We start from the raw sequence: 288,358 nt of genomic DNA on the forward strand, positions 1-288,358 counted from the left end.
GAACTGTAGTCGGACTTACATTCAGAGCTTTGGTGATGCAGCTGAGGCAGAAATGAAATCTGGGCAGTAGGAAGGGAAAGCTGAGAAGTGGCTTCTGGGAAGTCAGGGTGAAGCTGGTTCTTGAAGGCTGAGTCAAAGCTGCTCGGGGAAGGCCTCCCAGAGGAAAACCAGCACATGCCAGGGCACTGTGTTACCTACAGTCTCAGGTTCGATCCCAGCAATAGTCACTAAATACCTATTTTCTTCATCTCTCCCATTTTAGGTACGCTGTATTTTTCCTTGTGTTTTAAAATGAAACTACCCTACCACCTATAAGCTGAGTTCTTTCCGGATGATAAGTTCATGTTCTTGTCCCTTCTCTATTTAGTCTCTCCATCTCATTTCTATTTGATTCTTATTCCTTTTGTGATTTGGCTTCACATCCCTTCCCATAGTCCACCTGAAGTCCTCTTTCCCCTCTTGGGTCCTACGGCCACCCCTCCTGTCCCCTCCTGTCTGCAGGTGTGCAGCGAGCCAATGACTGGCAGTCTCCCTCTGAAGATGGACGTGGCTAAGTCTGGAGTAATCACCAAATAATTGCACAAAGCTCTGCTTATATTTTCATCGCTACTATCCATTTAACAAATGTTTGTTGAATACCTACTATTGAGGCAGACGTATGGACAGAAATCCTCATATGTCTTGTCAAATCATAGGTGATATGAACTATTAGATAAGATAGAAAGCACTATATGGCCCCAGAGGGCTTCCCCCATTTAGGGAGCTCATGGAACACTTAGCAAGAATGGTGATCTGGGGCAGATAAGGAGGGGGTCTCAGGCTTGGAGGGGTCTGAAGGTCATCCAATTTGGATAGCCCTTTAACCAAAAATAATTTTTTTAAGTTAATTTATTTATTTTGACAGAGAGAGAGCGAGCGAGAGAGAGAGAGCAAGCAAGCAAGCGGGAAAGGGGCAGAGACAGAAGGAGAGAGAAGGGGAGAGAGAGAGAGAGAGAGAGAGAGAGAGAGAGAATCCCAAGCAAGCTCCATGTTGTCAGCGCTGAGCCCGATGTGGGGCTTAAATTCACAAACCATGAGATCATGACCTGAGCCAAAACCAAGAGTTGGATGCCTAACTAACTGAGCCACCGAGGTGCCCCTAACCAAAAATATTTTAATTCTATACTTTTACAGAAACAAGAAATGCCCATGTGAACACATTGCTAGAACCCCTCCCATGGTCTTAGTAGAGGACCATGTGAATGCCAGTCCTGAAGCTTAAATCTCATCGGCTTCACAATCAATCTGCTAATGGAGTTGATGTTTGAGTTGGGTTTTCAAGGTTGTCTAGGAGTTTGCCAGATAAAGAAAGAAGGCAGTAACCCACCTGGCAAAGCGATTAGTATTTGCAAGGGCCAAAGACGTGAAAATGATGTTTATCACAGCATTGATTACATGGGGTGGAGTGATGGGGAATGACATCCAAGAAACCGCGCTGGGGTCAGATGGAAGACGACCCTGATGTACTGAGGAGTTTTGATTATACCCTGTATCATACACTTAACAGAATTTTACCTGAAAGAATAATATGACCATATCTGTTTTTTCAGACAACAATAGCTTATCACTGGAAGTGCTTAAAACCTTTGATGCTTTTGGGATCATCTAATTACTGAGTCTGGAATTATGATACTAAGGTTTCAATGAAGAAATTAGAGCTACCTGTTTTCCTATGAATAGATCCTGAAATCATACAATGAAGTAGATAAAGCAAGTTGCAGAACATTGGAACAGTATGTTATCATTTATGTAAAAAATGCATAAATCCTGCAGAACCACACTGCATTCTGTTTATGGATGCACACACGAGAGGCTCTCAGGACTCTAACCGTATTTCCCCAAGGAGCAGTGATTCTATATTGGCTAATTAAGGGTTCATGGCAACTTTGTAGGGCATAACTACTACCAATAATGAGAATCAATGTAATTTGTGTAATAGGTAAATGTTAACAAATGTTAACCATCCATTTTGGATACTGTATACATGAGTATTGTTCTGTTATTCTTGGTTATTGCCTATACTTTGGTCAAAAAGAAAAGAAACAATTTGTAGTGTAAACCCAGGGAAAATTAAGAATCTTTCTTCCCTGTTACGATATTAGCTTGATAATACGCACATCTAATTCTAGCATTAAAAAAATAAAAAGGAAGGGGCGGGGACTTCCTAACCAAGGTTTTCAAGGGAGAAGACCGCTAAGGTAACCTTTAGCACCACAGAAACATCGCAAGGCTTTTTCTCGACCTCTGCATTAGTCTCAGTTGCACCTGGACTTCACTCACTTTCGAATCTGTGTTTTGATTTGCATGAGGCCATTTGAGCATTCTGATCCGTCTCAGTTGGCCAAACCTCACCTGTTGGTCTTTTTAACCCCAACACTGAACCGACAAGAGCCGCGTGGTGAGAGGGGGGCGAAGGCCCAGGTGGAGGAAGAGAGAAGCCAGTCAGAGTGAAGCTCCTGCCTACAGCAGCATCCAAGGCCTGGCCTTTGGAGTCCACAGGGCAGCCGGACACAGAAGCAGCCCCTGCACACCTCCGATGGTTGCATTTTAAGTATCTGTTTTACACGGAAGCCAGGAGGCTTGCTTTTCATCTTCATAGGAAGGAGAAAGTGGTTCTGTCTTTCTCTTTCCACATCAGCGATTCTATTTGGTAAAGAATATGGGGGGGGGGGGCGCCTGGGTGGCTCAGTTGGTTAAGTGGCTGAGTTCAGCTCAGGTCATGATCTCACAGTCCGTGAGTTCGAGCCCCGCGTCAGGCTCTGTGCTGACAGCTCAGAGCCTGGAGCCCGCTTCAGATCCTGTGTCTCCCTCTCTCTGACCCTCCCCTGTTCATGCTCTGTCTCTCCCTGTCTCAAAAATAAACGTTAAAAAAAAAAAAAAAAAGAATATAGGGTGTGAGTCCTGGTCCATTTGGCTATTTTGGCAACGGATATGCACTGTTAACTCTTGAGCCTGTTTTCAGTCTATTAAAGCAACACAGTAGACGTAAAACTTCCTTATTTTTTTTTCTTGTTTTCTGTATTTTTCCCTAGACTCTTTTCAATCTTCAAAGATTAAGGGAGCTGCCTGTTAAGCTGGGCAGTTTACCAAAATGCTGCTCCAAGACAGAACGAGTGTTTGTCGTTTGCCTAATGCCGCGTCAGGGAGGGCTTTGCGGGAAAGAGGACATATTTGGTTATCTGCTGGGATCCAGTGCGTGTTTGGGATTTGCTCACTCCGCTTCTATTTGTCGTTTTCCATGTCTCCAGTACTATAGGAGATCAAGAGGGAGCTAGAAGAAAGGGTTCCTGATTCCTTAATGTGCATGCACATCAGGTGAGATAATTAGATGAAATAATTATAGAATAAACCAGAGCCAATGGTGCATGTGTCTGCAAGGTCTGCCATGCAGCTAAGACTTCGCCAGTGGACTCAGAATCTTCCTCTCCACCTAACTCCTTCATCCAGCCGGTGTGTCCTCATCTTCTACATTGTTAATGATCCATCCAATAGATAAGCTTCATGCTCCCTTCCTTCAATAGGTCAATGGCCTTCGCTTTGACTGCTTTTCCACCACTTATTCCTGGGGTCATGTTCTTCATTGCGTTATTGCCCGAAAGCGTTCCATCTCTGAGATCTTAAGCTTCAATGTTTTGCTTAAGCCATTTGCAGAGACTGCTACAAAGCCTTCAACTGCCACTAAAGGGCGCAAGCTGTTCAGAATAGAGTCTATATTAATATTCTTCTTAAAGAATGTTTATTTTTGAGAGAGAGAGAGACAGAGCATGGGCGGGGGAGGGGCAGAAAGAGGGACACACAATCCAAAGCGGGCTTCAGGCTCTGAGCTGTCAGCACAGAGCCCGATGCGGGGCTCAAACTCACAACCATGAGATTATGACCTGAGCCAAAGTCAGATCCTTAACCGACTGAGCCACCCAGTCTCCCCTAAAGCCTTGATTTTCTAGTCTCCCTTCCAACTAGGTATGGCAATATAAGTAGTACTAGTCTGATGGGATGTAAGCAGAAGCTGTATTTGCAATTCTTGCAAACTGTCCACATAGGAAGGGGGCAGTTCATTCTTTATTCCTTCTTTCTTCTGGCTGGGTGGAACAAGGCTGTGATAACTAGGGCCTGAGCAGCCATTTTGGACCATGAGTTAGAAGCTATCATTGAGGTTGAGGGTGACAGAGCTATGTTATCGCGGCAACTTGGTTTCCTTATGACTGTGGACACCAGCCCTGCCTTGCCTACGTTTCCAAGGGAGAGAAATAAGTCTCAGTCTTTTTAAGGCGCTGCCCTTTTTGGTCTTCTGTCCCTCACAGGCAAATCTCAGTCCTAATATTTATAACTCTCTTTTCCCCATTATGTTTGCATCTCAATCTCATCGAGACCTCGGTCCTGTTTATTCTGGATTCTCTCCTGATCTTAGCGCCCTCGCTCTCCATGCTCTGTCTCCAGCCCATGCAAGATACTTCATGAAATGGCTCAGAGGGGTGTGGTGACCTATCAGTCCTCCGGATATAAAGAAATTGATCCCCTCTTCTTGTGGCTGTGCAATGAAGGATCTGTTCGTGGATCAGATTCCAGAGGAAAGCACTGCTCCTTTCACAGCGGCAGCTACAGCCCAGAGGACGACCATGTTACCAAGACCACTGATCCTGCAGGGGGAGCAAAGGCACAAGCAGAACACCAAGCTGTGTGCTGCTTTGTAGACGGCATTGAACAGAGCCCGCAGAAGGACGCATGCCCGTTCCAGGAGACCAGTGGAGGCAGATGATTTATGGAGCTGTGAACACAGAAGACTCAGGAGTCTACGAGCGGCAGCCCAGACAGGGAGGCGCTGCAGAGAATGAGGTGGGACCAGACCCTGCCCCGGTCACACTGGTTAGAAGATGCCACCACCACCTTAACGAGAGGGAGGCTATGATCTGCAGCCACAATTTGTGACTCTAATATGGATGCTATGTTGGAATACTTCCTCATTTAGATGCGAGTTCAGTCAGTCTCAAGAAATCCTTTTGCTATCTTCCTGGAGCTCTGAATTCAAGCACCTAGCTAGATATTTTTTATATGGAAAAAAATGAATTAGAAGGGCCTTATCTGAGTCGAGAGTCTCTTCCCCAAAGCAAACTACACCGAGACCACGATGTCTTGATGGGGTTCACCTTTGTTTGCATTTGCTACTCCCAGGATAGAGTGAGGCCCAGCCTCCTGTGCGCTCAGTACCGTAGAACCCTACACAGCCCTGACGTGGAATTATGCCTTTGTCTTCCACTGGACTCAGGGGTTCCTTGAACACACAATCACATAATAGTAACTCAGTCGACTGGATTTATTGGAAGGCAAGACTGTACACGGGGCCTGTAAGGTGAATGCACAATACAATTCCCGGGGTAATTTAGTAGCAGCATATGATCAGAGGTCGGAGGGGAGGTTGGACTATGGGTAGCCTTGCGGTCCATGTAGAATTGTGTTATGCCAAATAGAATAGCACACTGGGCCCACGTGCCACGCATTCACAGCTCTCTCTCCCGCACTTCATGCATATGAGAAAGAACAATTGGTATGAAATAGCATGGCTCCTCCCCCAGGAGATCCTGCTGTACAGCCCATGACAGGAGATGCCCTGGAAGGAGGAGAAAGGTTTGCCCTAGCTGCTTAGTGTAGGGTAGCCATTCGGCCCAGAGCTGTGCCTCCCCGAGAGATGGGCTGGCCCACTCAGGAGGAAATTGTGGCTTTAGGGTGACAAGATCTCTGGGGGACTTCGTAGGTCAGGGATAACTGCTAATGCCTAGGTGGGGGTTACCAAATGGCTCTTCCTTGTCGGAGTGTGGATCTATTATCAGACAGGCCTTTCCAGAAAACATCTTCCCATGAGCGCTACCAGTGGTCTTTTGTTACCCATACAGCTTCCCCACTACCGTTTTCCCCTTCTTTTTCCTGCAAAATCATCTCTTATTCTGAGCCGGGAGGATGGACTGGGGATCTCTGAATAACCAGTGCCTGAGCCTGAACAAGAGCATAGAGTGACTAGAGGAGGGACAGATGGGCAGGGGGACAGGGAGACGACTGAACAAACAGGAAGGAATTGATGGTGATAATAATGGAGTTAAACCAGGATTTGAGGCAGAGGCGTAGAACATCCCTGTATCATCTGGTCTGGCTGGCGGATAGGCACCTAATTATCAAAATCCAACCGTAGCTTAAAACACAGTCGGGATTTAAAGCACACCCTGGTCTGAGTCCTGCTCATTTGTTACCCAGAGCCTGTAAATGCTTCGTGAGGGTGTAACTGGTACAATTAAGACAACAATAGACATTGGAGAGTAAGGATCAGTGTGTATATTTCCTGGAAGATTTTGAGAAATGGCTTATTCGCGTGGGTCACCTATTTTTGACAAAATGCCATCTTAAGAAGCACACTTCTCGACAAATGTCAGCCCTTGGCCTCAGGCCACCTCCGACACTGGTGTGCCTCTGTCCTCAATCACCCTCGGTGTCTGGTGCAAGGGCTCGGGTTGAAACCAGCTTTGTTTGCAACTGTCCGTTTGCCAGCATTTTCAAATGGCACCGCAATAAATCTCAATATGTGTTGAAACTGTAGCAAATGCTTGGCTGGGCAGTTTCTCTATGTGATAGGTCTGGCGACAAAGCTGTCGGCTCCGTGAGGGCAGGAACCCAGTCTGGTCCGTCTCCTACCATGTGCCCAGCCCCTGCAGAATGCCGAACACTTGGTAGAGATCAGATGTTTGCTGAGTGACTGAACGAAAGGCACCACCGTGGGGCGTCTGGGGTGAGACTTGTCTTTTCAGGACTAAAGGGATCTGTTCATAAGGTCTCTGGGTGCGGATTCCTCATATACCACCCGTGGGGCTTAATCAGGCTTATTTGAAGGTGACCACAGAGGGTCGATGTTCTCATGTCCTCCGCGATGTCATTGCTGAGCCACCAGCAGGGCGTCCCTTGTGCCTCAGGACACTCGAGCCTGTTCCTGTCCTAATATGCTATCCCGCATGTATGTGCTTGTCTATGGGCTCCTTCCCTTGAGGCAAGAATCAGGTTTTTTTCAACGCTTGTACAGAGTCTAGCAGAGTAGACTTTAGGGGTGGGTACTCACTATGTGTTTGCTGAGTGAATGGGCAAATGGACCCAAACCTCACTGCAGCACTTCACAGATGGCCCCCAAATGGTGCCTGGTAGGACACGGATTACTAATGATGTGCTTCTGCAGATATTTGGAAATGCTACTGGAAGGCTTCTGCACTGAGCAGGGGGCAGAGGGTGAATCGTGCAGAAGGAGCACGCGTGGGCTGCTGGCTGCGAGCGTGGCCTCTGGGTCAGATGATCCAGGATCTGGCCGCTGGTTCCACAACTATCGGCTGTGAGTGAGACTCAGTTTCCTCATCTATCTGAGGATTGTTGTATTAAATGAGACAATACCTGATTGAGTGCTCAGTAAAAGATTGCCACCGTGTTTGTATTAATTATAATTCATGGACATATCAGGCCCAGCCAATAATTGTAGGGGCTTAGGTGGAGAGGAACACAAACTGGCCAGTTTATTGGCGGCAAGGGGGAGACGTGAGGGGTCTGCGACCTCCCCATTCCACTCACCCCTGCCTCCTTCCCCTGCCATGGCTCAGGATCTGCTCGGCCCATGGTGCGCAGGGACCTCTAAGAGGCACCCAGGGACCAGATAACAGCCAAGTGATCACAAGACTTGCATGAGGGAATGTTGTAGAAAGGTCTGAGAAAGAATGACCAGTGGGAAACAGGCACTATACTCAAGGCGCCGAAATCATAAATGTATTACCAGAATGACATGTCGCAAAGCGCTTTGCGGCACCATGAATCCGTCTGCAAACCACAGCTATTAGCATTACAACGTGCTTATTATTGGGCCGCATGTGCGTTTCTGCTATGTCAATGCGTTTATTTGTATTTATTAATATTTATTTATTATTCTTTACATGTCTCCCCCCTCCACCCCCAACCCCCCCAAAAAATTGGATCCAACAAGCATTGGAAGCTCTGCCGATTTGTGCAGGGCACTGTGACGCCCTGTGACAAGGAAGAGCTCCCCTGACTTCTTGGGCTCACAAACCAGCGGGCTCGTGAAGCCACGTTGCCTTAATGCAGGGTTCCAAGAAACAGGTCGTCTGGCTTTCATCTCACTACAAGTAGTAGAGCAAAATTAGGCTGCAGGAAGCTGGAAGTATAAACCAGCTTTCCTTGGCCAGCGCACGGCCACCTGTTGGCCTGCGCCACCTGCCCGGGGAATACGCGGGGTGCGCTCCTGCCCCGGGGGGAAGCAGAGCAGCTCATTCTAAATGCAGAAGAGGTAGGGTTCCAGCCTCCAAGGCACATGCCCCATCCGCTCTATCTCTCACCTGGAGCAGTGACTTAGAACCCATTTTACATTTAGTTGAAATGCCAGAGTCATGTGCTCACCAGATGCCGCTACTGATGCTCCCCAGTGACGTCTATGAGGTGTTGCTAGGCAACTAGGCGGCGCCCTGTGCATCCCCCAGCCGCTCACCAGCGTCACCCTCCTTCCTGCAGCCCCTGCTGGCGCCACAGCCCACAGGTGTCGCCTTGACCGCAGAGGAGGAAGCACTTTGCTGCCCATCTGTCTCTGAGGCGGCGAGTTAATGTTGGATCCAGCCTCCAAAGTGGCCACTGGCTGCTTTATAGGACATCAGCGCCTTGAGTACTGTGTCCCAAATTTCATTAAAAAAAAAAAAAAAAAGGGTCACTCGGTTCTGGCTCCTCCCCTAAGTGGGTCAGGGTAAATTTAGATAAGATCTTTAGTGGCTCTGAGAATTCAATTCAATTTGAACTTGACCTTTGAGGACACAGTGTTCTCAGCGGGAAGATGTTCCTGCCTTGTTATTTTGGGGTTTTGCTTTTAACCAGCGCGGCCTGGGAATGACTTCCTTCAGAATGGAGGTGTAGCCAACAAGGCAAGAGGTGACTGGAGAGATCCCCTTTTGTGGCGGAGACAAAGGTGGCTTTTCATACCCAGAAATCCTTTCTGCTTTCTCAGGGCCACAAAATTGCCAGGACAAATGGCCCTACAGCCCTGCAGCCCCATAGCCCATAGGGGTGAATTCTGTTTTTGCAAAACTGTAGAGAAGCGACTTTGGGGCTTCGTTCGAGCAGAATGGGACTAGGTAGATTCTTGAAACTGTTTCCCTGCCGCACAGCAATGAGAAGTCAAGTGTTCGTATCTAAATAAAGGGGCATGGGGATAATAGAGATGAGAGGAGGTGGGCTAAACACCCCTATCTCCCCCTCCCAGGCACACCCCCCAACCACCCTGGTGCTGACCTGACCCAAGTCATGGTTTTGGCTCTTGCTCGCACGGCATGTGTGAGGTGGGAGGGCACCTGGGGCAGTGCACTGGTCCCTCCCTAGGGATGAACACATTTTAAGTAAACAAAGTAAACCCGTGGCCATATCTGAGGGTCCTGGGTGCCCCGTCTGGTTCGCGGTTCTATACTTTCCCTTCAAAGTATTACATTCCAAGATGTGGAATTGCCCTGGGCAATTTCCCTGCCTTCTCCATAATCCATGAAGCGAATATAATAAATAATGTGTCCCCAATGCCCGAGTTCATCCTCCTGTGTAAGGAGTTATGTGAGGGTTTAACAGGCCATGATCCCTGTAGAAAGGGTACCATATTAATAAAAGAAACAGTCGTGAGTAACTAACCATTACTTTTTGTGATCACACTGAGAAAAGGATTCTGGCCAAATGGGTCAACTGAGGCTCTGTTACAATCTTTTTAAATTTTATTTTACCTGTTCACTTTTAAAGTTTTATTTGAGAGAGACAGAGATAGTGCAAGTGGAGGAGGGGCAGAGAGAGGGAGGGAGAGACTCCCAAGCAGGCTGTGAGCTGCCAGTACAGAGCCGGATGTGGGGCTCGAATTCACGAAACCATGAGATCATGACCTGAGCCGAAACCAAGAGTTGGACGCTCAACTGACTGAGCCTCCAGGTGCCCCCGTGTTACAATGTTGAAAAGAGATGAAGTCAATGAAATTCCAGATACGATTTAGTCTCTTACGCTCCACGGCAGAAGCAGGTGAGTTGGGCCCAGGTCCGCTGGACAACCTAAGTGTGTTGCATAGCAGGGCTGCTTCAACATGGCGGCCGGCCCCATGTGCTCGGCCAGCTGGACACTAAAGCCTTGGGGTGAGTCAAGCTTTGCCAATTATTACTGTGTGATCTTGAGGCAACCAGTGACTTTCCGATCCTTGGTGTCCTTCAGCTATCAGATTAGGACGATAACCTGATTTACAGGATTAGCGAGAGAATTAAATGAGACGATACTCACTTGCATTTCTCAAGCAGTTACTATAGGACAGACACAGTGCCAACTCACTGTCTCGATCCTCACAGTCACTTTATGAGGTGACTGTGGTTATTCCCGCTTTACCGAATGGAAACACGGAACTCCAGAGAGGGTGAGGATCATGCCCATAGCTGCACGGTGTGGTAGAGACAGGACTTATGCCACATCTGGCTGACTATACCTCAGGCTTTTAAATTTGCCGTGGCTCCCAAACTGTGCAGTAAAATAGAATTAATTCTGATGGGCATTAATTCTTTAAAATCCTAGACTACGTCAGAAAGTAATCAGAAAGTCTCAGGTGAGAAGGCGGCGTTGTTTTGCTTTTTGTTTGTTTTTAAGCCCCAGAGAATTCTAGTGTGCAATAACTTTGGGAGCCACTAGGTGAAGAAATTCTCTACTGGTCGTTCTCAATCCTGGCTGCACAGAACCACAAGGGAAATATCTAAAATACTGACGGACACACCCACGGAGTCTGATTTATTTGGTCTGGAGAAGGGCTGTAAGTTACCCTGGGTGATTCTCAAAGGCAGCTGGGTAGAGACTGTATGCTAAGTTATAGGGAAAGCACCCTCAGAAAATGGTTGCATTCTTCAATTATTTATCACATGAAGGTTTCCCAAGGATGCTCTTAAGTTCTCTTCCAACCTGTACTTGTAATTCCCTAGGAAAATCACTATTCACCTCTGTCTCAGCCTGCTGGCTCAAGGTACGAACTCCAACTCTACTTCTCCAACAGCAAGTCCTGCTAGGAAGGAGCCAAGGAGCAGGAAAAGGCATCGCTGGACTATTTAGCCCTTCATACATGTACTCAATTTATTCAGTAATAAGCACAGTTCTGCCTTTATCTACCCTCTCAGCTAAAGGCACGGGACATAGCTTTCATCCTCAAGTCCAAGGATTTAAGAAGAAAAATAATAACTGTTGGGGCACCTGGGTGGCTCAGTCAGTTAAGCGTCTGACATCAGCTCAGGTCATGATCTTACAGTTCGTGCGTTCGAGCCCCGCGTCGGGCTCTGTGCTCGCAGCTCAGAGCCTGGAGCCTGCTTGGGATTCTGTGTCTCCCTCTCTCTCTGTCCCTCCCCTGCGTGCACTCTCTCTCAAAAATAAATAAACATTAAAAAAGAAAAAAAGAAAAAGAAAAAGAATCGTTTCCATGACTTTAAATTCTCTTACATCTTTCTTAACATGGAAGTAGCCCTTCTATATGCTGTGAAAATTTCATCTTCTGTTTGGATTTCTTCATATTATTTGTACACGCATTTACGTTTTCTTGGACAGTTATTCCAGCCAGGAAGGGCTAAGGTATGCTGCATCAATGAACAAGTCCCAAATCTCAGTGGCTTAACACCACGAGGACTTAGTTGTCCCTCATGCTACCTATTAAAGGTGGGCCTGTGTGTGACTCAGGGGCCCAGATGGATGATCACGTGCTTTCGCAACTGCCAAGGACCAAGGTGAGTGGTGTACTGGCTCTTCAAACTCCCAGCAGGAAGTGACCCCTATTGCTTTTTATTCACAATTCACTGGCAGAGACCACACCCAACTTTGACGGGGGTGGGAAGAGTGATTTTTATTATGTGCTCAGGAGGACACGGAATATTCATGAAGAGCTCTCATGACTAACACAACCACACTCACATCTACCTCAGTTTTTATTAGCAATACCTTGCGGGCACTGCCCGGGCGTCTAGCTCACAAGTCAACAGGCACGGACCCAAGACAAGACAGGGTAGATGAGGCTGCTGCCATCGCTCGAATGCCCTGAGAGTCTTCTAGTGAACCGGACTTAAAGTGACTCCTTCTACAAGACGCCATAGAAGACGGAAGGCTGGGGGAGCCCTTATTCTGAGAGCACCACATGGGGTGGACGGCCATGTCCTGAGGGTCGGGATGGATGAACTCCTTTTCTCCCTTTGGTTTTCTTTCCAGTGAAGTTTAGCTTGGTATCGCATTAGATAAAAACACCAGTTCAATACGCAAGAGTCATTGAAAATAATTTTGAATCTATCTTGGAAAACCCCAAAGGAACATGCACGCATAACCTTGACAGTACTTAAAGTTCTTCTCACTTTCTTCCCTTTCCTCACCTTTTCTACCTGGAGAAACCTTATGGCTATTTGAAGACTCTTACCGAAGGGATGGGGAGGTGGTCCTCCTAGGCCATCCCCCCTCCCCCCCCCCAGGCAGAATTAATTCCTTTTAGGTGCTCATGCTACACTTACACATGCTATTACAACCCTTATATTGTGTTAGAATGTGACGTTTATACAGTCATCTTATTTCACAAAACCTAGAGCCAGGCACTATTCTAAGTGCTGAACAAGCATTATCTTGTTTACTCCTCATAACTTACCTAGTAGGTGATTACTACTATTCTTTTTCTTTCTCATAGGAAGAAACAGGCTCAGAGGGCACAGGTAACTTTCCCGAGGGTGTCTGGTTAGAAGGTAATGGAGGAGGATTTGAGCCAAGGAAACTGGATGCCCTTGACCTGGTCATGAACCTCTTGGGAGCATGTATGTCACATTTATGCTTGTATTCCAGCAGGCCTAGCCCAGTCCTGGGTCATTAAGACTGTTGTATTTTTTAATGTTTACTTTATTTTTGAGAGAGTGTGCGAGCAGGCGGCAGAGAGATGGGGGGCAGAGGATCTGAAGCAGGCTCTGTGCTGACAGCAGCGAGCCTGATGCAGGGCTTGAACTCACCAACTGCGAGATCATGACCTGTGCCAAAATTGGATGCTAAACCGACTGAGCTCCCCAAGTGCCCCCCTTAAGACTGTTTTTTATTATTATTTTTTAACTTTTAAAAAATGTTTTTATTTTTGAGACAGAGACAGAACATGAGTGGGAGAGGGGCAGAGAGAGGGGGAAACATTGAATCTGAAGCAGGCTCCAGGCTCTGAGCTGTCAGCACAGAGCCCAACGCGGGGCTCAAACTCACGGACCGTGAGATTATGACCTGAGATGAAGTCGGATGCTTAACCGACTGAGCCACCCAAGCGCCCCAAGACTGTTTTTTAAATGAACGAGCATAATATTCAAACTTGTTGACGGGCCATAACTTATTAGCTTGTTTCCAAATTTCACTGTATAATTTGTGCTGCCATGAAATGTATTTCACAAATTACATTGATTTCATTGAGGTTATCTGGGGGGTAAATGCACCGAGGTGAAATGACTCAGGAAGTATAAACAGTTTTATAGGTAATTGTTTATTGCTTAATCATTCTCCAGAAATTCGGAAACTAGAATTTATAATTCCACCAGCTGTTTTTAGGTGCGCCTATTTCATCAGCGTATCGGATGAAATCAGACCTTTGTTTTTATTTTAATCGTTTCAAAGTGATTTATAGGGGACCAATGTGGGCCGTGGTTGATGAGTGATGAATTGTTCCAGGATTACCATAGGGATTATGAAGCTTGGACTCCTGGAGCCATGCTGAAGTGTATTAGCTCTCTGGGAAGTTACAGAAGCTTCTGTCATTGGAATGGAGTGGCTTCTTTCGATCTAATGGATGGAATTTGGCCTAGGAAAAACAAAGTTGGCTCGCTTTGTGTTCCTATCCCATCCTTGTATTTTAGAAAGACAGCGTGTAAGTAGGGGAGAGGGGTGGAGGGAGGGAGGGAGAGAATCTTAAGCAGGATCCATGCTCAGTGTAGAGCCCGAAGCAGGGCTCAATCCCACTGCCCTGGGATCATGACCTGAGCCAGAATCCAGAGTGGAGGCTCAACAGACTGAGCCACCCAGCCACCCTCTATCCCATTCTCTTAGATTAGGTTGTTCAGCACCTGTAACTGCCTCCCCAGCCCTCCCCTCCCATCCCCATGTCTGGGGTCCTCAGTTGTCTCTCTACAGAGCCGAGCCACTTTTATTCATTGACAAATGATCGATAATAGCTCAGAAGTGCCAACTTCCTTCTGAAGGATCAGAACTTAAAAACAAAACGCAGTGCAACCAAATGGGAATATGAACCTTGCTGTGTGATTCTGTGCCCTGAAGGGATGGGAACCAAGAGGGAAGACCGGTTCTTCTGGTTCTCCCTGGCCCAAGGCCATTGGCAGGCCTGCTGGCCCAGCCTGAGAGGCAGCAGAATGCACATGGGCCTCCTTCAGTTTTTATCTGAACAACTGGGGTATATCCTGGAGTCTGGCAGTGGGGCCCTGCAGAATCCTCAGCAGCAGATTCTAAAGCCCAGTTCTTGACGAGCAGCATATGGTGACCCCGGTGGTGGAATCACTAATAATAACAGAAGCAGAATAACTGGCCAAACCACTATCGAGGCTTCTCTGGGTCAACACAACTGCCTTTTACCAGGAAGCCTTCCAGCCTTGCCCTGTTTTTATCCTTACATCACAGTAACCTTCTAAAAAGTAACTCTTCTGCTTTAATATCTTCCAAAGGATTTTTTCCCCCACCTAGTGGAAAATCTTAACCCTTTCCGGTGGATCACGGGGCCTCTCCCAGGCTCCCTGGTCTCTCCCTCTTGTTTTGGCCACAATGGCCGCCTTTCGCTTCCTGAAACACACCGGGTCCATGCCCACTCCTCATCCCCACTTTGCACCGGCCCCTCTGCCCGGCCGACAGCCCGACAGCTACTTCTTGCTCTGGCCTCTGCTCAAACGGTATCACCCCAGAGAAGCCTTTCCATTACGTTCCATCACACTCACACCTGCGGGTTCACATCACTGGAACAGCAGCTCTGCACAAGGAGACACCTGTCTTCTTCTGCTCACATCTGGCGTTCGCAACTCCGAGCAGAATATCTTGCACACGGAGCACCTTGATCCTTACAGGCCTGGGAAGTAGGTATTATTGTTGCTCTTTTTCAAATGAGTCTTCGAGAGACGGCCCAAGGTTGCACTGCTTTAAGTGTTGAAACCAAAATTCAAATCCAGACTTTTTCCACTCCCAGGGCCATCCTGATTCTAGTGACCCAGGATGTAGGAAAGACTCAGCGCCCTCAGATTCACTCGAACAGCCAACCGGCTCGCTTATGCCACTCAGCCTGACTTCTTGCTAAACTGGTTTCCAGTGCCCATGGCATTCAAGGAAAGACGTGGAAAGGACTGAATGCAAAGGGAAGGAAAGCAAGACGAGCAGAACGTGTACCGGTGGCCTCGTGCAACAACTACGCTTGAAAGTGAAAGGCGCCCACGTGCCTCCATTACGTAAGTTGACTGATTCGAGTCTTAATTATGCACGGACTCTGTCCTTTGGGCAACCGGGGAATGCTTCAAGGTTGCTTCGAATGACCAAACCGTTTCCTTTTAGAAATAGGCATGTTAGCATCAGCTGACAGGCGTGAATAAACAACATGTGGTCCATCCACACAATGTGCGATACAATGGAACAGTGTCCAAGTGTGAAATGAATGAAGGCCTGATAACACCCTACAGCGTGTGTGCAGCTCAGGAACACTATGCTGAGTGAAAGGAGCAGGACAGAAAGGGCCACATGTTGCGTCATTCCATTTACATGAAAGATCCTCGACAGGCAAGTCCAGAGAGACTGAGAACAGATTCGTGGGTGCCAAGGGCTGGGGGCCCTGCCTGCCAAATGCCTATTTCCTTTCTGGGGGGCTCCAAATGTTCTGGGATTAGACCATGCGGGTGGCTGCACAACACTGTGAATGTACTGAATGTCACCGAATCGTACACTCCAGAACGGTTAAAATGGTAGATTTTTGTGTTAGGTGTATTTTACAATTTAAAAATAATCCGTGAGTTAGAAAGTGATAAGCTGTACTTCCCAACTACTTTTTGAGCCAAAGAAATATGCTGAACTCTGGCAAGTTTAATTCAAAAGAGGCCGAAACACAAATGTACTAAATAAAAATTAGAATCGTGGAAAGCACAGGTCTTCTTGTTAAAAGCCCAGGTCGAGGGCAACTTGATGAGAAGTAGCCAGGCTGGTCGTGACCCCGCGGGCAGGGCATGCTCAGTGTGTGAGGGCTGCTAGCTGGGCTGCAGGAATCTGCTTCTGGCTCTTTCCTCAGGACATAAAAGCAAATGGCACATTGAGGATGGCTCCTGGAGACATAAACGGACACTTCCTGTGGGCCGGCCCCCGATGCTACCTGCTTTCCTTTCAGAGCCCAGCATTACCCACTTAGCTGCCTCCACATTCATTTGGACAGGAGCAGAGAACAGGATTTCATCTGCTTACTGTCTTGCCTTCGCAGGAGCTGGCGTGGCTCCACAGCAAACGGACTCAAGAATCCATACGCGCAACCATTAGAGAATCGCATGGTCGGAGAAGTTCCAAACTGGCTTTCAAGGCACTGGCACCTCAAGGCTCTGGATTGTGACTGCACTTGACGCTTTGCTTACTCCAGGGTCGGCCTCCAGCCTCTTAAGCGTGTCATTGCCCTAGTCAGATGTAGTTATTACACCACTTCACAGCTCTGCTCCCACTGTTCATCCACCCAACAACCTCTCCTGCCTTCACGCTGAAATCCTGCCCTTCCTCAAGGTCCAACTCAAGCCCTACTTTATTTAGGATTTACACCATAGCATTTAATTTTTTTTTCTTTTTTTATGTTTATTTATTTATTTATTTTTTTAAATTTTTTTTTCAACGTTTATTTTTTATTTTTGGGACAGAGAGAGACAGAGCATGAACAGGGGAGGGCCAGAGAGAGAGGGAGACACAGAATCGGAAACAGGCTCCAGGCTCTGAGCCATCAGCCCAGAGCCTGACGCGGGGCTCGAACTCACGGACCGTGAGATCGTGACCTGGCTGAAGTCGGACGCTTAACCGACTGCGCCACCCAGGCGCCCCTATGTTTATTTATTTTTGGGAAAAAGAGAGAGAGAGTGAGGGAAGGGTAGAAAGAGAAGCAGATAGAGGATCTCAAGTGGGCTCTACACTGACAGCAGAGAGCCGGATGCAGATCTCGAACTCATGAACTGTGAGATCATGACTTGGGTCGAAGTCGGAAGCTCAACCAACTGAGCCACCCAGGCGCCCCTATACCACAGCATTTTAGCATTTTGGTGCAATGCTTTGAAATTTTATCTCCTCCAACCAGATAGCACATTCTCTGTGATGACCAGACCTCTCCTTTTAACTCTGGGCTGCCCTGCGGTCGTATACAGCCTTCACTGTCTGCCAGGCACCTTCCCCTCTATCCTGCTAACCCCCTGGTTCTCCTTTGCTGGGTAAATGTGTCACCGATTGGCTCAGGGCAACACGTGTGAGTTTCAGGAGACATAGATTTATCACTCCTGGGGCTTTTTGCTGGAGCTACTGGGAAGAGATCTTCTTTCTCCAGGAGTTGGGAAACTCTTCTGGGGGAGTCGCTGGGGACCCTTACAGCTGGCTCTTGGGGTAAAGCCGTACAGAGGGGAGCAGAGCCAGGAGACAGAGCAGACCCCTGATGGCACCGTTGGAGGCTCTGGCTTGTGACTGCACCCAATGCTAGCTAGCACTTTCCCAGTTATGAGTACCAACAACTCCCCCTCTTCCTGCTGGGTGGTTGCTTCCAACTGGAGAAACACTAATGCACCTTCCAGCATTTACTGTGGGCACAGGGTAGGCACGAAAGTAATGTTTGTTTGCAGCAGAATATTTTTTGCATTGAAATGGTTATTGTGGTAAAATACACACAACATTCGCCATTTTGATCCCTTGAAGTGTAGAGCTCAGTGGCACTAAGTACGTTCATATTGTTGTGCAACCATCACCACGATCTGTTTCTGGAACTTCATCTTCCCAAACAGAAACTGTACCCATGAAACACTAAGTCCCTGTTCTTTCCTCTCTCCAACCCCTGGTAACCTTTATTTTACTTTTGGTAATGTTACTATGTAATGTGATTACTCCAGGTATTTCGTATAAGGGGAGTCATACACTATTTATTACTTTTGTGACTGGCTTATTTCACTTCACGGCCTTGAGATTCGCGCAGGTGGCAGGAGGCATGTGCCACAGTTTCCTTCCTTTCTAAGGCTGAACAGTAGCCCAGTGTATGTGCAGACCACATCTTGTTTACCATTCATTCACCGATTTGGCATCCCGGCTGTTTTCCACCGTTTGGCTTTGGGGATAATGCTGCTATGAACAGGGGAGGACAGATATCCGTTCAGGTCCCAGCTTTCAGTTCTTCTGGGCCTACGGCCACAACCGCGGGATCGTAGATCATCTTGCTGAACTTCAGGAACCGCCGTTTTCCACAGTGGCTGCACCATTCTGTATCCCCAGCAATACTGCACCAGGGTTCCAGCGTCCCCACGTCCTCACCAACAGTTGGTATTTTCCATTCGGGGGGAAAATATTTAGCTTAAAGATGGAACTTTGGTCACACGGGAACACAACTTACTCTGTTGGCCAGTCTAGAGAACAGCACTGTCGGGTCAACAGAACACCGAGGCCAGAAGCTTCGGCCTGACGTAGTTCTTACCCTCTTTGGGAGCATCACATCACCCTCTTGCAGACCCCTAGTGGGTCGCACACTGACAGGCTGGGCTACATCTCATGAGGCAACATCATCCTGGTGATTCGCCACGCCCACTTTCTCAAGTTGGGGAGAGGCAGAGAGGCCGGGCACCTTCCGGCTCGTGGGTAAGTTTCCTCACACCCACCACCATATTTTCAACAAGAACGAAGGTGCCTTTCATCAACCTCAGGGCACTCTTACGGGGAACAGGGAAGATGCCGCGTATCACGCACGTGCCGTGTGTCCCCAGGGAGATGTGCTGGCCGCTGTTGCCTTTTTTACATGGCCTCCCCTCCCCCTCCTTCCCCTGGCTCCGGAAAACTGTCAGCTTGAGCCCTTAGGAAGGGATGGAGGGCACGTGAAACACGAGGTCCCGGAACAGGCTGCCATCTTGTAAAGGCTTTATTTGCACTTCATCATGGTCTCACACAGACTCCGAGGCACGATCCTTTGATCCAGTTTGGTACCCTTTTCGTAGTGCTTTTCCTTAAACACGAAAATTTGGGGCAAACACCGTATACTGCCAGTTCATCTTTAACAATAATTTAAAAACGCCACTGCTGTTGTGTCTCAATGCAAGAGGACAACGATAAAAGTACAGTACGAGGGATTCACAACGTGTTACGGTGGGACAGAGGACTCACACTTACGCGATGGTTGAGACCACACAGCAGTGTATGTACATGCACCCCAGTGCTTCGAACCCGAAGACGTGCAAGTCGAGTAGGGTATGTGGATTATACAGCGAATTCGGTAAGCCCAGCTGAGGACTCTGTACCTTTGCAAAAATGCTGACGTGTACCCCCTCCTGTAGAGAGGATGTCTGTCTCGTCGACTGGCTTCATGGCTTTTTCACTACAAAAAGTTCACTGAATCACACAGTCTGAAGCATTTCAAAAATTCTTAAAAAACAAGAACACTGACAAAACAATATTAACTTAAAACACTCTAATTCAACGTGGAAAGAAACCAAACCAAAATGTAACAGTGCAAATTTAACAGAGAGGCAGTCAGTATTGAGAGCAAGGGTGTTCAGAATCTCTTAAAATGTACACCTTTAAAACTTTTATTTTTTTAAATTTATTTATATCTCACCTAGCTTTGTTTGTTTGTTTGTTTAATATACTGTGTGTAAAAAAGATGGAGACAAAAATAGTTTTCTGAGCTATGAAAAAAATTAAGTTATTACAGGCACGTTTACGGTTTCGTTCTAGAAACATCTCAGGTTCACAGGTTGGACATTCAGCAGCTGTGTGTGTTTTAAGAAACATTCTTTGACCTTGGGAAAGCTGGATCTCTCCTTGTGGGCGGAGCTTGGTTGATGACGACGGTGTGGTTACGCAAATCGCGGGGAATCGGTCCCCAAGAACCCATGCAAACTTGCACTCTCGTCACAGGTGTGTCTTCTCCCCGGGCGGCTCCTCTTCTCCGAGCTCCTCCAAGGAGGCTGGGTCTCCGGGTGACTGAGCCGCTGAGGCAGTGGGGGAATGTGAGGCCCAACGGGACGGAGGGCGACGGTTTGCTGGTCTCTCGGGCCTGGAGAAGCAGGGTTCTAGGGATGGAGCTAGTGCGGAACAAGGTAGTTCCTTCAAAGCCGAGAAAGAAAAAGACACGGTTACAAGGCTGACCACGCCTTGCTGGGGCGACTCTCCCCACACACTTCTCAACAGACTCGGGTTACATGCAACAGACCAGGGGTAACTTCAAAATGTTCTAGTGTGCCGGGAGAGAATAACTTTAAATGGCAAGTGAAAAGTTCCACACGGATGATCAACGACACAGTAATGGGAACGTACCAAATTATGATCAAAATATGGCGACGCCGTGAGATGGGTATGTTTACGCAGCATCTTCAGAATTGGGCTGGAGCCTCTGGACGGTGGGGAAAGCCACAGGCCACCCGGTCATAGCCTGACCCAGCTGACCCCATCCTTTTGGACCCCCCCCCGAATGATCTATTAGCCACAGTGACCTGGCCCTAAGAGGCCAGCCTCCCTGTGCTTTGGTCTGTTGGAGGCCCATGAAGAGACAGATGATTTATCCAGCTATGTTAACAACGAGACTCACCTCGACGTGAACCCTGCTAGTGTTTATTCCCAATAGACTGGCAGTGGGTTCAACAAACCCCCATGGAAAAAAAGGCTGCGGGCAGAAATTTTAACTTCGGTCTGTTTTTCTCTAATGGCTGTTCCTTGCTGCAGCACTTAAAAAAGTGGCATCAGGGCGTACTTGTGCTTCTGTCACAGGCATCCTACGCCCTCGGAGAACAGTTCCTGCAGGACACGCCCAACCATGGTGCGAACCCCCTATACCACTTCCTCTCCAGGGCTGCTGTTCACGAACGTGGAGCTACTTGTCCCCAGTCTGCAGGACAGGAGACACGGGTGCCCAAACTTGGAACATGCTGGCGCACGGAAAGGCGGTGGCGGTGTGCAGAGACAGTGAGTCCCACAGGGCGGAACCCGTCCGCCCCCGTGACACTCACACAAGAAAAAGCTGAGATGGCAAACCACTGCGATGAAGAATGACAGAGAACACAGACTCCCAGAGCCGGTCAGGAAAGGCGTCGGAGGGGTGACGGAGATGCGACAAGCAAGGGCAGAGGCCAGGATGAGGAAGGTTTATCCGCGGAGCAGGGGAGTGACAGTGGGGAAGAGACTGGTAGGCGATGTGGATGGGCGACGTGAGGAGGAGGGGGAGCACCGGCCTGGTGCTCCTGGAAGAGCGATGGAGTGAGGTGGTCCCTGCCTCCCCGTGGGCTCGGCAGAAAATGGCGTTAACCTTGGAGACTACTCCTAGACGTTTCCTGCCTCTTTGTGACCGCGCGCGTTATAGGACAGGATGGGGAAGCCTTGATTAACAAAGCACTGTGCTGATGGGAGCCATGACAACCAGAAAGACCTCGCCCACGAAACGGCCTGAAATAGCTGAAATGCAAACTAGGCAGGGTGAGCTGTCCTCACCTCACCTCAGCCCTGTGCATGGGGGTGGGGGGGGGGATGCATGGCTTGGGAGATCTGCCACTGATTTGTCTTTTGGTGTCTCCTCCCCCCCCCCCATTGTAAGAGTTGTGTGTGGGAGTGTGTGTTGCGTACTGTTTGCACTGTGTGTGTTGTTTAGCGTCTAAGTGTATTGGGTATGTATGCTGTATGTGCGGCATCGTGTTGTGTGGGCCTGTTGTGTTGTACTGCTGTATATGTGTGCACGTTGTGTATGTGTGTGTTGTACGTGTATGGACGTATGCTGTGTATATGTGCGTCGTGCGGCATCTTGTATACAGGAGCATCGTGTGCTGTGTATGGGTAGGAGCGTGTTGGGTGTGTTACACGTGGGGGCAGCGTTGGGTGTGTTACACGTGTTGAAGCCTGGTGTGGCTGCTGCTATAGGGTTCTTCCAACACCCCTGCAGCCTGGAGGGCTTTTTATTAGACGGCGTGACACGACTTTTTCACTAGCATCTGGTTGCAAGCCCCTACAGGAAGAAACGTGTGACCACGAGTTCAGGGGAATGAACTTTGTCTTTCGTAACACGCCAGCACATGCAAGCAAACGATCCTGTCCTTCTCAGGGGGGCCCCTGCAACGGGCGATGTGACCTTTTCTCTTTGGAGCATGCTTTTAGTCTTTGAGGGGGCCAGCTCCACTTTTGGATTTAGCAGTCCGAGCGCTCGAGTGGCCCTGAAGACAACTCTGTGAGACTGTTCTTTGGAGCAAGCGATGGCTTTGTTGTTGAGTCATCCGACAAATATTAATTGAGCGCTGGCTAGGTCACCTACGGTGACCACCTGGAAGGACAAGATACGTTTGGATTTATTCCTTCTGTGGTTGTAGAAAAACAGGGAAACGCCTCATCGCGTTATGGTCAGCCCTAGTTTTGGCATCTGGTGGTGTATGTGTGCCTGCAAAATACCAGCGAGCAGATGCAGGCCGAGTGGGAAAATACGTGGCTCACAGACCCCCGCAGGCTAGGCCTCTGTGACGGAGACAGTGCCCTCTCCAGCCAGGATCCCTGTACCCCTGGAAGCATACTGGCTGCAAACTGCACAGGACAGCGGAAATCTCAGCAGCACCCCTGTAACCGTCCTGCACAGTGAGCAGCCGGCACCCCGTGAGCAAATGGGAAGGTCTACGCCTGCCAGTCTGTCCCTGAAGATGAGCGCCAGGCCGGCGCAGGCGGTGGGCTCTACGGACAGGGAAGATCTACCTGGCATGATCTGGCCTTGCTTCTGAGTGTCAGATACCAACCCCGAGTTACACAAGTGACCTTTCCAGACGGTGTGCAGCGAAGGTAGAAAGCACTTACGGCGTGAGGCAGGCAGGGCTAGAGTCCCCAGGGGGCAGTTAGTAAGACAGTTTGGTTCTGGACGGAACAGACAGAGAAAAGAAAAGAAAAGCAAGTAGGTTGGAAAGTATTTTTTAAAAAAAGAAGAACAGCAAAGGTTTCAAGTCAACAAGCCCAGTGGCAGTTCCAGGGACGGCTACGAGGAGACACGCGAGGGCTGCAGAAGAGGACAGGTGCACGCCCGGTTACGCACGTCTCTCTCTGCGTGGCTCTAGTCGGTCCAGAGCGCAGAGGGACCTTCACCATGGAACAGCAACAGACCTCTCCCTCCTTTCTGGTCTTCCCTGATTTGCCCTTCAGCATTTCAGACACCCATTGGTGTGCCGAGAGAGAGAAATCACACGACTGCTGTATTTGAAACAGAACATTAACGGCTGTTTGTTTTAGTCACAATGATCACGTGACCACTGCTCACACTGAAGATTTCCTCTGGTATGTTCCACTAGACCCGGGAGGGAAGAACAGCACTGCATTTCCAGATTATTCTTTTCCTTCACAGAGAATGCTTCTCTGCAAGGTAGAACTGGAGCCATGGTTTCAAGGGAAAAAGAGGACAAATAGAGGCGCCTGGGTGGCCCAGTCGGTTGGGCGTCCGACTTCGGCTCTGGTCATGATCTAACAGCTCTAACGTCAGACTCTGTGCTGACAGCTTAAAGCCTGGAGCCTGCTTTGGATTCTGTGTCTCCCTCTCTCTTTGCCCCTCCCCTGCTCACGCTCTGTCTGTCTCTCCTTCTCTCCCAAAAGATAAATCAACATTAAAAAAACTGTTTAAAAAATCAATAAAAAAAGAGGGAAAACGGAGACATGGGGTGGAAGCAAGAAAAGACAGGGAGATTTCCCATCATGCCTCCGGCCGGGGATGCCCACATCCTCCCCGTCCCTTGTGCAGGTGTCTGAGGGAACATTCAGGGAAGGGTCCACAGAGCGGGGCGCTCAGGGCAGGCTGGCAATCAGCATTAGTCCTGGTGATTTGGAAATGAAAGCCCGGAACTACTTACTACATAAAGGGGTTTCCAATGGGCCGAATACAGTAAGTCAATTCAGACAAGGACTAATTCCACTGGAATCTAGAACACGCAAAATTCCAACCGAAAAGGGAAAAGAGCCTGCAAACATTTAATCTCTGCCAGTGAGTGTTCCACACAGGTTCTGAATCCCCGAAAATGTGCTGTGTCCCTACCAATTGGCCAATCACCTGTTTGCAGCAAGTTCAGCCAGGGAGAAGAAAATCTAAATGGGAACTTGAGACACGACCAGAGGGGCAAGGGGCAGGCATAGCTCTGTGCTGATAAAACCATTTTCATGCCTTAGAACTGTGATTTACCCATGAAGCAGTTGCCCTTCTATTATCATAGACAGCTTGGAGCATTCACTGCAACTCAGAGCCCTTTTCGGTTCTTAAAAATTAATTTCTAGTTACTAATATTACTGGGCACTGCAGACATATCCAGTTAATGCTCTGGGACAGAGCCTAATTTCAACTGATTCCTCCAGAGCCCTAAGAAGGTAGGACATTCCCACAAATAAACTCTCTGCAGTAGTGAGTCAGAGTCACTTACCTGAGGGCCCTGGAGGGATGGGGGTTAACAGAAGCCCACAGCAGACACAATTTCTCACCTGAGAACACTCAACCATGGTATTTGTTCTTGTGAATACTATCACCTATCAATACAACAACTATCACAGAGCCTCATATGTTTGAAACATGGCCGATATGCTATCAATATTGAGTTGAATGAAAGACATTGCCATTTCTGTAGGTCGCTGGCAATTTGACATGGTTTGACCTACCTCAGATTTAAACTCTGCATTCTAGGTTGAATACTCCTTGGTGGGTTAGACTGGGAACCATCCTTCTCCCCCAGAGGGAAATGTGGGGCTGTAGGTGATACAGGGGATACACCTGCCCCTTCTCCTCGCCTGGGAAGCCAGGGCTGCCTGGGCTGTGGCAGCAGAGCAGTGGGGTAGCCCAGGGAGCGTATTTCTCTCCCCTCAGACCCATGCCGTCTGCAGGGGCTGCCTTGCTTGGAGAACGGGTATGCGTATCTGGATTCCACGCCGTGGAGTCCGTCCATCCGGGCTGGTGGTGAGTGAGCCTCACCCTCAAGTCTACACGTGGGCTCACTGGCCGAACAGTGTCTCACTGAGGGTGGAGAGCACGTGCTTCCTCACGGCATGAGGCTGGCACCCTCACCCTTCCAGTCCCAACATCACCGTCAGGTTTTGTTTTGTTTTGCTCATTCTTGAAGTGGAAACGAGGTGGAAATGAGGATTGTTTTTTTTTTAACGTGGTTTGGTACAGACATACTATATGTGGACACGCATCGGAACAAAATTCAGGGGTGCCTGGGTGGCTCAGTAAGTGTCTGACTCTTGATTTTGGCTCAGGTCATAATCTCACAATTTGGGAGTTTGAGCCCCACGTCGGGCTCTGCGCTGAGCGTGAAGCCTGCTTGGGATTCTCTCTCCCTCCGCCCCTCTCCTGCCGTCTCTCCCTACACACGCTCTCTCTCAAAATAAATAAAATGAACTTAAGTAAAAAAAGAACAAAACTCAGGGGCATCTGGGTGGCTCAGTTGGTTAAGTATCCGGCTTCAGCTCAGGTCATGATCTCACGGTTTGTGGGTTCAAGCCCCGCGTCGGGCTCTGTGCCCGACAGCTCAGAGTCTGGAGCCTACTTTGGATTCTGTGTCTCCCCCTCTCTCTGCCCCTCCCCTGCTTGTGCTCTGTCTCTGTCTCTCTCAAAAATAAACATTAAAAAAATGTTTTAAAAAAGAACAAAATTCAAGGTCGACTGATTGGTGAGTGTTAAGGGAGATGTAATAATAATCGCGTAATAGTAACAGCTGACAATATGTGTGGTCATATATAACATGACGGTAATAAGTGAGGCAAAGGGGAATAGTAACAATCACATTGTCTGAAGACAGGATTTTGATCATATCTGTCTGTCTCACCTGGTTACTGCTAGGGAGATTCATGGTTGCAGAGGGTACGGAATTTGGGGGGGGCACAGAGGACTGCTATTCTGTACTGAAGCCAGCACTGGAACCCAGACATTCTCATACGTTCCTGCTGAAGGACGTTCTAGCATCCACGCCACCACACCCGCTCTGGCACACCTCTTGTGTTACCGTGGCTAAAGATCTGGATGGAGCACACGCTTCACGCACACACCTTTCTAGGACACAAATTCACAGAGAAAGAGGGCGAATTATAACCCCCCCGCTCCACCCCGTGAAAAGCCCGGATGGACAGATGAGCATCCATCACTTAGACCAGGCGAGAGAACCTGAATCAAACCCTGAGCTATGTCTTTAAGAGAAGTTCATTTTAACTGTCCTCGGAAGATCGCTGAGGACAATAATATGAACTTTTCTTTAGAAGTGGCTCGGGGCCTGTGTTTCTGCCTATTCCAGTCTCCCATAAACTCTGTATCTTGCGAGCTCACAAGAGCCTGTTATGGACAAAGATTCTTGAAGTCAGATGACCTAGCACAATCCCCGGTTTACATGTGTTTTCCTGACATTTAAACAGAAGAGCTAGTAGGGTGAGGGTTGGAATACTCAGCCTCATTACCTCGATGGACCCTGGTTCAGCTTTGACCGTGTCTCCCATGTGGCTGTCACTGTTAAGACCTGGGGGCCCGTGGGGGGCCTGTCTCCTCTCCTCCTTTAAGGCATGCTCCAACAGCTTCTTGTGGAGGATCCGGGCTACGTTCTCGGTGAGTGTGTAGCCAGGGGGAGCGGATAAGTCCTGCCTCAAGGGCGTGCCCTCTCCCCCGTCCTCCCTCCACGTCTCTGAGCCAGCCCCGATGGGGCTCGGGGACCGTCCCCGGGAATCGGGGCCGGTGTCCTGGCCTGGGCCCAGCTCTGGCCGAGGTTCTGCTGAGCGAGACCGACTGCCGGCCCGCGTCCCCTTCTGGAAGGGGTCCTGCACCACGGGGCTGTGGTCGATGATGTTGAAGAGGCTGGAGAGGCCATCGTTGATGGCGGTGTGCACGGGGCTCTCCCTTGTGGTGGTGGAGCGGGCCCAGGCTGACCCGCTGCACCCTTTCTGGGCCAGCCCCAGGGAGGTCCTGCTATTTGGCTGCTCAGCTTTGGGGAGGGGCTTCCTCTGCAGCTTGGGAGACCCGTACTTGGGGGAACAGCATGTGCGTTCGAACTTGGCCTGCACCTTCTCGATGGCGGGGGCCACCTGCCTGCTCCTAAGGCCACGGGAAGGAGACGACGCGGGCGTGGCACCACCCCCCGCCTTTGGCGTGAGACACTTGTGGGGGCTGCTGGTGATGGCGCTGCCACGCAGGGCTTCGGTCTGCAGGCCGATGTTGATGGTCTGGACGGTCTGTGTCCCTGTCGTCCGGGACCCGTTGGTCTGGCAGGCCATGTCCTTGAGAGGAGGCTTGGGGGGACCAGAGCATATGGCGTTCCTGACGGAGAAGGCCACCTCCTTCATGTCATCACTCATGTTCTTGGACATCTGTAGGCCGTGCAGGGGGGACGCAAAACCCAGGGGGGCGCAGAGGGCACTCTCGAGGGGGCGCAGCCCTCCCTCCACGTAGTCTCGGGGGTGTCTGGAGGGGGCGCAAGGCCACCTGCTAAGCACATGTTCTGAGGGGCCCCCCTTTGAGTCTCCAGTGCCCCCCCTGGCTCTGCTTGTGGGAAACGGGCACTCGGGCTCCGAGTGGCCCTTGCCCTCGCCGCCTGCCACCGCGATGCTGTCCATCCTCCGGACCGCGGGTGGGCTATGCAGCACCCGCAGCCCGGCCTGCTCGGTGCACACGTGGCTCCTCAGAGGCTGCTTCCGGCAGTGCTCGGGGCTGGTCATGGTGTCTGTGGTCATGGTGACGCTTGTGGTGAGGTACCAGGAGGAGTCGGGGAAAGACTCGGCGCCGGCCTCGTCCCCTGCCCGCCCCCCCTCGGTCCTGTCTGCCCAGGGCTCCGGGGGCCTCTCGTCCCAGCTCTTGCTGTTGAACTCCTCGATGTACTTCAGGTCGTCAGGAGACAGGGGCGGGGTGACATCCTCCTTGCTGCCAGCAGCCGGCAGGCCCTTCTCCGGCAGGAAGGGAGAGACGTCCATCAGACGCTGGAATTCGGACATGGAGGACACGGACACAGCCCTGGGAAAAGGGGGAGAGAAGAGGGCGTCAGCTGACCCGCCACCCCCTGACCCCGCGCGACAGGCGACACACGACACGCGCGTCCTGCCCACCAGACAGGTGCCTGTTGTGCGTCAGTCTCCACCACCCGAATGACTGGGACACCTTCTAGCTGCTTTCCTGAGCTGCCCCCTGTGGATGTTTAACGGACTCTTTGTGGCTCTGGAGTTGTTCTGGAAGCCTTGTGTTAGTCAGAATTTAATACAGGTGACCCTCAAATACTATGGGAACAAGTGGGAGGCTGGGCTCCGGGGAAGTCAGAGCTAAGCTCCAAACCCACTTTGGAATGGTTTCATTTTGGCCTGTGGATGCTCCACAGGAAGAGGGAAACCTGGCTGATGAGTGCCTTCAATTCCTAACCTACCAGGAGTTTCCAGAATTCTAGGCATTGTGGCAGGTGCTCGTGGTAGGACAGGAACACAGCCCCGTCCTGATCCCACACCAGCTAATGGCATACGGGCAGGGGGTGGACACCACAACATCAGAGCTATAATCCCAAGTCCTGCTCACCCACCGGCCTCATCCTCTACTGGATGTGCTTCTCGGGAAGCACGGGGGACCCTGCAACAACACAGAGGTTAGGGGATCCGGCCCTCACGCAGTCAACATCCCACATATAACTTTGGACTTTCCCAAAACCTAAGTACTGATAGCCTACTGTCGAACGGAAGCCTTCTCGATAGTCGATTAACACATATTTTGTGTATGTATTAAAGGCTGTATTCTTATAATAAAGGAAACTAGAGAAGAGAAGATGGTATTAAGAAAACCATGAGGGGGCGCCTGGGTGGCTCAGTCGGTTAAGCATCTGACTTTAGCTCAGGTCAGGATCTCGCCGTCTGTGAGTTCAAGCCCGCATCGGGCTCTGTGCTGGCAGCTCGGAGCCTGGAGCTTCAGATTCTGTGTATCCCTCTCTCTGCCCCACCCCTGCACACGCCTCTGTCTGTCTCTCTTTCTCTCTTTCTCTCAAAAGTAAATAAACTTAAAAAAAAAGAGAAAAGAAAACCATGAGGAAGAGAAAATACATTTACAGTAGTATACTGTCTTTACTGGAAAAAATCCACAACTAAGTGGAGCCGTGTAGTTCCATCCGTGTTGTTCAAGGCTCAACTGTACCAAGCGTAATCTGCAGAGGCCAAACGGAAGATGTGGAAGGAAGCAGGGAAGTGGAAGGTGGGACAGATGTGCACATAATTTGCAAATACCGCTTCAAACAGAAATTCCATCTGGTCCTGTCCAAATCCACCAACAGGGCTCAGTTGTCCCTTCCCTGTCTGCTCCCTCCGTTAGGGCCAAGCCTACTTTTTGTTCTTGTTCCCTTCCGTATTCCTGGACAAGAGGAAGACTCCCTCGGACACACAGACACACGCCAGGAGGGTAAGGACAGGTGAGTTAAAGGAACAGCCGGTTTGGGATAAGTGCGGCCTGATTGATGTGCATTTGGATGTAGATGCCTCAATATATCAGCCCTTTCATTCTGTATATTTCTATTTGGTATGAATTTACCGACCGCCACCTGTATGCCCGGGCAGGCCCTGTATGAGGTGCTGGGGATTCCAAAATGCTAAGACAGGAAGTTGCTAGAGTGCTCAGGCAGCTTGTCAACCCCCTACCCCCACCCCCCAGGGCAAAGAAGTGTTGGCCAGGAAGGAGGCTTGGGACTGACTGTGCCTGCCAGCTCAGGCCTGGACCCCCTGGTCGGAAATCCCTCCTGATGGGCTAGAGGGGAGGGAAGAAGTCTGCAGACTCACTGCCTCTGCAGCTAGACCACTTTCTCATGGGACATACTCCTATCTGCACACCACGAACAGAAGTTTAAATCCCTAGGGTTCTAGACCAGCATAGGTGCTGCCCAATGGGTCCCAGGTGGAGCGTACGTGGGCCACCCCACTGCAAACTCCATGCATGATGAGGAGGCCAGAGTTGGGGTCTATGTACTACAAGGACTGGCCCACAGAACATGTAAAGCTCTGGGTGGCTTTGCCCTCACCCTGGGGTCACATGCTCTTGGGGTCGCCACCCTGGGGTAAAAGAACAGGCTACAAAAGATAGCACTAGGTCTTCCACCTTGTTATTTCTCACTAGACGCAAAAGTGGGTGGTATTTTTTGTGTGTGTGAGAAATAATCTATAAACTCTCCCATGGCCCTGTGAATAACAGAAAGCTGGCTATACCTAGCATTGAAACTAAAAAGAAACAAGAGGGGATGGATTGATTTATCACTAGGGGTATTAAGCTTTCCGGTAAGTGTGACTTCCCTCTTCTTGCCTCCGGTCAAGTCAAGGAGCTGCTGAATTAATAATGAGCTTTAGAACGCTTCTCGCTGCTGGCCGGAAGTACTCTATAGGCACTGAAACCCCAATCCTTTCTGCATTTCTCGGACATGGCTTGTCTAGCCCCCAATTTCTGCCCATAAAGGAACTACTCTCAGAGTGAAGTCAGTGGCACCTGTGTGGGGACTTTTTGCCTCAAGGGTTTGGATGGATATCGTGGAACAGAGGTGATGTGGCTGGAGAAAGGGGCCGCACCAGCCTTAGCAGAGGGCAAGGTGAAACAGATATAAAACGAGAACACATCTGGAATACACGCCAGTGTGTGAAGGCGCACAGAACAAAGTATGGAGGGAAGACACGAAACCGCTAGAAGCAAGAGGGAAAAGGGGAGGACGGGGAGGACACATGGACTTTCTTACCTCGGACATTTTGATGTGTAAGTTTTGATAATATTTCTGGTGCTGTGCTATTTAAGTTTTAATTTAAGGTTAACTTTTTCAAGTATGCATGACTTTTGAAATTAACAACAGCAATTAAGATAAAAAATAAGAGGGGAGCCTAGCTGGCTCAGTAGGAAGAGCATGCCACTGTTGATCTCGGGGTCACGAGTTCAAGCCCCATGCTGGGTGTAGGGATGACTAAAAAAAAATAAACTTTTAGGGGCACCTACGTGGCTCAGTCGGTTAAGCATCCGACTTCAGCTCAGGTCATGATCTCACGGTCTGTGAGTTCAAGCCCTGTGTTGGGCTCTGTGCTGACAGCTCGGAGCCTGGAGCCTGCTTGGGATTCCGTGTCTCCTTCTCTCTCTGCGCCCCATCCCTACCCACCCCCCCACCATGCTCTCTCCCTCTCTGAAAAATGAATAAACCTTAAAAAATTTTTTAAAAAAACACTTAAAAAATAAGATAAATCTAAGAGCTCCTGGGTAGGGAGGAGCTCTGTGAAGGTAGCTGAACTTTGTTGACTCTTAAGTCTGTGCCAGGCATTGCTTTCTGTGTAGTAACACATTTAAGCTGTAGAGAAATTGAAACACCTCCTGTTTACAGATGAGGAAACTGAGGCACAAGGCAGTTACCTAACGCACCCCAGGGCACAGAGCCAGTGAGAGGCAGGAGTGCATGTGAAACCAGGCTCTCACTCTCGAATGCGGCCCTGGACTGTCCGAGAATGACCGGACGAGACAGAGCCTGAAGGACAGAAAGGCACCTCCGTGGTCTTGGATGGTTTGGGATGAACTGATACAGGGCAAAATGCGAAGGAGGCAATAATTTATGGACTCGAAGTTTACAGGAAAACCAGGGATGAGGATATCTGGAAACTGTGAACTGCCCTGGGGAGAAGTTTCCTGTGGTGGAAATAGCATGTATTCATCTATAAAGAAAAAGCGTGTGTGTGGGGCTGGGGGCGGGGGCTGTGTACGGGAAATCTTTGTACTTTCCGCACAGTTGTGTATTTTTAATGTTTAAAAATAAACAAATTTTGCTTGGATGTGTTGTTTCAGATACATCCTATCACCTGTATGACCTAAAATATATCATAACTAACGTCACCAACATCACTTACTTTGTATTTACTTCAAAGTTCACTGTTGGGAAATATCTTTTTTCTTTTTTCTTTTTTTTAAGTAGGCTCCACACCCAGCAAAGAGCCCAATAATGAGGGCTTGAACTCATGACCCTGAGATCAAGACCTGAGCTGAGATCAAGTGTCAGACGCTTAACCAACTGAGCCACCCAGGCGCCCCAACGGCCAGGAAGTATCTTAATAAATCCTCCTGGGAGAGCTTTAAATGCACGGTATATAAAATGTCTCACAGCACATCAAGAGGGAGTCTTTCCAGACTAAATGACAAGAGAGGGGTTTCTGTGGACTTTTCCAAACCCACTGAACACAACATTCCTTTCTATACACAACGCACACCTGTAACCGTTCTCACCATGACACTAACGCCCACACAAGTACAGCATGTCTCTGGCTTTTCCGTGGTGCATGATAGAAAAGAACCATATTGATGAAATCAATAATAACAAAGCCACTACTTATTCGGAAGTCTTACTTTAAGTCATTTTGAAGACCGTGTTATCACGACTGCAGTGACAAGAGAGAGTTTTAAGACCAAGAGGTTTTCATTCCAGTGGCCTAACTACTGTTTTCATCAAGCTTACTTACCTTTGAAGATTTCCCTTGTGATTTTCTTCTTCCTATAAAGAAGAAATAAGATCGTCTGAATCAGTTAATACTGGCTGCCTAGGCACCTTCGATGTGCTAAATTTCGGTCGGGAGAGCCACTGCCCCCCAGCCCTTCGAGGTATGACAATAAAACCAGAACCCACGGGGTGATGAGGGATTGGAGCTTCTGCAGTCCAGGGAGGAGCCCGTGTGTGTGAGAAAAACTGGCTTTAAACTTCACCGTGAAGGAAGTGGCTCTTCTGCGCTTCCTCAAAGGACTTCTAACTACGTAAATTTCAAAGCTGGCTTTTGTAACGACCTGAATACATCTGAATGTGTGTGTGTGTGTGTGTGTGTGTGTGTGAGAGAGAGAGAGAGAGAGAGAGAGAGAGAGGAGGAGGTGGGCGAAGGGAAGATCGGGCCCCAAGAGAGGAAGTTAGGAGACTGATGTCCCTTGGGCTAAGCCTCACTGTAGAAGTTGATGCAACCTCCTTAGGCGTGAGCACTTTCTTGATTGTGAGCGTGGCCATTCGGAATGAGAGGTGAACTTACAACGACTCCCACTTTGTACCCATCAATGTGGGGCCGCGGTCACTCTGGAGCTGGGACAGGGCAGGCTCCCGACCCTGGTCTGCTTTCTCTCTGCTGTGCGGCTGCACTGTGGGGGTTGCTGACAGATCAAACAGGGTGGCATATTGGTGATGTCATGCCACCTGGCTACATACCGCTGAGAAGGTACTTGACCTCACAGACACCTGACTCAAGTGTAACTGACCCACATTTCAACACTACTTGACGAGAACTCTTTGAAGTCTGTTAAGTGTTTGGGACAGGTTCAATGACAGGTACAGCAACTCTTAAACTGACCCATGCGTACTAATTCCTAAAATCAAACCCGGTTTTAAAACCTAGGTCTTGAAAAGGGGTAACCAGAAAAACCTGATGCTGCACCGGGGAAATTTCAGCCCAGTGCTTACCTCATAGATTTGCTGATCTAATTGACGCATGGCTTCTAAGTGTTGGATTTTTCTTCCCCTTTGCACAGAGCAAGAATTTATAGTATGTCATTGTTTAGTGACACTCACTAGTTCCAAGTGTGAGTGCTTTCTTTAAAACAGATTTTACTGTTACCAGCAAGTTTAGAATCAGAAGGCTGCTATGATTTAAAGAGAGGCTGAAGACCTATAGTTCCCAGATTGAACGGTCTCCTCCCGTGTTTCACTGTACCTGCTCACGTGGGACACCTTTCATTCACAGAGGACACAGTCCTGCACATTCAAACCCGAGACACGGTGGCAGAGTGCACGTGACCACAGCACATGCTAGGAGCCTGGGGTCAGGATCACCAAGCCAAGCTCTTGGTGTTGTGAACGTTTCCTGTGTACTCAACCCAGAGGCTGCGGTGTGCAAAGCCCTGGAGCCTGCAGACCCCACGGCCAGGTTTCCTGACAACCCCGGGGTCCTGCAGCAGTTAACCGGACCCCAAATCCCAAGCCGACCTGGGGGAGGCAGTTCCTGAACTCCCGCTGGGGCCCGCGGGCCGGAGGCTCCTCTGGCTCGTCATCCAGGGACAAGGCGTCCAAGTAGAGATTTTCCCGTGCTGAACACCTGTCCGATTCCTTCAGCTTGGACAGCGGCCGGTCTTCAAATGGGGTAGAGTCTGTGTCTGCGCAGGGCCACATCCCCAAGGGGCGGGGCATACGGGGGCTTCCCGGGTGGGCAAAGGGGCGGATGTTGCCTTCTTTTGGATCACAGAGGAAGCTGCCACTTCTCCGGGGGCTGTTTTCTTTCTGCAACTTGAGCGTTTTAAAGACGAAAGCAGTTAGCCTCACCTTTCCCTCTGTTGCTCTCCCTGAGACCACTGCTTCTCCCCAGCTTGGAATTACATTTGGGGCCACTGGAAAGACTATGAGAAGTATATGTTCTTAAAGGTCTGAGCCTAATTCCAAAAGTAACACGACATTACAGATGCTTTTATTTAAAAAAAAAAAAAAATCACAATTTTATCCGAACTGGAAAATCTGCATTAACCATACACACAAGCCAACTCCTTCTGACGAGAATATATATATTCCTATGTGTAACTTGGAGTACTGGATATAACTTGGCGAACTGCTCACGGAAATTATACGTTTATTTAAAACATTGAACACTGTTAAGTGACATATTTAGAACTCCCTTTATACCTTCAGAACTTAAGGCACACTCAATGGAAAACCATCAGTGGCAGCAAATTTCTGAGGGTGAATTTGATTTTCCTAACCAACAGGTTTCCTAATTATAATACTGTCATTTAGGATGGGTCCCCTATGGCACCTAAGTGATCGAACTGGGTTGTAACCACTGGGTGTCAAAGGCAACTTCCACTTTGCTTGAGAGGGTTAAAGCTTAGCTATAAAGTCGATTAAAGATCGGATCTGACTGAAAACAAGAAAAATATGTCACATACTTTAGAGCCATACTTTTTTTTTTGCCTGACTTGAGAAACTCGGGAACCCCCGGAGTTAGGGAGGTCTGAGTTGGAGCCATTGTCCTGTGCCTTGCTGGTTTCCTCAGCTCAGTGTCGTCATCTGTGAAATGGGGACAGCACGGCTTCCTGCTGTGGAGGGGCCACAAGAAAGGCGAGCCTCCCAGGGGCCAGGCCCATTGGACAGCTCAATGCTTGTCAGCAAGACGACCACCACTGACCTCGCTCGGGCCTGGGCGCACTGATACACGTCTTGCCTGTTTACGGCATTAAGAACGAACAACCTGGAGCCATTTAGGAAGGGAGTCAATGTGAATTCACAGCGACAGGCAGAGAAATGGTGTGCAGAAATGGTGCTCACTCCCTGGAGAAGCCCTAACGGACGGCTCCCCCCCAGACTCTCTGGAGCTTTCCTCACCGCCTTCCTTCCAAAACAGGCGCAGAAAGCATAACTGAGGCCTGAGGATATTTCCACCCACGTGTCTCCACCGGGGTCTTTGCTGGGTGACCTGCTCACACGCTCTAGCACGTTGGCTGCTGTTCTGAACAAGAAAACTATCTGAAGGGCGAAAGTGACATTTGGATTTTCCGAAGAAGAAAGATTTCTAGTCCTCAAGTAGGGTGCCAGGAAGTTCCAAAACTCCTTGGAAGCATTAATTTTTTTTTTTTTTTTAACAGCCCATTTCACCAGCTACACCTCTGGGTCCTCACTGAAGCCTTCATCCATAAGTAGGAGGTATGTGTGGCTTCTGCATCGTCAGGAACAAAGTCACGTGCAAGAATGGGGACAAGGGGACTCTTCCTCATTTTTAGTAATTTCTGAGGCGGTGGATTATCTTCAGTTTCTGAGAAAGATGGAGATGCACGTAGCCAGAGCTTAAATGTCAAGAGTCTGAGGCCGGGTCACAGCTGAATTAGCAAACAAGCCAATCGCTCTGGGTTTCAGCTACGCCCCTGTGCTCTCAACCCCAAGACACAATTCTTCTCAGTTCTCTTAAAGATGCTAGCGTTTTCTTTAAAAACAAAAAACAAAAACAAAAAAAGCCCAAAACCCAAAAACAAAAACAAAAAAAAACCCCAAAACCAAAAAACAAACAAACAAACAAACAAAACAACAAAAAAGGAAAGTTTTTTTTTTTTTTAATTCATCTAACGCATGTCAGCGCAATTGAGTTTCAACACGTGATCATCCCTAAGCTATTCTGGGTGAGAATTAAAACACAAGAATCACATTCGAAGCTGTAAATGTGCCCCGCGGGTGTGTGTGAAGGGGAGGAAAGAATGACTAAGGAGGAGAGCTCTGAACCAGCACATTTCTAACTCAGCAAAGTGGGAATTCAAAAATAAACCCAGGCGGCCAGAAGCAATGTATACTAAAGCTGGGAAGTGTTAGGTTTCCTAAAAATGAACTGGAATGGGTTTAGCGGGAGGTATCTGCTGTAAGATGCCTCTGGGGTGTTGTAATAGAATAATGGGTCCTTAAAAGGATCGGGTTTCCTAGGAGAGTCATTTCAAACCAGCCATCAGCACCTACTGTACTTAGAATCCTGCAGCAGGACAACTTTTAGTGCAAATAGAAAACGGAAAAGCTTTGCATTTCAAGTAATACAGGAAACAATAAACCTTCCAAGGTGTCACCTTACCCAAACGGTCAAAGGAAAAAAAGGTCACTTTGTGAGCAGGTTCTAAAAGAATGGCCTTTCAGGGTGTAGAAGCCGCTGATTTAAGGAAGTTACTGGAAGGAGAACGGAACGACACAGGGTCCTTCCTTTAGGTCTTTAGTACAGCGGCGGGTCCCATATCATCTGCGTGTTAACTGGGAACTTAATTCTAAGGAGAAATGTAGTGTGACGCCATAAAAGTTAACTATCACCCAGTCAAATCTGGACCGGGACAAGAGACGTCGATGAGATAGATGATATGTGTTATATGACCTTAACCACATTCCCACAGTCATCCATCATATAAAATGCCTCATGTGGCACAGAAATTATGTCGGAATTTAATGACACCGGACGAGTATGAAGCATGTGTTCTGAAAGTGGAAAATGGATTTAGTGTCACTTCCTTCACCAACTGTGTTAGGGTGATCACAGTCAAGGTTACGTGGCTCACCAAGTAGTCAAATGTCAAGAGCATACGTTATGAAGAATGTTCACTTCTATTTCTTGTTTATCTATGGAATGCGGGGCTAAACATTCAATGAATGATAAACAAAACTGCCACGCATACACACACGTCAGTCACTTTCCTCTTTTACGGAGAACGCCTATAACTGCTTTATCTAATTTTCAGGATTGGGCACCAAGGTTTATAAAATTGTCTTTTAAAATGCTGACTATTTGTGGGAAAAGGCCAGATTTATTTTTGAAAGCCACAACCGCATATCTGAAGCATCATTCACTGGCAACAAATCCTCTTCTAAAAACAGCAGTGAGATCATTGTACAAAGCCGGTGGGAGCCACCACACAGATTTCAGGAACAGATGACTGCCTGGAACCCATGTGTCTTGCATCCATTACGTTCAGAGACGTTAACCTTGAGGACTGAAGTTCTGAGGCTGTCGGCTTGGTAGGACTGCTGCGGTCCCGACTCGGAAAACGGACATGAGTCGGAAATGGGGTTCAGCAAGCACATGCCCGCTTTTATCTTTCAAAATACAGTTTCTTAAAATGGGGCACCTGCACTTCTCTGGTCACAAACTCTTCAAAAGCTCAATATCATCAGATGTCTTACTATATTTTCCCTCACTAGGAATTCTTCCTTCCTCCAAGTAAAACCCTAACAGCTTGTTTAAATGATAGCCAGGGTGTGACTTCTAAAAAGCAGCAGTGCCAAGACCAAGGAGCCCATAGCCCACAGCCAAAGGGGACCCCAGAGGGGCCAGGGCAGGGATCGTGACGGCCTTACTGTGGTACAGGTGGGACACAGTGAGTGCTCCTGGAGGCAAGGCCAAGAGGGAACCTCTCCGGTAACAAGGTGCCTGGAGTTACGGAGATCCTGGTTAGCTGAAGCTGGATGTGATAAATCAATGACCGTTTTGCAAGAATACATGCTATTTTTGCTTTTGCCATTTCCACCTAACAGCTGATCCATTCAGCAGAGCACAGGCGCACAGGGGATTTAATGCAGAAGATTCTTCTCAAATGATGCATTTCTAGGCCAAACAGGAAGTGGTCACCTTTCCTTTGATAGAATTTGGGGAATTTTGAAAGGAGCCACATCAGATGTCAGTACGGTGGCTCAGTTGTGTGCGTAATCAGATCTGGGAGGAACTGTTGCTCCTTTTTCTCTGCACTGTGCTTTCTTCTCAACGCTTTTTTTAAATTTTTTAAAAAATATTTTTATTTGGGGACGCCTGGGTGGCGCAGTCGGTTAAGCGTCCGACTTCAGCCAGGTCACGATCTCACGGTCCGTGAGTTCGAGCCCCGCGTCGGGCTCTGGGCTGATGGCTCGGAGCCTGGAGCCTGTTTCCGATTCTGTGTCTCCCTCTCTCTCTGCCCCTCGCCCGTTCATGCTCTGTCTCTCTCTGTCCCAAAAATAAATAAACGTTGAAAAAAAATATTTTTATTTATTTTTGAGATAGAGAGAGACAGAGTGCAAGTGGGGGAGGGACAGAGAGAGAGGGAGACACAGAATCCGTAGCAGGCTCCAGGCCCTGAGCTATCAGCACAGAGCCCGACGCGGGGGCTGAACCCACAAACCATGAGCCGAAGTCAGGTGCTCAACGGACTGAGCCACCAAGGTGCCCTTCTTCTCAATGCTTTCTGAGCCAAGGGCTCCTGGTTTGTTTTTTTTTTTTTTTTAGCTCATTCACCTTTTCTCCCTCCCGGACAGTATACAGAAACTAACCCTGGCCATTGCACCTGCATAACACAGGTACCACATCTTGGAATGATAGAGCACAGTTTTCAAAAGGTTCCCACATAAACGCCAGCAGTATGGGTATTTGTAATAGAGTAATGTTATTTTTCCCGAACTTGGTTTCCTATTGATTAATACGTTTCCTTGAGGCTTCATAAATTTATAAGTGTGCCTGGCTGGAATAAATAAAAAAAATACACATATGCTATGTAAAACTCCAACCAGGGAAGAATTCCAAGCCTTCATCAGTTTGATGAGAAAATTTAATTTGTGCATCACTCAGGCATGACCCCAACTATGCAAACCATCCTAAGTCTGACGCAATGTAGACTTGTTTTCTATTCTCTGGAAGGTAGAAAAACAACTCCCCATCCCCCGCTGAATTCATCTGGGTGTTGGAATCATTTGTTTAGCTGAAGGCAATGAACTACCAGCTCCCTCTCCGACTATGGTCCTACCTAATCACAGCTCAGCAAGATCCACAGCAGGTGCAAACAGCCTGATTTCCAACTTAATTCAGCAATTTCTTTCCTAATGGACAGCAATTCCATTCAAGTTGGAGCAGTGACTGTGACCGCATCTTTAGTGGCCAACTTCAAAGGTAGTTTGCATCTTGCAGGAATCACCTAATAAGACCTGAAATAACCTCATCTTTCAAGTTTAGTCTTTAACTTCCTTTAAAATGCCACCCCCCACCCCCAGCCCTGACCACAGACCTCCCACACGTATACACACAAGGAAGTTACCCACAAGCTTTGCGATGAGATCTGTGTACTAGCAGGGCCCAGTCTGGATCTCCCACACCAGAAATTCTGCTATTTTTTCCTCTTCCTTTGGAAGCCCGTGGAACATCCTGATGTAGTAAGGACCTCGCAATAGGCTGATCTATTTTTTTCCCCCAAGTGCTCCGATTTCCAGGTCAGTTTAGTTGTCTGTACCCTCTTCCCTGTTCGCGCTCCCTTACCTGTTCTATTCTCCACAAGAGCTCCTTCTTCTGCCGCTCCCACTCCTGCCGGTCTCGGTCTAGACGGTCGAGAAGCTCCACCTTCTCCCGGTTCCAGTTCTTCTCGCTGTGATGGATCTGCCAGCGCAGGTCCATAACCAGGCCGTGACTGTCGGCGAGGAGCTTCTGGTGTGTCTCCCTCTCCTTCTTGAAGGCCCCTTTGCTGTCGGCGGAAGAGCCTGGTTCTCCCAAGTTCTTCTCCGTCTTCTCTTCCAGCTGGGAAGGAGAAAAGACTTAGACCTTAATCCCTGGCCAGTCTTGTATTAACAGGTGAAGAACATCTCAGCACGTTTGCATATTATCCCTGGAGACATGTTTCAGCCCAGATCTGACCAGTCTCGTGGAAAAAACAATTTTCAGTTTTAAAGTCCTAGTTAGGAGCATTTGACAGAGTCACACGGAATGTAAAGCAGTGAGTCCGCTTAGCTTCCTCTCATCTGCTTCTCAGCTCCACTTCCTGACTCGGTTACCACCCTATCTTGTCTTCCTTCTGCAGAGTTCCTGGAGGGCAGGTACATGTCCCTAAGTCCTCAGCCCCTGTATGGACACTGGTGATGGAGTAGCAGTGGGACCTACCAGTTCACAATAAATATCCATTAAACAGCCATGAGATTAAATACCAAAAACAAACAATCAAAGAAACTTCCATCTAGGGGCGCCTGGGTGGCTCAGTCGGTTGAGCGTCTGGCTTCAGCTCGGGTCATGATCTCACGGTTCGTGGGTTAGAGCCCCGCATCAGGCTCTGTGCTGACAGCTCAGAGCCTGGAGCCTGTTTCGGATTCTGTGTCTCTCTCCCTCTCTGCCCCTCCCCCTGCTCGCACTATCTCACTCCCTCAAAATAAATGAACATTAAAAAACAAAAAACAAAAAACAAAAAAACAAACTTCCACCTAGACATATCATATTCAGACTGCTCAACACCAAACAGGAAACCTTGGAGGCAGACAGGAAAACATACCACACCCAGAGGTACACAGACACGAATGACAGCTGACCTCTCCTCTGAAACTATTTGAGTCAGAGGATGATGGAACAACATCTTCAAAGGACTGAAGGGGGAAAGGGTCAACCTCGACAGACTTCAATGCTCAGCAACAGTATCTTTCAAAACTAAAGCAAAGATGATTTTTAAACAAATTAAAATAAAAAAAATCATTGCCAGCAGACCTGTATTTCAAGAAATGATGGAGGAAGTTTTCAGGCAGAAGGATTACGATACTAAGAGACACTCTTACTTATACACACGAAAAATGAAGAACACTGGAAATGACAGAAGTACAAATAAAAACTCATGTTTCCCCTATTTAAAAACATTTTTAAATGTTTATTTTTGAGAGAGAGAGAGAGAGAGAGAGAGAGAAAACGAGTGGAGGAGGGGCAGAAAGAGAGGGAGACAGAACCTGAAGCAGGCTCCATGCTATCAGTGCAAAGCCCACGAACCGTGAGATCATGACCCAAGCCGAAGTCGGATGCTCAACCGACTGAGCCACCCAGGTGCTCCCAAACTCATGTTCCCCTTTTTAAAAATCTATTTATTTATTTATTTATTTATTTATTTATTTATTTATTTATTTTTGAGAGACAGAGAGAGAGAGACAGAGCACAAGTGGGGTAGGGGCAGAGAGAGAATGAGACACAGAATTCCAAGCAGGGTCCAGGCTCCGAGCTGTCAGCACAGAGCCCGACGCGGGGCTCGAACTCACAAACTGTGAGATCATGACCTGAGCTGAAGTCGGACGCTTAACCGACTGAGCCACCCAGGTGCCCCTTAATTGCTTTAAAGTGTTACAGAGTGCCTAAAGCAAAAACAGTTGCAACGTGATGTGTGTTTACAGACCTTGTAGAAGTAAACTGGGGCAACAACAGCAGAGGACAGGAGGAAGGAACTGGAAGTTTACTGTTGCTGCAGAACATGATACATTTTAGCAAAAGATTAGTGAACATACAGCTGCATGTTTTCCCCATTCCGGTTCGGCAGACCCCCGGATTTTATGGATGGAACCATGTTACTCTATTCAATTCTACTGGGCTTCTAATCCATCCTCCTCCTTGAAGTCAGGACAATCTTTGGCAGAGGTAAATCCAAAATGCTTCACTTCCGTGATAGAGTCGGGATTTCTGTTTCAATCTTTTGCACATTCTTCCTCTCCCTCATAACCTGACTAGGTGCGGCTCCTCAGATGTACTATGCTCCTTCCTTCGTTGTGCCTTTTTTTGTCTGAAACATCCTTTCTCTCTTTTCCCATGTACCCACTCTTATTCATCTTCCAAGACTCATGCTAAGCAGCAGCATTTTCATGAACACCCCCTCCCTGAAACCTCAGGCTGAGGTGTGGGCTCTGCATCCCCCTCCCTCCCCCTGGCAATGCCGCATATAGGCCTCGTGGGACACTTATCACACTATTACAAATTGCCGCCCTTGTCTGGGTCTCCCACTGCACTGACAGCCCCTTCAAGAAACATCTTATTTGATGGCATCTAGAACAAGGTCTGAGTTGGGAGTTAAGTGACGGAATCACAGACTTGGGCATTGACACCACATGGCCTTCACGGAGAGAAAATACTTAACTTCTGATAGAATTCACTTGTTTTGCTTTTAAGTAGAAGAGAGTAAAGACGGGGGGGGGGGGGGAGGGCGGATTATAAGTGAACCATCCTCGGCCTGCATTCACTGCTTCCTGGGCTGCAATTGTGTCAGAAACTTTTTCAACGATTTGGGCGGAAGATGAATCTTCACCTAGTGCCACCTTGCTTCTGGGTTTTAAGTCCTATTTTTATTTCTCAGTGTTATTGACTTTTCCCGAGGCTTTATGTGTAGCACACGTGTGGGTGGATGCCAGGTTTCTCTAAAACAAAGATGAAATATTTTGAAATCGGCTCATCTCAAAGATTAGGCCTCCTTTCTTTAGCTACACCTACACTTACATCTTTGAAAATATTTAGCTTTCTCCCCCACAAACATATTTTAAAATAGGCTTAAAGAGCATCCTTACTCATTTTTCCTCCACTGCGGACGCTCCAGGCTGTGCACGAAGATAAACAGAGCATCTAGTAAGAATCTCCTACCGGGCAAGTAGACAGGATTCATAACTGGGTCGGCAGCTCCGCCAGCCTGGCCTGGTGCTTTGGTTTTGCTATGCTTTGCTGCTTCCTCTGCAGAGAAGGCTGTGTCTCTGCTCTACCTAGGGCTATGAACCTGATAGCGATGCTCCCTTGGGCCAGCTGGCAATGCAGTTGAACTTGTGGGTACCAGGGAAGCTGTTTGCTTTTGACATGACAGGCCCTTTCATCTCTTATCAAGGCCATTTGGAAGATGTCTCCATTCTGGGAAAATTTCTTTGTCTTTCACGACCTGGCCAATTCATATAAAATTTTAATTAGTTTAAGATCTGCCTCAAAACAGGGCCTAGAAAGTAGATTATCAAAGATGCACAGATTTCCTCCCATGATGATCAAGGGGCTGGAAGAGATCTGGAGAAACCACCTGAGTGAGCAGACTCTGGGCAGGAGGTGACATTGCTTTTAAGGATTTCCAGGGAGGAAACACTTAAGAAAAGAACGTTTCTGGAGAAGTCTGACCTTAACAACCATGGCCCTGGTCTAAAGTCTCCAAAGAGTCTCTGCTCTGTTGGGAGGGTGCAGGCAGGACCCTGTTCTCTCCACTCGAGCACTGAAGGCTCCGTGATCTGAGACCCGACACTTCCTCTGGGCCTCCATTTCCTCCAGGGGAGATAAGGACACGGAAACTGATCAGACCTCCAGGGCACGTAGTGGAAGGTCTACAAGCTCTTTTCAGTATTTGGAGAAATCTAAAGGAATGCACATGTTTTCCTTTTCCAGAGATAACTAAGCCACAATCTGCATTTTCTTTGTTCCTGTCTGAACTGTGTCAGCGTGTTCTGATCACCACTTCACGCTGGGCCATCCTTCGATGGGGCTAAGTACCGCCTCGTTCAGTGCAGAATGGGAAAATAAATGCTACTGGCCAAAGGCGTTCTGTGGAGACTGTGTTTCCTTCTCGGGAGAGGGACTGGGAAGGGGGACGAAGGTGTCTCGGAAAGGCTGGGAATTTAAAAAAAAAAACAAACTTTTTTTAATGTTTATTTTTGAGAGACAGAGAGAGACAGAGCATGAGCAAGGAAGGGCAGCGAGAGGGGGAGACACAGAATCTGAAGCAGGCTCCAGGCTACCAGCTGTCAGCACAGAACCCACAAACTGCAAGATCATGACCTGAGTCGAAGTTGGACGCTTAACGGATTGAACCACCCAGGCGCCCCAAGGCTGGGAATTTTAAGGAGAGAGAGAGCGAAAAGAGCGAGCTGGCAGCTGTTCCAGGCTTTCACCTCGGAGTCGATGATCTCTTTGGACAAGGATCACCCTGCATCCGAGGTACTGTGCCTTCTCCCCACCGGGCCCAGACAACGGAGCCCCCACAGTTGGGGCAGGGGAGACCCCGCGGGCAGGTACCTGTTCCAGGCGGCACTTGAGCGCCGCCCACTGCACGTCCCAGGCGGCCTTGTCGCTGGCGTACTGCTGCTGCAGCCGCCGCCGCGCATGCTCGTCCTCCCGCAGCTCCGCGTGCAGGTCCTCCAGCAGGGTCTTGAGCGCACCAAACAGCTGCTGGTTTTCCACCACCTGCAGGGGGGAACATGGAGTCGGGTCTGCCAGTTCGTGCCAGGGTTTTCTTTAGGTCCGAAGAGGAGGGGAGCCTAGCATCAACGGGGTGCCGGGCTGTGTCCAAGGGGCTGTTGCGGTGGGTGTATGTAGAGCAGGTGCGAAGTCTGCACGGCTAGTGGGACGCAGCCAGGGGGTCCCCCTGCTGCCGGCTGTCAGGCTCCTGGGGCTAAGACTCCTAAGGGCCTGTCGGAATAGGAGGGAGGCTGGCACTCAGGCTGGTCCTCCAGGCCCAGAAGCAGACGGGAGGAAGCTGCAGGAGGCCACGGGGAACCCGGAAGCCGGGGCTGCGAGGACGCTACATGTGACTTCAGACGTCCAAAGCTGTGACTGGGGATGCAGCTCTAGCAAGATCTGAACACTCACGACATATTCTGTCATTTTAATACCAGCCACTGAAACAGAAGGGAATAAAAAAATAGGCTCTGTGTCTCTTATAAGCACAGCGTGGTCATACTGTGTGGCTTGTATGGATCAGTATGGCCATGTGGGGAAGGGCATGCTGAGCTTTCATAAACAAAGCCAAAAGTGAACGCTTAACTTGTTCGTGAAGGCTTCCTCATGGTCCTCTGAGATAGAATCACTGTGCCCCTCCTTTCTGCTGCACCAACAGCATGAATAACCGTGGCACCTACTTGTTTTCTCGTGCCGCCCCTGATCACTCCACCGCCACGGTAAAGTACAGGGGTGGCGGGCGGGAGACAAAACCTTACCCACTCCTGATTTCCAGTGTTTCACACAGTGCTCAGCCTGTGGGAAGTACGCAAACAGGTCTCATAAATGAAAATGGGATTTTTATCCCTAATCTGCTTACACCTAACTTAGAGATTTTATATTTTCTAAAATCCACCCCGCCCTTTGAAGGCACATTTCAAAACCATGCTGGCTATCTTAGTACATTTTGGCACGGACACTATACCAGAAAGGTTTGTCTAAGTGCATTAAATCCCGAATCAATTATGGTACCTGGATGATAAAAGCCCCATGAGCTCATCTCTTTCAGTGGGGCAGAAAACACTTAGTGCATCATGAGCTTCCAGACTGTCTCCGGGCCATCTTGTTTGGTGCATTTATGAGGCAGGTAGAATTAAAGCTCTCTCAGTTCTGTCTGGATGCAGACCGTCTCGACTTTGGGAACACAGGACCCCTTATTCTCAGAGCAAATCCCCCCTGCTTGATAAACCTCTCATGCCAAGGGCAGCAGGACACTCACTACTCCCAGCTCTCCTGCATCACGTGGAGAGTCTGTCGTGATTCTAAAACTAGTTAATCCCCGAAACACATGTGCACGTAGATAAAAATGGTCAGCCACATTTGGGAAGAATTTAAGATACTTTGGCTGTATGTTTGGATTTAAATGAAGTTGAGTTAGAAAAGAGAAACTCCTGGGGTTCCTGGGTGGCTCAGTCGGTTATGTCTCTGACTTGGGCTCAGGTCATGATCTCGCGGGTTGTGAGTTCGAGCCCCGCATCGGGCTCTGTGCTGACAGCTCAGAGCCTGGAGCCTTCTTTGGATTGTCTCCCTCTCTCTCTGCCCCTCCCCCGCGCGCGCGCGCGCGTGTGCACGCGCGCGCGCGCGCTCTCTCACTCTGTCTCAAAAATAAAATAAAAACATTTAAAAAAAAGAAAAGAGAAACTCCTTAACATTAGCAAATTTATTGCTGAAAACTCCCCAGTTCTCCCTGTAAGTTGTCTGAAGTTATATGTGGTAGACTTTCAATTGGGTAGAAAGGCCTATTTGTTACCATTTATTGCTCTTTCATTTTTCTCTCTTTGAACACCAGTTTTTACTTTAGTAGCCCTGAGACTGAAGCTATGAAGGGTACAGTTCAGTTAACATTTTCAAGATTCAGCAACTAGAGAACCGTCTAAAACTCCTACACATTCCTTCCAACCACCTGAATGTAAGACAATTACCACTATACTCAGCGAGCCGCTCAGGATATATGTACAACTATAATAAATAACTATAATAAATCAACTTGACACCAAAAGTACTTAAAAATTATGTAAGCCCAGGTGAGTGAGAAGAGGTATTGCAATTTTTTTTTTTTCAGAAATACACATCCTTCTGAGTACAGAATTTGTTTGAAAAAATTTATTTATATTTTATGGTAGATTCGTTTGGGATTTTCATCTTTGGATTTTAAATTTAAAAAATATATACATTACTACTTTTGGGCTCCCGGGTGGCTCAGTCAGTTGAGTGTCTGACTCTTGATTTTAGCTCAGGTCATGATCCCAGGGTCATGGGATCGAGCTCCACATGGAACTCCACACCCAGCGTGGAGCCTGCTTGGGATTCTCTGTCTCTTTCTCGCTTTCCTTCTGCCCCTCTCCTCTACTCATGGCTTGCTCACTCTCTCTCAAAAAAACAATCACTGGGGCGCCTGGGTGGCGCAGTCGGTTGAGCGTCCGACTTCAGCCAGGTCACAATCTCGCGGTCCGTGAGTTCGAGCCCCGCGTCGGGCTCTGGGCTGATGGCTCAGAGCCTGGAGCCTGTTTCCGATTCTGTGTCTCCCTCTCTCTCTGCCCCTCCCCCGTTCATGCTCTGTCTCTCCCTGTCCCAAAAATAAATAAACGTTGGAAAAAGAAAAAAACAAAAACAATCACTACTTTTTAAGTCTAAGCATTTTAAGCATAAACTAATGGTAAGAGGTTTGATCCAGTCTGAGTAGTCATCTCATGCTCGTGGAAGAAAAAGCAGAAAACTATGTAATCAATTCTTGTATGTAATGGATAGCTCCCTACAAACCCCACTTTGTGAATGTAGCCAGCCTGTAGGGTTCTTAGCCCCGCACTAAATGCCTCTGACAACATTAGGACCGAACTTTGTGGTCCTCGAAAGCAGGAGGTCACATTAATAGTCCTTTTGCAGACTGAAATTTTGGTTCCTCTAGAAGTAAGTACTTGCTGCCATTAGCAAATATCAGATTAAATAAAATTAAGCCTTAATGTTTTCATGCACATTTGGGTCAGAGTGATCAACATAATGTGCTGTTATACCAGTATAATATTAATCATCATGGCAGGAGTTCAAAAATTGCTTTGGGATGAAGGTGGCCAAAGGCAGCAGGAGAGTCCACAGGATCAATGTCATTGATACTCGTTATTATAATCACCCAGGAGCAGCATGTGATATGGCAAGAAGCCAGACTAGCTCTCGGCCATTGGTGCACAACACCAATGATTGATGTCCAAGAAAAAACTTCTGAAGACCCAGATGGGCCCGATGCTTATCAACTTTTCACAACAAAAACAAACAAACAAAAACCCCAACCCCCAAACCCAGTAATGAAGAGTAATTCTAATTGCTTCTAATGGGTCAGAGGGTGTGCTAAGATCAGGTATGCTGATCATTCACCTGCATGATGTTATTACCTGCTTCTTGCATCAGTGCTAGGTGCGTACCGTCACGTTCCCTGTTACAGAGGAGGAACCAGAACACGCAGCAGCTAAGGAACTGCCAGGCTCTCTCTGCTAGGAAGTGCAGAACACAGACTGCAATCCAGGTCTGTCCCACCCAAGGCTGGACAAACCGAGCCAAGATACTTAAATTCTGACATTATATTCTACCCAGGTTTTTGTTGTTGTTGTTTTTTTTTGAAACGTTGCCTAAGAGAGCCACTTAATCTCTAGGAGCGATTTCCATCCTCCATACCAAAGGTAATAATATTAGTGAGCCATCCTGAAAGAATGCTTTGAAGTTACTTGTGTTACTTTTTCTCCCCGCGGTGGCCCTTGCTGGGCAATGTTCTGGGTAAAAAGATGATCCTAATCAGGTTAAGAATGGAATCAAGATTCTCTGGTTCGTTTAGAGGTCTTTGGGTGAAAGTCTTCCTGGATACAGACTTTTCGGAAACTTCTGTGCCAGGGGCCCAATTATGCAACCTTTTAGCTTATATATCTGTTAAGCATAGGCCAATTTCAATGAAAAAGGCCAATTTTTCAATCTCTTCAAGATCAGCTTGTTGGCTTTCTTACAAAAAAGCAGGAATAAGATGGCTCCACCATTTCCTTTTCCTTAGGCTAAGGGCATTTGAGCCCTTCCAAGTTCATCTCTTTTGGGCAAGCCTTACCGTAATTCCAAAATTGGGATCAGGAGCTGGACTGTGCTATAAAGTGTTAAACTTTATACCAGGTTCAAGGTTGGGCTTCAGCTAATTAAGGCTGCCACCCAAATATACAATAAGCATTAATGGAAAGCGAAGAGGAAGTTTCTGAGAAAGGTAACACACCAAGATATTTGTGATGCAATGCCAGCTATTTGATAAAATCGTTCCTGCGTAAGATTCCTAAGATATGTGTTTCATAATTCTGTGAAAGAGCTAAGCTACCGTCAACCACTTTGCCTGTATCAGAGCCATTAATGCTGGAGATGAGTGTAATCTAACACTGGAACAGATACATTGTTCTGTTCTGTTGACCTGCTGTTAAGGGCCCACCCACAGAATGCCAGATGGCCTCCACTTCCTATTCATTTAGGCTCGTAGACATAGGCAGGGAGTTCTAGAATGCTGTGGTAGCTGCCCTTAACCCCCGACACAGGGAGGCATAGGTCCTATTTCATAATTACAAAGAGGGACACCTCATACACTATTCAATAAAGTAACCCCTCTACCAGCAAGAGTCCCAAGACAAGTCCTTTACTGTGCGATCAGACAGAAAGGATACATTTACACATCCAACAACATTTTACTATTAATAAGCCATTTGTCGTCCTTACTTCCGTTGTTCCATTTGGATTATTTTTAAGATTCTTTTCTAAAACTACCATCCTCCCACAGATGAAAGAGAAGGCGTCACTGAAGACTGGCCACGAAAACATAATCTCTGGTGGAGGGTTACAGAGATGAGAAATTCATGTTTGTACAAAAAAGTCGTTTGTCCTTTGGCTGAGAATATGCAGGTGATCCGGGCCACGTGGGCTCTGTGCTGCAGGTCACTGTAATTTTCAGAGAGGTTCCCAAGAATAAACGTGGGTTTGTGAAGGAACTGATGGACATGTATTCAGTAAGTTATAAACCCAGAGTTATCAGCCAAAGGCTTCAAAGAAACCGGGGCAGGTCTGATGAACATCAAGTGGCCAGATGGGAAGAAATCACTTAGTAGCGAGGTTTAGGGTTTGTTGCACACGTAGAAAAGTATGCCATAAACTGCTGACCATGGCTAACACTGGGCGGATGGGGACTGAGAGAGCCCTTTCCTGAGTATCCTTCAGCATCTGTGGCTCTTCCCCTCCTCCACCTGTGCTATTTGCACAGGAACAGAAACAAACAAAAACACACAGCAAACATGAATTATGTTTCGTAATTATAAGCTCTGGTCTGGTTCTTTTTTTGTTTGTTTGTTTTTAATTTATTTACTCTTGAGAGAGAGCAAGCAAGTAGGGGGAGGGGCAGAGAGAGAGGGGGACAGAGGATCCGAAGCAGGCCCTGCACAGACAGCAGAGAGCCCAACATGGGGCTCGAACCCACGAACCATGAGATCATGACCTGAGCTGAAGGCAGATGTTTAACTGACGGAGCCACCCAGGCGCCCCTAGTCTGGTTCTTTTTATAGAGTTGCTTATCTCCTAGGTGAGGTTATACAGTTGCAAAGTCCACAGAATAAACCATGGTACAACATACAAAATTGAAAGGTAAATGTGATTTAGGCTCAAGAGGAGAGCTTCCTTATTAAAAAAAAAAGGCGGGGGGGGGGGTGCGTCTGGGTGGCTCAATTGGTGTGTGTCCGACTTCAGCTCAGGTCATGATCTTGCAGTTTGTGAGTTCAAGTCCCGCGTTGGGCTCTGTGCTGACAGCTCGGAGCCTGGAGCCTGCTTCAGATTCTGTGTCTCCCTCTCTCTCTGCCCCTCCCCTGCTTGTGCTCTCTCTATCTCAAAAATGAATAAATGTAAAAAAAAAAAAAAAAAAAAGAGCAGATCACAGTCTGACATACAGGCCCTGTCTGGCACAGGTGCTCTTTTGGGAAGTTTCTGCATCTTGGGCAAAACAGAAAAGTGGGTACCCAGGTGAGTCGAAGTCTGGGAGGCCCAGGGAGCCAAAGGCACTGACTTTTACTTAGGATGGCTCTTGAAGGCCCTAGGCTCCAAATGAGTCCTGGACCAGTGAGTGACAAAGGTCCAGGGAAACAGATTCTACTTGGTCCTAAAGCTGGGTCCCAAGGGAGGCTCTTCAGTGACCAGCTGTTGTTGGAGACTAACATGAAACATAATTTCATCAGATATTGCTCTGAGTTTTAAATCAGGTTCTCTATATTTATACTTAGATGTTTTTTTTTAAGTTTGTTTATTTTGAGAGAGAGAGAGAGAGAGAGAGAGAGAGGCAAGGAAGGGCAGAGAGAGAGAATCCCAAGCAGGCTCTGCACTGTCAGCACATGAACTCATGAACCGCAAGATCATGACCCGAGCCGAAATCAAGAGTCGGATGCTCAACCAACTGAGCTACCCAGACGCCCCTATACTTAGATGTTTTAATAAAGAATATTATGCCACATCCCTGGAAGAAAAAGGGACTTCTCTTTGAATAAATTAATCCAATTCACAGGCGATTACCTATTAGAACCACACAATTCTGGCACTGTTAATCCCCTTGCATTTAAAATCTTGATTTGGGGAATTACTAGTAGATGAAGCCTTAGGTCTCTAAAGCTTAACATAGTGGCAAGCTTCCTGGAACTAGGTGAGAGCTATCCAATAAGCTCTTGCATGTTTTCCAGTTCTTCCGGAAGGCCAGGCGAGCTAAAAGTGCTTTCTGTTCTCGAGGACAATCGGGTTCCTGCTACTAGATCACTACTCGTGTGACTAAAGATCAGTTAACAGGGAACATTCACACAGCTGAGTATTTTCCAACATGATAATTAAAAACACTTTTTTTAACGTTTATTTATTTTATTTTTGAGAGACAGACACAGAGTGCGAGAGGGAGATGGGCACAGAGAGAGGGAGACACAGAATCTGAAGCAGGCTCCAGGCTCTAAGCTGTCAGCACAGAGCCTGACACGGGGCTCAAACTCATGAACACTGAGATCACGACCCGAGCTGAAGTCAGCCGCTTAACCGACTGAGCCACCCAGGCGCCCCAACCTGGTAATTTTTTATGAACTATTCCCAAAGTTGACTCGATACGTTTTACCTCTTTGGACGTGATGCATTTTGCCATTTACTGCGTGCAACTGTGAGAATGTTCACTACGACCCAGAGCGAAGACCGAGGCCTGGGAAATTGCCTTCCTTGGGAATATAGCCTTGGGAAAGGAGTCAGGCCACGTTCCCCGTTCTGATTATCACCTTGGCAGGATCTCAGGGTTTCTGCAAAGGGCGCGGCTCTCTGAGACACGTGTTCTTTTTCTTGCAGGCAGGCTGTCCAGCTAATACCCATGCCACGAAAGGGAGGCAGACCCGCTAACTGAGAATGTTCACTCCCAGGCAATCAGCTGTCGTACAGTAGAGCTCATTAATCTTCTGTCCTCGGATGGACGGCATTGTGCACTTAACTGCTATGGACAGACGGGTCCATTAAAGGCAGTCCTGACTCTGCCCGTCGGCACCCTACCCCGCAGGCCCCCCGTGTGCTTCTAGCGCAAACCGTACAAAGCGATTAGCTCTCGCAAGGGGAAGAGCTAAGAAATCAGCTTGGGAAGGACGAGGCAAAGTGGGATGACAATGAAGTACACTGAACGTGAGGTTCCAGCTGAGTGACTCTGCATTATTTTCCACCCAAGGGTAACATTTTCCATGAGAATTGTTTCGAAAACCAGATGTGTTACATTTTTTCCCCTTTTCCTAAGCATTTGGATGCACGCGTGGGAAACACCCAACGCGCGATCTCAGATGCGGCAGGTTTATGGCTAAGTAGTAATCAACAGATGTATTTGGGCTAATCACAGATAACTTTATAGAACGGACTGACAACATCTCTTTTAAAAATGATACAAGTGGTAGGTTTTAAAGGATTATTCGCAAAGGAGTATTTTATTTTCTAACCAAATCAATTGCTGGAAAAACTCACTCCATGAGCTAAAATCTCCCCAGGGACACTGGCATAACGACAAACTTCCTAATAATTGTAATTAAACGTTCATCTGAAAGTATAATCTCTTTCTCGAGTCATAGTGTTCAGGGAAAGTGAAGGACGGATGGGTGTGCATAGAAAACAGCTCTTCAGTTGTGAAAATCTCATTTGACTGTGGAGAGAAAGCCGACGCAGGGAAACACACATATCCCTCAGGACTGTGCTCAGACATCACTACTTTTCCTCATTTGGATTTGAGCCAAAGATCTGATGCCAGCCCTCTCCCACTTGACCCCTCTGTGGCTCTGGGCTGAGGGAGGAGCCGCAGCTGTGGAGTCCAGTGCACAGGGAGTGCCCACAAATGTCAGCGGCTGAGTGGTGACAGCCACACCCGGGGTAACTGCTGTGCTCTGGGTCCACCCGTCCCTGCCCCTCACCCCAGAGCCAGGGGTCTAGGGCGTGGGGCTTTGGGTTCTGCCCTGCAGAACTGTCAAAGAAGCAACACGGGGTCAGAAAGGACTGAGTCCAGAAAGCCTGGGGGCGAAAAACCTTTAACGCTGGATGCCTCCTAGGGTCTCAACACTCTAAACCCAACACACATGCTGTTTTGTACAGAAGCGTGAAAAATCTGGGTGGCAGGAACAGTACCTTTTGGTTTATTAAGCAGGGGCTGTCTGCTTAATAATTAACAGACGTGGCATTTGGCAATATTTAATAATTATTTCACATTATACGCTGAAATCCCACCTCACTTTAATGTGCTTTCATTTTTTTTTTTAATTCATTTATTTATTTTGACAGAGAGAAAGAGAAAGCATGAGCAGGGGAGGGCAGAGAGAGAGGGAGAGAGAGGGAGAGAGAGAGGATCCCAAGCAGGCTCCCCATTGTCAGTGCAGAGCCTGATGCGGGGCTTTATCTCACAAACTGCGAGATCATGACCTGAACTGAAATCAAGAGTCAGATGCTTCAACGACTGAGCCACCCAGGCGACCGTCCCCATGCTTTCATTTTTTTAACTCTCATCAAATATTTTTATTTCAAGTGGCCCAAAAGGAACTTAAAACACTTTATACATGTTTAGGATTAAAAAAAAAATACGTTCTCTTTCCTCCTTATGCATCATGTTGCCACATGAGTGATGTTCCTGATGCCTATTCAGCTAAACCTCAACAAAAAAAGCCCTGTACATTCTGGCCACGAGGAGGGCGCTGCACTCAGTACTGTCTCTTCCTGGGAAGAATGGTCAACCTCTGTAAAGCCACAGATCACTCTAAACACAGCTCAACATTTCCCCCTTTTCTCCTTCTCAGGGACGTTTGCTGACCTCTCCAACTGATCTGATCCTACTATGCTCCTTGTGTATACATGTAAGCCTAACAAACTAACGGGCTGACCCTGAAATAAAAGACTTAATGATAAAATTTCTAGCACAAATGCAGCTACCAGGCGATCACAGGCAGCCAGAGGAGTTTCCTGCTCCCCAGAACACCAGCACATAAAAAAAGATGACACACACATAGACTGGCAGTCTCCTCTCCCACGTGTGGGTAGAGTGAGGGGCTGAGACCTCGGCACCCACCTGCTTGTGGAGCTGCCCCCCATGCGCAGGCTGCAGCCGCGATCCGTGGTCACCAATCTGCACAGGGGAGTGTGGAGAATGCTCTCCCATTGAAAAGCCGCAGCCTGGACCATTGTCGTCCCGGTCTGGGCTGTCCCCCTTCGGGTCTCCCTGCTCTCCAAGCTCACCGAGCCTGGGGAGGGTCTCTGGATGCTCACTCTGAAAACAGCAGGAGACAATAATCACAGCTCCACCCAAATCCTTTGCTGTACAGCCTGGTTTTTATTGTTTGAGGATAATTCTCCACTTTATGGCTTATCAAGTCTTGACTTCTTAGCCTTTTCCCAAATGTGCTCATTTAGCCCATTTCATGAACTCACTGGCCACCTTCTTCATTTATTTATTTATTTTTTAAATGTTTATGTATTTATTTTTGAGGGGGGGCGGGGCAGAGAGAGAGGGAGACAGAGAATCCCTAATAGACTGTCAGCACAGAGCCGGATGCAGGGCTCAAACCCACAAACCATGAGATCATGACCTGGGCTGGATGTTCAACTGAGCCACCCGGGTGCCCCAACCCTCTTCCTTTGAACAGCACATAACGGGTGCCCAATTGGTCAGCAAAGATTGGAAATTTTACTCTAAGTTATCTTGGCAATGACAAATTCTATGATTTATAAATGATTATTCATTAAAGTTATGGTTTTACAAACTAGAGGAGGAACTCCAAAGGACTGATCAGAAGGAGACTTTACAACTACTTCTAGGTTTTGCTTAACGATGGTTTTCTCGGTCATGGCTCTTTGGAAGCAGGTTGAATTGATTTTGGAAGACTTTCTTCCCTCCGGGAGGAGAGAGAATCCAAGTATCTTCCCCTTCCTAGGATGACTGCAAACTATATACACTGCTCACTAAAGTAAAAGCAGACAAAAAGTTCCTGGGAGTCTAAAGGAAACCGACACTTATGATGCCTTGAAGCCCCCGACACAGGAGTCACGGGTGCGCATGCTCAGAACCTCAGTGGTCCCAGCCCTGCACGCATCAGAAGGCAAGGCTGGAAGGAGCCTGCAGAGCTCCAGGTCACACTGGCTTAATCAATAAGATCAATCACAAAGGAAGTGGCTCTGTCCTTGTCCTGGGATGAATCTGGGAATATGGAGGCACAGGAGGGAACAGGCACGTGCCCAGATTCTGAGGGCAGCAAAAATCTGGCCCATCTGGAGCTTATGAAACGGCATTGGCAGGACGGGCTCTAGCATTTAGGAACAAAAACCAAAATGGAAAGAAGAGAGAAAGATTTAGAGCTAGGTTGGACAAACCAGCAATGCGGAACGAGAGATGGGAAGGGACTCCAGGTGACAATGTCCATGAATCCATAGATGAGCGGCAAAAGAAATGGCAGCAAAACTGTGCTGCACGATGGAGCCATAGACCAGGACTCTGAAAACAAGGTCAAGGGGCGCCTGGGTGGCTCAGTTGGTTAAGCGTCCGACTTCCGCTCAGGTCATGATCTCGCGGTTTGTGAGTTTGAGCCCCGCATCAGGCTTTATGCTGACAGCTCAGAGCCTGGAGCCGCCTTCGGATTCTGTGTCTCCCTCTCTCTGCCCTTCCCCACTCATGCTGTCTCTATTTTATTAAAAAACAAAAAACAAAAAACCAAAAACGAGGTCAAAGGACAGCGTGGGATTCTTGGTCTAACGTATAACTCGACAACCTGTTGCATTTCCATGGCCTGCATTGGACTTGATAAAATAACGTGAAATGGCAGAGTGTGACTCTGTATGTAGAAGGCAGAGGGACAGCAGTGCCTGGGGGGCAAGAACAAAACGGACGCAAATAAAACGAACGCTCTGGGCAGAGGTACCTCCGTGAAATCCTCGCCTTCCTCCTCCATCTGTTTCCCTTGCCGCCAGAGCTTCAGCAGCCACCTGAGTTTGACGTAGAAAAGGAAAATGTTCTGCTTCAAGGAACGGAGCTCCTGCTGCATCAGATTTCTCTCATCACTCCAGGTTCGCTCATGGAGGGTGTTTTGCAAAGCCAGGCTGTGCATTTCTAGCTCTTTCCACCTCAAGGCGTAGAGGTGCTCCTCCTCCATCTTGAATGGAAAAAAGGAGAGAGTGTGACAGCGGCTCTTCCCACCTGCCACCCGAGCCAAACCAAAAGTCTTTGCAAACTGCCGTTCAATCCTTACCACGTTGCACCTGGGACGTGAAACACGGAAACTCCTTGAGACGTGTACTAGTTATAAAAACCTCAAGGGTTTTCCGATTCAGAAGCAAACCCTATATTTCAAAGTAAGGGGTGATAATCAATTTTCATTGTCAAGTCTCTCGGGGTGTTTTTAGTGGTCTCTAAACTTCAGGAAAATGGTGTTTCGGATGTACTACCTGCAGCTGATTTCCATGCAGATTCCATGTGCCCTCAGGATGTGGGCTTGCACACAAAGGCACGCTGGGATTGTAAAGGGGGAGTAGGTGGAGATCCTTCCCCTTGGCTTCCTGAGCCTTCTGGCGTGCACACCCCCAGCAGAAGGTGGAGACCGCCAAGCTGACGGAGAGGCCCGCAGAGAGCAGGCGGGCGAGGCAGGTCGGGGAGCAGGGATTTCTCTAGATGTGAGGTCCTCTGCTGCATACAGTGGTGGGCAAACAAGAATCTGACAACCTGCTGCCACACTTAGGACTTCACGTTCCTATCAGTTATGAGTGACCCTTAGGGAAAGAAAGCATTGCTGAAAAGGAAGTGTTTCCCTTTGCTATGCTAAGTTCCTGCTTTTCAGCACGGGTACAGGCACGTTACAAGCAATAAACCATCATTATGTCGATAATGACTAAGCCAAGGGGTGTGAATAAAATCTTATTGCACAGATTGGGGCACAAGAATAATATCAATAGTAGCTAAAGTGACAGACGGGATGAAAGCTTTCTGTTCCACAGTCCGAAAAACAAGCTTTAGGATGCCAGCCTTGTTTTGAGCTGTCCTCTCCCGCTTTAACACGCCTCCTGGGCCAAAGATCAAGGCAGTGAGTTTTGTTTTGTCTCACTTTCCTAAAGTGCTAGATTCGTGCGCAGAAACCGTGGGGATGCGACAATGGCTGCCTGAGGTCCACGCCTGTGTGTCCCATGTGCTTAAAGCCACTGAAGAGAAGCAGCTCTGGGAAGGTCCCGGGTCTGCGCACAGACTTGCGTGGCCAGTCGTTGTACCGGATCTTTTTTGCACTCAAGCTGCGATAACACAAAATAGTGGTGATTTAATTCACCACCTTGGCAGCCTCGGAGTCCTCCCAAGGGTTCTCTGCCCCGTGGGCACAAGAGCAGGACAGAGCGGGGAGAGGGGCAGCCTCCCACACTGGACATTCACCGTTTGCAGTGTTATCTCAGGCCATCGACCGACTGGGGAGGCTTCAGCACCCTGGGCCGCAAAACCAAGCTAACTCGGGATGTGCAGAGCACCTAGCTCAGGGCAGGTATGCCAGAGGTTCTAGAGTGTTAGTCAATGGAGGCCGGGGAGGGCGGGGAGTGGGCGGCTGGGGGTGGGGCTGTTCCGTCCGCTATTCTGCAGCCTCCTGCCAACGTTCCTTCCCAGACTCTGACTTCCCCAACGTCCTGGCTGCCTCTGTCCGTCCCATGACGCCAAGCACTTCTCAAGTCTCAGGGTCGGTCCTCTGCCCTCGGGACACGTTAGGAAAAACTGTCCCTTTCCCTCTGAACAAGCCTGGATGACCTCTCACCCCCTCCAAGCTGCAACACACTCCTCTACCCTGAATCCAAGTATGAGGCACACCCGGGGCCCTGCCATTTTGCTATTAGCATCTCCAGGATGGACTCACTTCTCACACATGATTTTTGGTGCAGTTAAAAAAAAAAAAAGGGAAAGTAAGTTATTTAGGAAATAAGGGCCCGTGTCTGCTAATCCTTTCTCTTAGCAACTCTGGTGACGGATTTAACAGATAAAGGATGATTAGCCAGGTTATTCTAAAATAGTTAGAAGAGTTAATGAGGCCACAGCTCATTTAATGGTAGGGTTTTGAAGACAACCGTTTAGGGTGAGCTGCTAAAGTTTCTACCAGAAAGCTTACCATGTCGAGAAAGCTTACAAATCTGCGGGGCAACAAAAGTTATGGACACACTTTTCATGTCCAGATGCCTGAAGGCCCTTATTTGATTTTCCTTTGCTGGCCGTGGCTGCAGGAAAAGATAGATTCGATGTTCGGAAGAACTTCCCGCAGACCACAGCGTAAATACAGTCAAAGCACGTTCTAGAAGAGAAAGGCAGACAGTTCTCTTTATGAGACGTCTGAGGGGCCGCTCAGTGGAGGATCCTCCAGCCCCGTGAATCCAGGAGCCTGTGCATGACAGCTTTCTCTCAAATACATCCTGCCATCTGCCTCCAGGGGCTGCGCAGTCAGAGACCTGGTTGTGCTGAAATCGCGTTACATATTTACCTTACGAATCCTGTCTGTAAATTTCTCTGTCTCCTCTTGATGCAGTCTGGCCGCCTGTGCAAGCTGACCCTGCAGCTCTTCTAGCGATACACTCTGTTCAGGTAAAACAGGGGGGCCCCTGAGCTGATCGGTGGGATAAAGGAAGGGGTTTAGTGGACGCGAGGACTCTGCCTGACGTGAAGACGCAGGACAGACATCTGCACAAACCGGGGACACACACGGAGCGACACAGCACGTGCGGGCGCTGCAGCAGGGGAGTGAGTCTGGGGCAGCTCCCCCAAGATCCTACCCTGGGCTCTTGTGTCGTCTGTGACGGAAGCCGGGACGCCCTTATCTCTCTCCTGGGAGACAGGTGCGTCGCGGTGCCTGTGACCCGAACTTCGACCACCATGGTACCCACCAACCAGGCTGAGACCCAATTAGTCTCTGCTACCACAGCGGCTTTTCAAAATGCCGGGGCGGTCAGAGCTGGCAACTCTGATCGAGTCAAACGTGACCACCTCACATGAGTCGGGTCTCTGAGATTCACTGCCCGGGTTCGTTCTAAACTGCATAATTAATTTGCTCATACGCTATCTTAGTAGAGATTTTCGTGCTCAGTCCAGAATGCCTTTTTCTTTCCTGGGCAGCGGTAGGCTGGATGCTCAGGATAACTGGGGTGGGGGCGCCCAGAAACACTGCCTCAGCCTTTTCAGTTGCACACAGTGCCTACAAGGAACTGCACAAAGTTCTGCTTATTACATTTTAGGTTAAACATAGTCAAAGGAATCTTTTTTTTCATGCTTCTCATTGGTAATGTCTACCTACTGGTACAGCCTATCTTTTGTGTCCAAATGGCAACGATAGAGAAATCAAAGCTACTATTTTTGAAAGAAACTGTATTTTTTTTTTTTTAGAGATGGAAACAGTTACATTAAAATCAGTGGGGGGGTTAGCTATGATCTTGTATTAACCTGGGTTGACCATGTGCCTCCAGATGGTGTGTGTGTGTGTGTGTGTGTGGAAGCCAGCAACAGAACATAAACTTTCCTTTCCTTGGGGATTCCTAGGCCACCGGGTGACAATCAGTTCAAAGCCTAATCTTGGTGAGGCTGGCTCTCATTATGGTTATGTGAGGGAGACATCATGCTGGTCGATAAGCTTCCCTCTACCAGCAGGCAGATGTCTCTCCAATTGAGCCTTACACAATGTGCAGCCCTTTGGAGCGCTGGTTCATTGCTTTCTCTGCCTGTGTTGGACCCAAGGCCCTGTGTCCTGTCCCCATGCAGCTATTAAAACCCAAGGCTCTGGCTTACCAATCAATTCTAGCAACTATCCCCTTAACAAGCTCACCCAAAAGCCAGAGACTGCTCTAATGTTCTCTTCCGAAATCAGTTCCACCCCTTGAAGATTTCCCCAAATTTCTTGGGAATTCAGCTACATATTTAAAATGGCATTTTATTCTTTATGCAGCACTTAAATTTTTTTTTAATGTTTATTTAAAACTCTCTTGAGAGAGAAAGAGAGAGAGGCAGAGCACGAGTGAGTGAGGAGCAGAGAGAGAGGGAGACACAGAATCTGAGCAGGCTCCAGGCTCTGAGCTGTCAGCACAGAGCCTGACGTGGGGCTCAAACTCACAAACCGTGAGACCATGACCTGAGCCGAAGTTGGACGCTTAACTGACAGCCACCCAGGCGCCCCTACTTTATGCACTTTATTCAACAAATATTTACTGAGCACCTATAGTGCTTGGCAGTGTACTGGGGATTTAGGAGTAAATAAAGCTGCCCCAAATCTCTGCCCTCATGGGGTATCCCTTCTGACAGTTTAGGTATTTTGCACAGGAGTGCTTTCAGGTGACCCAGGCTACTCTCCTCCCAGCTTTACTTTTCAGTTACTCATTAGTCTATACATTTAAAATGTAAACATCCTCCATGTTTTGATACATCTAATACTAGCCCGAAGCTCAATATTATTAGATGTTGAAATAGGCATCCTAATCAACCCTTTTAAGAAAATCAAGTATCTGTTAATTTAGTTTCTATGGTATTAAAGCAAACTAGTTAGTTTGGTTTTAATCTTAATAAGTCATGTACAGGGGCGCCTGGGTGGCTCAGTTGGTTAAGCGTCTGACTTCAGCTCAAGTCATGATCTCACCATTCCCGAGTTTGAGCCCTGCGTTGGTCTCTGTGCTGACTGCTCAAAGCCTGGAGCCTGTTTTGGATTCTGTGTCTCCCTCTCTGTTTCTGCCCCTCCCCACTCGTGCTCTGTCTCTCTCTCTCAAAAATAAATAAACATTAAAAAAATTTTTAATAAATAATGTACATAAACTTTTTTTTGTTTATTTATTTATTTTTTAGAGAGAGAGAGAGAGTAGGGGAGGGGCAGAGAGAGAATCCCAAGCAAGTTCTACACTGTCAGCACAGAGTCTGATATGGGGTTCGAACTCATGAACTGTGCACTTATGACCTGAGCCGAAATCAAGAGTCAGACGCTTAACCAACTGAGCCACCCAGTTGCCCCTACACTGTTTTTATTTCAAACAAATATATGAGCCTCATACTTCAGCATTGTTTGATTAAAAATGTGTCCCTCTGTTGGAGCCGCATCTTTGAAGCATCACAGAAAAGGACCCGTGATGTCCTATGACATTGTTTCTCTGGGGCATCTGATTTACCTACAGTGGCTCTGTGTCATCTGTGGAGTATGGTCAACAACGGAAACTCAGTCCTCTTCGTCTATTAGAAGTTTTATTTTTCTTTACTGTCCATTTTTGCTAATGGAATCTTAAAACTCCTACTGACAGCTAACTGTTCCTAGCTGGGATGCTGTCACTCCAAATTACAAAAAACAAAGTACAAACATGCTCTGGTCAAAGTTTCGGTCCAGAATTATTCTACCGTCACACGACTGCATCCAGCCACATACATTTGGAGGAAGTGTTCACATAACACCTAGATCTCTAGAAAATAAATACTTCATCACCCAGTTCCCAAAGTGTTCATTCTAAAACCTATCCTTTGCCCACTTACCTAAGGTCCTGATTATACATCCAACAAATTTGTCTGGAGCTCTCTGTGAAGGCAGTCTATTGAAACAAATACCACCCTCACTTGGTGCCAAGGCTATGGAGACGTATCAACCTTGACATCACAGCTACCTTCCCTGACAGTGTTCTGAAACCCACCGCCCACAATTTCCCCCATATGGCTGAGTCCACACCAATGTATACTGCTCATCTCCTGGACGTCTTTAGAGAAAGTGGCTTATAAATCACTTTCCACACTTAAGAAGATACTTGCATTATCTCGAAGCAAAAAAAATAAATAAATAAAAAGTAGGAATGCTTCCCATTATAGAGACTTTAATACTAGCAATGCTACTTAAATATTAGGACTCTATTCCACCTCTACCACAAGGACTTCATTTTCTGGTGAGTTCCATTTTGTTCTGGCCAGTTTTGTTACTGCTTCTTCCAAAAGCCATAGATGAAGTCAGCACATGTGTGCATATACTTGGCATAAGACCCCATGTCATTTTATCCATTGTGGCTGGTATTTCACAGCTGGGGCATAAGGGGTCACAAATGCTTCATGTGTGTCGTTGACTAAGGGATCAAAGGAGGAGTTGGGGAAGAGAGCCCTTTGAGATTCCTGCTCTAGAAACTCAATCCTCTGGGCCACGGGCTTGGTTTCATTTATATCTGAAATGTGACCAGTGCCCATGCTCGGCCACTTCTCATTCAGAACTATTTTTAAGGCGCCCCACACATTCCAAGCTGCATATTCTATACGTTGGTCTCTCTTAACAAGTGGGACTCTCTCAGCAGGTTTGTCGGGAGCCACAGGGAGCAAAGTCAGGGGACAAATCTGGTGCGCAGTGGGAGAACCGAGCTAACATGTACTGAGATGAATAGGTACGAGGAATATCTGTCCTTCTGAGCTGTGAATTTTGGCGTGCCTGCATGAATGGGTTAGTGGGTATTAGTGGGTTCTGGCTTCAGCTTTCTCTGCCTGTGATCGTTTTAAGAGTGCTGGGTGTGGATGTTCCCGTCCCCTCCTAAGATTAGAGTGTGCACCATCTGCGAGGCAGGCCTTCTATTTGTTGTCACCTAGTGACAGACTTGTCATGTCCCGAAATGCAACAGTGTGAGAATATAGCTTTTCTTTTTCTCCTCCTTGGGGTTACTGCTGCTGCCGGTGGTAGTTCTGGTAGTAGGTGGTTCGACCCGGCCCAAATACCCACATCTGCCTAAATAAGAATGCGTCTTCTCTTCTCTAACCCCACATATGAAAATCTACAAGGCAAATAACATGGAAGGCATTTCACAAGTGGAGCTTGAGGAATGGATCCATTTTTAAAAAAAACTTCAGCTTAAACACAGAAAGTTCCTGCCCCCCACCCCCTGCCTTTTTTAAGCTATTGATAGCAGGTATCCGATCAGCTCCCCACCCCCAAAGAGCTAAAGGAAATTCATGCAAGTATAGTAGTAATCGGCTTGCACAGACGGTAATTTCAAAGGCGACGTAAGAGGAAGTGAGACAACTCCTCGAGGCACGCCGGCCTCAGTCTTGGCCTCGTTCTAGACAGAAGTGTCTGGGTTCGCCTTTTCTGCACTTATGGGGGCATTGTGCACTGTCACACTGACGGCCTGCATAAGTCTTCACCGGGAGATGCTTCTGGGTGGGTCGGGCTGCCCTGCTCATGGACAGGAGCTCTGTGTACCGTTTTGTGACAGCCTCACGGGAAAGAGGTTGCGGGCCACGGATCGGGGGATGTTTTCATTAGAAGGCTTTTAAGAGTTCTACGTCTAGCATTGTCCACTGTATAATTCTTTAGCCCAGTGTCATATTCAAGGACCAAACTAAGCAGTCTGTTAGGGTGACATCCACCCCAGGGACACAGCAGCTCTCTCAAGACCCCGACTCTACAGACAGTCTATGTTGGGTTCTTCTCATAAAAGGAAAAATGACAGAGCTATCAAAGTGGTCATAGAATAGGTTTTATCTTTTAAAAAAATACTTTAAAATACAATGTTTGCACATATAACTGAATCTTCCGTCTGAAATGCCTTAGTGAATAGTCAGAACGAAGGATGCTCAAGTCCCGATTAATACTATTCCCCCTTCTAGGAAATGATGCTGCCTGGGCCTTGCCTTTCATGATGAGCTTTTTCCCTTTGTCATCAAAATTTATAAAATGAAAGGAAACTGGACAGATGTGTAAAGGAGGCAACGTACCATGCATGGCAAGAGAACTAGGTGTGCCGTCACTCACCCCAGCGATCTGGGTTTCAGAACATCCTCCACAGGAGATGGAGCTCTTCTGAGCAGTGCCCCCCCCATGTCAGGGTGGGGAGAGGGCTGAACCAGGCCTGAGGAGTCCCTTCGGGACCTGCCCCACCTTGAGCACCAAATACCCGGGGACTTCCTGGCAAGCCACCTCACTCTCAGACCTCGATTTTCTCACGCTCAGAATGAGGCCCTTAGCCTGAAGATCCGACATTCCCTCCTGAGCTCTATCGTGCAGGGATCCTAAGTCACCACGTGGCACCAGCTAACTCTGCTAATCTGTCTCTCACGGAGGTTTATTTTTGCACAACACTCACTTTGATTCAACACAGTATTTTCCTCTCCCCGAAGTTGCTGGTTTCCAAAGCTACACAATGCCGTGTGTGAGTGTGTGTGTGTGTATGGCAGGCAATGGGGAAGCTTCTCGACGCCCCGGCATTAAGCAACATTTCCTCAGAGTTTAACTAAGCAAGGCGGCGTGTGACGTGCCTTGAATGTTAAATGAGGAGGAAGCTGCAGTTATCCTCAAACAGCGATCAGAGAGCGCGGGGCTGCCTTGTTTAGCCGGAGCTATGCATCAGGAAGCAGCCAGTAAAAAATCTTCACTCCGGGGGGGCAGAGGACACTGGAACCACAACTAGGGCAGCTGTGACACCCCTTCCCACCTGGCCATCTTCAGTGGCAGGGCATATTTCCCTCCTTATCCATAGCCACACTTTACATTTACAGAGCATCCAGCGCTTTTCGGGGTACTTTCTCAACAGCTCATCGGCTCTGAGAATCTACGAGTAATCACGTGAGTCAGGGGGAACAGTATTTCTCCTCCCATTTCACAGATGAGAAAACAAGAGGCTGAGACTTGCTTGAGAAAGAGCTAGTAACGGGCAAAGCTGGGCTTGAGCCCAGGGATCCTGATGCCCGTGCCAGACTGGATTCCAGCACAGCGTGACCTCCCTGCTAGAAAGAGCTAGTGGTACAGTGTTAGCTGCGGACTAGGAAATGTGTCTTCCTGAGGGTTCCATCCTGGAGAGGAATCATTCAGTTCTTCTGAAATGTACACAATTGTGAGGTTGCTACTGCCCAAGCAAAGCAGCATTCTCAGATAAAGACCCTGTGTGGGGCACAGGCCGATCAAAGGGGCTTACCGTGAAAGTTGCAGAGTTATAAGACACAACAATCACTAAATCTGTATTTGGGGAAACCCCCAAATAGGTGGTGTTTGCTTTCACTTTTGGTATAAAACCTAGGGACATCTTACCTGCAATTTTGGAATGAAACACACTAGAAATGATATGCTGCGATATATGCCCAACTCCAGGCCCAAAGACAGTGTCCAGAAAACGTTTTCTAAATTACAGATGCTCGTTCTTCCAGCCGGGAAGGCCCGGGGTACCTGTGATCGTCTGTGGAGGCTCCGCACAGCACACTGGGCTCCTGCTTGCTTTCTGGGAGCTTGGCCCTGACGTGTGCTCGGCCCTCAGCATGCGGGCTGCCTCCTTGTCACAGCTCTGTGTGACTCATAGTTACATTCTTCCCTCTGGGGCAAGGACCCGGATGCTGCCTTCTCGGACAAGCTGGGCCTCTGCCAAATAATATAAGGATGGTGGGACTACACAGGATATTTCCGAAAACTGTTTCTGTTTTCATGGAAGCCTTTCAAGGGCAGTTTAAGTGTGTTACCGTACGCCCAAATCAATGAGGGTAGGGATGTGACTTACTCTTACAGGACAGGGGAAAAGCCCAGACCAGAGATACGTGAGCTCAGCTCTGGGTAAGCCAGCAGCCCCGTGCGCCGACCTGTGATGTCAGGACCCGCAGCTACCCAAGGCGCTGGCTGCAAGCTGAGCTCAAGGGCACAGGTGCTGCTCTACCCCAAGTGCCTCTGTGCGCATCCCTTCGTAGTCAAATGCCTGACTCTTTTGCTGAGTGAGCTTCAGTGTGCTTCCAGGAGTGAGTCCCCTGTCTTTGTCACCTCTGCTGTTTGGGAGCCACCGGGATGTCTTAGAGCTGAGCAGTAACATCCCTGCTGGGGCTGGGAAATGAAGCCTCTTGAGCTAGACCTTTCCTAACGTGGAGCAGGATGCTCTATTCCTGCAATCATCCACCCTGACCAGCAGTATCGGAGCCAGCCGAGTCATTCCTCGGGGACACCTGTCTCTCTGTCCTGGGTGGAATTACTTGGCAGGAAGAGCTTTCACCAACAGGACGGCTGACAACTGTTTCGCGCGATGGAGCATCTAGGGTGTCTGGGAGCTTTGTTGACAAGAGGTTACCATGGCAACAGAGCCTGCTGAAGAGCCCCCAGGCCGGGAGCGCACTCCCTGCTTCTGCTCACCGGCTGGAGCACTGTCACCAGAAACTACAGGACAGGCCACATGAGACACAGGGAAGGACAGTTTCCTCCACACCAGCAAACACAGTGCTTGGTTTTCATGCCTGCTTTTTCTACTGTTTGACACAAAGCTACGGAACACTCACCAATCAATCTCCTATGTTTTGCTAAAGCTCCCGGCGCCAGTGGGCGGGACGATGGCCGTCGGACCCGGGTGCTGGCAGTCCGCTGGCATTCACCCTGTGCAGACCCTTGTCTTCCATTTGCATGCAATGGTTTGAGTACCCGGGAGTCCTGCCTCATTCCATCTCAGCCCACCACATCCCCTAAGGGCCTTGGACCCAGGGAGGAAACATCACACAGCCAGCCACACAGCAAAAGGAGGGGCGGGAGGGCAGGGGGTGCTGACCTCTAGACTGAAGTAGCTCTGGCCTGCCTGCTGGCAGCTCCCAGCGTCCCCATCAGCCCGGCGATGCAGCTGTTCCGGCTCTTCCCCGCGTTCCTGACCCGGCTGCCACTCCGGCTGACCTCTCAGTTTGGACTGTTAGGTGCATGGGAGGGATTTGGTTTGCTTCGGTTTGGTTTTGAATTTTAAATAAACAACAAAGGGGAAGGGTGTGGTGGTGGGGGGGGGCAGGGAGTGGGGCTCGAGAAAACAAAAGTGGGCAAGGCAGACAACTGAAACCACCACCAGACGAGGAAAAGCATGAACAGACACAGCGCCGTACAAGAGTGACGAGGACAGAGCCAAAATGGGGATGCGCAAGACGATGGGCGAGAGATCTGGAAAGCAAAAAGAGAATACAGAGGGGGGAAGAAGGCAGAACACTGGTTATGAGGCGCATGCAATGGGGATGCGTGAATCAGACTGAACTGCAAGCACACACCCACGAAGGATACGGAAACAAGGCTCCTCCTTCCTCGCTTGTGGTCGAGCAGCAAAAGCCATAATCCAGGAGGCAGCTGGGTCATGCACCCAAGGGCGATGCATAGGAAAGCAGTCCTTGGAAGGCCACTCCACTCCGCCATACCCTCGGCTCACGGAGGGCAGCGACTTTCTCCATCAGAGCCATCCTTCTCCCGGAGGCCAGCTCCTCTCCCCACTCTGGCTCATCTTCCAGCAGGAGCCGCTGGGCCTGGCTGCCTAGGGCTTTGCAGAACTGTACTGTGTCCCTCCAGCAATCAACCCAAGCAGGGATGCAAACGCTCCTGAGCGAGTCTGCTAAGTATCCTGACTGTGAAATGAGTTTGTACTTTGTTTTTAAACTCCTCTGCTTCTTCATCGGGACAGCCGGTCGTTTGAGACACCAAAAAAAAGGAGAAAGGACGGACTGCGTCGATCCCTATCGCTTCCATTGGGGTGAGCCTTGTGTCATGAGGGAGGGCCTCTAAGCCAAGAGCAGCAGCGCAGTTTAAAAAAGAAAAAAAAAAAAAAAAAGAGCGGAAAAAGGAAAAAGAAACAAGGAAATCAAAGAAAACTCAAAAAAAAAAAGAAAAAAAAAAAAAGAAAAGAAACCCAGCCAATAGAAAGGATTTGGTTGACACTTGAGGCTTTAGTACAATGCAGGTTTGAAATCATAACCAAGCAGCCGTGAGCAGAATGAGTTCAAGTGCAGCAATGCCAGCGAGAAGGAGGAAGAGCAAAACGGAGCAGGGAGGCAGAGCCAGGAGCCCCCTTACCTGCAGGTCCGGGACCAGCTCCTTGCCCAGGTTCCCGACGGGGGAGTCCCGGGATACAGAGGTCACAGTGGAGAGAAAGCTGGAAGACTCCGTGAGGTGGGGCAGGGGGGACAGGCCCTCCAGGCGCTCCCTCAGGCCGTCCCCGATCCGGTTCACCTGCTCCAGGAAGGCCTGCAGCTCCTTCCTGAAAGCCTTCATCCTCGAGTTGATGGTCCCCAGCAGCGGGGGCTCCTTCTTGCCCCCCTCGCCCGTCTCCCCTGCCCCCTGGACGCCAGACCCCGGCGAGGCCTCGCCACCGCCCTGCGGCCCCACGTCGTCCCCGAAGCCGGCGGTGTCTGTGATGAGGCGCTCCACGGTCCGCTCGAGGCGCTCAGCCTCGTGCTTTATGGTCGCCAGGCACTCGGTGTCCTCCCTGGCCCTCAGGAGCTCGGCTGGACACGGATCGCTCGCCTCCGACGGCTTCCCGCTGCCAAAGCCCGACGTCTTCTCGCACATGTCCTCTGAGTCGCTCTCGCCGCCGATAGGGCCTTCCCGTTTGGGCTGGGGCTGGCGGCCTTCCTCCCCGTCGCTCTCCTTTTTGCCCTGGTCGCTGTCCGCGTCACTGTCCCGGGGGCTTGGGGCACGCAGGCCCAGGTGGGCGGCCAGGTCGTAGCGCTGCACATTGGACAGGAGCACCCGGTTCTCATACTGCAGTTTCAGCACCTTCCCGCTCAGCTCGTTGATCTGCAGCCGGGCTGACTTCAGCTCCTCCTGCAGAGGTGCCCCGCTGCCCACGCCCTTGCCCGTGCCGTCCGCCAGCCACCCGGGCTCCGGCCGGGGCTCAAACTTGACCTTGCTCAGCTCATGGGTCAGCTGCCGGTTGTGGTCTTCGATCTCGGATATGGACCTCCGGAGCAGCTCCGCTTCCTCCTGCACAAACTGCAGGTGCCTGCGGAGCTCCGTCGAGGACTCCAGGGAGTCGCCGAAGGGTGAGGTAGGAATGCTTGGGGCGTGGTCCCGGCCCGCACCCTCTCGCTCATACTGGACCCGCAGGTCCTCCATTTCTGCTTTGAGGCCTCGGTTCTCCACCTCCAGCTCCACGATCTTGCGGCCTAAGATGTTGGCTTCTTCCTCAACCAACTTGAGTCGCAGCTTCAGCTCGGCCTCCCTGGTGCTGGGCGGCCCGCCCGCTTCCCCCGTGGGGAGAGGGCTGTCCACGTCACCGTAGACGGCCTTGTACTTCTGGAGCTCCTGTTCCAGCTCGTCCTTCTCCCTCCCCAGCTTGGCCATCTTTTTACGCATCAGGGAGCCTTCCTCTTTGGCAAACTGAAGCTGGCACTTCAAATCGGCACTGTCATCCTGCCAGGAGAGAACAGCCCGAGAGAAGGGTTATTTGAAAATACCAAATGTTCGTGTTTTTGATGATTTCCCTTGCACCTCGCCCCCGACGCGCACACAAACACAAAACAACCATCTTTCTGTCAGTGCGTCGAGTTACAGGTAGAAGGGGCCGACAAAGCCGAGGTGAGCCCAGGCCTTCACGTAGGGGACACCGCAAAGGCCTTCGGTCTGTTGCCTTCTCACAGAAACCAAAGAAACCAAACGATTCATTTGGGGGGAAACATGCACATGGAATCCATCACACAGGTGATGAGTGAAGAGGGCAGAAAACGGAATGAAACCCAGTGTCTGTTAGCAGCACAAAGGTTCGTCCTTATTCTGTGGGTCCAATCCGACTAATCGCGAGCACCGGAGAGAGAGGCCAGAACCCCTCACTAAGCCCGGTGTAGCAGACAGGCTTGGGTAGCTACTTCCACGTGTCGCCACTCACTTCCTCCACAGTGTGGACCTCCCTCATCTACAGTGGCCAGCAATCCACAGGTATTACCAGGACAGAGAGGTCCTAGTCAGAGCCCCGCATTCTATGGATTTGCTGAGACCCTGAGACGTGGCAATTCAGCTCTACTCCTGCCCTCGTCTCCCCACCCCCACCATATCACAAGGATGACAGAAGGATGACAACACAGGATGACAGGCAGGAGGCGGTTTTGGAAGTCGAGGTGTGGAGCAAGCACCACGTGGTTAGGATGAATTGTGGTTGCAGACCTAACACCTGGGTTACTCACGACCTTTCACCAGGCAAGGGCGACGTCAGAACTTTTGTTCTGTTCCGCTCCCTTCACTTGCTGTAACACAGCAGGAAATTAAACTCAGAAACCCAAGGGTGGAGTTAAGTGTTCCAAAACTGGAGAAGTGGTTCTCACTGGTAGAAGATTCTGGAGGGTCCCTGAAGCAGACTCTCTGCTGCTGAAAGCCCTCACTGTGTGGTTGAGGTCCAGAAGGCACGTTTTGAACCATTTGGGAAGTTGATTGTGCCTTCTCAATGCAGATCTCAATGCTCATGAGCTCTGATATAGGCCTGCACAAATGTTTTACTAGGCACGTCCAGCGAATGGGAAAAATGACCAATTTCATGAATCATTCCCGTTTGGCTACCCGAAGTTTCAAAAGACTGCCGTGGGGGCAAAGACTTCAGCAAAGGCTTTCCCATCACCCTGAGAGTCTCAACAACATGGTCCATGGTAGCCATACTCCATCCGCCCCAGGGGAGGGAGAGTCATCAAACCAATCTCTAGAATACGTCAACCCTCTTGGGGAGAACGAACTTTTAGATCATTGTTTTGTGCTCAAATCGTCTAGTGGAGTTAGATGCAGCTTTCACACTCCTTCTCTGCCATGTTCTTGCCACACGCTCACCCTTGGGCAGCAAGATACAGAAATAGCCACATTGGTGCCTCCTGTCTTCCTTTTACCCTGCCTAGATCCCTCCTCCTGCACCCCAAGATCATGGAAGGAAAAAAAAAACCCTGATGCGGCAGGGAAGACTCAGGAAAAATCTAAGGCCAATCTGTGAGCCAGTGCCATATGGAGAGCAGGCCCTGGTGTTACCTGGGTGCCTTTGGAGGGACAGGCTCTCACTGCCACCCTTTGAGCAAAGGGTAAATCAGTCCTGCCAGAAGTCCCTTCTGTCCATGACACCGTGGGCTGATCACAGAGCCCTGGTGAATCTGTCTCCTTATGCCTAAAGCAAGATCCTCACTCAATGACAAGGTCATTGTGAAGGTCAAACGGGATAACGTACTGCACAAATTGTACATGGTAAATCTCCATGTAATTGTACTTGGAAAAAGGGGTCAGTAACTCTGGCTTTTGTCTTCTTTGTGCATTAGGAGAATAATACAAATGTCACTGACAGGAGAGTACGGTATTTGTGCTCTAAGAACCCAATACACTAAGGATTTGGTTTGGTTTTGGTCAAGCAGACATAAAAAGGGTTTTTGTGACCAACTGGTAATAAAGCTGTCTGCCCACTCATACTGAGCAAAATGGATTATCATCACTGCTGGGGTAACAAGAGATCTATTTTAAAGGGCCTGCATAGAACACACAGGCTGTAAAAGATGTTGTTTTTAATTCTAAATTTTTTTTTTCAACGTTTATTTATTTTTGGGACAGAGAGAGACAGAGCATGAACAGGGGAGGGGCAGAGAGAGAGGGAGACACAGAATCAGAAACAGGCTCCAGGCTCCGAGCCATCAGCCCAGAGCCTGACGCGGGGCTCGAACTCACGGAGCGCGAGATCGTGACCTGGCTGAAGTCGGACGCTTAACCGACTGCGCCACCCAGGCGCCCCTGTTGTTTTTAATTCTAATACTAAGGATAAAAGCATGCTTATTTGTGGATTCATTCATTCTTTCAGTGAATACTGAGAATCTACTCTGCACCAGAAACGGGCATGTTACTTTTAAATGACCCCAGCTTCTTAAAACTTTTGAAAGCAGATCAAAAGCACCCTTTCAATTATTTGATAAACATAGATTTGCAAGAAATCTATGCATCCAAATACACAGAGAAGTCTCTGCTGTTCACATGAAGGAACGGAGTTTTAATACGCAAACGCACATACCAGTGGAGACGGATGGTCAACGCTTTGTAAATGGTTTAGTTTGGGAGTGAAAGCCTAGGATAGGAAGGCATCGCAGTGCCCTCAGCCCCAGCATTAACTTGGTAGCCAGTGTGTGTCCTTTGTCCTTAAATGATCCCATCTCCACCTTGAACCAAAGAAATTCACCTTCATGCCTGAAAATGGCAGCTGATATCATGGAAGAGAGTGTCACCAGCCTCAAGGGAACCCCACCATCTGCCCACCTTGAGCCTGGGCAGACCCAAGGAGGGGCAAGACCCCCTGCTGTGACCCATGCCCTGACGCCACTTCCGTGGAAACCTGCAGCTGGTGAGGCCTCGGTACGGTGGAGGCCAGGCCTGAAACGTGGGGATAAGGGGCAAGGTGACCTGCACAGCTCAGGAAGTTTTTGTCTCAGACCAAAATCTGAAAGTCTCACGTGATCTTCCCTGAGGGTCTTCCCCCAAAAGTTGAACCGAGAAACTGAGGAAAGGGGTAGGATCTCTGAGAGGCGGACGCAACCCGGGTCTTCCCCAAGGGTTCGGAAATGCTCAACTCTAAATGCTTAGTGTAGAAAGTCCCAAAGAGCCTTCACATCACCTCAATTTCTGGAAACCTTAAACCTCACACCCCCTTTCCCCTGCCCACCATGACCCACAAATCTGACTGAAACCAAAACCATTCCCCTCCTTCTCCTTGAACCTAGACCCCAGTCAGTTAAAGAAGAAGATTCTATGACATACCCTAAGGAGGGTCTGATTGGTAGATTACCTGATTGATAAAGTATCCAAAAAAAATCTTCTTGTTCCTTAAAGACAGAAACTACACACACACACACACACACACACACACACACACACACACAGACACACACACCCCAGGAATTCTAACACGATTAAAGCATGCTGCCATTTCTACCCAACGCCCATGCACTACCAGGCCTGCGACCGATGCCAAAGCAGTTTTCCAAAGAAAGACAATCTCTGAAGCCAAGGGAGTGTGTGTATTTAGCAAAAGGGTCAGACTTGCTCCCTCGGGTCCAGGCGGCTGGAGCTAGGCGCTGCGCCTGCTGGTTCCCATTGAGGGGGGGAGGGGGGAGCAGGGAGCTGGGCTTCACCTCTTCTGGGGGCACGGAGCCACTCCTTCTCATAAGATGGGGAATCACAGCCTCAGCTAGAGCAGCAGGAGGCTGGGTCCCCCCCCATCTTATCTCGTAACCATACGCTTTCTAAGACTCTGCCAGCATTCTGGGGGAGGGGTCTAGGCTGAATCCTAAGCTGAAGGATATCAAGCTCTGGTTTCAAGAGATCATCAGATAGCTCCAGGAACACAGTATGAAAGCAGAAGGTCCAGTCACGCTTTCCACACGACACAGGTCCTGTGGCAGGCAGAGAAGGCAAGCACGGGATGGAGGGGAAGACACACACGGGACCACCACCACCACCAGCAGCAGCAGCTGGAAAGGCCTTGTCAAGCAACAAAAATATATCGCTCTGGGTATATATTGTTTGGCTTGCAAGTCTGACGTCTAGCCAGCACCCCAAGCGCTGACTACTCACGTTCCTACCTTGCGCCGGGGTGCCGGTTTCCTTTGAGTTTTGGCTGCAGACCTGCAGTTTCCAAGGCGCTCGGTTCCACCGCTCTGCTGGACAGAAACTCCTTTCTCAATGGTACCGCGGGCGGAGGGGGAACGTAACGCATTCCCGGTGCCCGGAATATTTCTCAGACACTCCTGAGAGGCAGTGACGGCTGTTCACAGCCTGGGTTACCCACAGGTGAAGGCAGTGCTATGTTCCGTAGCAGGGAAGCTGTTACCCTTTGAAGGGAGATCTTCCCTGCTCAAGAGCCAGGGAGCTGAAGCACACTCAAGGCCCGGGACATTCCAAGCCCCCAGCACAGGGACTGCAGATTTTACTTTCCCTGTTACTAGTGGATGCCAAAGTGAGGTCAGGGGAGGAGAGAGGGCAGGAGAGAAAGGTTAATCTTTGGCGTTCCTGCTGTTCACACGGCCCAGTCCTCTGTGAAGGACATTCTGGGCATCGGTGAGTTTGGATAATGGCAAAACCAAAGGGGATCAAGAGTGGAGTTCACGGGGCAGGTCAACGGAGCTCTCAGTTACCCGGACTTCTTGAGTCTCTCTAATTACTACTTGCTCCGATCACTCGGGGAGCTGATGCCCCACGAATGCCTTTGTTCTCTCCAACACCTCATACTAGAGGCATTTCTTTTTTCAAAAAAAGAAGGGAGGAATCCAGTAAAGCCTGTGTTAAGAACCGCTCAGAAAATTCTGCAGGACACAAACCGTGTACAAAGAAAGGGCTACGTTTTTACCATCTTCTGGCGAGAACATCTCACTTTCAGTAAGGACAGTTTAAGATACTGTTCAGCTTACCCGTTAAACAACAACAACAAACAAAAAAGCCAATGTTCAAAACAATGCCTTATGAATGAACGAGCCAACACCTCACTAGCTGACCTATTTTACTGTGCGAATGACTGACGGCCAAAATACGTTTTACCAGTTGTGGATGCTGCCAGAGAGCCCTGAATTACACAAAATTATGTTTTGCACAGAGCCAGTCTGTTCTTGTCTTTCTTGAAGAAGTCACCAGCTTGTCAGTGTGAGAAACAAAAAAGGAGGAGTTGGTGGTTTAGAAAGAACATTTTCACCCCATGGAGGTTTTGAGCAAGTCCAAATTTGTTGGCAGGTAACGTTTCTTTGAATATTTTAAAGGCAATGTTCTCACGCTTTTGAGACCATTCAAAATGAGGTGACAGCCCCTCGAGGAGGTGTAACATTAGAATGATACTTCTGCTTACCTGGTTCAAGGTTTTCTTTTCTTTGTACGTTTCCCGGCTGCCTCTTCTTTTCAGGGAACTCTGAAATAGATCCAAGGGACATTCTGTTACGGGGAGGTCACGTGCAGGAGCTGGACTAGGCACACGCCGTCCCCACTGGTAGGGGACACACACAATGGATGGAGGTCCTTTTTTTCCCATGGGAATCAAGGAACCACTCAGAGTCAATGTTTATTTATTTGTTTTTTAAATCTTTATTTTTGAGAGAGAGTGCAAGCAGGGGAGGGGCAGAGAGAGAGGGAGACAGAATCCGAAGCAGGCTCCAGGCTTTATTTATTTCTGTAAATCTTTATTTATTTTTGAGAGACAGAGAGAGAGTGCGAGGCAAGGAGAAAGTGCAAGCAGGGGAGGGGCAGAGAGAGAGGGAGACAGAATCCGAAGCAGGCTCCAGGCTCTGAGCTGACAGCACAGAGCCCTGCGTGGGGCTCAAACTCACAGACAGTGAACTCATGACCTGAGCCGAAGTCGGAGGCTTAACCGACGGATCCACCCAGGCGCCCCTCAGAGTCACCGTTTAAATGCTGTAGAAGAAGCCTGGCAAGGTCTCTGAACCCTAATGATTGTGTTTGGAATATTCTTCAATTATTCAGTTTAATGAAAAGGAAGGGTGGTTTGGACGATTTGTAACAGTGGGAAGAAGAGAGGAGAGAGGTAGGTAGTTTGGGAAATAGACACATGGTATTTCTGGAGCTGCCCTGCCTTCCTAATTAGGCTTTGTTGGGGCTAATATCAAAGTTAAACGCTGTTTCCTGAGTGCCTACGGGTAAATGGCCAGATAACAAAGTGGTAGGAAGGAAAAGAAGGGTGGTGCAGGTTTATGGAGAACACCTAATCTAGGATGCAACAGTCTTCAGCCACAGCCCCCTCCAATTCATGACTAACCCTACATCTTTAAGGTCTTGTAAGGCCATAACTTATTCATGTGAAGTGGCCTTGGCCGTGTCCTTCAGTGGGCTGGGTCCCTGCCTAGTTTCACACACAATGCAGTACACCTATGCCTGCTTTCGGCAAGATATGTGTCTGAAATACTAAAATAAAGTATGCTAAGATAAAGTATGAATACTGCAAGGACTGGCGGGAAGAGCCAGAAACATCCTAGGGGGAGATAGAGGGATGTGAAACCTGAAAAGATTAACGGAATCCTGAGACAAGCCAGGAGAAGGCAGTTTGGAAAGCTAAAGACTTGGGGGCTTTCATTCAGACCCTGGTAAGCCTGCGACTGGGAAGGAGTCTCCCTGCCCTCCTTGAGGCGTGGACCTGGATGCTTGGATCATCTGGGAGTTCATCTCAAGGGTGCTCAGAGCCTCTTTGCTTCATTCCTTTGCTGCAACCCACCTGCCAACATAGCCTAGCACAAGTCACTTACATCACAGTCAGACCTACGGTAATGAACTCAGTTCTGTTTGCATTCAAAGTGCCCTCACTCACAGAAGGCCAGGCAGTGCCCTTCACTGGATGAAATTTATCAAACAATTAAAATTCCAGCCCCTTAGCCTCTTAGGAGGCCGCAGGCCAGGGGCCTAAAGGGGGTGGGGGGGGGGGGGAAAGGTAATTGAGAGAAGGGTGAGAAAGTTACAGAATCAGCAGGGAGTGTGGGCACTCCCAGGTCAACCAAGGCGGATGTGTGGAAGCTTATTTCTAAATCCCAGCTGCAGAGGCAGCTTTACTTCCTTTAGCCTTTTTGGTAAAGGCAGGGTCAAACTACAAAGAGAACCAGCTTTCTCCAACAGGTTATGTGAAGCCCGTCTTAGGGCTTGAGATTTACCACCCATAGTATGTAGGCTTTCCAAGATTCTTCATGCTGAAGTGAAGAGTTTCTTTGATTTGAATGAGCTGAGCGAGATGAACACTTCTGGCGATTTACTACAGAGGAGAGTTCCAATAAAGAAGCAGGGGGAGAAACCATTCCCAAGGCTTCAATTTCTGGGATCTAATTCCAGGACCGAGGTCAGCGCGGTGAGCCCGTGGCTCTTCGAGTCACCCTGTACCACATCACCTTCTCCCTATGAGTGCAAAGCACATTCTGCACACAATGAAAGAAAAGTATCTGGAGGTGAGATGAAAGCTAGAAGTGGAGACAGCATAATTATGGTGTTGCATTTCGGTGGGGGAGGAAGGAGCACCTTCTGTGTGAGCCCTCCCGCTGGGAGGCAGCCAGTGGGGAGTCTGGACACAGATTCCTCCCACCAGCCTGATGGGTCTTTCCCCTCGCTGAGCCCTGAGTACAACTACCTGAGTCCCGTGATCCTTCTAGAGAATCATGGAACAGATGGGGGGCCATGGGATCCCCAACACAGATCCCAGTTAAAGGGAGAACTACAATGAAAAACAATGCAAAGATTAAAATTAACCAGAAATTGGCAAGATCTAGATGAAAGAAACCAAACAATTTTGGTGACAGATGTAAAGGAATGCTTGATGCTGATGAGAAGACCCTATTTTATAGAGATGTCACATTTCTCCCACATCATTGTTTAGTACGATGGCATTTTAACCAAATTCCTCTCTTTCCATATATTTACTGCAATGTGTATAAAGATATAATATACAAACATATATACACGAAAAGTATGAGTGTGTGTATATACACACGCATATGCACACACACACACATATTCACACACACAAACACTACTGTGTATACGTGAAGGAGGTAAGAGTGGGAAAAGACTTGACAAAATGACTCAAAAATTCATCTAGAACAGGGGTTGGCAATCTAACGCCCTAGGGATAAATCAACCCACAGTGTGTTTTGTAAATGAGTTTCACGGGAGCACAGCCTTGTTTATTACCTCTTCTCCTGCTTTGCGCTACAAAAGCAGAGCTGAGTAGCAGTGACAAACCATATGGCCTGCAGAACCTGCAACATTTACTATCTGGCCCTTTTCAGAGAGTTTGCTGACCTCTGACCTAGAAAAATACATTGGTAAAAACAGCCAAGAACACTGAAAAGGAAGAATAACGACAGTAAGTTTGCACCCTCAGATGTAGAAATACAATATAACGGTTTGGAGCTGGTACCAAAAGTCAGATGAACAAAACAAAACAGCTCAGAGCAAAACAGCTCAGAAATAAAGTTGAGAGTATATGAGATTTTGGAAGTTGATACAAGTAGCATTGTATTAATGTTTATTTTATCTTTTGAGAGAGAGACAGGGCACAAGTGGGGGAGGAGCAGAGGGAGAGGGAGACACAGAACCCGAAGCAGGCTCCAGGCTGTGTGAGCTGTCAGCACAGAGCCCCACACAGGCCTTGAACCCATGAACTGTGTGATTGTGACCTGAGCCAAAGTCGGATGCTCAACCGCTCAACTGACTGAGCCACCCAGGCGCCCAGATACGGGTAGCATTTTAAAAGTGGGAGAAAGAACAGGCTATTTAGTATATGTTGGAGGAACAACTGGCTAACACAGGGGGAAAAATCAACACCATGTATCAAAAAAAAAAAATTCCAGATGAGTTAAATATCTAGATGTACGAATTCATAAAGGAACTAGGAAGAAAAGAGATGAATTTCTGTTTGTTTTGGGAGTATATCCTTTATACACAAAAGCCAAAACATCCAAGGGAAAGACTGAGTGGATTGGTAAGATATAAAATGTTTATATATCAAAAGAAACCATTTACAGTATTAAAAAGCAAGTGGCAAAATGGGGGAAAAAAGATGTTTCTAGCACAAGGCAGACAAAAGACAATATTTTGTAAGAATGGAAAACCACTTTAATTAAAAAATAAGTGGCCAACAAACACATGATTACTAGCAATTGAAATAAAGTACCATTTTTTTCACGTAGAGGCTTACAGACCAAAAGACGTATGACCCCCCCAGTGTTAGCAAGGGTCCACAGAGGAAGGCACTTCATCCAGATCGGTGAGAGTGGGGACTCCCCAGCATGTCAGGTGGGCAACTCAGCCTGGTAAACGGACACACTGTGACCCAGGGATTCCACCTCTGAAAGTGACTAAGTGACGAAGTCCTGATGACTAAGTACCTCACTCATCCAGCATGAATCCAGTACCTACTATGTTGCCTCATCTGGGCAGCAAGGAACAAGACTTTTTTTTTTCCTTAAGTTTATTTATTTTGAGAGAGAGAGAGAGAGACAGGGAGAGAGCTCGAGGGAGGAGCACAGAGAGAGAGAATCCCAAGCAGGCTCTGCACAAACAGTGCAGAGCCTGACGCAGGGCTTGAACCCACAAACCAAGAGATCATGACCTGAGCCTAAATCAAGAGTTGGACGCTTAACCGACTGAGCCACCCAGGTGCCCCACAAGTGTTTGTTTTTAAGGAGCTTACATGAGAGTGTGAGCAGTCAGACGATAAGAAAGTAAACAAGAACAAAACAATTTCTAAGGAAATTGGTCTAAGGAAACAGGCAGAGATACGTGGGAAGGTTTATGGGTAAGAATGCTTATCATACTACCCTTGAAAACAGCAAATGAATGCTGTGGAGGGTATTAAAACGATGTTTTTGAAGAAAAAGAGGAAACACGATGCATTCAAAGAAAAAATGCAGGTTACAAACAGCATGTATTTTGTGATTTCAATTTACATCTAATAAAATATAAATATACGTATGTATTACATATGTATGCTAGAAACGCAGACCGGAGAAGCACATATCTCATGGTAACAGCATTCATCGTCAGGTGACAGAATTCTGAGGGATACTAATTTTCTTTTCTTGTGGCTTTTTATAGTCTCCAAATTACTTATGGTGAGCATTATTTCCTTCATAATTAACAAGAAAAACCCAGGAAATTATTAAAGAGGTCAGAGAAAAGAGGCTGTCACCGATCTCCGATGTAGGATTACAGTGGTGCCTCATCAGAAGTTATTTGCCAGCTTCCTGGATCTCTTTTTGTATGCTGACATTTTTTTTTTTTTTATTAGCCTGATGTTTCAGGTATAACACACACACACACACACACACACACACACACACACACACGTGTGTGTGCATAACCTGTATGTACATTGGCTAAAAAGACCAGGAAACCTCCTGAGGAGTCAGGGAACTGGTCAGGCACCCCATTGCACTGCAGGTTACTGGCATATGGCTCCCTCACAAGCTGTCATGCAGTCACCAGGCCCCCGGCCTGGGGTACAGTGTCCTCCTGGGCTCACTGCTGTGAGTCTCAACCAGGGCTGAGAGCTAAGTGCTTTGTATATTGGCCAAGAGACCCTAGGTATAGAATGATATCTGTGGACATTATTCATGGCCAGTGCATTCCTCTAGATGACTCAGAGATCCAGTGGAGAATCTCTTCCAAGAAACCATAAGGAAAAGAGGAAAATGTTGCCCATCAAATAAACTGAGCCCAGAATGGGGGACTTGCCTGCTGATTCATTCTACTCTTTCTTTTTAGTCTGGCCAACTGCCAGCAAATCAACTCTCAATTCCTACTGAAAAGGAAAAAAATCTGAGTTTCTAACTCCAAATTGAAATCCATCTAAGCCTGATGCATTTGCTGAGTATTGAAAATGATTAAATAAAATATGAAGTTAGGCAACTGCTTAATGCTTCCTATTTTAAGTTAGCCAGTTTCTTCCAGGCAATTTTGGAAAAAAAGAACAAGCTCTCAATTGCTAAAATGTTTCAGAGACAGACTTTGGGCTCAAAATTTAGATTAGTAACAAAAGGAGACAAAAATTCGGATGCTGTGAATTTTGACCGAGGATGGGAAAGAGGGGACAGATGAAGGCAGCTGACTTTCAGAATTCTTACAGATCCTTCATTATTTAGAAAGTTGTCTGGGTTTTTTGGGCTGATTTACAGCACACATGGTTTTAAAATCAGAATAAGATGGGGCACCTGGGTGGCTCAGTCGGTTGAGCGGCCGACTTCAGCTCAGGTCATGATCTCATGGTCTGTGAGTTCGAGCCCCGCGTCGGGCTCTGTGCTGACAGCTCAGAGCCTGGAGCCTGTTTCAGATTCTGTGTCTCCCTCTCTCTGACCCTCCCCCGTTCATGCTCTGTCTCTCTCTGTCTCAAAAATAAATAAACGTTAAAAAAATATTTTTAAAAATCAGAATAAGAAAATGAAGATGCATACACCTTATTTCTTTTCAGGAGGAAGTTACCAGGATTCTTTCACCCACATTAAAGTCCTCATTTAAGTGTTAGGAGATGGAAAGATGAGTTACTAGCTTCTCCTTTGGCCAGAAGCACCAGGTCTGCGCTGGTGGATACTTTTTTACTTTTCCTACTCTCCACTTGCCCCTTAGACGGCCCCCCACCCCGCGACTCCCACCTCAGGGAGACTGGCTCCTGTCACACCATGGAACCACGGTACTCAGCCGAAGTCTGTGGCACCACCCTTACACGGCAGGGCCCTGGAAACACAGCTCCCCTGCCTTCACACCCCCCTTGGCCACAACTGGTAGGAAACCCTTCCTCCTTGGCTCTCTTTGGAAGAATAATGGTGATATTAACAATTACCGTTTGTTAGGCATATGCTCATGTCAAAGGCAATGCTAAACTCTTTCTTTCAGCATCTGATGTAAGCTCATCCTCACGAAAGCCTTGAGAGGCTACACGGTTATCACTGATTAACAGATGAGAAAACACAGTCAGAAGTTAGGTGACGTTTCAAGGTGCCCCAAACTCAGAGATGGGGCTCCAACCTGGCCCTGAGTCCACCCCCCTCGTTCGCAGTCACAGCACTGAGACCCTAGGAGCTGCCTTCTGGGCCTCTGACAGTTCAATCTCCCAATTTGTGCTGCTTTCCTTTCTGTTTTCTTGAGATTTTTGAGCCCCAAACTGCTGACTCTTCTCGCACAAAGAGTCTCTCCCTTTTTAGCAAAAGAGCACAAAGAACTATTACCGGAATGGTTGCAAATTGCTATGCGCACGAGGTACTTCATGGCCATGAAATATGTGTTGGCACTGGTAATTTCTGAGGATCTGAGGCTGCAGACGGCACGGGTCCTTATATGGAAAAGGCAGAAACTATTATCAGAGGACAAAATACCACAAAGTAAATGAGGAGAAGAGGAAAATATATTGAGATGCTTTGGCCGAAGAGAAATCCAGCCATTAAAGTCAGAGCTGGTTGGGATCCCCGCACCCAAGGGGAAGAGGAGGAAGGCCAAGGGGACAACAGCCCAGCCACAGGCCACACCGTCCAGGCTACGAGGCCCACCTGGGAGGGACAGAGACCGCCCGCACACCCAGGCTACCAAACGCACTTTCTCCTGGGAAGAGAATGTGGCAACACAAATGACAGGCTGCTGCTGTTGCACGTTTGGGACACGTGACACGCATTTGCTTTGCAAATACGATGCATTTTAAACCTTAGAGACATTTATCTTGAGTCCTGGTAATTGGAAAATGGTGGCTAAAACATACAACACAGTAGGCTCAGCCAAACACCACAAAATAAAAAGGGAAGAAGATAACGCAACAGTGTACATTATCATTAACCTGTAAACCGAAAAATGGAAAATCATGGCCAGCGTAAGACCAAGATTGATGCCTGCACAAGAAATAAAGTATCCTTCCCCCAAATTATAGGAATCCTGACTTACAGTGTGCACATACACCCAGGCACTCAGCAACAACCAAACAGGACATGAAATACCGAATTGGAGTCTACATTTCAGAAGCTTCTACCGACTCACTTAGTAGGTGACAAATAAATGGCTCTTGGGCACTCATAACAGTTGAAAATCTATAAAAATGTATGCTGTTTGCCAATCAGAACCGAAGATAAGGTTTGCGTCTTATAAATACTAATCTGTTCCTGGCTCCCACTGGTCTGGAAAAAATATACTTAGTCCACTGAGAGAGGCAAATTATTTCCTAGTTTAACAAAAGAATACAAAAAAGTGAGAAGTACTTTGAAAAACAAAACAAAGCCAGGGTGCCTGGCTGGTTTGGCCTGTAGAGCAGGTGACTCTTGATCTTGGGGTCCTAAGTGTGAGCCCCACACTGAGGCTCATAAAGCTTTCATAGAGCTTACTTAATAAAAAAGGCCAAAAAATAAATACATATATACAAATCAATGATAATGTTGCCCCTTTTTGGAGAAAATTAATCACTCATTTTTTTTCAGGAGCATGTAACATAAGAAAATATTTAGGACTTTATCTTTCAAACAAAAGAGCACATGAATAAAGTTCTGAGTTACTTGTGATACTATTTCCTAATCATCAGCCATAAAACCCTTTGGATCTTCTAAATGGACTCTGAGTATTGTTCTAATAATAAAGTGTGCGATTATACTATTAAAATTTAGGCAGACATTTGTCAAAACTCAGTGACTATAAACTTAAGATCTGTGCATTTCAATACACATAAATTACTGCAAAGTATAAGTAAAAATTAAGTTCTAGTTAACAATGTACATTTAAGGAAAATGAATTGGTGCCTCCATTTTCAAATATGTAAAAAAAAAATAAGAGGGGTTAACCAATTAAATCGATGGGTAAACAGATATAGGATAAATCAAATATAGTAAAATGTTAATACAGAATTTACATGGTGAGTATACAGGCGTTCACTACAAAATTGTTGAAGCTTTACTGTATGTTTGAAAATTTTCATAGTGTTGGAAAGAAAAAAACATTCTGCGCATAAATTTCCAATTTCACTGAAAACAAGTTAATATGATATTGGCTAGCCATGAGAATTTATGGTCACTAAAAATTTTTCATGACGTGAGAAATGTTTCATAAAATGCCAATTGAGTTGCAGGATAAAAAAACAAATTTAATATCTCACCACGATTACTTTTGTCTTTGACATATTTAGAAGCAAATACACTAAAATGCTAATAGGTCTTAGCAATGGGCAGCAGCATCTTGGGTGACTTCGTGTTTTTCCTTACAGATTTTTTTTATTTCCCTGTAACATTCAAAATTCATATATATTATGTTTTTCAAATCGGAAAAGTTATATTTTAAGGATAAGAGAACTGACCCATAATACAAACACAAATCGGAAAAGTTATATTTTAAGGATAAGAGAATTGACCCCTAATACAAACACACCCACTAAACCTGTGTTGATTTGGCTGGGCTCCCCCTTCGGATGTACCTTTGGCCCTCAAGTGAGAAAGAAAAGAAATTAAGCTAAGGGATTAGCTCCCAGGCAGGATTAGCTGTGTCCTGCTGGAGATCATCAAATAGATTTTCACACAGAGGACAAAGGAGGGCCTAATGGACATCTGGGGACAGCAAATGGATCTGAGATTCTAATCACCTTCCCCAGCTGAAGGCTTCCTCTTGGAGAGGCTCCCCGACCAGGCAGAGGCTGACCTGCTGACCCACGTCTGTCCTGGAACCCTGTTATCTGAGGAGCTCGGCTCCATTAATCATCCGCCAAAGGCTCTGAAATCTCAAAAGCATCCCTGGGCTGGCATTCTGCACAAAGCCAGTCCTGTCCTGTTGGTTAAATCATCTGCAATTCTCATCTCCAAACCAGAGCAATTTGGATTTCCACCTCTAACACCAAGGCACGGTCTTGAGTGACTTAGGGGGAGAGTGGAGATGCCTGCCCCACAATTTCATGACTTCTATGGAGCCGAAGCTCTCTCCGTTCCCTGTTAGCCTGCACCACCATTCAGGGGACTGCAGAAGATTCAGTCAGGCGACAGTAAGTGAGCTGCAGGGGGGGGGCAGGATGCCACTTGCTTTTGCAGCAGGAGAAATCCCTAGGGCCCCAGGAGCTGTGGGGACACTGTTGGAAGGGGCAGGCCAGCCCTGCTTTCTGAGGTGGGCCAGCCAGTGAGCACACGGAAAGAAACACGCTTCCAACAGGATGTAATCTGGGAGGAACGTCACAGCAGGAATACTGGCCCTGGGCTAAGGACTGGCACAGAGCAGAGCAGAGGGCAGGCCCTGGGCAGCACAGTCCTGGGTTCAGGTGAGTCACGCTTTCATCATCTGTGGTGCTGTCATCTGTAAACACACGGCAAAGAAGCTTGACGCCCAAACCATGGGTATTTCTGCTAGCATATCACGTGGATGAGACAGAACACCTGCAAAGGCCCCGCTTCAGTCCACCGGGCCCCAGGCTCTGACAGGGACGGTGGCCGTGTCACGGAGCCCGAGGACAGAAGTGTCCTTTATGTGGACTCGTAACAGCATTTTGTTCAGATGGCTCCTCCCGGGGCCGTATATAAATCCATTTGCACAGTCAAGCCAGATCCTAATGGCTTCTGAGTCGACAGAGGACAAGAGGGTTACTCAGGAAGCACCGTCTGCCTGCAAGCTTGTCCTGCCTCCTGCTCTGATGCAGCTGCAGGGCCACTGCCCGCTGGGGACATCACTCATCTCTGACAAGCCTGAGGGCCTGCTCCTGACCCCTGCCTGTCCCGGGATAAGAGCAGATCTCCCTGGTCTCTCCAACCTTCAGATCCTCTGATTTCTCCTGTTCAGCAAAATCACTCCCACCGACAGCAGCCTGGGCTGGGAAGAGCGTGGAGGAGGAAGGGACACCACATGTGCCCACAGCACATGCCCACAGCACATGCCCACCTTACTGCTCACACTCTCCAGGATGGACAGCAGGAATGGTGGTACCTCACTTCCCAGAGGAAAGTGATGCTGGCAAAGGCTACCTGATGCGCCCAAGGCTGTAGGGCGAGGAGGCTACACCTCACTTTGGGGTATTCTCTCTGAAGCGCACGGATGAGGCCACTGACGGCTCAGCGACTTGGGGCTTTGCCCAAAAGCCATCTGTTCAGATGTCTCTGGCCCTCTGGGGGCACCACAGCAAGTTCGTGCACTTGGTGTCGCTGCACCAAGTTTCCATCCACCTTACGCCTCCAAACCTTCTGCAGGTTTCCAGAAGGAAAGCCGCGGTGAAGCGCCGGCCCCTCTACTCCCGCCTTCTGTGCTCCTGCCTTGGCTCGGGGACACATGCTTGGCCAATGCTGCACATCTACCTGGGGCGCCACAGCGCTTCCGAAAACCAGCTGGCGTCCACAGAAAGACCAAGTAGCCTGCAAATGGGAAAATGCTGGTGGAAAGGCCTTTTCTCATCCCAGCGGACGTCCACTAACTTTTTCTGCGTGCCACACAGCTCACGCTTCTGCAGGGCTTTGGTCACACGTCTCTCTACTCCACCATTTCACCCTGACTCTCCTTGTAGAGATTTTATGTCTTCCTTTTATCGCCTGGAGTACTCGCACCTGAGAGATCTCAGAGCTGAGTGTGCAATTTCAATTGGTTTTAAAAAGCTTTCATAGTTTGGCTTTTTTTTTTTTAATTTTTTTTTCAACTTTTTTTTATTTATTTTTGGGACAGAGAGAGACAGAGCATGAACGGGGGAGGGGCAGAGAGAGAGGGAGACACAGAATTGGAAACAGGCTCCAGGCTCCGAGCCACCAGCCCAGAGCCTGACGCGGGGCTCGAACTCACGGACCGCGAGATCGTGACCTGGCTGAAGTCGGACGCTTAACCGACTGCGCCACCCAGGCGCCCCATAGTTTGGCTTTAAGAGAAACTTCGAGGGGTGCCTGGGTAGCTCAGTCGGTTAAGCGACGGACTTTGGCTCAGGTCATGATCTCACAGCTTGTGGGTTTGAGCCTCTCATCGGGTTCTGTGCTGGCAGCTCAGAGCCTGGAGCCTGCTTCGGATTCTGTGTCTCCCTCTCTCTCTGCCCCTCCCCTGCTTGGGCTCTCTCTCTCTCAAAAATAAATAAACATTAAAACATTTTAAAAGAATAAGAGAAATTTTGAAAATTCGCATAAGACTTTTGTGTTCCAAAATTGGTCCACACCTTCGTGAATTTTCAGTTTTCCAGCAAGCATGTGAAAACACATACGTTATGTGTGTAAAAGGAAAGGTGAGTTAAGCATGGGCATTCATGGACAAATCTAGGTGCATCACTCATAGACTGTGACCCTATACTCGTTTCTTGAGCTCTTGGTACCTCAACTTCCCTATTTAAAAGCGGTAGTAATATTAATACCTATTTTATATAAAGGTTTCTCGTAAGGACTACGTGAAACAACATGCTTAATAAGTGACAACCGTGAAAAACAAACATTAGCTAAACCCCTATGATTCTTTTCTTGACCAATATTTTCAATGGCTAATCATCTTTTTTTTTTCCCCCAGAGTAGAGAGTAAAAAGCCATTATTACTCACTCCAGCTTTCTTCTGTCTGCAGGAGCAAGCCAATGTTCGCAAAACTGTCTTTTTCACTTTACATGAGAAATGTGCTTGAAGTGTGAACTTTTTCAACTGTGTGCTTTCTGTATATTCTTTTTTTGCATGTGTAATGGAAATTGGATATCTCAGAACTTTAAATTCTATCACAGGTCACATAAAATCTGTTGTGAAATATCTTGCTATTGTCCGTTACCAAGGCACAGAGGAAATTTTAACTGAAAAAGAAATTCTCTCTGGGGGCGCCTGGGTGGCTCAGGTGGTTCAGCATCCAACTCTTGATTTAGGCTCGGGTGATGATCCCAGGGGTGTGGGATCGAGCCCCATGTCAGGCTCCGTGCTGAAGTGAGTATGGTGCCTGCTTAAGATTCTCTCTCTCTCTAAAGTAGAAGAGGGAGGAGGAGAAGAAGAAGAAGAAGACGAAGAAGAAGACGAAGGGAAGAAATTCTCTCTCCCATGGAGTGGACGTTACTTCTATCATTTCAGGGAGGTGAGTAGGTCAGATTTTCCACAATGCACTTACGCACGCCAAGAGACACTGGCAAAGGTACACAGGATGAGTCGAACCACGAGGAGAAAAATGAGGACACCTGCTCTCCCTCACCGTCAGATCCTATCAGAGACTCCGTCTCAAAGGGAGGCCTCCTTTTTGTTGACTGACAAGGTTTTTCACTGACATATTAACACAAAGTGAATAATAAGGTTGAGGGAGATCAGCTGAGCTGAGGGACAAGTGACAGCACGAAGCAGGGGACAGGGAAGTAAAGAGAAAAAGGATTATGAAAGCTCTACCACACGACAGCTTCTGTCTTTGGTTTCAGACGGAAACCGAGAAGCACCTAGAGTGTGAAATAAAATGTTCTGGAAAGACCTCCTTGTTGGCCATGGCATCAGCCAGATAGATGCGCAAATACAGAAATCTCATCCGGATATAAACAGACATCCAGTTGGGAAAAAATGAGAAAAGAGAGATTATGCACTTTCCAGGCCCTTAGGGCAGGTCGGACCCCCGTGTCCTGCTCTGGCCCCATGTGGGAGTCCTGCTGGCCTGCCGCCTGTCTGTGCTGCGAGGGGCCCTCCCCCTGGTGTGGTTCTTTTCTTGGACGCTGTCTCCCTCCTTCTTATTTCTAACCCCCCGATAATGTCTGGGTTTCGGTTCTCTGTTTTCTTCCACAAAACTGAAAACGGACACAAGGCCTGGTCACAAGATCTCCTTCACTCTGGGCAGATATTGTACATGTTGTTAAAAATTGGGACGTTTTGAATAGGCCTAATTGTGAACTCACATTCTAGGGCAGAGATGTTCTTCGTGCAGTTAGCAGGTTATTTCAGGCTACATAGAATGTAGAAGGCCCTAGCTACAAAAAAATAATTAAGAATAACACTGATAAGGAGGAGAAGGTATACACGGAGACTGAATTCGAAGGGAGCACAGGAGCGGTGACAGCGGTGACAGGCGGGCGTAGACACAGCCTATAAAGCCCCGCGGTGGGACAGGCTTTCCGTGCACATTCCCGCTTAACCTCCTGTGTCATCTGTTTTATGCACGGTCATCTCCACTTTTCACCTGTCTTGAGAGCCTCAGACCTTGTGTCTGTTACTCACGCATAAGTGGTGATACCAAGTGGTATTCTTCTCCCATACCCTGTACCCCGTCTGCTGATACCTTCTCATTCCTCCATCTCGGCTGCCAGTATTGCTCTAGTCTTCGTCCCTGCGGGGGGTTCGGGCAGCCCCCTTATCTGTCAAGAACAGAAGCCGCGCATTTTCATCCACCCCTCTTCTCTCCTTACCCCACAACTGTAACATCCCATCCATTGCACATAATCTCTGATATTTGTCCTTCTCTCCTGCAGCTAAGAGAAGACTAGATCACCTTGGCCATTCTGTAGGCAGTCTCCTTGGTGGTGATGCCCCCCTCTTAAGCCATGCTCAACTAGTTAGAAATGTTTTCTTGGGCTGGGGGGGGGGGGCACGGCAGTATTTCCATCTTGTTTACACTTGTGCATTTGCCAGGTGGCTGCCTCGGGGGAGGGGACCACATGCTTTGTGTCTGCAGCCGCCACAGGCACGAGGGCAGATCTAACTACCAACATTACACAACACAGCACCAGAGATGCTGTTCAGGCAGCAAATGGGCGTCATTCACTGATGTGGCCTTACCCTTTCTCTTTGAACATCTCAGCCTACAGACAGGTACCTTTTAAAAACACTAATTATCACGGATGCAAACGGATATTTGCACAGTAATGTTTACTGCATCATTATTCCCAACGGCCAAGAGGTGCAAACAATCCAGGAGCTGAATGGATAAACAAAATATGCTATGATTCCACCATGGAATATTAATCAGCCACAAAAAGGAAGGACATTTGTGTGATACGTGGATGAGTCTTGGAAACAGGGTCGGTGAAATAAGCCAGATGAAAGAAAAAGGAAAAATACTGCGTGATTCCACTTATATGGGATCCCTAGATTATAGGCAAATTCGTAGACAGAAAGCAGAATAAAGGTTACCAGGGGCTCGGTGAGGAGGGAATGAGGAGTTACGGCTTACTGGATGCAGAGTTTCCGTTTGGGATGATGGAAAGTTCTGGAAATAATGGTGACAGTTGTATAACATTGTGAATGTCTCTAATGGCACAATTATACACTTAATAAGAATAAAAATGGTAAATTTTACATTATGTATATTTCAGCACAGTAAACATATATGTATCTGTACCTAAAATGGTCTAAGAGCCATTAACAAAGCACTCCAAATAAACCTCTATGGATTGTTATAGCTTATACTTCGGATGTCACTATAAGATCCCATGATTTATCTCACTTTCCATGTGTACAATACTATAGATTCTCCCTCTCCTTTTATGGCCAAGAAGCTAAGATTCACTAGTACTGTTTTTAATCTGTAAAATACACATTCAGATGGATTCAGACTGTTTATAAATGTTTTGAAGGCAGCTTTTAAACAGTGACCAAAGCTTGGGGCGCCTGGGTGGCGCAGTCGGTTAAGCGTCCAACTTCAGCCAGGTCACGATCTCGCAGTCCGTGAGTTCGAGCCCCGCGTTGGGCTCTGGGCTGATGGCTCGGAGCCTGGAGCCTGTTTCCGATTCTGTGTCTCCCTCTCTCTCTGCCCCTCCCCCATTCATGCTCTGTCTCTCTCTGTCCCAAAAAGAAATAAACGTTAAAAAAAAAATTTTTTTTAAACAGTGACCAAAGCTTTAGCAAGTTGTTTTCTCAAGAGGCCTTGCTTTTTTTTTTTTTTTTTTAGCAATGGCACATTTAAAAACTTTATTATATCACCAAAGGTAGTTTTTCCTCTATTGGCATTTTAAGTCCATACGTTTCAACCAACTATTACATGCATGTTCACTTCATAAGAAATACAGGACTTAATTTCTCTGCAATCACAACTTATTTGTGGGGGGAAAAAAATCTAAAATTTACCAGAATATTTGGATTTTTTTTTTTTCATAGAGATAGAAAATCTTAAAACTTGTTGGAAGCGATGCAGGAGTACCTTCCACAATACTTTATGTCTGTTTTCTGCATATACACTCAGAAAAACATTGCTTCTTGTGGAAACGTGGGAGGAAAAAGGAACGGAAGGAGACAGCCGTTGGAAAGACTGGAGGTAAGACCGAGGGATGAGACCAGGGAAAAGGGCAAGCATTATGTTCTGTTCCTAGATAAGAGTTCTAGCTGAACAGTTTCCTCATCAGCCCCTGTGTCAACTGAGAGGTCAGGACCCTGACACTTGCTTTCTGGTGGGTCAGCAGGACGACAAAACACCCCACAAAGGATTGCCAACCACCGCGTCAGGTAGGTTAGCAGACATGCTGCTTGATTCTGTATCTAACAACTTGTTCCAAGATAGCCAAACACCTTATATTCGAGATCTGTCCTCCTCACAACACCTCAGTGGGGTCGGTGGTCTTATGTGCATTTTGTAGGTGAGGGAGAGAAAGTAATTCACCTGCCCCCACAGGTGGGACTTGAACCCAGTCTCTCCACAGAGCTGAGCTGCCTCTCTGCTGAGGGGGCTCGGGAGGGGAGGGGTCGGAGCCCCTGGCAGGCAGCTCCCCTCCCTGCTGACTGTGCTCACATTCCAGGTGGACTTGTGAGGTTGGCCCACGTCCCAGAAGAGAATGTGACAAAAAATAGTGCTGTGCCTGTGATAGTTTGGGGGCCCCAAAGGGGGCGAGGTGGGGGCTAAGCACCCCTTGCCCCACCAGAGTCACTTCATGTTTATCTGTCCTTCATCATGGGAGCCGAGCTGGCCTCTGAGGACTCAGGGCCCCTACAAGCTCAAGCCCTTCAGGGCCCCCTACAGAAGCTGGAACCCCAAAGACCTTCCTGTCAATCGGGACACCCACAGCTCCCCACTGTGTCTCCCATTGCGCCCTCCTCATGCCAGGGCACCCCGTAAGACCCAGCTCCAGGGTTCTCTGGGTTACTGGTGGGCACAGAAAACCTATTAGAATAACAGTTTCTCATTTATGGACACTACTCTCCTCTAGAAATTTATGCCAGTTACCAGCTTCTCTAAACACCCTGGGTTTGAGAGGACAGCGTTCTTTTAAGGATCTCACCTCGGTGTTCTGCTTTTTAAACCTCCTGCCTTTCCAGGAAACCGCTTCCACATTGTGACAGATGAGAACCTCTCAACCCCCCCCCCCCCCCGATCAGAAGGGTCGCAGAGGGTCCTGGGGGTGGGGGAAGCGGTCTCATATGCACTAAGGGCACAGAAAGAACCCATCCTCCTGTGCGTTCTTGGCTGCATGGAAGAAATCATAAGCGACTCGTGAACCTCACGGAGTGTGTGTTCCAGCAATCCGTGGGGTCAACAGTATTCTTTCAGCATTCCTCCTCTGTGCCACCAGAGACCAGAGAGGGCCTGTGGATGGGGACAAGTACCGAGCTCCAGGAAGAATCCCGAAAACATCACAATTTTTTTTCTGCCTGGAGGAGAAGCAGCATTGTCTTTTAGCCCTTTTACCACACAGATGAGCTTTACAGAGCGGGCGCTCAGCAGCCTGTCAGGAGGAGTTTAAAAGCACTCGATGTAATATGTGTGTGTGATCTACTTAAGTCTTTCCACTCAAAGGCAATTCTCCTCCCAGACGGATCACAAATGCAGAAATTACAAAACAGTAACAGCGCCCCTTAATACACTCTCCAGACCTCTTGACCTTTTATTCTTCTGTTCCTCCGTTATTACTATCCTGCACTGGTATTCTGCAGGAGGCATTTCAACTGTATTTCGCTGCCTGCAGTAAGTGGAGAAAAAGAGGAATCTACGATGTTGGTATATTCAGCCCTCTTCATCTCCGTTTCGAAAACCCCGCATCTGGTCCCCCGGGCTATCAGCACAATCTGCAATAATTGTTTTGTCTCTTTGCGTCACTTAAGATTGTCTACCTGTTATGTGATCACAAACACCTAATAACCAAGAATGTACAATTCATGCAGGTCCCTGGCTCCCGAGAGATGAAAGCGTGCCCAGTACAAAACAGGCATCAACAATTTGCAGAAAAACTTCCACTGCGCAAAGTAACCCAATCGTAGCTCAAGTAAGACGAGACTTCTACAGATTTAGCAAGTCTTAGGAGTTTAACTAGCATCTTAAGGCAGAGTGCCAAGCTCATCACAGATGAGATTAATCAACCTGAAAAACGTATCCACTGTCTTTAGCCCAAATCGTACAGATGAAGAAAAACCCAGGTGATGGGCACCACTGTAATCTACAGAAAAAAGAAAACGTCATGTGAAATTATCTTCACCTAGAAAATGTGAAGTGAGCCATGGTTAGGTAACTGGGAAAATCTCTCTGGTGTTTTCTGGCATCACTCTTGAGGGAAGGCTTAGCAGAGTGGGTGCCACCATGCAAATTATGAGTCACCACTGAAAAGACTTCCTTTTACCTTTCTTGGATGAAAAGCTGACGAACCAGTCTTTACACCCTTGTTTAGCCAATTCCATAGTTATAAAACCAGTTCAAAAAAGAACATCTCTATCAAACGAACAGGTGCATTTTATTAATAACACTAAAACCATAAAAGTAGAAAATGACAGTATTTAATACAACAAAAACACATTCCTTTTAAAGAACTATGGCACTTTATCAGACTGCCTGTATTAGAAGACAGTATTCCACTGAGCTATTGTGATATATAAGAAGTCTATATTTGATCTTCATTGGCATTTGGTCTTTCTTGGAATTTCCTAAATGATTAGAGCAATAAAGATGGTCTTGACATTCATAATAAACCCCTGTCAACCTGAGTTGGTGTTAATGAGGTGACTTTTGGAAAGCTCCTAGATCACCTAAGGATGGGGGCCGATCACTAGAAGAACCACCTAGATAATCGGAGAACTTTCGGTCCCATCCCCAGCCCTCCAGGAAGGAGAGAGGGCTGGAGACGGCCAGTGATGGAATCAACCATGCCTACATAATGAAGCCTCTGTAAAAACCCAAAAGGATGGGGTTTGGAAGGCTTCCACGTGGGTGAACATGCGGACAGAGCATGGATGCTCCTCGTCCCCCCATGTACCTCGCCATTCATAAAGTATGTGTGATCTAGTAAGTAAGAGATTTCCCTGAGTTCTGTGAGCCGCTCTGGCAAACTAATCACACCCAAGGAGGTCGTCAGTGGAAGCTCTGCTCTATTGAGGGATGGTCACAAGCACAGGTGGCAACTTTGACTTGCAACTGGCGTCTAAAGGGGGCAGAGGGCAGTCTCGTGGGACCGTAGGACCGGATGTGTTCTCCAGGTAGACAGTCGGAGCTGAGTCAGTTGCTTGGTGGTATGGGAAAAAAAAACCCACATGTCCGAACTGGTATCAGAATCAGAGCCTCACAAACCGCTTCAAAAATGCCAACAACCTCTTTTTACTCGATGTGTATCTCCAAACATACCTCTGTGTTCTGCAATGTTTCCTGGGTTGGAACCTGAAGGCCTAACTGTTTCCCGTCACAAGCCCTCGGGACTTCCAAGATCCTCCATGGGCAGTACCGCACTTCACCTGTTCCCAGGTGTCCCTGTTCCCTGGCCTTCTCTAGGTTTGTTACTGACCTGTATTTCCTGTGAATCACTTGCTACAAAGTCTACTGGGGGTTTTACTGGTCACTGGGACACACATCTTTACTCTTATGGTGCCCGTTGGCTATTGGGGCATCCTCAGGGAGAGAGTCCCAGGGACATGAAAGGTTTCCAGGGACATAAAACTTTCCCTGTAGAAGGGAAAACTTCAAACAGTAAATAAGTGGAGTTAACCATTATGGGTGATCATGAGGTTCTAGACTCCCGGAAGTTTGGAGTCTAGTAGGAGAGCACGGAGAGGGCCCACAGGCCTCAGGAGTGGGAAAGCTAGCATTTCTAATTCGCAGTTACTCTTTTAGAAAACATATCGTACTTGTCCTGCCTTCTTAAATGAAACTTACAGAATACAGGCCAACCTTGTCCTCCTATCTGGGGCTCCGTTACCAACTTTTGTGGGGACCCCGCCGTGGGTTCTCTGGCTGACTATACCCTAAGGCCAACACCATCCCCTCAATTATTAGGGCGTCAGTGGAGCCTTTCATTCACCCCGCTCCGGCCTGTCCCTGCGGGTGTCAAATCAGCTGGGGGCTGGGGTACTGACCTCGGCCATTACAAGCAGTGGGAAATCCAGCTAATATCAGGACGAAGGGCTCCAAGAGGAGAGCTTGCCCACTAAATGTATCCCTTGGCATTCCAACAGCTCCTTTGGGGCTTCAGGGCCTTTCCTTTTCTTTCTTTTTTTTTTTTTTTTAAAGCACTCTGGGATTTGTGACCATGTTCCAGATGTGTAAAGCTGACAGCATCTGAATTTCAGATAAAGAAATTCTCATCATTCACAGTTTATCTTTTCTCCCTCTCCTGTTGTCTCTGAATGTTTCTTTTCTCCAAAAAGTTTGCCTGTGTCCTTCTGTATTGCTGACACTCTACAGAATGAGAACCTCAATCCCTTGCCGTTGATATATACAATTCTTTTTCATGGCAAGTTACAGCTGAAATCTCAGTGTTCCCGAATGGAACTGTGACAAGGGCCAGAAGTCACCAAACTGCCTTACGACCTCCCGAAAGCCTGGTGACCCTACAAAAGGGACCACAGCACTCAGGTGCTAAAGCCTGAGCATCCCACCCCCCGGGACAGAGCTGTCTGCTCTCGCTCCTTGCCTGCTCATTTCTAATTGTGAATACAAGTCTAACAGAACAGATGAAAAGAGTCATATTTGTGTGAGGTTTTATGAGTTGCTGTATGACCTCTACCTCAAGCCCTGTTCCACGCACAACTCCCTGTGAGCGCACTTTCTGTGGACTTTAGAGGACTGTCTTCTCTGCAGAAGTGGTAGTGTGTCTTTCAAAGGTGTCTTAGGCATTAAAAATAGTCATGACCCATCACAAAATAGGTCAGGTCATCCTGGGGGCCCCAGAGAGATGTCCTGGAATTCTAAGCAGCCATGTTGGCGTCGGGAGGATTTTCTGGGACAGAGCTGGTCCCAGGAAGAGTGAGGAGAAGGGCAGGACGTGCCCATCAAACGTCCTTGGTGGAAACGAAGCCTTGCTCAGCTGCAACGCTTCCATCAAGGGTAACCATCGCACGCGCTGCAAACATCAGGGCTGCAGAAATTTCTTGGCCACCACCCACCGCTTCCTAAATTTGAGCTTGATAAGCAAGGTAATCAAGGACTGTAGACCAGTTTTTCTGGCCCATGTGATACTTTTCATCTCAAATAAATCCTGGTTTACAAAACAACAATAAAAACCAAAGCCCCAGGAGCACTTGCAATCCTGGGTTGGGGTCAGAAGGGTCAGAGGCCTGAGCCCTGGCGCTTGTTGTGTGACGTCAGGCAAGTCCCTTGGCATTCCCGAGCCACGCCCTCCCGCAGGTAGACCAGTTGGCTTTAAGACAGCACGAAGGTGAGTGGGGAGTGGCCTATGGCACGGGAGCATCTAGTGTTGCTCAAATGTGCTGTATCCCTCTCCAGCAACCTCCACATAAAGCTACCTAGGGCCTCTAAAGTAATGTTTTCAGTGACTTTCAAGTGAAGTGCTTCCCCCCCCAGTAGGAGCAAACGGTGAACTGGTTACTCAAAGCCAAGGGAGGGAGATTTTTTTGATACTGTCATGTGGAAAGGACCAAAGAGCTGGGGCAGAATTAGGGAGAGTTGGGTTTTTATTTTTCACATGAGCTCCCCCTGCAAGCTTTTTTCTTCCCACCAAAAAAGCCCGAAAAACGAAACCCCGTTTCCATAAATACTCCTACGCTTGGCACATCAGAGGGACGGAAGCAGAGAGAAATGAAGAAAAAGAGAGCATGGAAGATACAGAGACCCGGCGGGGAGGGGGAGGCAATATCCAGTAGCGGGCATCTTGCAGAACTACACGCACCTGTGTTATAGCAGTTGGCAAGGGTAGCGGCTGCGGCTACAGGAATACATACCAAGGAAGGAATATGTAACCATTCTCGATTAAAAATGTTACAAAATGATTTGGTTTACTTTTCCCTCTGACATCATTGGTATTTTATTATTGAGCACTTGATAGATTTACTTCGATTGTTCCAGGTAAGCCTGTCTCATTATTCTAGTAGGTTACGAAGCCAAGGGCAAGGCCTGAGTCATCTACTGCCTCATATTCCCAACAGCACCTGGTGGAATGCTACACACTCAGGAGACATTTTATAGGTGACTGTTTAAAAATAAGACAGAAAGGAAGTGGGGGAGACTTTTTTTTTTCAAATAGTTGCTTCTCATGGTCTGTAGGAAAAGCAATAGAATTTTCAGGTTTGAAAGAAGAATTCCTATATATTTTAAGTTTTAAAAATACATAGGCAAATTAAAGGCTGTGAAATGGTTCTTTCTTAAACAGATGCAGATTTTATTTATTTATTTATTTTTTTAATTTTTTTTTCAACGTTTATTTATTTTTGGGACAGAGAGAGACAGAGCATGAACGAGGGAGGGGCAGAGAGAGAGGGAGACACAGAATCGGAAACAGGCTCCAGGCTCTGAGCCACCAGCCCAGAGCCTGACGCGGGGCTCGAACTCCCGGACCGCGAGATCATGACCTGGCTGAAGTCGGACGCTTAACCGACTGCGCCACCCAGGCGCCCCCAGATGCAGATTTTAAAACTCCTCTCAGATTTCACCTATAACAAACATTGTGATGTTTAGGTGTTTATATCATTAGGAGACCGTCTCCACGGGTCTCTCACATTTCCACACGTCTTGCTGGATGTACCAAGGACGCAAGGCTTGGACCAGTCCTTACCTGGACCGTTTCCCAGGACTGTGCTTGCAGGAAGCAACCTCGAAGGATGAAGTTGCATCTTTCTCTGCAACAAAGAGGTGTGCTTACCGCTGCTATGAAAGTGCCCCCTGCACCCCACGCAGTGTTCCCCAGCTGCAACACAAGCCCACTGTGTGCACAGCATCTATCTGGGCCCTCTGGGTCCTGCCCCTTGCACTTGAGGGCAAGGGGGGGCCGGGGCGCTGATGCTGCCTGATGCAGCCTGACTAAGAAAGTCCTCTCTGACACAGGAGTCTCGTGTCTTCCATCAGTATCCCTGGAACAGGAACAGGCCAGCTTAGCTACTTGTAACTTTGGTAAAAGCAAAATGCAGATCTGTCAGTATCTTATTTCAAATAATGTTGGAGTGTCTCCAGTTGACTTTACAGTTGAATAAAGGAAAACTGGGTTAGAAGGCCACATGTTTATAACGATGGAATTTAGCATCTGATACATATACAGATATTTAGTATGTGATACATATACACATAGGTATTTTTTTTAATGTTTACTTATTTTTGAGAAAGAGAGAGAGAGAGAGAGAGAGAGAGAGCGTGAGTGGGGGGAGAGCATAAAGAGAGGGAGACACACAATCCGAGGCAGGCTCCAGGCTCTGAGCTGTTAGCACAGGGCCCGACACCGGGCTCGAACCCACGGACTGTGAGATCATGACCCGAGCTGAAGTCAGGTGCTAAACGGACTGCGCCACCCAGGCGCCCCTAGTATCCGATATTTTTTAAAGTGATTTTAACATTTTGTAGAAACTGTCCAGCCTACCTTGGGTTCTGCTACATCCGGTTCTGCGTGTGCACAGAAACTCCTGTCTGGGACATGCACATCTACCCAGCGAGGCATCCTTGCCTGACCAGGTGCATCTGGCTTATCTGACTCGACTTTCATCTCTTCTTGAGCCCCCCCCCCCCCGCCCCCACGGCAATGCTGAAGGCAAATGGTTTTGTAGCCTAGGAGTCAACAGTAAAAACTGAAGTGCAACCAGCCTCTGCCTCTGGCCTGGGACCACCCTTCCTCCCCGTAGCAGTAGGTCAGGATGGCCATGTTGGGTATGGCGATGCTACATACCTTTGGCTTCTTGCCATCTGTGTTCTCAGACCTCCCACATCCTGGTCGTCTATGGCCCAGCTTATCCCTCACTCACGGTTTACTGAGCACTGCACGAAGCCCAGCGCCTCCTCACCTCCTCCCTCTAGCGTCAGGGGCTATGTGCTTCCTCAAATAGCCTACATGCCCAGCAAGAGGGTGCCTGCACCCCAGCAGCACTTTCACAACACTTGATCGGTGAGTGGATCAACTTGTCATCCTTTCTACATCTCTCCATTGGCGACACTGTTCTTCAATATGCCGTTGGGTTTAAAAAGTGGGAAAGCAGCAAGTAAGATTTTGAAACAGCCCCAGAAACTCAGAAGTGCACTGTGTGTGTGACATAAAAACGACAGCACATCTGAGACTGGAAACAGCCCCACTCTTTGCTCAATTTGCTATTCTGGGTGGTTTCCTCGGAGACAGAGAGCCAGATCTGAAAATTTCCTCCGAATCAAAGGTGGGAAAATAAGTACCAGTTGCTAAAGTAAGCCGTAAAACTTAAAAACTGATTCTCTATTTCAAAGCTATCAACTATCAGCTCGCTTTCAGTTATTATGTAACTAGAACATGAAAGCTTAAATGTTAGAAAAGTTTAACCAACTCTACAAAGCTACCATTCAGTACCTCTCATACGCAAGTGATCTTTATGAAGCCATGATATTTACACATCTTGCTCAGAATCAAAGTACAGACAGTCCCCGACTTATGATGGCTTGACTTAACGACTTTTCAACTTTATGATGGTGAGAAAGCGCTATGCCTTTGGTAGGAACTGTACTTTGAATTTACAATGTGTGCCTTTTCCTGGGCTAGCGATGTGGGATGATCCTCTCCTGTGTGCTGGGCGGTGGCAGTAACACAGTGCCTGGTCAGCCACGCGGTCATGAGAGTGAATGACCAGCACGTAGCCATTGTTGGTCACTTCCAGCATAGTATTCAATCAATTACATGGCATGCTCAATACTTGTTATAAAATTGGCTTTGTGTTAGATGATTTTGCCCAATGGTAGACTCGTATAAGTGTCCTGAGTGCATACAAGGTGGGCTGGGCTACATTGTGACATTTAGTAGGTTGGGTGTATTAAATGCATTCGCAATTTATGATATTTTCACCTTATGATGGGTTTATTAGGACATAGCACATCGTACGTGTAGAAAATACTGGAGGATGTTTAATTTTATCTCGCTCTCCAACCCAACCCTGACCTCGGCGTCTTTTCCCAAAGCAGCCCCCTCCTCTCTGTCGACAAGATGTCCCAGAGATTCAAAGCACTGGAATCCTCTCAAGCTCTCCCCTTCCCTTCCTTTTGGTCTTACAGGTTCATTCACAAGCCTCCTGTGAAGATACCTCCACTTTTATCATTCCTCCTCATCTTCAGCTTCACCACCCTCACAGCCAATTGACCCAGGCCAATGAAGCGATTTTCCAAAGAGAATCCCACTGATTCCGTCTGTCCCAACTCAAAGCATTTCTAATCTAATACAGTCTCAACATGACAACGACCAAAAAAAAAAAAAAAAAAAAAAAAAGGATATTTTTCATTGTGACGTCTCCCTCTTCTAAAAAAGCTGACGGCTCTCTTGAGCCAGCAGCCAACCTCATTTGTGCTGCGCCTCCCCCGTATCTCACCCCAACACCTACCCCAGCCTGCTGTGGATCTATGGGATTCAGAACAATGAGAAACTTTGTCCTTGACTGCTTAGGGGCATGTAGCAAAACCCCCAAGAACAAAAAGCAATTGTTTTTTTACTGTTCATTTATCGGAAGGAAGCATCAAAAACAGCATCGCGGTGAGAAAACATGATACAAAATTTAAGCTACCTCACTACAAACCAACATCAACATATTTTGGAAGGACTGGCATGGCCAACTTTTGAGACAGCCCAGAACAGCAGCAACAGCATTACCAGTATCCCCAGAAGCACAGATAAAATATCACGTGACACTCTTGGGTGGCCACTGAAAGAGGCATGTTTAACGTCTCTGCACACAAAACTCAAAACAGAGAAGCAAGCACCCCTCTGGAGCCTCCTTTTGACAAAACACACACAAGCTACGGCCAAACATGTCAAAAATTCCTTACAAACATTCAAGTCCAAGTGCAGAGTCAGCAGCAGCTTGAGCCTTACAACCTTTCTGTTGCACAAATATTCTCTTCTCCAGAGAATCCAGACACACACAACCCATGAACTGAGAAACATGCACTTGGAGCATCAAAACGCTCAATCACACGTCCACACCCACTTGACCTGCTCTGGGTCTGGTGCATGGAGCATCCGCATAGCCAGCCCTCCCAGAGCCCGGAGGGAAGGCGTGGGGACCCTCAGGGCAGACCTGGCCAAGGGGCCCGCTGTGCAGTGATGTGGCACCCCCGTCTCCCCCCCCCCACAGTTGTTTCCCACGACTTTCTCCCACTCCATGTCTCATATGTCAACATACAAAGAGAAGGTTGCAGGCCTCAACCCCAGCAAAGCCACAGGTGACTACCTTGTGGCTCCCCAAAATAAGTGAAGTTTTACAGGCAAGTCGCTTCACTGTAATGAAGATAAAGTACTTTAATTAGCCAAGAACCTCTCAAGTCAGACGGGTAATCTGATTATAGCTGCAATGCATTCCGAAGGCATGTTAATAATCTCTTACCGACTCCTCCCACGCCTAGAAAAAAATGTTCTCAAACCTTTCGCAGAGCAGTGTCCTCTGGATTCATTCATTTGGGGTCCAAGTTCGTAACCCCATGGAAGAGCTGGTGGCACCGTAGAGCTCCCCCCTGTCCTCCATGTGATTAGAGGACAGACACTCCCTTCCTCACCCAGCCGGCCAGCCGGAAGATGAGTACATGCGGCCCCTGGCACTGGGTGCCCAGCCCCTCGCCAGGGCCACAAAGAGTGGCAGGTGGGACCCCGCCTGGGAGGAGGGCATGCTCCAGGTCTGGGCTCGCTCCAGGCCGGTCTGGCTTTGGCAGTCAGATGCACAGCCAAACAGCTGACAACGGCTTTAATATTCCCTATAGATTACCAGAAACAGATTCAAAATATATTTTTGTGTCAGCAAATCTTTACTTCAAACATCAGAACAGGCTGAAGAGGTAGGGACCATTGTCTCTATTTTATAGCTGCCAACGCTGAATTTCAAACAGTCAAGCAACCTGCCCAAGTCACATAGTTATGAAGTGACGGAGGAGGATCCGATGTCTGAATGGCGCTCGACTCGGGCTCCCCAGCACCACATGCTGAGTTCTAGCAGAAGACATCGTTCCCATGGGTATTTAGCAGGTGGCAAAAGCCTTTACTGGCTCACAGACCTGTCTCCATGGCACCTGCCTTGGCCCAGGCTGCTCTGCCCATTTAGATCACTGCAAACAGCGTCCGGACCACCCTCTCTCTTCCTGTGTCGCTCTGCTGCCAGTTATCTTCCAAAGATATGGTTCTGATAGTATCATGCCCCTGAGGAAGCCCTCCTGTGGCGCCCCACTGCCTTCAGAATAACACCCTACACTCTGAGCCCAGACAATAGATTCATGTGGTCTGTCCTTGGCCAGCTTGTCCTGTCCAGTCTCACCTCTGGCCACTCTGTATGCCACACCCCTTTGTGGTCTCACGTGGTCTGACTCTCCACTTCTCCTTCCAGTGCTTCCTTACTGTGATGGGACTTAATTACTGGTAGGGGCTGCAGCCTGGACCACTGCATTTGGCACATCAGCTATTTGTGCTACGGCACATCAGCTATCTTCTCAAGGCTCTTCAATGCCTTTATGAAATAGGTTTGGAGATGCTGCACGGGAGAGAATGTCCCAGAAATGGAAAACGCTGCTGGATGATCAAAAGCTCCACCTTTTGCTGCTGCCAAATAAATAAGGTAAGTGGCCAAATATCTCAGAAGGTCATCTGAGGCAAGTCCAGGGTCGCCATTTATAACAGGACTAAAAGTAGAGATGAAGCATGACATTGTGAGGGTGGCATCACATGCTACTGGGGCTAACAGAGGACACTTTGCTTGTCCTTGCGCGTGAGAAAGTGCTTTGAAAGAACTAAACAGCCCCTGAGAAGGAGCTATGATCACCTACGACGTCTGGCCGTAAGATGCAAGGATCTATGTCGATCCCAGTTTACGAACCATTTGGCTTCCCTCGTCACCAAAAGTCTTGCACTGAGTACAGTGATTCCATCCTAAAGACAGAAGTGACTGACCCTGACCTGATGTAAAAAGAATAAAATTCTGGAGGTTCCTGGGGGGCTCAGTCAGTTAAGCGTCCGACTCTTGGTTTCAGCTCAGGTCGTGATCTCATGGTTCAGGGAATCAAGCCCCACATCGGGCTCCATGCTGACAGTGTGGAGCCTGCTTGGGATTCTCTGTCGCCCTCTCCCTGTGCCCACCCCCTGCTCGTGCTCTCTCTCAAAATAAATTAAAAAAAAATTTTTTTTTTAATCTGAAGAATCTATACCAGTATATCAGTAAACTTCCCTAGTTCTAACAGAAATGTTATATATATTATATATTTTTATATATCTTATATGTTTATCAAAACACATGTATGAAAGGCATAGATCTCATGTGTTAGCATCTGAAAATGTGAACTAGCTCTATCGTTCTGTAGCTCTGAATTTTTATTCATCCTCAGTTATAAAATAAGTTTCCATCAGCGATTTTCGTCTTCTTTCTCTTGCTTATGTTTGGTTTCATCAAGCTTGTTAAGATTTTTGTTTAATATTTTCTCCATTTGGGGGTTTAGCTTATTCATTATACGTATTGTACCCAAGTCATAAAATATGTCACTAACTGTCAATAAAAAGCAACCGGAAACCATGGGGAATCTTAAGGGACTTGAGTAGAAATGTTTATAGTTCCAAAAAAATTATGTTCTATCAACTTACTGTGTCTGAGCCAACAGCTAATCTGCTGGTGATGCCAAGAAGGTCCTGCGCTCTCGGCTGGGAGGAAGAGGAGCTGTGACCTGCCTGCTTGGGGGTGCCATGCCAAGGGACCTCACCCTCCACAGGTCCTCACCCTCGACTGGCTGGTCTCGGCCGCTCTGCTTTCATTTGCATGCAGCTAGGAATTCATGCATGCGTGCACAGCAAATACTCATTAGAGTTTCACTATGTGTTAAATAACACCCAGTGTGATAGAGGCAAAAACGAATAAGACAGCACCTGCCTTCAAGGAGCTTAGGGTCCAGCAGAGATGTTGAGACCAATGCCCAAAGAAGAACAAAACAGGGCAGAATGTGATGAGTGCTCACATTCTGAGAGCACTCGCTTCCGGCTGGGATCCAGGAGCCTCCTCTGGTAGGGACTGGAGGGGAGAAGGCCCCACAGAGGTAGCCAAATACACAAGCTGCAGTCCTGGAGGAGACGCGTGCAGGGGGTGTGTGACACACGTGATGGAGTGTGGTCACAAGGGCTCTTGGGAAGAGGGTGGGAGACAAAGGTGGAAAAATCTTGGGCCAAGGGGGCCTAATGCCAGGCTAAGAAGTTTACTTCACTTGCCAGAAAGCAAGTCCTCAGTGACTTGGGAGCTTGCAGGTGACTACTGTGGGAACCGTTTAGGAAGACCTTTGTGCAGCTTTGTGCAGAACTCAGTGGAGGGGCGGGAGGAAGGCAGGGCCCATCACGGGACAATTTAACAGTTTGGGAGTGAGGCTCAGACAATGGAGCAAAAGGGGCAGAACCAGGGACGCTGGGGTTCTGAGGGTTTTGCTTTGGGGTACCACCGGCACGATACGGAAGTGAGGAAGGGGGGCTGGCATGTGGATGATGTCCAACTGGCTCTCCCGGCAACCTGAGGGAGGCCCCTCTCTCTCTCAGCAGAACCTTGGGAGAGGAACATGAGGGAGAGGCGGTGAGGAGCAGAGGCCCAGGACAGTGCTGCTCTCTCCAGGAGCAATTTATGGAAAAAATACAACAAAATGAATTATTAAAAAAAAAAGAAAACAAAATGCAAGCCCTGTGGTTCCGTGCCTAGATGTCACGGCAGTGTGGAATTCCTACAAGGATTTCTAAGGGCTTGCTCTCAATTTCTGTGCCTGTTCCAGTGTTGTGAATTGAACGGTGTCTCCCAAGAAGATATGTTGAAGCCCTAATCCCTACTGCCGGTGAGTGTGCCCTTATTTAGAAATAGGGTCTTTATAGGTACCATCAAGCTAAGTTGTATTCGTCTGGAATAGGGTGGGCCTTAGTACAACACTGCTGTCCTCGTCAGAAGAGAAGAGACAGAGACAGACGCACAGAGGGAAGGGGCCCTGGTAACGTCAGAGGCAGAGATTGCGATGTGGTAGCCGTAAGCCCAGAAATGCCCAGGAACACGAGAAGTGAAGAGGGAGACAGGGAATGGATTCTCCTCTAGAGCCTGAAGAGAGAGTATGGTCCTGCCAACACCTTGACGTAACACTTCTAGACTCCAGGTCTGTGAGAGAATCCATTTCTGGTTTTGAAGCTGTCCAATTTATGGCGCTTGGTGATGGCAGCCCAGGGAAACCTGGAAGTACCTGGGTGGACTGGCCAGAACCGGAGACCTGCTGGGGAAGGTCTGGGGCTCTGGACCTCGTCACTCCAGAAGGCTGGCCGTCCTCCCAGACTCCCACTGGAAAGAGCCAGGCCATTATGGATGCTCGGGAACAATGGGCTTCGTGATTGCAAATGTGGCCCGAGTCACAAGGCCCAGTGTTAGTGGAAAGAAAGAAACAAGCAAGTCCACATCCCAAAGCTAAATCTTAAACAGCCTCCCCTGTTCATTCAGCTTTTGTCTCCTTTCTCTGAAAGCAGAAAAATATCCTTGTTTGCATTTACAGTAAGTCTCATTAGGACAGACTTTTCCCATGGGAAGCCCAAAGAAGTCAGCTCAATTAAAAAAAAAATCCCATTGAAGGTACACTGCATTCTCAGGTCTTTATTCATTACTATTGGATACAATGAGATAATTATCTGTGTACTCATCCCACGTCAATAACCTGCACGTATCACTTCAGGGGCTCTGGGTTTGGCCACAGGGAAGATTCCACTCTTCGGCGAGTGAGCAAGTGCAGGGAACCTTCCCACTGGGTCTGCAGATCCCTAAGGTGTGGACACCTTGAGAAAAAGCTTCTTTCATGAGAAGGAAAACCAACGAATTTATTCCCAACCTTATTTTCCCTCCAATCAGGACAAGGAATCATGTGGGAAGGCACCTGCTTTAACATGTCCAGGTTTTTCTGGATTGAAATTGCGTGTGATCCCCCTTCCCACCCCTCACCCCCGAATAACAACTCCGTGTATATATCCAAGGCAGTCCACACATGTCACCTCCAGTCCTCACCATAACCTGGCTAGGTAGGCGTGAATGACCCCAATTAGAGAAGAAAATGTCAACCTCCCAGAAAAACATCATCTCCACTGGGGACATGGGGAGGAAGAGGTCAAGAAAACACCTGCCAATGCGTGAAATAGATAAAAGGGAGAGTAGACCGATCATGAGGAGTACTGAGTAACGTGTAGAACTGCTGAATCACTATATTGTACATTCGGAACTAATACAATACCCTATGTTAATTATACCTCAATTTAAAAGAAAAAAACACCTGTCAGGTGGGAAAACCAATGCTGTGACCCCCTAAGTTCCACACAGTGTGTTGTTCCATTACTTGTGACACACTTGCTGACCGACCCCCTGTCTTTACTTCTTCAGAACACAGACACGTAGAAGTATTTAATACAAGATAGTGCTGCCAGATCTGATCCTGAGAGGGCTACCGGTTTCCTCCAGACAGAACTCTTCTGACTAACAGGGCCATAGGGGACACTAGTCTTTTGCAACCTGTAAATGTGTGAAATGCTCCCCCCACCATGGCAGCGGTTCTCAGGGAGGAGCAGAAAAGTCCGAGTCTGCTGAACTGTTTGTTCACAAGCATCCACACGCACCCACACCTGTTCAGGATTCATTGATCAGAATGGGAATGTGTGCAGTTGGCTAAACTCCCTGATGATTCTGGGACACGTCCCACTCTAAGTTGAGACTGACTACCCTAAGAAACAACCCAACAAAAGATGCTGGAACAACGTGTTACCCATGAGGGGTAAGGGGAGGCGGGGGGGGGGGGGGTGTGGGGAGGATGAAAAAGGCTCCCTCATTCACACCCTACCGTACAAGATAAATCCCATTTGGGTCAAGAGCTTAATTGCGAATGTTGGCAAGCCTATAAAGTCATACGAAAATATGTTCATGACCATGACCTACCCGGTACCATGAACAAAAAGACTGATAAGTTTAGCCACATTAAAATGTAAATGTCTGTTCAAGAGACATTAACTACACGATGTGGTGAGCATTGCATAATGTATAGAATTGTTGAATTGACATGTTGTATGCCTGAAATGAATATAATGTTGTATGGTAGCTATATATACTTCAATTAAAAAAAAGATGAAAAAAAAAATTGAAAAAGATGCACCACAAACCAGAAGAAGACATCTTGCAGCGTCTGCAAACTAAAGCCCCAAGAATTTATCACCTCATTCAGAAGACTGGCAAAAATTTTAAGTCTGACCATAAAAGAGTTGGCACGGATATAGAACAAACAAAATTCTCGTAAGCTGCTAGTTACACATAAGTTGTTACAATCACTTTGCTAAACCATTTGGCATAACCTGGTAAAACTCAACTCATGCAGAGGACCTGAACAGACATTTGTCCCAAGAAGAGATGCAAATGGCCAATAGGCACATGGAAAGATGCTCAACATCACCCGCCACTAGGGAAATGCAAGTCAAAACCACAAGGAGACACCTCTTCACACCCGTTAGGATGGACGCTATACAAAAATTACACAATAACAAGTGTTGGTAAGGACGCCTAGAAATTGGAACTCTTGTGCATTGCTGATGGGTAAAATGGTGCAGCCACTGTGGAGAAAAGAACAGTAGATCCTCAAAACATTAAAAACAGAATTGCCATGTGATCCAGAAATCCACAGAAGTGAAAGTGGGCCTTGAATTGACACCTGTATACCCATGGTCACAGCATTATTCACAACAGCCAAGAAGTCGAAACAATCCGAGTGTCTGATGGATGAATGGATAAACGGAATGTAACATATACATACAGTGGGATGTTTTTCAGCCTTAACAAGAAATAAAATTCTGATACATGATAGAACATGGATGAACCTTGAGGACATCATGCTAAGTGAAATAAGCCAGGTAGGAAAGGACAAATTCCGTATGATCCCACACGTATGAGAGACCTAGAGTAGTCAAATTCATAAAGACAGACAGAAGAATGGTGGTTACCAGGGGCTGGGGGGAGGAAAAATGGGGAGTCGCCGTTTGACGGACACAGAGTTTCAGTTTCGCAAGATTAAAAATGTTTTGAAGATGGATGGTGGTGATGGCTGTGCAATGTGAGTGAATTTAATGCCACTGAACTGTGCACCTAAAAACAGTTTCAGTGATAAATTTTGTGTATATGTTACCAAAAGTTTTAAAAATGAAAAAACCGGGGCGCCTGGGTGGCGCAGTCGGTTAAGCGTCCGACTTCAGCCAGGTCACGATCTCGCGGTCAGTGAGTTCGAGCCCCGCGTCAGGCTCTGGGCTGATGGCTCGGAGCCTGGAGCCTGTTTCCGATTCTGTGTCTCCCTCTCTCTCTGCCCCTCCCCCGTTCATGCTCTGTCTCTCTCTCTCCCAAAAATAAATAAAAAACGTTGAAAAAAAAAAAAAAAAATTTAAAAAAAAAAAAAAAAAAAAAAAAAATGAAAAAACCAAACTGGGGGCGCCTGGGTAGCTCAGTCAGTTAAGCGCAGACTTCGGCTCAGGTCATGATCTCGCCATTCACGAGTTCGAGCCCGGCGTCAGGCTCTGTGCTGACAGCTCGGAGCCTGGATCCTGCTTCAGATTCTGTATTTCTTTCTCTCTGCCCCTCCCCGCTCACGCTCTGTCTCTCTCTGTCTCTCAAAAACCAATAAATGTTAAAAAATTAAAAAAACAGCAAATTGAACATGTGCACACCTTATAGCCCAGCACACCTACTCCTAAGAATACTTAGTAGAGAAGTTACAGTGCGTGGGAACCAGGGCACAGCGAGGCATGTGCACAGAAACATGGCTTTGTAATAAAAACAACCTGGAAGCAACCAAACAACCAAAAAGGCAAAGAGAAGAGATCCTCACAATGGAATGACGGAAAGCAGTAACAATGCGTGCACTCCAGCTACACACACGAGCACAGCTGACTATCAAAAGAGTATGTCATGGGGCGCCTAGGTGGCGCAGTCGGTTGAGCGTCCGACTTCAGCCAGGTCACGATCTCGCGGTCCGTGAGTTCGAGCCCCGCGTCGGGCTCTGGGCTGATGGCTCTCGGAGCCTGGAGCCTGTTTCCGATTCTGTGTCTCCCCCTCTCTCTGCCCCTCCCCCGTTCATGCTCTGTCTCTCTCGGTCCCCAAAATAAGTAAAAACGTTGAAAAAAAAATTAAAAAAAAAAGAGTATGTCAAGTGACATCGTATGTCACAGAAGAAGATCTACAGGGCTACTTCACTCCTTTGCTTATTCAAAATAAGCAAAATTACATGACACACATGTTTGGGACACATACACCGTGGGCAAAATACAAAGAAAAGCAAGGAAAAAATCAACACAATTCATGATGATGTTGAGGCGACGGTGGGAGATAGTCATACGTGGATTTTCAAACCCACTGGTAATGTTCTATTGCCTAAGATGGGCATTCTTCTTGCCATTCTGCTTTAAATTGGACATATGTTTCAAATTTACATATAAAAATGTTAGAACGTATAAATACACTTATGTACATATCCATAGAAATACATTGTGTTTATATATAATGTACATGCTTCAAATACGTTACGTTTATATATAACGTAGTTCGTAATTGTTTCAAAAATCATCTAAAAAATTAAGATCAATGTTTATAACTGAGAGGCTCCAAGTCTCAAACCCTCTCAAATATTAGGAGGCAGGAAGGATTCATTCCTCTTATCCTTCATGTGCAGCCCGGGCCGGTGCCCACGGGTCACAAAATCAGCGGAGAACCCCAGAGACAACTGCTGGACAATCTCAGTGCCCCCAGACTTCCCATGCACAGGCTTCTCATTGCCATCAGAACAAGAAATCATGGGGCTGGGTTAGGGGATGAGGAACTCTTACCCATGGATCCTCGCAACAGATGGAAGGAACAGAAAACAACACGGGGGTGCCCCGGCCTTTAACAAAGGGGGCCTGGAGCTATTCAAAAACCTGACAGATATCACGCCATGGTTCAAATGGGACATAGACATATTAGAATTCATACACTCCAACCAAAGTATCCAGACTTGTTAAAGGAAAAAATAAAACAGAAAGAAGGAATGTGTCAAAGACTAAAAGATACAGAAATATGGGATTCAGCCCTAAGCAGCGAGCGGCAGGAGCCAGAACAAGGAATGGAAACGAGGAGAACTATTTATCTCAGAATTTCCACATAAATCTTCTGGTGTGTGTGAACTGGGTTAATTCGCAATAAAAATCAGGCTCTAAGAGGATGAAAAAATATATATGTATAGTGTCCCTGAGAGAAGGAAATCAGGAGCTACCGAAGTTAAAAGAGCTTGCAAATACCAACGATACTTCAATCAAAAAGGAACTTCTGGAAAAAGTATTATTGCTTGTGTCACTGGAGGAAAATGTGAGCTAGCAGAATGGTATAATGGAAAAAGAATACCAGACAGGAAACCGGAGATCTGATAGGCAACTACCCACACCCAGCACATGGCAGAAAAAGTACTAATCTAACAACTCTGGGTATGAGTCCCAGCTCTGCCACTTGCTAGCTAGGTGGTGTAGGGCAGGTCTGGTAACCACTCTGAGCTTCAGTTTTCTTATCATTATAGTGGGAACACAAAAAATGCCCACTTCAACGCCTATGTCATCTAAGATTAGACAAGAACTTGGGAGCATTTAATACCCAGGGGTACAGAATAAATGCTATGCCCCAGGCCTCAGTTTCCCAAGTATGCAACTACAAGAAAGAAGAAATGAGCTCTAATCTCATCGGCTCTATAATTTTGTTTCTCTACTGTGGTAGGCAGAATAATTCTCCTCCTCCCCCCAAACGTCCACTTCCTTACTCCAGAGGATCTGTGACTGTCTGAAGCCGTACGGCAGAAGGTAATTAAGGTTGCTAATCAGCTGACTTTAAAATAGGAAGATTATCCTGAATTATCCAGGTGGGCCCAGTGTAATCAGAGGGACCTTAAAAATGGAAAAGGGAGGCAGGAGAGAGAATCAGAGATGATCTCATCCCGCCATTGCTGGATTTGAAGATGGAAGAAGAGGGTTTAGGCCGAGCAAGGCGGATGCGCCCAGAAGCTAAGAAAGGCAAGGAAACGGGTTCTCTCTTCACGCCTCTAGGAAGCAATGTAGCCCTGCAAAATCTTCACTTTTAGCCAGCCAGGCTAAACTTCTGACTTATGAACTACAGTGCTGGGAGGTAATGAATTTGCATTGTTTTTAAGTCACTCAGTTTGGGGTAATTTGCTACCTCAGCCATAGGAAACTGATAACACCTGTCTGTGATACTGTCTGACCTGTGCTTGGGACTGGACCTATATGGTGCTGAGCAGGAGAGAACCATGCAGAAAAAGGAAAGCACTCTAAAACACTAACACACCAGTAATGCAATACGTGATTACATTTATCAACCCATTTATATGCGTTATAAAATTTGCATGTGAATATACACATATATGTGAAGATTTATTTATTTATTTATTTATTTATTTATTTATTTATTTATTGACAGAGAAAGAATGCGAGTGGGGAGAAGGGCAGGGTGGGGGCAGAGAGAGAGACAGAGACAGAGACAGAGAATCTTAAGCAGGCTCTACACTCAGCATAGAGCCCGACTCGGGGCTCAAGCCCACAACCCTGGGACCATGACCTGAGCCGAAATCAAGAGTCGGATGCTCAACCGACTGAGCCACCCGGGCACCCCTGGATATATTTTTAAAAATCTGTTTAAATTTTACTAAACTGCTAGAATGGTGTTCTGTCCTGAAAAACAGGAAGATATCACTGCATCAAGGTTAGAGGATCTCCTCCAGCTTCTCCACCCCGGGCTTTTCCAGCTCCAGGCTCCACCCAAAGCAGTTCAAAGTAACTCATTCAAATCTCCCAGGTGGTTTTAAGTTCATAAGATGATGTGCTCTTGATTGTGATAAGTACAAAAATAATACGAATAATTTTTATTACCAACCACAAAGGAAATGTCTGAGGCATACAGGGGAATGGGTTGCATATGCGTCTTGAAAATCCACAGCATTATCACTGCTATACTTGCTCCCTGCAAAGTCAAGGTTTTGTGAGCTTTGCTAAGGGAAACTGCATAAATTATGGGCTCCTTGAGTGTGTTATTATATGCTCCACGTTTTCTGTTTGAAAAATAAGGACTTCAGAAATACTAAATGTGAGTATGTGTAGATATTCAGAATTTGCTTTAAAATACTCAATATAAAGGGGGCGCCTGGGTGGCTCAGTTGGTCAAGCATCCGACTTCAGCTCAGGTCATGATCCCGTGGTTCGTGGGCTTGAGCCCCTCGTCGGGCTCTGTGCTGACAGCTCAGAGCCTGGAGCCTGCTTCGGATTCTGTGTCTCCCTCTTTCTCTGCCCCTCCCCCGCTCACACTCTGTCTCTCTATGTCAAAAATAAACAAACTTTTAAAAAATTAAAAAAAAATAAACTACTCAGTATAAAGGAAGGGAGGATAAAACAGAAGGAGGAATAGATAAAATAAGGCAACATGTTGATAATGGTTGAAACTGGGTGAGGACTATTTGGAGGTTCGTTACACCTTTCTCTCGAATGCTGTCTATGTTTGAAACTCTCCATAATTAAAGACAATTTAAATCAGGTATGCTTCCTACCTGCCAACATACTCCCACAAAGCTGGGGCTGTGTGTCCCGTGAGAAGTGGCTTTTTGCTGCTCTAGCAGCCCAGGTGTGGTCCCGTAACAGGGCACTTTCCTGCTAGGAGAGCCCCTGAGAAGACAGGCTGCAGCTCTGGGGGGCCAGGCTGAACCGGGAGAAATGAAAGCAGCTGGAATGGGGACAAGGGTCAAGGGAAGGAGGCCCTTCTTAAAGACACAGCTTTACTGGTGTCCACCAGCTTTCACTGAGACCTAAGCCTTCCCCACACGGTGTGGCTGGGCCACGGGAACTTGGGCCCAGGCTTCCAGCTGCCTCAAGCCAGCTTGTTCCAAGGGCCATTTAACTCTCCATTAACTTGATTTGATGAGCTCCTGGAAGGCCACCAAGTGCACTGAGAAATAAACTCCCGAACAGCAAGCACATCAAAATTTACCGCATCCATTAACTGATATGTGAGTCTGTACTGCTTGGCACGAAAGCAAATCATTGCTGTTTTCTGATTTCCCCTCACGTCCACCCTGCTTTGTGTGTGCATTTCTATTTAGCTGTTATTCTATTTATTTTTCCCATCCCCTGATTTGTTTTTCCATAATCTTTTTTTAGTTATGCCTGTTGGCTATCACGTCCATATACTGGTCGCAGCCCTGATCAACACTTCAAGGCAAAAATCCTCCGACCCACAAACCATCCACTCGTCCCACCTCAAAAGGTTCACAAAACCGAGTATCTTCATGCATAAGGCCAGAGCAGTTGACTGGGACTCAAGAAAAGTCCTGACCATGTCACTTAATCATTCTGGGCCTTGGCACTGTCCTGTGCAGAAGGAGATAATCTAGGGTGCTTAGTGAAGACATCTGTGGGGAGAAGACACAGAGGCACAAGATCCGTCTTGATGCTCAGGTTTTAACTCCACTCACCAACTATAAGGGAAACAACTGTCCCAGGGGTCACCCTGGTCCTATGGATACAACAACGAAGACCACAGTCCCTGCCTGATGAAGCTTAGAGCCCAGCAGCTATGTGGCTTTTTAAATAAGTGATCTAAAATGAAGTTCTTTAATCTCCTTGGGCTTGGGGGCATCTGTCCAACGGGGGATAAAACAATCGAACAGCTTGCTGCAAGAGCTATCAAGTGCAAATAAAACCAAAGCATGAGGGGCGCCTGGGTGGCTCAGTTGGTTGAGCGTCCGACTTCAACTCAGGTCATGATCTCGCGGTCCGTGAGTTCCAGCCCCGCGTCGGGCTCTGTGCTGACAGCTCGGAGCCTGGAGCCTGCTTCGGATTCTCTGTCTCCCTCTCTCTCTGCCCCTCCCCCGCTCATACTCTGTCTCTCTCACTTTCAAAAATGAATAAATGTTAAAAAAAAAAAAGTTAAATAAATAAAACGAAAGTATGAATGAAGTACTAGCCCGAAATGGCCGTTACCTTATTTCTCAAGGATTTCTCATACCTGAGCCAGTTGCTGCTTCCCAGAATGCAGATGCATAAGAGAACTCTAAGGATTGGGCTGTGGTTTGTGGAAGAACCACCTCCATAAAGAGAAGTGAGTAAAAAGAGCAACGTACAACTATTTCTTTCCTAACCAACTGCTAAGACAGTTTTGCTTCCAAACTCACTCAGCAGAATGGGCTCTAGGAGACATTAACATGTTTCCCAAGTTGTTTCCAACGGTTTCACAACTTGGAGAAAGGAAATGTTACGCTCATCTCTTTACAATCATAGATATTTGCAGCAACCCTATGTACGGCCCTTGAACGTGCACACAGACCTCCCTCCCTCTGACGGGAGACTTGGGGTCAGACGGTGCTGTGATGCTCTCCCTGACCCAGTCAGTTCCTGAACTACTCTGACCTCTCTGAATAGAAGACAGATGCTGATGTTGGTGTCTGGAAAATGTATCTTAATAACATGGAGAAAACATCCCATCTAGGATAAGATGTCTTACAATCACCATAGATACACACAGGGATTTCTAAGGGAAAGTCATTCATGACTCCGGCTCAATACCTTTCTGCCGTTGCCTCTCCCCCGCCGCACACAAGCGCATGCGCACACCCCAATCTTGCTGGAGGACGTGCTTCCGGCTGGAGAAGACCCCGCTTGCCCCTTACTGTTGTCCCAACGCTTTAGCTCCCACATTTCAGTACTTTTTTTTAATGTTTATTTATTTCTGAAAGAGCACGCGTGAGCAGGGGAGGGGCGGGGGGGGGGGGCGGGGACAGAGGATCCGAAATGAGCTCTGCGCTGATAGCGGTGAGCTGGATGCGGGGCTTGAACTCACCAGCCATGAGACCGTGACCGGAGCCAAGCCGGGCACTCAACCGACTGAGCCACCCAGGTGCTCCCAGGGTATGTTTTTTGGATGAACACATAACATACACTGAAACACACCATTCCAGACTTCAAGGATGTCTTCTTGGAGCTGAGTAGGCTCTCACTTTAATATAGCATCTGCTGCTAAAGGTTCTATGTGTGGTTTCTCACTCCATCGGGCGTGGTTTGCTGATGTGTTATAGAGCCATTCAGGGTAGAAGTTAGCCCAAAAGGACTCTGCGAGTCCCCCTTCGGATTGCCAAAGCATTGTGTTTCTACCTTGTACATGGAACAGGTCGGTCTAACCAGACTTTAAAAGGCAGTTCTTGGGCAAAACTGTGTATTGTGTGGAAGGATAGGAGGGCAATCTCAAAAGAAAGAGCTCTGCTTCCTATTCTGAAAGCAAAAGAAATGCCATGTCTTTGTTCTCTGCAAATCCTATGAGGTCAACTAGACCTTCACAATCTTCCCCAAGGTCGTTTTCTAATTATTAGTGTTCATTGGCCAACATTTCTCAAAATATTAAAGACCACCACCTCAAAAAAATCATGCTATAAACCCAAAAGGATCCACATTAAGAGTACAAAAAGACTATAAAAAATAATTTTGCAGGAGAAGACAAAATATTGCCTTCCTTGCTCTTTCTGTGAGTTCCCTACTATATGTAAATGGGGACAAAAATACATCTGTGATACCTATAACTTAACTAGAATAACTTAACTAGAGCGCAACTTCGGCTCAGGTCATCATCTCGTGGTTTGTGAGTTCGAGCCCCGCGTCGGGCTCTGTGCTGACAGCTCAGAGCCTGGAGCCTGTTTCTGATTCTGTGTCTCCCTCTCTCTCTCCTCCTGGCCCGCGCTCTGTCTCTCTCTCAAAAATAAACATTAAAAAAAAAAAAAAGAAAGAAAGAAAGAAACTAAACTAATCAACTCAGAGCAGAGGCAGAATATGGGCCCCCAAGCTTCTCAATCAGATGGCTGCCAGAGAGAAAGGAGTCCTCTAGTATGGAAATGAGACACCAGGCAAGACATATTTGGAGGGAAACGCCATTAAGCCATGACATCATTGACTAAACTGTTACTTCTTGAACAATACCGAGAGAGAAATGAGAAAAGTGAGAAATGTGTTTTTTAGACTGGATGCACCCCAGTAAGAGTTACATGATGGCTGTCTCAGAGAGCCTGTGTTTAGTGGATACAGATTTTAACTTCTAAAAGCTCTGACTGAAGTCTTTTGCTATAGGTCTGTGCGCCATCATAGGGGCTGGACAGACAATGCCAAGCTACTAGACCCAGACATCAGGCAAATACACCTTGAACCAGGCAGGCTGTGCCATTACACTCGAGTGATCCTAACCATAAGAAATGAGGAAAGTGCGCTAATGTCCCAAGAGGGATTTACATTGAGACTCCTCATAGTAACACTGCAGCAGTAACAAGAAAATCTTAAAAGGAACCAGAGGGAGAAGTCATATTACTGACAGGGAATAACAATAGGCTAACAGTTACCAATTGACACCCAAAAATAGATACCAAAAAATAATGGAATTTTACCTATAGAAGTACTGAGACAAGATCAACTGTTAACCGGGGCGCCTGGGTGGCGCAGTCGGTTAAGCGTCCGACTTCAGCCAGGTCATGATCTCACGGTCCGTGAGTTCGAGCCCCGCGTCGGGCTCTGGGCTGATGGCTCGGAGCCTGGAGCCTGTTTCTGATTCTGTGTCTCCCTCTCTCTCTGGCCCTCCCCCGTTCATGCTCTGTCTCTCTCTGTCCCAAAAATAAATAAAAAATGTTGGAAAAAAAAAATTAAAAAAAAAAAAAAAAGATCAACTGTTAACCTAAGATTCTCTACCAAAATAAATTATTATTTCAGAATAGAGGCAAAATAATGCTATTTTAAAAAATTTTTTTTAACGTTTATTTATTTTTGAGAGAGCAAGACAGAGCGCGAACGGGGGAGGGGCAGAGAGAGAGGGAGACACAGAATCCGAAGCAGGCTCCAGGCTCTGAGCTGTCAGCACGGAGCCCGATGCGGGGCTTGAACTCACGAACCATGAGGTCATGACCTGAGCTGACATCGGACGCTTAACCAGCTGAGCCACCCAGGCACCCCCCCACCTTTTTTTTTTAGAAATACAAAGGTTTCTCTTAGAAATGATCTACTTATGCTTGATGAAATAACACTAAAAGATGCATTCTAGCAAGAGGGAAACAGAATCCAGAAAGCAACTCAAGTTGGTAAATGTAGATCTAAATGGTGAATCAATATCAGTACTTAAAAGAAAAACAAATGGAAAGTTAAGACTGGGGGTGGGAGGGTGGGGAGAGTGACCCTAAATGTCAGCAAGTCACAATGTTAGAAGGAACTTTTCTCCTTTAGGAGAACGGTAAATACACTTTAAGAATGTTTAGGGGTGCCTGGGTGGCTCAGTCAGTTGAGCGTCCAACTTCAGCTCAAGTCACGATCTCACAGTTCGTGAGTTCAAGCCCCGCGTCGGGTTCTGTGCTGATAGCTCGGAGCCTAGAGCCTGCTTCAGATTCTGTGTCTCCCTCTCTCTCTGCCCCTCTACCACTCATGCTCTGTCTCTCTGTCTCAAAAATAAATAAACATTAACAAATTAAAAACGTTCATTACAATTTCCAAGGCAATCAGTAAAGGAACAGAGAAAAGATGTAACTTCCAAACCCACAGAGGGAATGAAAAACAAGTCCAAGGTGTTTGACAGAAGGCAGAAAGGTGTAAAAAAAAAAAAAGTAAAAACATGGTAGCAGGAAATGTAAAACAGGACAGTAGAATTAAGTCCAGCTATAAGTACAATCACAATACTCTAAATGGAATAAATGCACCTCATTAAAAGAAACTCAGATTATCACACACACACACACTCACACACAGACACAGTTGTTGAAAACATGACTTGGAAAAGCTGAAAACGAGAGAAAATTACACCAGCGAAAAATACCTAAAAGAAAGCTGATGTAGCAATACTGATATCACACAAATTGGAATATAAAGCAAAGGCATGAGCAGGGATGAATAATATATTTCATAATAGGAAAAGAACAATCTACCAAGTCATAATAGTCATGAATTTTTATGCATCTAATAATAAAGCAGAGACCACTTCCCCCAAACAAAGTCACCTTCTTTATTTTACTTAAATGGCCCCCAAAAGCAACAGACAAGAAAGCCAGCCCACTGGTCAGAGGGCCCCACTGGTGGGATGGGCCATGTCCCGGATTTAGCAGCAGTTTCTAACCTGCAGGTGGTGATGGAGCCCTGAGTGGTCCCAATTCTCGGGCAGTTCTCAAGGCATCAAGGGCTGTTTTCCTCCTCAGTGTGTTACGGGACTCAAATCCAATCAATTTCTTCAGAGCTTAGAGGATGACGAAGGGGATTCAAATTCAGGGAGACACCCCCAAGGCCAGCTGCCCTGAGTTAGGCACCTGGGTGGTGTCTTCAATGACTTCTGCTCAATTCACCTGCTGTCAATTAAGTTCTGAAGACAGCTCCCCCGTCAGCCAGCTCAGGCCACCAGGGCCATGGCGTCTGCCTCACGCCGCCGGGCACCTTTCTTTGTCCATGCTCCAGAAGCCGTCTAAATCAACCGCAGTCTTTTTTTTTTTTAAGTTTATTTATTTATTTTGAGGGGGGAGGGGCAGAGAGAGAGAGAGAGAGAGAGAGAGAGAGAGAATCCCAAGCAGGCTTCTTGCTGTCAGTGCAGAGCCTGACATGGGGCTCAAACCCATGAACCGTGAGATCACGACCTGAGCCAAAGTCAGATGCTTAACCAACCGAGCCACCCAGGTGCCACCCAGGTGCCCCTAAACCTGCCGCAGTCTTTAAATACAGGCAGAAATGGCATTACTATAGGCCACTTCTTACTGCTTTCTTGAAACATAACCTTAAAACTCATTAACTTTAAACTTCCCTGTCTGTTTAAACTCTTTACTACTGAATGTCAAAACAGAGCCTAGTGCAAGAACTAAACAAAACTCTTTATAATGAATGCCAACTACCTTACTAAGTTTAGTTTCATCTCTTTGTTGTTTTTAAGAAAGTAAAGGAGAAACTTTTATGTGAACGTCTGGCCTCCCAAGACTTTTCTGCCTTGCTGGAGAGAATATGAAGGGCAGTATTCAGTACAGGTCATAGGACTATTCTAAAAAGGTGCTAAAAGAAAGTCTTCCTTGGGGCACCTGGGCGGCTCAGTCAGTTAAGCGTCCGACTTTGGCTCAGGTCATGATCTCACCGTTCGTGGGTTCAAGCCCCGCATTGGGCTCTCTGCTGACAGCTTAGAGCCTGGAATCTACTTCAAATTCTATGTCTCCCTCTCTCTCTGCTCCTGCCCGCTCAGCCTCTGTCTCTCTCTCTCTCTCTGTCCTTCAAAAAAGAAAAAAAATTTTTTTAAAGAAAGAAAGTCTTCCTTAGTCTTACAGGAATGTTTTAAAATCCCCCTTCATGTTTCCTTAGGTACCTAACTCAAGTGGAAAGTAATTTGGGCATGAGACATAATAGTGCTTATCCAAGAGAATTAAAAAATATATATGTGGGGCGCCTGGGTGGCTCAGTTGGTTAAGTGTGTGACTTCAGCTCAGGTCATGAACTCGTGGTTCATGAGTTCAAGCCCCGCGTCGGCTCTGTGCTGACAGCTCAGAGCCTGGAGCCTGCTTCGGATTCTGTGTCTCTCTCTCTCTGTTCCTCTCCTACTTGCACTCTCTTCCTCTCTCAAAAATAAATAAAGATAAAAAAATTTTTAAAAATATGTACCTGCCATATTCCACTGATTTTAAGATACACATTTTAGCATTTTAACATCTCTGAACTCAGGTTGCATGCTTTGATCTATGGCATGCAATGTCTTAATTTAAGTGGCAGCATATTTTATTTGCTTTTAATGTTACACGTTTTCATCGATGACGGTGGCATGTGGTTTGTCAATGGAAATGGCTATTCCCAGACTGATTCTGTGACACAGGGTTAAAAAGTGAGGTGGAGGGGCGCCTGGGTGGCTCAGTCGGTTGAGCGTCTGACTTCAGCTCAGGTCACGATCTCGCGGTCCGTGAGTTCGAGCCCTGCGTCGGGCTCTGGGCTGATGGCTCAGAGCCTGGAGCCTGCTTCCATTCTGTGTCTCCCCCTCTCTCTGCCCCTCCCCCGTTCATGCTCTGTCTCTCTCTGTCTCAAAAATAAATAAAACGTTAAAAAAAAATTTTTTTTTAAAAGTGAGGTGGATTCCATCCTTTATCTTCTTTATTTCTTTATTTTGCATGTACAGAGCCTTAATATGTAACAGTGGGCATGTTTCTGCGTTTCCCACACAAGCCCCCACTTCTCTTCCGGAAAGGGAAAGGCATTTTGATTAAAAAAAAAAAAAAAGTATTTGCTCTGTCCCTTATAAAGTCAATGTTACCCTTTGGTGTGAGGTCCGGTCTGCCATTTACAAGTTGTGTGACTTTGTAAATTACTTAACAAGTAATTTACTTAACATCACTGAGGCTCCATTTTCCCCAGTGAAAATGGGTCTGCCCCGCCCACGCACAGTTTGCACAGTTCACCGGTTAAGGTCAGAAGGAGGTAAGGTTCTCGGAGCACCAAGTGCTCTGTCTGGCACCCAGGCAACCCAGGGCTGGGAGAGGTCCTCTCATCTGTCCTGTTCCAGAGGCTCTATACACCAGCTTCTCCCCACTGCCTGAAGCAGAGTGAGCTCCCCGGGGCTAGCAAACCCCCCTTCACCTCTTCCTGCCATCTCCTGCCAACATGTTCTAACACCCGCCAGGGCAGGTGAATAAAACAAAATCCCAGCACTCAAGTGGCTTGGTTTGAGGCTCAGAGGCTGATGGAGGCCGGCAGGAGGAAGGGAGAGAGAAACCGAGACAGGAACACAGCCGCATTCTAATGAGGGCTGCAGTCCCAGCGCCGCCCTGGAGTAACAGAGCCACACGCAATCAGCACAACCTGAGGCACTCGAAAGGGGTGCTCTCTGGGTGAGTGAAAGGGGAACACGATAGAAGAGGGGAAAAAGCCACACCGGGGGTGGCGAGAGGGGCAGGTTAAAACAAACCGCAGACAGGCTAAGGCCACGGTCACGCACGCGCTAGAATCTGGCCTCCGACCTGTTTTAGGAAAACTGTAATTAATGGACAGGAAGCCACACGGTCACTGCCCTTTACAACTTCTGCGGTCACAAACATACAGCGTGAGGCTGTGAGTTGGCTACCTCACTGGAGCAATTACATGCTGTAGCTCAACTGTCCAAGGCCCCAGGTTTGATGGAAAGAGGTCGCTTCAAGGCCTCATCTTCTCAAAATGCCTCTTCTGGAAAGCTCTTACTTTACCCTTCTTAACCTTCCAACCCGCAGCACCTCTCCTCTGTGGGAAATAATTAGCCGTGATTATGGAGATGCTTCAGACACACCATGGTAATGACCACGGCGGATCTCAAAATCACCCGGGAAATTTTAAAAAACACGGATGCCTGGGTCTCACTCCCAGAGGTGGTGTTGTAACTGGCCTGGGTGTCGCCTGGGCATCAGGATTCTTAAAAGCTCCCCAGGGATTCTGCTGTGCAGCCAGGGCGGGGCGTCACGGGGATAAAGAGTTCGGCCTCTGCACACACTGGTGAAAGGGACCTTTCACTACCTAATAAGAGCGGTGGTGCAAGACGTACCTTGTCAGAACCTGCCCTGAGCACTGCTGCTCTCTAATCCTCCTGCAAAGAAAAGACCCACATGTCTACATGATCATTTCAAAGGGCACCTCTGAAGAGGTCTTGCAAGCAGTAGAGAGCAAAGGCAGACATGTAATGCCCACCTCCGACCCTTCTCTTCACAGAGTTAGAAAACACAGGCCAGCCCGCCCTCCAGAAAACAGAGGAGTTAACCGAGCTCTGGACTTCTAGGACTTGAAGCCAGATAGAGTAAGAAGAGAGACAAGAGAGCTTTCCTAAGGTGCTAGAACAAAACTTGTACAGCGCCCTCCCAATCCTGTCAAACAAATCCTTCTTTTAGGGGAAAGCACCTGGTACTGTGGTAATGGCCAAATGTATCCACATCATGATTACTCACCGGGGTCAATCACGACTCTTCCTCTGAAGCTCCCGGGGAGGAGGTGAGAGGGGGGAGTTGGAGGGAGAGGTGTCCTGCTTAGTTTTTCATTTGCTTATCTCTCTAGGTAGTGCTCCACTGGAGGAGATTTTGGCCCCCCTCCTAAGGGCATTTGGCAATGCCCGTAGACATTGTCACAAATGGGGGAGGGGCTGTTCCTTGCATCTAGCAGAGAGAGGCCAGGAATGCTGTGAATCATCTTACAATGCACAGGCCAGTGCCCCACTACAAAGAATTACCCGACCCAGAATGTCCATAGTACTGAGGCTTAAGAAACCCAAGTGATTTCAATGTGTGGGCCTTCTACGATGGTTGTATGACATCTGGGTCGCGTCACTTAGGTGACCCCATGAGTAATCTTGCTTAAAAATAACTCCAAACCTAAACCAAAAATCTTAGCACAAGGAAACCCTGGGAAACAAACATAAAACTCCCAGCGTTGCTTTAAAATCGAAAAGCAAAGAGTGGCCTGGCCCAGCCCCTACATGGGATGGGTTAGCCAGTGGGAAAACTGTCTTCAGTTGACAAAAGAGAACCTTTCGCAATTAGGAGTATTTAAAGCTCTTGATCATCAAAAGTGTTTTAAACACACACATTAGGCCAAAACAGAAAGACAACTGTTGCATACAATGACATCATCTTTAAATCCTACTTTTCTTACGATTTACAAATATAATAAATGGAAGAATCTCAGAAATTATTTTGTTTCACTCATTTGTGAGAAAAGTTGTTATTAAGGCCCATGAATAAACACAGGCCATCAAGCATTTGGGAGCCTCTTCACATCCCTACTGTGTGGTCACTGAACCAACCACAGAGAAATGCCTGGTGCCCTGACGCCCCACCACTGGCTTCCCCAAACTGCCCTCCTGCTCACTCCACACCTCTGGCCAGAGAGACGAATCCGTGTGTGATGGGACAAGGGTCTACTCCAACTCTTCAGAATCAAGTACATGGGGGCGCCTGGGTGGCTCAGTCTGTGAAAGTCTCTGACTCTTGATTTCGGCTCAGGTCATGATCTCACGGTCATGGGATCGAGCCACACATCAGGCCACTCACTGGGCATGAAGCCTGCTGAGGATTTTCTCTCTCTCTCCCTCTGTCCCTCTCCCCCAGTCGTTCTCTCTCAGAGAGAAAGAAGGAAAAGGAATAAACACAAATATGCTTGATATAAATAAACATTGCTTTGCCTGGGCAATCAGCTCACATCAGCATCCAAAAGTGAACAGCAACCAAACTCAACTGCCAACCACCTGATGAACGCACCCCCGTTTTCTCCATGCCCTCTTTCTAGTACAATTACTGTGGGTCATGGGAAAGAGCACCTGCGACGTTGGAGAAAAAATGAGAACCCAACCATCCCAAATGGATGTTCTTTCAGTAAAAGGATGAACCAACCTGCACAAATAAACCATGAGGAAAAGTGCCCTGGGAATGGTTAGGGTCTCTCCTTTCTCTGAGGCTCATCAGAGGTCAGACGATGAGGTCAGAAATTCAAACACCGCTTCATCAATTGCTCAATAGCAAGACATCCTGTATGCTTGTGTAACGATACAGAAGTATACCTTGGTGTCTTTTCAATGCTGAGTAATTTTTGATTCCTAGGGGGAAGAATGAAAACTGCTTATCTGGCTCATAATCATAGCACTCAACATATGATGACTCTCACTTGAGTCACAGAAACACCCAGAAAGTACACTCAGGAAACAGATAATACCATGCAGGATTTCTAAGCACTCCTATTTCTCTGACTTTGACTCTGCATTTGAAGACAAGTTACCTAAATTGTATCGCATCAGCGACATGGCTTCTAGCATATAAGTCTGACAGACTGAAGTATCAAATGTAAATTTTGAAAAGAGAAGTATTTTTTTATTTACTCCCAAAGCACACTTGATGCATTTAACATTCTAGTGAAGTCTAAAGCAGAAATATGTGCTCTGTCTATATTTTGATTACTTTTGAAGACAAGCAATGTGAACACAGTGTCTATTTCACTGCATTTCACAAGTTCCAGCCTACTGTTCACACAGCAGCGGGCAGCATGTTTCAGCGGCACACCCCGCATTATAAAAGATTCCCGTATGCCAAGAAAGGTTCTATCGAGGGTAGGGGAGAAATAGCTGGGTCTCAGATCTCTGGGGGAAGTGACTGTGGCCTGCAGACCAAAGGCTGCTCACACAGACAGCATCGCTGCTTCTGATATGGCCATCCCAAAGGGGCCATCCTCTGCCCCGAAAGACCATCTGAGCATTGCCCACAGTGCCTGTGGGTGACAATGCTGCAGTAACAGCTACAGAAGAGCCCACCCAGCTCACAGGGGACAGCTGGGTGTGGCAGGACCCCAGTGGTGGACACCCTGAGCCTGTCTGAATACACAGGAAGCTAACCAACAGAAGCTTTCCTCATCACTAACCAGACAGGGTGATATCATGACCCACACACAGTCACTGTCAAAATACTTGACCTAGAGTGCAATTACTGGTTTGTATTAACTGTCCTGAAGTAATCATTTACAGACTCAGAAATTCCTCACCAGGAGATCTGCAAATATGGTGTGGCTCTTTCGCAAGGAGAAACAGAGATGATGAAACTTTCACTCATTCAACAAATGTTTACTGAATGCTTGATAAGGGTCGGGATGTGCAGACACACATATGTATCCCATAAGGCAGAGATGTAGGTGTTCTGAAATGCCACTGAGGGACCCAACGAGACTCTCAAACCGCTAGCTGGGGCAGACATTGTAAAGGGAAAGCACTTTCAAGATCTATACCGCTATGTAATCAAGGCTTTATTAGCAGAGATCAGTGGGACAGAACAGAGAACCCAGGAACAGACCTACACAGATATGTCCAACTGAGTTTTGACAAGGTGCAAAGTAATTCAGTGGAGGAAAAATAACCTTTTCAACAAATGGTGCTGGGCAATTAGACATCGTAGGCACAAAAATGAACTTCACCTAAGTCTCATGCCATATCCCAAGTGAATTCAAAATGGGGCTATGGATTTGAATTTAAATGTAAAACATAAAACCATAAAACATTCCAAAAGCTAGGAGAAAATATTCAAAACCTAGGGCTAGGCAAAGAGCATTTAGAATTGATACCATAAAAGGAAATATTTATAAATTGAACTTCATCAAAATTAAAAACGTATGCCAGGAGGGAGAAAGACCCCACTGAATGGATAAAAGGCTTGGAGTGAGAGAATATTTGCAGACCATATCTAAAATACAGAACAAACTCTGAAAACTCAACACCAGTCTAAAAAAAGAACAGTAAAATAAACAAGCAATCCAATTAGAAAATGGGCAAAAAAACATAAAGAGACTTTTCACCAAAGAGGAAATACAGATGGCAAAGGTCATGTAAAACTATGTCCAACATCATCAGCCATTAGGGAAATGCACATTAAAACCACAACGTGGGGCGCGCCTGGCAGGCTCAGTCAGAAGACTGTGGGAATCTTGATCTCGGGATTCTAAGTTTGAGCCCCACATTGGGTGTACAGAAGACTTAAAAATAAAATCTTAAAAATAATAATAATAAAATAAAACCACCATGAGAGATCACCTATCAGAATGACTAAAGTAAAAAACTGACAACACCAAATGCGGGTGGGGATGCCAAGAAACTGGAGAGCTCATTCATTGCTGGTGGCAATGTTAGATGGGACAGCCCCTCCGGAAAACAGTTTGGCACTTTCTTAAGAAAACAAAATATGCGGGGCACCTGGGGGGCTCAGTCAATTAAGCCTCTGACTTCTCAGCTCATGATCTCACGGTTCATGTGTTCGAGCCCTGAAATCAAGTTCTCTGCTGTCAGCACAGAACCCACTTCAGATCCTCTGCCTCCCTCCTCTCTGCCCCTCTCCCACTCTTACACGCTCTCTCTCTGAAAAATAAACATTAAAAAAAAAGCAAAGGAAATATGCAAATACTGTACAACCCAGGAAACGAGCCCCCTCAGGCAATTATTCCAGAGAAAAGAAGACTTATGTTCCCACAAAAACCTGCACACAAATGTTCACGATAATTTTATTCACAAAAGCCCCAAACGAGAAACAACCTGGGTGTCCTGCATCTAGCAAACGGGTAAATGCCAGAACACCTTCATATACTACCAGGCAGTGAAAGGGCACCAACAAAGGCCATGCGCAACCACCTGGATGAACCTTTGGAGAACACTGCAGAGTGAGAAAAACCAGTCCCAAGAGGTTAATCACCGAACGATTCCATGTATGTAACAGTCTTGAAATGACAAAATTTTGGAGAGGGAGAACACAGCAGCTGCCAGGGATGACAGATGGGGATGGGGACAGGAGAGAAGTGGGCGTAGCCCTAAATGGTCAAGGTGAGGGATCCTTGTGATGGAACTGTTCCACAGCTTGACTGAATCAGTATCGCCATCCTGGTTATGATACCAGACTAGACTTTACCACTGGAGAAAACTGGGTAAAGGATACACGGGACCCCTCTGCATTATTTCTTAAAACTGCATGCGAACCTACGAGTCTCCAAACTAAAAGTTCAATTAAAAAAAGTACTATACTAGGGGAGCCTGGGTGGCTCAGTGGGTTAAGCATCCGACTTCAGCTCAGGTCATGATCTCACGGTTCATGAGTTAAAGCCCCGAGATGGGCTCTGTGCTGACAGCTCAGAGCCTGGAGCCTGCTTCAGATTCTGTGTCTCCCTCTCTCTCTGCCCCTCCCCCACTCATGCTGTCTGTCTGTCTCTCTCTCTCAAAAATAAATAAACATTAAAAAAAAATACCATACTGGGGGTGCCTGAGTCGCTCAGTTGGTTAAGCATCCAACTTTGGCTCAGGTCATGGTCTCACCATGTGGTTTCGAGCCCCATGCCGGGTTATGTACTGACAGCTCAGAGCCTTCGAGCCTGATTCGGATTCTGTCTCTCCTTCACTCTCTGCCTCTCCCCTGCTCACACTCTGTCTGTCTGTCTCTCCCTCTCTCTCAAAAATAAACAAGTATTAAAAAAATTTTTTAAATACTATACTAAGACCTATATGAACTATGTTTCCAATTCCATATGAAAAATGAGCTCTACCTCTGGGAGTTAGCATGACGGAAACTTTCTCCCTCTGTTTTTCAAACTTTCTCTAGCAACCATGTGATGGTTTGATCATATGAGAATGTTCAGAGGTCAGAAGTGTTGCAGGAGGCTTCAAGGAGGAGATGGCATTTCTGGGAGACTCTTAAAGATCGGGCAGCATTTCAACAGGGAGAAGAGGCATCCTGGCACAGTCCTGGGGGAAGAATGGCAGGCACCTCCAAGCTGGATGGGAGGGGGAGGGGCCTGGGGGGCTCCCATGGGAGCAAGTGGTAGGGCAGGTTGGGAGGCCTGCGCTCACTCTCTTCAAAGACAAGTTCTGCTCTCCTTCTTCCTATAATTTTCTCAGCAGAGATGAAAGAAGCAGCTTCATAAATACTTCTAAAAGTAGAGATTAATTTTATACAGAAGCCTTAATGGGTCAAAGAAAGACACGGGTGCCCTTCCGCACCAACCCACCAGAGCGGCTTTCCTCCAGCAGCTTCCCCTGAAGACCCCGGTCAAGCTGGCCCCACAAGCGCTCGCCTCCCACTCTGACCTGGGAAGCCGCCTCTTCCTTCTGGGCCTGTAGAGAAGGGAGGAGGCGGGTCTAGAGCTGAGGAAAGAGGGAGTGGAAAAGAGTTGCTGGGAGTCGGGGAGACCTGGGGTAGCCGCCATTCATAACCCACCCAGACCTCGGTTTCCTCGTGTAGGTGATAGGAAGGCTGGCCCACTCATCTCCGGGATTCTTCTGGCTCCGACATTCAGTAGGCCTGAGGTCCCCAGGCCTGGGTCTGGCCACGCGTGCCTTCACACCTGATCACAAGACAGCCGTCAAATTCAGTCACTCCTTCCACCGCCCTTCCTTTGTCCTCGCCACCATTTTCTTTTCCTCCAACGTAACAGCCACACCACGTGGAAGTAACACAGTCCTCTGCCATAAAACTTAACAAAGTAACTTAAGAAATGAAAGCATTTTGAAAACTCTAACCTGGGCAAGCCCCACCTCCCCGCCAGCCCCTCCAGCACAGCGCACCAGCAAGCAGCAGCAAACGAGCCTGCCCCGTGCACGTCCTGAGGCCTGCCAAGGCCCAAACGAGACCACGCCCAAGAAGAGAGCATAAGGACCGCTGTCAAGTGGGTCCTTCTAGAAGACCTTAAGATGAGCCCTTCTTGATTTGGACAAGAAATGGCTCCAAGTGACTGTGAGTGGCCAGAAGAGACTGTAACGGGCTCTCCCTCTGCCTTTCCAGCAAGTGTGTGAAATCAGCCATTAGTACGATTTGTGGTTGTTGAACGGAACACACACACCCTCTTTCTTCCCAGACACCAAAACTGTTCCATTTACAGCTTAAGCACTCACAATTATTTATGCCAAATCTTCCTGCAGCTGCTGCCCTGTTCCTAATCCTCCCCAGCCTCGAACTCTGGATTTCCCGGCCCGGTGTTTACTCCCTTGGTTGACATGGCTCTATTCTAATCCCATCCCTGCCTCCTGGTCTCATCAGAACGTGCAAAAGACCATTTCCCTCCAGACTCTTGTGCAGACATTGCATGTATGTGTACATGCACACACACAGGTACATACATTTGCACATGTGCATACACACACACACACACACACACACACCAGACTCTACTCATGCTTTAGTGTTTGGGAAGAAGACTTAACCAGACACCCTGATTCTTCCCGCTCCCGCCATCATCCCATCTCACCTCATTATTAACTTAACAGGCCAGCTAACTGGGATATCATTCAGGGCACTGCAGTTCTCCCCGCCTCCTATTCTCCAGTTAGAGTCACCCTGCCCCCTTAACTCATGAAACCAGCAAATGGAACCAGATGCTACTTTTTTCCTTCTGAGGTGTCTTGGAGAGCCTGCCAAGCTAACACACAGAATGCCTGCCTGTATCCCACGCCCTGCCGGCCCTGCCGTCCACTGCTGACGGGGCCGGGAGCGAGGCCCTGACTGACTGCACAGCAGCTGCCAACAACTTGGTCAGTGTCCAAGGAGAGGCCCTGGCATGGGGACTCTGCCCAAAGATGCTTTACACTGGCTCACTTAAGCATATCTTTTTCTTATAAGGAGGACCATAAAGTCTGAAAACACAGATAATGTTTTATTAAACTATAGTGTAATAGCAATAAACCATTTATTATGTTTGTACACCAATGTTTCCAGACTTTTCAGCTGCCTGATAGTTTGAATGTGATGACACACAGAGAAAACTCCTCGCCCACTGGTTGAGAAAAAAGCAGAAAGACTGACAGAGTCTTTTCAGGCTGCTGTAACACAAATATTATGGACTGGGTGGCTTAAAGAACAAATCCTTATCTCTGATCCAATTCTGATGGCTGGGTAACCTAAGACCATGGTGCTGGTATGATAGGAAAGGAAAGGATAAAATAGTCAGAGAGGGAAAGGTTAGGATCCGAGGTCCCTGGGTGGGGAAAAACACGTATTTTGGAACAACGCTGGGAACTTCTGACCACAGCAAAGTCCCTTGGGTGTAAGGTTACTCTTAAGACTGTAATCACCTCCCTCCCTCCCCTCAGGTTCCCCTCAGTAATTTGACTAAAGACCTAACTAAAAATAAGAAGTAGACCATAAAGTGTATGACCCACAAGGAAAGGCAGGCATGGCCATAGACCACCCCTCCTACAATGGAAATGAGCCAATCAGGAATGGATAACCCAGCACCTGGAGCCATCAAGCCAAAAAGGGTAGAACTTGAGAAGGAACAAGGGGGAAGCGGGGTGGGGACCAGAACCTTATAAAACAAAGTCCCTTGCCTGTAGTCTGCCGGCACTCACTTTCGAATGTCCCCTCTCTGTAAAGAGAGCTTTCCTACTATTCTTCCTTTCTAATCTTATACTCTAATAAACTTTTGCCTGCTGCTCATTTTGTGTCCACCTCTTCATTCTTCGAAGTGGTGAGACAACGAACCCTAGGTATTGAGGTAAAAAATCCTACAACGCTGGCAGACTGGGGTCTAGTGAGAACCCACTTCCTGGTTCACAGACAGCCATCTTCTCACTGTGCCCTCATGTGTAGAAGAGGCAAGGGAACTCTGGGATATCTTAGATAAGGGTACTGATCTCATCTACAAGGGCTCCAACCTTCATAAATCAATCACCTCCCAAAGGATTCACCTCCTCATTCCATCTTACTGGGAATTAGGATTTAACATATAAATTGGCAGGGGGGTGGGGACAAAAACATTCAGTCCCTGTCAGATACCTACAGAGAAAGAATACAGTAAGTAGAAGCCATGATGTAGCTGAATCCATGAGAAAAAGAAAAAAGAAAACCAGGGCAGATGGGAACTGATGAGTAGCAAGGTGGAAGGAAATGAACCAAGAGGCGGGGACAAAAGTGCTGAGTCACTGAGTCATGAACTGGAAGACCACTGGGGTTACTTGTGGCACTTGAGAGCTGCTACTGGAAGGCTTCCGCTGAACCCTGAAGGATCACATCCTGTTTTGGCAACACAGCACACTGAACTATCACGAGCCCTCCCCCCCCCCCAAAACAGCTAGAAATGCTAAAGAAAACATAAAAAGCAGAAATGTATAGACAGTTGACTCACATATACACAAAAGGAAAATTCCCTAGTGTCAGAAATGCATAAGGGATTAGGGGGTGGAGGGCAGGAGGGACTGATGGAAGTTATCACACCCAGAAATAAGCCCTCAAAGCCAAGGGTGTAAGAAGATTCTTCAATTAATGCGCCCAGACAACCCACTGAGGTAAACTAAAAATCGCTCAGTGAGGGTGAGAGCAATAAGCTTCTGCTTAGGACACTGGGTGGTGAAAAAAATAATCTCCTTTTAAGTATAAAAATCTTTAGATGTATGCCACATACAAGTCTGATATCCATTTGACACAACGCATTTGGCACACAAGTCCACAAGTCCCAAATTAACAATTATATTTGGACCAATAATACTACGGAGGCATCTGGAAAAGACTAATGCAAAATCTCATTGGAAAGCATGTCAACAAACTTCAGGGAATTCCCACTAAGAAGAGCTCATAAAAAAAAAAATCCACTTTAGGGGTGCCTGGGTGGCTCAGTTGGTTAAGCCTCTGACTTCACTGCAGGACATGATCTCACAGTTTGTGGGTTTGAGCCCTGCGTTGGGCTCTGTGCTGACAGCTCAGAGCCTGGAGCCTGCTTCTGATTCTGTGTCTCCCTCTCTCTCTGCTCCTCCCATGCTCATGCTCTGTCTCTCTCTCTGTCTCTCAATAACAAAATAAAACATTAAAAAAAAATCCGCTTTAAAGGGAGGAGTAGATCTGACAAACACAGGGATTAGTAACATCAAGAATTTAAGACAATGGAACAAACTGAAAGAGGCTATGACTTTAAAATGTTTCAAAATTTAAAGAAGAAATAACAGAAGATGAGGAAAAGAGAAATTTATGAAACAGAACAAGCTAAATTTTAAAAATACTAATAATGAAAAGTAGACTCACTGAAATGAAAACTTAGTAGATGATGGGGCACCTGGGTGGCTCAGTCGGTTAAGCATCCGACTTTGGCTCAAGTCATGATTTCACTGTTGGTGAGTTCCAGCCCAGCGTTGGGCTCTGTGATGACAGCTTGGAGCCTGGAGCCTGCTTCAGATTCTGTGTCTCCCTCTCTCTCTGCCCCTTCCCCACTCGTGCTCTGTCTCTGTCTCTCATAAATGAATAAAAAACATTAAAAAAAATTTTTTTAAAAACTTAGTGGATTAATAAAACAAATTATTTTGTAAAGAAGATAATTTGTAACTTGACAAGAAATGAAAAAATTATTCAAAATATAGCACAGAGAAGTAAGAAGATCTTAAAAAACAAACAAGGACAGTTAGGCAAGATGGAATATAGAATAAGAATGATCAACAGAAGTTCCCACATGAGACTAACAGGAATTCTGGAAGTAATATAGAGAACAGAGAAGAAACACTATTGAAAATTATCCAAAGACAGAACTTCCCAGATTTCATTAAAGACATAAACAGATTGATAATGAGTATTTCATAAAATATAAAAATAAATCTAGATACATCTGACTGAAACTACAGAACACCAAACATAAAAAGAAAAGCATAAAAGTAACCAGGAAGTAAAGACAGACCATCTACAAAAATGAGAATTATCTGACAGCAGCCCTCTTGATAGCAAAATAGAGCCAGAAGATAATGAAAATACTATCTTCAAAGTGTTAAAATCCTATGCCTGACTAAATACCTTTCAAGGCTGGGGATGACATAAAAAAATTTTTAGAAGATACCATTAACCAAAAAAAAACTACTCAAGGATATGTTAATAGATCAATAAGAAGAAAAGTGAACTCAGAAGGAAGGAAGGAAGGAAGGAAGGAAGGAAGGAAGGAAGGAAGGAAGGAAGGAAGGAAGGAAGGAGTAACACTCAAAAAGCAATGATGACACAGTGGAAAATGTGTAAATAAATCTAAATAAGGATTAACTATTACATTAGCCAACTTATGGGGAAATGGTTTCAAAAAGATGAAACTATAATGATACTATGTAATAATAGTATGAAATATAGGAGTTGATTGAGTTGAAGCTTTTCTTTTATTTAAAAAAAATTTTTTTTTAACATTTTATTTATTTTTGAGACAGAGACAGACAGAGCATGAATGGAGGAGGGGCAGAGAGAGAGGGAGACACAGAATCGGAAGCAGGCTCCAGGCTCTGAGCCATCAGCCCAGAGCCCGATGCGGGGCTTGAACTCACAGACCGCGAGATCGTGACCTGAGCTGAAGTCGGACTTCAGCTCAGCCACCCGACTGAGCCACCCAGGTGCCCCGAGTTGAAGCTTTTCTAAGATGCTTACATTATTCAGGAGAAGAATGGAGGTAGTGATTAGTTTTAGATGTTAAGTCAAACATGCATGTTAAATATGTAAGAGTAATTATTCAAATAATACAATGTACAAATTCTTAAGCAAGAGACATGAAAATTAAAAAAAAATCAATCAATCAAAATCAACATTAAAAAAACAGAAAAAAGAAACAAAAAAAGGCATGGAGTTTAAGAGCATAAGATACAGTGATAAAAATAAATTCAAACACATCAGTGACCACAATAAATGTAAATGGATTAAATTCACATTTTTAAAGAAGATATTATCAGATTACATTTTTAAAAAGACAGCTATAGACCATTCACAAGAAATACATCTAAATCATAATGCCATAGAAAAATAGAAACTAATGGAAATCACCAAAAAGCTGTACTAGGCAAATACTGACCAAAAAAAATATGGTATACATGATAAAAGCAAAGTAGTCTTTATAATAAAAAAATAAAGGAATACATTAGAATAAAGAGATCATTATCAAATGATAATGGGAACAATTCATCATCAAAAACAGTTCTAAACTTATGCATTTATATTCAAAATATGCAAGCAAAATTTGACAGATTACAAGAAGGAAACTTAAATACAAAATTATAACAGGTGATTTTAACATACTTTTATCCTAAATAGATATATTTAGCAGACAAAACTATACAGGATATAAAATTTTTGAACAACGCAATTAACAAACCATCTAATAAAATTTTTCCAAATTGCAGCAATCCACTAAAGGACTGTAAATAAAACTTGTAACCACCATTTAAAAAACAGAACTGAATAGAATTGAAAGTATCAAAATGGATCCCATATGGCAAAGATAAGCATTATTTTGTGAAACCTTTATGTTTGTGTTTTTGAATGATGATACAAAATGTACTACTTGCTGTGAGTTATAAAGTTTGAGTCTTCAAGCTAATGGATTTAAAGTCTTTGCCCCAAAATTGGAGCTTACCCTTTCCTCTCAAGCACTCGAGACCTATTCACAAAATCTGAACCGTTTACTAGGCACAAAAGAAATCTCAACCAAACCCAGAGAATCAATATCATATCCTGAATGGTACTGAAAGATGTCCCATGAGAGCAATCTGACTGCTAGTTAGTTCTCTGTGGCTTCATTCAACAATCCCTAGAGTGGATGAGTAAAAGAGGCAAAGGCAGTCCAAAGATACAAACTTCCAGTTATAAAATAAGTAAGTTGTGGGATGTATTGTACTGCAGAATGACCATAGTTAACAATACTGCATATTTGAAAATTGCTAAGAGAGTAGATCTTGGAAGTTCTCATCACAGGAAAAAAAACTGTATACCTGTGTTTAGTAATGAATGTTATCACCAGTTATTTTGGTGATCATTTTGTAATATATACAAATATTGAACCATCATGTTATATACCTGAAACTAATGTCATGTTTTAGGTCAATAAACCTATACCTTATACCTCAGGTATACCTTATACCTTATACCTTGGGTATACCTTATACCTTATACCCAATAAACTTATACCTCAATAAGAAAAAAAAAATCCTCATTGCCTGGAACGATCTAGAACATGTCCCTGTCCCTTGCAAGTGCCAACTAACTTGGCCAGTTATTACTGTGTCTAACATATAATAACATATAACAAGTATTCAAAAATTTTTGGTAGAATGAAATACTGTTCAGAGGAAGCACTTGGGCAATCTTTAAGAAGCTGAAACCAAGCTAAGATTAACTACTTTCAGCCTGTTGAGATGTTCCACCATAGAGTTGAGTACTAGAAGAAATATACTCTCCAAAAAGGCAAAAATGTTTCGGGCCTGCACAAGTGGAGGAGTATATGGGTGTTGGGTGCACAGACCATGATGTGAATAGGCACAAGGAAGCAGGAGAGCAAACTAGCTAACCAGAAGGGGCAATTCCTCATGGTTTCATATTGCCAACCCTCTTTTTTTTTCAATATATGAAATTTATTGTCAAATTGGTTTCCATACAACACCCAGTGCTCATCCCAAAAGGTGCCCTCCTCAATACCCATCACCCACCCTCCCCTCCCTCCCACCCCCCATCAACCCTGTTTGTTCTCAGTTTTGCCAACCCTCTTTAATCATCTTATGTATCAATGGAGAGAGTGACTTTTCTAGGACCCACTCTGTTAGTTCAAAAGGGACCAAAGGGCACAGATTCTTCTCACCATGCTCTGCTGCCTTTTATTTCACTCCAGGGTGTACAGCAGTGGAGTGGGAAAACCAGCTGGGAGACAGGGATGGTCCCCAGCAGGAAGGGTCCTCTGTGTCACGCTAAAGAGTCACACTGTCAGATTTAAGGGAATGTAGAAGATAAAACAGAGAAGGGAGAAACTGAAGTACCTGCCTTTAATTTAACGTGTTGATTGCATAGGGTCAGCCCTCGAACAGTCACTTGAGAGAAGACCAAAGTATGGATAGAACAGAGGGTCTAAAACTTTCCCTAAGACAGCAAAAGCAGAAGAGCAGAGCCTCAAGCACAAAACAGGTGATCTCAATGTGCACAGTAAGAGAGGTTTAAGGAGAAGTGCCATTGCTTAAGCCCGAGTGACTAACAGGACGGTGGCACCATTAGTACAAATGGGAAAGACGGAGGAGATTCACGTGGGGATGAGGGTGGCAAGTCTGTTTCTGGATACTGTGAGTTTGAAGTGCGAGGAGAAATCCATCATGGGGACGTCCCCCAGGCAGCTGAAAAGGCAGTCTGAAGCTTTAGAGAGAAGCCTCAGCGAGCAGAAGGGGCACAGAGATGAGCTATTTCATTGTTCTCTGAGGTTGAGGGAGGCGGGGGCGGGGGGAGGACACAGTCCTCTGCAACTACTTCTGTCACGTAGAGATGCGTGAAACGCACGAACTCTCCTTGCCTTTTCCAGAATGTGATTTATCCATTTACGAAATTTCGGAGGTGAAATTTACTACCGAGCACAACTCAAGATGGAGAAAATAGTATCCTCGCCTGGAAGCAAAGCTCATGGCGTATTCTTTTCTGGCATCGGTAAAAGGAACCCATTCCTGGAGACCACACCTGGCACTTTGCAGTAAATCCCTCCTCTACCCCCTCTGAACCTTGGATCGCCTGGTCCCATCGTTCGCTGCCTCCAGTACAAGTCTTCTGCACCTACCCTCCTCAGGCTCCTGTCAGTTCTTACAGTTCGTTTAGAAGCCTGGTGGAAATAAGCAGTCGTACCAGGCTGACTGCACCTTGGAGGTAAAATACCGATGGCATTCCAATCGAGCAATCTCTGTGAGTAATTTTAACCCACAGTGGAAGGGACAGGCCGGCCCTGTCACCTCCTCTGCATACATCCAGCCTGAGCCAACATCACGGTCTCTGAAGATCCTTGCCTCACCCTTGCCTGGCTTTGAACGTCGGCGATCATTTCTTCTCCCTCAGGAGCTATTTGTGACCTGATGCCAAGTCCTAGGCAAATCCACTGACGTGTGCAAGAGCAGCTTTGTTTGCTTTAAAGATATTTATTTCCTCATTTATGTGTATATGTAACTTATATACTTATAGGTAAGCAGACACACATGTAAAATTTATACAATATATTCCTAAGATATTTTCTACACCGTCAAGGTAAGGCTCAAACTGGAAATTTTGGGAAAAGAAACTATTATGGCAAACCTTCCGGCAAACTTAGGTCAAAGGAGAAAGAAAGGGGGTGCCTGGGTGACTCAGTCAGCTGAACATCTGCCTCTTGGACTCTCGATTTCAGCTCAGGTCATTATCTCATGGTTTGTGGGATCAAGTCCGTCATCGGGCTCTGCACCAACAGCGTGGAGTTTGCTTGGGATTCTCTCTCTCTCTCTCTCTCTCTCTCTCTCTCTCTCTCTCTCTCCCCTTCTACCCCTCCGCTGCTCACATGTGCACTCTCTCTCAAAAATAAATAAACTTGAAAAAAAAGAAAAAGTAGAAAGAAGTAAATTACTAGTAGAGGTAAAAAGACCCACAAGGAGAGGAGAAATTCCCCCAGTCACAGGGTAAGTGTATGTGAAAGTAAAGGAGCAAGGGTTACCCATGACGAAAGAACATTCTCAGACTCTACCCCCTCCGCTGGGAAGCTCACTGTGTCCCTAGGCAAGCTGTGGTCACCACAGCTCCACATTCTTGTCCTTCATTCACTCCCCCACCCTGTGATTCCCTGATGCCACCACCGCCTAAGTGCCAGGCACTGTTCTAGGCACAGGGACCCCACAGTGAACTACCCAGACAAATCCTCTTCCCACACAGCTCAAGTTCTGGAGGCACATTAGTGAAGGCAACAAAGAAATAAAACCCGTGGCATTTTCAGACAAGTGCTGACAACATACAAGTAATTGACCAAAATCCATAATGTGTCAGACGGGAAGACGGATCAGGACGGCCAGGGTGGAGGCAGGGGCAACTTGAATATGCAAGTGTGGAGGGGAAGGTGGCTAGGGTGAGATGTCAGCAGAGACCTCAAGGTGAGGGACTGAGTCCCAGGGGTATGGATCCCCGGAAAAAGAATGTGGGCTACCATCCCTCACTCCCAGACTCAAGGAACAGCAGGGCACCTGACTGGCTGTGAGGGGATGGGGGTGGGGAAGTAGAAATATCCACATGTCAAGTTGAACCGTAAACATCTCAGTAACAGAGGCTGTGCTGCCATATTCCTAGCTGTATCCCCAGGGCCTGGTACAGGGACTGAATTAAGTGTGGGCAGATGCGTGGCTGGATGGATGAGGAATGATTTTGTGGACTTCCTTATAATGGAAGCCAACAACAAAACAGGATTTGCAGTACTGTATGCAAAGGAAATACACACACACACACACACACACACACACACACACACACTCATTTTCTAGATCGCTGTGCTAGAATACATTCACTCCCTAAAATAAAAAGAAAAGAAAAACCTATATTTAAACCATATTGGCGGGGCGCCTGGGTAGCTTGGTCGGTTAAGCGTCCGACTTCGGCTCAGGTCATGATCTCACGGTCCGTGAGTTCGAGCCCCGCGTCAGGCTCTGTGCTGACAGCTCAGAGCCTGGAGCCTGTTTCAGATTCTGTGTCTCCCTCTCTCTCTGCCCCTCCCCTGTTCAAGCTCTGTCTCTCTCGGTCTCAAAAACCAATAAACATTAAAAAAAATAATAATAAACCATATTGGCTGAATAATAGCCATAGGGGGCATACGCCTATTATCTGTTTACACAGGTTTAGTAGATAACCATAACATATTTTCCAGCTCATTGGAAAAGAAGACTCAAGAAAAAAGCTACTGCTTAATTTTGTATTCTAGTAATAATATACTCCATTTGGGCCCATAAGAGGAATTAATGGCCAGCTCATCTGAATGGAAATTATAAAAAAAAAAATAGCTTTAGACCACGGTTCACCAAGCCTTTTCTGTAGCGGGCCAGACAGCAAATATTTCAGGCTTTGCAAACAACATACTGTCTTTGTCACAGTCTTCCCTGCTTTGTTGGGTTTATTTTTGTGTGGTTGTTGTTGTTTTATAAGGCTATGAAAAATGTAAAAACCATTCTTGGTTTCTGGGCCATACTAATAAACCATAGTTCACCAAATGGGACACCTGGAGTCCCCAAACCCCCAACAGTTAAACCCAAGAAAGAAATCCCCATACATTTTGGGATTACCTCTTTCAGTCTCTCCAGCTCATTTTGGAGGGCCTGCTTGGATATTTCCACTTCAATCATCTGCTGTCGGAGACTTTCGTTTTCATCTTCAGCTTTAGCACGCTTTTCCTCCACGGTTTCAAGTTCGTGGTGCAATCTAACAGATACATCTTTGGCTACCTGTATCAACCAACAGAGACAGTCATCAGAACGGGAAGCTTTCTGCATGCTAAAGGCACATTCGAACAACTTTTGAGGCAGAATCATTAAGTGATATGATATCACAGTAAAGGGCAAAGACCCTGGCAATATTAACAAGCCTCTCTTTAAAGGAGGAGGTATTAGTTTCAAACATGAAATCCACATTATGAGCAAGGATACAACCTTTTTATCTGATTAAAAGGCTACTGTGAATAGCCCTACCTCCTTACAGAGTATCACCAAGAATGCCAGTTCTGCCCAGGCACACATGCTTTAATGATAAATTAGAAATAATAATAACAATAACAATAATCAACCAACCAACCAATCAATCAATAGTTCTGTTCCCTAAGATAATACTAAACCCACCTGCTTTAAAAAAAAAAAAAATCAAAATAATCCCGTAAAATGATACAGTCAAGTTTTAAATTGTCTACAGTAGTAAAATATCTGAATGTTAAAAGCAGTTAAACATTTTTAACCTTCTAAAAGGAAACAAGGAAAGATTTTGCAAAAGAAATATAAATCACCCTTACATCCCACTGAATGACATTTTGCTAGGGGTTTAGAGATTTGATAGAATTACAAAGATTCTTTTCCTGTTATCATAATGAAAGGCGAAATGAGATTTCATAAGTGCTCCCATAATGAGGAGGACATTATGCATTATTCACCTCTTGATAAATGATTTGATAATCACGGCACAGGAGAAGCCACGCTACCCATGGAGAGAGCAAATGGTAGAAAGTCTGGAATTTCTTCACCTCATTCCCACTTCTGCCAGTGCTTCTCAAAAACACCTTAGACAATTAGCTTTAGGCGATTAGTTATGATCCTCTCTCTCCTTCGGTTAAATCAAACCTCTACACCTGGGTTATGGTCATTTCAGGTTTCTGCATTCTAGAAACTTAAGTAACAATAAAAATGTTAAGTGATTATAGTCAACCTTTATGAGTGGCCTTTGACCACCACTGAATTGATAATCAATAGATTTTTTAAATATTCCAAATTTTAAGAAGGCGTTTCTGTAGAATTCTACACAACTCTCAGGCTAAGTGGCAGATATCAATTCTTTCATTTTTTTTTTTTTTTAATTGTAGATCCCTTACTATGACTTCTTTCCCTTACGTTTTGAGATTGCAGTTCATATGGCAGGTTTAAATCTTGGCCTGTCAAAGCCATATGACTACACATACCCTATAAGCCATAAGGGGAAGGAAGAATGTTTATGCTGGAATCTGTTGAGAGAGCAACACCACCGAAACATCAGGACCCTGTGTGAGTGGGTCCGAGGGCTGCAGTCTCAGATCTGTGATCCCGCCCCTCCCCTCCCCCTGCAGCCCCTTCTGGGAATAAGCCGCCCTGCAACCCTGATCAGCTCACTCACCTTTAAATCCTGCTCCAGACTCCGGATGAGCTCGCCATCCACCTGACCAGTCTCAGCCACTTTCAGACTCTTCTGCTCTGCTTTCCTGAGGCGGTACTGCAGGATTCGGCAGTTTTTATTAGCACGGTCCAGCTCTCGCCGAAGCTCCTGCAGCTGGTAAACATCCTCCTCTAGGTAACTGTCTCTCATCTCTTCCATCTCAGCACGGAGTTCGTCCAATTCATCCTACGCAAGCCAGATGGAGTTGACTCATAAGCCACCAGAAAAAGGATGGTGTCTCCTGTGTCCCCCTGCTCAGCAATACTAAATACTAACCACCTGTACACTCACCCACCGGCTTATGGCCACACCTGTGTGACAGGACCTCTGGAAATGGTCACACAAGACAATATCCTCAGATGTCTATTCAAATCTCATGGATCCAGAAGCTAAAAACCAGGATGGATTATTCACTGCAGCCTGCCAGCCTTTATTCCCCTCCTCATATTTTCTTACATAATCAGAATCATAAATGAAATCGGCTCTGCAGATAACTAAACCTTTGGATTCACATCAAACGTTGACCTAAACTTGTATCTCTAAGACACAATCTAGATGTCAAGAGGAGTTGGACAGAGCCCGCCTTCAAAGGACATAAACTTTAGTGGGGTCGTAAAACGGAAATGCCCTGGAATTATAACATACCTGCAAATGTCTCTAAAAACTCTGTACCACCATACAAATCTCAGCACTGACTATGTGACTCAATTTCAAAGGTACAACCTTTTGCATGATGTCAAATACACACTGGGGTGGCGTTTTTCCATCCACCTGGGCTTTATTTCCTATCTCCACTTGATTCTGGCACCAGCATGAAGACGCCAGGAGGTTCAGGACCTTCAGCATGAAGGTTCAGGAGAAACCCAGGAGTGGTTTCTGGCCCTCCTCTTTCCCTCCCATTCCACAGTCATTCCAGTGCTCTCAGTCCAACACAGCCACAAACCTGCAGGGCGCTCTCTTACCTGTGATGGCTGCACACCACTGCTAGTCCCTGCCTTCATCCCTCCCAAGGGAGCAGCTGCACACATAGACAAGTTGTGCGGGGCTCCCTGCCTCCCCTTTAGCCCATTCTCCACCCGGAGTTATCCTCTACTATGGAACTCAGACCATACCCCTCAAAGCCTCCAGGGGGATTCCCACTGCGCTGAGAAATGTCCTCCCCAAGGGCCTCCTTCTTCCCTGCCACACTGCTGGTCTCATAGGGCCAGGACTCCTGGCCCTCTCTGTTCCTCCCCAGCTTTTACAGAGCTCACTATCACATAAGCCAGAAGGTGCACACACAGTGCCTTCCCTGACCACCCATCCCCACCAGGTCTCTAATCCCTTGCCTTCCCTATTTTCTCTCCATCTCTTACCACCACTGGCTAAAAGTTATTTGTGCTTCTTCCTATTCCTGTCTGTCGCCCATACTGAAATGTAAGCTCTGGGAGGGCAGACCCCTTGTGTGTCTGTTCCTCTGCATTCACAGCGCCCAGAGTAGTGTGAGCCACGCAGCAGGCCTTCAATAAGTATTTGTGGGAAGAACGCACATAAACATCGGTCAATACCTACAAAGACCAAATCGTAAAGATGACCAAAATCTAACTTAAATGCACCCTTGCGTCGTTCCAGTCTTGTAACTGAATCACGAAAAATTTTTCCCAGACCCACAGATGTAGCTGCAATATGCGAGACAGAAATTCTATTGAAATATTACAAAAGATTTTAACGAGGAGTAATTTGGAGGGTGGGAGATTAAGAAAAACATTCTAGGAATTTTCTTGATTAGCTTGGTAACTGATGGTTTAAATGCCTCCAGACTAGGATACACTCAGTCTTTCCCATTTGTTTTGTTCAATTAACACTGAGGGTCAAGGAAAAAAAACTCTCCGTGACACGGACACCTTAAGTTGTCAGGTCTTGGCCTGCTATTCAGTTTGTTTCTGGATTCTCTCTACCCTCGCTAATCCTGCATTTGTTCTTAAAAGCAGAGATTTACTTATAATAAAGAACAAGAGTTTCCCAACATCAAAGCCTCAGGTAGACAAGAAATTGACCAGAAGGGAATCTCCTGAAGAGTAATTTATCCTGGAAAAGATTAAGTGTAAGTGTAACAAATAAATTGCGAATCTGTATGGAAAAACACAAATTGGCACAGACAGGGTAAAGACAGCTGTCCAGGCAACCTCGATCATACGAAGCCGTCTACTGGAAGGAGCACAGGTGTGGCATCTCATACCCGCAAACCTCAGTCTGTAGATTCTCCCTAATCTGCCCACACTACCCTAACTAAGACAATGACTTACTCAACTGACTATGACTCCAAATGGAGCTTGTCTGAATGGGCTACCAAGAAGAACGGATGTTAAAGAAGAAAGCTTTGGGGCGCCTGGGTGGCGCAGTCGGTTAAGCGTCCGACTTCAGCCAGGTCACGATCTCGCGGTCTGTGAGTTCGAGCCCCGCGTCGGGCTCTGGGCTGATGGCTCGGAGCCTGGAGCCTGTTTCCGATTCTGTGTCTCCCTCTCTCTCTGCCCCTCCCCATTTCATGCTCTGTCTCTCTCTGTCCCAAAAATAAATAAACGTTAAAAAAAAAAAAAAAAAAAAAGAAGAAAGCTTTGCCACTTCCCAGTGGTCACATGAATAAAATGTCTTTTCTTCTCTGCTTCTGAGTGTTCTTACAAAATTTCTATAGCAACAGTCACAACCCCACTAAAAACATAGGATGCTCTAGTGTGCCTTAAAAAAGGTAAATATTAACATTGAAAATGTTGTGAAGTATAAGCAAGTTTTGTGGTTTTTTTTTATGTTCTTTTTTCCTTCATGGAGATCTCTTCCCGTAAGTCTCGTTCCTCGTCAGAAAATTTGCTGGGACTAGGAGCTCATGGACCAAGCACGGAAGCCAGTCAGTTGATCTACATATATGAACAGGATGGACAGGCTGGGCTCCTCGGGGAACTGGAGAACACAGGTCTTTCGGGAAGGTGCTTGCCAACCTCTAGCAGAGAAGAAGTTGGCCGACTGACGCCCAATCCCTACGCTAAGGCTGTGATGCCGCTGTGTGGGAGCCTTGCCCTTGACCCGACCCATGCTAGGGGAGACCAACTGCAGACTGCAAGCTTTAAAACAGGACTTATGGATGTCAATCTTCTAGTAAAGATTAGGTGACTGGTCCTGAATCTTCAAAATCAAGGTCAAGTTTTCCTCAGGTTTCACCATGTATATGATAAATCTGACTTTCAGAAAGAGCCTATTCTCCACACTTGTGTCTGAGTACAGTTAAAAGGAAATTGTTTCATTGGGTAACTAGTAAAAAAACAGCTCAATATAAGCAATAATCACAACATGTATATGCATGCATACAAATATTCAGTAACTGTGGCCATTCTGTTCATGGAAGGAAGTGTCTGTGATCATGTTTCCTTCTAGAAAGCTTATCTATAAAAGCCAAAGTCATTAATGCCTGGAATTACCTGTTACTCAAACAAAAGTGTTTAAAGTGTGATACAGCCATAAGAAAACATAAGATACAACTTCCAGGGATAAAAATGTTCTCTAGTTTTCAAATTTTGTACCGGCGGGGGGGACCCTCATCGACCCTAATATCAAATGCTAGATGTCATATAGATGTGTAAACAACCACTACAAGCTAAAACAAACAAACAAACAAACAAACAGTATTTAGGGGCTAGATGAACCCACACCTCCAAATCATTCATTACTCCAGATGTAAACAGCTAACATTTCTTGGCATAAATAATCACCAACATTAGTTGCACTGAAAAGAAAATTAGGGAGAGACTATAATTGCATGTATTTGAATCATTGCTTTTATAACTCATATGTTATCTAAATAAATATTTGTAGAACATAAGACATCCTTTTTTCAGTATTTTCCCTTCATTACTAAACCTGCCAGGAACATATTACCCCATTTCATAGACAAGGAGAGCAAACTCATGCTGGTAAATCTGTCCAAAGCCTCATAGCTAACAAATAGAAGCTAGACTGCAAGCCCACATGCTCTTTCCAGTAAATACTATAAATTATTTGCAACAACCGGGACAAATGGAACAATAATACGCTTTAAGTCATACTTTAAAACACCTGCCATAGATGTGAAATAATAAAGCAAGCTAACATTTTTAGATCTTGACAATTGTCAATGTGTGAGTATATCCATTATCTCAATTGGTCCTCAAAAAAAAAAAAAAAAAAAAAGAAAAAAAACACTGCAATGTGCAGCAAAGATATTAATACTCCCATTTTAAAAATGAGGAAATTGAGATTCCAAACATTTAAATGGCTTTTCAACACTAGTCTATCGCAGAGATGGGACCAAGGCCAGTGTTTCAACTCTTTTCATAGCGCCTTGAAAAAAAAGCAGTTTTCAGGTTCAGTGAAAAGAAGTTACAAGAAAAGCAAATTATAAACCGTGTAAGCTGGCAGCAGACATTTGAAAAGCAAAAACTGTGATTATTCAGATTAGGGTCATGATGGATAGTGATTTTCAAGCTACCATTACATTAATTTTCTGACAGCATGCCCTAATTTAGAATACATTGTATTACAGAACCTTAAAAATGTCTGCCATTTAAATGTTTAAGAAAACCAAATCAAGCAGAACATATAATGTTTCTGGCAAATATAATTTAGACAGAGTAAGTAAAAGTAGAAAATTGCTGTTGTTTTTTTATACACAGAAACTAAGAAAAAACTTGCCCTTAATCAAGTTTTATATTGAATTAACATCAGGTCTGTTGCATACCTCACTAAAAAGCTAATTTAGTTTTAATTAAATCTATTTTTCAAATTTCATATATAAAATGGAATCTTGAAGTCATGCAAAGCTCCCCAACTACTCCCCTTTGCCTGCAGATAACAGATCGAGCCTTATTATATACATCAAATTAGAGAAATAATGAGGCACCATGTGTGCACTAGAGTAAACCAAGATTAAATGACACACATTTCAATGAAAACCGTTTTACCCACAAATAAAAACTAAAAACACAGTGGATACTGAGTGCACCGTATCTGAACTTAAGGGATGCAAACTCTTGATCATACTGATAGTTTTATTCAAATAATAGCCTCCTTTAAGCAACCCGAAATCAATAACTAGTTCTACATTAATATTTTAATAACGTTTCTTTAAACAGACCCAATTTGGAGAGGGGGAGCAGTCGTCTGGCTACTGTTGAAATAATTCCATCTTCTGGGAGTTGCAGACAGAAACTATTGTCTGTTGTAATATACAAATAATCCACCTCATTTCCCTCTGGACAATGAAAATGTTCTCTGCACAGTCCCAGCTGTAGCTAAGAAGGCACAGGGGCCGCTACCATTGTTTACCAAGTGACAGTTCACCCAGCAGCTGATGGGCTCTGTTTGTCCTGGTCTACATTATCTTGCCACCTAAGATTATTACAGCCGCTCTTTTGCAGGCTGAATAAAGAATGGGCGTGGAAAGGGGAATGTCAGGAAAGAATAGGAACACTGTCCACTTTAACCCTTCCAAAAGAAAGGGAGAGGAGGAGCTCAACACTTTAGCTGTTCAGAACTGTGTTATTCTTGCCTGTGAGTGTCTCCCTTCTGGGCCATGCTGAGCACCTGGAATCCAAGCAGCCCAATTTAACAAAACCATTTCAGAGCTTGAAACTCGAAAGACTACTTCCGGTAAGAAACAGGCTGGTAAGGCTGGATCAGGGGTGATACACTGCAACCTATAAAATAAAAAATGACCTTACCAATCATCTCCTTTAGGGAATCACTCCTTTCAAAGGATCGGATGTTGCTCGCCCTGGGAGCTAGCAGCGACTTTTGTTTTAACCAGAAATAATTCTTCGGGAATAACAGAAAGCAGAGCGAAAATAAGCAACCCTTCCCCCCAGCCCCACCTGCATCCATCCTGCAGGGCACTGGCACTTTTGGAGAACACTATTTGGGCACATGCGGAGGGGACATTGTGAGCCCATCACCAGTAATTCCAAAAGCGTTTTGGGGGGCACCTGGGTGGCTCAGTCGGTTAAGTGTCCAACTCTGGCTCAGGTCCTGATCTCACGGTTCCTGGGTTCAAGTCCTGCCTCCGGCTCTGTGCTGACAGCTCAGAGCCTAGAGCCTGTTTCAGATTCCGTGTCTCCCTTTCTCTCTGCCCCTCCCCCACTCGCAGTCTGTCTGTCTCTCTCTCTCTCTCTCTCTCTGTCAAAAATAAACTTTTAGGGGCGCCTGGGTGGCGCAGTCGGTTAAGCGTCCGACTTCAGCCAGGTCACGATCTCGCGGTCCATGAGTTCGAGCCCCGCGTCGGGCTCTGGGCTGATGGCTCAGAGCCTGGAGCCTGTTTCCGATTCTGTGTCTCCCTCTCTCCCTGCCCCTCCCCCGTTCATGCTCTGTCTCTCTCTGTCCCAAAAATAAATAAACGTAGAAAAAATAAATAAATAAATAAATAAAAATAAACTTTTAAAAAATTCAAAAAAAAAGAAAAACATTTTCAAAATAGGTCAATAAATTCAACTGATTAAATTCTCCTGTAAACCCTGTGGAAACAGAGAACATAATTAGTATGTTCACAATGAGCACTAAGGCTGGTCCGATTATCTCAGAGCACTTGGGCAAAACACGGCGGTGGCAGGCAGGTGGGCAGACAGAAACACACCAGCCGCGTTTTGTGGATGCTCTCAGCACCGAGAAACATGCCTGGGTTCAGTTTGAAAAAGGAGCAAAGGCCTTTGGACAACCGAATTCAACTGCTCACCTGAATTTCTCAAGACTTCCAAATATATCTAAGTTCATCGGGAGTAAAGGGACAAGCCTGCTTTCCTGCCTGTGTTTTCACGCAAAAAGCCAGCCACCTGGATTGAGTAGTTGTGCATTTTTCAGTCAACTTGGTGCCCTCTGATGAAGAAGAGATAGCAGGGCCAGGGACGCCCCAAGCAGCTCCACACTGCACAACCGAAGGTATGTACTTCTCTGTTGACATCTATTTTAAAAAATACAGCAGAGTGGCTAAAAACCAAGAGAATTCCACTTGAAGGAAGGTCTCCATCAGTAAGACATCCGCCTATGGTTTCGCAGGCCTGATGATTCTGCTTGATTACCCTTTGGTCATGCTAGCTCAGGAAGTGTGACAGTCTTGTGCAGTAATGGTGACAGAACTGACTTGGGAAAGAATGTGGCACTTATCATGGTCACAGTCCTCCAGGATATACCAACATAAAGTGCCCGGGCCAAGTCTCTTCTTGGTAGGTAACATCTGAATAGAAGAATGCTCTGTCTAATCACAAGAGCTCTGTACCACATTCTCTAAGAAAGCAGATCAAGGATGCACATTGATCTACTGTGAGAAAAAAAGCAACCAAAGCAACCAAAGGTAAGTTTCAATTTCGAAACTTGCCCTGTGCCAAGGCAAGCCTCCTGCCTCTGACTCCTGAGGTCACTTGTGCTCACAGCCCCATTGTGCACAAGTGGGCGCGCTCACTGACCTCTAGAGAAGTCTGCCAGGATTGCTGTGTTTTCTCCCAAACTGAACTATCGTAACTTAGCTTCTGGATAACGAAACATGTAACTCACACGTATATTTGTGAGCATACTTCTGGTTTCCCAGCCGCTTTCAGAGCTCCTCTACCTCCTGCTCTCTCCTGCTGACAGGGGAAAGGCTGGGAGATGCACTCAGGCAGAGTAAACGGTTGGCCGTGACACTTTCTCCACAGGAAACAGCAACTGAACATTTCCCACAAATTAAACACTGTCAGTGGGATTTATATGACCATCTGTACACTGGCTAGTGGAGAGGGGTTCATTATGGCCCTTTCGCCTAAAATGAAAAGAGGCCCCCTAGGAAAGCTAAACATTGGGAACACTTCAAGCTAATAAAACAACTCAAAAGCAAGCAGTATACGCTGAGAAAAGCAGGCTTGCTGGGCACAGGGATGCAGCCTGGTGCAGTGAAAACAGCAAAGGCTCTGGGGGCGGGGAAAATAGAAGCTGTACCTCCTAGCTGGATGGCCTTGGGCTGGTCATTTAAGTTTTCCGGGTTCTCAGCATCCTGGTCTGTGAAACTGGGGTTATGACAAATATAACAACAATTATACCCCATGTTGTTGTGAAGAATCACTGAAATATCAAACATACCACATCAGACTCCAGGGTCAGACACCTACTTCATGCACAGAGGCTCTACCCACGTGAAAAGATAAAGCAAATCAACAGTCACCTCAGAATGAACTCTAAAATGACTGTTGCCTACCTGAAGATCAAAGATGCGATGAGAAACACGTTTTACGAAACCCTCAATTTTCTGTCGCTTAGCAGGTCGTGATTTGGATAAACACCATTTAATCAGAAACACTGGGGGTCTGGGATCATGCTGAGAGCTGGAGCTATAACCGAACAAGGTAATCTTTCTGGCCCTTAGGGAGTTTACATTTGCTGAAGATTTACAAAAGCGGCGATTTCAAAATGGAGTCACATATGCTATCACTGCCCTTTCTCTTCAGCACCTTTGAAAATCGTTCTGTTGTCTATTACGTAAGAGTGGGTGACACAGGCAAATGTACTACTTGAAACATCTTACTCCCAACTCCCAATCTGGTCTCACCTCTCCTCTGCCTCACTGCCACATCTTTGCAGACAAAACAACGACTGGGCTCATTTGGGGAGAGCAGCTCCTGATAAGAAGTTTAGGTTCAGAATACTATTCTGTCAGCAGTCTGAACTTCACACTTAACCACCTTAAAAGGGCATGCCCTTGGTCCCACTGGCCAAAGCCTGGGCCTCATCTGGATACATTCAGTGTTTGCTGAGAAAAAGTACAAGTCACATCACCCAGATGAAGGAGGGACATCCACTGGTTTGGGAGATATATGTTATCATCTTAACAGAAACGTGAAAAGATTGGTACCGCTGTAGTTATTCACTAACTTGAGCACTACAATAAATTAAAACAGTTGCCCCCCGTACTACCCCCCTTATTTTCTCTCAAGTCACTTCAACTGTCTTGAACCCCATTCCCCCAACACTGTAAGTCCTCTGTTCTGCAGGACCAACCTGACCTCCTCTTGGGAGAAAAGATGGAAGTCAGATCGAGTGCACCAAAGCTAACGAGACCAAAAGGCCATTGCTAGCTAGCAGGCCCTTAGGAAAAATCCTCAGAGGTAGGGGGGCAGAGGTTTGCAATTCCCTCAAAAGTGCTGGAGTGCTGGGGGAAATCAAAGGGTCTCTCCTGACACAAAACACCAGCTTGTGGACGCCTACAAAGGACAGGCAGGCCAAACCTGCCAACTCCTTGTCCTTCAACACAGGCCACCCTCATGGGGCCCCTGAACTTAAGGTGTATCACCGAAACACTGGGAGCACCCCCCTCCGAGAAAATAGAGGGGATCTCACGTTCTGTAAACGCAGGAAAAGCATCTGGCACATCCGCAGCCTGGCCCACTGCAGGCTCCAGAACCTACACGCACCTGCCCTAGGCCGGGACCAGAGCTCCTTGGCTAGGGGTAGCCAGATCCCACAGGTGAGGGTGTGCATGTTTTGGCCCCACGGAGGGTCGGCTGTGTATCCAAAATGTGATTCTGGCCACCTCTCTCCCGGCACATCAACAGAGGCAAAGACGTCAGCAGGAAGAAGCAAGACTTCAAGAAACAAGAAAAGCTAAGTGGGGTGGGAACCCGCCCGGACCCACAGGTCTTGCTGCTCCTTCCAGAAGTTTTAGCTTAAGTTCCCAACGCCCAGTGTGTGCGGGGGCGGGAAAGTGAAGGGCAGAAGAGAGAACGGGCTTGTCAGGATCGGGCAGGCAGGGCTCGCGGGTCCCCGCCCGCACCCAGACCTTTCGGGGTGGCCTCCGGGACACCTGCGGCGGAGCCGGCTGCTCACCTTGAGATAGTCGTTCTCCGAGCGCAGCTCCTCGATCTCCCGCAGCAGCTCCTCCTCCACCGCGGCCGCCGGGATCAGTCGGGTCTGCTCGCCAAGACCGGGGTCCTTGGGGATCCCGGGGACCGTTCGCTCGAACGGCGCGCGTCCCCCGGCATCCTCCGCCACACCAGTTCCCAGGGACCCCGCGGGGACCCCGCCCGGGCTGCTCCGACCCCCGAGGCAGGCGCCGGCGGCGGGAGGCGCGGCAAGGAGCGCGGGGGGCTCGGGGCTGCCGGGCGGCGCCCCCCGAGCCGCGGGGCTCGTCGTAGCGGCTCCTCGCAGCGGTTCCCGGTCGCTGGAGCCCGTGCCAGACTCGGCGTCGCTGCTGGCGGCGGGGAGCAGGCGCTGCTCGTCGGACAGGGGTTCGGAGGGGCAGTCGGAGAGGTCGGAGCTGCTGTCCGTGTGGCTGATGCGCGAGCCTGGAGCCGGGGAGCCGGCCGCGGAGGTCACGGCGAGGATCACGGCGGGGATCGGGGCGGCGGGGACCGGCGGCCCGGCGGCACGGGCGGGGGGCGCCCCGGAGCCGCGTTTGGCTTTGCGGCCCTTGGCAGCGGCGGACAGCGGCTCGGTCCCGGGCGGCGGCGGCGGCCTCCCTGCCCGGGGCAGCAGCTCCCCGGGCGCCGTGCGCGCCACCCTCCTGGGGCCCGGAGCGGCCTTGGCGCCGCCCGCTGCCCTGGCCCCGGCTCCCGGCGGCGGCTTGTCCTTCGCGCCAGGGGCGCCGCCGCTGCGCCGAGAGAGGCGGCCGGGCGCGGCCAGGGTTCCTGGCGAGGGCGGCGCTTTGCCCGCGAGGCTGGGAGAGCGTGGGGCGGCGGGCGCCTGGGCTCGGCCCGAGGAGGGGGCGGCCAGGGCCGGGCCGGACGCCGGGGTCCGGCCGTGCAGATCCTTGAGGAAGGGTCTGGCGGGCGAGGGCGCGCGGTGCAACCGCCTACGCTCGGCCAGCGGGTGGAGGTGATGGTGGCGGTGGTGCTGGCCGGGCGGCAGCGGCTTCGCCTCCGGGGTGCCGCCGCCCGCGAGGCCGTTCAGCGTCTCCATGGCCGGGTCCCGGGCCGCGAGCAGCAGCTCGGGCGGCAAATGCTCCGGGCGGCGGCGGCGGCGTGCAGCCTCCCCGCGCGCCCGCTCATCACTGTCCCCAGCCCCGCCCGGTCTGCGCCCCGCGCTCTCGCGCCGCCGCCGTTCCCCGCGCACCCCTGGCCCCCAGGATCCCAGCGGGGCTGGCGGCCGCCGTCGTCCCGCTCTCCCCTCGCTGAGGTCACTGCCGCTCGAGTTCACCCGGCACAACGGCGCGGCGGCTCCCTGCCGCTCGCATCCCTAGACGCTGCGCTCCGGGCTCGCGGGTCCGCACACCCGCACTCGTCCGCTGGCGGCGCGCTCCCCGCTCCCGCGTCGGGTTCCCCGCCCACGGCCGCCCAGCTCCCCGCAGCGCCCGCCAGCTCGGGTGGGGAGGAACTGCACGCGCGCTCCCCCGCCTCCCGGCGCCCGGCGCCCAGCCACCGCGTGCGCATGTCCCTCCTCCCGCCAGCCGGCGGCGGGGGTGGGGGCTGGAGGGCAGGGGGGCGGGGCCTGAGCTCCGCGGGCTGGCGCGCCCGACGCGGCCCCCAGCGTTCTTCGCCCTGGGACCCTCCTTGCTTTTTGAGGCTCTAAGGACAGTGCCGAGAGCTGGGGAGGGAAGGAAGTAGCAAGGGTGAAGTGGGGTGGCAGAGAGGCGGACACTGGCCACTTGCGGGAGACTGGATGTCCGGGAGACGTGAGTGGCCCCCTGGGTGGTGTGTGCAGTGGGGTCCCAGCCCCCCCCTCTGTTGTTGACCAACGGCCCCCACGGGCCCCTCCATCCAACCCTTGCCTCCTAGGTTCTCCTAGTTCCGTCCCCGCTGTCTTCTCACAGCTGTGCGCGTAGTCCCCACACTCCTCTAAGGACTGCTGGTACCCTATGCAGCTATCGCGTCAAAGCGGGCACCGTGCTCTACAGTTGGCACCCCCTGTGGCCTCCGGAGCTCGGAGAAGGAGGAGCTGCCGTAGAAATAGGAGAAGCAGCTCGCCAAGCTTGGGGTCAGAAAGGGAACTCACATTTATAGTTCCGGCCGCGAGCCAGGCGCTGTTAGACACTCCATAGGCATTGTTTTATTTAATCCTCACAGCAAGCCCGAATTGGAATTACTGTCTTCTTTAAGGATGAGGTCACGGGAGCAGGGAGGTGAAGTCGGTGTTTTAGCCAGTGCATGGCCGGGTCGGGATTCACACACAGTCTGTAGAATTCTCAGTCCTGCCACGGGTTGAGTACCGGTTCTGCCCCTTGGGAGTCTAACGTGGGCCACCGACCTTTTCGAGCCTCGGTCCCCTTGCCTGTATAATTAGAAAATACCGCTACATGAGCGTGGTGACGATTAAATCAGCAGATGTGAGAAACGCTGTGCAAACTGTAAAGTGCTTTTCAAATATCCTTGAGTCCCGTTTTTGTCCTAGGCGTTGGGTGTTGAGTGCCACTCAAAGGAGTAAGGCCCAGCCCCTTGTCTAGACTTGGCTTTGCCAGGAGGCAAAGGAATAGTCAAGAATTACAAGTTGCTGTGGAGAGCATTTGCCCCCCACCCCTTCCACCCGAACCCTGCCTGGGAAGATTGGAGTTTTCCCACAAGGATGGGCTGTCGTTGGGTGGTTGTCGGGGATTTGCAGAGCAGGGGCTGTAGGTGAGATATCACTGGAGGGCTGGTGGGACCATATACGCTGTGGATAATATCCTAAAGGCTGGGGCAGCCTTTGGAGGATGGTGAATATGGCTGATCTTATTTGCCTGGAAAGATCCCAGCGGTGGCAGCAGGGAGGAGACGGAGAGCCGTGAGCGGGAACAGTCAGTGGCTGTGGCAACACAGTAGTGGTAGGGGTAGAGAAACGGGGATAGACTTGGGAGGATACAAGGAAAACTAGGCTCCAAAGTCTATGATCTTAACCACAAATTACCCTACTTAGCCGCCTCCTTCAAAAAAGGCAGGAGAAAGTGCTTTTTTTAAAAAATCACTGTAAGTCAGGAGAGTCATACGCCCAGAAGACAGCCCGTCGGCTTCTCCTTAGATGCCGGCAGTGATGCTGGGCCAAGTTCTGTGGCCGAGCTCTGAGGGCACCGAAATGCTGACCTCTCTGCTGCTGTTCGTGTTTTTTGAGCCATTTACCTGGCAAGTGCTCTGAATGTGTGACAGCACACACAGAGTATAATCTGTACTGAATCTCCTTTGACGCAATGTCTGCTAAGACCACAGCCGTATTTCATGGAGTATTTGAAGAAAAAAAGAGACTGCAGAAAGCAGCGGGAGGTGCCCAGGCCCGGCACCCAGGGATAGCCAGCTCTCCTCTAGAGGGCGCTCCAACTCTCCCCTGCGGGGGACTGGCCGTTCATCAGAAACTGGCTATCAATCCGGGAGCACAACCTACTGTGTAATTCATGGGCCAGGACCTTCACTTAGAACTTCCTCCAGAGACCCAGAAGTCTCCAATACCCTACATTTCCGAAGAATTGTGCCCAGGACTCCTAGCCCAAGCTCCTCATACCGTATGTAATCACGCAAAAGGCCACCGTAAAATGTTCCAGTAAGTTAGTGTTCCAAAAGTTTTAGCCAGATGACCGTACTATTTGTACCAGCTTCCCTTTGCCTCAGATAAGAAGTCAAGCAAAATTCATACCCTGAATTATTAGCCTGGCAATTGTTTCTGCTGGCCCTTGGCAAGAAGGCATTCAATAATGCTTTCTTTTGCCAATATTCAGTACGTTACAGGTATAAAAAAGATATCCTCTTGCATGAATAGATGTTTTTAAAGTCATGTGATTTAAAAAGAAAATTTTTTTGTTCCATCAAGTAAGTCTAAAGGTGTTAGGGGGTTACTATTCAAAGAAGCCATAAGGTGCTGTATTCTGGAAAACAACAACAGAATCCCACGTGGGGATGTCTGTTTGGATCCGTCAGCTCTCAGACCCAGTCCTGGCCCTTCCCTGCCTGCTCTGTACAGGGGAGGGAACAACTGATGAGGTTGGTTTTCCAGGTTCCTGGGGTTGCCGACTGGGCGCGGCCCACAGAGACTGGAGTGTAACAGCAAGGGAGAAACCAGGGTTATCACCTTCCCTCTCTGCCTCCAGTGGCTTCTTCAGAGTGGCCTGGTCTCCTTCGTGCACTGGCTGACTGGGTTTCTCTCAGCTTTCACTGGGTGCCCCATGGCTTCTGGTAACTTCGCCACTGCCTGTTGCCTCTCAGTCAAGGGTGCTGGTGGTTTCCTGTGGTTGCAGATCTCTGGGTTCCTTCACTGTTCCCGGTTGGGCTCTCGACTCCTCCCCCTTTCTGTAATCAGTTCCCTGCATTATAAACCCTGTGTTATAAATACTTGCACTCTCTAGATACTTGCACTCTCTACCAAGTTTCTGATTTTCTCATTCTTTTGCAGAGGCCTACTGCATGCAGCATCGTTGGTGTGGTACGTAATTTGGTATGACTGTATCCATTGTCAAGGAGCAGTGTGGGATAGTGACAAGAGCTGAAGCTTCCACACCAGGGAAATCTGGGTCCAGATGCTGCCTAAGGCATTAGCACTCTCTGTGCCCTTGGGTAAGGAAGGTATTATTATCACTCTCATCATCACCATTATCATTTAATACCAGTGGAATAATCAATACTCTTTAAAATGTGAGCAAACCAAACTTGGAGCAACACTTAGAAAATCTAGTATCGCCACAGTTATATAAAGAGACACGAATATTTTTAAACCTTGTTTGACTCATAGTGGGAATAATATGACGTGGGACTACGCTTCCTCTACTGCTCTGGATGCACAGGCAGAATTACATGCAGAATTTCTGTACCCTCAAAACCTTGTCCAAACCTAGGGACGTCCTTTTCCAGTGTTCTCCCTTATTTTAATACAAAAGTGCATTTAGAATATGAAATCATTCTTTGCTTAAATCATCAGAAACAATCCTCTTTGAAAACAGTGGAAAAGCCGACTCTTGATTTCAGCTCAGGTCATGATCTCGCGCTTTGTGAGTTCGAGCCCTATGTCAGCCTCTGACAGCACAGACACAGCTTGGGATTCTCTCTCTCCCTCTCTCCCTCTCTCTGCCCCTCTCTCACTCATGTGTGAGCTCTCTCTCTCTCTCTCAAAATAAATAAATAGACATTTTTAAAAAATGCAGATTCTACGGCCACATGCTCCGGAGATGTGATTTCAAAGGTGTGGAGTGGAGCCCCGGAATCTGTATGTTTAACAAATACATTTGATGCAGGTAACTGTCTGACCACATCCTAGAAACCCTGTGTTGGTATTTCTAGCACAGCTCTGGGTGTCATATGCTCATCATTTGCATTTCCTCCTGTTCCTTTTTGAAACTCCTTCCAATGCTGAGTGTGAAGTTCCAGATGACAGACGTGGAAAGACCAAGATAGAGATGTACTCTAAATCTGAACTGGAGACAACGTCCCACCAAAGTGCTGTCCAGGGGCCAGTCTTGTGGGGAAGGAGGCAAATCTCCCTCTCCTCTGAGAGCTAGAGGAAGGACATACATGAGGGTAGAAGGGAGGACCTTTTGCCCTTGACCAGTGGTTCTCAATGAGTGTAGAAGCACCTTTAGGGGCATTCTGGCGTACTTTTTCTTATCTTGACAGTTGGGTTGCGGGGCACTTGTGGAATTTAGGGGAGGGGTCAGGGATGCTGAATGTCACAGTATGCCCTTGAGAAGAATTGTTCCACATACTGTCCAACTTCCAAAAGCCCTTCTGAAACATTCACATCGGTTAAAAAAACAAAAAACAAACCTGTCACTATCTGAGCCTAGAATGTGACTGTCCTAGTCCATTTGGGCAGCTATCACAGAATACCATTGATTGGGTGGCTTGTAAACAACAGAAATTTATTTCTCACAGTCCTGGAGGCTGGAAGACTGAGCTCAGGGTGCCTGTGTGGCCGAGTTCGGGTGAAAGCTCTCCCTGACTGCAGACGGCCATCTTCTCGTCTCCTCACATGGGGTCACGTGTCTGGTGTTCTCACAAGGCCAACCCGTCTGGGGTCTCTTTTGTAATAGTACTAATTCCATTCATGAAGCCTCTACCGAACCGAGCTAATCACTTCCTGAATGTCCCACCTCCTGAGACCTTCACACGAATTTGGGGCTGAGAGAGACACAAACATTGGACGATAGCACAGTTTTACACATAAATGCAACGCTTCTACATATAAAGCAGAATTTTTAGCGTTCCCATATGTACTGGATTTTTTAAAAAAATTTTAAATGTTTATTATTTATTTTTGAGAGAGAGACAGAGCACAAGCAGGGGAGGGTTAGAGAAAGAGAGGGAGACACAGAATCAGAAGCAGGCTCCAGGCTCCAAGCTCTCAGCACAGAGCCTGACGCAAGGCTCGAACTCACAAACCAGGAGATCGTGACCTGAGCCAAAGTCGGATGCCCAACCAACTGAGCCACCCAGGCACCCCTATACTGGATTTTTAAAAAAGGAATGAAGCTACAATAGAAGTCATGACTGACAACTTTTAGATTTACAATGACTTCTTCGTCTTCAGTCATTCTGTCATTGATGGCAGCACCACTCAAAGTACATGAGTCATCACCATAACCCACCTGTATTTGTGTTTTAGCAAATTGCTTCTACGTGTAGAATCTAACTACCTCATTATATGTATTTTCTAGTATTTGTACCTAAGCCTTATATATACGTTGAAATACATATTATTTTGTGGAGCCTGCTTGGAGTTCTGTCTCCCTCTCTCTGCCTCTCTCTCTCTCTCAAAAAAATAAACATTTAAAATGAAAATATGTTTAGTGGAGTGATACGCATATAATGATTCTCATTTGGGGAGTGGGGTGGGGGGGGGGCGCTGTGCACTGACAGAGTTGAGATCGACTGTTTCTGTACGGAAACAGGTAAGATGTGTTGGGGGGTGCCCCCTAGTGGTCGGTGTTGTGACGGCATCCCTCCCCCAGCAAGGAGAAAATGAGAGTCTGGAAACGTTGGTAATTCTAAGACTTCCTTTCATTAAATGAGGCAGTGTTCCCTTATAAAAGCTTTTGACATGTTTGCTAACCTTACAATTAGAAATTTGGGCTTCCTTTTTCTGGCAACATAACTGCTAAAATATTTTTTTTTAATTTTTTAATGTTTATTTATTTTTGAGACAGAGAGAGAGAGAGAGAGAGAGAGAGAGAGAGAGATGCTAGTGGGGGTGGGGCAGAGAGAGGCAGAGACACAGAATCTGAAGCAGGCTCCAGGCTCTGAGCTGTCAACACAGAGCCTGATGCGGGATTCGAACTCACAAGCAGTGAGATCATGACCTGAGCCCAAGTCGGATACTGAACCAACTGAGCCACCCAGGTGCCCCCCAAAATATTTTTAATTATTGTTTAAAATTATTTTGAGATTCTAAGCTTCACGCACATGGAAAATACACTGTTAAATAAGGGAAACTAATCAAAATTCTCTACCTCTCCTCATTAGCAGCATGTATACTCTGAAAAACTCAGGGAAATTAATATGTTATGTTTGTCTCCCTTGATTTAGAACATTCCAGATTTCACTATGCAGCTTCTGAAATGTACAGCATGTGTGTGTTTGCTTTTATAGTAATTCACTATTATTTACATCTCTACTTACACAGTTACTACCTTTCAAAACAGAAATGGGGATGTGAAATAGAAGATGCCAGAAACCACTTTATCTCACTGATTGGCTTTCCCAACCACAGTGCTCTTCTTTCCATATAAAATAAGATTTGTTTACATGGAAAGCAAAAATAGCACAATGGATTTATAGAGGGCCCCATTGCACATCATACTTCGAAGTTTCCTGATTAATTCAGGAAATACAACACTACGAAAGTTCACACATATGAATACATTTTGATTACTATTTCTATGTAAACTTACTATCAAGAGAATTTTACCCATGAGGCGATATAACATTGTAAGCTCCGTACCCGATCACAATGATTTGTTCTTTTACCTTGGACAAAATAGTTCAGTCTTCCTGGACCTTTGAGGCCTTATCTGTAAAATTAGAGAGTTGAACTTAAATAAGCTTTAATGAATGTCCCAGCTTCATGAATCTGGAGGTTGAGGTGAATTTGCCCATGCTATTTTAATTATCAACATGGGATTATCTATAGCAAATTGTAGGCCACCTCTGTTCATTCTCAGACAAAATGTACCACCCAATATAAACCAATTTTAATAGGAGGACAGTATAATGAAAAAGGTTCATATGATGGAATAAATATGACAAATGTTAGTCATACATATTCTTGATTACCCTATCGGGGCAGACTATTGAGAGTTAATCATGTTTTTTAAGTGGCCTTCGGTATTGCTTAGAGTAAGTCCGTTTCACACTTGCCTCTTTAAATGCTGCCCACGGGATCTGAGAATTTGAAAAGCAGGTAAGAGGCATTGGAGAGAATCATCATCCTGTTCTTTTGTTAGTCCCTAGTTAGGAACCCCCAGGACAGGGACCACTGGTTGTTATTCTGAAGCAGTCTTCCAGTCCATAATTAGGAAGATCGTAATCAAACCATAGAATATTTGAGAATGAAGGGGCACCGTTAATAATTACATGAGACAACAAGCATGCACTGGACCTGAACACGCGGCTCAGGCCATAAGGTCACTCTATGACTAATGCACATTCCTCAAGGTAAGAATGTCTCCTGATTGGAGCAGACTGACTCATTCATGTCCACCTACGCTAAGAAGACATGAACCCTTTTTGTTTTGTTTAACTCTTTTAAATATAATTGGCTAGAAGACTGTTGAAGAATCTCCATAGCCTGCTCATACACTCAGTCATTTATACACACATCCATTCGAAGATTATTCATTGAACACCTCCGAAAATGCCAGGCTATATGTAGGTATTGGGAATAGCAGTGATGAAAAGAATGGCATCTGCCATGATGGGGCTCATAATCTCATATGGAGATTATTATAAGAGAAAAGCTGTCCCTGACATCTGGACCTGGCCTCCACTATCACCCAGGCCTCCCTGTTCCCTGGGATCTGGCCCAGATCTCAAAACCAGGCCATGGTATTCTCCCATTAAACATAAACAGTGTCACAGAGGCTCAGCATCAGACAAGACCACTCTGGGATCGTGATGGGTCAAGACCAAAACAAGAGCACTCCCCCAGTAGTCCCGTGTGAACAAAGACAAAACACGACCACTTTCTAAACCACTCAAATGCTCAAATATCCCTCTCTGATCCCTAATTTGAATGACTGCTGCTTCTTACCAATTGTAGCTTCAGCCTTGCTCCATCGTCCCTCCTATAAGATTCATTAAGATATCCATTTAGAAATAGCCCACTTCCTGACATCATCCAATCAACAGCAAAGTCCCACTTCACTACACCCTCCCCCAAATCACCCGAGACCAAATCTGGGTTTTCTTTCACACCCTCCTACTGAAGGCTCCTGGGTTGTCCTTTCTCCCTCACTGCCATGAGCAATAAACCGGACTTAGCCACAGGGTGTTGCCCCTGGTGAATGGATAATTATGATGGCCAGCATAAGGCAAAGAATCAAGCTGAAATGGTATATGGTATTCACTCTGTGTTTCACAAATCTATGACTATGTGAAACATAACCTTCGTGCTTTAATGTGTCTTGTTTGTCCTTGAAAAGGACTATATAAATATTGAAAAATCATTATCTATTTAAAGACGACAAGTCTCTGAGCACCTCAGCCTCCTTAATAGCTGCCCAGATCAAAACCTACGGTGGAGATGATGCTGAATAGACAATCTTTAACTCCAAAAATTGCTTTTGTTCTTTTTTTTTTTAATCTGTCTTTATTTTGAGAGAGACAGAGTGCAAGCAGAGGAGGGGCAGAGAGAGAGGGAGACACAGAGTCTGAAGCAGGATTCAGGCTCTGAACTGTCAGCACAGAGCCTGATGCGGGGCTCAAACCCACATGCCATGATATCATGACCTGGGCTGAAGCTGGATGCTTAACCAACTGAACCACCCAGGGAACCCCCCCCTTTTTTTTTTTGAAAGAGAGAGAGGATGCAAGTGAGCAAGGGGCAGGGACAGAGACAGAGAGAGAGAAAGAAGCAGGGCTTACCAGAAACGGGGCTCGAGCTCACCTGATGTGGGACTCAAATTCACAAACTGAGATCATGACCTGAGCCAAAGTCAGAGGCTTAACAACTGAGCCACCCAGGCACCCAAATTGCTTTTGTTCTACAGTGACATGAGTATCTTAATTTTTCCACCAACATAATGCCATTTCATAATCTACGACGCAGCATTCAGTGATTTCATGAACCCGCAATTCTTTTCTGCCATGCAGCTTAATTTGTTTACTTATTTCTGTTTTCTCTGTGGGGTGCTTCTCAAGTATAATCAAGGAGTTTGGAAATTTACCAAGTAATGAAAAAGGAAATAATCATAGAAGCATAGAATGAGGAGAGAAATAAAATAAAAATTCATGGCCTAGTCAGTATTTCAGAGGAATGAAACACAGTATTTGAAGGTTTTCATTGTCTTCGTCCTGAAAAAGATAAGCGAGATAGAATGGAATGGGCTATCTTTAAAAGTACAACGGCAAGTTCTCTGGGAGAGCATTGCCTAGGCTGAAGGCCGTGTATCCAAAAATGCCACAGAACAGATTCTGGTCTGGGCAAAGGGTTCTCTTTCAGCTCTATAGATGTATTCTTGGCTGTCGTCCACGGAGTGTAACCTTCTCAAGTACAGAGCCATAGGGCAATACAGAAATCCGCACACAGTGGGTATGTAGTGTACCTCTGCCTATTACCTAACTAATAGAACTCACCACTGGAGCAAGTAGGTGTCAAGAAGGAAGACAGCTAAGAACTTACAGAACTGGAGAAGTGCAGGAGCTCCCATCATTACTATGGCTTTCCTTCTGGTCTTTATTCTTCAAGAAGACAAAAATAGCATCTTTGTTGTTGTCTGGTATCGTGAATATTCCACATGCTGAGAAACATTCTGCACGGATCATGATTTTATTTAATCATAAAAGTTGCCTTTCTTTTTCTTTCCTTGCTCCCACTCTTCAAAGGCTCTACAGATGCATCATCAAGGTCAAGGGAGTTGCCACTTGTAACTTAGAACAACATAGCATTGTCGTCTGTTTAAATCCCTCTTCAGGGATGATACCCTCCCATCTATTCATTCTGCAAGATTCTAGAATCTTAGACAACATTCTATCAAGTAGAACCTTCTGCATTTCATTTTGGCCTTATTCACTGAAAATTATGGAGTCCAAAGCTTTCGTTTGTACTGCTTCTATATATACCTCCAGGGCAAGAAAATGGATGAGAAGAATGGTTATCTTATAGCTTTTCAAACAGAAACTCATTACAATCTCAGTTAATGAAGCATGGAAAATCAAAATCAAAGCATCAGCATTTACTACCTCCTAGATGCCTGGAACTTTTCAAAGTGAATTACAGAGCAGATTCACACCCTTTAAAGAATTTGTAAATTCAGAAACGGCTGGGAGCAGGTGAGTATTTCTGCAAAATTTGAGAGGTGTGGATCTATGACCGAGGAAGCAAGGACTGTGGCATCCCCAGAAGCTTTCCTTTTGAATCAGGAGCTGCTTTGACCAGGACTTGCGTGGTATAGTGTTCGCAGAAGCACGGATGGCCACGGACCTCTATCCTATTATTTACTCTTATTACTTCCTGGTGTTGGCACTTCCGCAGAAAATGTTGACGCGTGACATCAAAGGCAAAGAGGAGATCCGCAATCCCTAGTTCCTTCCCTGCTCCTCCTAAGCTGAGGGAAGCGAGCGTGGGGAAAACGTGCAAATATCAAGGAGCAAAATCAAAACAGCCAAGTTCATTTGGGGCGGCGTACGTGATTCAAAGCGTGGTGAACATCCGCGGCGAGGTCTTGCCGAATTACTTCTATGAGAAGGCACGATGCAGTCGCTGGGAGCTGGGGCTCTGGTGCTAGACCCCAGCGTGGCCAACTTGTATCCTTGGGTAAGTTACCCGTTCTCTCCATGCCCCTGTTTTCTTATAAAATGGTGGTAATAATGGTGCTTAACTCATAGGGCTGTTGGGAGGATTACAACCAGTAACAAAACAAGTAGTACCGCGAGTATTAAATACTGTTAATACGTACAGACAGAATCATATTATTCAGCACCCCCGCAAGACCTGAATCAAGATTAGCTATTGCTGGGGGGGGGGGGGGGGGATGAAGGTTTGAAGCAATGTATCATGAATTCAAGATACCACCACCTCTGAGTGCATGCCCTCCAACCAGCTTTGTGTTGGTAATTTAGCTTCCTGTATAAATCCGCTAAAAATGTGCTTGAAAAATATAAACAGGTATTCCAGTTTGCAAATTAAAAAAAAAAAAAAAAATATATATATATATATATATATATATATATATATATATATATACGAAAGAAAACATGCAGAGGGAAGTAATTACGTCTGGCAAGGCTTGATGGTGGAGGTAGAAAATGAGGCTTCTCGCATGGATCAATGGGCCCTAGGTATAAGTGTTCTCTTGGTTTTACAGATGGAGAAACCCAGCAGCAAGGGAAAGGGGTACTTCAGCAAATGCCACCACACTGTTTAGGGGCGGAGGCAGGCTTTGCACTCAGAAGTGCTCTGTCAGGGCACAGCCACGGCCACGCCTTGAGCTCCCTCGCAGCATAAACAGCTGCCTTCCCTGCAGGTGGGGTGACCCGGGCGTGTCAGGCACCCATCGGAGCTGCTGTGGACCTTTCCGAGGGGTGACAGGGAGCTGACTTCGCAAGATGCACAGAGGACAAATCTGCTAGAGAGACAACTGGAAGGGAAGAACTAAGGGTCGTCAGGCTGATGATACGATATCGCCTCTGCTTTCTGGGTTTAGAAAGCCAGGAGCATTTCTGGAATGTCCATTCATGAGTGAGATGATGGTGGAGGGAGAGTTTTATATGTAGCAGGAATCAGAGGCCTTTGGGAGCGCGTGGAGTGCATACAGGAGAGATGAGTTCTGCTCAAATGAATTCTATAGAAGTTAGAAATTGAAAAGGTGGGGAAACAGCCTGTCCCTGTATGATCTAAGGAAGGGCTGACCTTAAGAACCTGAAAAAAATTGGCTCTTTTTCTTCTTTTATGTTGATTTACTTTCGAGACACACAGAGAGAGAGAGAGAGGGAGCAGGGGAGGAGCAGAGAGAGAGGCAGACACAGAATCCGAAGCAGGCTGCAGGCTGCAGGCTCTGAGCTATCAGCAAAGAGCCCAATGCGGGGCTTGAACCCACGAACCCACGAACCACGAATCATGACCTGAGCGGAGGTCGGACGCTTAACCCACTGAGCCAATGAGGCGCCCCCCACCCCCAAATTGGCTGTCTTTAGGTCCCTTCAGAAACTTAAATGTGGCCCCGTGAGAATGTCATTTGAGAGGAGCAAAGGAAGAAGCAATTAGATTCTTTGAGACTTGGGAAGACAGAGCCCATTAAGGCACGAGGGAAACGACTTGTGATTTTCCAGTGTCCAGTTGACAACACCGCTGGGTTTGGAGTTGTTTCCCGTCGTGCTACACGGTGAAAGAAACCACGGACAAGCGCCAGCCCACCAAGAATGCTCTTGGGTTGCATGTGCTTGCTATAGGATGAATAAGAAGCATGCATTTGGTCCATGCCTTCCAAACCTGTAAATATCTCAGTCTCAAACGTTTATTTGAGCACAGAGGCAATGTGGTCAGATCCAATCCTGACTTAACAAAATGCCTTGCGAGAGCCCTTAATACTAGTAATAGCATCCGAGATGTGAAAATCACATCTTCGGGGTGCATGAGGTTTTCGATGATTTTCCATGCGTATGTGGAATTGACTTAGCTTCTTGGGTCACAGATTTGGATGTTTTTAGCTCCTTGTCTCCCATAGCATTTTTCCCACATTAATGACTAGGGAGACAGTTGCCACAATCCCATCCCCCTGTTTGTCTGCTTTGGAGGACATTGATTTTCACTGGAAAATAAAATGAATGAAAAAGAATGGCCAGGAGCGTGTCCCTGAAACTCTGCTTGGAAGGCACCTTCAGAGGACAGAGGAGCGAGCAGATGCTTGCAAGAGGAGAAGCCCCTCGTCCGTGCCGCTTTCCTGATCCTTTAAATTGGTTCTGGGCTCCAGAATGTTTGTCTTCTTCTCTTTCTGCTTCCCCAAAGATCCGTAAGCCAATCAATTCAGAGTATGTGCTCCTTGAACAAGTTCAATATGCCAGGCACAGCCGCCACCCGTCTCCTTCATGGTGCCGCTAGTTCAGCCCTGACCTCCACCCTGCACACTGTCCAAGCTGTCTGAGGTCCTCTAGGTCATGACGACCCCCATTTCCTGTCATTGCAGGCTCGGCCGGCTTCAGGACACAGCACAGGAGCGGAATGCTGAACCAGGGCTTATGGCATATGAATTGCAACATTTCCATATTTTTCCTGCACAAACAGCCGGGACCAGATTGTATACACATTTCAGGGTAAGTCTGAGAGATGCCCTGCTAATCACTAAGAAATTTCTTGAATAAAGGAGGAATGACTCTATTCATTCATTCATTCATTCATTCATTCATCCAATACTTTTGCTGTACTAAAGTATAAGTACTCCTCTCCAAATATGTAAACGTGAATGTTTCCTTTTTTGATTTTGGAAAAGTAAGGACGGAGAATATCCCACATCGATTGCTGCTAGATACGCTGCAAATCTCCCATGGGGGGGAACATGGAAAAGAAAATCGTAAAAATTTTTGCTCCTGATTCACAATGTTAATAAAAGCTTTGTTGCTATTTAGACAGCCTGGGAATGGAATGAAATATAAAAATCTTGATAAGAGTGAATTTGGTTGGGAACTAAATAGAAGACTTTATCTATCTATCTATCTATCTATGTATGTATTTATTTATTTATTTATTTATTCATTTATTCAGTACGCTGAACACCCAATGCTGGGCTTGAACTTACAACCCTCAGATTAAGAGTCACATGTACCAGTGACTGAGCCAGCCAGGCGCCCTGAAGGCTAATTCAGATTGTAGAGAACTTACAGTTATTTTTACTGAAAGAATCGGGACACCCAACCTTGCTCTGCCCCTGGTAAGCGAAGAATGACCTGCAAATGTCCCGCTTTGGGACCAGACTGACCTCAGGGCTGAGATCTCAGCAGACCACAGGGGATCTTGCTAGCTGAGCAAATCCGGGCAAATTGTGACTGAACTTCTCTCTATGTAGCTTCCATTGTCCGCCAACAGCAGGACAATCATAGCGATAAAATACTCCCCCAAGGGCTGTTGGGAGGGTTAAATGAGATATCGTACGCCAAACCTTTTGTACATTCCAAACACACAGACAAGTTCCAATTAATTAGCCGTGTGACCTTCTGGGAAGTCACTTAACCTCACTGGTTTCAATTCTCTCCAATTCTAAATTCTCTTTCCAAACAGCCTCCTTGGATTGTAGAGAATTGTAATTAGCATATCCGGCACCCGCCTAATTTGTGCCAGCTCCTGCTATCACTGCAATTATACTGTTTATATGTAAATGGCACCTCAAGTCCCTGAATGGTGCCAGTGCACTTAGCTAAGAAAACAGTGTCTAATCTTATTGACACGCCTCCTTTCCTTAGCAAATCTTTGTTCGCTGGGAACTCAAAGGTACACTTCTGAGCAGCCCCAAGGAACTGACAAGGTTGAAAAAACTGCAGTATGAATTCTCAAGATTTTTCTTTGGTTGAGTGTTGGGAACAGAAATGACCCTACACATGCATAGTACCCACCTTCCTTTAAAAGTGTTATCTCGATGCTAATTCTGTTTGGATGGACTGTGGCAATTAGCTCCGACTGCCACTTGAAGCATTTTTTTTTTAATTTTTTAATTTTTTTTGAAGCATTTTTAAACTGAGAGGAAATTTTAACTGCCCGAAATCACATCAAGATGTGTGTTTCTGTGTGTGGGGGGTGGGGCCGGGGGTAGGATGGAGCACACGAGCATGCGTCCAACAGAAATCTGTATAGTCGGAAGGTTTGACTGAATGAGTCTTAGAATCTGCTGGTTGACTCCATTTCCCACCCAAACATCTGAGTCAGCCCTAGTTAAGGCTCATTCATTTAGCACATAAATTTTGCCAAACACAGAGAACACAAAAATGACTAATCATTGCTTTGGGCCTCAAAGAGTCTCATTAAGGAGCCAATATACAAGCAAGGATGATGTATTAGGATGTGTTAGGGAAGATGGCTGCTGCCATGGGGCGCAAAGGAAAGAATAAACAACTTCCCACTGATGAAGGTGGGAGGGGGCTGGTGAGGAATAGTCTAGAGAGGAGGCGACCATTTTTGTCTTTTCCAACTTTGTGTTCCCCCAATTATTAAGGTTTCTTCTCTGCTCCCCATTCTAAAGAAAGATGCTAGCTCTTGCCATCTGTCAAGTCTAAGGCCTCCTGTTTGGGGACATGACATTGTCCCCAAACTAAATGTGTCAGTGGGAGAGCCGCATGGCTAATAACTGCAAGCAAAGCAGTTTTGCTGACTTGTTTGGGCATGTTCCCTGGAAGGGGAGACTCAGCAGGGCCTATTTGTCAACCTCCTCCTGAGTGGGGAAGCCAGGGCTCACCAGCAGCTTGGGGTTCCTATGGGTCATATTCCCGAAGCCCCCCCCCCTCCCCCCGTTTATGGTATAAACAGTGGGTGGACTTTTCACGGGGTCCACCCAGTAAAATTTCAAAGCCCTCGTCTTTAGGATAATTTATTCATTGGAATGAGGCCACTGTGTGCCAAGAAGAATATGGAAAGGTGGTTTCTGCTTAGTCTCTCCACTCCCATACAACCCAACCCAGAGGTGGTTCTTGAAAGTATCCAACAACCATCTTTATGAGCTTCAGAGTCCTCGGGGCAGTCGTTCTTCAATTTCCCATGTGTCAGCATCACCTGGCCCCCACCCCCAAGAGTTTCCTATTCAGTAGGTCTGGGTTGAACTTGAGAACTTGAATTTCTAGCAAGTTCCCAGGTGAGACCACATTTTGACCACCACTGCCTCAGAACAATGATTGATTGCTTCCTGCTAACGCAAGCTTTTCAGACAATTTAAGTATAGGATTTAGTGCAATCTTACATGGTTAGATGATTAGACCAGATGTCATAAGAAAAGGGTGTTTGTTGAGGCGCCTGGGTGGCTCAGTCAGTTGAGCATTTGACTTCGGCTTAGGTCATGATCTCACAGTTCGTGGGTCTGAGCCCTGCATCAGGCTCTGTGCTGACAGCTCAGAGCCTGGAACCTGCTTTGGATTCTGTGTCCCCCTCTCTCTCTCTGCCTTTCCCCTGCTTACGTTCTGTCTCACTTCCAAAAATAAATAAACATTTTTAAAGATTCAAAAAAAAAAGAAAAAAGATGTTTGATTAAAGATCACCTTTGTCTTGGGGCGTCTGGGTGGCCCAGTCAGTTAAGCAACCGTCTTTGGTTCTGGTCACGAGCTCGTGGTTCGTGAGTTCAAGCCCGGAATCAGGCTTTGCTCTGACAGTGTAGAGCCTGCTTGGGCTTCTCTGTCTGCCTCTCCCCTCCTCTCTCTCTCTCTCTCTCTCTCTCTCTCTCTCTCTCTCTCAAAATAAATAACTAAACTTAAAAAAAAGAAAAAAGATCACCTTTGTCTCACTTGGCTGAGTGGGTGGATGACAGGTTTCCCAGAAGCATTCTTCATTAAAGTTTATCATGAAATTGTTTTATTTTTTAAATGGTTATTTATTTATTTTGGGAGAAAGAGTGCACAAGCAGGGAAAGGACAGAGAGAGAGGGAGAGAGAGAATCCCAAGTAGGCTCCATGCTGTCGGCACAGAGCCAATGTAGGGCTTGATCCCCTGGACCATGAGATCATGACCTTAGCCTAAATCAAGGGTTGGATGCTTAACCAGCTAAACCACCCAGGGGCCCTTAATTTTTTTTTTTTTTAATCAAGAATGCTAATTTCTTTCCAGAAGAAGATTGGGAATTATATCATACAGACTTAGATTCCCAGACTGGGTTAAGCCCATATATCCTTTTATACCAGGAACACAAGGCAAAACCTCCTCACATAAATAGAAGGGAGCTTTACTGAGGATTCAATCTCCTCCCTCAGGTCTCTAAGAAAGGAAATGGCATCACACCACATTGCACTAGAAAATCAAAGTTCCTGCCATCTACACAGCAGTAGAGTTCCTTGTCTGCCCTTCTCTCTGCAAGCCATCTGTCTTGGCTCACTTGTAGTTTTCTCTGCGTCTGGCTTTAGTCTGTCATAGCTTGAACTACGACCACATATGGCATTGCAGCTCTGTTCCCATAGCTAACCGACTCCTTTTGCTCCTCCTTGTGTTCCAGAACTCCCCCGAGAGAAAGAACTGACCCAGCTTGAGCCAGGGATCTGACCAGACCCAGTGGGGGTTGGGGAAATGCTGCCAGCTCCAAGGCCAATGGCCCAGCGTCCTTGACGGGAAGGGGAGTCTGGGAAGGGAGGCAACGATGGGTGCGTGCAAGTGAGCCATATACATCCTACCTCGAAGCTTTGCATACGTGGCACTCCACGCATAAAGCATCTGGCTACACACTCAGTAAAGATGTTTCTTTTCTACCTCACTGTTCTTCTGGAAAATTCATCAGGAATTCAGGGAATGAGGTAGAAGATTCTGGTTAGCTGTACCATGTCTAGCAGGAAAGCATAGGGGGGATGGTCTTCTGAACCCTTGCTCCCACCACCCCCCACCCCCTTACTGGCTGCACAACTAGTGTTATCTCAGGGCTCAGTCATGTTCTCAGTCCCGAGGCTCCACAGGAGAGGCAAAATCTTCAGGTCTGCTAGCTCAGGACACCAGGAAATAGTCACACACCTCTCTTTCTTCACACTTTAGGAAAGTGTGACCATTTATCAGAGGCTTTCTTTTCGCAGCAAAGGTGACAGAAAAATTATGGGCGTTGCTAAAAAACAAAATTCAACTGAGTAAATGTGAGGATATAGTTTGCTTTATTCGATGATTCACGAATCGGCAGCATCCCATCTTCGCAAGTAGGAAGGAGTGCTGAGGAGTTAAACAAAATGGAACCTTTTAGAGGCAGGAGGGGGCAGGGACAAGCAAGTCATAAGCAAAGGAAAGGATTGTTTCAGGCCAGGTCTCCTTCCTTTAAGGTCTATCGGGCAGATGACCTCACTAGTACTGGTCAGGTAATTCCAGGCTTATTGGTTTAAATTCCACTCCTGGGAGAGGCTGAAAATGCAATTAGGATAGGTGTTATGTCTGGCTTCACTGGCATGGGGCTCAGCACAAGTGACTCCATTTTGGACCTCTTGTTTCTTTTCTTAACAATGTGTGAGATTCTACCTTAATCTGAAGTGTCTAAACCATATGCTTAACCATAATCCAAAGGTTTGAATAAATATGTGGATTTAATAGCATATATTATTTTTTGCCAATTTATGGGGGGGGGGGGAACCCTTTCATAATCCCAACAGAGACCATGGCTCTTAATATTAGCATTAAGGGTTTATGAAAAATGTAACATTTAATTCAAGTCCCTGTTTGGGCATGTTCAATTCAAGGAGATTTCTTACCTTTTCTCTAGTCCCCTCCGCTCCTTCTTTCTTTTGTTATTTATTTATTTATTTATTTATTTATTTATTTATTATTTGAGAGAGAGAAAGAGTGAGAGAGCACAAGTGGGGGGAGAGGGCAGAGAGAGAGAGAAAGAGAGAATCCCAAGTAGGCTTCATGCTCAATGAGGAACCTGACACGGGGCTCGATCCCATGACCCTGGGATCATGACTTGAGCTGAAATCAAGAGTCGGACAGTCAACTGAGTCACCCAGGCTCCCCTTTTGTTTTATTTTAAATTTAAATTTTACCAGTATTTCTAGGACTTCCTGTCGGTAGAAGCCGTGTTTTTACTGGTAGAGTTTTGACCCGTCACGACCTTAACACCAAAAGGCAAGACGGCAATCCAGTGCCACAGTAAAAGGTCCCTCGGGACATTCTTGTCCCACTGTGGTGCGTGCAGCCCTCACTGCCGTAAGACAGCGGCCAGGGGCACGGACAGCATCCTGGGAGCTCCTGTGTTCACAGTGCACCTCTGGTCTATTCACCAAGGCAGGGGGCAGGCTCTGTGGGAAGAGTCACCCAGGTCTATTTTAATGTCAAAGTAGTTGCATTTCTTTCGGTATTGCAGTCAACTGTGTATCAGTTTAGCAAGGATCATTTCCTGAAGGTACAAAAAATTCTTTTTTCTCAGATTTTGTCACTTACAAGCAAACTACTCTTCCTTGCCACATGTCAAATCGACCATTGACTAACTAGGCACCATAAGAACATATTGACATTCTTTCCTTTGGGAATTCTGTCGTTTTTAATCATTTTCATGTTGGTGGGAAAGAAAATACTGAAAGCATATTTCATTGTATTTACCCTTATTAGAGGGCTTCCCAGATTCACAACCAGTAATTCCTCAAAGAACTTAGACACAGAAACCACCAAATGAAAAGTTCAAAATAAAAAGTAGCCCTTTCTTCTTCAGCTTGGCTATAATTTTTCAGATTGCTCAGCCAAATTATGGAAAATCATATTTTATCCAGTAGTTATAATGAACCTCTGTGCTCCCGCAGCAACCTCTCCATTTATCTTCTCATATGTTTTAGGAAGAAAAGCTTGTATCCAGCATTCTTCCCTTCCGTGTTTTGTTTGGTTTTCCTGCTTTGCTGGATCTGAAAACGTCTTCTTAATTTGAAAATAATCTTTTCTTTGGAACTACACAGCCGAGGTTCTCAAAGCTTAATGTGCATCAGAATCACCCAGAGGGCTTGGGGGCGCCTGGGTGGCTCAGTCAGTAGAGTATCCGACTTGGACTCAGGTCATGATCTTGCAGTCCGTGAGTTCAAGCCCTGTGTCAGGCTCTGTGCTGACAGCTCAGAGCCTGGAGCCTGCTTCAGATTCTACGTCTCCTTCTCTCTCTGCCCCTCTCCCACTCATGCTCTGTCTCTCTCTATAAAAAAATGAATAAACATAAAAAAATTTTTTTTAATAATAAAAATTAGGGAAGTCAATATTATATTCAAAATCTTTGTCACTTTTTTTCTACAGATCAACAAGAGTGTTTGTAGACTATTGAAAGGTGGATTTATATATAAGACTTATTTCCCATTGAAGACATCAGATTGGAGTCTTCTGATGAAGACATCAGATTCGAACTGACAGCGCAGAGCCCGACACGGGGCTCGAACTCATGGACCGCAAGATCATGACCTGAGCCGAAGTCGGATGCCCAACCTACTGAGCCACTCAGGTGCCCCGACCTCCCTACCTTTTAAAGATGAAAGAGAGGTTTAATTACCCCTAAACCTTTCTACAAGCCCCCTCATCCCTATGCAATTTACTTTTCATGTCTTGCTGTATCCCACTTATTTATTTTTTATTTATTTATTTAAGTGTTTATTTATTTTGAGAGACAGAGAGAGTGCACGAGCAGGGAGAGGGACAGAGAGAGAGGAGAGAGAAACCCAAGCTGGCTCCACGCTATCAGCACAGAGCCTGATGTGGGGCTCGATCCCACCAACTGCGAGATCATGACCTGAGCTGAAACCGAGAGTCAGACGCTTCACCAAATGAGCCACCTAGGCACCCCCACCCCCCCACTTACTTATAAATACAAGTTCAGCCTCCAGGTAAGGAGTCCTCTTTTCCAAACATAGAAATTCCTGAAGAAAAGGGGAAGAATTAGCTTCTGTGTCCCACTGACTTTGCCATTTAGGGCCATGTAACTCTGGGTGCAAATTTCAAGGGATAATGAAAACTATAGCTTTGGCCTCCAGAATTGAAATGCTTTTTGTAATTGAAATACTTTTGTACTGGGAAAATGGCAATTGTACAAATGAAGGATAAACAAAATCTCCTAAGTGAAATATTTTCTTCACCAAATGAAGTTTAGTCAACTACTAATTTAAGGCAACATTTCACATCCTCTTGTATATCAGCTAGAAAAACTGATAGCACCCATAATTTTCATTTATAAGTGCAAAAATGCAGCCCTGTTTTCTCAAACTTATTAAAGTTGATAACTTTATCACTAACACCTTCTGGATTAAAGCTGTAACCATCCAGGGGCACCTGGATGGCTCAGTCGGTTGAGCGTCCGACTTCGGCTCAGGTCATGATCTCACAGCTCGTGAGTTCGAGACCCGCGTTGGGCTCTGTGCTGACAGCTCAGAGCCTGGAGCCTGCTTCAGATTCTGTGTCTGCCTCTCTCTCTGCCCCTAACCCCCTCGCATTCTGTCTCTGTCTCTCTCAAAAATAAATAAACATTAAAAACAAAAACAAAAAACTGTAACCATCCAAACACAGGACAATTAAGTAACCAGAGAATATTTAGACCAGAAATAGGAGACAACAGTGTGAATGAGGTAATCTTTTTCTACCATGAATTACAAACATACAGAATGAAAGTTGAAGAATATGTAAGGAAAATGGCTTTATTTAGTTTGATTAGACAAAAAAAAGTCTTAATTTGTTTTTAAATTAAAAACGGAGAACACCAATTCTCCACAGAGATTTGTTTCCATTTCAGCATAACAAAGAAAACGTCTCTTTCTCTAGAGGGAAGAATGGCTGTTTGCCAACAGCTACTGACACTGGGGTCCAGCTAAGGTCGCGGTTCTTCAGCTGTGATGTGGGTGCCCTATGTGTTCTGCATCCCGGACATCCACCTGTAGCCCTCATGGGACTTGGGGGGTGAGGGAACCAATTCCAACAAGAAGCTCCCGCTGTATGCTGGGTCTGGAGAAATACACTAAGTCCACGAAATGGGTGCCGTCTTTTTGGCCAAGACGACGGAAGGGTGACAAGTCCCCACACCCCTTCTGTGCCACTGTTTAGGAACTGTAAGCCTGTTCATGACTCCATTGTGAAGCCCCTTTTTATTTATTTAGCCAACTTTCTATATTTTATGTTTGTAGCAATTCTTTATACACTGTGTATACAAGACCTCTGCCATTTAAATGTGATGCCATATGGTCGTGTTTGGAGATACACAAGCAGAAATATTGTTTTAGAGTATGGTATTTAGAGACAAAAGGACACAGATCATAAGTGTACATCTTTTTTTTAAAGTTTATTTATTTTTAGAGAGAGAGAGAGAGAGAGAATCCCAAGCAGGCTCCCTGCTGCTGGCACAGAGCCCACTGTGGGGCTTGAACCCACAAACTGGGAGATCATGACCTGAGCCGAAATAAAGAGTTGGACCCTTAACCAACTGAGCCACCCAAACACCCCCTTAAGTGTACATCTTGACAAATATCACAAAGTGAATATGTCCAAGTACTGTCCAAGAAATAGACCATTAGTAGCGCCTCAGAGGCCTGCTCAAGCCCCTACAACCTACAGGCGGCCCCTCTCCTGACTCCTAATGCCACAGGTTAGGTGGACCTGTTTTGAGCTTTATATACTTGGAGCCATTCAGTGTGTTTCCTTTTGTATCTCGTTCATTTGGTTCATGTTATTGTTTGTAAGTTTCCTATAACACACTGTTCTATGTGGTTCTATTTCATTCACTCTCATTGCTACATGGAATTCCATTGTAGGACTGCCACCACTTAATTATTTATTCCACTGTTTGTGGTCACTTCCATTGTTTACATTTGGGACTATAAAGAACAACACTGCCGTGAATGTTCTTTGATGCACATGTTACATGCAGTTCTGTTGGCTGTAATTTTAGGAGATAATGCAGAATAGGTTCTACAATGGCTGTACCAGATTATATTCCTACCAGAGCGTATGAGTGTTTCTGTCCCTCCCACACACGGCACGGTTCTTCCATTTCAACTTTAAAACCAGCCTAAGTTCCAACAATCACACACAGGTCCACGTAGAATACACGCATCATTTAAACTTTGCACGGAACTTGCTGCTCTCTGTCTCCATCTCTGTAGGATCAGTGTAATCAGTATTTGTTTTAAAATACTTAAATTCTGGGGCACCTGGGTGGCTCAGTTGATTGAGCTTCTGACTTCGATTCAGGTCATGATCTCTCAGTTCATGGGTTTGAGCCTCACAACCGGCTCTGTGCTGACAGCTCGCAGCCAGGAGCCTGCTTCAGAGAGCCTCGCTCTCGTTCTGCCTCTCCCCCGTTTGTGCTCTGTCTCTGTCTCTCAAAAGTAAATAAACGTCTAAAAATATTTAAATTCCTAGGTTTGGAAGGATAGATGTCATTGACATGTCCCATTCTATAGGGTCGTTGTTTCAAATTATTAGGTCGTGGACTCCTTTGAGAATAAGCCTTAAGTCCTTCTCCTCTCTAAAATGTATTTATGCACAAATGCCCAGAAACTTCTCCCTGAACTTCTGAAAAGACTCACACCCTCAGACGCCCTTCAGTTCCTGACCTCCAGATCAAGGATTCCCTTATAAAGCACTGACAGTAGCCGAGTAACTGCTCTCAAGAGATCTTCCGCTTCTTACTTCCTGCCTTTTCATTTCCCTCCTCTTCTTCCAGTGGAGCAAAGTTCCAACTTCCTACTTTGAAGGCGTCACACCTCATTTCAAAGAGACCAGGGACCGCCTCATGCATGCTCACTGGCCTGGGGAGTGGGAAGGCCTCTTGCCAACAATCTCTTTATTATTCTCTCCTCTTCACCAACCTGCTGCCTGTGGCTTCCTCGGGTGGCGTCAACTCACACACATCCACCGTGCCTCAGTTCGACTCCACACCCTGCTGCTGGCTGTCTCCCCTTCTCCAGTCTCCAAGAAGGAAACATTCTTCCCCAATTTCCACATTTCCGGGGGGAAAATAGATCCAATCTGTCAAATGGTGCCAAGCCCCATGCATCCCTGATCATTAGAACCACCCGGAACTCTGATGCCTGCCTCCATCCCAGTCAAGTTATATCAAGGTCTTGGGACAGAGGCCAGGCATCGGTGTCTCTTCCAGGTTTCTTTGGGTAATCCTGATGTTCAGAGAAGGTTGAGAACCAGTTGTAGAGGCTAAGGGCTGTGGACAGACAAACGATATAAGAAACGTTTCATCCAAATGTATAGAAGAACCATTTTGATGTGCAAAGTATGAGGGAATGAAAATGCTCCTGAGAAACCTAGAGAAGATTTGTCTGCAGCAGTCCATTAAATTCAGAACACTTGGAGCGATGAGCTCTCCACATGCTGTCCAGGCTCCCCTTTAGCCAAGAACAGAGACAAAAACTGAGGTCTTCACCCTCCCACTGGCTTACTGGGTTTATTTTTTTTTAATTATTATTTTTTTAATGTTTATCTTTGAGAGAGAGAGACAGACAGACAGAGCACCAGCAGGGGTGGGGCAGAGAGAGAGCAAGACACAGAGTCCAAAGCAGGCTCCAGGCTCTGAGCTGTCAGCACAGAGCCCGATGTGGGACTCGAACTCACAAACTGCAAGATCATGACCTGAACTGAAGTTGGACACTTAGGCACCCCTATTGTTTTGTCTTTTCAAAAATTAAATTCTTAGCGTTAACGTTTTTGTTGTTAAAATAACGCGTACTCAACAAAGAGCAACTTTTTGAGTATGCATTACTCACATAATTTAAAATAGGGGGGTGCCCAGGGCAGCTCAGTCAGTTGAGCCATGGACTCTTGATCTCAGCTTAGGTCTTCGTCTTGGGGTCTTGAATTCAAGCCCCGTATTGGAGTGAAGCCTACTTAAAGAAATTGACAATAACAAATTAAAAGAGTTGCTGAAAAAAATGCTATTGTTAAATGTAGTCCCTTCGACTTTTTCTCTGTTCATGTGATTCCTGCATTTTTGGTCAAGCGTCGTCATTATTACACTATATTAACTGAATTTTCTGCCTTTTCCCTTAAATTCTAACATAAGTGGCTTTTCTGCCTATCATATAATGTAACTTGAAAATATATAATCTCGCATTTATTTTTTAGCATTATTTAAAAATATTCTTTCAAAAAACCCAAAATTAAAAAGAAACCCATACAATAAAATGAAACAAAAATTTTTTTAAATTTTTTCAACATTTATTCATGTTTGAGAGACAGAGAGAGACAGAACACAAGCAGGGGAGGGGCAGAGAGAGAGGGAGACAGAGATCTGAAGCAGGCTCCAGGCTCCGAGCTGTCAGCACAGAGCCTGACATGGGGCTCGAACCCACCAAAACATTCTTTCTTTACTAGGAAGCCACAGAGGAGACCCTTTCCTTCCATGCATGAAGTCTCTGTTCGGAACCACAGATAGCAAGACTATGGGGTCGATTTGAACCTGAAAAGCTTTTGCTCTCTTACTTTCTCAGTATCTCACTTTTTTATTTTCTTTCTTTTCCCCCATTTTCTTAAGTTATAGGACTGGGCTGCAGTAGGGCACCTGCTTCTCATTGGCTCGTACCTTTGGACCACGTACTAACCCTGTCGGTGCCACCATACCCGGGGCACCCGGGTGACTCAGTCAGTTACGTGACTCTTGATCGTGGCTCAGGTCACGATCGCACAGTCCGTGAGTTCGAGCCCTGTTTTGGGCTCTGCACTGACAGCTCGGAGCCTACTTGGAATTCTCCCTCTCTCCCTCTTTCTCTGCTCCCACCCCACGCACGCTCTCTCTCTCTCTCAAAGTAAGTAAACTTAACAAAGTAAATGAGGATAACAGCGGGACTTACCTCTTTGCCATTTATGTGTTTCTTTGCTTTAACAAGCAAGTATTTCGCACGCAGGATAAGCCAGATACTGTTGTAGACACTTTACAAATACTAACACATTAAATAACAGGGTTGTGAAGGTTATACGAATAAAGTCACAGCGTAGCACATGCAGCCAAGAGCATCAGTATCCTCTGTCTGCTCATCTATTTCTTTCCTCTGGATTTTTGTTCATTTTAGAAGTATCACTGCTAGAGGGGCGGCTGGGTGGCTCAGTCGGTGAAGCGTCCGACTTCGGCTCAGGTCATGATCTCCTGGCTCGTGAGTTTGAGCCCCACATCGGGCTCTGTGCTGACAGCTCAGGGCCTAGAGCCTGCTTCGGATTCTGTGTCTCCCTCCCCTCGGCTCCTCCCTTGCTCACACTCTGTCTCTCTTTCAAAATAAATAAAGATTAAAAAAAAAAAAAAAAAGAAAGAAGTATCCCTGCTAGGGGAAAGTAGAGGGAGAACAGCCAGCCTCCTGGTTGAGCAGAAGCTTTGAAGGATGTGGAGGAGTTTTCCATCTAAGGGAACAGGAAGAGAAGGCAGGATTGCAGGAGGCGGCATGGCCCCAAGTTTCAGGAGTGGTGAGGAAGCCAGTGTGATGGAGAGTCCAGGAGATGAGATCAGAGATGAGCGTACTTACAGAGACTGGAAGCTGGCCTCTGATGGCCAAGGAGAATCTCGGGTTCCAATCAAGCTTCCTTTCTCTAGGACATTTCTTTTTAAAAACAAAAAACAGGGGCGCCTGGGTGGCTCAGTCGGTTAAGCGGCCGACTTCGGCTCAGGTCACGATCTCGCGGTCCGTGAGTTGGAGCCCCGCGTCGGGCTCCGTGCTGACAGCTCAGAGCCTGGAGCCTGTTTTGGATTCTGTGTCTCCCTCTCTCTGACCCTCCCCTGTTCATGCTCTGTCTCTCTCTGTCTCAAAAATAAATAAACGTTAAAAAATAAAAAAAAATAAAAACAAAAAACAAAAACAAAAGAGCTTTGTAGAAATATAACCCACATGCGAAGAATTCAGCCATCTAAAGTCTATCATTCAGCGTCTTCAAGCACATTACAGAGTTGTGCACCCAATGCCACAACCTTACACTGAGAACACTTTCATCGCCCCCAAAGGGAGCCTCATACTATCCGCACTATTTCCCTAGTCTCCACCCTCCCTCCCAGCCTCCGGGAGCCACTAATCTACCTTCTGTCTCTACGGATTTGCCTACTGTGGACATTTCCTATGAAAGGGATCACACAGCATATAGGTCTTTTGTGGCTGGCTTCTTTCTTCTTTCACTTGGTGGAATGTTTTCAAGGCTTATCCATGGATACTGCCTGTATTTCTTTTATGGGCGAATAATATTCCTTTGTAAGAGTAGATAATATATTATCTGTTCCTCAGTTGATGGACATTTGGGTTGTTTCCGGTCGGGGCTGTTATGAATAACACTGCTGTGAACATCCATGTACAGTTTTTATGTGGACGTGTTCTCATTTCTCTTGGGTGTATATCCAAGAGAGTAGAATCGCTGGGTCAAAGGGTAACTCTGTGTTTAACCCTTTAAGGAGCTGCCCAACTTTTTTCCAAGCCACAGCACCATTTAACTACCATTGAACTCACAGCTACTATCCTTTTGTGAGGGTTCCAATCTCTCCACATCCTTGTTAACACTTGGGTATTGTGTGTCTTTTTGATAACAGCCATCCACATCGGTGTGAAGTGGCTTTTCATTGTGGTTTTCATTTGCATTTCCTTCATGACTAATGATGCTGAGCACTTTTTCATCTGTTTGTTGGTCATTTGTATGTTTTCTTTGGATAAATGTCTATTCAACTCCTCTGCCCATTATAAATTGGGCTATTTGTCTTTTCATTGTTGAATTCTAAGGGTTCTTTACATATACTGGATATAAATATTTTTTCAGATATGATTTGCAAATATTTTGATACAGATAGACTTCATTTTATGGGTTTTTTCACTTCCCTGATGGCATTGTTTTTTTTATATTAATACAATTTATTGTCAGATTGGTTTCCATACAACACCTAGTGCTCATCCCAACAGGTACCCTCCTCAATGCCTTGATGGCATTGTTTATAGCACAATTTCTTAAATTTTGATGATGTCTAAAATTACCTATTTTTTTTTATCTTGTTGTTTATGCTTTTGGTGTCACATCTGAAGCCATTACTAAAGGTCATGAAAATTTTACTCCTAAGTCCTATCCTAAGAGTTTGTGGTTTTAGCTCTTAGATTTAGGTCTGTGGTCCATTCTGAGTTAATTTTTTGCCTGGTGTAAGTTAGGGGGTCTGGAAAATTCTGGATATCCCATCAAAAATCAAGGACTTGAGTATTTATTGCTAAATGAAAAATGCTGGGGCGCCTGGGTGGCTCAGTCAGTTAAGCATCTGACTTTGGCTCAGGTCATGAACTCACGAGTCATGATTTCATGGTTCGTGAGTTTGAGCCCCACATCGGGCTCTGGGCTGACAACTCAGAGTCTGGAACCTGCTTCAGACTCTGTGTCTCCCCCTCTCTCTGCTCCTCCCCTGCTCACGCTCTCTCTCTCTCTCAAAAGTAAAATTAAAAAAAATTTTTAATGAAAAATGCCGTAGATTTTTGACCACTGTACTTAGATTTCAGTGCGAGAACTGGGGCTCATTATCTTTGAGACAGGTAATAAAAAATAAATTACTGCTGTTCCTAGGAAAAACAAAATAAAACCCTCATCGCTCCATTTACTAATTATTTTCTATTTTTCCATCTTTCTCTCTTTCTCTCTCCAAATCCTTTCCTTTTTTTTTTCCCCTTTCTTTCCCACTCCTTTATTGTGTTGTAATATTATAAGCACGTTCAAATATTAAGGAACACACACACACACACACACACACACATCCTTTGTATAAAAGGGAGAACTGCATAAGATCCATCACATAAATAAGAATGATTCTATAAGTTCAGTGCAGATTCAAATATTGTACTCTCCAAATCACTCATGTTTGCTTTATTCCCCTCAGCAATGCCTGGCCCTTGAGGAAGAGCTGATCTCAATGACCTCATAGTGGCATCCACTGAAGCAGCAAGAGTGAGACACCTCCTTCACTTTGCCTTCACTGTTTTTCCTATGCCCAACCACCTTGGCTTTTCCTCATGCTTCTTGGTACCTCTTGGGTTTGCTCTCGCTTCCGGAAGCCCAGCCCACGAGGCATGGACCCCCGGCTGCCTCCACAGAGCACCACCCACATCGGAGCTCAGTTGGGCACTGGGCTCTTGCAATCCTTAACTCGTTAGTTGTTGTCCTGGGTATGAGACATACATATATTAGCCTCCCTTTGGACCAGTATGAAACATCTTCTCCCTTGGATTCTAACTGTCCCACAGGGAGCACTGTGCATTCGTGCTGCCCTTGGCCTTGAAACCAGGCTGTGCTCACGAGGGGACATTCAGAGGTGGAAGGGGGCAGCAGTTCCTCCAGGGGACAGAGCGGGAACTGGTGTTGGGTCAGGGCCAGACTGGCAGACCAAGCCTGGAATCCAGCACCTGCCGTCCAGAGTTTTGTGCCTCGCACGCCCCCAGTGTTCTGGGCAGAACCTCTCACACCAGCGGCAAGTGCATGGAGTCTGGTGGCAGGGCACTGAGGGTCTTGGAGCCAGGCCCCACCCTCGCCCAGTAACCACTGGCTCTGGGGCCGAACAAACCACAAGACCTGTGTGTCTGTGGGTCCCCACGTTTAAAATCAGAATACAAAAAAAAAAAAGTGCCCGTCTCTCAGGCTGTTGCAAGAATTGTCATTTCATACACAGGATGTGCTTAGCATAGCACCTAGTAGCTAAAGGTGTTAGTTAGCTGTTGTTATCACACAAAGCCAAGCGGGAGGAAGGCTGGGCGGGGAACTAGGGGTAGAGAGAGAATGCGTGCAGCTTCCCTGCTCTGCTGCGCCCACCCTGGGACCCCGCACTTTGCATACAGCTGGCGCACAGACTCTCTCCACAGAAGCCCCGGAGCCAACTGGCACACAACAGGGCAGAGAAAGGAGCCGCTGTTGCCAAAGCCACAGAATAAAGACTTAGCCTGCTGTCAAGTGCCGAGGGATTCCTTTTGTCCAGGCACACTCTCCCCCGCCCCCTTGCAAATGAACATGAATAAACGGGGTATCCGAGGCCTTTGTCCTCCTCTCAATCCCTCCCAAGCTCAGTGCTAACCTGCAGGCTCTTGGGGGCCTTGGTGCAAAGAAAGGTGGTCGAAGTTAGAAACCACCGGGCCCTGCACGGTTACAATTCAGAGCACATTATTATTACTTTTAAATCATTTTCAAAACAAAAACGCTTTACCTTTTTTTTTTTCTTTTTAAAGAAATGGGCACGTGTTTACACAGCTTAACCAGGCTCCCCACAGAGGCAGCAGGGGCAGATCTGTCGGCTCCCGTGGGCTCCGTGGGCTCCGTGGGCTCCGTCCTCGGGATGTCAGGTGGGCGGTACAGGGCCCCAGCATCTCCTCGTTCACCCCCATTGGATTAACTCTCTGTCCCCAGGGGCGAGGTCACCCGGAGCCCAGCTGCAAATGCAAATGTGTAATGAGAAAGGGTGCAGTCTTCAGTCTCCATCAGCCCGTGTGTGCCAGTTTCCTAGGTGACAGGCGCTGCTGTTTTCCAGGGTAAGTTCTCAGGGAGGGGAAGGAAGTAAAAATTGGTAAAAATGAAGTTGACCAAGGAATTAACCCTTTTAACTAAGAAAGCCTGACCTCCAGCAATCACTAGGAATTGTGGACCCTATTTTAACACTTTCTACCTCCCCTGATCCTTCTTCCAGTCAATATCATCCATTGCAGTGATGGTTGTTCACCGATTTATTATTCGCTTTGTATTAATAGGTAAAAAAAAAAAAAAAAGCACGACTGCAATTTGTGTTTTCACCAATGAGTTACATTCGCTTTCTGTGTAGTGATTAATGCTAAACGGTCAAGTTACAATCGGACGATGAGGCTGGTATGAGCGTCAAGACTTCTTCTCTTTCTCTGTCTCAGAATTATAAAGAAGTAACGATTCTTCCATAGCCCTGGAAGGTTCTGGCTTAAATGCATCTATGTATCCATCGGTACACCTACACAGAAACACCACAGCCAAATACAATGACATGGCTTGCCTGCTTTCCTTCCTTCCTTCCTTCCTCCCTTCCTTCTTTCCTCCTTCCTACCTGCCTTCCTTCCTTCTTTCCCTTTCTTCCTCCTCTCTCCCACTTTCCCTGTCTCTCTTTCTTGCCAGATATATTTATCATCAGCAAACATTCATTGAATGTTTGCTGTGCGTCAGACACGCATTTTGCAAAGAGTAGATGTGCCCTGCCCTCAAGTACTCAACAGTCCAGCTGGGGATACAGGCACCAGAAGTCATTATGACCCCTGTCGAGCAGCTTCACCAGCCTGTGGAGTCAAGAAAATCACAATTCCCAATTCCTGTTCTTGCCCCCACCTCCACCCAGAGCCCAGCTGGGGCTCCCCACGGTGTTTCCTCCCCTCGGCTCCCGTGTGGCTGACAGCTGAAGCAGGCTAAAGGAACAAATAAACGAATGAATGAAAACATAAATATGGTGCAGCCGCATAGGTCTTGCTATAAGTGTGAAGGTGCTCCTGAAAACTCGCTCGATTCATTTGAGCTCACATGTTTCAAAATCCAGAGAGGGAGCTTACTATTTAAAGCAATCTCATAGTGAACCATTTTGCAAAGCAGGGAAATTACCATCATTCTGTAATGACTCCGATTAACCAACTTTATTTCGTTCGGATTTTCACATACGCCTTTTTCTTCGAGTACACCGTTCGTTCGCATGGTACCCACCAGAATCCTCCAGGAAGCCATGTAGAATCTGAGCCAGGCAAGAGCCAAGGTCAGAGAGCCCCACTTGGGTGTGCCACAGATCCCTGTCAAGGCTCCTCTTTCCAGAAGCTGGTCCAGCCTGGGCAGCACAGGGGGTAGGAGGGACGCTTAGGAGTATTCACGGCCCAGCTTGGGGCTCTTGTTCCAGCCCCGGCAAAATCACTATTATTCCTCTTTTCATGCTTTACAGTCATCTTTGAAGAGCCTGCAAATGGCCAATAATAAATCCTTGGAAGCCAAGGGCCTACCCCGGGCTCTTGTGAGGAGAGGCCGCTGGGCCTGCATGGTGGTGGTGGGCGGGGGGGGGGGGGGGGGGGCAGATGCAGAGGAAGGTGAGGGGGAGCCAAGGAGGATTTGTGAGGGCAGCGGGTCGGCAAGAACGGATCCAGCCTGTTCTGCAGGCTTGGCTGCCTCTCAGGGCACCGGCCCTTCCCTGTGGCACCAAATGGGGGAAGTGTGAAGAGTCCCAGCCAGGATTCATCTCAGGACCTCTACACAGACGCTTTACCCTCCTCACAATCTTACAGATGGGAGGAGATAGAGGCTGCAGGAAGCCCACTGACTTTTCCAGATTCATGGTTAGTCAGGCGGGCAAGCTTAAAGCTAAAATCAAAATCTGTTCGAGTTCAGGCAAGGCCTTTTCTTAGTTACAGTCAGTAGACGTTGTGAGCTGAGCTGGCTTTTTGGTCCCCAGACAGGCAAGCTACGTCACCGGCCATCCTGTCTCCAGCCGCTACTTGTTTCATTTACAGCCTGTGAGGAAACGGCATCTCTGTTTAAGCATGGTTATTAATATCGGCATCATTCGTAGCTAAGTCACAGGAGGCGAAGAATAAGCCCTTTTTTGCTTCGCGATCTGTAAGTGCCCAGACAACCCGTCGGATCAATAGGGATTTTTATCTTAAGGTCAGACTGGCGGCTGCTGGCGGCTGAGGCCACACAGGACCAGCCCAGTGTGGCCGCCTCCTCCCCCAGCTCCCTGTCCCTGGGCGTTGTCGGGCCTGGTGATATTGACATCTTTTGTTACAAAGTGGTTTATAAATGATTGTGGATCCGTTGCTGTGTTCCAGCTAGTTTACAAAGAAGCATTTGAGAGAGAAATTCCACGGGGCTGCTAGGAACCCTTCCCTATGTCTACAGTGTCAGGGCGGCAAGATGTTGAACACGCAGTAAAAACTGTCTCTGCAAATGAGACAACATCTGACCAGATTTCACCCCTCCAGTGTCTCAGAGTGCTTTTCCTCTCCCTGCCCCCCTGCAACCCCCAACCACCCCCCTGCCTGCCAAATCCCGTAAGAAGACACCAAGGCCAAGTGGACACCGTCATTTCAGATTCTGTTCCGGACTTTTGAATGTATCTACTCTGAGGACAGAGCGAAGGCTGGTTTCCCTGAGGGGGAAATGCCTAGAACGTTCGGGGAGGGGGGCGGGGGGCTCACCCGGGCAGGAGCTTCACCCTCACAAGTAACCGCCAGGACAAGCGAGCACAGAGAGCGGGCAGGATCCTGCCGGGACTTGTAGGGACCGAATGGGGTTGTTCCCCCGTAGTGCTGAGCGAGGGTCTGCTGGCTGGGCCTGCGCGCACGGCCTCGGCGGAGCACACCCCGAACTAGCTGACTCGGCAGGTTGCTAGTTGCCATGGCAACCCGACAGCCTCCCGGAGACCGGCAGGGTGGGGTTCTGCCCGGCAGCTGCTAAGCTCGCGCAGGGCGGGGTGGGGGTGGCGCCCTGGGCTCCGCCGTTCCAGAAAGAGCTTCAAGTGTATGTGGGACTGACGGCATGTTTTCCCCCTCATGAACGGAAAAAATCATAAAACGGTGGCGAAGGAGATCCTACAAATGGCAGAGAGAAGCACCAGGACACCTGTAAGGGGCCAGCTGCTGGGCATTAAAAGCGAAGGAGTGGGAGAGTGAGAAAACTGTATCAGGGTGGAGATTAAAATCCTACCCAAGGAGAATAGGCCAAGAAAAAAAGCAACAATCTGCATCTTTTGAACCAAGGGAGAAAGTACAGGAAAGAGGCTGAAGCAGCTCCCTCAGCCCGCGGCCTGGGGCAGTGACAGGGAGGGGCTGGGAGCGACCTTGGCAATGACAAAGCACGGCCTGTGTTAGAGACCGAATAGCGGCCACCGCCCTCAGCCGGGAGCACACCGAGAGTTTTATATCAGCGCCGGCAGATGGCTAGAGATTTTGCACTGCCTTGAATTTTAAAGTATTTCTTCGTATGAAATCAGACCTCCCTTGTAATGCGAAAATGGATTTAATTTAAGCGGCAGTTTCAAGCAGTCATCACAAATTATACCAGGCACAAAATGCAAAAAGAGTGTCAGGATGGTTTTGAGCAGGAACGCTCTATTGTTAGGTTAGCCAAACCAGCAGATGCTCATGGCTTGTGTCAAATCTGATCTCCCGGTGACCACTCTTATCCACTGGTGAGACCTAAACTATTCCGGGACAGGGGGTGGGGGGCTGTGGGGGTGAGTAGTTGGCTCTCAGTGTTGAAGTAAGAGGACTCAAAGAACAGCCTGCCAGGAGTTGCAGACATGGGATTAAAGCCTGAATCGGGGTCACCCCTGAGATAGTCTTCCTGACTATCTCAACAGGCTAACCTGGAAAAGTCCTAACTCTTGATCAACAATGGCCAGTATTTGCTTTATAAATTCGTCTGGGGCGCCTGGGTGTCTCAGTCCGTTAAGCATCTGACTTCGGCTCAGGTCATGATCTCCAGGTTCATAAGTTTGAGCCCCACATTAGGCTCTGTGCTGGTGGTGTGGAGCCTGTTTGGGATTCTACCCCGCGCCCCCCCCCCCCCCATTGCCCCTTCCTCACTTGTGGTCTCTCTCAAAATAAATAAATTTAAACATATTAAAAAATATAAATTCATCTGAATGAACCTAAGTGTTATTGTTTCCAAAACAGTGAAATAATGCTAAGACTCTATTTAGTACCAGGTTGGGCTCACTTTTTTTTTTTTTTAAGTTTATTTATTTATTTTTGAGAGAGAGAGAGAGAGGGAGGTAGAAGGAGGGAGACGGAGAATCCCAAGCAGGCTCTGAGCTGTCAGCGTAGAGCCTGACACGGGGCTCAAACTCATGAACCGTGAGATCATGACCTGAGCTGAAATCGAGAGTCAGACACTTAACCGACTGAGCCATCCAGGCGCCTGGACAATCCCCCAACTTCTAAGAGGCCAGGAGAGAACTACCTTTCTCTCCTCACCTCCTGTTTCCTCTTTTCTCTCGTTTACCTCGCAATGGCCTCGCCAAGCACTGTCGCTGCCTGACCCCAATTGCCAAGAAAAAACCAGAGGAGAGTTACTATCCTCACATCCTAAACCTAATTACTACCTAGCGCCATCACATAGCAAGAGAAATCATGCTGTATTTCCAAATGGCCTAAGTTAGAGCATATCTCTCCAAGGTATTCTTGCCAAGGTTACACACTCAAAATCTCCCTCTTTTTTTTTCTTCTTCTCGGAAAAGTTTATATACTTCCAGCCTCTTCGTTACTCATGCTGTACCTGACATTGTTGTGTCCTCTTTCAAATCCTTTCCCCGTCTGCAGGGGCTATGCCACCTTGTGGGAACCGGCCCCTTGGCTATCCCTTTGCATGCTTCTTGAATTCCTTACCCATCACCCCCTTGCTGTAACCCTCCCTTTTCCTCCACTGCTCCTGCAATATATGCCCACAGCCAGGAGTCACAGTCTGAGTGTGGTCCGGGGCCACAATTTACAAAGCAAACGCCAAGCCAGTTTGGAGAAAAAAATCGTGTTTTTTTCTAGGTCTTCCTTAAATGACCTAGATAAAAAGAATACAAGAAAGTTTACCGAAAGAATTATCTTTAAAACTATATTATACTCTATCTCTAACACCTCTTTATGCATAAAAATGTTCAGCTTTGGATTTAGGAAAATTCCCCTGAATTCAAATCGAATTCATTAGGTCTGTTCAAATTACTGTTAAAATGTAGGGCATAATTTTAAAGATATACTTTCCCTTTCTAAATTATTCCATATATTCACATTATGCCTTTTATATATGGTAGAAAGCATCAAAGCAACAAAGACTCTAATTTAGAAATAATGGTACTATTTGGAAATGTTAACCAGCAGGGTGGTTTTTTTTGTTGTTTTTTATCATTAGTCCTCTGGCTCCTCCTAATGGACAGTTTTCATTATTGCAGAAGCACTTTAGAGATTATCCAGGACCCCTAAGATATTTCGTTGTTTTATAGTCCAAGTAGTTTCCCTAGGGGTTTGAAGTGGCTTAATTAATTGCACACTCTAATACAGTAAAAACAAAAAAGAAATTCTGGCTTACAAGGTATTCAACAACATCCCTTCACTAAAGGTAATAATGGATTCCACATGAGATTTCCTAACGTTGTTCCGACGTTAGTTGAAGACATGACTCAAGTACAAGGAAGATAGTTCTGGGAGTCAAGACAATGGGTTTCTCTACGCAGCTCTCCTATGACCTCTTTTGACCTGGGGAGTAATACGAAAAAAAAAGGAATAGAGAGGGTGACTTTAGAACTATGTGTCACAGATTTTTGATAAAGTTGAGCAGCAGATATTTGAGGCTTGTGTTCAATTTCAGCAGCTTGGAGTGTGGGTAATTTGTGGAGCTGGTTAAGAGCAATCCATATGTTTTAAAAGCACCAACAGATGGTAGGGCTGCCTTCATTTTTTGGTGCAAAATAAAAAGCCTAATGAAAACGCTAGACTGAATGGATGGCCATCCAACAGCATTCTTGGTATTCGATTTATGCGCAATCACTAAATACTTCTGTTGACTTTTCTGAATAGGCCCTGGTAAGGTATTTTCGGATCAGTCATGGGGGAGATGGGGAAGGAAGTGATTTTTCCTCTTCTGTTTTCTTCTAGAATATTTGTAGTTTCAAATGTCACATTTAGGGCTGTGATCTATTTTGAGTTAATTTTTGTATAGGGCGAGAGGAATAGATTGAGGTTCATTTTTTGCATGTGGATATCTAATTGTTCCAGCACCATTAATTAAAAACGCCCTAGCCTTTCCATTGAATTGCCTCTACATTTGTTGAGAATCAGTTCACCGTATATGTGGGTCTATTTCTTGACTTAATTCTGTTTCATTCATCTCTATGCCTATCCTTTCTTCTCGGCCATGTCTTGATTACTGTAAATGTATAGTTAAGTCTTGAAATCAGAGTGTGCATTTTCTAACTTTGTTTTTCTCCAAAATCACTTTGATTAGTCCAGTTCATTTGATTTTACCTATGAAGTTTAGAATTAGCTTTTTGATTTCTAAAAACAAAACAAAACAAAACAAAAAACTCCTGTAAGGATTTTAATTAGATTGGTGTCCAATCTATAGATAAGTCTGGGGAGAGTGGACATCTTAACAGTATTGAGACTTCTAATCCATAAAAACAGTAATGTCCCCATTTATTTAGATCTTTTTTCTTCAGTCAAGATTTTGCAGTTTTCAGTTTACAGATCTTGTACATATTTTGTTAGAATTGTGCCTAAGAATTTCTCAGCTTTTTTTCAGGAGGGGTGCTCTGTAAGAGGTATTATAAAATTCAATTTCAAAATGTTTATTGCTAGCATATAAAAATACAGGTGATTTTGATATATTGACCTTGTATCTTGTGACCTAGCTAAAGTCTATTATTAGTTCTAAAAACTTTGTTGTAGATTCTCTCTGCATTTTTATGTAAACAACCATGCCGTCTGTGACTAGAGACAATTTTATTTCCTTTTGTTACTTTTTCTTGCTTTATTGCAGGCTAGTACCTCGAATATGATACTCATTAAAGAACAAACATCCTTGCCTTGTCCCTAATTTTAGAGGAAAAGCAGTCAATGCTTCACCGTGAAGTATGATGAAAAAAACCAAACTCTGTTGGTTTTTTATACGTGACCTTTAGCAAGTTGAGAAAGTTCCCTATTTCCTCTGAATGAGATTTGGCAGTTTGTGTTTTCAAGAGATTTGTTCATTTTATTTGTTACATTTATAGGCATAGAATAGTTTATGGTGTTTCATTATTCTTCTTTTAATGACTTTAGTGTCTGTAATGATGTCTCCTTTTTCAGTATGGATAACTTGTTTCTTCTCTCTGTATTTCTTGATGAGTTTGGCTGGAGGTTTATCAATTTTGTTGATCTTTTCAAAGATAGGTTCCCCCCTCCCATTTCTTTAAGGTTTTTACCATGATAAAATATATATAAATTTACCTTTTTAACCACTTTTAAGTGTACAGTTCAGTGGCCTCAAGTACATTCACATTGCTCGGCAGTCATAACCACCATCCAATTCCGGAACATTTTCATCCTCCCCAACTGAAACCCTGTACCCATTAAACACTAACTCTCCCCTTACCCCAGAACCTGGTAGCTGTCATTCTAATTTCTGTCTCTATGAATTTGACTACTCTAGGTACTTCCTATAAATGGAATCATATAATATTTGTCCCTTGTTACTAGCTTATTTCACTTGGCACAATGTTTTCAAAGTTCATCTATGTTGTAACACATGTCAGAATTTCCTTCCTTTTTAAGGTTGAATTAACATTCCATTTTATATATGTACTACAGACCATGTTTTGATTATTCATTCCTCCATCAGTGGGCACTGGGTGGGTTACTTCTATCTTTTGACTATTTTCTATAATACTGCTAGAAACATGGATGTGCAAATATCTGCTTTCGCCTCTTTGGGCATAAATCCAGAAATAGAATTGTTGGATTGTACGGTAATTCCATATTTCACATTTTGAGGAATCACCATACCACTTCCCAGAGGCTGCACCAATTTACATTCTCACTAGCGGTGCGTAAAACTGGCAGTTTCTCCACATCCTTGCCAACATTTGTTATTTGGGTTTTTTGATGATCGCCATTTTAGTGGGTGGAAGTGATATCTGATTGTGGGTTTGTGTTGCATTTGCCTAATAACTTTTTTTGGGTCCATTTTTAACTTGGATTGTTTATTTTTTGTTGTTGAGTTGTATGGATACAGTTTTTGGTTGGTTGACCTTTTACCTATTATTTTTATGATTGTGATTTCATTGATTTATGCTTCATCTTTATTATTTGCTTCTTCTTCTTGCCTTGAGTTTAATTTGCTTTCCCCCTCACTCCTAGTTTCTTAAAAACTTAGGGGCGCCTGGGTGGCGCAGTCGGTTAAGCGTCCGACTTCAGCTCAGGTCACGATCTCGCGGTCTGTGAGTTCGAGCCCCGCATCAGGCTCTGGGCTGATGGCTCAGAGCCTGGAGCCTGTTTCCGATTCTGTGTCTCCCTCTCTCTCTGCCCCTCCCCCGTTCATGCTCTATCTCTCTCTGTCCCAAAAATAAATAAACGTTGAAAAAAAAAAAAAACAACTTAGATCAGCTATCCAAGACCTTTTCTTTTCTAATATAAGCCCTTAATGATTTAAATTTTCTTCTGTGTACTACCTTAGCTACCTTCTGCGAATTTTGATATGTTGTATTTGCATTGTCGTTCAATTTACAATGTTTTTAAACTTCCCTTTTGACTCCTTTGTGACACGTGAGTTGTTTAAAAGTGTATTGTTCTAACTAGAGATTTTACAGATATTTTCTGTTATTGTTCTAGTTTAATTCAGTTATGGTCAGAGAACATATTGTATATGATTTCCTTTATTTTATTTTTTTAATGATTTTTTAAAAAATTATTCTTGAGAGAGAGACAGGAGACAGAACATGAGCAGGGGTGGGACAGAACAAGAAAGGGACACAGAATCCAAAGCAGGCTCCAGGCTCTGAGCTGTCAGCACAGAGCCCGACACGGGGCTCGAACTCACAAACGTGAGATCATGACCTGAGCCGAAGTTGGACGCTTCACTGAGTGAGACATCCAGGAGCCCCAGTATATGATTTCCTTTAAAAAACATTTTTTAAGTTTATTCAATTATTTAAGTAATCTCTACACCCAATGTGGGGCTTGAACTCACGACCTCAAGAAATCAGGAGTTGCATTCTCTTCTGACAGCCAGCCAGGCATCCCTGATTTCCTTTCTTTTAAGCTTGCTAAAGTTTGTTTTATTTGAATGATGTGTATTTGAAAAGAATATATATTCTGTTCTTGGATGGAGTTCAAGTAGGTCAAGTTGTTGTTGAGGTCTTTGGTAGCCTCCCTGATTTTCTGTCTGCTTGTTCTGTTGATTACAGAGAAAGGAGCTTTGACATCTCCAACTACAGTTGTGGATCTGTTTTTGTTTTGTTTTGTTTTCTCCTTTCAGTTTCCAATTTTCCACTTTCTCTCCAGCTGCTTTTGGGGAGGGGTGCTTTTCCTGTATTCTCCCCCCACCCCCATCCTCTCTCCACACGCAAAAGCGGCTCCCTGCCCTCCATGGCTTCTCTCTCCCCAGGTTCACCTCTCCACGCCAGGTACCTGCTGAATTCTGTGGTTCAGGCTGTGTAGATTGTTGTGTTAATCCTCAGATCAGTTTTCTAGGTGTGCAGGATGGTTTAGTGTTGGTCTGGCTGTATGCAATGGACACAAGACACACAAAAAACTTCCATGCTGTTCCGCCATCTTGGCTCCTCCCCCCTTTCTCCTTTCGGTTTGATCAATTTTGGGGTCATGTATTTTGAAGCTCTGTTGTTGGGTGCATACAGATTGAAGGTTGTTGTCTTCTGGTGAATTAATTCCTTTATCATTACATAATGCTCCTCTTTTTTCCTGGTGATATTTCTTGTTCTGAAATCTACTTTTTCTGATATTAATATAACCAATCCAGCTTTCTTTTGATTAGTGTTTTCATGACATACTTTTTTTTTTTTTTACCATCTTGACTTCTGAATTATTTAAAGTGGATTTGCTGTAGACAGCATATAGTTAGATCTTGCTTTTTTATATAACAATTTTTATCTTTTAGTGTGTAGGTTTAAACTGTTTGTAGTTAATGCAACTATGAATATGGTTGGAATAAATTCACAATCTTGCTAGTTGTGTTCTGTTTATGTTTGCTTTTTAAAATTTTTATTTATTTATTTTGGGGGGGAGGGGCAGAAAGCGAGGGAGACAGAATCCTAAGCAGACTCTGAGCCACCAGCACAGAGCCAGACGTGGAGCTCAAACGCAAAAACCATGAGATCATGACCTGAGCCAAAATCAAGAGTTGGAAGCTTAACCAATTGAGCCACACAGGTGCCCCTATGTTCGCTTTTAAAAGATATTTAGGGGTGCGTGGATGGCTCAGTCGATTGAGCGTCCAACTTTGGCTCAGGTCATGATCTCAAGGTTTATGAGCTTGAGCCCCGCATTGGGCTCTGTGCTGACAGCTCAGAGCCTGGAGCCTGCTTCGGATTCCGTGTCTCCCTCTCTCTCTGCCCCTCCCCTGCTCGTTCTCTTCTCTGTTTCTCAAAACTAAATAAATGTTAACACAAGTTTTTAAAAAATAAAAAATTAAAAGATATTTAAAAGCCGTGCTTGTGATGTAATCACACTAGTGATTTTTGGGAAACTATGACTATAAGAACACAAGCTTTTTGGGCCATCTTCCCCTTGGAAGGAAGTCAGTTGCTCATTGAATAGTTAATGCAAATAGATAAGGAACATGTTACTATATATTTAACCCAAAGGGTTACTAAATCTTTTCAAAGACTGTGAGAGAAGACAGCAAGGAGTCTAAATACTTAGGGCTTGGTCTCAGCTCTACCCCCTTGTTAGTTGTGCAGGTCTGGACAAGTTCCTCATCTCCTCGATGCTCAAATGGATGAAATAATACTACCAGCGATCAGAGCTTTCTCTGAATCCTGGGTAGAGTTGGGAAAAACAAATCTCTCTACTTGGGGAAAATACTCAGATGGGATTTCTGAATGTGTTTGGATGATGAAAGGGAATTTAATAAATAATCGTAGTCAAGTTGAGAATACATTTTTTAAGACCGAGAATAATTAGAACATACACACAAATCAGTGACTGTTATAGGAATGCAAATGAGAAACTATGAGGCTTCAGATAATGCAGGCTGGAGAGAAGAGTCAGTTCAATGGGACTTGAATATCAATTGGATACAGAGGATGGAAAAGGGAGAGGTCTAGGGTCACTTTCAAGTTTCAGATTCGAGAAATTCAGGAGACAGTGGTTCTTTCACTGAGATACAGAATACAGGAGGACAGGTTAGAGGTGCTGGCTCACAAATAGAAGGTGATACCAGTTTTAAATTAACGTCAGTTGAATCCGAGGGGTCTGTGGCAGACCAGGGTGGAGATGTCAGTAGGTAGCCTGGTTCACGCATCTGCGGCTGGTCTAGCCCAGACCTACAGACTTGGAAGCCATCAGCATCCACGTGGGGGTTGGAGCCATTGGCACGGGTGAGCGTATACACTGAAAAGTGGGCTGAGGACGGAACCCTGGGATATTTGTGCGGATGCTTTCAGCTGTTAGTAAAATCCCAACTCAAAGTGGTATAAAGCGCTATCATCTTACATGGCAAGATGACACAGTTAACTCAGTGGCTCTAAAACATGGATTCTCGGGGCGCCTGGGTGGCTCAGTGGGTTAAGCGTCGGACTTCGGCTCAGGTCATGATCTCGCTGTCCGTGAGTTCGAGCCCCGCGTTGGGCTCTGTGCTGACCGCTCAGAGCCTGGAGCCTGTTTCAGATTCTTTGTCTCCCTCTCTCTCTGACCCTCCCCCATTCATGCTCTGTCTCTCTCTGTCTCAAAAATAAATAAACGTTAAAAAAATATATATATATATATATATAAAATAAAAAATCATGGATTCTTTCCATTTGTCTCATCTGCCTTCTTTCTCCGATATCTTGACTGGCCTTTAGGGAGAATTTCGTAGGGGTCCAAGATGGCCGCCACCAGTTCCCAGCATCCCTGAGGACGACCAATTGCAGAGGCACCAGAAAATCGGTGTATGGGTCTCTTTTTAAGAATAAAAGCCTTTCTAGACTTGAACTTCATGGATTTGAACTCGTTTGTTGGCCTTAGTCCCATGCCCATCCCACTCGGTAGGCAAAGGGATGGAGTTACGGTGGGTGTGCACCAGTTAAGATTCACCCCCATGGCTGCTCCTGGAAGCACGTGGTCATTTGATGCCTGGACAAAATGAAAGAAGTGAAGAAATGACTGTTGGATAGAGGCCCCAAACCTGCCACTCCCTGGGAGTAGAACACCTTTAGCCGAGGAGTATGCTCAGAAGTATTCTGAGGACACTGATGTTAAGGGCCACAGAAGCCAAGAAAGAAGAGATTCTGGAAAGGTAACAGGATAATAATAATAATTAAAAATTAACCGGTGAAATTGGAATACGATGTGTAGTTTAGTTAATGGTGTCGTGCTAATGTCAAAGTCCCGGTTTTGATAATTGAGCTAGAGTTACAGAAGATGCTACCATCAGGGGAAACCAGGGAAAGGGTACATAATGACTCAGTGCTATTTTTGCAATTTTCTGTCAGTCTAAAATTATTAAAAAATAAAGGTTTTATTTTTATTTTATTTTTTTTAAAGTTTATCAATTTGTTTTGAGACAGGCAGAGACAGTGTGAGTGGGGGCAGGACAGAGAGAGAGTGAGACAGAGAATCCCAAGCAGAGAATTCCCAGAGAATCCCAAGAGTTCGATGCCAGGCTCGAACTCACGAAACTGTGAGCTCATGACCTGAGCCAAAACTAAGAGTCTGACGCTCAACCCACTGAGTCACCCAGGTGGCCCCAAAATAAAAGGTTTTAAAAAGCTACAACAGGGGTTCGGATTCTGTGTCTCCCTCTCTCTCTGCCCCTCCCCCGCTCATGCTCGGTCTCTCTTGCTCTCAAAAATAAAGAAAACATTAAAAAAAAAATTTTTTTTTTAAATAAAGCTACCACAGGGGTGCCTGGGTGGCTCATTCTTGTTAAGTACCCTACACTTGGTTTTGGCTCAGGTCATGATCTCACAGTTTTGTGAGTTCGAGCCTTGTGTCAGGATTCTCTGTCTCCCTCTCTCTCCGCCCTATCCCCACTAGCTAGCACTGTCTCTGCCTCTCTCAAAATAAATAAACTAAAAAAAAAAAAAGTTACAACAGTAATACTAGTTGCAGGGCCAGGATTATTATAGGAAATTTACGGATATGCACTCACGTACTCCTCATAACAACCCTCTGAGGTCGCTAGTACCTCATAAATCCCCATTTCTCAGATGAGGAAACTGAGGCACACAGAAGCTAAGCGATCTGCTAAAAGATTGCCAGCTGGCAGGCAGTCTGGCCAAAATTCAAACCCACCCAACCCAGTTTTGGAGACACGTTCCTCACCACCATGCCACACTGTTGCTCAGGAGGCGGTCCCACCGTCAGAGCGACCTAGAAACTGTGTTATGTCACGGGGTCCCAACCCAAGAGGCTCTCAGTGCTCAGCGCTGTAGAGACATCCGCCATGTTGAGGGCTGTCCACCGGCTTTAGTACAAGCGGGTTGTTGGTGACGTTTGGTGGACAGCCGTGTGTTAGTGACCTGTGAGGTGAACCCGAGACGTCAGAGCAGAGAGGGCGAAGGTGACGGGGTCCCACAAGAGGAGCTGGAGAGGTGAGGGCTCTGGCTGGGGACAGGGGAGCGCTGTCCCAACAGGGAGATCTGAACTGACTTAGGTCCAGGGGACACACTAGCCGCAAGGGAAGGCTGGAACCCACAGGAAAAGAGGACACTGAGTGGTGGACGGGACTCGCCTTCTGTGCACACCCGGGAAACGCATCTCCCTAGAGCCTGGGGTTCTGCGTGGAAGGAGGAAGCCCTCCGAGGGGGAGGGCTGCCCGAGGTGGCCGAGAGGCACCTCTGTCGCAGCCTGGCTGAAGTCAGACAGCCCAGGGCCAACTGGGCCCGGGTTGTCTCCGCTCTCGTTTTCTTTCTAAACCTTTTCCGGCCTTACTTTCGCGACGCCCCTCCAGATACCTCAGTGCCTTCCCGCTCGCAGCTCAGTTCAAGGCCAGTTCTTTGTACTTGTCGAATGACAGACTGACTACACGAGTTTGGATGGAAATCCAAACTAGCAAGGTTCGTGTATTAAAACTGTGCTTTGGGGGCGCCTGGGTGGCGCAGTCGGTTAAGCGTCCGACTTCAGCCAGGTCACGATCTCGCGGTCCGTGGGTTCGAGCCCCGCGTCGGGCTCTGGGCTGATGGCTCAGAGCCTGGAGCCTGCTTCCGGTTCTGTGTCTCCCTCTCTCTCTGCCCCTTCCCTGCTCACACTCTGTCTCTGTCTCTCTCTGTCAAAAATAAACATTAAAAAAAAAAAGATGGGGCGCCTGGGTGGCGCAGTCGGTTAAGTGTCCGACTTCAGCCAGGTCACGATCTCGCGGTCTGTGAGTTCGAGCCCCGCGTCAGGCTCTGGGCCAATGGCTCGGAGCCTGGAGCCTGTTTCCGATTCCGTGTCTCCCTCTCTCTCTGCCCCTCCCCCGTTCATGCTCTGTCTCTCTCTGTCCCAAAAATAAATAAAAAACGTTGAAAAAAAAATTTAAAAAACTGTGCTTTGAATTCTGGAATGAACAGCTGTTTCTCAGAGTTAAAAGACATCCCAACAATTTAGGGTAGAGATCCTTAATGGGTTGAGGGCCCCTGACCTAACAGTGGGCTTAACGAGCTGACCGGAAGGGGAAAACTGAGGAGGCTGGAGACGCACGGAGACCAGTCTTCCCAGGGGAGCTTCAGAACAAGCATCCTTATCGGTCTTCAAAAACCAAAACCAAAACCAAAACCAAAACCCACATTCTCCTCTGATACAATGAAATGTACTCGAGTCATAAGCATTTATTGAACTGTATTTGGACCAGCATCAGAAAGATGTGATTTTTTTTTTTTTTTTTTTTTTTTTTTTTTTTTTTTTTTTTTTTTCTTAAAGAAATCTGGTCAGGGGCGCCTGGGTGGCTCAGTCGGTTAAGCGTCCGACTTCAGCTCAGGTCACGATCTCCCGGTCCGTGAGTTCGAGCCCCACGTCGGGCTCTGGGCCGATGGCTCAGAGCCTGGAGCCTGCTTCCGGTTCTGTGTCTCCCTCTCTCTCTGCCCCTCCCCCGTTCATGCTCTGTCTCTCTCTGTCCCAAAACTAAATAAACGTTGAAAAAAAAAATCTTTAAAAAAAAAAAAGAAATCTGGTCAAATCTAGGGATCCTACTGCTAACTCTTGCCCACTAAGATTTAAACACCCAAGGCCCTGCACTCCATCAGGGGCGGGATGCAGCTCTCACGGCTCTTGGGAGCACCTGCTGTCTTTGCTGGGTGTGCACCGTGAGGAACCTTCCACCCCCCTGGACTTGGGCGTTGAGTGGTTTTCGCCAATGGCAGATGAACCGGGGCGTCTACCCTCTCGGTTTGTCAAACGGTTGATTTAAGCCAAAGGAACAGAGCTGGCTGCTCTACAAATGGATCCGAGTCATCAGCTTACCCTCGCTAAAAACACGAAGGCAGCTTTTCAGAGCTCTTGTCAGTAGCAATTGTAAACTTATTGGAATGAGACATGCTTTACATGCATGCAGACAGTTCAACTACATTTCCAGTAATTACCTTCTATCATGAGAACAGGCTTGATCAAACATTTACAAGGAGCGGCCAAGGAGCTATTGGAATCACCAGCAGGGCTATGTCGTCTTTTTCCAGAGCTTCCCCTGGGTTTCTGAATATACTGCCTGGCCACCAGGCCACAGTCGGCTCATTCTTGAGGGCCGGGGAGGAATACGCCCTTACCTCCCCACACCTTCCTCCACACTGACCCCGGCCTCTCTCTCCTCTGCTTCCCTAGGAGTCTGTTCGTTGTCTCACGGTGGAGGCTCTGCCCTGAACTCCAGCTAGGCGTCTGTCTCTTGTACTTGAACTCAAGGGTGAGGACTGTCCCATCCTCCAGACCACCCAAGCACAGGGCCACACATGTTGCAACCACGCAATGCATTTCAACTCTGCTGGTGACACCATTGCAACTAAGTAACAGGCCACGTATCATATCCTGACCACCCTGCACTGCAATTTGTGGGTCCAGTTACAACACTCAGATGATAAATCATCCATTCACGTACGTTTGCTCTCTCTCTCTCCCATAATGCAAGTCACTCTTGGGGGAAAAAAACCCAAACAAACTAACGTGAGGTATTCTGTTTTATAGCCAGAGGCAAGCTGGGCTAGCTCTTGTTAAGTCATCAACTAATACTACCCCTCGATTTTAATATTCAAATTTAAACCATTAAACAAAACCCACCTGCCACTGTGAAAGCACAACGAGGGAGGAGGCAGAAAAAAGGAAGTGATGAGGATTTTCACACACAGAATAACCGCGTCGTTCCCCTGCTGCATTCAAAGTAATTCACTCACTGTCAATTCTCCACGAAGCAGGCAAAATCCGACCCCGTTTAATACCTAGTCCGCAGACTAGAAGGAGGATTTCGTGGCCTTACCAAAATCTACAGATCTTGGGGCTGTAGGTGATTTTTATTTGGCCTTTTGTGACTTTATTCTTTTCCGTCTACATGGACCACTGAAAATTCATTTTACATCAGTCTCTCTATTCATCCCGGGTTCTGAGACTCGAAGGAGCGCTCACCTAGGACAATGAGCTATAAAAACATAATGCATTATTTACAGATGTCTTTTAAAAGGAAAGTTCCCTTTAAAAATCACAAAAGGGGTGCCTGGGTGGCTCAGTCAATTAAGCGTCTGACTTTGGCTGAGGTCATGATCTCGCGGTTCGTGGGTTCGAGCCCCATGTCAGGCTCTGTGCTGACAGCTCGGAGCCTGGAGCCTGCTTCATATTCTGTGTCTCCCTCCCTCTCTGCCCCTCTCCCACTCACGCTCTGTCTCTCTCTCAAAAATAAATAAACATTAAAAAAAATTTAAAAAACATCGAGAGATACTGAGTTTCAGTTTCTCACAGGACGGACCCATCATGTGGGCAAGACTGGTCCCTAGTTAAGAGATCTGCTCACAAAATTGACATTGAATAACCAATCCTTAAAAAATTGTGGAGCATTATAGTATAGGACACTTTTAGAAGTCCTAGTCTAAAATCCTACTTATTAGAGAAAAGCCTTAAAAGCATACTGAAAAACGAGAGAAAATTTAATGAAAGGCAAGAGCTACCAACCACACAGAGACACCTTGCGAAGTCCTGCCTTTAACTTCCAAACTATCTTAGTGAACAAGAAGGGCGCTTTTGTGGGTAGGTAACAGCGGACAGGCACGGATGCGGGAGCTAAGATTTAGTTGTAAACATAATAGGCCACAGATCACTGAAGAAGCCACAAATGCCCGTGGCAAACACATTTTTTTTCTCTTAAACTCATCTTCGAGCACGTTTCCTGAGACCCCTCCCAAGTACTGTGTCCTCCTCTAGTGGCCAGGAAAACATGGGAACCAGGCATTTTTAAACCGAGGGATTCAATACAGGGAACTGGCCACGTGGTTGTTAAGATGCTAATTCAACAAAGGAGCTCTCCGGTAACCCTGTGACACACAACTGAAGGAAGCAGCCACTGCTGCCAGGGATGGGGGCAGCGGGAAGGAAGAGGGGATGTCGCTTCAACTTTGAAGGTCAGAGGAAGGGTCCCCACAAGCCTGGCCTGAGCTTCTGAGGAGGGTGCTGCCTGCCCGGCAGGTGCGGACGCAGAACTGGGCAGGACCCGCTGGCCAGACATCTGAGGAGGGAGTGAGCAGGTGCTGGGATGGTCCGGACTGGGGCTCCGCAGACAAGATGCCAGAAAGCTGCCGTGTGGTACAGGGAGCAGGCAGCCAGAAGGCGCAGCGTGGGCTATTCTAGCCGGGGGCTGATGGGATGGGAAAATGGCAAGCAAATCCCTCTTTTCTCCTCCCCAGTCCCCTCAGGTCTCTCCCATCAGCCGGTGGGACACAGGAGAGTTTTTCCAATGGGGAGATCTGAGCTAATTTAGGTCCAGGGGACACACAAGTCGCAAGGGACAGCTGGAACTCACAGGACAGGGGACACTGGAGGAAGAGGAGGGTCTGGCGAACTGTCCTTTAGAGCCCCAGCCCCACATCACGGAGCACAGACACAGGGAAGGCGGTGCAGTAACAGGTAACTAATCTACACAATCCAGGACTGACCGTTGGATGGTAAAAGGTACAAACGTTAACAAGAGTATTTTCTTGAGGGAAGTATATAATATACATATACATAAGTATATACATATATGTAATATAATACATATAATATATACGTATATATACATATACATAGATATATGCATATACATATATCATATACACATTTAATATACATATATGTATATATACATATATATATACACACATACATATATATACATATATATATATATATATATATGTTTTAAAGGGTACAGTTCAATGGCATTAAGCACATTCATATTGTATATAACCACTACCACTATCACCAGAAACTTTTCATCTTCCCAAACTAAAACCATCCCCATTAAACACTACTCCTCATCCCCCCCCTCCCCTGGCAACAACCATTCTACTTTACTGAGGGGCAGAGGGAGAAAGAATCTCAAGCAGGCTTCACGGTCAGCACGGAGCCCAATGTGGGGCTCTATCCCATGACCCTGGGATCATGACCTGAGCCAAAATCCAGAGTCAGACGCTCAACCAACTGAGACACCCAGGAGCCCTACCATTCTACCTTCTCTATGAATAGGACTGCTCTAGGTTTCTCATATAGATGGAATCCGGTCCTTTTGTGCCTGGCTTATTGCACCTGGCAGAATGTCAAGGTTCGCCCATATTGGGGGTCAGAATTTCCTTAGTTTTTAAGACGGAATAATATTCCGTTCTACATACAGACGACTTAGGTTTATCCATTCATCTGTTGATGGACGCCTGGTGGACAGTGTTCCCCCCGCTTTGGCTACTATGAATAAAATTATGAACACTGGTGTTTAAGTATCTGTTTGGGTCCCTGCTTTCAATTGTTATTTTGGCATGCACCTAGAGGTAGGGTCAAACTGTAGATCTATGTCTTAACTTTTTGAGAAGCTGCCTAGCCATTTTCCACAGCAGAGGGTCCCATATTTTTCTCCTCTAAAACCCTCAAAAGATTAAGATGTGGAGTTTTTTAAAAACACTGTCAGATGCACAATTTGTAAATTACACCAATAAATGCGGCAACTCACCTCTCATTCATAAATACAAAATTTTATTTGCACTTCATTAGTGTAGAAAGACCACAATGCTTTTCATATCACAACACTCAAGACACGCCAAGTTATTCAAATACATAATTACTTATTTACCTTGACTAAACAAAACAGTGCAGTTTAATAAAAGATATACCAAAGGTAGAGTTCACAAATCCATTATCAGACCAAAAAAAAAAAAAAAAAAAAAAAAGGAAAAAAGAAAAAAGAAACACAGTCTAGGCTTAATGGGAATAAGCTTCACCATAAAGGGGAGAAGTTTTACCATTACAAAGGTATAGAATGTTCAGGTAAATACATGTATGTTCTTTGATATAGTAAAATGTATCTCTTTAAAATTCCTTTAAACAGGATTTGTTTAGGACAGCAGCGTTGTTTTAAAATCTTCTTCTATAGTTTCAAAAACACTTCTTTCTTTATTGAATCTTTGTAGTTCTTAAAAGCACAGGGTATGTCCGTTAGGATACCATGAGAGGGATTCTGCGGCTGCAGGACCAAGTCGACCCCTACCCTCTAACCAGCGACACTCTACCGTGACGTAACATCAATAAATAACCCTTGATGACGGCTAGGAACGCAACTTTGCCTGCAGCAGAAATACTCCCATACTTCAGAGATGCTACGGCTGGGGGGAAAGGTCTTGTGCATAAAGGAAAAGCACTTATGATAGCTTTTTTTTTTTCCCAAAAAGTCTTTAGTTTTACAAATTTTCTTTAAAACAGTAAGCGAAGCACCACTTTCTTTCTTCTTATCAGAATATCTTCTGTCCTCCTAATATAATTAACGAGGACAATTATATTATTTATTTCAAGAAACATTATACCTTTCATTTCTCCCATTCTTCATATTAGAAGTACTATGCTTCCCAGTATATGTACACTAGAGGCTGGGATAATGGATGAAATGTAATAATTTGGAGGGAAATGTGGAATCGATAACCAAAACTTACCCAGGATTGCATATTTGCATATTTACAAGTTAGTGTGTAGCTCTGACTTGGATTACAAAGTGCGAAAGGAAATTGTCAAGATGATTGTAGTGCAGAAGAGAACATTTTCCCCTTTCCAGGAATCACTTCCACTTTGTCTCCAAAGTAGCAAATCAACAGCATCGAACGTGTGGTCGAGGTGGAGGCAGTTCTGGTGGAATCTCGGGTTCTGGTTGTAATGAGAGGATACTATTGGACAACTCGTTCCTTAAAATATCCAGAGGCATCTTAAGGATAAAGAAAAAAGACAAATGTATTTAGCCATGCAGTGTGTACGTAAGCGCTCTGCAAATTATATAAGAAAACAAAGTATTTTTATTTGTATTTTTTTTAAGTTTATTTATGTATTTTGAGAGAGAGAGAGAAAGAGAGAGCGCGCGCGCGTACAAATGAGCTGGGAATGGGCAGAGCCTGGTGTGGGGCTCGATCTCCGGAACTGTGAGATCATGACCTGAGCCAAAATCAAGAAGCAGATGCTCAACCGACCGAGCCATCCAGGCGCCCCAGAACAAAGTATTTTTATATAAAGATCTCCAATCATCAAAGTTTAATTAGATGTTCAAATATAAAGGCAAAAAGTGAAAACCAGGTTCAGGATGCTTCGTGTCACGGCACTAACACTCCCCAGCTTACATCGTACCCTATGGTAAAAGAAACCAGATGGATCTCATAAACATATTTTCCCAGAACCTAGTAATAATGGAAACTTAATGCATTAATACAGAAAAAAAAAATGGTTCTGCATTTGACTATGGTTTCTTTCACTAAAGAAAAAACTTCTCTTGGCAATTATATAAACAATGATTTTATTTAATTAATTAATTAATTAAAATGGTTATATTTATTTTTGAGACGGAGAGAGACAGAGCATAAGCGGGGGATGGGCAGAGAGAGAGAGAGAGAGAGAGAGAGAGAGAGAGAGAGAGAGACACAGAATCCGAAGTAGGCTCCAGGCTCCGAGCTGTCAGCACAGAGCCCAATGCGGAGCCCAAATCGTCAACTGCAAGATCGTGACCTGAGCCAAAGTCAGACGCTCAACCAACTGAGCCACCTAGGCGCCCCTAAACAATCATTTTATTAGAAGCTTCTGAATTATGCTTGAACTAGCAGATTATATGTAGTAATAGCATATACACTTAATACTAAACGAATCTTTGAATGTAAGCCTACAAATGCTTGAAGAAATTGGTGTTCAATGAAGCTATCTAGCAATTTTTCTGCAACTGAGCATCACGGAAGGCCTGAGTAATGGAATCATTATGCTGGGGAGCATAGCACTGAGGGGGAGGCAGGGCCCAGGGCTTTCTCCTCCCCGAGACACCCACAAGCTCCAGGAGGTCCCCGCTGTCTTTATCTAATTCTTGTGGGAAAATGGGAAAAAAAGGAAAGCAAATGTCACATAAACATGGCACACTGTTACACCTGCTCCAGTCACTTCACCAAACCACGTTTAGGGTTCAGCCAACCTGGGCACCACACTGGACACGGAGAGGCCCCGGGCAAGACACGGCTGTCACCACAGCTGGATGCCTCCAGCTGAGTTAACCACCTCACCTGGGTCTTCAGCCCCCGAATAACTACCCTAACTGCCCTCTCTAAAACATCACAGAGGGAACAAAGAATTTCAGATGAAATATTTTCCGGATGTTTTACCTTTTTCAGAATGTCATCAACCAGCTTCAGAAATATTTCGTCCACGTTGAAGTTGTCCTTGGCACTTGCTTCACAGAACCGCATCCCAGTTATCTGCTGTGCGAACTAAGAATACAGATTCATTTTTTCCTGTGTGGGGTGCCATGTGGTCTCATGTGTGGCCAGGTGGCCTGGGACTGGGGGAATCACAGCTCTTTGGGCTCCCTCTTTCAGGGAGGGGCGGGCCAGAAGGTTTGTGAAGCCCCGTTTAAGCTCAGAGTTCACTGTGCCCCAAACCCCTACATGGTAAGTTAACAACACAAAACAAAATCCCTGACGTGATGACGTGATGCTGGGACCTTCAAGTCGAATTACTTGCCCGAGTTTCTAAAACTGCAATGCACCTGATATTCAAAATGTGAGTATCACCGATTCCCTAAGGAAGGTTATATAATACATGAGAGTAAATCATGAAAGCAATTTTACGGCTTAGGAAACGTTTCTCTGTAGCAAATGTCAGAACAGATAATAATGCAGTGTATAGTGATGCGGACAATCCTCTCCCCACTTCGAAATGCTTTCTAAAGCCTCCTGCTCCTTCCAATCCAAACAACTGAGAAGAATGTGACTGTGTTGTTTCATAATGTAAAGAAATTATTTAAAGACAAAAAGTCTATCCACTGCTAAATGCAGCGTGGACAGTGACGTCCCTTCTGCTCCCCACATCTCTCACCTTCTCTCCCTGCTGCCTGGTGATTTCTCGGTCAGTTTCACAGTCCAGCTTATTTCCAACTAGGAGAAGTTCTGCATCCTCTGAGGCATACTGTGGAATTTTAAAAGAAGCTCCATTTCAACGATGGGCGGTCATACACGGACAGGAAACGCAAGCCAACCTGCTCTGTTGCCACCATTACCTGTTCATCCCCTCCCCAAATCTCTGAGCAGCTACCCTGTCCCAGGCAGGACTGGTTCAGGTGGGGTCTAAGACGTCCTCACAGGGCTCAGGGCTTTAGAAAGCGATGGGGTAACAGGCATTAGGAACCACAACCTTCTGAGCCTTTGACCAGTAATTTCTAAGAATCTCTTCTAAGGAAATGGCTCACAAAACAGGCACAGCTCTATGCTTAAGATGGTCATCAACTGAAGAGAGTCCGACAAAACAGATGGGGAATGAAAGAAGTCAAGGTACATAAAAAGAATGCAGCCATTAAAAAAACAGAACAAAACAAAACTACCCATGCTTCAGAAGAACATTAATAGGACAGGAAGGCTGGCCTGACAGAATATTCAGGGAAATAAGCAGGCTGTAAAACTACATGGAATATGGATTCAATTTGGTTTTTCAGAATGGTGAAACTTTTTTTTTTTTTTAAGAGAGAGGGAGTAAGCAGGGGAGAGGAGCAGAGGGGGAGAGAGAACCTTAAGCAGGCTCCACGCTCAGTGTGGAGCCCAACGTGGGGCTCATGACCTGGGATCACGGCCTGAGCCGAAATCAAGAGCCAGATGCTCAACTGACTGAGCCACCCAGGCGCCCCCAAACTATACATTTTTAAATTTACTTTCATGTTTGATGTCCCGAATTTTTTATTGTGACAGGTATCATTAATCCCACAATCAGGAAAAAAAAAGTTAAGCTATAGTTCTAAGTTTTCAAAAAATACAGGTACGGTAGGACCGCTCTTCAAAAAAGACTAAAGTCTCTTGAACAACTCATTTATTTAATTTTGCATATTCTACACAATTACTTGAGACAGGTTTGCAGCAAAGGCACCTGAATGGTGTGACGTTGGCCTAGTTACTCCAGGGTCTCCGTCTCCTTATCAGACAGTGATGTATGGGTAGCGGGACAGTGCCCACCTGACGAGGCTGGTGAGGAGTGAGCGTGGGAAATACCCAAGACAACAGCACTTACTCATAAAGAGGTACGCGGCAAGAGTCAAGTATGAAAGAGGGGAGAGCATTAGATCTCAAGACCCCAGCAGATTCACAAACTGAGTACCTAATGGGGCCCTGAGGCTTGAGGTCGTTGCCTCTCAGTCTACGGGATTCACCTAGGTTCTCAGAGGAAAACAAAACACCTACCTTATCGATCATCTTCATCCATTTTGGCAAATCGTCAAAAGTCTCCTTCTTAGTGATATCATATACTAGTATGATCCCCTTGGCACTTCTGTAATAAGCTGAGGTAATGCTGTTGAATCTCTCCTGCCCTGCTGTGTCCCTAAGAAACAGCAAAAATCAGCTCCCAAACAATAACCAGAGGGAGCAAATCCACCTTCCAAAGCAAAAGGGAGGCTCTTCCCCACCCCTCTGCAGGCTGATTCTAGTCCCATCCATGCACATGCATCATTATTAGTGGTGAGGAGAGGAAGTTTTTCTGAGTTAGTTACATTCAGACAAAAAATAAGTCCCAACTTCTCTCAAACCGAGGTTTTAAAAATAAGAAAAACAATGTGTAAAATGACAGAAGAGCTACATCCTCTTCAAACCCTCTTGCTTTTTAAAAGTGATCTCTGTGCCCTGTGTGGGGCTCGAACTCACAACCCTAAGATCAAGAGTTGCGTGCTTTACCAACTGAGCCAACCAGGTGCCCCTGCAAACTCTTCTAACCGGCATCAATGGTTGTATCTGATTTTGTAGAGAAGCTGACCGAGAGTCCATCACTAGTGAAAAATATCATACACTCAGGGTAGTTATTTTCTTAATCCTTCTAAAACAGAACAAGGGGTCAAAGGGGAAGGGAGGAGACATCAAATAGGTTTGTAATACAATAAAGCTCATTATTGTCTGCTACTAAAGCTAAAAGTTGTATTTATTCTCCAGGCTGAAGTCGATCATTTCAACATAAAGGATGATGTAAGCTTACTAATAGCGTATAGCAGCTGGCTGAGACATATTTTCTCCATCCAATAAGCCAAGAAACTGCTAAAAACCATCATGTATTTATGAATGAGCCCGACACAGCAGGGCTTCTGACGGGGAGACGAATGTCTTTAAAGACAATCCATAATTTAGCTTTTCCCAAAGAACCTGAACTCACAGCATACTCCTGGGGGTCACGTGAGACAGGTGGGTCATGGTGTACTAAGACGGGGGCAATGCAGCGAACAAACAAGGTTCTTCACTGCAGGGCCATTCAAGGCCTCCACGTGAATTTGAGAGGTGGTGAGAACGTGCAGATTTTCCCAAATGCCACTGATCAAAGACTACTTCCCTTCAGGTGCGCTTTGTGGGGCTGTATCCCTAAAATACGCTTTGGCAACGGGGTTGTAATTTATGGCTTTGTTCAGACTGGCTTTGCCACCAAATTAGTTCCCATTAGCGATGGCGTTATCATGCCAAATAAACAAAAGAGCTTGTTGGCAAATTCATTTTCGCATGAAGCAAAGCCGTTTGCTTTGTTCCAGAGGATATAAGAATCCCCTGCTGCTTCTGACTGGAAGGCCCAAGAGGGCCAAGGCTGGTCTGTTTCTGTCCAGCAGGGTCCGGCAGAATGCCTGGTCCACAGCGGGCCATCAGTAAGCCTATGCTGAACAAAAGGTTACCGATTTAAAGTGTCGACGCTGACGCCACTTCAAGGCAAAATAAACTTTATTTTTTGACCGAGAAATGCCAAACAAAACTGGAAAATTGAATAGGATAGATGGGGACTGAATTCTTCAAGATTCCTAAGAAACCCTGAAGACCACACTAATAGGCCCTGCACCTTGAAGGGAAATGAGAAGGAATGGGTTCAGATACCATTTCATTTACATGAGGAATCAATGAATACAATTCCTTCTGGAATCCTACATATATAGGGGTTATATTAATACTTATGAATCAACAAAGAGTTCAGTCTTTCACAGCATAGTTTTCCCAGTCTATCACAGTTATGACTTGATCAAATTAGGCCTTTTTGTGTTTTAAAAAACACATTTTTCTACTTTGAAAAGTAGAATTGTTAAAACAATATAGCTACACCACAAACTTAGCAATTAGATTTAAGACCTTCAAGGAACATTTTGGGAATTATGTAGTTTAATAAGCCTTTACTCTAAGCAACTTTAATCTGGCTATTGAGTGTAACTCAGCTGACATTAATTTCTATGGACATTCAATGAATTAGAGTCTAGACAGTGGGGGCTCAAAACCAGTGAAATTAGAGATAACAGACAACAAAAAATTACTTTTATTTAAGGTGGTAAGAAGACTTGGCATGAAATCTACTCTTTTTAAAGAGTTTTGGGTATAAAATATAGTATTGTTATCTACAGGCACAATGTTGTACAGAAGTTTCTAGAGGTTTTAATAAAAAAACTAACAGTTGAAGAATAGGAAGAGTAAAGGGCATTTTTCTTTTTCACCTTTTGAGAGAGAGAGAGAGAGAGAGAGAGAGACAGAGGGAGGGAGGGAGCGAGGGAGAGAGAGAAGATGCACACATGTGGGGGAGAGGGAGGAAGAGGGAGGGAAGGAGAGGGAGGGGAAGCAAGAATCCTAAGCAGGCTCCAAGCCCAGTGTGGGCCCAACATGGGGCTCCATCTCACAATGGTGAGATCATGACCGGAGATGAAACTAAGAGTTGGACGCTTAACCAACCGAGCCACTTGGCCGCCCCTAAAGGGCATTTTTCATAGTTAAAAACACCTGTTGCCTGAGCGCAGTTAGCAATGTTCAAAACATTAAGAAATTAGCAGTCTCTGCTGGCTTTAAGTCAGACACAAAAAAGAGGGCAGACCTCAAAATGCAAAATCTGAGGCAATCATTCCAACACAAGTAAACGAACCAGTAAGTTCATTTACAAAAACCCCAATGAGGAAAGATTCATCAGTTCACCACTCCCATTTAATGTCATTCCTTAAATTCCATCTTTTGCCTGGCTCTGAATGCTTGAGGTAGAAAAGCACCTTCCTTTGAGAGACTGTTCCGTATTTCCAAAATATGTGGCTTGTACAAATTTGTTTTCTTTTCCTCTCAAGCTCCTTTGCCTATTTCCCCTGCTAAATTATCTGTACCACATATGGTCACAGAATAGGGAAATGAAATGCCAATGCAGTTCAACAAGAATTTATTACATACCCACTCTCTACCAGTACCATAATAATCCCACACAAGTTCCTGCTTCTCAAAACCGCACATGCTAATAAGACACCAATGCACTGATCGTGCTTTTATCTTTCTGTGAAGATGCAGAATCCTACTATTTCCCCTCTTTATCTCCATAAACCCGAGTTTTCATTACAATGATAAAGAGCTGATTTCTCGACATTTACAGTGTATTATTGCAGGGAAAATTGTCACCTGCTGCAGCGGGAACATGAGGTGATCATTTCCCTCTCTGCTTTTGGTGCAAACTGAAAGATTCCTGCAATTCTGTTTCCCCAGTTTCGTAATACAACTGTGCTTTGAAAATTCAAAGATTCTTACTTGTTGTATTTAATATATCCACTTAAAGATGTAATTAGGAATTGGCAGGGCAAGGTCCTGCAATGTGCAATGAAATGTCCCATCTCTTCCAAGCAGAGGATGAAAAACGAGCCTGATGTTGACATAAGAATGCTGGCAAGATAGACAGGGATGATTCATTTTAATTCTGCTTGCCTAAAGGTAGGAGACAAACGTCATAGTTCCAAAGTCCATTTCGACACAAGAACTCTAAGTCCCTGTGTATGATCTTCAGGATGGCATTCGGCATTCGAATGTAAATTCGCGAACCTATATTCTAGTCGACACATTTTATTTTAGCTACACTTACGTAAAGGTCTTTTACACACACATGAAGAAACATTTTAGATGCAGAGATGAGAAAATGGTCCTTTTTCCGACCACGGATAATCAAGGAAGTGAAAAATGGGGCCATGACATAAAAACGTGGCATGAAAGTGTGACGATGCCGTCCGTAGATTTTGGTAACTTACACTTTCAGGAACCTACGGTTAATATTTTCTCAGATGGAAATCGTCACGAAAAAATGCACTTCTTCCCATCAGACCTCTATGAAAATCGACTGGGAATGTCCATGGACTGACATTCTAGAAAATCAGAGCACAGCTATTATTAGCAGAGCACAGGCTGCTGAGGCTCTTTGAAGGGCCCTCTCCAACGACACTGGCTCCTCCTGGGCCCTCAGCTGTGACAGTAAAGTGGTGACAGCATGCCCGCGACAAAGCAGACATGACAGCAAGAGTACAAGCACCGCTTCTAACTCCGAAGTAACTCGTGTTATTACTTTAAATCGTGAACCACGACTCCAATACTTCCTTTCTATCTACTGCCTAACAACGAAGAAAATGTTTAATCCTTCACGTAAAAAGCTTCAGAAGACAACAATCTTACTTTGAGTGTCGTGTGATTAACAAGTGGCAGGCATTTTGTGGATACGTCATTCACTGTTGAAAACCCCTTTGGGAAAAGAGAGGTCCTTCCTTCCTCACGGACTCATTGGGATATTCCCTGCGTGAAACCTGTAATCAACCTTTAAATACGCTCCCTGAACCTCATTTTCCTCCCTCAGTTAATAATCTTCGAAAGAGTCAAGGAGAAGCAGAGAGTGGCTCTGGGAAACGTGGTCACACCCAAAAGAAACGTGGTTCCTGGGTGTCCTGTACATTTCCCGAACTGCACCCTCTCGCTTTTCCCCGCAGGGTGGGGCGAGTAAGGCGAAGCCCTCTCAGATCAGATTCAGAGGCGCCGTGGTGAAATTCCAGAAGTACCCAATGTCAGCAGGCACAGAGTCTTAGTGGGCTGAGTTCCAGGGAGGCACAGGACATCTGGACATACTTTTCACAGGTCAGATTACTACTGCCTGAGATGAAAACTGAAATATTAATACAGTAATTAAGGTATGTCTTTTTAGATAGGCCCTGAGGTCATCCCTTAGACACTGCTGTCATTCAGTAAGCAAGCTTCAGACATTCTAATATTAGCCACATAAGCCTTTATTCAGGATAAAGCATCCTTCAAAAAGTATCTCCCCCACACGTGCTAGGTACAGAGGTAAACATACTCTGGATGATTTTTTTTTTTTTTTTAAACTAGGCTTCATGCCCAGCACCGGCTTGAACTCACCACCCTGAGATCAAGACCTGAACTGAAGTTAAGATTCGGAGCTTAACCGACTTAGCCACCCAGGCGCCCCCTGGATGATCCTTTTTTTAATTTTTTTTTTTTTCAACGTTTATTTATTTTGGGGACAGAGAAAGACACAGCATGAACGGGGGAGGGGCAGAGAGAGAGGGAGACACAGAATCGGAAACAGGCTCCAGGCTCTGAGCCATCAGCCCAGAGCCCGACACGGGGCTCGAACTCATGGACCGCGAGATCGTGACCTGGCTGAAGTCGGACGCTCAACCGACTGCGCCACCCAGGCGCCCCTGGATGATCCTTTTAATAACGGTCTTTTACCTTGAGAAACTTAACAGAAGACCATGGGGGAGGGGAAGGAAAAAAAGTTAGAGAGGGAGAGAGCCAAACCATTAAGAGACTCTTAAAAACTGAAAATAAACTGAGGTTGATGGGGGGTGGGAGGGAGAGGAGGGTAGGTGATGGGCATTGAGGAGGGCACCTGTTGGGATGAGCACTGGGTGCTGTATGGAAACCAATTTGACAATAAATTTCTTATTAAAAAAAATAGGGATTGCAAACCCCCCCCCCAAAAAAAAACAAAAAAAAAAAAATGGTCTTTACCTTAGAGAGCTTACAATCAGAAACAACAGCACGTGTGAAAGATCCTCTGTTAGCTCCAGAGTTCAAAAAATGGGCAGCAACGTACAAAGTTTGTGGACTTTCCAATCAAGGGCTAATAAAATATATCCACGTTTTTTGTCATCAAGTATTTAGACAAGACTGTTCATGTTTCCAAATCAAGCCAATAACCCCCAAACCCAAACCGGCCTTGAAGTGGGGGAGAGTCGCAGGAGACCAAACGAAGACATTACCTGGAACGCCTCCAGGAGGCGGCAGTGCGCTCGGCTGCAGCCGGGCCCCACCCAGGGCACGGGTGAAGGATGAAGGCATGGCACTAACACTCAAGCATTAGGTGACCGATGATGCCACAGATGAGGCAGCAAGTAACGCGGATGAAAAGCAAACACACACATGGTGGACAAACACTCAGAGCTGAGCGGACCTGCAGAGGAGTTAGTAGGCTGAGTACACAGCAGCTGTGATGTTAAACACACGAGGGCGGTCTCGAACCCCTCAGCGGTGCCACGTTTAAACCACCACCAGATCCGCGCTGCACCCCGCAGGTCGGTCTCCCGGGGGAAGGGGGGGGTGGGCGGACAGCTCCCGGCGCCGCACAGCTGCGACACGGCTGGCTCAGTCGCCCAGGCGTGGTGCCGCGACAAAGGGGCTTCTCTCCAGAAAGTGGCCGCGGATTCACATCCAGCTGGCACCCGTGGGGCTTACGTCACGTGCCGCCAGCCACGCGTCCAGGGGGAGCATGCGTGTCGCACGGCGGTGCTCACGCTCTGCCCGCCCTGGGCAGCCCCCCAGCCGTCTACGGGGGATCTGCCTTGAAACTGCGCGCACCCGGTTAGGGGCGTGCTGGACTTTCCTTGCGGGCGATCAAATAGTAACTGGAAAAATGTGAAAACACGCATTTGAGCAATCATCTAAGCGATGACAGTTTTGCTATTATGTCAAATGCTTTGAAAAGAGCCATCGAGGCTCCAATCATCAAAGTTAACAGTGTTCTTTCACCGCTCCCCATGTGCAAATGAAATATGAAATGGGCAGACATTTCTAAATTTCCTCTTTGTTCATTTTATTTAAAGATGAGCAAAGGAGAGGAAAAGTAGGAGAGGCAAGCCAGCTTGAACAGTTAATTGTATTAGACAGGCGAACAGACTGTGAACACACATGGTGTTACTGGGTGCACATCCCCACTTACCAGATCTGTAATCTGATTTTCTTTCCTCTTAGCTCTACGGTTTTGATTTTAAAGTCAACACCTGTAAATAGAAAGAAAGAAAGAAAGAAAGAATAAAATGCAGTTTGCCATAAAAAAGAATCCTGTGTGTATATTTTGTATCATTATCAGTAAGACAAAAAACCTGGTGTTACTAAATCCCAAAAGGAAAAGCAAAGTCCACCAATGTCTATGATGCTCAATCTATATTTCCACATGCAAGTGTACAAAGTCAACTTGTGTTTTACAACGAAGTACCTACATAGCATTTGCTGATCGTAATATGATTTATTGCTACCACAGTTTAGCATAAAAGCCATTTAGAAATTAGCAATTACGTGAACAACTGAATGGCTTTAAAGAATGATATATTGGGGAGAATTCTTACAGGAAGTGCTGGAAACTGAATCTTGATTTCGAATAGCCTTAGTCTGGATTTAGAAATCACTGCATTGAACTCTGTAGCATTCACAAAGAAGTCAGTTAATATGTAAACATTACTTCTTTATCACATTGTGAATAGCATGGAACAGGAATTATTTTTAAAAAACTTACTTGTAAAGGTTAACATTCTCAATTGTAATTTTGATGCATTTTAATTCTGAGCAAACTGTCATGTATCACTCACTATCCTTTCCTAATTCAGCCCTTAAAGCTTCAGCTGATTTTTTTAAACCAAATTTTCATTTGTATATGTAACCTTATACAGGTCTCAGTTATAGAAAACTCGTACATTTCCAAACAATATTTTTTTTTTACACACTTTTTTAACTGAAAAAACAAATCAAAGTGACGCTCACTAAATTGGAGAGTCAGAATTACTCCCTACGGGAACCACTTCCTGCCTGTCTCAGGATCCGGCATCACAGTGCTGTCAGGCCTCTAATGGGCAGGGGCCCATGTCCTCCAGTGAGTGCTACAAGACAGCATGGGGGTAAGGACCCTACTCCCAGGCTCTCCAGCTCAGGGATTTGATGCAACACTGCAAAGTCAGATGATGTTCTCAAGGTGAAGTGAAAGACATGTGACTGCGTTTTATAATTAGCAACACACTGCAGACACCAGTGCAATACGAAAGACATGTTTACAACCTGGGGAGGGGGGCGGGGCACCAGCCCTTGGTCTGTACAACAAAATTGCAAGAATATAAACAGTCACAAGAGAACAAAGCTAGAGAAACACTCTGCATTTCAATTCTTAATCTCTTATACCAGACATAATTTCAAATGTCACTGAGAAAAAGCTGGTTAATTCAATTTCACTTTCAGTTCTGGAACCGATTTGCTCTTCAAAGTCAAATGACACTCTAAACCAGCCTAGAAACAGAAAGCATGTTTGTGCATTACCAATATCTTCGGAGTTCCTGAATGACGCAACCACAGGGAAGAATGTAACTTAAAGTGATACTCTACAAGGCACAAAAAACAGCCTGGAGATATTTGCTAATAAATTCTGATTTTAAACAGGCACAGCTTAAAGACAAAACACTGGTCTTCCTGATATTAGCTAAAGTTAGGGCCTCCCCACATTGCTCTGTGATGGCAAACCACAAATCAAATTCATATTTTTGTCATGACTAGTATTCTACTTTACTTGTTTCCAGTTTGAGGTTTTGTTGTTGTTTTTTGTAAGTTTCAGCTAAGAGGACTGTAACTTTTGTAAAATGTGTCACAGTGGCTGCTATTTTATTAAAAAGAATTGGCAGATGAAACTTCTTTTGTGAGCTCTGCTTCACATCAACTAAAAGAATCCCTTGAAACAGCCAGAGTCAATAATTTTTGTTTTGATTAGGCTGTTTTTGCTTAAGGATTATTCTGAACCCGAACATGTCAGACACTTTCTACCTACTTGAACGATTTATACAACTTTCACAATCCTACACCAGGACTCTTTTGTAACCACCAAGTCTAATGAATAAGAGTAAAAGCTAAGGCTGTTAGTGTTCAAAATCAGGAAATAAGTGGTAATGTTATCATCACGTGATTATAAACAGGTTACTAATTTTAATAGGACGACAAAACAAAGATGAACCCACAGCGAACAGGATTAAGAGTCTGTTGAGCCAAGAAGACATCTATCTAGTTTCGGGCACATGGGTGGATTGGCTGGTTGAGCGTCCAACTTCAGTTCAGCTCATGATCTCATGGTTAGTGGGTGCCAGCCCTGCGTCAGGCTCTGTGCTGACAGCTCGGAGCCTGGAGCCTGCTTCGGATTCTGTCTCCCTCCCTCTCTGCCCCTCCCTTGCTCATGCTCTGTCTCTCAAAAATAAAAATAATGTAAAAAACAAAACACACAAAGAAAGACTATCTAGTTCTAGTGAGTTGCTTAATGACAACTTCACTAACAACAGAAAAATAGTCCAAATCTAAAATCCCATTAAAATAGCCCTCTCTCTTAAATGCAATATCCTTTACCACATTTAACAGCCACTCAGTAGCTTGTAACAACTGGAAACTTACTCTAACTTATGGCTTGGAAACACATACTTGTATCAGAGTATACAACCATTTCTAAGAACATTACATCAAGTCAAAATTCTCTTAAGGTTGTCTATCTTAAAAATTTGCATGCCACAGAAATTATAATGATCCTTAATAGAAGCTATTAGGTCATCTGTAGCCTCAGATATTCAGTGATTCATTTTAGGAAAAGTCAGCACAGAGCTGGCCTTGAGAAGGAGCTCCAGGGACCAAGGTTTATGAACAGGTAAGGGACAAAAAGAATGGCACGCCCATTTCAGCCCTTGCTGAAAACCCAGTTTCCTACAGGTAACTTGACTACCAGGGGAAGCAATCAGCCCTACCATTGGTTGATGGGGACAGTCTCTGCCCTCAAAGGGCTTAGTCATACTGGCCTAAATCGACACCCCATGCAGCTGGCAAAGAAGTGCCTTTCTCCGCTGTTCTCTCTTCTTAGAGAACCTCCTTGTCTGCCCAGAAACCTCTGACAGCCCAGTTGATTCCCAATCTGAACCCGGCTGCCTGCCCCACAGTCCCGTCTGTGTACGGTGTTCTTGGACCTGAACTTTCTCCTGGCCCTTATCACATTCCTTCTTTGCTGTTTGGTGTCTCCCTGAGGGCACAGTCATGCCTGACTCCCTACAGCCTAGGACACTGCCGGGCACACAACAGCAACTGGGTAAATCTGATGAATGAAAGCCACCCTCTCTTCTCCATCAAATACTAGATACGTAAGAAGAAATGCTGACTATTTTTGGGAAAAAATAAGGAAATTTATGACTGTTTAGCAAAAACAAAACAATAAAACTCACACAAAACACTTTAGAAGAAAGGAGAGGCAGATGTTCTGAGTGTCTGGTGCCCAGTACCCATAGGTCATTCCAGAAACAGAGTATTTCGTTTCTCCTACAATTCTTATTGTTGACGGTAAATCCTTAAAAGATGGGGCAGTCTTTTTTTAAAAAAAAAAATTTTTTTTAACATTTATTCATTTTTGAGAGACAGAGACAGAGCATGAGTGGGGAAGGGGCAGAGAGAGAAGGAGACAGAGAATTGGAAGCAGGCTCCAGGCTCCGAGTTGTGAGCAGAGCCCAACGCGGGGCTCGAACTCACAAACCCCGAGATCATGACCTGAGCGGAAGTCAGACACTCAACCGAGCCACCCAGGCGCCCCGGGGCAGTCTTAATATGCTTATAACTTCTCCCTCCATACACCCACCCCAGGGGATTATTATGGTAATACTGGATTCAGTCACTTAGACAGGAAGTGGTCCACTAAGTGAATTACTCTAGCAAAAGCAGCTTACTTTTCTTGAAGCTTGCTAGTTCTATGAGAGTCTTTCAAAAAATATTTTAATCAGGGGTGCCTGGGTGGCTCAGTTGGTGAAGCATCCGAGTTTGGCTCAGGTCATGATCTTGAAGTTCATGGGTTCAAGTCCTGTGTCGGGCTCTGTGCTGACAGCCCAGTGCCGGGAGACTGCTTTGGATTCTGGGTCTCCCTCTCTCTCTCTGCCCTTCCCCTGCTCATGCTCTGTCTCTCTCACTCTCAAAAATAAACAAACATTAAAAAAAAAATTTTTTTTACTATTTTAATCATAAAGAACACAGGTTATAGGGGCTATAATTCCTATAACAAATGGGCACAGATGGCTCTATTTGAGTCACCACGTCTCCTTGATCTTGTTTTCTTTTTTAATTTTTTTTTAACGTTTATTTTCGAGAGAGAGAGAGAGAGAGAGAGAGAGCGCACGCAAGTAGGGGAGGGAGAGAAAGAGGGGAACCGAATCTGAAGCAGGCTCCAGGCTCTGAGCTATCTGCACAGATCCCCATGCAGGGCTTGAACTCACGGGCCACGAGATCATGACCTGAGCTGAAGTCGTATGCTCCACCGGCTGAGCCACCCAGGTGCCCCTTGAGTCTTGTTCTCCTTTAATAACAATGATAGTGGACGTCTGTCAAACGCTCTGTGCTGACATGGGATCCTACAGCAGCCCAGTGAAGTGAGCACTAGTGTCCCCCTTTTACAGAAGGAGCCACCAGAGTGGAGACAGGATAAGGTATTTGGCTGTTAAGGTCATATCCCATGCTAGCTAGCTGAGTGGCAGACCTTAGATTCAAATTTGTAACACTGCCCGAACGAAAAGTTGTTATGCTAAGAGTCAGATGCACGAAAACAAAAGGAAAGGTGTGAAATGTTCTGTGAATGACCCAGAACCACACTGATGGAGATGTTTAAAGAACAAAGCCTAACTTTACACTTGGTCTTCTCTGCATTTGTTTCCCATAAATCTTAGCAAATAGCATAAAGGACTGGCATAGGTACTGCTGATACGAATTCTAAGATCCCCTTAAGGCAAAACAGTTCTAAACCAGGACCGTATTTCTTCCTGCTGGGCCACAAGAGGTTACAAAAGTGAAAATGGCAAAAATAAACAGAAGCTTCTTTCTTCACATTCCTTTCCAGAAAAAAGCTAAATAAATAAAAGCAAAAATAACACCGTGGTCCACACCTGTGATTACAGCCGAATGGCCTGCTCTTTTTCTTCTCTGCCCTGCTTCCCTCCCCCTCCTCAAAGACCTGATTTTTCTTTACCTAACACTTTTAGGACGTTGAAAGATTTCACAGACTTTGGAATTAAGTCTCAATTCAAACGGTGGCTGTCATGTTACGGACACTTCATAATAACTATCTTAAGTTCATACAGTGGCGTTTCTTCCAAGGACATAGATTCTATACAGGGTCATCCAATTTGGGACATGGTCTTTCTACTCAGGGGGAGGATTTCCAGTGTTTTCATGGCGCTGAGTGAGAAAGTAAATTAAGAAAGGAGTCAAAGTCACACAGAGGGAGGTACATTTAACGCTGGAAAACAAGTCACTTGAATGCATGTGGGGCCAGTCTTCTGCCTCAACACCACCGGCCAGGGAAGAGTACAACCTAAGTCCCCACAGGAAAGCACCACATAAAGAAAAGGATTCAGTAACATAGAGACTGAGTGCTATGACTATAAAACACTCTGATCGGCTCAGCAGTAGGTACTGTTAGGAACACAGGAAAGTGATGGTAGGACATTAAAAAAATGCTTATCAGGCCTGAGGACATCAAGCATCCATCCTAGGAGTAAGATGTGCTTCCTCCTCCCGCAAAGAAAGACCACACTGCATCTCGCCATCCCTGACACACGCAGCACGAAGAGATGGCACTTGGCTGGACACCTGCACCACGAACTCCACGAGGCAGGGAGGAGTCCGAGGCGATCGCTTCAAAGGAGAGGCGGGGAGGGAACAGAGCATGTGCCCCACAGAGCCCGTCAGAACCGGCAGGCGGCTGCATTTTCACGAAGTATACACATTTAGGAAAGCACTTCACAGAAAGGGTCTGTTCCCTTCGTAATAAAAAGATGAAGAACCCTTCTATGCTGCTTCCTACGCCTCAGGTACTATTCTAAGGGCTTTATGTCCATTAATTAATTCACTGCAGTGTTTGCACTTGCCAGTTTTATGAGGCAGATATTATTGTCCCCATTCTACAGATGAAAACACTGAAGTCAGAGGGGCTAGGAGCTGCCCGGGGCCACTGAGCAGATGAGTATTAGAGCACCGATTTGAACCCTGCGGGTGGCTCCAGGCTGCACTCTTACCTCACCGGGGCAGCCTCATCTGATAAGAAAAGGAGGGAAAGGCTGCAAGATATAAAGCTATCTTTCATGGTAAAAAAGTTCTGCATTGCTAAGGAAATATTTTAAAAACTAAGTGAGGTCTGCTGGTGGCCTTGGACATGCTGTTCCTGCACCAGGAAGCCTTCCTGTGCTCCCTGGTTACAGACACACATACCCCTCTCTCAAAAGGTGGGGACAATGTGCCTTGAGTCACGACAGGAAGAGAATACTGAGGGAGGGGAGGAGAATCTGAAAACAAACAAACAAACAAAAAACCAAAACCTTAGATGATAAAAAGTGGATCAGCAGTATTTTCTTCATATGCAAAAAAACATTAACTTGACTACTATTCAGATTGGGTCCATAAAAATGCAGGCACTGTCAGATGCATTTTGCCCTTTAGCCAGGTCATGTGTTTACATTTTGATTTTCATATTCACCTGTATACATTTCGGTATGTATCTCTAAAGGATAAAGATTCTTTCTTGGGACTGTTTCATCTATGAGACACTTTTTTTTGCATCTATGGTATAGATTAGGAGGAGATGGGAACATAATTGACATTTATAATTGTCCCTTCCAAGCCAGGTACCTAAGATATTTCATCTCCATTTATTCCCGCACGTGAGACGAGAAAAGTGTGTAAGTCCTTCTTATTTCTTTTCATGAGTGCGGAGACAGAGATTCAGTAGCTCACTAAAGACACACAGACAGCTTGTGGTAGAGGCAGGACTCACATCTGGGACCCTGTATCCACCTTTGAAATCACACCATTGGGGTGGGAGGCAGAGAACATTGTCTAGAAGGAGGAGTGGCCAAGGAGAAGGTGGAGTGCTTTCCTTTAGAAGTGAAAATTTGATTGTAGGTGTGATGGGTTAGCAGTCAGCCAGGAGGGGGGGGGCCTCTGGGTGCGGCACGCCTCAAGAGGGAGAGGAAGCTCGTGAATGACAGAGCTCCTGGTTTACAGAGGCCTGTTCCATCACCAGGTCTCCGCTTAGAGGGTCCTGGATCCTAAATTAAGGTGGGCAAACCAGGAGAATTTGATTCATCAGCTACTTCCGCCAGAAGCCCGCTTGAGGTGGAAATAGAATCCGTTTGGTTTTAAAACGAAGAAGGCATTACATAAGCACCATAAACCAAACATTGGAGGCTGTCAGATTTGGAGGGGAAAAGGTTTTCAATGGAATCGAGTGTTCTATTCAGCCGGTGTGTTTTCTGGTTTTAAAGGATAAGGGGTTTTTGACAAACATAATCACATTCAATTAAGGGCACTATCTGAGGCCCGTAGTTTGGTTTTCCAAATGTCAAAGATGTGCGATAAAAGGACAAAAGGAGCATAATCAATTTCTTCCTCTGTTGAAGTACAACAGCATATAGCACTTTACCTCTTTTCTGAGGTTTTATTGTGGCTCTTTCCATGACTCACCTGCCCTTCTGAAAAAGGACAAGCCAGGTAAGGAGGTGTTAGCTTTGTGCCCTTTAGAATAGCTAGCAGAATGGTGTCTTACAGAAAAACAAACAGCCTCCTGGATAACACCTACTGAGTGACTAGGCTATACGAAGCTACATTTTCTTTATAAATTCCAACAAATGCTTCATTAGAACAATGTATCTGGCACCCAAGGCTGGAGAATAATTTGGACTTAGCAGTTCTCAAAGGAACCTACTCTGCCTTCTGAAGCCCGTTCTAAGATCTGCTAACAGATTGCTCCTGGCAGATTCCACGCGGCTGGAGGGAGAGAGGCAATCTCTAAGAATCTGGATCTCTATCATGCATAATAAAACCTTTCTTCTTCAGTGCAGAACAGTGAAAGAAAGGCTGAACGCACTTAAGCCAGGTCTCTAAATAGATTTTTATTCAACCTGAACAACCAGACAACAACTAAATTTCCATATTTTCTTTGAAAGCTAACTACTCCACAAAAAGGGACGTACGTGCTCTGCACAAGCCTATCCGTTTGCACTGAGTTCATTAAATAAATCAAGCTAATGACAATGCATAGCATCTGCTGGTATAAAAACGAAATGTTAACCATTCGCATCTGTTCCTTTCACACTGACATCTCCCTGAGTCATCGTGTTACATCATTTTGGCAGAGGAGTGAGACAGCACTGGAGAGGCTCGGTGTTGGGCTCTTGGGGTGGGAATTCTGGACAAGTCTCCTAATTCTCTTCTAAGTGAAGCAATTAGGCAGATCAGCCATGGCATGGAAGACTGCATATGAGCACACAAGAGCAAAATAAAATACACCATTTGGAATTTTAATCCAGTATTAGATGCTCATTCTGGGATTTCCAGCAAAATGTCTGACCTGTTTCCAGAATGAAGTACAAGCAGCTTCCAAGCAATGGAAGCAGCCGTTCCATTGCTTCCAGGTAAAGCCGACCAGACCCCTGTGGGCTGCATTTGCTCCATCATGTCCCCTAACATTCAAGGCCAGACCCACAAGAGCCGCTTCTGCAGGGGACTTATGCCCACCTGTTTCCTGATGAAATGCAGCCACCTACCTGTACCACTAAGCTTCCCTGCCCATGGAACAAGCATCCTCAGCGCGCCTTCATCTTAACTCTGGACAAAAGGGAGGAGTCTGGCAAAGAGAACACAGGGACCATGGCCAGTAACTGAGGGAAAACAGGCTTCAGTAAAGCACCATCATCTATGACCAGTCACTCTCAGGGGCCAGCCTGTGAAGTCTGATGTGTTGATGCGCAATGAGAAAAATGAAGAGTGGTGAGGTTCTCGGAACTAAATTCAAAGAACTTTTTAATCCTGATAGTCTGTCTTTCCTTTTCTCTCTCTCTCTCTCTCTCTTTCTACTGAAAAGCTGCTGACAGCAATTTAAAAAAATGTCTTTACCTGGCAAAGTAAAAGAACTGGCAATCCTAGGTTGGCTTCCAGCACTCTAGGAGAAATTTTACTGCCCAGGAAAATCAGAATTCTGTTCTAGACTGCCTTACTCCTACTTCTCCTCCTATATTCATATATTCATATGTATGAATATATTTGAATATATATGAATATATTTTACACATATATATACGTATAAAATGTTGGAACATTTTAATAGATATGCAAAAGGCTGAAGATGCTCGAATGACCGAATATTTAGGTAAGAAATACAATTCTTAGAGCATACGTTAAAATCCAGAAGGCAAGTGACAAGTGATGATAGTGGCATAGTTTCAGAAAAGTCAATTTCATTGATACCATAGATCAATGACAGCACTATCTTCACAGGCCTGTAGGGGGCCTCGATTAAGTTGTGAAGGACTTCATGGTGTTTGATTTGGAGTCACAGAATTTTCACAAAGCAAAGTAACTTTAAATTTCCAAATAAGCTAAGGAACGGTTAGAAAGAACTCACTTGTAGTAGCAACCCTGGCCCTGATCACTTGCTGACCAGCTGTGACATGTGGGTAAGTTGCTTACCTCTCTGGGCCTTTGCCTCCTTATCTGTAAAATGGGGATACATTTCAGGATTGCTGTGAGGATTAGACAGTGTCCCTTTTTGCTGGCACATAGTAAGTGCTCAACAAATAGTAGCTACTAGTAATAGAATGTTACATTTTATAAGCACAGACAACTAAATTACTTATCCAAAGTCACAAGCTAGTCACTGACAGCCTAACTCAAAAGCCCAGGTTCCTCATTCATATGCCAGTGTTTTCTCTAGAATCCACTGTTGCCGGTGTGGGGGTGAAGGTGGGTGAAATGATTTCAATTCAAAGTTAACAGTTTCCAACAGTTATACAGAAATAAAACAAGTGCTGAGATATATAAAATTTAATTGATTTGTTTCCTATATGTCAGATAGTTATAAATTTCTATAGCAGAACTAACTTGTTTCTATTTCCTTAAACGTCAAAAAAAACTCTACTGCACTTTTTAAAGGACCTGTCAAATTATGCTAGTTATATCAGATTAATTCAATTCCATGAGTACAAAATCCCACTTGAAAATAATACTCCAGGGGTGCCTGGGTGGCTCAGTCGGTTAAGCGGCCGACTTCAGCTCAGGTCATGATCTCACCATCTGTGAGTTTGAGCCCCGCATCAGGCTCTGTGCTGACAGCTCAGAGCCTGGAGCCTGTTTCAGATTCTGTGTCTCCCTCTCTCTGTGACCCTCCCCCGTTCATGCTCTGTCTCTCTCTGTCTCAAAAATAAAATAAACGTTAAAAAAAAAAAAAGAAAATAATACTCCATCCTAGACAATTTGCATTAAATAAGTCAATTAGTAAATAGTCTTTCTAGCTTTTTATACCCTGGTGAACTTTGTGTTTTTTAAACCAGAACAAAAAAAATCAACATTTGCTCATTTATAATTTTATGAAATCCCTTGGGATTTCAGCTACAATCTTATTTATTTCTTTAAAATTTTTTTCTTTATTTGAGAGAGAGAGAGAGAGGAGAGGAGAGGGGCAGAGGGAGAGAGAGAACCTTGAGCTCACAGCCCGACACAAGGTTTGATCCCATGACTTCAGCGTCATGACATGAGCTGAAAGCAAGAGTTGGATGCTCAACCAACTGAGCCACACAGGCACCCCTCCACTACAATCTTTTATAAAAAGTTCAAGTGAACCTGATTCTCTGTAAAAAGGCACGCACGGAGCCACTCCTGTAGATTCTGAATTACATGAGTCCTTCACTTTAGTGACCCACCTGGGCTGGTGCATGCTCAGAGACTCTTCCCTGCCATGCTGTGGGGTACGGAGTCATGAGGAGCACACATCTGCAAGCCCAGACAGGGTAAGGGAAAGTCCTCGGTGGAAGAGGCTCTTTCTCTACGTGGATCCAATGTTACTACTGAAACTTGGAAAACTGGCCTCAGAAGCACAATTAGCTATGAGCTCACCGCTCAGACGTAGGCCTTCAGGTCAGGTGACCACAATTCCACACCACACCCAACACGACATTTAAACATCACTCTTCTTTGTGTGTGTTTCTGTTTTAAGTTTATTTATTTACTTTGGGAGAGAAAGAGACAGAGAGAGAAAGTGAGAGAGAGAGAGAGAGAGAGAGAGAGAGAGAGAGAGAGAGAGAGAGAGAGACAGCGCACTAGTGGAGGAGGGGGCAGAGAGAGAATCCCAAGCAGGCTCCTTTGTGTCAGTGCAGAGCCCGATGTGGGGCTCGACCCCACTAACTATGAGATCATGACCTGAACCAAATTCCCGAGCCAGATGCTTAATGGACTGAGCCACCCAGGAACCCCAAAATACCATTTTTCTAAGGCAACTTGCAGAATGAAGCATTCCGATTAGGAGGAAGCCTCCCAGACACAGCCCTCTTCTTAGGTTCCCTCACTGGAGGGGCTTCCACTGTGCTCCTTGAGTATTTCATACACATTTCCACCACTGCTCTTACTAACAGGGGCATCTTGCTCCCCACAGGCTCTGAGCCACTTCTGGACAGAGACGGTGTCCTGCTTACCACTGGGTAGCACAGTACCTCACACCCAGTAGGAGCTCAGTAAATGATCTGATAGCTGGAAGGAAAAAAAAAACACAGGCAGGGATTGCAGGGGGAGGGGGCAGCTAGTTAGCATTCTTCAGCTGTCTTCATACTCTGGATCAGACCACAGGTTATCAACTTTCTGTGAGCTTCCCACAATTATTAAAAACTTATCGAGTCAAGTACTATAGGCTATGTTTGGAAGAAACAAAAACCCAACTGCACAAGGAACCCTGTGGTGGTGGCAGCGTGGGAGACATGTGAAGTGTGTATATTTGTTTGTTAAGGGGACAGAGAACCAAACTGCCTGGTTTCCTTGCCTCCTGTTTCTTCATCATTCCCCAATAAATATCCTATGTAATCCTGCCAAATTAGCTTCGCTGTCTCCATGCCAATGCTGTATTCAGAGGCCTTTCCAGCTCTAGTTGCTATGGGATAAGGCCCATGCTCTTTAGCATGGCAGGCAAGGTCTGGAAGCTTCAAGCATTATTCCCAGGGTCCACTAATGAGTCTTTTCCAGAATGTGTCTGTGAGATGATGATTTATACTAAGAAATATATATTTTGTCTTTGTCCCCATTCCAGTCACAGAGCTCCTAGAACCCTTGGGCTTTTCTATGGAGAAAATTACAAAAGTATCTTTTGGTATGTTAATGAGGTGACTTCTAGACCGCTCCCAGAGGTGACTTTTAGAATGCTCCTCACCAAAAGATGGGGGCTGGTCAACAGAAGAACTAAGTGATTAGAAGGTTGGAACTTTTGTCCCCCACCCCAAGGAGGGAAAAGGGGCTGGAGACTGAGCCCAATCACCACTGGCCAATGATTTAACCATGCCTACATAATGAAGTCTCCATAAAACCCAAAAGCGCAGGTTCCAGCTTGGAGCTGGTGAACACGTGGATATTTGGGGAGAGTGTCATGCTCCGAGACCACATAAACACCGGGCCCCTTTCTGAATCACGTACTTTTATGACTCACTGGTAATCTAGTACACAGGAAGTTTCTCTGAGTTCTGTGAGCTGCTCTAGCAAATTAATCAAACCTAAGAAGGTGGTTGTGGGAGTCTCTGATCTACAGCTGGTCAGTCAGAAACACAAGTGAAAACCTGCACTTGTGACTGGCTGTGAAGAAGGGGGCAGTTCTGCACAACTGATCTCTTAACCTGTGGGAGTGGGGGTGATGTTCCACTGTGGCCCCTGCTTAGAAAACCCTTCTTCACCCCTCCTCTTTCCCACTCTAAAGTACACTTTTGTCTATTTCCTAAACACCCCCTCCACCCACGCAAGCCCTCATCTAACCACCTATAATGCCTGTGCTGATTTCTCTTTATCACACGGTACAACCCTATCATCCCTCATTTTTATATAGTTTGAAGTGTGCAGCCATAAAACACTGATACTTCTGAATTGCTTTTAACTCTATTGACATCAGATACTAAAATAACCATGTGAAACCTCATTCGATTGTTCAATTCTTCTACATGATCCAAGATTGGATATTTAAAACGGGTATAGTTATGTTACTGAATTTTAATATCATGGTCCCAAGGGCGTCATTTTAAAAACAAACGGTACAGAGAGCACAAATATTTCTCAAATAATCTATTCCAAAAAAGCAGTAAGGGAAACACTTCTCAAAGGCAGAACAAAAAAGACAACATGAAATTTGGGGGGGTTAATTGTCCCGTAAGACACTGAAAATGTAGTAATGTCTTGTTATAGGACATTTAAAAAATCAATTCATCCCCAAATTCTACCGTGGTGGGTACCACTAGTTACAAAGCTAAATACGTGTAGAAGTATGTGGGAAGATACTTTTAATTCTGTATTTCACATTTTAACACTTGTCAATGTTTCTTGGACCTCTGGACCTCCTTGGGGAAATCCTGTATTGCCTATCACTGAAGATGACTGCCCTTTACTTTGAAGAATTACCTCATCTATGGGGTTCCCTAGCTTTGACAGCTTTAAGGGGTTTGCCACAGGAACAACTTCTACCCACACCAACCTGACCAACCTCAAGGCCAACTCCTGTAAATCCAACTTCGTTTAAAAACAAAAACAAAAACAAAAAAAACTCCCCTGCAGTTTCGATTTTAGATCCCGAGGACAAAATACTTTCTGACCTGGAGAGTTACTGTATTTACATCACTGTTGTACTTCACCCACCGGGAGGACCCTGGCACACTCCTCCCCATTTCTTCAAGACCTAGGGTTACACGAGGTCATGAACAAGTACAGCTGAAGTCCCTCTGTCCCGCATTCACAGTTACTACAAGAAATTTAGTGTAGTTTTAGTCTTAATATTCTCCCCAGATCCTCCACAGGGAATTTCAAGCTTCATTATTTCAGCGCATCAGAAAATGGGAGTTCAAAATTAGAAAATAAGCCCTGGTTCTCACAAGGCACTGCTAAGGCGCCAGAATTGGCTATAGATGACCCACTTTGGCTATCTGGCCAGGGGCACAGCTTCTGCACTGCCTGCCTGCTTCCCACATCGCATTACCTTTTTTCTTGGGTGAGTAATGTAAGGGGCAGGAGTTTCCGTGGAGAGATTCTCACCGTCCCTGAGAGCGGAACAGGACCAATGTATCACCCTGGTCTCATGACCGGCTCTTGGGGGGTGCGAGAGGGGACGCTGGTTCAATAACCAGCTCGGATCAGGGACGTGGGAGGGGCGTGAGGGGTCTGTGGCGCGCGAGGATGGAGGGCCTCGAGGCCCCAAGGGCAAGTGTGCGTGGAGACTACACGAAAATCTCGGCCTGGCTTTGGGAACAGGATGGAGGGGCTTCCACTGGGACCGCCCCTCCCCCTAGATTTCACCGAGAAGCCCATCCTCCAAATGCAAGGCCACCCAGCTGGACAGGGAAAGGCTCACGGACGCGAAGAGAAATGAGGCCGGCAGGGCGCAGGGCACTAGCCCTGGGGACCGCGGGAGGGCAGAGTCTGCGGCGGAGGGGCCCAGCTGGGGTCTGGCCCAGCCCCGGCGCCCTTACCCACGGTGGACTTGCAGGCTTCGCAGAAGGTGTCGTCGGTGAAGCGCTCCATCAGGCTGGTCTTGCCCACGCCACGGGAGCCGATGATGATGACCTGCAGCTTGAAGTCGGCCGGCCTGGGGGGCTGCTTCCTCCGGCGAGCCTGGCCTCCCGACAGCGCCGGGGAGCCCGCGCCCAGGCCGCCGCCGCCCCCGGCCCGCCTCTGCAGCGCGGCGGCCGGATCCATGCACGCATACGGCTCCCGCTCGGCCCGCCGCCCGCCGCCGCCCGCTCCCGGGCCGCGCGCCCCGGGCCCCGGCGCCCCCTCGGCCTCCGCCGCGCGCCGGGGGTCGGCCCCGGGCTCGACGTCCGCCCGCTCTAGCGGCCCCGGCAGCCCGCGGATTCCGCGCTGCAGCTGTGCCTCCGGCCGGTCCCCTGCGCCCGCGTCCAAGCCGCCGCCGCTGCCGCCGCCGCTGCCGCCGCCGGGAGAGGAGGAAGGGAAGCAGCTACTCCGCAGCAGCGGCAGCAGCATCCCGGACGAGGAGGGGCAGGAAGCGCAGGCGCGGGGCGGGGCGGGGCGGGGCGTGGGGCCTGCGAGGGGCGGGCGGTCCGGCGCTCGCTCGCCTCCTGTCGGCGGGAGGACCGCGCGCCCTGCGAGCCGGGTCTGCCGTTGCCGGTTTCTCCTTGTATGCACCTGTCTTTGCTGTCTTGTATCCCTGCTGTTCTGTTTTCACTGCTCTCCTCCCCCTTTTCTTTCCGTCGACTCTGTTTTCTTCTCTTACTTCTTCGTCCTCCCTTCTTTCCCTTTATCACCCCTCCTTTTTCTTCTTTCACTAAATCCAGTCCCCAAACACCATGGCTGTTTATTAGCCATCTCTCCCCCAAACCTGTTACATTCTCAGTATAACGTCTCCCAAATTACTGCTGCAAACTCAAATGTTGCCGGGACTCTCGCAAGTCCCCCGAGTCAGGCCTTGTCCGTCACACCTTGCCACCTGGAGGCTCCTGGGCCTGGGCCCAATCACAAGCCAACCCCCCTTTCTCCCCATGGTAGGTAAACTTCTTCGTCTTTCCTTGTCATGTCTGTCTTTCATAGGAACAAATGTCGTGTCTTTTCCATAGAAGACACACGAAATCAGGTATTTTTAGCCCAGCTTTGCTGCCTCACTCAGAGTCCGGAAGTTTTTATTCCATTTAACTTTTGATATAAATAAGTGGCATGCTTCTTTGGGGGAGAGAGTGAGACCTCAAACAGTAGTCAGAAACTCCAAGATTGACACTACAAAACTTCAGGAATTATGGACTCAGGCAGGGTGTTTTGCCATTTCTATTTGAAAGGATTTAAGGATCCAGAAAATCGCTGCGAGGGATCCCTTGCCAGGGATTTGTTTAGTAAATTCCTTAGCGTGAACTTGAGCGCCTCAGAACACAGGGTTCTAAATATGATAGGACCTGGCGCATTTGCTGAGAATGATCAGGTAACCCACCGAATTTCAGCTTTATTTAGAACTGGGTTTGGTAATGCGTAGTACGTGTGGATGTTACCCTACAAACCTGATTTGTAAAAATCTTACATTGCCCACAAATTAATTGGAAGTTTACATTTATACAAGAGTCCTTAGCTTTCCAAAAGCAATCACTATTTTTTCTTTTTTTTTTTTTTACTAGTTCTTAGGACACTTAAAATATGATTGTATCTCTATAATTTTATTTTTTATTCTTTAAAAACATTATTTAAAAAAATTTTTTTCAACATTTATTTACTTTTGAGAGACGGAGAGAGACAGAGCATGAGCGGGGGGAGGGTCAGAGAGAGGGAGACAGAATCTGAAGCAGGCTCCAGGCTCTGAGCTGTCAGCACAGAGCCTGACGTGGGGCTCAAACCCACAAACTGTGAGATCACGACCTGAGCTGAAGTCAGACACTTAACTGACTGAGCTACCCAAGCACCCCTATTTTCTATTTATTTTTGAGAGAGAGAGAGAGAGAGAGAGAGAGAGAGAGAGAGAGAGTCGGGAGGGACGGGGGGGGGGGGATCTGAAGCAGACTCAGTGCTGACAGCAACCAGCCCAACGTGGGCTCAAACTCATGAACCATGAGATCATAACCTGAGCCGAAACTGGATGCTTAACCAACTGAGCCACCCGAGGACCCCACATCTCTATAATTCTAAACACAGCTCCATCATTCACAGTCAAGTGACCACTTTGAACCGTGGACTTCTCTCCTCTGTTTTAGGAATGAGAGTAGTGACCCCCCCCCCCTTTACCATTTAGCAGTGTTGAGAAGCAAGTGCATCCCTCTTGGCAAATGCATGGTGTCGTCAGTCTTGACATCCATACCATACGTTGGTGGGAGTCCATCCTGTTCTTTAGTATGTCCTGACAGGCATGTTGTTGGTCACTGATTCCGATGCACAGCTGGCATCTTTGTAGTGATCTGTGGGCTCAAGAGCTAGCTGGGAACTTTGTGCTCTATGCGATTACTCATAGTTAATATACTGTGGCAAGGGAATTTTGAACTGTTGGGGAAATGGTGTCATTTAACTAAATTGTGGTAACTGGAATTTCTGCTTATCAGAGCCTGCAAAGAGAGTACCGTCTATACCAGAAAGCATTCATCATAAAGAGGGTGGGAATCAGATTGTGTTACTCTTCCCTGCTAGCAGAGCTCTGCGTTTTGTCCAGACACTCACACTGCTCTGTGAAATCATGGGCTTCAGGTAAAGCTTGCCCAAGCATCAGGAACAGGGGGAGAATGTTGTTTTATCTCAATCACTCATATTCAACCCTCCTTGCCAGTAAGTGGCTTGGGAAAGGGCATATGACCAAAGGCTGGTCAATGAGAAATTCACAGAAATCTTTGGGAGGAAAGGGCTTCTGGTGAAAGGTTTGTAGCTCTTCAAAAAAAGACCCAAGGAAGGGATCGTTCCTCTTCTGCCTTAGACCCTTTGTGTGAAGGCTATAATCCTTACAGGAGTTTCTGCCGTCTTGCTGTCTTGAAGACAGCTGGCTGACAGGTTGTAGATGGCCGAGTGGAGCGATGTGGTTGGGAAGGCACCGAACTAACCAACCACGGAGACAACCTGCCCCCACCCCATCTAGGAACATCTTACCCCACGATGCAATGAATCCAGTTGTTGTTTAAGACTTTTGAGTTAGGTTTTTTCATATTTGGAAGCTGAAGGAATCTTAACAAATATAGGAATGCATGCTTACAAATATGACATTATAGAGGTAAGCTTGAATCAGCCCTAATCTTTTTAAAAGAACGTACTTTATCCATAACAAATTACCTGTAATGTGCCTGGCAACTGCTCATGACATACAAGTATTTCATGTTCCTGCTGTTCAGACTTGGGCTGTGCGAGGGAAGCTATGAAGGGAAAGCAATGGGCAGACTAGCTAGAGAAGATTACCAAATGCAATATATTTCCCCAAATTGGAAGCCAAAGTAACCTTCTGTTGGACAGGGAGACTGATACAAAAAAAGCATCATCTAAAAACTGAGAGTAGACCCAGGTTTTGTGGGGCTTGACAATTTTAGGGTCCCTTTTTAAGTTTTATGGATGCTGGCAGAAGACAGGAGGTTCATGGGTCAAAATCATGGACACGTAGAGAAGCAAGCAGGTCTCAGTCTTGTTCCTGCCAAGACACAGTTTTTCCCCCTCCATTTCTGTTGAGATATAATTGATATATAACCTTGTTTTAGTCCAAGGTGTGAAACATAATCCTTGGCTACTTGTATGCATTGTGAAATGATCACAACAAATTTACTTGACATCTATCACCTCACATGGTTATAATATTTTTTCTTGTGATAGTTTTTTAACTCTTCTAGCAACTTTCAAATATACAACACATTATTGTTTTCTTTTATTTTTTTAAATTTATATCCAAATTAGTTAGCATATAGCGCAACAATGATTTCAGGAGTAGATTCCTTAGGGCCCCTTACCCATTTAGCCCGTCCCCCCTCCCACAACCCCTCCAGGAACCCTCTGTTTGTTCTCTGTATTTAAGAGTCTCTTATGTACAACACAGTATTGTTAATTACAATCTCCATGCTGTACATTACATCCCATGACTTACTTGTTTTATAATTGGAACTTTGTACCCTTCACCTATTTCACCTTAAGCCCCACCTCTGGCAACCACCAATCTGTTTTTTGTGTCTTTGACTTTTGTTTTTTTAGATTCCACATATGAATGAGATCATGCAGTATCTATCTTTCTCTGACTTATTTCACTTAGCCTGATACCCTCAAGGTCCATCTTTGTTATTGCAAATGTCAGGATTTCCTTCTTTTTAAAGGCTGAATTATATTCCATTGTGTATGTGCATGTAGCACATTTTCTTATCCATTCATCTGTCCATAAACACGGGGCTTGTTTCCATGTCTTGGCTATTATAAACAATTTTGAGGAACTTCCATACTGTTTTCCATAGTGGCTGAACCCATTTATATTCCCACCAACCGCGGAACGCATTTTATTAGTTTCCCTTATCACTTTATTATTCCCAGCACAGTGGGCAGCATGAATGTCGTATTCACATCAGTTTCTTCTGTCCCCAAGCCCCACAGGTGCTGTGGGGCTGGGTCCAGGTGGATGCTGTGCCGAATCGGGTTTGCACCGCAGCGGGAATCCCAGATGTTAATGGGGCTGCGAGCAAGCCTGCCAGGAGGGAGTCGTTGTGTCGATTACACTGGTCAGCAGACAGGTCCTCCTTCTGTCCTGAAGGGAGCCAGGATCTCATTCTTCCAAGGTCATCTGCTCTACAAACATCCCTGAAAAGATGGTCAGGAACAAAAGTCAGTGCCCCTGCTTCCAAGATCTGCAGAAGCACAAGAGACCCATGGAAAATGACCTTCCAACAAAAATTAGGTAAAAAGTAAACGTTTTTTTCTGGATGATAAAATAAATGATAATTCACAAATTTAAAAGAGCTGACAAATGCTCTGAACAAAATTTCAAAACTTGGTATTTTCATTCATTAATTGCCTGAATCACGTCTGTAATTTTTTTACATTTATTGACTGCATACATCTGATTATAATACTTTTGTAATATCGCTTACAGAGAGAATTGAAAGGCAGTCTTTCCTCTGGCATGGTTGATTGGAATTTTTAAATTTTTGTTATTGGTAGCTGGAATGCGTAAAAAACATGTGACTTCATATCCAGAAATATTCTCTTTGTGATTCTGCTATAGGCTTATGTCCTGCAAACACAGGAATCCTAATCGAAACCAGTTTCATTAAAAAAGGAAACAAAATGTATCGTGTGTTTATAACTGTCTACACTTCACTATTAAGTGTATCCCTTACTGGAGAGGGTTCCACGTTGCTTGGGCACTGAGGAGGACTGAATTTTCTCCTTATGGTTTTGTGTTTCTGATTAGTGGAAGAATGCTCCTCAGGCGAGCTTCTGACTGCACCTGTCACTTCCCCTCCATTGTCTTATATATTGGTTTTTTTTTAAATGTTTTTATTTATGTTTGAGAGAGCGTGAGCAGGGGAGGGGCAGAGACACAGGAGAGAGGGCACAGAGGATCTGAAGCTCTGTGCTGTCAGCACAGAACCCAATGTGAGGCTTGAACTCACAAACCCATGAGGTCATGACATGGCTGAAATGGCTGAGCTACCCAGGCACCCCTGTCCACATATTTTTGGTGCCAGCTTGTAGGACATGTTCTCATTGCAATATGGCTGACACATGGGGAAGTGTGATGGAAGCAGAGAAGGCATAGGAAGAGGCAACAGCCTTAACCAATTACAGTAAAGTTATTCTGCTCCAAACATTATAGATAATTGCTTATGAGAACACAGTGCTGGGATCCTTCCCAGGCCTCTGCAAATGAAGGGTCCTGAAGCTTAAGCTTCATTACTTAACGATAAGTCTGCAGCTGCATAAATCCCAACTCCACACTTATATACTAACCCAAGTCGAAATAATCTTTTCCTTGTCATCACTCAATTAAGATGAATAAATATCTCAAATATGAATGTGTAAAATATATTTACACTTAAAAAAGGAACCTGTTTCATATCTGAGGATTCTGAGAGTTTGTTGACAAGAAAGAGGTTGAAATTTACTGAAGGAATAATCAATAGAGCCAAACCCTGGAAGAAATGGGAGACTGAGCCCTGTTCCTTTCCTCAGGGAAGGGGGGTAATGGGTGATGATCAACGCGTTTACAAGGAAGAGAGAAGAAAAGCATCTCAAGGATGCCCAGGACCTCTTAACCATCACTATGGTTAAATCCAAGTCCAGATCAAGACCTTTGGAAGCCCTAAGCTCTGGAGAGTATGTCGTCTTCCAGTACCTTCTCTGTATGTAACGCAAAAGACAAAGCAGAGGAAATTTAATACAAATTTAAGAAAGGTGTTAGGGGTTGAAATGTGTGTTCCAAAAAGTTATGTTGCAATTCTAACCCCTGCACCTCAGAATGTGACCTCATTTGAAAATAGGGTCGCTGCAGATGTAATTAGTTAAATTAAGATGAGGTCATACTGGAGTCGGGTGGGCTCAGATCCAGCATGACTTCATGTGAAGAAGAGAAGAGGCACAGACACATGAAGGGGAAGGTCGTGTGATGACAGAGGCGGAGATTGATGTGCTAAAGCTGTAAGTCAAAGGAAAGAAAAGATTGCTGGCAGGACACCTGCTGGAAGACGCAGGGAAGGGTTCACCCCTGCAGGTTTCAGAGCCAGCATGGCCCTGCCTGATTTCCCACTTCTGACCGCAGAACTGGAGAGAGAATCAATTTCTGTTGTTCTAAACCGCCCAGCCCAGGGTCCTTTGCTGCAGGTGCCCTAGCAAACTATAGTTGATCCTTGAACAGTGTGCGGGTTAGAGGTGCTGATGCTCCCCACTTCCCACACAGTTGAAAATCTGTGTATGCAGGGCGCCTGGGTGGCACAGTTGGTTAAGCGTCCGACTTCAGCCAGGTCACGATCTTGCGGTCTGTGAGTTCGAGCCCCGCGTCAGGCTCTGGGCTGATGGCTCAGAGCCTGGAGCCTGTTTCAGATTCTGTGTCTCCCTCTATGACCCTCCCCCGTTCATGCTCTGTCTCTCTCTGTCCCAAAAATAAATAAACGTTGAAAAAAAAAAAAAGAAAATCTGTGTATGACTTTTGACCCCCCCAAATCTTAGCTACAAATAGCCCACTGTTGACTGGAAGCCTTACTGATAACATGAACAGCCAACTAACACTTATCTTGCATGTTATATGTATCTACGGCATTCTTACAATAAAATAGGCTGGAGAAAAGAAAACGTTAAAAGAAAATCACAAGGAAGAGAAAATATATTTATAGTACTGTACTGTCTTTATTGGAAAAAAAACCCATGTTATACATGTATATATATGTATCTGTATATGTATCTGTATATGTGTATGTATATACATATATACACATGCACACATACACCTGCTCAGTTCAAACCTATGTTGTTCAAGGATCAACTGTGATGTGAAGGACCAAAGGATTCTGATTTTTTGTCATGATTAATTATTTCAATGCTTTTTTTGTTTCTTTCAGAAGATATGAAATTCTTCCCTAAAACTCTGCTCCTTGTCCATCTTTTTGGGTGCCTCTGATTTCCTGATGCTCTAGGTACAACCTTGGTATGCCCTTGTATTTGTCAGAATGGAAGTTCTTTTCTCTCTGATCCCATAAGATTTTCAGTGATGGACTGTTGTCACCAAGACACTAGTCCACGTTCTACCTTTAGGACTCAGTTCTGGGGTAAAGCCAGTTACTGCCTTGGAATCCCAAGAACCAATCTGGCTGAACCCGTGTTGCCCCTAGATGATAGAAGTGCCCTCAACACCAGGAAGCCTTCACTGCTGGACATAGTAGGTCCGGGGAAAGTGACCAACAATAGAGCTAAAGGCACGGCCAAGGTGACTTGTGAGGATCGGTGTCTACCCCACCCCATACTCTATTGCCTATCACCTCTGTACAGTTTTGACAAATAGTTATTTGACATCTTCTCAATGTTATGTCAAGTGCTGTGCAAAAGCAGCTGAGAGACAAGTCCTCTAGTGGCCTCTTCTAATTCATGGCCTTTCCATGTCAAAATCCTGCATTTCCTCTAGAAAGAACTTTTAGAATTTCGGAAGATCGTCTGGCCAGAATGAGGTCACATGCTTTGAAACCAATTGCCAGCAAAGGAAATAGGTCCATCATCAAAGGTTACTCTTGTCCTGGGTATATCGTCAGTCTCCATGAATTACTGGGGGAGAGCTGGACACCCGAGTGAAATCAGGGCTTGGGTAGCAAGGAAGAAGGTGGGAATGGACGTTGGGTAGGCATCCAACAGTTCCTACTGTCAGTGCCGGCCTCAAACATGGCAGCATATTGGCCGCTCTCCTTCTATGCTTGTGAACCCACCTGTCTGTGACTTCACCCCAGCCATCCGGTCCTAGCAAGAAGGTCCTGCCTGCATGACTGTCCTGTCTTCCTTCTGCTCTGGCATCCACTCTCCCAGTCCTAGGTTTCTGGCTGACACAGCCCTACTTGTAAGGTAAGGAAAGGCAAATAACAGCCTGAGCTGGATACTAGGACCCAGACAAAGATAGAGAGATAACAAATGCTTACCACATGTTTTGGGACCAGTAGGGGTCAGGAATTTTGGAAGAAGAGACACACAATCAGAGAAGATTAAATAACTCATTTATTCAACATGCTTAAATCAATCACCTCTTAAGTGCTTGGGCCTGGGGGCATAATCCTGGACAAGAGGACGCAATCTCTGTGATGGACATTCCCAGGGTCACTCTCCGACCTTTCCCAGTCTGTTCTGAGCCCAGGAGGTGACCTGTCCAGGATGCCAGGACAGGCCTCTCACCCTCTGGCTTCCAGGTGGGGTTTGGCCCATTTGAGGCAACAGGAGGAGATCAGAAGTGGGGAGAGAGCGAGGGTGAGTTCTTATTCTTCAAGTTCCAACCCTGTTGGATTACTACGGGTCACCTACGTGTCTCTTAATGACATGCCATCTGCTCCTTTTATTTTGCTTTATCACTATGTTAGTTTTTCCCACACGAAAATATTTCCAGTTGAAATTTTTAGATACTGCCTTTCATTTGACTTGAATATTTTTACCTGCTTGAAATGGCTCAACTGGAATAATACACTTGTCTCCATTTTATTATTTAATAATATAGCATACTATTGCAGTTTATGCTGCCTAATAAAGTGATCCTTAGAATATGTGTGTGGGGGGTGTGGTGTCAAAAATGGGGAATCTGAACATTCTGGTAGTTACGTACAATGGAGTCTACATTAACATCTTGCACTCTGGATTGTGAAAGAAAGTTACACACACACATATACACGGTGCTTCAAAAAACGCAAGTGGGTACTTTCAAAGGCAACCACCTTTTGGTCAAGATGTTTTATTATTTATTTGTTTGTTTGTTTGTTTTAAGTAGGCTTCACACCCAGTGTGGAGCCCAGGTAGGGGCTTGAACTAGCAACCATGAGATCAAGATCTGAGCTGAGCTCAAGAGTCTGACACTTAACCGACTGAGTCACCCAGGTCCCCATCAAGATGTTTTATTTTATTTCATTTTATTTTATTTTATTTTATTTTATTTTATTTTATTTTATTTTATTTTTTAAGCTTATCTATTTATTTTGAGAGAGAGTGCAGAGAAGGGGAAGAGAAAGGAGGGGGAGAGAGAGAGAGAGAGAGAGAGAGAGAGAGAGAATCCCAAGCAGGCTCCTCACTGTCAACGCAGAGCCCGATGAGAGTCTCCATCTCACAAATCCTGAGATCATGACCTGAGCCGAAATGAAGAGGCAGATGCTTAACCGACTGAGCCACCCAGGTGCCCTGTCAAGATGTTTTAGATGTGAGTTTTTTTCTTCAAAGGAAACAAATACGGATGATATGCTCATTCTCCCTAGAGAGTTTACTGAATCAGAATCATTCCATTATTTTATGTTTTTTAATTTGTTATTTTACCACAATTCTTATATTTTTAATGTTTTTATTGTTTATTTTTGAGAGAGACAGAGTATAAGTGGAGGAGGGGCAGAGAGAGAGGGAGACACAGAATCCAAAGCAGGCTTCAGGCTCTGAGCTGTCAGCACACAGCCTGACGCGGGGCTCGAACTGACAAACTGCGAGATCATGACCGGAACTGAAGTCGGAGGCTTAACCAACTGAGCCACCCGGGGAACCCCTGAATCGTTCCATTATTAATCAGAAGTTCTGCAACAGTCTATTGTTTTCCATCAATTAGTGGCTTTTCTTTTTGACAGAATGAGATGCGTGTGATGGACCCTTCTTTTCTTTCTTCTTTCCAACCTCTCCTGCCTCCTTGTATGTAAATGAGCCGAAGGTGGCCGTGGTACTATGGTCCCTCGGTTGTTTATGTGTTCACATCAGCAGAGACCCATTAGCTCAAAAGCCTGAAGGTGCCGAATAAACTTTTCTATACCCAGCTGTTTTAACCATAGCCTCAATGAGTAGATTTTTAGCCATTTAGATCCTGCTTGCTTTGTATAGCCCAAGAAAATGTGCCTAATTTCTGCTAGCCATGGCTCAGGTAAACCAGGACTATGAAGACCCCAAGCTGCTCTTTGGAGCTCTCTGATCCAGGGACTCTGTCCAGAGACTCTGTCTAGCCATGGAAGACCCCTTTCTGATCCTCTTATTGCCCAGGAGCTCCCTTGCTGAGCTGGGGTCTCTGGACCTGCCATCAGACACTTCCTCACATGCAATGCAAAAGCCCGATGACGCTTGCATGTGCTACTGTCACCTGGTGGTCATGTCTTTTTCCTTGATCACCTCTGAAATTCCTTGAATCCCCTACACTTCTATCCAAAAACGGTCCTCTGTTTTTCTTGAGAATGTCAAGTATCTAATCAGGACAGTACACCTAACATCACAAAACTCAGAAAGTGCGAACTACAGGGTGGCTCCCAAATGTCTGTGTAGATGGCTTTAGTGATGGCAGGAAAGCTACTGACTGCATTTTGATCTTGGCATAATATGTGGAAGCTTGAATGTAGATTTCAATTGGAAGAAGAAGAAGAAACTGAAAAAAGGTGGAGCTCAGATGAAAACCTGGACAGTTACCTAAAAATTGTTTCTTGTTTAAAATTCATGCATAGGGGCGTCTGGGTGGCTTAGTTGGTTGGGTGTTCCACCCTAGGTTTCGGCTCGGGTCACAATCTCCTGGTTCATGGGACCAAGCCCCACGTTGGCCTCCGGGCTGACAGCGTGGAACATGCTTGGGATTCTCTCTCTGCCCCTTTCCTGTTCATGTTCTCTCTCTCTCTCTCTCTCTCTCTCTCTCTCTCTCTCTCTCTCTCAAAATAAATAAATAAACATTAAAAAATTCCTACATAAAGGTAGTAGAAATATTTCTGGCCCTCACAATCTGGAAAATCACAGAGCAAGTTTTGCTTTAGAAGAGTAATTACCTTTGTCAGGAATTATTTGATGTAGAAATCTACTCAAATTATCACAAGTCAAAAGTAGAATTTGTTGTCTTATACTCCAAAATGGGAGGTACAAACAGGCCCCATGATGAGATACATTTAGGGATTGGAAAGTCAGAAACAGAGTGTCATGGGCTGATTTGTGTCCCTCTCTAGATCCCCCCCAATACAGAGGTTGAAGTCCTGCCCCCCAGTATCTCAGAATGTGACTGTGTTTGGAGATGAGGCCTTTAAGGAGGTGATTAAGGTAAAATAGGGTTATATGGGTAGGCTCTAATTCAATATGACTGCTGTCCTCATCAGAAGAGGTTAGGACACAGACACACAGAGGTAAGACCATGTAAGGACACGGGGAAGAGGCAGCCATCTACATTATAGGCCAGGGAGAGAGGTCTCAGGAGGAACCAACCCCACCGACACCTTGCTCTTGAACTTGTAGCCTCCAGAGTGGTGAGAAATATTTCTGTTGTTTAAGCACCGCCCCCCCCCCCCAGTCCCTGGGACTTTGCTATGGCAACCCTAGCAAACTCACATACACAGGTCACTAGATTATGAGTCCCACATCTGTGGTATCCATAACCTCTCTTATATGCTCACCTCAGTTCCGTTGCCCCGTTTATCTGCACTACGTCTTTCTTGGACGTAGTGCAAATACGACAAAGATGGTCTTGCCACCCTTGGTTCCAGATGATTGGTCTCAACTCCAGCCTCAAACCATTTTCAGTCTCCCAAAGAGAGAACCTGACTAACCCTGTTGGGTCAAATGTCCATCCAGGTATGACAAGAACTATGGCTGTTGGGGTAGAAGGGTGGAAACCTGGCCATCCCAATCTGCTTGAGATGTCCACAATGAGTAACCCTCAGGTACAGGGGCTGGGCTGAGGCAGGTGTCCCAAGGAGTGAGCTACTGTAGTTGTTATAAGCAAATCTTAGAGATGAAAGTGTAATCGTCAGACAAAGCCAGCACAATATGGTCCATTGGAGTGGCCCAAACTTTTAAAAAAAAATTTTTTTTTAATATTTATTTATTTTTGAGAGAGACAGAGACAGAATGCTAGTGGGTTGGGGCAGAGAGAGAGGGAGGCATCGAATCTGAAGAAGGCTCCAGGCTCCAAGCTGTCAGCACAGAGTCCAACACGGGGCTCAAACTCACGAGCTGTGAGATCATGACCTGAGCCGAAGTCGGACGCTCAACTGACTGAGCCACCCAGGCGGCCCTGGCCCAAACTTCTCATTTCCTCTTCATCTAAACTGGTATATGGACAATGGAACGTAATGGTGGGAAGACCTGACTCCAGCAGCTTATTCCAAAAAGCCTGGATGCCATTCGACATATAAGTCTGTGAGGACTTTAATCATGAGCAGGGAAAGAGCAGGACTGAGCTTCTCTCTCTCGTTCACGCACACACACACACACACCCCTACATCCGCATACATGTGCACACGCACACAGTCCTCAGCTGTCATTTTGTGATGTTTCTCTGCTTTAATACTGTCCTTGCATTTCAAACACAGTCAAATGCACACACATGGGGGCAGAATGGAAAGGAAACATCCAGTGTGCTTTTGTGTGTGTCTTGTAAGGGTAGATGAAGATCCTACCTCTAAATAAGGATGGTCTCATGTCCCTGGAACATTTTACCTAAGCAAGTATACATGCTTTTTCTCACAAAAAAAAAAAAAAAAAAAAAAAAAAGGAAATTTAGAAAATGTAAAGATACCAATTGATGTATTCGGTTTCAGGTTCCAGAAATCGAACAGGGACAAGCTTTAGCAAGAAGGGGAAGTTGAGTTTTAGGCTCTAGGCACGGCTCATGGAAACCACAGAGTAACACAAGTGGAACCCGGGACTGAACGGGAGCCAGACTCCAGCACCATCAGGATTTTCTCTCACCTCTCATCCAATGCCTCCGTCGGGTGTCAGTTCCATGGGATCTCTCTTGTTACCTGTCTCTGCTTCCCAGTTCCAAGAAGAGGAAAAGGCTATCTGCAGCTCCCAGAAAGAAAACGTATAAACTGTCATCTCTTTTTCCATTTCCAAAGTCATAGGGAAAGCCTCTGGTGGTCCTGGCTTGGGTCTGTGCTCCACCTTTAGACCAGCAAAGAGCAGCAAAGAAGGCGGCCCTCGCCCAAGAACAGGACAGCTTGATGTAAACAGATTCATGGGCAGGGGAGGCCAATTCCAGAAAAGTGCAGAGGGATGCTGGAGATGATGTGGTCTGTGAGCTGGGGAGACAAAATTACAGCCGTCTGCTTCCACAAACAGGCAAAAATGGGGAGAAGACTTATAATCATACCATGTAGAGATAACAGTTGGAACATTTGAATACTTTTTTCTTCTTTTCACTGAGAAAGGACATTTTCTATCCACACTTTAAGATAGAAACAGTGGTAGGATCGTGTGGGTGTTTCTAAGTTTTCTTTTCTTTTTTTTTTAAATTTTTAATGTTTATTTATTTTTGAGACAGAGCATGAGCAGGGGAGGGGCAGAGAGAGAGGGGGACACAGAATCCGAAACAGGCTCCAGGCTCTGAGTTGTCAGCACAGAGCCTGATGCGGGGCTCGAACCCACGGACCGCGAGATCATGACCTGAGCCGAAGTCAGACGCTCAACCGACTGAGCCACCCAGGCGCCCCTCTAGGTTTTCTTTTAATATTTTTGTGTATTTTCTAAGTTCTCATGTGAGTCCACTTTTATCATTTGTCAAAAATCACTATATTTAAAAAGTAATAAGAGGAGTATTTCAGGAGACATCACATTTTTTGAAGTTTTATTTCTGTCTTCTGAACACTTTATCACCTGTGCACTGAACAGACTTGATTCATGGGGTGCCATCATGAAATAATTTTATCTTATCTGTCCCTGTGCTTTAAAATTTGTTCAGTGGGACTAGTTTTTCTCCATCCCTGGATAAAAACGCAGGCAGCCTGATGGCTTTGGGTTCACTCCTAAGTAATACAAATTGTCTCAGTACAGAAATGAGGATTTCCAGTCCCTGGCAGTTTTCGTAACTCAAACTTGATTCGACTGAGGTGTCTGTCCCTTACCAGGTAGGAAGCCTACGGCTGAGAGACCTCCAATGTTCTGTTCTATTTTTTTTTTTTCCAAACCTCATCCCTTTGCTAGCCATGGCTTCTGACACCTGCAGGATTGGGGGTTACCTGGGGATAATGGGGAGACAAGAGAAGAAATGGTCTGTATTAAGCTGATACTGTCATGAGCTGGCTTCTTGCTCTCTGGTGCTGGCAGATTCCGTCTCATGAGCCGTTGTATGAGTACCTCAGGCGTCTTCCTTCAGACACCCACCCAAGGGGTCACCTCCCGTTTGCAGTTCCCTAGTTGGGGGTGATGATTTTCTTCTGGTTCATTGTTTGTGTATTGCCCAGAGCTATACCTGCCACTCTTCGCCCCTGCGGGGGGCTCTCTTGGACAAGACCTGACCAGCAATGGCTTTCTCATAGGTAGGAGGCGTTCGTGCCCATTTGCTACAGCATCTTGGAGTGCAGCACCCCCCCACCCCCAAACAGCCACTGTCCCTCCCCTGGGCCATTGGTGGAGCACAGCATCCCTCATTCTTCTATATTTCTACAAGTGGGAATCAGACACCCATTTCTGGGTGCCACTGCATGGGACACAAACTAGGCTCTCCCGTAATGCCTTTCTCAGCAATCGAGTTGAGGTCAGGTGTCCCCCACCACTCCCCCAGGAGCTGGGACTTAAAGCACATCAACAGCTCTCTCTATAAGTCCTCTGGACAAATCCCCCCAATCTCCCCACATTCTGATCTTCAGTGTAGGCCAGGATTACAGTTTCTCACCACTTACCTTAAAAGCAGGCATCTTTATCCGGAAGCTCAGTTTGGCCTATGATCTTCCTGATGTCAGGGTCTCAGCTCAAACTTGCATTTTTATATCCTCTAATACACTACAGAATGCCCCCTCCTCTTTAATTTTAAGGGAATGGATGGATAAATGAATGGGTGAATAAATAAATAAATATCGATTTATCCTTGAAAGCCTTTTTTTTTTTTTTTTTTTTTGAAAATTTTAAAATGCAACAATGCTTTGCTCGCCCGGCATCCATTCTCAAACATCACACATCTGAGGGGTTATGCGGTACTCTGCTTCAGAATTAACACTGGAAATGATAATACGTTTCATTTATGTAGCACTTTAGAGCTGGAAAAAAAAAAAAGAGTGCTTCCAAATTGCTTGTTTCTGTACTCAACTTCTCAGAATTGGGAGACATAAAAGAACCATCAGAAAAAAGACAGAACCGTGAATAATGTGCCCCTTTGTGTCTGCCTCAAGCCTGTAAGTAAGCAAGAAAGTGCACGAAGGATTTTAAAACTTTGGAAGATTTGCACCTCAATCGAGATTACAGTTTTTGTTTTCCTTTCTTTTCTTTTCTTTTTTTTTTGAGAGAGAGAAAGAGCGCGTGAGCTGGGGGAGAGGGGCAGAGGAAGAGGGAGAGAGAGAGAAAATCCCAAGCAAGCTGCATGCCCAACACGAAGCCCCACTCGGGGCTCAGTTTCATGACTGTGAGATTAAGACCTGAGCTGAAATCAAGAGTCAGACGTTCAATTGAGTGAGCCACCCGGGCGCCCCTACAGAGTTTTTATTTTTAAGCAGTTTCTACAATCAGCGTGGGGCTTGAACTCACAACCTCAAGATCAAGAGTTGCACACTCTAGGGGCGCCTGGGTGGCTCAGTCGGTTGAATGCCCGACTTCGGTTCAGGTCATGATCTCACAGTTTGCAAGTTCGAGCCCTGCATCAGGCTCTGTGCTGACAGTTCAGAGCCTGGAGCCTGCTTTGGATTCTGTGTCTCCCTCTTTCTCTGCCTTTCCCCCACTCACACTCTGTCTCTCTCTTCTCTCAAAAATAAATAAACATAAAAAAAAAAAAAAGAAGAGTTGCACGCTCCACAGACTAAGCCAGCCAGGTGCCCTGAGATTACAGTCTTTTGTATGGTTCAGAAATTCTTCCAGATTTACTCATTGATGGTCATACTATTAAAAAAAAAAAACAAAAAAAAAAAAAAAAAAAAAAAAAAACTAGATCTTTCTTGTTTTTCCCTGGAAGGAGGCATTCCAATTTGAAGATTAATCTCAATGATGCTGTATTTTAATAACCGAACACATTTGAAGGTATTAATGGCGTATCATAGGACGCTCTCCGGGCGACGGTCTCAAGGAGTGTTTTATACTTGTGGTCATGAGACCAAGTGAGGCTGTCCTATGCAGGGTGTTTGCGAGGAGGTCAGGGGCCAGGCCACTCCATTTCACAGACAATACATGTTTCTTTCACTGCCACCTTAATTGCACTTCCAAAGTTTGAAGTCACTGCTCCTTACTGGGACTAATCATTTTATTTGGAATAATGTCTTCTTAATGGTGGAGCTGTGGCTTTCTGCCTCAAAAAAAAAAAAAAAGTGCAAATTAAAAAAAAAAAAATCTCACCTTCTTCTCTTTTTCCCTTTCTTCCTCCCCCTCTTCCCTCTCCTTCCCCCTGTCTATTTTGTTCTCTGCATAAACCACCCACTCCAATTTTAGTCCAACTGAAGATGTGCATCTTAGCATTTGCTTGGTGACTGAGCCTCTATTTTTCCCCCGCTGGGGAGAGAGGGGCCTAAAAGCACTGGCGGTCAGAAATTAAGGTCTGCTTCTTCTTCCTATGGTCCTTCCTCCTGGTGCCTGGACGGGAGGCACAGAAAATCCCCTGCAGCCCCACCCACACGTCCAGCCGTGGTCCTCACCGCAGAAAGCCACCCAGCCTCTTTGAGGAAGTGGGCTAACCTTGGTCTTTTTCTTCTGATGACTTCTTCAATTTCATATCTCTGACTACATAGCTAAGAAATACACTGAGAGAATATGGGTTTCTCTAGCAGTAATATGGCGCCTATAAAAACTCTTAGTCCTGGAGTCAGGGGTCAGGGGGCTGCGCTGTATTCTTTAGCTCACGTCAGGAAGGATGCCGCATTGCTATGACCTCCCAGAATCCGCACCCAGGCTCGATCCAGCCGGCCGGACATTATGGCAACATTTTTTCCTTTCAGGGCTGCTGCACCTTTGAATGTGACCTGGGTCTTCCCATGCAATGTTGCTTTATCATCTAATGAATGTATCAGTTTATGCAACAAACAAATGTTACTAAGTCTACCGGACACTCCTGTGTTAGCTGATTAAAGGAGGTTTAGAAAAGGATCCCCGCCTTTTGAGAATTCACAGTTTAGGAGAAAACGCGGGTCTCCTCTGTATCTGCCTACCACTCCCAGCACCCAGTGTATTGAATGTATTGAGTACAAATGGGAAAAATTCTAGCTGCCTTTGTAAAATACGGGTGTCTCTGATTAGAGATGCAAGCCGCGAAGGGGCAAGAATCTGCCGCTTTTGTAAAGATTTTAGGGATCTCATGGTTTGGGGAAAGAAGGGAAGTCCCGTCTAAGCAAAAGGGGAAGTGGTTGCCCCTTGCATCCTCTACCAGTTAAAAAGACCCACCAGAAAACCCCCCGAAAGACAGGGCCCGCGGTGAGACTTTCTGGATTTTGGATACAGCACATGCCGCACTGCTCTGACCTGTTTATTGTATGACTCAGAAGGCTACCAGGTTTTTAAGTTTACCTATCTATTTTGAGAGAGAGAAAGTGAGAGTGGGGGAGGGGCAGAGAGAGAGGAAAGAGTGAGAATCCCAAGCAGTCTCCGCACTGTGGAGCGGGACGGGGAGCCCGAACTCACAAACCGTGAGATCATGACCCGAGCCGTAGTCAGACGTTTAAACAACTGAGCCACTCAGGCGTCCCACAAGGCTAGCAGTTTTAAGTGGGGCTCAGAGCAGGAGAGAGTTCTGGAGAAGGCACAGGCCAGCCTTCTCCCAGGCCGTTTCACCCAGCAGAGCTGATGGTATTATCGGTATCCGTGGAGGATAAGGAGACTGGATGGCAAGTTCCCCCACTTCTGAAGTAATGCCATTCCACCTGCCATTTGGAAAACAGCTCTTGGTGCGCTCTTGGGTTCTCGTGGAGACTGACTTGCTCGCTAACCAGAGATATACCCAGTGCCTGTGTGACCGGAGCTGACCATCATGAACTGGTATGTCAGACCCACCATGTCACAAGCTTAGAAGGCAACGCTACATTCGAGATCGGTCCTGGCGGGCTCAGAAGACGCAAGTATTACCTAAACAGGTGGCCCGGAATCTCAAAATAACAGCCTTGCGACGATAATGCCTGCGCCCCAACTGAAACCTGGGGCTTAACAGGGGTGGGGGTAGGAAGAAGGCTTCCCCTCGCTAGCTGGCAGAGGAAGCAAAGATTCAGGTGTGGCTTATGGATGCGTTATCATGATATTTTGGAACTGGGCATGTCGCTACACAACAGCTCTGTTCACGAGTGGCCTTAAGGATAGTGCTGAAAGAAAATCCGGCCAGGGGCAGAGCTGCAAGTGATATTCTTCTTTGTTCCCTTGTGTGGAGATGCCATCGGAGGGATGGGTAAACATGGATTTCTGGGCAGTGGCACAGGACTCGTTGACTGGGGGCCAGGGAGGAGCAAGACTCGAACTTCAGGTGAACTAGCAAAATGCAAGGTCTTCAAGGTGTACAGATGGGCTAAAATACAGTAGAGATGCTATTCTCGCATGAACAGGGTGTAAGAACTAGAAGGTCTATGACCTATCCACTTAGAGATGAGACCCAGAGCGTGATGCGTAAATAGTCCTGTGTCATAACCTCCCGTTAGCAGGAAAAGTGGTTGCCTAAAACCTACTATCAGGGTAACAGTTTCAGACGGCTGAAAAATTGTTGCATCTGCCTTGAGGGTGGAAATTGACTTGGGATTTCGTAGAACATATACAAGAGGTTTCGAAGCTGCTTTGTGCCTTCTTATTTTTTTTTTAATTTTTTTTAACGTTTATTTATTTTTGAGACAGAGAGAGACAGAGCATGGACAGGGGAGGGGCAGAGAGAGAGGGAGACACAGAATCTGAAACAGGCTCCAGGCTCTGAGCGGTCAGCACAGAGCCCGACGCAGGGCTCGATCTCACGGACCGCAAGATCATGACCTGAGCCGAAGTCGGACGCTTAACCGACCAAGCCACCTAGGCGCCCCGCTTTGTGCCTTCTTACAAAGAAATATTTGTTTATTCGATATTTACATGTGTTTATTTATATGTCTCTTTTGAGACATGCTTTCATTATACTCTAGTGGCAATGTTGCGGGTGACCTTCACCCGCCTCAACCATTTTGGTGGCTGCCACCATTTACTAACAAGCAGCCGAGGGTCCTGTGTGACCGCATTAGCTTAGGAAGTTTCCCACACAAGTAACTGGCAAGGATTAGGGTCCTGGGCTTGAAACGGCCAAAGAGAGAAATGGTGGGGCTGCCAGAGAAACTTGATGACTCCAAAGTAGCCAGTAAAACTGGGGTTCGTTAAAAGTAGTCAACATCTATACAAATACCCAATTTGTTGTTATAAAATAGGAGTAATGAAAACAGTATAGTGCTGGTATAGGGAGAGACAAACAACGAGGACAGAACAAAGATCCTGCAAACATGCGTATGGATATTTGATTTATGACACAGGTGCACCATAGGACAGTGTGTTTTCCCACCCCAGACCTAGGACAGTCGGGCAGCCACATGGCCACGGAATGAAATTAGACCCTACCTCACACGATCCTTCAAAACAAATTCCAGGTAGATCGGGGACTTAAATGGTAAGGCAAAACTATATGTGGCTTTATAAGTTCGCTTGGGAGCAAATCTGCATGACCTTAAAGAGGAGAGATTTCTTGTGCAAAACACAAAGAGCTCTATGCATACAGAAAAAAATTGATACTTTGCATTTGAAAGGAAGGATTTATGCACATTTGGAGTACCTAAAGAACCATTGTAGGTAAGAAAAAGATGGACTGCCCAACAGAAAAAATGGGTAAAATATTTAAACATTTTACAAAGAGGTACTGCAAATGTCAATGACCTTTAAAAACCTTTTTATTATTTTTTTAAATGTTTATTTATGTTTGAGAGAGAGTGAGCACAGGCAGGGCAGGGGCAGAGAGAGCGGGACAGAGGATCCAAAGCAGGTTCTGCACTGACAGCAGCGAGCCTGATGTGAGGCTTGAACTCGCAAACTGCGAGATCATAACCCGAGCCAAAGTCGGACGCTTAACCGACCGAGCCACCCAGGTGCCCTGCAGATGTCAATGATCTTGTGCAAAGATGTTCGACTCTTTTAACAATTGGTGAAATGCACATTCAAACCACCCAGCAACCAGATGGGCAAAAGTGAACTTGTACCACAATACTCTGTCAAATTCTTTTTCTGGAGACTGCCCTATTCCAGAGACCCTCTGTTTTACCTGTGCAGAGAATAAATCTGTCTTCTGTCAAATGGGAGAGGGAGGTTTCCACTGCATAGAATTACAAAAGGGGCTGGGCCTTTTGTTTTTTAATTAAACGTACAACCAATTGTCCTCACCTATGCTTTAATTCCTGAGTCCTTTGGAGGAATCATCGCCGTGTATCATGTTTCTTCTCAGCTTTCCCTGCTGCTGGCTTAAGATCCAATTTCCCTGGGTTTACTGAGTAATTTATCACTCTTTCATCTGCTTCTAGAGACTAAATTTTGTTGTCTCTTTTTCGTCCTTGAGGGATTATTACTTAAAAAAAAACAACAAAGAAAAACCTAAACCTTTCTCGTCATTTTAGTGGGATTTGGGGAGGAAAAGAATGTCTACAATTGGATATAAATTAATTCCCTATCTCTGAATCAATGCTTTAGACAGTTGTTTGTAAAATAAGTTAGGAAAGGGGTGCCTGGGTAGCTCAGTTGATTAAGTGGCTGACTCTTGACTTTGGTTCAGGACATGATCTCGAGGTTCGTGGGATCGAGCCTGCTTGGGGCTCTTCAACTGACAGCATGGAGCCTGCCTGGGATTCGCTCCCTCCCTCCCTCTCTCTCTGCCTCTCCCCCTCTCAAAATAAATAAATAAACTTAAAAAAGTTAAAGAAATAAAATAAGTTAAGAAAGAATCAAAATACGGTACCTCTGACCCAGTTGCTCATGGTCAACAGAAGAATAAAGCGCCGCACACGAACAAATGATTTTCTCCATTTGTAATCAAATTTTCTGTCATTACTCTTTTTCTTACTTTCTCATTTCAGCCCTCACATGGAGGAAAGCTTTAATGGGGGCCTTGAGCTGCGTGCCGGAAAAACCGCACCAGAATCAGCCAGATCTGAAGTAATGCCATTCCACCTGTCGTTTGGAAAACAATTCCTGGTGTTCAGGGTGGACTCTGGTCAGTCTCAGGAGGACCCTCCCTCTGGAGTGATTCAGAGGAGGGGAAGTTTTTCTTTTTTTGGAAGTATAGGGAGGTCACACACTTGTTTGAACTATAATTTGGATGTTTATAATAAAAATATAGTTTATTTTTACTGATCTGGCCTTCCCGCATAGGGGACGCAGCCAAAACTTTATTCAGTTTGGCCCAGTCCACTTTGGAAATGTTTGACTGTTTTTTGTAATATGCGTGGTCTCCACGGACCTCCCCAGCGCCTGCTTCCTTTCCTTCTTCTCCAGTGTTTGGGTTACTGGAATGGCTTACGGGGGCTTCTTCACAGAACAGGGCCTTGGGGCTCCTGAGGTCTCTGAGGCAGAAATTCATGGCAAAGAACTCTGGCCCATTGACTCTTTTGGCTTGGGTGATTCTTCCAGGAAGCATCAACTACCTCCTTTTGGCTGGCCAGGCCCTATCCTGCCTCTCACTGGTTAATGAAACCTGGTTAATGAAACTCCCAGATCAAAGACAAGGTTAATGAAACTCCCAGATCAAAGACAATGTTCAGGCAGCTCTCTGAGTCCAGGCCATGCTAACCCACTTGCCCAGGGAAAAGATAACCTTTCCCTCAAGGAAAATCTTACTATTTTACATACTTCTCATAAAAATACAACAAGCAAGGTGCCTGGGTGGCTCAGTTGGTTGGGTGTCTGACTCTTGATTCAGCTCATGTCATGATCCCAGGGTTGTGGGACTGAGCCCTGTGAATAGCTCCTTGCGGAACGTGGAGCCTGCTTACGATTCTCTCTCGCTCTCTCTCTCTCTCTCTCTCTCTCTGCTTCTCTCCCCCACTCATGCTCTCTCTCTCTCTCAAATAAAATTTTTTTAATTTAAAAAATACAACAGGCAATGATTTCAAAATCACACAAGTCAAATAAATGAACATAAAGCACAAAAAATTTAAATGATCTATAACAATAATTAGAAACATCAAATCATTAGGCTATAATGAAGATTTTCATGGATATGAAAATCCCTGTATGAAATTCCAATGCATAATTGTTCCAAGATACTGTTTTCCAGAAATGACCATTAGATTTTCTAGTGACACTGTAGATCCCGAGTAATTTTTTTTAAAGATTAATTTTGAGAATCTATATTCCCCACAGGCAACTGAAAATGGGAAAGTTAAATATATGTTAGGAGCTTCAGAAATACTCAAATGTGTCTGGTAAATTGATGTTGCAAATACATTGCAATTCTTCAAGAGGGTCACATTAAATATTAGAAAACCATCCAAGTTCTTTAGCTCCTCATGTCAATATCCCATTAATTTAACATTCCTTACCATCTTCCTCAGCCAATTTCAACTGTTTACAGTTTACTGAACATAGTTATAAGAATGCATGTTTATTGTATTCTTCAAATTACATATGCCTTCCAAACAATGAAAAGGTTATGATATACTTTCGATATGATAAAACTTTCTTTTGAGGCTATTGTTGTATCTAATATGGGAAAAAGAACAATTAATTTTGAAATTGAGTTTGGGGTCTTAAATGATGGGTTCTGTAGTCTAAATGAGTATTCTTTTTTCTAGAATATTCCATATTTGAGAAGTTGATTTCATGTCAGAAGACTGCAATTTGTTCCGCCTAAATAACATTAAAAGAAGTAAATATTACTGCATTTTTCTTCAAAGAATTTCCTAATCCCTCTGCTGCTTTCATGGGCATGAGTGTATTACATTTTTGTTACTGCATCACTTTGCTTATAATGCCAATTTCACTTTAACTATGATTTCAAAGGAATACTGGGTAAATACAGTTGAAAATAGCCATTTAAAATATCATAACTCAGGCTTGCATTCTAAAATGTGTACCTTTCTTTATGTTTTCAACAATTTCTAAGTGGGTTAATCTGAAGCCTGATGGCATCCACCCGCCTTCTCACTGAAGATTTAATGGTTTAAAATTTATGCTTGGCAAATGTGTTCTTAATACATCCAATATTTACTGAAGCAGCAAAGAAGCTGTACAGTTCTCAGATATTAACAAGAATTCAGTGTTGTCAAAAGTTTTTGCTGCAACATTCACTGACATATTTGAAAATGTGCAAAACAAGGAATATCGAATGCCCTAGAATTTTTGTGTATGACTCTGCTGTTGCCTCCCATTCTATTTTCTAGGCATACTTATGGCCTGCAAACATTTCTCTCTAAATTTGAATTTGGTATTAGAATATGCATAAATCCTCATCAACCATGTCATCTGTTGGGTAAAAGCCCACAAAATCTCTGCACACAGAATATTTGCATCTTGGAAATCCAGAAATCAATAATTATCTGTTCTCCATATGGGCTTTTATCTAAAACAACTGGGTAATATTTTGCATTTCTTACCTTATTCAAAATGATTTTACTCACCACACCTGTTGTACTCCTATGGGGTTCTGTGTTTTAGTCCCTAAATAATGTGTAATATTTTGCATTGATCCTTGTATTCTGCGTAAATGTTCTGTTATAATGTTTCAATTTTAGTCATGGTTTTTGCCAATGGAGAAAATTCCCCCATCACATTCATAAATGTTCTTAGATCACCCTTTGAACATGAACAAAGCTGTATCATATATATTATTCATTCAGTGTGCCCATAATCTTTTCCATTTTCATATAGTTTCCATCCTGTTGCGTGGACACAGATACATTTTTTTGCAAACGAGTTTTTATTTTTAAATACTTACTGTGGAAGATGTTGTTGAAGATGTGCATTTCACTTATTTCATGTTTGACAAGAACCCGTGACAATTGCTGACCACGTTTGCAACCATTATCATTCTTCAGTTGATTGTTTTCATCCCTAAAGAGTTAGCAATATAGACAATATACTGAATTTTTGCGATAGAAAAAGTAACGAGGATACAGTGATTTCTTTCCTCCATTTGGGAAGAATTTGCATGTAATGGGTTTCTAATCTTGCTTCTTGAACTAATTTTAGTTGGGTCAACTCTCTTGAGGTGGGTAATTTTCAACAAGAAGTTCTGGTGTGTAAAGTTCAAATCCTGCGAGCATGTACTTGGATAGGTGGAAAATATATTTGGTTTAGTGCATTTTCTAAAAAAAAAAAAAAAAAAAAACAACAACAAAAAAAAACCTCTTGCAGTTTTTCTTGAAATGCGTCAGTAATGGTTAATATGGAATTAATGTATTTGACCACACCCTGCCTATCAGTGACACAGCTGTGTTATAATTTCCTTTGGAGTTGCTTTATTTTATTCTCGCATTTTTTACTTACTTTCTTAAATATTTACTTAACAATCAAAATAATTTAATGATTTATGTTTTTGTTTAGTGGTCCTAATGATGAATAAAAATTTTTCCTGCCATCTCAGAAGGAAACAACATAATAGTTTAGCATTTTATCTTAGAAGTTTTAACTTTTAAGAATAATGTGTGTTTAACAAGAGTCTCAATTTTAACAGCAGTTAATTTTTTACTGACAAAATTTTTGTAATAGCAAATTACACAATTGCAATATTAAAACAGATCATTTGTGGATGATTAATGGTAAATAAAAATTTTTTCCTTAGACATATACATCTTAATGGAAGTATTGTGGATTTAAATTGAGAACTCAGTCCTACCATTTTGGAATAGTAAACAATCACCAGATGATTGAAATTGCAACATAAAATGCAAAATTTAGTCACGGCACTATTACCAATACAGAATTTTAAAATATTTTGAAAGATCCTCCCAGATTAGCACATCAGACTGGAAAAAAGCTCCTTTTTTAAAAGCACAGGTTTGTTTAGATGGGCTAGATGATCAGGTCTTTGATTATTGACTCATTTCCTCTGTAGAAGTTAATGAAGAATCATATATATTCTACAGTCTACAAGCCACTTTTCTTCTATCAAAAATGATGACCATATACTGATTTTGTTAAAACAAGACACATTACTGCCATCTCCTGGAAAATTGTCATAATAATTATACAAATTGCCCGTCTTTGAAGTGTACAAGGTATAATACAGACATAAACAATCCACGATAATAAAGACGTTTCTCATGTGAACAGTTCCTTCTTGAACGTGGTGTCCTGTGTAGTGCGCAGCTTGAACAACTGTCCATCTCGTTCTTAGTTACCTTCTGGGTCCAGTCACATGGGTTTTTCTGAACGCCTTCTTTGTTAAAAGTGTGACTCTGAGGAAGAAAGTCACAGTCTCACTTAAGAAGAAATGTGAGTAGGCAGGACACTGCTGACTCTTCTCATTGGAAATGCATCTGTTCATCTGACCTGTCCCCAGCCTCATCCTGGGCTGTTCTACATGTATATTGACTTGTTCAATTTCTGCTGTGGCTTCACAGGTTAATGTCCTTAGTTTTCAAGCCCTTTAGCACTGAGTCCCTACCTACTGCTCAAGCTTCATCTTTCTTCCTTGTACTCTTGCTCCCGAATCTTCGCACATGCTGATCCCTTTGCTTGGAAAATTCTTTCCCTTTCCCCCTTGCCCTGCAACTTCAAGGCCTTTAATTTTTAAAGCACAGACATAAGCTGTCCTAAATCCCTAAATGTTTTTAGTCCTATATTAGAAGTAAGATAAATATATTCTTATCTTATAAATTGTGAACAAACAATTCTCGCATCCAACAATTTCTGTAGTGAATGGGTTTTGGCAACCCCAAAACATTTTGGAAATCCAACGAAGGAAACTTTTGGCAGCATGCATGGCAATTCTGAAATAGAGAAAAATCTATTGAAATTTGTACTGGGGGCACCTGGCTCCACTTAAGCCACTCAGTTAAGTGTCTCTTGATTTCAGCTCAGGTCACGATCCCAGGGTCATTGGATCGAGCCCTGCATTGGGCTCTGCACTGAGTGTGGAGTCTGCTTAAGATTCTGTCTCTCTGTCCCCTCTGCCCCTCTCTCCTATTTGTGTGCTCTCTCTCTCTGTCTCAAGAATAATTTGTTTTAATTAAAAAAAAAATCTGTATCGAGGGGACAGAATTTCAAAACACGAAACGGCATATAGCAGGACAGATTGAAACACTCTGACATCAAAAGGCCCGAATACAGCCGTGATTACCAGAGGGCAGTGGGCTCCAGGCCCAGAGGAAATTAGGCCAGAGGAAGCCGCGCTCTGGGAAAGTAAAAACAATGATTACAATCCAATTATGAACTCCCTCCTGAACCAGAATTCAGGCATTAACTACGCCCCTCCTTTTTGGCTGAAGCCCACGCGGTTCCCCAACCCTTCACCAAGGTCACCGTGGCACTGACCTGGACAGTGCCCCTGAAAACTTTGCAGCTTACTGACAGTGTGATCTGAAGGTTTTATTTTTTAGATTGATTTATAGGCCAGGATGAACTGCTGAGATCTCTAATATTTTCAGAATTGATGCCAGATTCTAAGAGCAATTCTATTTAAAAGAAGATCAGGAGGTTTGTGCTGGTTGATTTAAATCTATCAGTGTCCCGCCCTTTGAGGCGGTCTAACTCTTTGGGGGAGGGAGCCTCATGGTACCTCGGACGCCAGCGCAAGGCCCTTCTGGGTGGGAAGGTCGGAGGTCCTTCATAAAGACACGGCTGGCTGGACAACTGTGCTCCTGACCTGCACACGTTTACGGACACGTGATTTCAAGACGTGTGGACACAGACCACCCGCAGAGCTGGTGCGGCTCCAAGACTGGAAAGAATGAAATCTCACGAAGACTGGGAACCTGCAGGTCACATAGCAGCCAAAGAGATCCCAGCACCCGGCTTCGGCCAAAGTGTGCCCAGTAAATCAGAAGCAAAGAGGTAAAAGGGAAAGACACACACTTCCTCTAAGGAGCACATTTTCAGGCTACATCAACGAGCAAACAAAGAGAAAAACGAACCAGCAGCGCCTTTGAAGAGGGGAGGTGAATTTGTTGCACGAATGGCCTCAGGATCAAAGCTGGTCCCCCAGGTCTCGAGGTCTCAGGAAGCTTCATGTGTATGTCAGGCCCTACAGGTGAATGGTTTCCACTCTCCGTTTCTCCCTTCATTTCCTTTCTCATTTAGGTAGCTTTTATTATTTTTAATCAACGTAACATACGGGCATTGTAGCAAATACAAGATATTTTTTATTATTCCCCATTAATGGAACAAATATTCAAAGTGACAAATAGAAAGGTGGAAGTGGAGGCAGGGAAGGGGAGGTGAGAGGGGGAGAGAGAGAGAGAAAGAGAGAGATTTATTATTTAGTGTTTCTGGATTTATCTGCCATAGACACGATCTCTTAACTGTCATGGAAACAAGGTTTAGTGTTCAAACACTCTCCCTGCTTTCCTTTCTCTCTCATTATCCTATACCTTCTTGGGTTAAATTATACTAATCATAACCAAATTCGGTTAAATTATCCTACCGTTTTCGGTATCCCTGCCTCCCCTGGTCCTGTCTTTTCCTTGGTCAGCCCTCAAGTCTTGAAGCCCTCTGATCAAGCCCTCAAGTCTTCGAACTCTTCACGGTTGGAGTCTTTTTGTATTTATCTTACTAATATTCAGTGGACTTTCTGGGAACTATTTCTTCGTGTACTGTGACACTATTTCGATGGGTAGTTTTTATTTTATTTATTATTACTTTTAAAACAGTTTATGTATTCCTTCTTGAAAGAAAGGGAGTGTGAGTGGGAGAGGGAGACAGAGAATCTGAAGGAGGCTCTGCGCTGTCCGTGCAGAGCCTGACGCAGGACTCAAACTCACCAACCATGAGATCATGACCTGAGCTGAAGTTAGATGCTTAAGTGACTGAGCCACTCGGGCACCCCTGGATGGGGTTTTTAAATCCACACAGGCATAAACCTTCAATTATTTCTCCTGCAATCAAAGAACAATGTTATATATCAGCATATCAACATGGTCTCTGACCAAGTATATAAAGATACTAAACTTTAATCTTAACCTTCTTTTTTACCCTCCACATTAGAAATTGTACTATCCAGCTCTAAAGTGGAAAGTTCAGACTGTTTAAGCTTCAGTCTATATTGCTGAGTTGTATCACCTGAGTAAATTGCTTGAAATCACACGCCTGGCCTCTTCGGTATTATCAGTTCATGAAGAAAAATTTTTATGTTTTTTTTATTTTTATTTTTTAACGTTTATTTATTTTTGAGACAGAGAGAGACAGAGCATGAACGGGGGAGGGTCAGAGAGAGGGAGACACAGAATCTGAAACAGGCTCCAGGCTCTGAGCAGTCAGCACACAGCCCGACGTGGGGCTCGAACTCACGGACCGGGAGATCATGACCTGAGCTGAAGTCGGCCGCTTAACCGACTGAGCCACCCAGGCACCCCGAAGAAAAATTTTTAAATACCTCATTCCTTTTTTTTCAACAGCCAGGCAACTCAAGGGCATAACATTTGTCATTAACATTAGCGCTATTTTTCCCCCAGTCTTCTCAGGAATCCCATGGTTCACACCTGCTTTTGCTATGGGGAATGCAACTTTTTTGGTTTTGTTTTTGTTTTAATCTTTTTTTGTGCTAGAGAAACAACAACAACAAAAAAATTTTTTTAACCGGAAATCATTATGTTAAGCTTTTTCCAGGAGAACTCATTAAGTTCTACCAAAAGGATCACAGTCTTAAAAATGATGTGATAGCTTCAGGGGTTGCATACTTTTCTTTGGCAAAGTTGATACCAGATGCCCCACTACCCATTGGATGGTCTTGCTAGGACTTTGTGTCCCCATCTGTATGTGATAAACCATATGTATGTTCATCCTTCCTGACTCCTCTTAGGGATTTTGTGTTTGCACTTCTCTGTCATGGTTATTTATGGTGCTGACTAGGCTCGTCAGTGGAGGGCAACTATCAACAGGGCAGAAGAGAAAAGATACACATACGATCTGGAAGGTGATGGAAAGTGGGAGGTGGGGCAGAGACACAGAGAATTGAAGAGTCAGCATGGGCTGGAATTCTGGCTGTAAGACAGAAACAAGGTTCTGAAGTTTGCTTTGAAGTTTGGGACTTGGGATCTTTGGATGGGTAAGGAATTCTAGAACATGTTGCTGCTGGGTGTTGTGCAATTTCATTTTCCTCTTTGGAAGTGGGACTCACGTTTCTCATAGATGTAACATTGTGCTGAAACAGGAAGCATGGCAGGTTGTAAAACATTGCCCCAAATTCTTCCCATTTATGTTAAAACCAGTTTACTGCATAATTTTGCAAACACGTTTGTAGGCACAGCCCCCATTGCATGGAGCAGGGACCAGCTGTCCCAGCTGAGCTTACCTCAAAATGTTAAGCCTCAAAATTGTGAACAAATTAATGATGGTGGTTTTAAGCTACTACGTTTTGGAATGATTTGTTATGCAGCAGAAGCTAACTGATACAGGCAAGAACAAGAAGGTTCAGCACTTCGTAAGGATGTTTTGAGATGGTGATTTCTGCCTGGTGCATAGATGTGCTTACCAGCTAGTAGCCTGTAATAGTCAGGAATAGCAGGGATAGTCAATTAAAGGGAGAAAACACTGGAGAACTTTAGCAATGTTAGTGCCCCTAGAGCTATCTACTCCAACCTGCCTCTGCCACCAGGCCCCGCTGGTCCTGTTCTGCCTGATGGCTCCCCGTGGCAGAGATCCCCAGCTCTATTGTAGCCCATTACATTTAGAGAGCTCTGATTAGTGACATGCCCTCTCTTATGTTTAGCTAAAAGCAACAACGGTGAAAATGAGGAACTTATTTTATTTTTAGAGTAATCCTGAGTCCAGGGAAAATGTAAAGTGAAGGAGGGAGGCCCACATTCCTTTGACCTACCTCTTCCTTGTCCTCTGCCCCGAGAACATCTGCTTGGTTCCCAAACTGTGAAAGCATTTTTCCTTGGGATGGCTCAGTTAGCTGGTCTGCAGTGATTCAGCTAGCACCTCGCCAAGGGTGGAAAGGCTGGGAATCTGGGCTGTGTATACAAGATGAGACAAACATGGCATATCGTATATGGTGTGATATGGTGTATGGCATGATATGGGGTATGGTATATAGTATAGTATACCACATATGGTATATATGTGGGCAGAGGAGGGGCCCTCATACCCAGCAAGTCTGTGATATGACATGATTTTCTGTGCTCAGAGGACAAATTGTACAAGGTTTATGGCTACAGGAAGTTAGTTGACCTGGGGTGGAATCAGGTACCGTCCTCAAAATCAAACAGTGGAATGAGTGGGCTTTTTATTCGTTCATTCATTAATTCATTCATTCAGCAAACATTTACTGAATTCCAGGTCCTGGGTATTCAGTGACCAAAATATGAGAACTATCTGAACTCTTGGAGCTTCTATTCTGGAAGGGACCATAGCCGATGAAAAAGTTACTATGCAACATGATTTGGGGGCATAAAGCAGAATGAGGAGCTGGAGACTGTTTGTGATACCTCTTTAGATAAGGTGGGCAGGAAAGGCCTCTCTGAGGAAGTGATGTTTGAACAGGATCCTGAGTGGAGTTTCCACCCGCAGGGACTTCTGGAGGAGCACTCAGGCCGAGATTGAGGTGCATTGGCCTCAAGAGGGCACCGTGGGCGAGGCTGAAGGGTGGATTGCAGGGATAGGGATGGTCTTGGGGGGGGGGCCTGGGGTGGAAGCCAGGCGCCTGTGTATCACATGCAGGGCCTCCTAGCCAGGGAGAGAACTTTGCATTTGATTTAGGGCCAGCAGGATGGGAAAACTCGGCAGATTGAGGGCAGGGGAGTTACTCGATCTGATTTACATCCTTACGGAATCCCCCTGATTGTCGTATGGGAAACAGAAGATTTGGGGGAGCCTTAGAAAGGCAGAGCTGGATCTGGGAACTAGAACAGTGGTGGCTCTACAATCGGATGACCTTGACATGTAGCTTAACCCCTCTGAGTCCTGGAGTTGTATCCCTAATTGGTGCCGATAATGGTACCATTCACCTCATAGCGCTGTTCTTAACAACTACTTTTTGAGCAGCTGCTCTGTGCCAGCCACACTGTGAGGTGCTGAGCTGTAACGAGGGCTGGATAAGGGATGCAGGTGAGAGTCCAGCATGCTCCTAACGCAGCAGAGTTCAAGAAATGGTGTCCGTGGCTATTATCTTAATGATTATTCAGTTAGCGTCCCGGTCCGATGGAGGAAGCAGCTCTGGGTCTCATATCAAGGGCAACAAAGACACATGCTTCTGGACAGGAATCTCTCGGGGTGTCTCTCATTCCTGGAGACTCAGGCCAGGGGCTATGGAAACATTGGCAACATCCCTGCACCCGGTTTCTCCCCTGCCCCTGGCACCCCGCCATTGCACTTTTACAATTCTAAGACTTGCAAAGTGACTTGCATTAATTTGCCTTGTTTTGGTGCATCTTAGCCTTTGAACCATTAATCTTTTAGCATGTGATCTTATCTTTTTGTTGTCGCTCTTGTATCACTCACCTCACTGAGTCAAAATCGGCTTTTCTGTAGCTTCCAATGTGCAGAAATATAGAAAGAGCGGTTGGTTGGCCTTGGTATCCTCAATCTAAGGGTTACGACAACATATTGTGTTGCGTTATTGTTTATTGGATGTATTATTAACACGGCCTTAGATGAAATCATATTAAGAGGCGCTAGTTTAGAAGGAATATATCTTTTTAGACTTTATTTTTAATTGTGATGAAATGCACACAACATAAAAATTATCTGAACTGGGGCGCCTGGGTGGCTCGGTCGGTTAAGCATCCGACCTCGGCTCAGGTCATGATCTCACAGTCTGTGGGTTCGAGCCCCGCGTTGGGCTCTGTGCTGACATCTCAGAGCCTGGAGCCTGTTTCCGATTCTGTGTCTCCCTCTCTCTGTGACCCTCCCCCGTTCATGCTCTGTCTCTCTCTGTCTCAAAAATAAATAAACGTTAAACAAAAATTATCTGAACTACTTACTATACTATATATACTACTTAATATAGTATATATACTACATATATTTACTCTATACGCTACAACCATACTTGATTGTATAGTTCGGTGGCATTAAACACATTTGCACTGCTGTGCAGCCACAGCCACCATCCATCTCCAGAACTCTTTCATGCTGCAAAACTGAAACCCTGTCCCCATTAAACAACAACTCCCCATTCCCTCCTCCCCCAGCCCCTGGCATCAGCACTCTACTTTGTTTCTCTATGACTATGACCAACTCTAGGCCCCTCATGTCATTGGAACCATACAGTGTTTGTCCTTTTGCGACTCGCTTATTTCACATAGCAGAATAGACTTCAGGTTCATCCGTGTGGTGGCCTGTGTCAGAATGACTTTCCTTTCCATTTTTAATTTTTTAAGACTTTATTGAGGTATAATTGGCAAATAAAATTGTAAGATCTCTCAAGTATACAATGGGATGATTTGATAAGTGTAGACATTACGAAAAGAGTCTGGTCATTGAGTTAGTGGACACGTCCATCACCTCACATATTTACTTTTTTTTTTTTTTAGGTGAGAACTCTTAAGTTCTACTCTTTTATTAGCAAATCTTACTTCTACAATACAGTTTTATCATGTATAGTCATCACGTTATGCACTAGATTCTCAGAGCTTATTCATCTTACAACTGAAAGTTTGTACCTTTTACTACCTCTCCCTATTTCCCCACCTCCTCAGCTCCTGGAAGCCACCATTCTAGTTTTTTTCTAGAGTTTGACTTTTTTTTTTTTTAAGAGTCCCATATAAGGGATATCACCTAGTATTTGTCTTTCTCTTTCTGGCTGATTTCACTCAGCATGATGCCCTCCAGATTCATCCACGTTGTCACAAATGACAGGCTTTCCTCCATTTTTTAAGGGAAATAAAAATTTCCTTCTTTTTATAAAATGTTTATTTTTGAGAGACAGAGAGAGAGAGAGAGAGATCATGAGCAAGGGAGAGGTAGGAGTGGGGTAGAAGGAAACAGAGGATCCAAAGCGGGCTCCATACTGATAGCAGAAGCCTGACGTGGGGCTTTAACTCAGGAACCGTAAGCTCATGACAAGCTGAAGTCAGATGCTTAACTGACTGAGCCACCCAGGCGCCCCCTCCCCCCAAATTTCCTTCTTTTTAAATGGAATAATATTCCTTTGTATGTATACTATATATATTTTTTTATTCATTCATCCATTGATGGACACATTGGTTGTTTCCATACTTTGGCTATTGTGAATCATGCTTCAGTGAACGCAGGGATACAGATATCTCTTTGAGATAATGATTTCATTTCCTTTGGATACATACCCAGAAGTGGAATGGCTGGGTCATATGGTAGTTCTGTTTTTAATTACTTGAGGAAACTCCGTACTGTCCCCATAATGGCTGCACCGATTTACTTTCCCATCAACAGTGTACAAGATACTCTGTTGTTGAGAATTCTGCCTTTTCCCCATTAAATGGTCTTGGTATCCTTGTCAAAAATCATTTGATCCTATGTGTGACAGTTTATTTCTGGGCTCTCTGTGGTATTCCTTTGGTCTACATATCCACTTTATTCTAGTACCACACCCTTTTGATTGTTGTAGCTTTGTGTTAAGTTTTGAGATCAGAGAGCTTGGGACCTCAGCTTTGTTCTTCCCTTTTTAAAAGATAGTTCTTGGCTATTTGGGATCCTTTGGGATTACATATGAATTTCAGGATGAATTTTTCTGTGTCTGCCAAGAACATCACTGGGATTTTTTGATAGGATCGTGGTGGATCTATAGGTCACTTTGCGTAGTATCATCATCCTAACAATATCAAGTCTTCCAACGCATGAGCACAGGCTGTCTTTCCATTTATTTATGTCTTATTCAATTTCCTTCAGAAATGTTTTGTAGTTTTCAGTGTACAAGTCTTTCACTTCCTTGGTTAAATTAATTCCGAAGTAGTACATTATTATTTGATTCTGTTGTAAATGGACTTGTTTTTTAATTTCCTTTTCAGATTGCTCATAGTGCGTAGAGACACAACTGATTTTTGCATGTTGATTTCATATCATGCAACTTTGATGAATTTAATAGTTCTAACAGAGTGTGTTTGTGTGTGTGCGTGTGTGTGTGTAAAGAATGTAACTTCTTGAATGATTTTAAAACCATCTTCTCCCTATCTATTAAAAGGCTGTGCATGAATGCTCTCACATCTAACAAAGACTGAATGCGGATGTGTAGAGAATCCTGACCACTCCATGCCGGTGTCATAGAAAAAGCATATCACACGATTGCCAAGTGTGCTTTGAATCTGTCAGTTACACAAAACCAAGTGTAAATGGCTGGTATTCCAGGTTGAAAATGTTGACAGAAGAGCGGAATATTCCAGAGGTCTTTTTAGATGTTTTCAATTTGCTTAGCGTTAAAACGTGATCTCTGAATAAATTTCAATTGTGCTTATCCCAACATGTCAGTAATTTCACAGAAAAGGGTAAATAATGTTTAGCAGAAAATTGCTTTGCTTTGTGGGATCTCCTGCCACACCATAAATGAGGTGTAAATAGTTTTCTAGTTTAGGAAAAACAGTGAAAAGACTTTCCTCCTTGGGAATGGAAGTTTTACCTACTTTCGAAGTAATTGGAACGCCTGCCTGAAAACATGATAATCCGAGAACGCAGAGTTCAGAGAATTTCTGCAGGTCAAATTAGAGCTGCAAATGGAGGCTGTGTGTACTGGGCGATACATATAGCTGAAAGGAAAAGGATATGATTTAAAGAGGGAAATAGCTTGCAGCTGCTTCCACTGTTTAGGGGGATGGGGCCAACTCCTCTCTGTTGGGCCAGCCCTTAGGGTGGCGGAAAGGAGGGGAACAAGGTAAGCAACGGTTGCCTGTGTTGCTCTGGACCCAGAACAACCTCATCTAGGCCCCAGGAGTGTGCACTTTGGTGTTATCCCGAACTAAGCTTCCCTTGAGATGGTGAGGCCAGGGATTAGAACGGGGTCGGGGGTGGGGGTGGGGGTGGGGGTTGGGGGGGTGCGCGGCAGACATATGCATTACACCCTGTAACTCATCAGAGGCTGCAGAAAGCAGATCAGCAGAGCCAGTGGCTTCTCAAGCACACGGTTGCAGTAAATCAAAACCCTCCCCCTTCTTCCTTGGACTAAGGGACAAATTACCACTGAGCTCTTTCCCAGACATCCCCCATGCCCTGCTCGTGGAGCAACCAGACCCCGCGTGGGCCTGCCTATAATTATTGTTTACTTCCATTTCTTTGGCTCTGTCTCCTTTCAGTCCATTAACATAATGAGAGGGTCCCGTAGCCAGGCAACTGGGGATGGAACAGGTTCAGTTTAGACTCTGACTCACTGTGTTTCATTGGCTCAAACTCCAGTTGTGTCTGCCCTTGGTTTACCTCTCTTCTGTAGACTGCAAACCAGTCCCCAGTTGTGCCAGGTGACTCTCCCTGCCTTTGCTCCCGCCTTCACCACTTTATCCCCCAAACCCAAACTCAGGTAGATCTGTGTAATCTTCCCTGAGTATACAGACGACCCTTTTGTTTCTGCTCATCACTGCTGAGGACTTTTCCTTTCTCTGTGCAGTAGATTGTCCCTCTGATCAATATTGCCCATTAACATCGACTCCACCTTGTATGTCTTTCTAGATAGTTTTACCCCTATAAAAGGCAACAGGCTTTTAACTTTTCCCTTGTCTGTTCATCTTGTTTCACTTCTTTTGTATAATTGTTTGACTTCCCCTTGTATTATTCCATAGCATAAAAAAATATGATACCAACTATTATAATTCCCTGTTTGAAACGATGTAAAATATTAACTGTCCTGATCCCTTTTTCCAAAAGGAGACACCCTTTTAACCATGCTAAGCATGCATGCATGATGCATCTGGAAAGATTATCTTTTGACCATCATCGATAACTTTAACCAGCTTTTTTATCCCGTGGTTCTAAAGGGGGCCAGATTCTTATTTTTCCTAATATATTTCTTCTATATTTTTAAAAATTTAAAACAATTTCAAACTTAGAGAAAAGTTGTAAGTACAGAACAGAACTATTTTTTCCTAAACCATTTGAGAATCCTTTGCCCCTATGATGGCCCATCTCACCCAGATGTATTTGCTATAACCAGTATATCTCCTACGTAACTATGGCCATTCAAATCAGGAAATTAATGTGATGCATCATTACCATCTAATCCTCAAACCTTCTTTACATTTTGCCAGTTATCCTAATAATGTTCTATAAAGCAAAAGGATCCAATCTAAGTCTTGCATTACAGGCAGTTCTTTATCTCTTCAGTTTCCTTCAATCTCGCATAATTTCGGTCTTTCCTTGATTTTATGACCTTGAGGATTATAGGTGAGTTATTTAGTAGAATGTCCTTCAATTTGGATTGGTCTGATGTTCTCTCATGATTAAACTCAGATTGTGCATCTTTGCAGGAATATCATAGAGGTGATGTTCTGGTCTCATTACATCCTTCCATGTGGCTCATTTCAGTTTCTCTCATTACTGGTGGTGTTTACTTGGATCACTTACTATGGTGGTATTTGTCAGTTTCCCGCTCTAAAGTTACTCTTTGTTTCTCGTAGTAAATACCAAGTATTTTGGAGGAGAGTTCTCTGATTCTATGTAAATATCCTATTCCTCATGAAATTTTCAAGTTACTTATTTTGTTATTTATATTGACATGGACCTGTGGATCCCACTTTTACTCAATGGTTTATAATCTGTCATTATTATTATTACTATTTGTATGCTCAGAAATGTGCCAGAGCTGGTCAGTGGAAACCCCTTGAGGCTGGCATCTGTGTCCATTTGATAGTTCTTCTCATTCTTTGAGTGCCGCCATACTTTCTGGCACAAAAAAAGATTTCAGGGTCATCTTGGACTTTTCCTGCTGCGGTGCTAGAATCAGCCACTTCTCCAAGGTGCCCTCGTTCTTTTGAGTGGAAAATGGTATTCAGAAACCAAGACGTGGGCACTAAATGTGCTCATTGCTATTGGGATATTTGGTGTTCCCAGCCCTGTCTGTGCACGGGGCTAAAGCACGTATGTATGTATGTTCATGCGCACCTGCACAAACCCACATGTACACTTACATCTATATTTATTTTGGTACATAGCTTTATGTCTTGAAAACCTCTAATTCCAATCAAGAAACAATGCTCCTGCGGGCTTCTCCCTTTTCACTTCTCTAACGGCAAGAAATCTGGTTCCCATTATCCTCAGCACAGCTGCTTATTTGGTCAGTTTCCCAAGCTGTGCCCAACTTTGCGTCGCTGCTGCCTCTCCCACCTGCATGCCCGTGCAGATACCCTTCTCACCCTACACCAGGCTGGCCCCCCCAAGCACAGGGCCTTCTCATTCTACTCCGCTTTGATACCCTGAGCCGGGTCAGCCTCTGTGGGAGACATGTTCGCCCTTCTCGGGACTCTGGCTCTGAGGGAAACACATTTTAGGCACTCCCCCTACCTCGGGCAGACACCCACTTTGCTTGGTTCAACCTAACGTGCTTTGGACTTTACTGTTCAGAGAGAGAAAGAAGAGAAGAGAAAGAGCCCCGGCATGTATTGAGTTGTAGCGTCCACCTGCACAAGATGCCAACTTTCTTGACTCTTGGTCACACGGTCTGGAGGACAAATTCCATGGCTTTTGCATTATATACACTTTTGCATTATATACACTCTGGAGGATTAAGGGTAAAATTCTGACCAATTAAAATGGCCTCCGTCACCTGGAAGAAACAGAAGCCACTTGTGGCTCAAAGTATTGTAAATAATTGACTCCTCTTGTTACAACTTTGTCCTGGCAACATTTGTCAGCACTGCCCTCAGCTTCAGGCAGTAGGGCTCCTTCCCTTCCCTGGAGCTTCAGAGTCTCGCCCTCACCTCCTCCTAGCCATCACCTCCATCTCCCTCTGCTGCCACACGGGGTGGGGTCGTGGGGCCAAAGGCAAGTGCCCACTTGGGGCCCGTGCTTCCTTCTCCTCAGCTCTGTTCTGAGTACCTGGGACCCTGGATTTTCCCACCCACATAGCCTGCTTGTGGGGCCTGTACCGGCTTCTTTTCCAGGCCAAAGTGAATAGCATCTTAACTGCATGCACCCGGGAGTTAGACAGTAGCCAAGGGGTGGCTGTTTGGAAAGGGCGGATAGAAGCTGGGTGTGTGGGCTGAGATCTCTAGACTGGGCATCCACGAGGCCCCCTTTTGGTGCAGAGTGAAGCTGAGGGTAGAAAGAGGAAGGACAGAGCATGTGTGTCCATGTTTCAGGGCAAAGTTCTGAGAAGCCTGCGCACCCTAAATGTGAAACTGGCCTTCCACGTGTTTAGGATGGAATATTTGTCAAGGTAAGGGGATAGGATATATTTTATTTTCCAGCTATTAGGCTTATTTGTAACACTGGCATATTTAGACCATATGGCACATGCGTCTACATTGTTATTCCTGCTCAAGGTCCATCAAATATTACAGATAGTCCTGGCCCTTGCATGGGGTAGGCGCCCGTGTGCACATGGGTGCGTGCGCACGTGTGCATGTGTGTATGCGTTTCTTATGTAACCTCCCTGGTACTCCTTCCATCAGGGGCCATTCTAACATGTTCCCAGGCGTCTGCTCTGATGACCTGTTGCCAGATCTGTCAGGGAGACACCTGTTGTTAGGGTCGCTACTCCAATACCGAGAAGCACTCTAAGAGGGTCATCTCTTTCCTCGAAGGGGCTCCGGTTAAGTGGCAATAACTGATAATAGCACTCAGACCCGGCTGCACTTTGTCGGCCTCCACTTCTGTGGGGTTCGAAGCGACCTGCTTGCAACCAGATCCTCTGTGCACCGTATCAGGGAGGGCTCCCAAAGTGCGGCTATTTGGGTGGCCAAAATATAAGAAGCTATAGTAGCTTATTTATTAGCACGAGTCACTAAGGTTTGCTTAGAGGAAACCCACATTTCTCAGGGCCCTCTCGTTTGTGCCAGACAGGTCATAGCAGCGCTGGTCGTGGGGAGATGGGCCCATTGACAGCAGGCCCCTTTTCGCACGTGTGTGCGTCTTGCTTGGGAGAGGATAGGAAAGTTAAGGGAGACTTCGATTACCCAGCACAATTCAGAACGAGAACATTTCAATTTCCTCCTGGCAGGTGGAGTTTGGGGACCCTGGTATGCGGGGAGAGAAATGAGGAAGGGTCAGGAGAGAGGAAGGGTGGTACTGGGTAGACGTAAGGAAATCAACCAATAGAATTTAAAGACAAGGATGTTCATCAAATAACAACAACCCTTTTAATACCTATATGGTGTAGGTGACGAGTACAAATCATCAGAATCATCTTTAGAATATCTCCCTTTCGGGGGGTCTGGGTGGCTCAGTCAACTGAGTGTCTGACCTCGGTTTAGGTCATGACCTCACAGTTCGTGGGTTCAGGTCCCGTGTCGGGCTCTGTGCTGACAGCTCGGAACCTGGAGCCTGCTTTGGATTCTGTGTCTCTCTCTCCCTCTGCCTTTTCCTTGCTTGTGCTGTCTCTCTTTCAAAAATAGATAAACATTAAAAAATTAAAAATATTAAAAAATGAAATAAATAAAATATTTGCCTTTCTGCATTCATGGATGTATTATATGCCATTATTACTTAAAAATTCTTTTTTTCAACATTTATTTATTTTTGGGACAGAGAGAGACAGAGCGTGAACAGGGGAGGGGCAGAGAGAGAGGGAGACACAGAATCGGAAACGGGCTCCAGGCTCTGAGCCATCAGCCCAGAGCCCGACGCGGGGCTCGAACTCACGGACCGCGAGATTGTGACCTGGCTGAAGTCGGACGCTTAACCGACTGCGCCACCCAGGCGCCCCTAAAAATTCTTATCTCCTGGCTCTTTTTTTTAAAAAGTTGTGATAACAGGGTGGCTCAATTTATTAAGCATCCGACTTTGGCTCAGGTCATGATCTCGTGGTTCGGCGTTTGGGCCCTGAGTTGGGCTCTGTGATGACAGCTCAGAGCCTGGAGCCTGCTTCACATTCTGTCTCTCCCTCTCTCTCTGCCCTCCCCTGCTCGCACTCTGTCTCTCCCTCTCAAAAATAAATAAACATTAAAAAAAATTTTTTTTAAGTTGTGATAACAGCTTGCACTTATATCTTTATGAAGATTCTATACGTTTAGTATGCATGGAAAGTCGAATTTCTATATTACCTTTTAAAGTTAAAACAACCAATCATTTCTTATTTCACTTGCAAAATAATTTTTGGGGGGTTGGAGGGACCACGCATTATATATATCCAGAGTTGAAGACAATGTGCGCAATCATTGATGCTTATATTAATCATAACAAAATCTGTCGCCTACAGGGTGGCTCTAAGGGTACTAATCATACTCGGCTTAATGTAAGCAAAAGCTCGCAACAAACATAGTTTCCTATAACAAATGCCTATAATCTCAAGGTCATATGTCAATATACCTTGTAACTTTCTTTCACAAATCTTTCAATGAAACAGGAATGCTCTTTGCTCTTTTAGGTAAACTCAACTCTGTGATGAGAAGATACAAAATCCATACAGACTTCATTTAGACTTTATGGTAACTTGCATGTGAATCCTTCCTAACCCTCTCCTCTGTCTTTCAAAATGAGAGACAATGGGTAACGTGGGGCTTTGCCTTCTCAGAATCGCTTGTATCTACAGCTTAAAGTTCCTGCTTAAAACAAAAAGAAAACAAAAAAGCAGACAAAAACTTGGGACCTCTTGGGTCAGCTACCTTTTTAATCCAGATTGAATAGAAAACATTTGGAGGATCTGTTTCGAGTTTCTCCAAGTATCTCAGGTGATACCCACACAGGGCTGTGTGGCACATGTCAGGGACATACTCTACAAGATAAAGTCGGGTTTAGTTTCTTTTGGAAAGTGATGAGCCTGAAGATGGGAGGGCACCCATTACAATGAGTGCTGGAATCAGGAACCCAGCTTCAGCTAAAGCCACTGTATTGTGCACTAAGCCGGACTTCTAATTTGATAAGTATGACCATAAACCAGTTACATACATCCCCAATGGACTGCTACTTTATTTTCATTATATGCCGAAAAATTTCTTCAAAAATTTACCTTTATATTAAACTTAACATCTATAGAACTTTTTTAAATGTTTATTTATTTTTGAGAGGGAGGGAGGGAGGGGCAGAGGGAGAAGGAGACACAGAATCCGAAGCAGGCTCCAGGCTCTGAGCTGTCAGCACAGAGCCCGACGCGGGGCTCCAACTCATGAACCACGAGGTTGTGACCTGAGCTGAAGTCGGATGTTTAACTGACTGAGCCACTCAGGCGCCCAAGTATCTATAGAACTTTTAAATCCTAAGTGCAACTTAGAAAGAAATCAACAACAGGGGGAAAAGTTAGTTGATTCTAATAATTCATAATTTTATTTCTAACAATATATTTGTAAAAGTTTTTATTTACAAAAAATTTTAATGTTTATTGATTTTTTAGAGAAAGAAACAGAGAGAGAGAGTGGAGGAGGGGCAGAGAGAGAGGGAGCCGCGGAATTGGAAGCAGGCTCCATGCTCTGGGCTGTCAGCACACAGCCCAATGAAGGGCTTGAACTCACGAACTGAGAGATCATGACCTAAACCAAAGTGGGACACTTAACCGACTGAGCCACCCACGCACCGCTTGTATTTCTTTTTTTAATGTTTATTTACTTAATTTGAGAGAGAGAGACAGAGACAGAGAGAGAGATTGCGAACAGGAGAGAGACTGAGAGAGAGGGGGTAAGAGAGAATCCCAAGCAGCTGAGAATCTTCCCACTGAGAGAGCAGAGCCAGAGGCAGGGCTCGATATCACCAACCATGAGATCATGACCTGTATATTCATCATATTTCTAACAATATTGTTTAGATATTCATTGCTTTTAAAAGACTTCAGGGCTCAAATAATGATCTACAAGCAGATGGAATGAGTTCTAGAAATAAGTTACAAATATTAATGAAAAATTCTGCCAGAGAAGTAAACAAAAAAGTAGAAAAATAGATGTTTTTTCTGAACATATAAAATATTTGCCCTCTTCTTTTGAAAAAGACATCTTAATTTATGTCAGCAAATTGTATGATAGTGTTGGGAAGCGGGAGGGTGTGGTGATTCGTGTGGGTTTGCACCACCTTTGACCTTGGCCCTCTCTTGGAGATAGATTACCCTGCCCTGTGCAAAGGAAGAGAATTGATCTCAATGAAGAAGCTACAAATTAGACAGCATGGTGCTCCCATAGCAAGATACGAAGGGCAGTGGATATTAATTCCATTTAGGAACTGATGCAAATAAACAGTACCTCCAAGACATTTCAGCTACCTCCAACAGCCACCGAAGCATGGTTAATTGTTTTTGTTATAATAAGCCTTTACTCTGGTATCAGGTGCATCATTTCTTGACATGTTACATTTGAAACACAATATTACAATTCTACTTAGATTGACACAGCTGGATCAACTTCATTTTTCCATTTCATTCAAATAGCCACAAAATTTCATGATTGACCAGAGGATTAAATTAGCCTAATGGACAAGAACAGAAGAGGCATTTCCCTCTTTTATTTCTTTCTCTAATAGAGTTATATCTAATAAAGGCATTAAATACGAATTTTCAAAAACCACCATCCTGGAATGACATATTGACATAACTTCGTGAACAAGCGTCTGTCTTTGAGGGTGATTTCTGTGATTATTCAGTAGAGAATTTGGCCACTTTTATTTCATAGGACTCATTTTGTAAATTTCAAGGTTATGTATATGGTACCAAACAGCTGGTTGATTGAGCTAATTCAGAAAAAAGAATAAGCCAATTACCTTAGGGACAAATTAAATTTCTTTCACCTTAACCCATTGTTTAAAAATAGGACATTAGAGTCTGTGTTCTGGTCCTAAAATAGCACAGCCTAGAAAATTAGGCAGGAAAAGGGGTTCACATGCATCACTGTTTTTACTCATGTGACAGACATTTCCTTCTTCCTTGGTCTTTTTAAATTGGAGCCTGTCCCTAAATTTGCCTATGACCATCCCTGCATGTCCTGTTTGCTCCCCATGTGGACTCCTGGTGACTGAGAGGAGGAGATTATAAGGCTCAATATCTTAAAAAAATGATTTTAAACTTAATGATGTTTCAGGTTTGGGTTCCCACAAGCAGTCACTGAGATGAGAATTTCTAGCTGTGTGATTTACTGAGGATGTGCTCCGAGGAGACACTGGGACAGGGGTAAAATGGACAGAAGTGTGGTGGAAACCAAGCAGGGGTATGATTGCAGCAAGTCTCACAGGAAAGCTTTGGCTATGTGTGCAGGGCAAGGGAGCCGGGCGTATGTGCCCTGGGTCTTCAGTTATTGGCTAAGAGCCGCCCAGCAGGATGCAAAGTCCCAACACCTCCAACTTGAGTAGTGAGGGGAAGTCCTCTAAGGAAGAGTCATAGGCTTGGGCAATCCTGAAGCCAGTGAAGGGAGGCTCTGAGGAGACATGTCCTGAGGACAGTGCCCACCACAGTCCACCCCTTGTGCTGCCAGGATCCACCTTGTCTCACATTATGTCCTCTGACTTCTCCTGGTTTCTTCATTCTGGTACTTGGTCATAGTTTCCATAGCTTGGAGCAGAGTATATCCTGCTGCTGCAGGGGTCACAAGACATATATCTATGACCATCACCCCTTCCAGCACTTCTGTTAGTGTAGGTGATTATTTGTGGGTCACTGACAATGTTCCCCGCAAATGGAATTAAAGAAACTGGTCACATATTGTTAGATATAAGGCATCGGGAACACTTGGCTATTACCTGAACATTAGAGTCAAGATGATGGCCAGAGGGAAGAAAACAAGCTATGGGATAGGTATCCCTTGTACCACTTAACAAAGCCCATTTCTTTCCCATCTGCCATGACTTATAACAGGCAAATGTTCCAGAGTTTTTGAAATAGTTCAGCTTTAAACCCCACTTCTGAAATGCCAACATTTGAGGTTCTAAATGTTATATTTTAGTTGCCTCTCACTCACACACCACAAAAATCCTCCCTTTGACTGTTGCAGGTCATTGCTACCAATTGTGGCCAAGCAAAGTGGCCATGTGACAGAGCAGCAGCCACAGGAAGCAGGAGCAGAGCAGGTGGGCAGGGTTCGGAGAGCTGAAAACCGGCAGAGTTTGCGGAAGTGAGCATAGCAACATCAGCACCAGTCACGAAGACACTTGCCTGATGCCAGACAGGGTTTCATGGGAGCCATGGCAGGGCCCGATGTCATCAGAAGACTGGGGAGGAGAAAGGAAGTGTAGGGGGCGCTCGCCTGTTCTAATTTTTTTTAACGTTGACAGAGAGAGGGACAGTGTGGGCAGGGGAGGGCAGAGAGAGAGGGAGACACAGGATCGGAAGCAGGCTCCAAACTCCAAGCTGTCAGCACTGAGCCCCATGCTGGGCTCGAACTCACAAACCGTGAGATCATGACCTGACCCGGTCAGACACTCAACTGAGCCACCCAGGCACCCCAAGGGCGCACACGTCTTCTAAAGACAAAAGCAGACAAGTTCATGGAGCACTGGGAACTCAGGTGTTCTCTGAGGGAGACTCCTTTGCAAACCAGTTGCTGGTACACAGCTCTTGCCTCCTGCCCCCACCAGGCCAGGCTTTCTGCTTTGATAGAACTATGATTCAGCACGTCGTCCTGTCTTCATAGGCTGGAACAAGTCACACTCTTCATCTGTGTTACTTGCACTGGCTTTGTATTAACGACACATCTTGTGTCACACCCTGGACTATGAGTCAGTCACAGGGTCTTCTTGGCCTCGCTCTCCTCCGTTCACTGAGGTTGGGACCATTTGCCGGCCCATCTGAGGAGGAGGTGTGAAGCAAATTACCGTAAACCATTAAAAAAATATAAAGGGCCAGCACATGAAGCATTACACACTGTGAATTATGAACAACAATGACTATGTCGGGCCAAGTAAATTGTGTCCTATTACAGGGAATCATTTCAGACAGATGATTTGTTCCTACTTGAAAAATAGGCTGAATATTTTTTAGAAGCAAAACTCTGCATTATGAACATCTTGAAGTATCTAGAGATGTGTGAGGTTCAAGGGTTTCTTTTATATTTATCAGGTCACATTAGTATTTCAGTTAACCAATTTTGTTGAGTACTTCCTATGTGCTGGGGATATGGTAACCTGATGCCATCTCCCAGTAGCGCTACAGAAAGTACCAGAACACAGGCAACGTAAATAATGGCTTCAGGGAGCTGATGGGGAAGCCGTGCACCTCCCCCACTATTTTTTTTAAGTTTACTTATTTATTTTTAGAGAGGGAGAGAGAGAGAGAGAGAGCACAAGCAGGGGAGGGGCAGAGAGAAGAAGAGAAAGAATCCCCAGCAGGGCACAGAGCCTGATGAGGGGCTCAACCTCACAAACTGTGAGATCATGATCTGAACCGAGATTGAGTCGGATACTTAACTGATGGAGTCACCCGGGCGCCCCCCCCAACTCTTTTTTTAAAGTTTATTTTGAGAGAGAGAGAGAGAGAGAGAGAGAGAGAACACAAGCAGGGGAGGGGCACAGAGAGGATCCCAAGCAGGCTCCATGCTGTCAGCGCACAACCTGATATGGGGCTTGATCTCATGAACTGTGAGATCATGACCTGAGCTGAAATCAAGAATGATACACCAACCAATGGAATCCCCCGGGCTCCCCTGAACATCCTCTCTTAACTTTAAGTCTTCCATCATATGCTGAAAAATGCCCTCTCCCCTTTCCCCAATTGCTCTAAGATATCTTTGCCCCAATCCCTAGAACCCGTGAGTTGAACATTACCTTATTTGGAACAGTCTTTGCAGGTGTGATGAAATTAAAGCCCTTGAGATGGGAGATTATCCTGGATTATCCAGGTGGGCCCTAAATGCAGTCACATGTATCCTTATATGAGTGAGGCAGAGGGAGATTTGTTGCTCCCAAAAGACAAGAGCAAGTGAAGGCGGGGAAGGGTTAGAGCAACATGGCCACAGACCAAGGACCTGCCTGTAGAAGCTGGATTCCACCAGCAGGTGAAAGAGGCAAGAACCAGATTCTCTCCTAGAGCCCAGAATATCTCCCTTTGATACCCAGAGTATCCTGGGTCATGAAGAAGCAAGCCTAGAAAAGCCAATAAGAGGGGACATTCAGCACGTTAAGGACCTGTAGGGACTGTCCAGGTGGAAAAGGCATGGCGAGGCTGTTTAGGCAGGGGGCCCAGTATGGAAAAGTCAAGCCAATGATCACAAGGGCTGTTGCCTCTTCTGGGGAGGCCCTCTGTGTCCCCTCTGCCCACCTCACCCCTCCTTTCTGGCTCAGTGGATCTCAAATGGGGCTGATTTTTGCTCTTTCCTCCAAGGGACGTGTGACAGTCTCTAGAGATGTTTTAGCCATCATGACCTGGGGGCTCCTACTGGTATCTAGCCGGCAGAGGCTGGGGATGCTGCTAAGTATCCCGCAATGCACAAGAAGCCTCACTACAGGCCAGAACGTAGATTGTGTTGCAGTGGACACACCCGCCCTAGCTAATCGCACCTATTGCGAGGTTGCATCTCACTTCTTGCAGCCCTGACGAGGTCAGAGCTCTCTCGCAGTAACCTATACTCCTCCTTCACTTGCTCCCTCACAAGAACAGTGAACTGTGCAGACCAGAAGCTCCTGAAAATAGGGCCTGGGATTACGGAGCTCAGGAATTATCCACTGAGTGGTGGTGAACAAGCAGGGCATTTTGGAGACAGCCAGGAGCCCAGTGAGGGAGGCTAGTAAGTTGGGAAGGAGGGAAGGAGTTCCTGAGATGAGACAGCATGGAAGGGTCTGAGGGCCATGGGATGGGCTTACTTGCTAGTTTCCTTCCATGCCCTCAGAGACTCCTGGTGCAATGAGGCTAGATCTCCTCTGTCTTAGAATGGTGGTGTTTGTGGCCCTTGTTAGGGTGCTCTTGCAGGGGTCTAGGTGAGAAATGATGGGGAGCGTCAGGCACAGGCAGAAATGACGGGGCAGATGCGAGGAATGTGTTGGTGGGAGAGTAGGTAGGACAGTAGAGGATCCAGTAGTCATCCCTTGGATTTCAGAGAAGAGAGGGAGGAAGAGAGAGGGAGGACATCTCTGAGTGTCTGCAAAGGGGGATGGTATTTGGAGCAGTCTGGTGGGAGAAGGTGGAAGAGGATGGTGAGGTTATCTGCCTACTTCTCTTCTACTTCTGTTTCCAACAGATCAAGATACTCTCCATGGGGAGCTGCTTCCCTGAGTTCAGGAGGCATCATCTGCTCCTCACTGCTGATGCAGGACATTAGATCCTTATGGTGTGGCATTTTATTAAAGCCTAGAAGAGGAAAAGGAAGTGAGCTGGGGGGAGGGGCAGGTGGGTCATGTGGACCCAGAAGAGAAAGAAGCTGGGAAGGTACACAGGGTGCACGTCCCATACGGCAGGCAGGCCAGTCCTGGCTTAGCTACGAACCAGTCTTGTGACCGTGGCCAAGTCACCTGGCATCTCCATTAGGATCCTCAACCACAAGGGATAGGCGGGGTTAGATCGTCTCATGGGTCCCTTCAGCTGGGATTGTCTGCCTCTGCAGAAATGAGCCTTGTTCTGACTGCCGTGTTTCTGGGGGTGCTTAGAAATGATACTGGAAAGCCAGGCTTTCAGCAGTCAAGCTGCTGGCCGGGAAAGAATTCTCTTGGTTTAAGCAGAGATTTTGAAAAAGGGATGGAGGGAGCATTCATTGCCTTGGTACCCAAGGGGAAGTATTACTTTCACCCGGAAGGAGAGGAAGGGGAACCGGCTTCAATGATTTCTTTGTCCTCTGAGAAATTTGCTACTCACACCCATGCAGCAGCAGTCAGCAGTCACCGTTGGAATGAATCTGAACAAAAGTTACAAAATAAATAATTACAACCGGCTGCAGAAGGAATCTAATATTGTTAAAAATCTCTCAAGCGAAAACACCGTCATGTATTTGGATCTAATTGCCAACAACAGATAAGCATTAATTCATGTGGGCATCTGAAACAATGGTGACTTGGGGTGGAGGAGGGGGAGAATGTGGTACTGGGAGGCACTGGATGATTACGGCTACTTGGGGTGGCTCTTCTTCAAGTCAGATCGGGAGAAAAATATTGAAGCATCTGAACTGCACACAAGGTCTGGAATCACCCCCAGCAATACTGGTGCCTGGAGAACAGATGCAGTCTGCTTTACAGCGAGGGCCAGTGATTTCCTGGCCACGAGTTGCCTTCAGCAGCGGGACTGCCTGTAGCAATTCCACTTCCTGTGCTGGGCCCAGGGTGCTACATCGCACGACCCAGGGGACGCGGTAAAAATTAGATTCCACGCAGGAATGTGTGTTTGAAAGGGGCTCTTGTTTTCCTTTTCTGTGTGTGCTCATCCCATCATGTTAAATATTTGACAGCAGATTATTAAAGTGCATATACTTCGTCACTTTCAATTAGGATTACCATATTTAGCAAATACAAATTCAGATTGCCCGGTTGAGTGTGAATTTCAGATGAACAGTAAATAATTGTTTGTCTCAGATGTTGCATGGACATAAAAAATATCCATCGTTTATTTGAAATCAAAATTCAACTAGGCATCCTGTGATTTTAAATCAGAAAACCCTGTTTCAACTATAGTATTTTTTTTGCATGTACAAACATTTGTGTGTGTGCAGATATAAATATATTTTTCCACATAAATGGTAGCATATTGCACACTATTCTGTCTTGATTTTATTCTTTTTAAAAAAAAATTTTTTTTTCAACATTTATTTATTTTTGGGACAGAGAGAGACAGAGCATGAACGCGGGAGGGGCAGAGAGAGAGGGAGACACAGAATTGGAAGCAGGCTCCAGGCTCTGAGCCATCAGCCCAGAGCCTGACGCAGGGCTCGAACTCCCGGACCGCGAGATCGTGACCTGGCTGAAGTTGGACGCTTAACCGACTGCGCAACCCAGACGCCCCTTGATTTTATTCTTTAATAATGTATCTAATAGATTACTATTTATCAGTACACATATACCTACCTCATTCTTTTTCATAGCTATTGAATAGATTACCATAGACACTTAGCCATCGATAGATGTTTATGTACAACTTACAAATTTTTTAAGTCACATGGGGCTCGACCTCATGACCCCAAAACTGAGAGTTACGTGCTCTACTGACTAAGCCAATCAGATGCCCCCCAACTTAGAATTTTATGGTCACCAAATAATGTAAAGCCTTTTTATTTGTGCTACCTTCTCTAGGAAAGATCTAGAGAGGTCTAGGGAAGACAAATATGGCCTTTGTGTTGCTATCCAGTTGCTGATGGAAATGCATCATTCAGTAAACAGCAGCAGTCATAATCGTCCCCTTAGAGCCCTGCATAGTCCTGCTTTAACATGGACTGGTTGCTCTCCAGGAATATACACAGCATATTCTGGGTTTTGTCTTCACTGCTGTCATAGGTTGGATCCATTGTTTCCTGGGTCCGATGTCTTCATCTTTCTTGGTTTATACTCTCACTTTTTTAGGAGAGCATTCTCTAGGAGTTTTCTTGCAAAAACAGCTTACGGAGTAATATTCTAGGTTTTTGCATGTTCGAAAAGATTCGATTTTGTTCTCATATGTTATTGATAGTTTGGCTTGATATAGAACTGTAATTTGCAAATATTTTTCTTTCAGAATTTTAAAGAAAATATTCCGCTATCTTCTAAATTCTGTGTTATTATTAAGAGGCCTGAAGCCATTCTGATTTTTTTTTAATATATCTTGGTTTTTTCTCTTTCTTCTTTGGAAGCATATAGCATTGTTTCTTTCTGGTGATGAGAAATTTCTTGAAGATGTGCCATAGTGTTGGTCTTTTTTATTAATGGTGCATGGCTGTTGATAGACCCATAATTCTAGAGACTTCAATTAAAGTTCATATTTTTTTGTATTTCCTGGGTAGATTAGTCCCAATAATTTTCCCTGTTCTCTTATTTTAGAACACGTCTTATTAGGATATTTGACTTTTGGGAGATGAATCTCTAATTTTCTTATCTTGTCTATTTTCCATATTCTTGTCTCTTATACTTCCCAGGAGATTTTCTTGATTTTCTCTCTCAAACATTTTAATGAATTTTTAAAATGTTGAATGTTTGTGCTCACTTCGGCAGCACATATACTAAAATGTTGAATGTTTAAAGTGTTGAATATTTTACCAGTTGGGATAGGCTAGCATATCTCAGTGACATCAAATGACAAAGGTTTCGTTCTAGTTCAAGCTACACATCCCTTGAGGGTCATCATCGCTCTGCTCTGCATTATTGTCCCACTGAGACACAAGCTGATGGCAGGATTCACACCTGGAACATGGCTAGTCTCCTAGCAGAGAGAAAAAAAAGGAGCATATGCAAATCACACATTAACTCATAAAGCTCTTTCCTGGACAGACACTGCTGCTTATGTTTCAGTGACCAAAGCCTGTCCCATGACTAAATCTGCCATTCATAGGGTAGGGAATTATAGTCCTCCTTCAGGAGGGGAAATGAATATTGTGGATAATAGCACATTCAATCACACATGATGCTTTTATTTTTTATTTTTTTTTTCAATGTTTTTTATTTATTTTTGGGACAGAGAGAGACAGAGCATGAACGGGGGAGGGGCAGAGAGAGAGGGAGACACAGAATCAGAAACAGGCTCCAGGCTCTGAGCCATCAGCCCAGAGCCCGACGCGGGGCTCGAACTCCCGGACCGCGAGATCGTGACCCGGCTGAAGTCGGACGCTTAACCGACTGCGCCACCCAGGCGCCCCACACATGATGTTTTTAAAATAGCAAGATTGCATTCTTGTTTTCTGATTCATCCATTACTTGATTTATGGATTTAATATCATCTCAAAGCTCTCCGAGGACATTATTTACATTTTAATTTATATTTTAAAGTTTTTGCCTGAAAAATTATTTCCGCTGGTTCTCTTCTTTTTTTCCATTTGTTTGTTTGTTTTTGCCTCCATACCGTGGGCTTTCCTTGGATGTATCGTGATCCTTGGTTGCCAAATCAGATTTAAGAGTAAGTCACTCGAAAGAAGACTGGAAGTTGACCAGGAGGCTTCTCTTTTGAGTGGGTAGCAGATATCTTGTCGGGGCCAACAGTTAGTCTATGGAGGTTGTACCAGTCCCATCAGGAAATAGGCGGCACTTAAGAAAGGGACTGGGAGGGGCGCCTGGGTGGCGCAGTCGGTTAAGCATCCGACTTCAGCCGGGTCACGATCTCGCGGTCCGTGAGTTCGAGCCCCGCGTCGGGCTCTGGGCTGATGGCTCAGAGCCTGGAGCTTGTTTCCGATTCTGTGTCTCCCTCTCTCTCTGCCCCTCCCACGTTCATGCTTTGTCTCTCTCTGTCCCAAAAAAATAAATAAACGTTTGAAAAAAAAAATTAAAAAAAAAAAAAAAGAAAGGGACTGGGAGAGAATTTAACAATAGAGTTACGGAAAACAATGGATGGTGAAGCACTTGGTGTTTAGGGAGCCATTGTCATCTGACACCTGAAGAGACCAGGGAGATTAGAAGTTTCTGAAATCTGATAAAGCTTAAAGCTGTGGGAGAGGGGTTTCTCAACAGGAACTGTTACTGTTATGCCCAGAATTCGCGATCCCCAAAGACCACCAGGGAGCCGAGTCCGATGCAAAAGCAAAGAGCCTTTATTCGAGCTAGCTCGAGCTCAATCCCCTACCTGCACGGATGCAGCGGTGAGATACCGGGGAGAGAGAGCGAGTTTCAAAAGGACAAAGGTTTTATTGGGGCCTAGGGGCAGTTGGTGAGGTAATGGCTGTGGCCTCAGCCGATTGGCTGGGGAAGGGTCCAAGTCCTGTTAGGCAGGTGAGCCAGGAGGTTACTCAAGGGGAGGAGGCGTGGTCAAGGTGAAGGACACAGAACAAGATGGAGTCGGCCGGCGTAGGCCCGCCCTTTCATTACTATAGGTGGGGGAATGCAGCATGCCAACTCTAGCCTGGCACGAAGGGAGATAATACATACTCCAACCATCTCTCCTTTTCAGTGTTCCATGCTCATGCCAGTGCACCCCTAACCCAGCAGGACCCACCCGGAAGCCAGCAGAAGAGAGAGCCCACATGACACAGTGGGTCGGGGTTTTCCTCCTGAAACAGAACATAGAAGAGGGAGGAAAAGGACAGATCTGAAGGACCAAGTGGAGAACATCTGGCACAGAGATCTTTTCTCTAGGGGACAACTCAATGTCTCCAGCAGGGAGTCCTCCGGAAGCCTTCTCAGGGTGAGCACCTGGCTTCCAGGCATTTCTGCAAAAAGGGTGAGACGGGGAGGCTGGGAGGCCAGTTATTCTGTATGAAGACTCTCCTCTAATCCCGTCCTCTCTTCTCCATGCCTCAGCCCAGCACTCCACTGCATCTTCTGCCCCAGGTAATAGGCTGCTCAGGGGATGAGCCAGTTCCCTTTCTGTTGTGTAAATCCTTAGGATGGGGCTTCCTCCCCTCTGCTGGATCAGTTACCACTTCTCTTCCAGGCTGTTGTTGAAATTCCTTGGTTCTGCTTACATTCCCTTTTTGATTTCTCTATTTTACTGGGAAATAATACTACTTAACATTTTTATATTTATTTTAACATAAGGACGTTCTTTGACATTGTCTATAACGTGCTGTACAAAAAGTAAGTAATTAGAGTAACAAATATAATATGCTGACATATTACCCTGACAATAGATACTGATATACCCCACTCTCAGTGGAATATATTCTAAGGATGAGGGAGAGAAAGAGAGAGAGAAAGCAAAGAAATTATAACCTTGATATTGTATGGGTTCTTTATAAGGGTATTGGCATTTTAAACCCAAAACTCTTTGGGTGTGAATTATAGACTGGAACGCATGAGGAAACATATCCATGTTTTAGGAACCTTTCAGTTGAAGAAGTAGAAGGGGGGAGGGTGTGGAAGAACACCGTGTTGGTCGATCTGATACTATGGCTTTAGACACCAACAGTATCTGTGTTCCTGTTGTGAAGTAGTGAGAAGTGCATAAATTCACCAAGCAGGATTCTTGCCAGGGATGTTTGACCTAAATGTCATCACAAGGAAAGAGACAAACACAGAGTGTAGGACGTTTTGCAGGGACGCTTCAGAGGACGCGCCATCATGAAGAACAGAGAGCGGTGAGGCGATTGTTCTATATTAGGGGAGAATAACAAGACATAATACCCAATGCAGGCATGTGAACCTTGACTACATTCTGAGTTGAAAGAGAACACAAAGGAAGGACGCCATTGGGACAGCTGGGGAGGTGGTGTTAGATTATTTAGTTGAGTTACATTGTTTTTTTAGGGGTAGGAGCAGGGTTGTGGTTGAAACCAATTACACTGGTTTTTTAGGGGTGGGAGCAAGGTTGTAGATAGCCCACACCCTACTTTCCAATGGTTTGGCAAGAGGAAGGCAAGAGCGTGCAGAGGGAGAAGTGAAGTGGGCTTGACAACGTGTCAGCGGGTGGATTTTAGGTGTGTTCACTGTATCACTATTTTGAAAGTTCAAAATAAAAGTGAATGAATTGTAAAAACGTGCTAAAAAAACTTCTAACTTTAATATTCCAAACAACTGTAGCAAGAGCATAGTTGTCTATCCCGTTCCCCCCCCCCCCCCCCCACTCTCTAGTAACCCAAGTGAGCTTTGCTTTGTGAAATCAATAATACGTGACTGAGGCACACTGAAGGAAGAGAGGAAAGGTAGGGAGAATGTCCTAGAGCAATAGCTCTGGTCGAGAAATGCAACTCGCTCTCCCGCTGAGAGAGTTTGTTCAAAAAGATGGCTTCTTGCAGCTTCACCTTACTGCTCCTAGATGCCAAACACCAAAACCCAAGCCACCTTCCAGTCCCCTAGAAAAGGGATTGCCATACACTTCTCTGTGAGAAGAGACAGGAAGCCCAGGGACACAAGCATCCCTTCCTGGCACAGGCCAGTCAGAGCTCTCAGTCAGAGGATGCTGACCTAGAATTCAAAACCAGAAACTCTTCCTATGTGTCTGGAAAAAGGGAGAAGCGAAAAATCTTGCTTGACATGGGGCACCTGGGTGGCTCAGTCAGTTGAGCATCTGGCATTGGTTTCAGCTCAGGTCATGATCTCAAGGTCATGAGATCAGGCCCTGCATCAGGCTCCACACACAGCATGGAGCCTGCTTAAGGTTCTCTCTCTCTCTCTCTCTCTCTCTCTCTCTCTCCCCCCCCCTCTGTCTCTCTGCCCCTCCCTGACTGGTGCGCACGCTCTCTCATGCTCTCTCTTTCTCTCTCTCTGTCTCAAAATAAATAAATAAATAAAAATCTAGACATGGTTTCAACTTCTGCTTATCACTGAGCGGTGGCAAACAGCAAGGCACAAGATCCCTATCTTCATATTCATTTTGTCAGGCTCCCCGAGGGATGAGAAACAAACGTAAGAAAGGATAAGAACAATGGGTGGTCGGGATATCTAGCTGCTGGAGCAGAAAGTGCCGTCTGCCCTCCTGAACTTGTTCCAGCCACTGGGTTTTCTTCTACCTGCCAGTGAGCCTCTCTCGTAAGTGGGCGCTCCAACACCTGGAGGTACTAACACCCGACACACACCCTGTAAAGAGCTTACAGCACTGGGTGAAGTCACTGCCTTTACCGAGGGCTCTAGAACACCCAGTGGCAGCTGACCACGATCACTTCCACTTCTGAATAGATCGTGCATATGAAATCACATTTGCCACAGATAGGACGGCACTGTGCACATATACGTGTTAATTACCAAGCATGCATATACTTTGGCACATTACAACGGGAAAGAAAGCGTTTGGAGTGGTTAATGTTGATCAGTCCCCATCCCTGATCTCTCTGAAGTTATGCTTGCAGCTTGTAGACCCGGCCACTTGTTTTTTTTAGAAGTGGTTGTGACAGGGCTGGTATAGACACATATGCCAATTTGCAGATACAGATATGATTAAAATGGGCCTATAGACAGGCTATAGACAGACATACAGGTGCAGGTGCACATATGTGTGTTGTTTAGAATAGTAAAGAAAAATGGAAGTTAGGTCCTGGGTATTTGTCTTTTCCCAGTGTATCTGACTCAGTGCTTCCTCTTAGTGAGGGCAACAGTCTTGAAAAACTATCCTGCACAGAGGTTAGAGAGGAAGGAAAGGAAATGGGGACTGATAACCTCTGTCACCCTAAGTGTTCTTCCGGGTGAACTCCCAGGGTGGAATGGTTGGGTTAAAAGGGCGGCTCATTTTAATTGTAGAACTGCCAAGTTATCCTCCGACAGTGTCTTAAAGATTTTCATTCCCACCAGCAATGATCAGAATATTCTCTCTCCACACCTTCGCCAACCATTAATACTTTTAAAATAACAACAACAAAATAATAATTTCTTTACAATGGATGAGAATTGTATTTCATAAGTTTTCATTTCCTTGATTCCTGATGAAGGGGAGCATTATTTAATATATCTATTGGCCATTTATACTTCATTTTCTCTGATTTTTCTTTTTCTTTCCTTGTTCATTTTCCTTCCTACTAGACTGTCTTTTTTTGATTGACTAGAGGGAATTCTTTACACAGTTGCAAGATTAATATTTGTCTGTCATAACCGTTACAAATATTTCATCCCATTTGTCACTCGTCTTCAATTTTGTTTTGGTATATATTTTTTTAGTCACAGAAGTTTTAATTTTTTTTTTAACGTTTATTTATTTTTGAGACAGAGAGAGACAGAGCATGAACAGGGGAGGGTCAGAGAGAGGGAGACACAGAATCCGAAACAGGCTCCAGGCTCTGAGCTGTCAGCACAGAGCCCGACGCGGGGCTCGAACCCACGGACCGCGAGATCGTGACCCGAGCCGAAGTCGGCCGCTCAACCAACTGAGCCACCCAGGCTCCCCGTCACAGAAGTTTTAAAAATGCTTTAAGTGTTAATCTAGGAAAAGCAAATGTTGCTTCTAACCTTTTTGTTCTATAAAACTAGAAAATTCAAATATGATTGACTGAAAAGAGTCATATCTTCCAGTATAAGCACTGGGAACCTAGAAAGCCAGCATATAACTCATGGCACCATCTTGCAAATCTCAAGCGCATCTGACACTTTCATGTTGTCTACATAAGGCTCTTGTCATCAGTTAGCTAATGAGCGACAGGGGCATGCTTGGCTCCTTGGAAACCCGAGGCTTGTAGTCAAGAGCAGAGGGCTTCCTATGAGAGTCTGGTAGGGATGCCAAGGCACTCACAAACACATGGAGAACCATCCAGGTGGCCAAAATCTGCTGTACCATAGGTCATTGGGGTACGTAAATTCCACTGTTAGAGCCTACTTTGAACAGAATTAGAGAAGCATTGTTTTACTCCGTCTTGGCTTAAACAACAGGCATTTATTTCTCACAGCTTTGGAGGCTTGGAAATCTTTTTCTGTTTGTTTGGTTATTTATTTTTGAGAAAGAAAGAGAGAGTGCAAGGGGGGAAGGGGCAAAGAGAGAGAGGGGACAGAGGATCCCAACTGGGCTCAGTGCTGACAGCACAGACCCTGAAGGGGGGCTTAAACTCATGAACCTGAGCTGAAGTCGGATGCTTAAGTGACCGAACCACCCAGGTGCCTCCTGGAGGCTTGGAAATCTTAAATCAAGGTACCAGGCAATTCAGTTTCTCACGAGGGTTCTCTTCCTGGCTTGCAGATGGCTGCCTTCATGCTGTGTCCTCACATGGTCTTTCATTGGTGTGAGCATGTGGAGAGAGAGCACTGGTCTCTCTTCCTCTTCATATAAGGGCCTACTTCCTACTGGATCAGGGCCTCGCCCTTATGATCTCATTTAACAATTACTTCCCTAAAGGTCCTACCTCCAAATACAGTCACGCTGGTAGTTAGAGCTTCCACATATGCGTTTGGGGCAAAGGGAGAGACACAATTCAGTCCACAGTAAGAGTGGATCTCCTAAGCAGCCTCACTGAAGACTGCCTATTCATGATCCCTGAATCAGAGGGAGTGGAGGTTGGGAGATCAAATATTTTCCACCACTTCCAACATGGCCATAGAGAAGGGGCACCCGATCCACTCTGATACCTCCTTCAGAGAAGAGGTACACAATCCACTTTGCTTCTTTCTAGGGAGTCTTGACCTTAAAGCACCGAAAGGCTTGCACCTGCCCAGAAAATTTTCCTTTATGTCTCCTTTGTTCACTTTTTCTTGCTCTATTGGATTGTTTCTCTTTTTCTGATTGGCCAAACTCCTGCCTCACTCCGCAAGTCCAAAGTATAATGTTCATGTGTCACCTAAGACACACTACAGAGTTGTCAAGTTGGCTAACATACGGTGTATACAGTGTGCTCTTGGCTTTGGGGTAGATTCCTGTGATTCATCGCTTACATACAACACCCAGTTCTCATCCCAGCAAGTGCCCTCCAAGGTAGGGCAGTCTTAAGAGTGGCCCCAAGATGCTAGCCTCTCTGAGGCTGCCATTCTCATATTTTCTCGCTTGTGCTAAGCTCGCTACTGAGCCTACTGCTTGGGCAGCCCCCCAGCCTCATCTTGTTAGCGGCATGGGATACAAGAACATGCTCATCAAAACAGTGCACCAGTTCTCCTCTTCCCTCTGTAGAGAAATTCTAGACATTAATAAGATATTTTATTTACAGATCAATTGTCTTAGGCTATTTATTCCTCCCCATGTCTTCAAATGAGTCTGACTCCTCCGTGCATCATGATTGATGCCCAGTAAAAATGGGCCTTGAGGATTCCAGCCCCATTTGGCGAAGTTGCCCCTGCAGCAGAAGCTGTCTGTGCCCTTGGCACCCAACTGTTTTCCAAACATGCAACAGCTTCTTACTGAGTCCTTGTGACTCTGACTGAGTTTTCTCAGTCCAGGGGTAGGCTACACCTGCCAGGAAGTTAAAAGCTGTGGGAACAGCTCTCAAGCAATGACAAAGAGGAGCTCCTTGCCCTTTGGACGGGACAGTGCTGAAGCGCAGTCTATATCAGGCTTGGCAAACTTTTCCTGTAAAGTCAGGTAATAAGTACTTCAGTCTTTGGGGGCTAAATGGTCTTTTTTTGCAAAGAATCTCCTCTGTTATAGGGTAACAGGCAGCCATAGATGCTCTGTAAATAAAAAGGCATGACTGTATGTCAAGAAAACTTTATTTATGACCACTGAAATTTGAATTTCAATAACGTTCACATCTCATAAAACAGTATTTGTCTTTTCATTATCTTTCCTTTTTTTCAGTAGGTTAGAAGTGTTTTATTTATTTATTGTTATTTAAATTCAAGTTAGTTAACATACAGTGTAGTCTTGGTTTCAGGAGCAGAACCCAGTGATTCATCTCTTTCATATGACATCCAGTACTCATCCCTAAAAGTGTCCTCCTCATTATCTTTCAACCATTTAAAAATGTCAAGACCATTCTTAGCTCATGGGCCATACAAAAGCAGTTAAGCTTTAGTGGGCTGGATTCAGCCATAGTTTCTGATCCTAGGTCTAAAGGATCTTCCTGGGGGCTCCAGTGAGATAGAGCCCATTTGCTTCTATTAGCTTCTATTTGCTTCCTTTCCTTCCCTGCGTCTCTGTGCCTAATCCACTGGAATCACCTTTGAAATAAGCAACTTGCACTCAAATCCCTCTCAGGGTCTGGCCCTGTTCTTAGATCTTGGATTTTCTCCTCTTTCCCCCTCCCCCAAAGTTACAGACCATAGAACTGCAGAGAAGGGCAACTGTGACTCCCAGACACTGTCCGTCCCTGCCTGCCTTCCCCACCCTCTTTTTTTTCTTTTTTCTTTTAGAGCGAGAGAGACAGACAGAAACAGAGAGACAGAGAGACAGAGAGACAGAGAGAGAGAGTAAGCATGAGTGGGGGAGAGGGGCAGAGGGAGAGAGAGAATCTTAAGCAGTCTACGTGCACAGTGAAGAGCCCAATGCAGGGCTCAATCCCATGACCCAAAGATCATGACCTGAGTCAAAATCAAGAGTCTGATGCTCAACCAACTGAGCCACCCAGATGCACCCTGCCCCCCTTTCTAGGTCACCTTGTGCTTGTCCTGCTCATCCATCTGGCCAGCTGCCACACCTCTTCGCTCTGTATTCCATTTCCCCAAGCATACTTTAGTGAATAGGATTAAGATGGTTCTTCTCTGATACCACAGTGCTTTCATTCTGCTGGGGAAGGGAGAAGAGCAAATCTACAATTATAACCAGTGAAATCACCAGGATGGGTAGCAGGGCACAGGAGTCAGGGAGGATTTATGAGACCTTTCTTAAGCCTCGTTTCCTCACCTGAAGTGGGGATGATAACAGCTCATCCTTTATGAGGCTCTCAGAGAATAAAATTGATATCAAAAGTCAATCATGCATTAGAGCGCAGGGCACACAGCAGGCACTCAGGAAGTAACTGTTGTCATTAATAGACAAATAATGTTCTAGGAACTCACAATGGAAGGCTCACAAGTGAAGGTCAGCATAGTCATGGGAGAGGTAGAGGTGAGTGGGGCAGGACTGAGGAGTGAGCAGTGTTTGGGTTGATGGGATTGGGAAGAGAAGCACTTCACAGTCGGTGTATAGTGTGAACAAAGAGATGAGCCACAAATGCCCAACAGAGGAAGCCCCAATAACTAATCTAGCCCTCATTCCTGGAAACACAGACCAAAGGAGAAAGTGGATCAAGCAGCTGGGACACACTTGTTGAACATGCACTTAACAAGTCTACTTCTATCACAGGCAGTATTCTAAGTGCTTACTGGATAATCTCATTTGATTCTTACAACAATAATTAGACCAGGATTAATACCACCCCATTCTACAGGGAGGAAACGTGAGGTTGCAGAGAGGTTAAGCATCCAGTTTGTCTACCCGCAGCAACTCTATTGCCAACTGCCATGCTATGATGATTCTGTGGCATTCAGGAGAGAGGCTAAGCTAGACTGGGAGCTCATAGATGGCATTCTGAAGGAAGTGATGTCTATGCTGATGTCTGAAGAAGGAGTGGAAGTTATCCCTGGAAAGGGAGACAGGCAACACTCAAGGCCATATCGTATCCTATGATTCAAAGGCACGTTGGAGGCAGCAGAAATAGTTTTGTCTGGCTGGAGCAGAATACTGGAAAAACATACTGGGGATGAGAGAGGAAATCACAGGCTAGAGGTTGGCTCATGAAGAACCCTAGAAACTCGGTTAAGGGATCTGGACTTTATCCTGTGAAAATAGAGAGATTTTGAAGGCTTTCGAAGAATAAAGATTTCTTTCAGTTTCGTTTATCAGACTTGCTCTTGGTGTGCATGGAGAGTAGACTGGAAAGGGACAGGACTGGAGGTAGGGGTGTTAGTTAGGAGACTGTTGTGGCTTTCCAGGCAGGGGAAGATGGTGCTGTGAACACAGGGAATGACAACAGGGACTGAGAAAGAATGAATGGGGTGAGAAAAAAATACAGAATTGGTAGGACATGGTGATCGATTGGAAGTGGTGAGGGAAACAGAGTTGAGAGTGATACTTCAATTTCTTCCCTGCAACTGTGGACAATGGTGTCTTTCCCACTAAAGGAAGAGTCAGGAGCAAGTAGGAAGACGGGAAACACTAACATAGGTGCTAGCAAACCAAAGCGTGCATTCTTCCATTCATCCAATAAACGTTTATTGAGTGTAACCACTTACTGTTTAGAGTTAAGGCAGCTGAAGAAGTGTGGTTTCGAACCTGGGGAAATATGGGCTGAAGAATTGTGTGTGGTGACCCAAGAGTCTAGAACAAATAAATCCTTCTGCTTAATAAATGTGATTTAGCTTTAAGTGAAAGGAGAGTACTGTGGCTATGTTGAAAACATTATTGCATCACTGCTTTGCAAGCATATCAAGGAAAAAGAAAGAAAAAACACCTATCGCATCATGATCACCTTTGGCAAATGTACAACAGTGAAGAAAATGATAAGTGATTTTAAACACCTCTGATTTTGAGCAAGGACTGCAGCAGCTGTGGGAAACCTGCTGATGGAGGCAAAGGATCCAGTAAGGCCAACAAGAACAACCATTCGTGAAGTGGGTGTCAAAGGTCAGGCTCAATGTGCAGACGCTTTTCCTTAGAGAAAAGGCATGGCTAATGGTCACATTTTCCACTTTAAGACTAACTTCTGGGCTTTGGAGTGTGACTGTTTGCAGTGACAGAGGACAATCATGTGATCACTAAGAGTCAGGGATTCAGCCTTAGTTATATCTTCTGTGCTCTGAAAAGTCAGGCTGGGTGTATTCCCGAAGCCTCTCATGCAGAAGCAAGCATTCTTCAACCACTAGCTGGGCTTATCTATTCAATGGGGGATTTCAAATGCATCTTCTGACAAGTCTGAGCATATGTCTTCC

General features: G+C 45.8%; 2 protein-coding genes and 4 long non-coding RNA genes across 19 annotated transcripts; 3 read left to right on the forward strand and 3 right to left on the reverse strand.

The window, feature by feature from the left end:
- Nucleotides 1-19,201: 19,201 nt before the first annotated feature.
- Nucleotides 19,202-151,136, reverse strand: MTCL1 (microtubule crosslinking factor 1). Of its 12 annotated transcripts, none has more exons than XM_023241760.2 (17): nt 149,707-151,136; nt 139,822-140,046; nt 138,255-138,413; nt 74,824-74,883; nt 73,571-73,648; nt 68,061-69,398; nt 66,790-66,921; nt 58,779-58,901; nt 56,202-56,432; nt 54,359-54,556; nt 44,560-44,727; nt 40,054-40,308; nt 34,257-34,553; nt 32,758-32,789; nt 26,737-28,276; nt 23,119-23,175; nt 20,290-20,403 (listed from the first exon to the last, which is right to left on the reverse strand). In XM_023241760.2, exons 1-16 carry the CDS (start codon nt 150,775-150,777, stop codon nt 23,137-23,139), a joined length of 5,946 nt encoding a protein of 1,981 aa, XP_023097528.1. In that variant the 5' UTR covers nt 150,778-151,136; the 3' UTR covers nt 20,290-20,403; nt 23,119-23,136. The 12 variants fall into 12 exon arrangements, 11 of the variants coding, with proteins under 11 accessions (XP_023097524.2, XP_023097525.2, XP_023097523.2 ...); XR_002737276.2 differs by having other exon boundaries at nt 20,293-20,403; nt 23,061-23,175; XM_023241756.2 differs by lacking the exon at nt 23,119-23,175 and having other exon boundaries at nt 19,202-20,403; nt 73,571-73,645; nt 149,707-151,134.
- LOC123381092 lies at nt 87,347-92,002 on the forward strand. The gene is made up of 3 exons (XR_006587600.1): nt 87,347-87,471; nt 90,462-90,806; nt 91,614-92,002. It is a non-coding gene; the product is annotated as an uncharacterized LOC123381092 (long non-coding RNA).
- A 174-nt stretch (nt 151,137-151,310) lies between the features above and the next one.
- Nucleotides 151,311-173,784, forward strand: LOC109493326. 2 transcript variants are annotated; one of them, XR_002737277.2, is made up of 5 exons: nt 151,311-151,489; nt 154,168-154,328; nt 160,806-161,736; nt 164,105-164,231; nt 170,842-171,269. It is a non-coding gene; the product is annotated as an uncharacterized LOC109493326 (long non-coding RNA). The 2 variants fall into 2 exon arrangements; XR_006588034.1 differs by lacking the exon at nt 151,311-151,489 and adding an exon at nt 172,351-173,784 and having other exon boundaries at nt 154,195-154,328; nt 170,842-171,043.
- Nucleotides 151,841-160,811, reverse strand: LOC123381242. Of its 2 annotated transcripts, none has more exons than XR_006588036.1 (2): nt 160,603-160,811; nt 151,841-152,085 (listed from the first exon to the last, which is right to left on the reverse strand). It is a non-coding gene; the product is annotated as an uncharacterized LOC123381242 (long non-coding RNA). The 2 variants fall into 2 exon arrangements; XR_006588035.1 differs by lacking the exon at nt 160,603-160,811 and adding an exon at nt 153,847-153,985.
- A 26,559-nt stretch (nt 173,785-200,343) lies between the features above and the next one.
- RAB12 (RAB12, member RAS oncogene family) lies at nt 200,344-226,962 on the reverse strand. Its single transcript, XM_011287984.4, has 6 exons — nt 226,435-226,962; nt 211,857-211,917; nt 205,067-205,205; nt 203,718-203,807; nt 203,006-203,110; nt 200,344-201,579 (listed from the first exon to the last, which is right to left on the reverse strand). The coding sequence occupies exons 1-6, from the start codon at nt 226,943-226,945 to the stop codon at nt 201,466-201,468; spliced, it is 1,020 nt and encodes a 339-aa protein (XP_011286286.4). The 5' UTR covers nt 226,946-226,962; the 3' UTR covers nt 200,344-201,465.
- Nucleotides 226,963-227,060: 98 nt separating this feature from the next.
- Nucleotides 227,061-231,693, forward strand: LOC111557228. Its single transcript, XR_002737081.2, has 2 exons — nt 227,061-227,463; nt 230,991-231,693. It is a non-coding gene; the product is annotated as an uncharacterized LOC111557228 (long non-coding RNA).
- Nucleotides 231,694-288,358: the final 56,665 nt, after the last annotated feature.

Source organism: Felis catus, chromosome D3, assembly GCF_018350175.1.
Source record: "Felis catus isolate Fca126 chromosome D3, F.catus_Fca126_mat1.0, whole genome shotgun sequence".
Classification (NCBI taxonomy): Eukaryota; Metazoa; Chordata; class Mammalia; order Carnivora; family Felidae; genus Felis; species Felis catus.

Excerpts from the sequence above, each read along its gene's own strand:
- MTCL1 (XM_023241755.2), bottom strand. The coding sequence starts at position 150,777 with ATGGAGACGCTGAACGGCCTCGCGGGCGGCGGCACCCCGGAGGCGAAG. Across the intron at positions 140,047-149,706 it reads CGGAGAACGACTATCTCAAG|GATGAATTGGACGAACTCCG; the intron begins GTGAGCAGCCGG and ends TGGCTTGCGTAG. Across the intron at positions 40,309-44,559 it reads TCAAGTGCCGCCTGGAACAG|CTGGAAGAGAAGACGGAGAA; the intron begins GTACCTGCCCGC and ends TCTCCTTCCCAG.
- RAB12 (XM_011287984.4), bottom strand. The coding sequence starts at position 226,945 with ATGCTGCTGCCGCTGCTGCGGAGTAGCTGCTTCCCTTCCTCCTCTCCC. Across the intron at positions 205,206-211,856 it reads AAAATCAGATTACAGATCTG|GGACACAGCAGGGCAGGAGA; the intron begins GTAAGTGGGGAT and ends GCTGTTTCTTAG. Across the intron at positions 203,808-205,066 it reads GGATGAAGATGATCGATAAG|TATGCCTCAGAGGATGCAGA; the intron begins GTAGGTGTTTTG and ends AAAATTCCACAG.